General features: G+C 41.3%; 4 protein-coding genes across 13 annotated transcripts; 1 reads left to right on the top strand and 3 right to left on the bottom strand.

Annotated features, from left to right (window-relative positions):
• Window positions 1-24,107: 24,107 nt before the first annotated feature.
• On the top strand, window positions 24,108-47,804 carry LOC140740688 (protein C19orf12 homolog). Of its 6 annotated transcripts, none has more exons than XM_073070103.1 (3): window positions 24,108-24,136; window positions 29,333-29,501; window positions 40,894-47,804. In XM_073070103.1, the coding sequence occupies exons 1-3, from the start codon at window positions 24,122-24,124 to the stop codon at window positions 41,157-41,159; spliced, it is 450 nt and encodes a 149-aa protein (XP_072926204.1). In that variant the 5' UTR covers window positions 24,108-24,121; the 3' UTR covers window positions 41,160-47,804. The 6 variants fall into 6 exon arrangements, with proteins under 6 accessions (XP_072926204.1, XP_072926208.1, XP_072926205.1 ...); XM_073070104.1 differs by lacking the exon at window positions 24,108-24,136 and adding an exon at window positions 24,499-24,793; XM_073070106.1 differs by lacking the exon at window positions 24,108-24,136 and adding an exon at window positions 24,805-25,001.
• Window positions 47,805-114,005: 66,201 nt separating this feature from the next.
• Window positions 114,006-144,455, bottom strand: plekhf1 (pleckstrin homology domain containing, family F (with FYVE domain) member 1). 5 transcript variants are annotated; one of them, XM_073070098.1, is made up of 4 exons: window positions 144,437-144,452; window positions 143,875-143,923; window positions 126,627-126,697; window positions 114,006-119,040 (listed from the first exon to the last, which is right to left on the bottom strand). In XM_073070098.1, exon 4 carries the CDS (start codon window positions 118,814-118,816, stop codon window positions 118,007-118,009), a length of 810 nt encoding a protein of 269 aa, XP_072926199.1. In that variant the 5' UTR covers window positions 118,817-119,040; window positions 126,627-126,697; window positions 143,875-143,923; window positions 144,437-144,452; the 3' UTR covers window positions 114,006-118,006. The 5 variants fall into 5 exon arrangements, with proteins under 5 accessions (XP_072926199.1, XP_072926198.1, XP_072926201.1 ...); XM_073070097.1 differs by lacking the exon at window positions 144,437-144,452 and having other exon boundaries at window positions 114,006-118,848; window positions 118,956-119,040; window positions 143,875-144,228; XM_073070100.1 differs by lacking the exon at window positions 126,627-126,697 and having other exon boundaries at window positions 144,437-144,455.
• An 8,428-nt stretch (window positions 144,456-152,883) lies between these two features.
• Window positions 152,884-193,975, bottom strand: LOC140740686 (nucleotide-binding oligomerization domain-containing protein 1-like). The gene is made up of 13 exons (XM_073070095.1): window positions 193,867-193,975; window positions 189,571-189,912; window positions 188,281-188,610; window positions 185,008-185,115; window positions 182,946-183,371; window positions 171,082-171,516; window positions 167,828-169,553; window positions 164,956-165,042; window positions 163,767-163,850; window positions 162,718-162,801; window positions 161,670-161,753; window positions 160,309-160,392; window positions 152,884-158,721 (listed from the first exon to the last, which is right to left on the bottom strand). Exons 1-13 carry the CDS (start codon window positions 193,946-193,948, stop codon window positions 158,637-158,639), a joined length of 3,957 nt encoding a protein of 1,318 aa, XP_072926196.1. The 5' UTR covers window positions 193,949-193,975; the 3' UTR covers window positions 152,884-158,636.
• A 3,134-nt stretch (window positions 193,976-197,109) lies between these two features.
• pop4 (POP4 homolog, ribonuclease P/MRP subunit) lies at window positions 197,110-227,160 on the bottom strand. The gene is made up of 7 exons (XM_073070094.1): window positions 227,090-227,160; window positions 214,725-214,777; window positions 212,229-212,446; window positions 209,763-209,840; window positions 205,395-205,456; window positions 201,415-201,516; window positions 197,110-198,781 (listed from the first exon to the last, which is right to left on the bottom strand). The coding sequence occupies exons 1-7, from the start codon at window positions 227,112-227,114 to the stop codon at window positions 198,645-198,647; spliced, it is 675 nt and encodes a 224-aa protein (XP_072926195.1). The 5' UTR covers window positions 227,115-227,160; the 3' UTR covers window positions 197,110-198,644.
• Window positions 227,161-288,358: the final 61,198 nt, after the last annotated feature.

Genomic DNA, 288,358 nt, shown 5'->3' with positions numbered 1-288,358 from the left:
AAATGACATCTGCTGTTGACCTGTTGTGACGATAGGCAAATTGGAGTGGAAATTGAAGTAAGATCTTGTAATTGGAGATTTCTTTGGGACTGTGAAATTCTAGAGCAGGCTAAGATTAAAAATGGAAGAGGTATTACATGTCTTGGTGTGCATGAAGCTGGATGAATTCCCAGAGTCTGATAAGATGGTTCTTAAACTGCTGTGAAAGATAGCATGGAGAGATTGTAGGGGCCCTCACAGAGATAGTTAAATATTCACTAGCCACAGCTGAGGTGTCATAAAACATCAAGACAGGAAAAGTGATACTTTTATTCAAGAAGAGCAGTGAGATAAGCTGGGGGGGTGGGGGGGAACCAGGTAATTATAGGCCAGTTAGTCTAACACCAGTGTTTCAAAGGTACATTTAGTGTCAGAGAAATGTATACAATATACATCCTGAAATGCTTTTCCTTCACAATCATCCACGAAAACAGAGGAGCACCCCAAAGAATGAAGGATAGTCAGAGGTTAGGACCCCAAAGTCCCCCCCTCCTGCGTGTAAGCAGCAGCAAGCAACAATCCCCTCTCCCCTACCCCACCGGCAAAACAAAAGCATCAGCACCCGCCACTCAGCACTCAAGCATGAGCAAAGCATCAGCAAAGACACAGACTTGCAGTTACTCCAAAGTTTCATCGGGTATACAACATACCACAGGCTCTCTCTCTCTCACTAATAAGGGAGAAAGAGGTGTTTCCGTTCTCCCAGCGAGCAGGGAGACGTAACAAACAACTTGCTGGCTTACAATGTTAAAAGTCCGCCACGTCACTTTTTTCAACCATTGTGCGCAAAAATCTGGGTACATAACTGCAAATATTCCAACTCCCCCAACGATACATGGGTCTCCTGTTGTGACACCGACTCTCGATCTGCCTGTTTCCAGAGCCCTGAGATCCTAGGCTTCCAAATCCGAGCCGGACTCTTAGGCCGAGCCCTTGGCGTGTTGAACCACAACGGCCGGTTATAAAACCCTGACAACGGCTCCCATTCCCACAAAGAACCTTAGTCACCGTGTAACCCCAGGTCAGGGTCTTCAAAAGAACCCTGAAAGGGAAAAATAAAGATATTAAAGATGGAAATAGAGTTGCCTCTGAAGATGCAAGCAAAGGAGTCACTCTTTAGCGCCATCATCACTTCGCTCTGCCTTCGCACCAATGACCAATGGTTGGTTATCAGGAAAAAATCTGATGGACAGAATTACTCTAAACTTGTAAAGGCAGGAATTGATCAAGGAGAATTAGGATGAATCGGTTAGTGGGAGATGTAATTTGACTAATTGAATTTTTTTTTGAAGAGGTGACTAAGTGTATCGATGAGGACATTGTGATCGATGTGACTTACAGGGACTTCAGTAAGGCCTTTGACAAGGTTACATTTGGAAGGATGGTTCAAAAGGTTGGAGCTCATAAGATCCAGGCAAGTTGGCAGATTGGATCCAAGTTTATCTGACGGTGAGACAGAGGGTTGTTGTGATTGGAAGCCTGTGACAAATAACATTCTACAGGACCAGTCCAGATGAGGTTTTGACCTGAAACATTTCCCTCTACAGATGCACCTGACCCACTGCGATTCTCCAGCATGTTTTCCTTTAGTGACAGGCACCCAGCTCCCTCTGTACATAAACACTTTGCACTATTTCGCTATTTAAATCATTCTCCGCTTTTCAGCTCTTCCCTACTAAAGCAAAGCACTTCACAATTATCTATGTTACACTGCAGCTTCTATGAATTTTCCCACTCATTCAATTGTGTACGTTGCCTTGAAGCCTCTATCACCTTTCTTAGAACTCACATATTCACATTCCACCACATCAGCCCCCCCCCCCCCCCCCATCACTCTATATTAGAAAAGTTCACCCCTCTGGATTACTTACTCCAGCAAAACACAAGTGATTTGATATCTGCATTTATCTTTTTTTCTTGAGAATAACAAGCCCAGTTTCTACCGCTCTAAGTGTCTGGCTTGGGCTTGAGGCCTTTCCTAAAGTGTGCTGCTCGGGCCAGTGTTTAAGTGTCCAACTGGAGCCTCACCAGTTATTTTTATAAATGCTTGGCATAACATCCTTGCTTTTATACAGTATTGTTTGTCTTTATTTATAAGTCATGGATCCCTTTGCTTCTTTTAACAACCTTCTAGCCCGTGCCATTCCCATCCCAATATAAATACATGCTTCTCTACTCTTTTAATCACTGTGCTCCAGTGAAGACTGAACTATTCATTTTGTCAATGCTGTTACTAAAGGCTAAAATTTATCTACCACATGTCTAACTGCTTACAACTTCTGGAAGTATCTTACTCCCTTCCTCACAAATGATTCACTTTCCAAGTTTAGTGTTAACAGACATTGAGAATTTGGCAAATATATCCATATACAAGGAATTTTCTCAAAAAGAGTAAAAGTTCCAACATTGCTTCCAGAAGGATATCGGTACATTCCTCCTCCAGTCTAAAAGGCATTATTTTTCATCATTTTCACCCTCTGTAGCTAATCCATCAAATATACATTAGCTACTACCCTTCATTTTTAACCAGTGAGTGTACTGTAGAACTTCATCAAAAATATATATATACACTCAGTGGCCACTTTATTAGGTACCAGCTATAACTAACAATGAGGCCACTGAGTGTAAATCCATGGTCTTCTGCTGCTATAGCCCATCAAATTCAAGGTTCAATGTGTTGTGCATTCGGAGATACTCTTCTGCATACCACTGTTGTAACATGTGGTTATATGAATTACAGTCACCTTGCTGTCAGCTTGAACCAGTCTGGCCATTCCCCTCTGACCTCTCTCAGTACCAAGCTGTTTTTGTCCACAGAGCTGCCATTCACTGGCTGTTTTTTTCACACCACTCTCTGTAAACTCTAGAGACTCTTGTGCATAAAAAGCCCAGGAGATCAGCAGTTTCCTAGATACTCAGACCACCCCATCTGGCACCAACAATCATTCCACAGTCAAAGTCAATTGGAATACATTTCTTTCCCCATTCTGATGTTTGGTCTGAACAACAACAACTGAACCTCTTGATTATGTCTGCACACTTTTGTACATTAAGTTGCTGCTACAAAATTGGCTGATTAAATATCTGAATTAATGAGCAGGTGTTCAGGTATACATAATAAAGTGGCCACTGAGTGTATATGAACAATTTGCCATCATTTACTACCTGTATTTGCATGAAAAAGTTCAAACAAAGTAGTCAAATATGATTCACCCATTCACTATTTCTGAATAGTTCTTGTCAATGACTGACATCTTTAGCTCCTGGGTTTACTTCCCTCCTTTAATTAAAAACTGGATTATTATGTTTGCGTACCTCCAGCCCTCTTGAATAATTGGAAAAACATGCCCAGGGTTTCTGTGATTTGCCTCCTTATTTCCTTCAAAGATCTTAAGATGCCTTTCAGTTCTATTTTAGAACCCTTCAATACTTTAATCACCTTCTCTGTATCTAATTTATCTTCTTCTAATTCTCTACTTTATCCTACTTTATGGTGATATGTTTATTGAAGGTGGATGTAAAGTATTAATTTAGGCCCTTAATTATGTCCTCTACACCAATACAATCTCCCTTATGGTTCTCATCAAGTTATTCTAGTTCTTAACTTGAAAATTTCCCATAATATATTTCCTACTTTTCTCTCTCCCTTTAAGGTATTACTTTAAATCATCTTCTTGGATCAACTTTTTGATCACCTGAGCTGACCAAAAAAGCTGAGAGCTGATCCACCTCTCTGAAGATCATTGACATTTTTATGTCTTATGTATTTTTTGCATGCCTTTCAATATTAAATTAAAACTGGTATTTAAATACCTTTTAGTGACGCCTTCTCAAATTGGTTCATTTTAAATTATAGTTTCAAAAGTATTTATTGCTTGTTTACTTTGGATTATTTAACACCTTGTCCACTTGCCACCCAGAATATCTACTCTTGAGAAATTCCCAACATCCCAGTGCTGAGCACCCAGCTTCATTTTGTTGATGCACAAGAGATACTGCAGATGAGATTCACAAGAACATTGCCAAGACTGGAGAAACCCAGTGCTGAGAAAAGATTGGCTAAGTTGGGTTTGTTAAGATGGGTGAGGGAAAATTAAGAGAGGTCTAAATAGGAGGAAATGGAAGGATCTCAGGGCAACAGTTGTCAAAACACTTAAAGTAATCACTAGGGGTTTTAAGATTAGGCAAAACAAAATATTTTCATCTAAGCCATGACCAGGGTTTTGAATTCATTTCCTGGAGTTGGAAGCTGAAACCGCATAACATTTACAAAGTAGTTGGTTGGGCACCTATCGTGCTATACCCTACATGATCTCTGAGGTTGTAATAGACTAAGAAACTTTACTTTTGCCTAGCATCGTAAGTGGAATGTACTCTTTTTCTGCTGCAAATTTCCACGAGTGTGTCATCAGTCCAGGCTTAAGCAATCACTGTAGTTGTATTGGGTATATTCTTAAATTTATAAATATATATTAAATGCTTTAAAACGTGGAATATGATGAAGTAATATTAAGATTATTCCAGTATTTCTCTTCTAATATTTGTATGTTTGTATATCTGTGCACTTGTAATGCTACTGTGACAATTTAATTTCCTTTGGGATCAATAAAGTATCTATCATCATCATTATAATAATAACCTCACATACTGTTTCAGTATTGCACTTATGGTCTAGGTGCATGACGTCCTCTTTCACTGCCCTCTGGATATGCATTTTTAATTTCCTGTGCAATTCACACAAAATGCTGGAGGAACTCAGAAGGTTAGGCAGCATCTATAGAGCAGAATAAATAGTTGATGCTTTGGGGCTGAAGGGAAGGGGCAGAAGTGAGAATAAGAAGGTGGGGGAGAGGAAGCAGTACAAGCTGGCAGGTGCTAGGTGAAAATAAGTGAAGGGAAAGGAGTATAGGGGAGGGGAGATCGAATAAGAAGCTGGAGCTGATCGGTGGAAGAGAGAAAGCAGTGAAGAAGAAGGAATCTGATAGGGGAGGACTTTTCCATCCATATGAATTACCAAGAGCCTTTTGCACAGAAGGCAGTATATGTTGTTATTGGGATCATATTCCAACTGGATCATCATATTTAGAAATGACATTACAGAAGCAGCTGTGCTGAACTGAACTGTATTGTGTATGTGCCAAATGCATCATCAAACATGAATTCAGCGTACAATTCTGAGCAGGAACGTTATATCTACATTTGAAAAAGATATTTTAAATTCATTTTGTTGACAGATTTTAGATTTCACAAGAATGACTATACTTGTGAGGTCTAAATTATTCACAAGAATAATTGCTCGTACATCAGCAAAAGAAAAAAATTGCAGCAAATTAAATAGTCATAAGTAAATATTTATTCACTATCTTTCCTCTCAGTGTATATCATTATTCAAAATAAATTCAGAACCAAATCCAGAAAAGGGAAATAGTGAAATAGTGGGAAGATGATTACTACATGTTTTACTAAAAATAGTGATTTAAAGTCATTCACCAAAACATTTCTGCTTGTGATCCCATGATACTTCTTCATTATATTCTTCTACTTGTTGTCTTACTTTTATCACTACCTACTTCATGCCTTTCCATAAAAGGGCTCATTAGCTCACCTCCCATTTTTTAATCTTTTCACCATTGGGATATATTGATTAGTTTACAGATTGTTCTCCATATGCAAACATTTGACTTTGCCATTGTAACATTTCCATCGCAACGTGTTCAGCCAGATTTTCCTAGTTTAAATATCACATGTTTGTTTCTGACAATCTTCCTTTCGAGAATGTTTGAGGTGTCAGCCATCTGTTTGTTTAACTTTGTCAGAGTATACTTGAAAGATCAGAAATAAAGTTTTGAAACCAAAGTAATAGCCCATAAGTTATTTTTCCGTAGTCCATTGAAAGGTCTTTCAGATAGAAAAAGATGATTCCTTCTGTTAGTTTTATTTACAGTAATATGTACATGAATTATTGTTATTCTCCTGCAACACTTGCCTATTTACCTCCTCCCTCACCCCTATTTAGGGCTGCAGACAGTCCTTCCAGGTGAGGCAACACTTCACCTGAGAATCTGCTGAGGTTGTCCATTGTGTTTGGTGCTCCCGATGTAACCTCCTCTACATCAGTGAGACCAGTTGTAAATTGGGGGACTGCTATATCGAGCACCTCTGCTTCATCTGCCCAAAGTGGAACTTCCCGGTGGCTAAACATTTTGATTCCGAATTCGATTCCCATTCCAACATGTTGGTCCATGGCCTCCGCCAATAGTATGATGAGGCAACCTCAGGGCTGAGGAGCAACACCTTATATCTGTATGGGTAGCCTCCAACCTGATGGTATGAATATTGATGTCTCCTTCCAATAAAAATACTTTTCCCTCCCCTCACCTCTTCTTCTATTCCCCAGTCTGGCTTCTTACCTCCCTCCCTAACACCTCCCTCCAGGCCCCCTCCTCCGTCCCTTTCTATGATCCACTCCACTGTCCTATTGGATTCATTCCACTATCTTTCCTACTCACCTGGCTTCACCTATCACCTTCTAGCTATCCCTATTCTCCTCCCCCCCACCAGTTTATTCTGGCATCTTCCCCCTTCCTTTCCAGTCCTGAAGAAATGTCTCCGCCTGAAATGTTGACTGTTAATTATTTCCATAGATGCTGCCTGACCTGCTGAATTTCTCTAACATTTTGTGTGTGTTACTTTGGATTTCCAGAATTTCTTGTATTTATGATTATTGCCATTGATCTATATGAAAATGAAGATCTTGGTAACTGGTCATTTATATTTTAAGAATGAGGAACAATATATTTGAAGAAAGAGGGAGCTTCGCACAGGTTGGGGAGAAGAGCTTTAAAAAGGAGTGTTCTGTGGGGCTCAGCGCATTAGTGGTGGACAAATCGATTCAAAGCAAGAGGGAGCTTTGCACAGGTTGGGGAGAAGTACACAGACTCAGTAGCGCATCATTGTACAAGGACGCTGAGGAAGCTCTGAAATAAAAGAGAGTGGAGTGGTCGTTGAAGGAGCAGTTGTCGGAGTAGTGGGGCTTTGGCCCATCAGGGCTTCGCTGAGGATGGGCCTAGGCGAGGCAGGTTATAGTTTTCCCCCTTCTAACAAGAATAGTGAGTATGACTGTGAGGCCAGTTTTCTCTTCTGGGTGTCAGATGTGGATGTCCAGGAGACTTTCAGCCTTCCTGATGGCACATCTGCGTCAGGTGTGTCGAGCTGCAGCTCCTTAGAGATCGAGTTAGGGAACTGGAGCTGCAGCTTGATGACCTTCGGCCTGTTAGGGAGAGTGAGGAGGTGATAGGCAGGAGCTACAGGCAGGTAGTCACGCCAGGGCCACAGGAGACAGGTAAGTGGGTGGCTATCAGGAGAGGGAAGAGAGGCCATCAGGTAGTGGAGAGCACTCCTGTGGCTGTTCCCCTGAAACAGTAAGTACTCCATTTTGAGTGCTTTTGGTGGGGGGCACCTACCTGGGGGAAGCAACAGCAGCCATGCCTCTGGCACTGAGTCTGGCCTTGTGGCTCAGGAGGGTAGGGAACGAAAGAGGATAGCAGTGGTAATAGGGGACTCTATAATTAGGGGAACTGATAGGCGATTCTGTGAGCACGGAAGAGAAAGAAGGATGGCAGTTTGCCTTCCAGGTGCCAGGGTTCGTGATGTTTCTGAACAAATCCACAATATTCTGAAATGGGAGGGTGAGCAGCCAGAGGTCGTGGTACATATTGGTACCAACAACATGGGTAGAAAAGGGGTAGAGGTCCTGAAAGCAGAATACAGGGAGTTAAGAAGAAAGCTGAGAAGCAGGACCTCAAAGGTAGTAATCTCGGGATTACTACCTGTGCCATGTGACAGTGAGTATAGGAATAGAATGAGGTGGAGGATAAATGCATGGCTGAAGGATTGGAGCAGGGGGAAGGGATTCAAATTTTTGGATCATTGGGACCTCTTCTCGGACAGGTGTGACCTGTACAAAAGGGACAGGTTGCACCTGAATCCAAGGGGAACCAATATCCTGGCAGGGAGGTTTGCAAATGCTATTGGGGAGCGTTTAAACTAGACTTGCAGGGGGGTGAGAACCGAATTGAAGAGGCAGGGAATAGGGAGGTTGGAGAAAAGTAGAGACAGCTTGTAGGGAGTTTGTGAGGAAGGATCAACAGTTGTTAAAGCAAAGATGCGCTCAGCCTGATGGTTTGAGATGTGTCCATTTTAATGCAAGGAATATCATAAACAAGGCAGATGAACTTACAGTGTGGATCAATATGTGAAACTATGACATTGTAGCCTTTACAGAGACTTGGATGTCTCAGGAGCAGGAATGGCTGCTGAGTGTGCCAGGCTTTGGTTGGTGGTTGGTGGCATCCGTCGGTCTCGAGAGACCATGGATCTGGCCTGGGCAGGGTTGTATGGGAGACCGGCAGTTGCCCAAGCTGCAGGCCTTCCCCTCTCCATGCCACCGACGTTGTCCAAGGGAAGGGCACTAGGACCCAAGCAGCTTGGCACCGGTGACATCGCAGAGCAATGTGTTGTTAAGTGCCTTGCTCAAGGACACAAACACGCTGCCTCAGCTGAGGCTCGAACCAGTGACCTTCAGGTTACTAGTCTGATGCCTTGCCCACTAGGCCACGCGCCAGGCTTTAGATGTTTCAAAAAAAAAACAGCGAGGGAGGCAAAAGAGGTGGGGGAGTGGCACTGCTAATTAGGGCTAGTATCACGGCTGCAGAAAAGGAGGAAGTCATGGAGGGATTGTCTACTGAGTCAGGGAGAGTGGAAGTCGGAAACAGGGAAGGGGCAATAACTGTACTGGGTGTTTTTTTATAGATGCCCCAATAGTAACAGGCATATCGAGGAGCAGATAGGGAGACAGATTCTGGAACTTTGCAATAATAATAGGGCTGTTCTGATGGGAGATTTTAACTTTTGTAATATTGTTTGACATCTCCTTAGTGCAAGGGGTTTTGATGGTATGGAGTTTGTTAGGTGTGTTCAGGAAGGTTTCCTGACACAATATGTAGATATGCCATCTGACTAGAGGAGAGGCTGTACTTGATCTGGTATTGTGAAATGAACCTGGTCAGGTGTCAGATCTCTCAGTGGCAGAGCATTTTGGAGGTAGTGACCACAACTCTGTCTTCTTCACCATAGCGCTGGAGAGGGATAGGAGCAGACAATTTGGAAAAACATTTAATTGTGGTAGGGGGAAATATGATGCTATTAGGCAGGAACTTGGGAGCATAAATTAGGAGCAATGTTCTCAGGGAAATGCATGGCAGAAATGTGGCAAATGTTCAGGGAATGTTAGCATGGTGTTCTGTGTAGGTATGTTCCATTGAGGCAGGGAAAGGATGGTAGGGTAAAAGAACCATGGTAAACAAAGGATGCAGAAAATCTAGTTAAGAAGAAAAGAAACCTTACAAAAGGTTCAAGAAACTAGGTACCGTTAGAGCTCTAGAAAAATACAAGGTTGCTAGGAAGGAGCTTGAGAAGGAAATTAGGAGAGTCAGAAGGGGCCATGAGAAAGCCTTTTTACGGAAAGCCCCAAAGCATGTGAAGAGCAAGAGGATGAGCCATGTGAGAATAGGACCAATCAGGTACAATAGTGGAAACGTGTGCATGGAGTCGGATGAAGTAGCAGAGGTACTTAATGAATACTTTGCTTCAGTATTCACCGAGGAAAAAGACATTGGCAATTGTGGGGATGATTTACAGCGGATTGAAATGCTTGAGCATATAGACATTAAGGACGAGGATGTGCTGAAGCTTTTGAAAATCATTAAGTAAGATAAGTCACCAGGACCGGATGAGATATACCCCAGGCTACTGTGGGAAGCGAGAAAGGAGATTGCTGTGTCTCTTGAGATGAACTTTGCATCATCAATAGGGACAGGAGAAGAACCGGAGGATTGGAGGGTTGCAAATGTTGTTCCCTTGTTCAAGAAAGGGAGTAGAGATAGCCCAGGAAATTATAGACCAGTGAGTCTGACTTCAGTGGTGGGCAAGTTGTTGGAGAAGATCCTGAGAAGCAAGATTTATGAACATTTGGAGAGACATAATCTGATTAGGGATAGTCAACATGGCTTTGTCAAGGGCAGGTAATGCCTTGCAAACCTGACTAAATTCTTTGCCGATGTAACAAAACACATTGATGAAGGTAGAGCAGTGGATGTAGTGTACATGGATTTCAGTTAAGGCATTTGATAAGGTTCCCCATGCAAGGCTCCTTCAGAAAGTAAGGAGGCATGGGATCCAAGGAGACCTTACTCTGTGGATCCAGAACTGGCTTGCCCGCAAAAAGGAAAGGGTGGTTGTAGATGGTTCATATTCTGCATGGAGGTCAGTGACCAGTGGTGTTCCACAGGGATCGGTACTGGGACCCCTCCTCTTTGTGATTTTTATAAGTGGCCTGGATGAAGAAGTAAAAGGGTGGGCTAGTAAGTTTGCTTCTGACAGAAAGATTGGGGGTGTTATGTATAGTGTATTGGGGGGTTGTCAGAGGTTACAGCGTGACATTGATAGGATCCAGAGCTGGGCTGAGAAGTGGCAAATGGACTTCAACCCAGATAAGTGTGAAGTGCTTCATTTTGGTAGGTCAAATTTGAAGACAGAATATAGTATTAATGGTAAGACTCTTGGCAGTGTGGAGGATCTGAGAGATCTTGGGGACTGTGTCCATAGGACACTCAAAGCTGCTGCGCAGGTTGTCAGTGTTGTTAAGAAGGCGTATGGTGTGTTGGCATTCATCAACCGTGGGACTGAGTTCAAGAGTCATGGGGTAATGTTGCAGCTACATAAGACCTTGGTCACACCTCACTTGGAGTACTGTGTTCAGTCCTGGTCACCTCACTAAAGGAATGATGTGGATGCTATAGAGAGATTTCAGAGGACATTTACAAAGGTGTTGCCTGGATTGGAGGGTGAACCTTTTGAGAATAGGTCGAGTGAATTTGGCCTTTTCTTCTTGGAGTGATGGAGGATGAGAGGTGACCTGAGAGAGGTGTAGAAGATGATGAAGGGCCAGAAGCTTTTTCCCAGGGCTGAAATGGCTAATACGAGGAGGCATAGTTTTAAGGTGCTTGGAAATAGGTTCCGAGGGGATGTCAGGGGTAAGTTTTTCACACAGAGAGTGGTGGGTGCATGGAATGCATTGCTGGTGGTAGTGGTGGAAGCGGATACAACAGGATCTTTTAAGAGACTCTTAGGTAGGTGCATGGAGCTTAGAAAAATAAAGGGTTATGCAGTAGGGAAATTCTAGGCAGTTTCTAGAGTAGGTTACATGGTCGGCACAACATTGTGGGCCGAAGGGCCTGTAATGTGCTGTAGATTTCTTTGTTCCATGTTCTATATGAGTTAAGCTTGAGAAAGGAAAACCAGTTGATGAGAATGTGATCATCAATGACATATCACAATGAGACAGGGGCTCTGCGGTATAATCAATAGTTACTATGAAGATTGAGTTAAATGCTAGCCTATAAAAGAAAGATTTACTCTGTAATGCAATAGCCAGGAATAAATCACAATTAAAACCAAAGAGGTAAAAAAAAGTTCACATAACAATTGTCACTGTGAATGATGCAAGCTTCTGAAATATACCATGGATATGATTTACAGTCAGTGTGAACGTGAGTTGGCTTTGTGTAAAGCATTGTCTTCACATTCCCTCCCAAATTCTATTACTGGTCATTGATGTTGATTTCCATAATTTCTATTTATATACACTTCAGACCAAAAAAAAACAGAATCACAGGAATTAAATTCACTAGTGTAAAATTGTCACCAAGAAGAGTGACAATATAATATAGTTGACCACAAGGGGGTGTAAAAGAGCACTCTCGTTGAGTTTCCTTTAACTGTGTACATCTAGAATCAACATTTCATTAAAAGCTGATTGGCACTCAGACAAAAAATGAATCGAATGAAAAACACGGAGCTGGGGATAATGTGTCTACTTAGTTCTTACTTTAGTGAGGTGCGTGCACATGATGCAGAGGTGTAATGACATCTTCCATTCACTAACTTTTGCCTATAACCTGTGATAAATTATGTAAACAACAATATTACTCAAACGTTACTGAAATATTAAATGCACTACACTCCTCCCTGCTTGGCTAAAAACTCCAACTCAAAATAGAATGCATCTCAACTCTTCAAACCAAATATGTTATATGTCTCTCTAGTCATCATACATATTTAAATAGTACTGTGCAAAGATCCTGGGCATTTATATATAGCTTGGATGCCTAAGAACTTTGCACAGTTCTGCATGTTGTGAAATTTGTTGTTGTGTGTCAGCAGTACATTGCAATACATGATAACAAAAACTATAAATTGCATTGTTATATTGACTGTCCTGTTGTACATACTATTTATTATAAATTGCTATAAATAGCACATTGCACATTTAGATGGCGACGTAACACAAAGATTTTTACTCCTCATGTATATAGAAACATAAAAAACCTACAGCACAATACAGGCCCTTCAGCCCACAAAGTTGTGCCGAACACGTCCCTACCTTAGAAATTACTAGGCTTACCTATAGCCCTCTATCTTACTAAGCTCCATGTACCTATCCAGGACTCTCTTAAAAGAACCTATCATATTCACCTCCACCACCATTGCCGGCAGCCCATTCCATGCACTCACCACTCTCTGAGTAAAAAATTTACCCCTGACATCTCCTCTGTACCTACTCTCCAGCACCTTAAACTTGTGTCCTCTTGTGGCAACCATTTCAGCCTTGGGGAAAAGCCTCTGACTATCCACACGATCAATGCCTCTCATCATCTTATACACATAGATGATGATGGATGCAGGTAATAAAGTCAATTCAATTCAATCCAATATATAAAAAAAAATAAATAGGTAGTGCAACAAGAGAGGAAAAGTACTGAGGTACTTATGCTGTAGAAGTCTGCGTCACATACATATATACAGTGCCTAAGACTTTTGTACAGTAGAGTATTTGTCATTCTGGAACAGAGAGAGAGTTTGTATACATGGCAGGAGCAAAGGATGTTGGGATTGATGAGAGAGGAGCGCTGCATGAGAGGTGTGGGACGGGTGGCAGAGAAGGAATGCCAGGGGTGGTGGGGGGGGGGGGTGCCGCAGATCCTGGCCTGGGGGTCATTTGATTCCACACAGTTGGTTTATTGATCATTACAGAATGTCTCTCTGGTGCTTCCCACTCCCTCCCCTCTCTCTGCCTCTTCCCACTCTCAGTCCACAATAGGGACCTATATCAGCATATGGTTTATCATCACTCACATATGTCATGAAATTTGTTTTTTTTGTGGCAGCAGTACCATGCAGTACATAAAATTTCATTTTGACCATGCCTGGATTAACGGCATGTAGTTCCTCCAAATGATAGAACAACTTTCAATCCCCAGAAAAAGCAACCCCGTTAAGGGCACATTCATCCCAGTGCTGGTAAAAATGGGGGAACAGGAATGACTGCTGCACATTCCAGCCATCTTGGGTGGCCATGTAGACCTGAGACAGTGTGGGGTCTTTTCTGGTTTCCCTTTGGATAATCTCTGCTATAATAAGATGTTTTTCAATTTGCATTAGGGCGAATACCTCAAGAGGAGTGTCCTTTTTTGTAAATTTTCAGGCATTTCTTTTTCCATTGGTAAACGGGACAATCCAACTGTATTTTCATGAATAACTGTCCTCCTGAATTTGATCTTGTAATTGTGTCCTCCAAGACACAGAGCCTATCTCTGCATTCATACTGCTGCTGTTAGTGGAATACCCAACCGAAAATTGACATTAGTGGTTGATGGTCAGTAATGAGGGTAAACTCTATACTATACATGTACTGGCTGAAATGTTTTACACTCCATTCATTTCCACCACACATAACATGTGACATGACTGCATCTATACCATCAGGCAAGAAGTCACAGGCAAGCTTCACTGGATGATGTGGATGTTTGAGTACAGTGATTGATGTCACCATTTCCTTTGCCTTTTGGAAAACCATCTCACATTGCTTTATCCATTGCCATTTCTGCCCAGGCTGTAGTGATTATTTCAAGGGGTGGAGCACAGTAGCCAGGATTGGTAGGAACCTGTTATAGTAATTGACAAATCTTCAAAAGGACCACATCTATGATATGACTTTTGGCCTTCCAGCATCCACCACTGCTGAAGTTTTCTCAGCACACTTTTGTGTAGTCTTCGTGTGTCAATGGTGTGACCACAGTAAGTGATGCTTGGTTTGACGAATTCACACTTGTCGTGGTGTGCTCTGTCCTTAATCTTCTAATCCTTTTGACACTTTGGTGAGAGTTTGGAGATGTTCTTTGTCATCCTCACCAGTAAGAATGATGCCATCCAAGTAACACAGAGTGCCTGGGCAACATTTCAGCACATGGTCCATAGCTTCCTACCGGAGTGCAGGTGCAGATATTACTCCAAAAATAAGTCTATTATAGCAATAAAGCCCTCTGTAAGTTTTTATGCTGAGAAACACTTTGGACTCCTCTTCCATCTCTATCTGTAGGCAGGCCTTAGCTAAGTCCACTTTGCTGATGTGTTTTCCTCCAGAAAGGCTTGCAAAGATATCCTCTATCCTGGGCAGAGAGTATTGATCATTCTAGCCATGGTCAACCTTTCAAAGCATTTCATTGTTTGTTTACATAATTCATTATGGGTTATAAGTAAGAATATGTAAATTGCATTGTTATTACATCACCACGTCATGTGTGAGTGCCTGACTACATAAAAAAGGGGGAAAAAACTTTGTAGACAAGTATCCCAGCTCCTGTGTTTTTCTTTCAATTAGCTTCTGGAGTTATAGTACAAAACATAACAGCAGCAGCAAGGAAGTTTTAAAATGAACCCGAGACAACTGCCTACCCATTGAAGCACAGAATGTTTTTCTTCAGAAGGAGACTTTTGAATTTTTAAGAAGGCAGGAAGCAGATGAAAATAACAAGCAATGAGTATAGGCATGGTTTAATAAACAGTGAGTACTCAGTGGGGCACCACAGTAGCCTAGTGGTTAGCACAATGCTTTACAGTACACGCAACCCAGGTTCAATTCCTACTGTAAGGAGTTTGTGCATTCTTCCGGTGATTGCATGCATTTCCTCTGGGTGCTCCAGTTTCCTCCGTAAAAATGTACCGGTTGGTAGGTTAATTGGTCGTTGTAAATTGTCCCATGATTAGGCTAGGTTTAAATGGGCGGGGGGGGGGGGTGGGGGTTGTTGGGCGGCATGGCTCAAAGGACTGGAAGGGCCTGCTCTACGATGTATCTCAATAAATTAAATAAATAAACAAACAAACAAATAAACAAACAATTTTAAAAAAAGCAAAAATGGCTGGCTACATTGGAGAGGTAGAGGTGTTGCATTGCACAACAGGTAACTGAATATTGCATACTACATAAATTGAGCAGTATTTTGAAGCAAATGAAATAGACACTGGAAACAAGTCCCAGTGCTGCTGAGTGCAATGAGTGGAAAAGCATACAGTTTGCTTAGGAGTTTAACTGCTCCAACCAAACCAGCCGAAATGAGCTTTGCTGATATCGTGAATATAATGCAGGAACATTTAGAAACAAAACCATTGATAATTGCAAAACATTTAAGTTTCATAAGCAGATTTAAAAAGAAGGGGAGTCTGTTTCAGCTTACATAGCTGAAATCAAAAAAATTGACTGAGCATTGGCAGTTCAGTGATGAGCTTAATGATGCACTGAGAGATTGTTTAGTTTGTGGAATCTTACCAAAAAAACCATAGAAAAACAGTTCCTAACTGAAGCACACCTCACATTTAAAAGAGCAATTGAAATCACTGTATCAATGGAAAAGGTAGACAGGCACAATTGAGCTGCAGTCAGGAATTAAATTGAGTGTGAACAAAATTGCAACATCTAAGCTCAAACTAGGCTGACCAAACAAATTGTATTACCGTTGTGGCAGGGGCTCCCAGGTGTTAGACCAATGCAGGTTTTTAAGGCAAATCTTGCAAAAAATGCAACAAGAGAAAATCTGCAGATGCTGGAAATCTGAGCAATACACACAAAATCCTGAAGGAACTCAGCAGGCCAGGCAGCATCTATGAAAAAAAGCACAGTTGATGTTTCAGGTCTAAACCCTTCGGCAGACTGGAGAAAAAAACTGAGGAGTAGATTTGAAAGGTGGGGGGAGGAGAGAGAGAAAAATGCCAGGCAATAGGTGAAACTTGGAGGGAGAGGGATAAAGCAAAGAGCTAGGAAGTTGATTGGTGAAAGAGACAGAGGCCATGAAAGAAAGAAAAAAGGTGGGGTGGTGGTGGAGAAGGAGCACCAGAGGGAGGCAATGGGTGGGCAAGGAGATAACTTGAGAGAGGGAAAAGAGGATGGGAAATGGTGAAGGGGGGGCTGGCATTACTAGAATTATGAGAAATCAATGTTCATGCCATCAGGTTGGAGGCTACCCAAATGGAATATAAGGTGTTGTTCCTCTAACCTAAGTGTGGCTTTATCCTGACAGTGGAGGAGCCACAGGTGGACATATCAGAATGGGAATGGGAGGTGGAATTAAAATGGGTGGCCACTGGGAGATCCCACTTGTTCTGGCAGATGGAGTGTAGGTGCTCAGCAAAGCGGTCTCCCAATCTACAACTGGTCTCTTTTTATGCCATCATGTTGGAGGACACTTACAAAAAGCAGGTCAGCTGGAAAGACTACAAAAGGACTATAAAAAACTATAAAAGGACTACACTGGAAAGAGAAAAAGCTGAAGAGTCTATTTGGAGCTTGAAGAAGAGCACTAATCTGCATACTGTTGATGGAAAATCTGATAATAATGAGAGTGACACAGACTGGGGATCCTTGAGATTTACAAAGTGAAAACCAGCAATATGGCTAACACCAGAAGTGAATGGCAAGTTAATTAAAATGCAATTCGACACTATCTCAGCTCTTTCAGTCATTCCACAAAAAGTGTTTGAGCGGTATTTCAAAGATACTTAACTGAAGCCTGCAGATATTCAACTAAGAATTTCTACTGGAGTAAAGACAGCTCATGTGGGAATGCCATTACTAACAGTGAAATACAACAACAAACAAGCCATAATGGGCTTATATGAGGTAAAAATGGGAGAGCCAGCATTGTCCAGCCATGATTGGCTGAGACAACTACAACATGATTTGGAGATTCATCCATCACTTGCTTGCCACATCCCCTTCAATAGTCAAAATGAATGCAAATTAAGAAAGGTAGTGGATGATGCCACAGCAATGTTCAGGGATGGCACAGGAAAACTCAAGCATATCAAAGGTCAAATCGTGTTAAATGAAAATGCCGCACCCAAGATTTACAAAGCCTGTTTGGTTTCTTATACCATCTGTGATGAAGTAGCTAGCGAGCTGGATTGCATGAAGGCTGAAGGAATTCTTTTCAATGTTGAATGGAGCCTGTGGGCAACACCAATGGTCCCGGTCGCCAAGAAGAATAGGTCTGTCACGATACGTGGTGACTTTAAGGTCACCATCAACCCAGTATTGAAAGTAGATCATGACTCTCAGCCCTAGACAGAGAATACTCAAGGGTAACACTTGAACAAAGTAGACTTAGCTTAGGCCTACCTACAGATGGAGATGGAAGAAGAATCCAAAGTGTTTCTCACCATAAACACTCACAAAGGAATTTATTGCTACAATAGGCTTTTATTGGGAGTAACATCTGCACTTGAACTCTGGCAGAAAGCTATAGACCAGGTAATGCAAGGCTGCCTAGTTACTCAGTTTTGCCTGGATGACATCATTGTTACCAGTGAGGATGACATCATTGTTACCGGTGAGGATGACAAGGAACATCTCCAAAGTCTCAAGACAGTGTTAAAAAGATGAGAAGATTATGGGCTCAGAGCATCATGTAACAAGTATGAATTCTTTAAATGAAGCATCACTTACTGTGGTCACACCACGGACACACCATGATTACATAAGTGTGCTGAGAAAACTCAAGCAGTGGTGGACGCCCGGAAGGCCAAAGGTCGTGTCACAGTTGTGGTCCTTTTGAGGATTTCTCAATTACTATAACAGGTTCCTGCCAAACCTGGCTACTGTGCTCCACCCTAGAACTCATTACTACAGATTGGGAAGAAATGGCAGAAGGACAAAGCAGTGTGGGATGACTTTCCTAAAGGAAAAATGGTGACATCAGACACTGTACTCACACATTATGATCCACATTGTCTGCTGAAGCTGGTCTGTGACTTACTGTGCCTTACGGCATAGGTACATCTGATGTCACATGTGGTGAGTGATGGAAGTGACCACCATAGCCTTTGCATCAGGTTTCCTTACTGCTGTGGAGAAAACTAAGGTGTAGATTGATAGAGAGGCTTTGAGTCTGGTTTTGGATGGATAAAGTTTCAGTCAGTACCTGTATGGGAGTTTACTCTTATTACTGACTATTATCCTCTGGTGTCCATTTTCATTTCACTGAAGGGTGTTCCACTAACAGCAGCGGCACAAATGCAGAGATGGGCTCTGTTTCCTGGAGGACACAATTACAAGATCAAATTCAGGAGGACAGCTATTCATGAAAATGCAGATGGATTGTCCCGTTTACCAATGGAAAATGAAATAACTGAAAAATTTACAAAAAAGGACACTCCTCTCAATGTATTCCCTCTAATGTAAATCAAATGCATCTTTATTAAGGCAGAGATAATCCAAAGTGAAACTAGAAAAGACCCCACACTGTCTCAGGTCTGCAAGCAGCCCAAAAATGGCTGGAATATGCTGCAGAAATTCCAGTACCTCCATTTTTACCAGCACCAGGATGAACTTGCCCTTGACGGGGTTTGCCTTATGTGGGGATTGAGAGTTGTACCTTCCAAGTGAGAGCTAAAGTGTTGGAAAAGCAACATGCTGGTCATCTAGGTGTGGTCAAAATGAAAGTTTTGACTTGACGCTTTGTCTCGTGGGATGGAATAGATCAGCAGATTGTGGCAGAACAGTTCCAGTGATTCCTGAAACTGAATGGAACAAGACATATTACATGTACACCGTACCACCCAGCTGCATATGGCTTGGTGGAAAGGTTTGTGCAGAGCCTAAAGAAAGTGCTGCAACCAATGTCAGTGGAGTACACTACATTGAATCTGATGCTCACTAATTTCCTCTTTGCATATCACAATGCAGCACACTCCATAACCAACAAATCACCAGCTATGTTGTTCCTGGTTCATTACTTGCACTCAAGCTTGGATCTCCTCAAACCCAATCTCAGAAGGACTACGCAGGACAAAACAGTTGAGACATATTTATTGTGTACAGTTCTGGTCACCAAATTATAGGAAAGGTGTCAACAAAATAGAGAGAGTACAGAGGAGATTTACTAGAATGTTACCTGGGTTTCAGCACCTAAGTTACAGAGAAAGGTTGAACAAGTGAGGTCTTTATTCTTTGGAGCGTAGAAGGGGGGACTTGAAAGAGATATTTAAAATTATGAAGGGGTTAGATAGAGTTGACATGGATAGGCTTTTTTCATTGAGAGTAGGGGAGATTCAAACAAGAGGACATGAGTTGAGAGTTAAGGGGCAAAAGTTTAGGGGTAACACGAGGGAGAACTTCTTTACTCAGAGAGTGGTAGCTATGTGGAATGAGCTTCCGGTAGAAGTGGTAGAGGCAGGTTCAATTTTGTCATTTTTTAAAAAATTGGATAGGTATATGGACAGGAAAGAAATGGAGGGTTATGGGTTGAGTGCAGGTAGGTGGGACTAAGTGAGAGTAAGCATTCGGCATGGACTTGAAGGGCCGAGATGGCCTGTTTCCCTGCTGTAATTGTTAAATGGTTATATGTTATATGGTTATATTGAGGGCTCATCTAACAAGGATGTTCAGTGTTTCATCCTGGACAAGCAGTCCTGGTGGGGGTCTACAGTAGTGATCAAAAATGGGTATTTGGAAAGATTAAGGACAGAACTGGACCACTCGTCTATGCAGTGGAGATTGTGTCTGATGTCATCTGGAGATGACACATCGATCAGTTGAGGAGAGCAGAGTCAATTCTTAGAGAAGAAAGGTGATTAGGGCTGTTAGAACCACTTCCTGCAGTCACATAGTCAGCTTCTGCAACCACCATGGAGGAGGTCCCAGGACGTGAGATTGTTTCACAGCTATAAGTCTCACCTGCCAAACAAAGTGACTGCCTTGTGAGGAAAGATGGTATCTCACAAGATTAAGAAAGCCTCCATCTCTATGCCTGAGTAGGACAATTTAAAATTTACTAGGCTCTGGACATCTATGTAATACCTCTATTATATAGTGTGCTATATATACTGTGTACTATATATATTTACACACATATTTATGTATGTGTTTGTGTGTGTGTAGTGATATGCTATATATACTGTATATATGATGACTAAAGAGCAATACATTACATATTTGAGTTGAGATGCATTCCATATTAAGTCGGAGATCATAGCTAAGCAGAGGGGAATATTTCAGCAATATTGTAAATATATAGTTTGATTAAGCATCCTTTGTTTACATAATTCATTATAGGATATATGTACTGTAAGAAGTACATAAATGGCATGCATAATTATGTAGCCACATTATATGCAAGTGCCTTACTTAAAAAAAGGACAAAAAAAAATAAGACCATAAGACCAAAAGATACAGGAACAGAAGTAGGCCATTCGGCCCATTGAGTCTGCTCTGCCTTTCAATCATGGACTGATCCAATTCTTCCAGTCATCCCCACTCCCCTGATTTCACTCTATACCCTTTGATGCCCTGGCTAATCAAAAACCTACCTATCTCTGCCTTAAATATACCAATGATTTGGCCTCCACAGACACTCGTGGTAACAAATTCCACAGATTTAGCACCCTCTGACTAAAGTAATTTCTCCACATCTCAGTTCTAAAAGGATGTCCTTCAATCCTGAAGTCGTGCCTTCTTGTCCTAGAATCCCTTACCATTGGGAAATAACTTTGCCATATCTAATCTGTTAAGGCCTTTTAACATTCGGAATGTTTCTATGAGATCTCCCTAGTTCTCCTGAGCTTCAGGGAATACAGCCCAAGAGCTGCCAGATGTTCCTCATACGGTAATCCTTTCATTCCTGGAATTATTCTCGTGAATCTTCTCTGAACCCTCTCAAATGTCAGTATATCCTTTCTAAAATAAGGAGCCCAAAACTGCACACAATACTGCAAGTGTGGTCTCACGAGTGCCTTATAGCGCCTCAACATCACACCCCTGCTCTTATATTCTACACCTCGAGAAATGAATGCCAACATTGCATTCGCCATCTGCACCACCAACTCAACTTGGAGGTTAACCTTTAGGGTATCTTGCACAAGGACTCCCAAGTTCCTTTGCATCTCTGCATTTTGAATTCTCTCCCCATCTAAATAATAGTCTAGCTGTTTATTTCTTCCACCAAAGTGGATGACCATACACTTTCCAATATTGTAATTCATTTGCCACTTCTTTGCCCATCCCCCTAAACTATGTAAGTGTAAGGGGGTTTCTTCTTTGTATTGGGGTTTCTTCTTTTTCTTTGTTACTGTGTATGTTAATCAAAATGGTTTCTTTGTTTTGTTAAAAGTAGGAATGCTTCTTTGTTATGATAAATGCTTTCTCTCACAGCTTGTTTGGGTTAAAATTTACTGATAACAAGAATTGTATTCTCATAACTCCATAATCTCATCCCTAACAATCAATTCCAACAACTTCCCAACCACTGATGTCAGGCTAACATGTCTATAGTTTCCTTTCTGCTGCCTCCCACCCTTCTTAAATAGCGGAGTAACATCTGCAATTTTCCAGTCATCCAGTACAATGCCAGAATCTACCGATTCTTGAAAGATCATTGTTAATGCCTCTGCAATCTCTCCAGCTACTTCCTTCAGAACCCGAGGGTGCATTCCATCAGGTCCAGGAGATTTATCCATCCTCAGACCATTAAGCTTCCTGAGCACCTTCTCAGTCATAATTTTCACTGCACAAACTTAACTTCCTTGACACTCTTGAATGTCCGGTAAACTGAAGACATTTTCCACTGTGAAGACTGATGCAAAATACACATTCAGGTCCTCTGCCATCTCTGCATCTCTCATTACAATATTTCCAGTGTCATTTTGTATTGGTCCTACCCTCGACTCTCTTTTACCCTTTATATACTTAAAAAAGCTTTTGGTATCCTCTTTGATATTAGACGCCAGCTTCCTCTCATAATTCATCTTTTCCTTCCGAACAACCTTCTTAGTTTCCTTCTGCAAGTTTTTAAAAGCTCCCCCAATCCTCTATCTTCCCACTAGCTCTGGCTTCCTTATATGCCCTCTCTTTTGCTTTTACTTTGGATCTGACTTCACTTGTCAGCCATGGTAGTGTCCTTTTTCCCTTTGAAATTTTCTTCTTATTTGGGATATATCTGTCTTGCACTTCCCTCATTTTTCACAGAAACTCCAGTCATTGCTGCTCTGCTGTCCTTCCTGCATATGTCCCTTTCCTGTCAAATTTGGCCAGTTCCCCTCTCATGCCGTTGTAATTCTCTCTATTCCACTGAAATACCGACACATTGGATTCTATTTTTTCCCTCTCAGATTTCAATGTGAACTCGATCATATTGTGATCACTGTTCCCTAAGTGTTCCTTAACCTTAAGCTCTCTTATCACCTCTGGATCATTGCACAACATCCAATCCAGCACAGTCGATCCCCTAGTGGGCTCAACAACAAGCTGTTCTAAAAAGAAATCCCTTGGGCATTCTACAAATTCTCTCTCTTGAGGTCCAGTCCTTTCCTGGTTTTCCCAATCTACTTTCATGTTTAAATCCCCAACGATTATCATGACATTGCCTTTCTGACACGCCTTTTCTATTTCCTGTTGTAATTTGTAATCCACATCCCAGCTGCTGTTTGGAGGCCTGTATACAACTGCTATTAGGGTCCTTTTACCCTTGCCATTTATTAACTCAACCCATAGAGATTCTACACCTTCCAATCCTATGTCATCTCTTTCCAATGATTCAATATTATTTCTTATACACAGAGCCACACCACCCCCTCTGCCTACTAACCTATCTTTCCAATATACCGTATATCCTTGGAAGTTCGACTCCCAATGGCAGCCATCCTTTAGCCAAGTTTCAGAGATGGACAACGTCATGTTTGCCAATCTGCAACTGAGTTTCAAGATCGTTCATTTTAGTCCTTATGCTGTGTGCATTCAAATATTACACTTTCAGTCCAGTATTTGTTGCTTTCTGTTTTAACTGCACCACACCTCTATTACCCTGTAATTCATGCCACTGGCTGTGTTCTTTCTATAATCTCTGTTGCATGCTATTTTTGATTTATTTCTGTTTCCCTCTTCCTCAGCCCTGTCACTCCAGTTCCCATCCCGTTGCCAAATTAGTTTAAACCCTCCCTATCAGCTTTATTAAATGTGCCCGCTAGGATATTGGATCCCTCTGGGTTCATGTGTAACCTGTCCCTTTAGGCAAGTAGGCAAATAGGCAATTATCTGTGGTTTTCTTTTGATTTGTTTCTGGAGTTACAAGGCATGACAGGGAGGACTGTGTGAGATCATACCGATTGGTGGGTTAGGCTTGAGGGGCTGAGTGGCCTTTTACTCTTTGAGCTTCTCCCCTCCCCTTCAGGCCTTAAAGGCAGAAATGCAATAAGAACTTGGCCAGTCCAACAGCAACTGTGGAAAGAGAAACCAGTGAAGGCTACACATTAGGCACCATTCCTTGGTCTGTCAGCTCTCAGATACGTCATCACTTCTCTTGCTGGATTATGATTCCACAAAAAAATACATCAAGCTTTTGCTACATGGCTCATTCCATTAGGAGCTCTTTCGTCCACAGTCTCCATCCAGGTAGTGACTCAGTCCTGCACTGTACAATTCTGCCTAAGGCTCACAAGTAGGGCAGTCCCACTCGACCTATTATCCTCACTTGACGGGCCCTACTGCTTAAAAAACTTGCACTCAATGCCTCCACCTTCTCCCCCAGCTGGTCTCACCTATTACCTGCCAGCTTGTAATCCTCCACTATCTTCATCAGACTTCTACCCCCTTACTTTCCAGTCCTGACGAAGGATCTTAGCCCAAAACATTGACGCCATAATGCTGCCTGACTTGGTGAGTTCCTCCATTTTATGTGTGTTGCTTAAGATTTCCAGCATCTACAGAAATTTTTGTGACCAATGTCATTGTGTTTATTTTGTTCTGTGTTATGTATATTAATCTAAGTTTATGCTAAACTTATGTGATGTGTTGTGCTGTTGCTGAAGAAAGCTAATTTCTTGGTACTTATACCGAGTGTGTATTTCTATGACAATACATTTAACTCGAACCACAATTCTAAGGAAGGTTTTTCACTCTGAAACATTGACTAATTTCACTTTCCATAGGTGCTGTTTCATTGGCTGGGTTCTTATAGCAACTCTATCTTTAATTCTGACAGCAGCGTTTGCAGTGTTATTTTTATCCCAGGCCTCTCTCTCTTTCCCCTTTAAGATATTCTTTAAAACCAATATATTTTCCGAAATGCCTAACGTGGCTTCATGTCATAATGTTCACAGAAAGATTTTCCACAGCCGCTCTAACTCCAATAGACGTATTATCTCCGGGAGTTTGCAGATCAGGCTTTCAGTGTAATTCACATGATCTCTGCCACTCCCTAGGTCACTAGGGGACTGGAAAGCTCGGCGACAGCCACTCTGCTGTCTCTTGAAACATTGTGAGGGCTGTGGACTTGGTTAACGTCGGATCTAACAGCGAACGGCCTTAAAGCAGGTATTGTTACTGGCGGAGGAACTCCCAGTGAGCGAGGTCTGCTTCCGGGAATAGCAGGGCTGGATCCCAGATATCTTTTGGAAGACCTGGATTTGGGCCGTGGAAACGTACACGTTAAATCGGCACCAATAACAAAGCGGCGTGCAGCATTTCCAATCAAAATACAGGCTGAGATTCTCCACTAAACTGAAGGACGCTTTTGTTGAGGGTAAAGATGGGGGAACCCGAATGTCGCGAGGTTCGGATTGGGGTCAATTACATCTCAGTATGAAAGCCTACTGCATGCTTCTCGTTTACAGTGCGGTATTTTAAAAGTTGGAAATGATGGGTGAAAATGTTACTTTTATTTTGAGAAACGCCTGACGGACAGATTTTAAAATCGAAAGGTCTTGCAAATTGTCGCAAGATCTCCCGCATGTGAATTTTGACTGTATCCCATTGGAACAAAGACGTATTTCCATTCCGCCCGTTTTTTTTTTGTGTGCCACGAGCAGTTTAGATGTACTGATTTGCTTTGACCGGTGGCTCCAGGCCTTAATGAAACGAATCTATGTTGTATCAATGTATAAACTGAGGTGCACTCCATGAAGTAATTTTCACTATAATTCACTATTATTGCCCAACACCCAAAATTAAATTAAGGCTGAATCAGGATTTTTAAAATATTGTTAAAACTGGGATCATCCACTGCAGGCAATTACTGTACTATTGAGAATCTAATGAGAAACCGCCACTGTATACCCACAGTACCATCTCTAGTGCATTTATTAAGTATTCACTATCTTTCAATTGAGTTATTGAAATCGAGTTGAAATGTGATTGGGGCCAGAAGTTTGGCATGAGACCAATATCAATTTCTGGTTCAGAAAAGCAAATAGTAAGTACATCTGATCATCTGTGTGTTTTGAGCACCTTGGATTTGACATCTGATGTCTTTTGGAGGGACATTTTTGAATGGATTGCTGTTTGACCTGAACTTGGGTATGCATACTGTAAGCCTTTACCGTGCTTGGTAATGGTTGGTGGTGGCGGCGGGCAGGGATTCATCACATTTGTCTCATCTTGGAACAGCCGGAGTTGAGAAGCTTGCAAGGGGTTATGTGATTTTCCCTTTCTGGATGGGTTTCCCATTGATACTACCATCACCGAGTCTTCTTGTTGGAGATTCCTGTATCTTCAAGAAAGATTTTTCAGCCTTTATAGTGTGAATTTCAGAGGCAGTGTTTATGGATAGTGCATTGGCAGGCAATCAATAACCTCATACTAGGAGCAGGTCTTCAAGTCTTTCATTATACTCATGTTTTGCAAGAATTTTGGATTGTGTTTATCTGTACTTCTTTTGCTTCAGAAATAGTTCTATACATTTTATTTAAATGGAGACTGTATTCTGCTTCTGTAGACTACAGATGTGCCAAACCATTACTAGGTTGCCCTGCTAATCTTTCAGGTTGATGACTCTGCAACAGAATAAGGAAACATTTTGAAGAAGGGGGAGAGAACAAAGAAAATGTCCCAGATAGGTTGCAGACCAAGAGAAACTGGATTCCCTCTGGTACCAGTGTCAGATGGGAGAAGGCGTTGAAGCATTGCTTCTTGGAGGAGGTTTAAAAAAGGGAGATGGATGAGAATGCAGGAGAGAGGACTAGGAACACTGCTGGAATTGAGAGATGTAGAACACAGCAGTTACTGAAAACCTGAACTAAAGAGATTGTTGGAAAAACCCAGCAGCTCAGACACCATCCATTGCAGAGAGAACTGAGCTTAAGTTACAGGTTGAGAACCTTGCAGCAGAACTGGTGACTTTTAGCACAGGCTGGTAAGGTGGGTTATCTGAAGTTATAGAAATCAGTGTTGAATCTGCAGATTTTCAACATGCATAGTTGGAAGATGTGGCACTGACCTGTGCTGGATATACACAACCTGGAAGCATATCCTTCGACCCACATGGCCCAAACACAATCTTTTCATTAATGTAATTTAAAAAAAATTCTTCCCATATTTATATCAACTTATTCTACTGCTCACCTACACATTAGTGACAACTAGGTAGTCTACCAACCCACCTGTTTTTGTGATGTGGGAGGAAATTGGAGCACCTGTGGGAAACCTGTGCAGTCACAGGAAAACGTACAAACTCTAATAGGATTGAGCCCAGATCGCTGGTGCCCGGAGGCAGCATTCTGACTGACAAAGTGACAGGAAACTAGACGCTCAGTATCATCTTTTGAGAACTGAACAGAAGTGTTGTGCAAAGCAGTATCTATTTTTGGTTTCTTTAATGGAAGGGAAATCACTGGCTGCTTCAACCAAGTGGACCGTTTTGTTTCATAATGTGGGAAGGTAAAACGGCAGAGGTTGCATTGAGATGCTGTGAGAAAGAGAGTGGATGTTGTTGGAGATGGCAGGGTGAACCAAAATGTCTTAGAGGGAGTGGTCACAAGAATGCTGAAAATTGAGAGGAGGGGAAGGTGTGTTGGATCCATATACAAGAACACAGGAACACATAGAGTTGGTCATTATGTCTTTTAGTTCTCCACGTCATTCAAAATGGTCATGACTAATCAATGCCGGCCTTAACTCCTGTATCAATTTCCCTTAAATATCTATCTCCACATTAAATACTCCCAACAATCTGGTGTTCCTTATCCTTGGAAGCTGAAAATTCCAGAGATTCACTACGTTCTGAGAAGAAAATTCTACACATTTCCATTTTGAGTGACTGACTCCATATTTTGCAATTATGTCCCCTTGCTTTTATGATTCTTCCACTAATGAGGATATCTTAGTAACTATCCTGTCAAGCCTCCTTAGGATCTTGTTTGTTTAAGGTGATTCGTTGTTCTTCGAAACTCTGAGGAATACAGACCCAAACTGTCTGGCCTCTCCTGATGGGACAACTCTCTCATCCCAGGAATTGGCCTGGGATTGCTTTCAATATTGCTTAGGTGTGGCCTCACCAACACACTGTACAAATATAAGAAAACCATCCTGCTCTTGAAGTGGGTGGAGTTATACAAGATCCACCAGAAAAGGTTGTTGAGGTGGAAGGTGAGAAGGAGGGAAATCCTATTTTTGCTTGGGATGGGAGGAAATGGAACAGACCGTTGTTCTCAACTCTTTGACCCAAAAGTCCTGAGCTGCCTCTTTGGATATCTTTCCTGCATCATGAATGGAGTTGCTGCAAATTTCACTGAGATAAAAAAACCTGCGCTTGAAAACACCAAAACCTGGTTAGCGATAATTAGCTCCTGACAACCGGAGAGAGGTTGATTCACCGAAGAAAGGCCCCACCTCAGGACACAGCTCTGTAGCCCAGTTCCACAGCCTGAATTGCTCTGCCTTTGTTGATTGAAGAGTGCATGTATCATCTGTAACCCTTAGCTTCCTGTGGCTGTGACTGGATGTGACCTTGCATGTTTTGTAGGCCAAAACTGGACCAACAGAGAATGCCTTTTGAGAGAACTGGAAGTTATTTGTTTCTATATGATTCCTTTACTTGAATCTGCATGTAATTTGAAGGGTGTAACCACATTTAGGGGAATAGATAATTGAATCAAAACTGAAGAAATCTAGTTAGTTTGAGTAACTTGGGGCATTGAGCAAAGTACATATGTTTATTACACCTGTAAAATTTCCATTTTACAATGTATAGTTCAAATACAAAGGTTCTATTTATAACATGAAATATGTTAGGACAAACATCTATCACTTTCTATCTATGAAAGTGAGTGACTAAACAAAACTCTTTCAGGTTTAATACCCTAACTGTCCCTGCACAACAAATATTCTTCCCTACTCTCCTTGTTCTGTTGATTATTATTATCTGTTCATATGTTCACGTTTCTTTTAAGTTTGATTGTTTTTGATGTTTGCGCACGTGACCGTTTTGCTAATTGACCGTTCAGTAATTGCTCATGGCTATTTGCACTAATGTCTTTTTAATTGTTGGTTGCTCTTGTGTTGGCTTTTATGGTATTGTCCTGTTTTTTTTTATGCTTGGTACCGAACCACAATCAATTCTGGTAGGTTTCACTTATTGGCAATAAAGTGATTCTGATGCTGGTCTTAAATGGATTTATGGTAGTAAATCTTAAGTCTTGCTTCAAGGGCTTCCGAAATTCTATACTTTGTCTCCGGCACCAAATCACAGGATGATACGGGAAATTGAGCCCATTATTTCTGCTGTATGATTCCCTAAGCCAGGCAGCCTCTTGGAAATCCATGCATATTCCATATTGGTAGGAATAGTTAACTGCAATTCCTATCCTATGATCCCATAATCTATAAAAAGTAACTGTAGCTGATGAATGAACTCCAATACAGGTGTATAAGGATGGCTACATAAACTGTGGGGATAACAGATTTGTTTCTATGGAAAGTGGTTCTATTGTTGCCAGATGTTTTCTGGTATTGTCAGCAATTAGTTTGGAATTCGGAAGGATGAACAGTTATACATGATTTGCCTTTCAAAAGCGATTCTGTACATAAAGGTGAATTGTCATAGCTGCTGAACATCAATGTCTAATTTTTGAATCTTAGTTTGACAAGATGCCTGTCGACATCAATGAAGTGATGAAATTGGTGCGTCATATTTCGGAGGTAGAAAAGATGCATGTTGCAATAAAGAGTTCTGCAAAAGGAGCACTTTTGGCTGGTGCAATCGCGTTTGCAGGAGGCTTGGTTGGTGGTCCTCCAGGAATCGCAGTTGGTAAGTTTATGCTCTTGAACAGATGGAAATTTATAGATTTAGAATGACAATAAATGGTGAAGTTAGATAAGCACCAAGAATTACATTAAATGATTTAATGTTTAATGCCTCCCTTTAAACAATGTGGAGTGGGATTGGCAGTGGGCACTATTGGCATGATGTCATGCTCAATTGAGTAACATGTTGACTGTTATCGCCACAAAAACACAAATGCATATTAGAGTTTGTAAAATATATGTTTGAGGGATCAGTGTCAGACAATACTTTCAGCAATAAACCAAGTATCATTAATGTATTGACACAAAAGTCCAAAAGTTTTGTGGGTTCAAATTCCAATGGGGTAAACGGAAAATTTACTTTGACAAATCTGATAATTTAGTTAAACTAAAACTGAAAGCTGCCAGAGTCTCAGGAATCCAAATAAACCCACGTAATCCTCAGAGAAGAGAAGCTGCATTCTTTGCTTGGTTTGGCTTCAGTCATATGTCAGTTCCATTGCCTCTGCCTGATACAAATCATGTAATAACTCTCTTCTATTTTCATATAATCAAACCTTTTAAGTCATTCCTGATTCATATCTCAGCACTTTTTCTAAAGCACTCACATCCATTTTAAAATCTGACAACTAGACTCCCATGTATTCAACAGATTATTCTATCTCATCATAAATGTCAACATAGTGTCTCTTTCTGTTGTTGTACCCTAATATTCTGTTTTGCAGCATTGAAATGCTGAGTCGTAAATCACTTCTAGATCCCTTTTAAAGTCTGTCTGTGCTGATTCAATTCCCTTCATTGTACATGTGTCTTTGTGGCTTTTTTTTGCCCCCGATAGGCTATACTTCACTTTTGGCAGCATTAACCATTCTCGTCCCCAATTACATGACAGATCCGAAATCTTCAGTAAAATTATAAGATCAGGTTCAAGTCTATTGGCATTCAACAGGATATGGAGGATTCTGGTTAATTGGGACATTTAGGACCGATACATTTTAGCCCAATTAAGCAGGTACTCCAATTAGCCAAAGTTTCATGGAAGTAGTTTAAAAAAGACAAAATACTGTTTAACTAAGTAACAAATTAATGTGTTCAAATGAAACGCAAAACAAATTAGAACGCTACCAAGTTTACTACAGTACTGTAAAACTCTATATTAGTTCCTATAATTATCAAGGAGGAATTAATCCAGTGTATGCTGATGTGTTCTTTTGATTGCTGTAAATGAACGGAATCAGCCCAGATACTGGTACGTATAATAGACTGCCTGTGTTGCCTTCCTGCATGAAGTGGTGTCAAAAATCACTGCTTTTTAATTTGATGAAATGAATAATACAACTCAAGCAGACACAACTGATTGCAACTGATGCTTTCTGATGTAGCTCATTCTAACAATTAGTGTCTAACAGCCACACAAGTGCACAAAACTGATGCTAGTTAGAAATGGTTGTATCCTTCAAATCTTCATTTTTATTGTAACATTCAAAATGATTTGTTGATAACCTTTAAATTCTTTGTAATTCCTAACTTGCTGAGGAAGTGAAATCATTTCATTTTCACTCCCCATTGACACTAGTGAGAACAGTCTCCTTTCCCAAGTAAGCGGTTTATTATCCCAAATAAATGAAAATCCCAGCTATTTTCTTGATTAGGTTTTGATCTTTAGGAGTTGTCCCAAACAAGTAGCTGCCCCAATCAACCAATGGCCCAATTAACCAGAATCCTTGTACATATATACCATCAAACGAAACAAGGTTCCTCTGGACCAAGCTACACAACACAATACATATAACTTGCACACAATATATGACTACATCGCATTTACTACAAATAAATTATGTCATAATAACAAAGTTGTTATTTATCTCTTGTCAGAAATAATCCTACACTCTGAGTCTCAGCAAACTGCAAAGCGGCAAAGCTTTATTTTTCACGAGTCTGCAGAGTCGGACCCAAAACTGCTCCAGCAGTATTGAGCCCAGAGCATTACATTTCATTTCCTTTTATACAGTTTCAAGTAGGTTATCACGTGTCCCTCAGTTGCTGTATCATTCCTACAATTATTCATAGTCAGCTCCACTCTCCCCCTCCCCACAGGCTTGTACATTTCGGGGGTCACATACACATTTTCTCATATCCTCTGTCCTTGGAGTTAGCCATCCGCAGAGCCATGTCTGCCAAGTTTTCAAACACTCATCGGCCTTGGAGTTAGCCACAAGAGTACAGCTTATCTCCATCTGTTTCATCCACCTCCGCTCTCAGCTCCTAGCTTAATGACTCCTTTTTAGTTCTTCATGATTACCACAAGGTACAGATTGTACCTATACAGTTTTGCAAGAATCTTATATCCTTATTTAGCAATGTGTCAGCATATGTTTTGTAAGCTTAGATCTTAGCACAGTCTAACCTTAACCCTTTCTCTTCTTACAATTCCACCCTTTTTCTTTTTAGAGTGTGCTAAGGATTTGTCCAGGGATTCCACTCTTTCAGTTCTCTGCCTCGTTGCAACAGCATTTTAGCCGGGTCAGCTGGGTTCCCTGGCTGCATTACCTGTACTACTACTCGCGTTATTAATGCTCTCAAGCAGGGTATTAAGCATGGTAATATGATTATCATTATGAGTATTCCGCCTAATATTAACAGGGCTATTCGCCACCAGCTTCCTCCCAGCAGACTATCCAGCCAACTCAGGTTCCCTAAGGATCTCCAAGTTTGTACTGGCACATGGGCCAACTTCCGAATTTTGTCGGATATTTTCAACACTGCCTTTCCATTATCATTTATCTTTAGGCAACAGTTTGTCAGATTGAACTTTCCACAGACCCCTCCCTCGGAGGCCAATAGGTAATCCAATGCTAATCGATTTTGGTATATGGCTGTTCTCATCTGGCTTTGCTGCTCAGCCAGCAATTCCAGAGCCAATGCGGTTTGGTTGGTGATCACCTCTACTACAGCTTGTAGGCGTATTATTCGATTTAACATATATACCGGGGTTCGGTAACCCCATGACCCATCCTGGGCCCAAGTTGCTGGTCCGTAATATTCAATGATGCGTGCTGGAGGCCACTCGTCGCCCCATTCTCCCACCTTTATCTCCCGCTTCTCCCTTCTCAGTGAGTCAAATAACTTGATTCCCAATTCCCTATCTTCATCCTGGGGTAGGAGGAAGAACTCTGGCCTTATAAGGCCTAAGAAACAAACTCCTCCCCATCCTTTCGGCAATTTGGTGTATGCCTGATTCCCACAAATCCAGAACAGACCTTCTGGAACAAATCCTCCTTTCTTTGCTTTCCGCCAGGCTTTCCAAACACTGGGAATTCCTTCGTACGGGTTATGCCCACTGCAATTCCAGATTCCCGAATTGTTTCCCATAGCCGTACAATTGTCCTTTGCCCCTTTAGTTATGTACCAAGTCGGCTCCTCGGGCCACCAAGTGGCATTATTTTTTGTTTTAGCCAACTTTATACTCTGACATGGGCTTTCTCCTACTTTCACCTTCCCTTTTCTTTCTACACATACTTGTCCTTCCGGATAGTTTGTTAACTTCCATTCTTGCGTCCTCCCAGTCCTTTTCTTATCCCAATCACGAGCCAATAGCTCCCACACACTCAAACTCTCACCTATCCATGGCCATTGCTCGCTCATGTGGGGTCCCCCACAAACCCAACAGTCACTTACATTTAAACTTGTAGCTATTCGAGTTGCTAAGTCTATAAACAGGTTTTCCTTCATTTCCGGTCTTGTTTTTCCATAGGTTCCCCATTCTTCTCTGACTCCACCAAACTCTGCCCTTCCTTTTTCTTTCCTTTCACATATCCATTCTGTCTCAGGGCATGTACTTTCTCGTACACTCCAACTTCTCCCTTCTCCTTTTTCTTCTCTCACTGATCCACCGGGGTATCCCCTGTTCTTTCTCAGGGTATATTTTATTCCTCCCTCTTCACATTCCTCTTTTTCTTTTCCATAACATTGGTCATTTACATGTGAATGTGACACAAGGGCCCCGGGTCGTTCTTTTCCTTTCTCCAAAACTCGGTTCCTACACTTGTCACATTTCCCTTCTATTTTTCCCACATACAGAATTAAATATATTACAGTCAATAATGTAACAGTCCACATTGAGTTCATTTTTGTTGCCTTTTCAGTTTCACCACCAACGGTTCTTCACTGGGAACACAGGTCCACTCCGTGTGTCCCTCAGGCTTAACTGGTCCCTTTATTCTGGATGCGTGGGTCCACCCTTTCTCTTTTGTTCGTACGGCCGCCTCGGTGGTTAACAGGACCTGGAAAGGGCCTTCCCACTGTGGTTGTAACTTCTCCGGTTTCCAGGTCCGTACCAGAACCCAATCTCCAGGCACGATCTGATGTAAAGCAAAGTCGAGCGGCGGAGTCTGGGCCAAGAGACCCTTCTTCCGCAGTTCTGCAAAGGAACGAGATAGTGCCAGTAAATAGTTCCTTATAAAAATATCACCCCCTTGTAGCGTGGGGTACCCTTCTACCTTATTCCAATACGGGAGTCCAAACAGCATTTCATAGGGGGAGACTCCTATATCCTTCCTGGGTGCTGTTCGGATTCTTAACAGGGCGATGGGGAGACACTTAATCCAGGGTAACTTGGTTTCTAGCATTAATTTGGTCAATTGCGCCTTTAAGGTACTGTTCATCCTTTCCACCCGTCCCGAACTCTGGGGATGCCACGGGGTATGGTATTTCCATTGGATACTCAATGCATCACAAATCAACTGGTGCGTCTTGGAGGCAAAGTGTGTCCCTCTGTCCGAGTCTATGGACCCCATGATCCCATATCTGGGGATTATGTTTTCTAGTAGTATTCGGGCTACTGTAGGCGCATCGGCCTTTGTGGTCGGGTATGCTTCCACCCAGTGGGTAAAATGATCCACTATTACTAACAGGTACTTCCATCTCTGCACTGAGGGTAGTTCGGTAAAGTCGATCTGGACTCTATGGAACGGTCTCATGGCCAGTGGCTGGCCACCTCTTGGAGTGGATCGCATCACTTTCTTGTTTATCCGCTGGCACGTCGGACATCCAGTTATCTCTTGCTGGGCCAGTGTGTATATTCCTTTGCATACATAGTCCCTCAGAATTGTGTCGCACATGGCCTGTACTCCCCAGTGGGTTTGATGGTGCAACTGTTGGAGGATGTTGCGGGTTACTTCCTTATTTAGTACCTGTCTCCCATCCGGGACCGTCCATTTACCATCAGTGTCTTTTCGGGCTCCTAGTTGGTTCATGCTATCAATCTCTATTTGGGTAAACATAGGTTGTTTAGTAAGTCCTTCCCTCACTGGTATCAAGGTCAGGAGTTGGATCGGGTCTTCAACGGCTGCTCGTTTGGCCTCCCCATCGGCTAGACGGTTCCCTACTGCTTCAGGTGTTGATCCTTTTTGGTGTCCGGGTACATGTACTACCGCAATCTCAGTTGGTAGGGCCAGGGCTTCCAATGTCATACTTATCATTTGCTCGTGTGCCAGTCCCTTTCCTCTGGCCGTTATCAGTCCTCTTTCTTTCCATATCTTCCCAAAGGTATGTACTATCCCATAGGCGTACTTAGAGTCAGTGTATATTGTTCCGATCCTCTTCTCCAATATCCTCAGAGCCCTCTGGAGTGCGTATAATTCGCATGACTGGGCCGACCAGTTTCCCGGTAATCTCCCGGACTCCACTATTCTTTCAGTCTCTCCGTCAATGATGGCATATCCGCTGTGCCGTACTCCATCAATACATCGTGAGGATCCATCTATATACAATTCCTGTCCTTCTCCCAGGGGAACTTCCTGTAAGTCCTCCCGGCTCTTTGTTTGCAAGTCCAACAATTCAATACAGTCGTGTTCTGACTCCTTTTCTTCTAGTCCTCCATAGAGGAACTGGGCTGGGTTGCAACTGGAATCCTTTGCGAAGTTTAGGTCTTCTCCGGTCATCAGTATAGTTTCGTACTTTAGAATGCGGGAGTCAGTGAGCCACCGATGTGCCTTCTGGGCTAGTAGGGTGCTGACCGAGTGGGGAGAATGCACTGTGATCTTCCCTCCAAAGGTTAGTTTCCGGGCTTCCTCTACCAATACCGCTGTCGCTGCCACTGCTTGGATACAGGTGGGCCATCCACGCGATACCGGGTCTAACATTTTTGACAGGAAAGCCACGGGTTGCCGCTTTCCTCCTCTTAGTTGGGTGAGTACCCCTTGGGCCATTCCTTCGGCATTGTTGACGTACAGCTGGAATGGTTTTTCCAGGGCTGGCAAGACTAACACCGGAGCACGGATCAATTGCCCCTTGATATAGTTGAATTTTTGCTCCTCTTCCTTTGTCCATTTTACTGTTTGCTCATCTTGCCCGAGTTTATCATACAGAAATTTCACCAGGGGAGTATAATTCTCAATCCAGATTCGACAATACCCCACTAACCCCAGGAACTGTCGTATCTCCTTCTTGGTACGAGGTAGCGACATCCCTGTTATTCCAGCTATCCTTTCTGGGGTAATGCTTCGCTGTCCCTTACTGACCCGGTGTCCCAGATACCTTACTTCCTTTTCCACGAATTGTAACTTTTTCTTGGAGACCCGTAGCCCCTTTTTCCCTAGGAAGTTCAGTAATCTGATGGTATCTTCCTGCACCCCTTTCTGTGTTGGCCCGGATAGCAATAAATCATCCACATACTGTAGCAGTTGGTTCTCCGGAGCACATTGGAATTCCGCTAGTACTTGCTCCAAGACCTGCCCGAATAGGTTAGGTGACTCAGTGAATCCTTGCGGCAGGACCGTCCATCTGAGTTGTCTTTTCCGCCCTGTTGTAGGATTTTCCCATTCAAACGCAAACATGTCCCGACTGCTTTCTTCTAGCGGGCAACTCCAGAAAGCATCTTTTAGATCTATTACACTGAACCATTCATGGTCAGGGGAGATTTTACTCATCAGGGTGTACGGGTTGGGTACTACCGGGTATCGGGTCTGGACTACTGCATTTAGACCCCGCAGGTCTTGTACCATCCGATAAGTCCCGTCCGGCTTTCGCACCGGGAGGATGGGGGTATTATATGGCGACATACATTCTTCCAGCAGTCCATCTGCGATCAGCCCTTCAATTACCGGCTGCAGCCCTTTTCTTCCTTCCATCGCAATGGGATACTGCTTCCTCCTTACTGGGCGACCGTCCGGTAGCAAGGTGATCTGTAGAGGGCTGATGTTCAATCCTCCCCTATTTCCCTCTCTATACCACACCTCGGGCTCTATTTTCTGGTCGTCCTCTTCTTTTAATGCGAATAATTTTACTATTATTTCTCCATTGTTCGGCACTGTTCCAATGCCCAGTTGCACTTGCAGGTCCCTTCCTAATAGGTTAAATCCTGCGGAGGGTAGAAGGAGAAGGTCTTGCCTGGTTGCCCTATCTTCATATCCGACTTCCACATTGTCCACAATGGGTACTTGTATCGTTTTTCCTCCGATGCCGGATACCTTCATTACTCTTGTCCCTGTTCGGGCGCCGGGAGGTATCTGGATTACACTGGATCTTTCAGCACCTGAATCTACCATAAAGGTGGTATCTGACCCTTGGGGACCTAATTTCAGATTTACCAGGGGTTCCTGTCGATAGTTTCTTCTCCCCAAGGGTAGGAACCCCCGACCCCCCTAGTCTTCGTCCTCCATCATGGCATATGACCTGACCTCTCGCCGATACTTAGGACATTCCCGTTTAAAATGTCCTTCCTCGTTACAGTGGAAGCATCTTAGAGTCCTTCGCGTTTTCCTTCCTGGTTCTTGGCCATTGCCTCGGTCTGACCACGTTCCCCTCTTTTCCCTGTTTTCTGTGGTTACTTGCCGTACTGTCTGAACCATTATCCTAGCGGTATTTTTCTGTTTCTCCTCGTCTCTTCTTACAAACACCTTCTGCGCTTCTCGCAGTAATTCACTCAAGGGTTTTGAATTCCAGTCCTCTATCTTTTCTAGCTTTTTCCGAATATCTGGCCAAGCTTTTGATACAAATTCTACCCTGATTAACTGTTGCCCCACCTCCGTCTCCGGGTCTACCCCCGCATATTGTTGCATATTTTTCCGAATTCTATCCAGGAAGTCAGTTGGGGTCTCATCGGGGTTTTGATGACTTCCAAATGCCTTATTGAAATTATGACCCTTGGGGACCGCTTGTCTTATTCCCTTTATCAGGAATTCCCTCATGTCTCTCATGTTTCCTTGACCTTCTCCGGTCTGCTTATCCCAGTTCGGGTTTAACAGGGGAAACTTAGGTTCCCCGGCATTCCCCTTCTCCTTCCTCTGTGACCCTTTCTTTGCTCCCGAACGGGTCTTCATCTTAGGGAGTCGGGACCTCGGGGGATCCTTTCCTTCCTCTTCCCTCTTTCTGTCTCTATCTATCCATTCTTTTCGCTCCTCATCTCTTTTCTCTTCTTCTTCCTCCCATTCCTCCTCTTCTTTCTCTCTCTCCTCTTCCGCCTGCCGTTGCGGATCATCCGGATGCGGAGCACTAGCAGCTTGTTCGGGCTGCTGGGGCCGGGGAACATAAGGGGGAGGTAGATGATTCAACACTTCCCAAGGAGGCTCTTCCTCCTTAGTTTTAGTTTCTAGTTTAAAACTTCTTGCGGAGTCTCCTGGTCCGGGAACCCAGCAAGAGGCATACTCATTTTCTTCCTCTCTCACATTTGGTTTAGAGTTTACATATATGTTTAAGGCCTGTCTAACCCAATCCTCATCTGACCCAAATGGTGGCCACCATACCGAGGACCCTTTTATTGGCTGTTTGGACCATAATTTGCAATATTCTACCATTCTCTTTTTCTGCTTTCCCTTTGTTCGTCCATATCCCCATCCTGCAAACATTCTACCGAGGGGGCTATCAGGAGGTACCTTCGGGAACAAACCCGAACTCTCCGGCTCCTCTTCCTTTGAGCTTCCCCCTCCCATTATTCCCTTCCCGGCCCGGTTCTTTTTACTCTAGGTGTCGTCACACCTAGTTTACCCGGTCACACCCACCTAGATCTCAGTTAGCTAGTCTCACTTACCCGGTGTGCCGTAGAACCGTCTCCTTTCCTCCCTGCTTTGCCGCCTTGCGCTGTCCGGATCTCACTCGCTCAAGCCGTTTCAGACGACGAGCAAGGAATCAGGGACTGCCGAACTCGGCAGGGTGCACCTTCTCCGATGTCCTTCCTCTCGCCCTCCACGACCGGAGTGGGGATCCCGGACGAGCCCCCAGCTGTCAGAAATAATCCTACACTCTGAGTCTCAGCAAACTGCAAAGCGGCAAAGCTTTATTTTTCACGAGTCTGCAGAGTCGGACCCAAAACTGCTCCAGCAGTATTGAGCCCAGAGCATTACATTTCATTTCCTTTTATACAGTTTCAAGTAGGTTATCACGTGTCCCTCAGTTGCTGTATCATTCCTACAATTATTCATAGTCAGCTCCACTCTCCCCCTCCCCACAGGCTTGTACATTTCGGGGGTCACATACACATTTTCTCATATCCTCTGTCCTTGGAGTTAGCCATCCGCAGAGCCATGTCTGCCAAGTTTTCAAACACTCATCGGCCTTGGAGTTAGCCACAAGAGTACAGCTTATCTCCATCTGTTTCATCCACCTCCGCTCTCAGCTCCTAGCTTAATGACTCCTTTTTAGTTCTTCATGATTACCACAAGGTACAGATTGTACCTATACAGTTTTGCAAGAATCTTATATCCTTATTTAGCAATGTGTCAGCATATGTTTTGTAAGCTTAGATCTTAGCACAGTCTAACCTTAACCCTTTCTCTTCTTACATCTCTGAAACCTTATTTCAGTGTCAATTATAACTTTAACAAACAATAAGTTCTGGGTTGAGTATTTTGGAGGATAAGTTTGGTGTATCAGCAGTTCCTATATGTTGTGTGAAAGTGCAATGAATGTATTTTGAGGAAAATATCTGGAACTGTTTTACTAATCTTCCGTCCCCAGTGGAACTAAATGCTGGAACTCCCACTATGGGAGTATCTTTGCCAGAAAGCATTTGGTTCTTGGTCATTGGAACAAAGTTTGTAGTTGAAAACTTTCCTAGCCATTCATTAACTAAATCCACAATTTAGGGAGATCTTAGAGAGTCTGTTCTTGATTGTGGCTCTGTAGACTGATATTCATTGTGTCACAGTTGCCTTCTTCATGCAGAAGTTGGGGAAGAAAGCCCAATTGGATAGCTTGTTTGAAGAGGCAGTGCTGAACTGAATCTCTACTGTTAATGACTGTGTGAATAATGTAAATGCTTGTATAAAATTTCGGTGATTATGTGATGAGGGCCTGGCTGTGATGTCATTCCTTGATTAATTGCTTGCTAGCAATCACTGTCCTGGTTGTTTTAATAGAAGTAGTTCATTGGTTGAGGGATCTTTGGACGGCTGTATGTCAAGGAGCATAATTAAATGTGAAGTACCGTAGATTTCGCACTACAGAGCACACCTGATTAAAAGCCGCTGGCTCTAATTTTAGAAATAAAATCAATTTTGTACTTGTACAAGCCGCACCGGATTTTAGGACGCACCGGATTTTCGGCCGCACCGGATTTTCGGCCGCAGGTGTCCCACGTTGTAATATGAGATATTTACACAGAAAGATATTACACGTGAGGATTTTTTAACTTTTAATTAAATCCATATGGTAACATAAACAAATACATATTGCAAATGCTTTTTTTCGAACCGTGCCTGTAACGCGGCTACTTTTAAATATACGTTGCGTATACTTTTTTACTGAACAACATTCCAATATCTCCTAACAACTGGTAAAAAATATATATACTGCAGCCTACCAGGAAAAGTTATTGATCGCCTTTAACTTAAAAGCAGCGTTTTGGCTCCGCCGCTCGCCCCCCGCCTTCCCATTTATCGCAAACCGGTATTTCCCACAAGACGCGGCGAAACCGGGTGTGACGTCATAGCATCCCGGGATGTAGTACAGAAAACAAATATAGTTAAAACACTTCTAACTTTAACTAACAAATGAATTACTAAGCGAAAATATTATAAACTAAATAACTGCCATAAAGGCAGCACAATGCTTTTCTTCGAGTGTTTTCCATGTTGATGAGGGTGAGTACAAATGACTGATTTACAATAATTTAATTGTGAAAGTGCGCTTGATTTATCGTACAATTTCATTGGACCTCTGAACTACTCATCAATTTTATTGGTCTACTGTTACGAGGCAAAATGTTTTTGGCGGCATGAAAAAAAATCATGCATTAGCCGCACCGTAGTAAAGGCCGCAGTGTTCAAAGCTGTTCAGAATGTGGGAAAAAAGTAGCGGCTTATAATCCGACATCTACGGTAGTTTTTTTTAAGAAAAAACATTGCATTTTAAAATTAGAAAATAAATAATGTTCATATTGTCCTGTTTGTTTTCCCTAGGTGGTGCATTTGGTGGGTTGTTGGGTGCCTGGATGACAAGTGGACAATTTAAACCAGTGCCCCAGATACTTATCGAGCTTCCACCAAATCAACGGCAGGTCCTATGCGACGATGTAAGGAATATTGTCCGGCATTTGGACTGGACTGACGGAGTCCAATTGATATCATTAGTAATGGGAAATGCTGCCTTGAAGAGCCAGGTATTGGCAGCAATAAGTGGATATTTTATGAAACAATTCAATGCTGAGGTGCGATACCATGACTGAAATCTACGCAATTCTTGAAATATGAATTTTACTGAGTAGATAGGCACACAGTATTGCCTACAAATTCAAGGATCTATGAAGAATGCTATCTTGATTATGCTGCTGTGATGCTGGTGAATTTTGCTGTTTTAAATATTGGTTAGAATGGGGTGGCATTTGGCTTGCAGGTTGGTGCAAAAATACATTTGCCTGTTCAGCTCTGTTGACTTAAAAAGAAAGGGAACTGGTGGCAAATACAATCTTGCCCATTTCAGCGATACCACCCAGGATAAATTTCTCCCCTAATTGTATTGACATCAGGATTCCTTAAATTTATTTTAATTTTTTTCATTGTTTACCTTCTCTTGTCATTTGTCAGCAGTCAATGAATTGGAAATAGACTGAGTTCATAAACAAGGAATAACTCTTAGGTAACAAGAATAACTGGACTTTTTTTTCAAAAGCTCGTTAATGCTCTTTTAATTTGGTGATGCTTGAAAAAATGGTAATTTAAAAAAATGTCTGGATACATACTGGAAAGCTGTAAGAAATGATCTCACAGTTACTGTTTGGAAAGTAACCTCTCACCAGCTAGTCATCTCAGTCAAGCTGATGTGTCTGTAAATTCTGATAAGATAGTCTAGTGGTCAAATGGAACATTAGATGCTCAACAGGGATATCTGGTCTCAGAATGAACTGGACAAAGTTAATCAAGTTGAATTTGTCAAAGTAATTAGTGAGAATTGCAACATAACTGTAGCTTGGAGAGCCTTTCTGGATTAGTTATAAGGTTAGGCTACAGCCTTGCACAACATGACTGGTGTACAATATCCACAATGCAGCTGGAGGCCCTGTATACACGTCTGCCAATCAACCAGTCATATCAATAGAAACATAGAAAATAGGTGCAGGAGTGGGCCATTTGGCCCTTCGAGCCTGAACCACCATTCAGTATGATCATGGCTGATCATCCAACTCAGAACCCTGTACCTGCTTTCTCTCCATACCCCCCGATCCCTTTAGCCACAAGGGCCATATCTAACTTCCTCTTAAATATAGCCAATGAACCGGCCTCAACTGTTTCCCGTGGCAGAGAATTCCACAGATTCACCACTCTCTGTGTGAAGAAGTTTTTCCTCATCTTGGTCCTAAAAGGCTTCCCCTTTATCCTTAAACTGTGACCCCTCGTTCTGGACTTCCCCAACATCGGAAACAATCTTCCTGATATTGTTACAAGCATTGTCCCTGATATTAACATTAACCAAGTATAAACACGGATGAATTTGTTCCGTGTTCCATTATTCCGTGCAATGCCAAAATGATCCAAAATTTATTTGGTCTCTTATCTTTAAAGAAACTGTACAATGTGCATAAAGTGAGAATAAAAGTTAACAAATGGGTCACTGTCCCAAATTGTAGATTGGACAGTAACTATGCAAAAGTTAAAGAATACTAAACAGCAGCAGCAGTACATTTGGCAGTATTTTTAGTAGGCAGAAAGCTGTTTCCAAATGCTTTAGCCAGTGTGCTAAGCACTAAAGGATGAACAAGAAGAGAAAAAGAAAATCAAATAAACAGTGGCAGGTTAGGGTTAAACTGAAGAATGTACATCAGTAAACAGGGAGTAGTGTAAGCGTGGATTAAGTAAATCTGAGGACGATAAACTTGACTTGAGTGTGGAATATTTGAAGGAGCGGCACTTTATTTTACTGTTGCTAAAGTGGACTACTGCAGCATAGTGGGATTTTCCATGTTGTTATTGGACTCAGCCTATAAGCAGGAAATTCCACGGCAGGCTGGCCCACATATCAACCCGAGCTCTTTCTGGAAAATTCCTCAGGGCATTGCCACAACGGACTCGACTTTCTGGCAGTAGTGCTACACTGGGGAGAAATAAATGTGGACTTTGCACATATCCAAAGATGTACTGGTTGGTAAGTTAATTGGTCATTGTAAATTGTCACGTGATTAGGCTAGGATTAAGTTGGGAGATTGCTGGATGGTGAGGTTCGAAGGGCTGGAAGGGGCTACTCTACGCTGTTTGTCAATAAGTAAAAGTTGTTTTCTCTGAGAAGCACAATTAGAACTAAGGAAAAATCTCAATAATGTCTACAGATTTGAGGGTGAAAGTGGTGCACAGTCTGAGGAAATTGAGGGAGATATGTAATATTATAAACAAGAGAAAATCTGCAGATGCTGGAAATCCGAGCAACACACTCAAAATGCTGAAGGAATTCTGTAATTATTGTTCTTATTGCCCATTGTTAATTTTCAATAGCTGCAGCAGAGGTCATAGATCATCTGAGCCACACAGCCAATTTGGGTGTTTATCCCCAGTATGAGGTTTAGCCCTCATCTCATTAGCCCGGTCTGTTCCAATATTCACTTTTACTTTCTGGCTCAATTATTAATGTATAATCTATACGTTGTCGTTGATCTTTCCCTTGAGAAAATAGCAAACCGATTCTTCCCTAGTGCTGGTGACTTCTCCCACAGTGCTGTTGAGTGGATGTTCCAGGTGAAACATTCCCAACCCAGGAAGCACCGCGGAAACATTGGTGATCATGTGTACCTACTGGCCTTGAACTTGGTCATTGTTACAGGCTTAGATGGGCTGTTGGAGTAGTTCGAGTGAGTGACTGACGTACAGTTTGTAGGTGTAGGCAGTAAAGCTACTGAAACCCCCTGATTTCCTTTGCTGCGTAAGTCTAGGGAAGAGAACCTCCATTCCCGCCAAACTCGTGAGACTGAGGCGATCTCCAACCCCAAGCCCCTGTTGCTGTGGATGCTGTGTAATTTGCTATCCTGTTACAAATTAGTGCCACATAGTACACTGCATACGATTAAAAGATTATATTTATGAATCTTAATTTGACTAAAGGGTTAGTGAAGAAAAGAACAAAAAGAAAAGAAAAGGGCCCATTTTAATTAAACAGCCGAATGTGCACAAGTTGGAGCTCAAGTCAATCTCGCCCCACCTTTGTTGAATCGCGGTCCCACTCCAGGTTGAATCCTACGACCTTCTCTCCTGTGTCTTCCCTCTTCATCCCCTCTCGAGCAAAAGCCCCAAGCCTAACCTTAGAGAAACCTCCCCTTAATCTGACTGTCCTAATGGATGGCACACATTTCTCCTCATCTCTTATCTTCAACAATAACCCAAACAAGCTGAAAACAGAACAGACTGCTCGTACAGAACTGCTAAATGAAATGCATACAGCATAACAATAAAAATATGAACCAGGGCATGAAGGAACTCTGCAGGTCAGGCAGTGTGTATAGAAAGGAATAAAGAGACCTGATGAAGGGTCTTGGCCTGAAAGGTTGACTCTTTATGCCTTTCTGTAGATTCTGAGTTCTCTTGCATTTTGTGCACATTACTCTGGATTTCCAGCATCTGCAGAATCTCTTGTGTTTATGATATGAGAACATCCCAGAAGATGAGTCATATGAAGGGTACTCAATTCCTAACCTGCTGTTGTGGCTACAGTTTCTCTGTGACTTATCCAGTTAAGTAATCAGTGCTGTTGCTGATGGAAGTGATAACATCATTGTTCAGACCAGGTGTTGAGATGGTCATTTTCTGGCATTTATCTGAACATTACCTGCTTCATATCAGTCAAAGCTGAATTTTTTTTCAAATTGGTGCATTCCTAAGGAATGGCATGATTAAGGCCACGTCCACACTAGACCGGATAATTTTGAAAACGCCGGTTTCGCGTAAAACATCCAGCCTCAACCAGGCAGTGGAGGAGGCCATAGACAGGCATATCAGTGTGGGAACGGGAAGTGGAATTGTAACGGATAGCTGTACTGCAGATAGAGCAAAGGTGCTTGATGAAGTGGTCCCCCATTTTGTTTCTGGTCTCACTTTTAGGAGCACCAAATACAATAACTGACACCGATGAATTTATTTGTGAAGGACTGCCTCACCTGGAAAGACTGTTTAGGACCCTGAATGGAGGAGGAGGAGGTGTAGAAGCAGGTGTAATATTTAGCACAGTTCCAGGGTTAAGTACCTCTACGGGAGTTGCTGGGGAGGGATGATTCCACCAACAATCAAGACTTGAGAAGTCTTTCTCATTTCACTATAGGTTTATGAAATTCCTCAATTTCAATTCAGCCTTTAAACTTTTTAGATATATGCAATAGTTAATGAGTTTAAGGATAATTTTCTAAATGTTCCCTGATGTAAAGCCAATTGAGATTTTTATGTTCATGGAGAATTAAATGGTGCCCTTAACAAGGAAGAGCTTACATAATTGTGTGGAAATAGAAATGGAAATCACAGCAATATCTGAGCTACTCAAATGACAAATTTTAATTAATCTTAGAGCAAAAGCTGAAGATGAATTGAAAACTTATACATTTTGATGTTTCTAATGACATTCCTTGTTAATGTGCTTTAAAAAATTCTTGTACCGTTGCATTAACCTATGAAATGTTGGTGTCTTTTTAAATAATATCCTGTAAATTATTAACCTTAACCCTTGTGCACATTTATGCGATCCAAAATCATGTATCAGGACACCTGCTGTACATTGCCATTAATTCCCAGCTTAACCGGATGGGAATAATGGTCAACATGCACTAAGTTATCCATCACATGTCTGGCAACATTGAAACATAAATGACTGGTTAGCACCATCGGTTAATTTATTGAGCTATTAACTCTCAGTTTGAATTCAGCCCACACTGATGGGATTAAAGTTACATCCTCAACAGAACTAAGTAAGTTAGCATGAGTAGTTTTATTTTAACTCACCGTGGGTATAAATTGTCAGTAGTGCAGAACTACCACTGGAAGATAAATTGATTCTAAGTTGACAAGCTCCCCTTTAAAAGAAACTGAAAATTTTAATGTAAAAGGCTCCTTTCAGGAATAGAGATATACAGACTTGAGACTATCTCTTTTTAAAACATATATTTTCAAAAGTTAGTCTGAATAATATTCTATGAGCTGTTGTAACGCTGCTGGGATTATTACTGGAAGTTGCAAATATGAGTTCACGATAAAAGAACAAATGATTTGTTGAGGGAGTGGATATCTGTTTTGAAAGCTTCACAAACACAGTTTAGCAGGGAATGTATAAATTAGACATGAATTGATTTAACACATTTCTTAAAGTGGCATGTTTATGAAAATTAAATTATTTTCAGATTGTTTTAGATAGTTTTCTCCAGTCAGAAGTTCACTTTATTTTCACTGCATTCTTTTACAGTAAGATATTCCGTATTGTTGTAAACAGTTAAAATTCAATCATGCTAAACTGAATGATATAGGGTGCAATTTTGATTTGTAACTGGAAAGTTTATGTAAGTTGTCTTAAACAATGCAGGTGTAACTTTGATCTGCTGAATGACCTCATTATTTCATTCCTGTGATCGTTAAACATCCACTGCATGTGCCTGATTGTATCAGCAATAAATAGCTAATAGAAATGTTAAAATTTTCCTGTTACTTTTTCACATCAGCTTCATAACATGAAGGATGTTTATTGGTCAGATGGTCATGTAATACTTTTCATGTTCCAGGGTCACTTTTGCTTTATAGTTAAAACATAGTTGCTTTATAGAAGACTGAGAGTTAAAAAAAGGGCAATATAATTAAAGAAAAATTGTGCCTATTATGTTATCAATCCTGATTGTAAAATACAGACCTAGTACACTGCATCTATATTTCATGAATCTGATATTTTGGAAGATATTTAAGAGGTTGATGAAAGATTGCTGATGAAGTAGCTAAAACATGAAATTACACTGGTGTATTTCTATGCTAGCAACCATGATTTGTCTATGTAAAGGTTGTGCATGTTGGTGACAAAGTGGGTTTCCTGGGATCTGGTTTCCTAATACAAGAGAGGCTGGTTGTACTGTTAATTGGCACTTGTAATTTACACCAAGTTTAGGTGGGCAGGAGGAGAATCAGTGCAAGTTCATGGACCTGTGAGACTTCATGGCCAAACAATCTCCATGAGAGCACTTGTTGACAGTGTAAACTGATACAGTACTTCCATTTACAGAAAGAAGAGCTAGTGTTAGAAAGTGAGGATTTATAATTGCATTATTAAACAGGGCAATGTTTGCTGCATTAAGCTTTGAAGAACACAGTAACACTTGAGAATTAGTGAGAAAATTCAATGGGCCCCTGTCTTGGTGGTCACCTTGCATCCTCCTACACTTCCCTCCCCGGCTTCCAGCAAAAGGCGTATTTTGGTCCATTTTTAAAAAGATAGTTTTGATAAAAAGGAAGATGCAGTGAATATTACAATTACTGTTACTTATTTTAATTTTTTAATTTTGAGATTTTTATTTTATCCACTTGGGGCCAAATTTGAAATTGAGATTTTCTTTATATGGACGATCCTGTGTAATACAGTGATAATTTAAAAAAATAAAATATTAAATTTCTTTATGTAAATATAGAAATATAAGTAACTTTAAACAATAGTATAATACATTTATTGGTGTTGAGTGTGCACAGTTGAAAACCTAATGTATCTTGACAGTAAGGAATAGTATCTATACCCTTTGTGATATTTAACAAAGTTTTCTATTGGTGAATTCTTCCTTCTGCAGTGTGTATTATGTATAGATGGAACAAAAGTTGGATTTGTACAGCTACAATTTGTAAAATGTGACTTAATAATAAAAAACATTTGAAACCTTGCCAATGTTCATTTTTGAGCTGGCCAACATTTGGGTATTATAATGGAAGATAAATAATGTTGATAAAGCACATTTACTTGTAAGATTTGAGAATGGATTGCATATTTTAATAGCGTCAGTGAGATTCCTGTCACTTAGATGGTGCTGACAACGCCATTAGAAATAAATATCCAAATTACGTAAATGTTTACCACAAATCAAAACAACCTCAATGTTATAGAGTTAATCAGCCAGAGGGCTATTAGGCCAGCCGCATCCACAGTGACCAGCAGACACACTTCTATATTTAATCAGTCATCTGGCCTGTTGCCTTCTATGCCTCAGTAGTTTAGCAGGCACTATTATAAATGTGGTTAGAAATTCTGCGTCCACCAATTTCAAGCAGTGCATTTCAGGTTCTCACTACTCTGGATAAAAACATTACTCTCAATTCCCCTCAGCCTCTTACCACTTACCCTAAACCTGTCTGGCTAGATTTATTCACCGACAACAAAGGGAAAAAAATTCCTTAATATAAATTGGGACGTTCTTCGTGCAAAAAGTTTAGGTGGGACAGATTTTGTTAGGTGCACTCAGAAGTGTTTTAAAATACCAATATGGAGATAGTCCAACGAGAGGAAGGGTTGTACTGGGCCTGATGTCAGGTAATGGGCCTAACCTGATGACTGTCCTTTTAGTAGATGAGCAGTGACCACAACTCCTTAAGTTTTAAGATAGATAAGGATAAGTGGGAGAGTATTAAATTGAAGCGGGGAATTATACAGGAACTGGGGAGAGTTCATTGGGAACAGCTATTTTTGGGCAAAAGCAAATGTAGATGGTGTTTCATGACCAATTACACAGAGTACAGGACATGCATGTTCCTGTTAGAAGAAAGGGCAAGGATGGCAAGGTAAGAGAACCTTGGATATTGAGAGAGGTGATGAATTTAGTCAAGAAGAAAAAGGAAAAGTGTGTAAACTAGCTTAGGATGCAAGAATCAAATAGAGTCCCTGAGGATTATAAAGAAACCAGAAAAGAATGCTGGCTTAGAAAAAGTTCAAAAAACTAGGTAATGACAGAGATCTAGAAGATTATAAGGCTATCAGGAAGAGTTTAAGAATGAAATTAGGAGAGCCAGAAGGAGCCATGAGAAGGCTTTGGCGGTCAGGATTAAGGAAAACCCCAAGGCATTCTACAAGTATGTGAAGAGCAAGAGGGTAAGATGTGAGAGAATTGGACCAATCAAGTGTGACAGTGGAAAAGTGTGTATGGAACCGGAGGAGATAGCACAGGTAGTTAATGAATACTTTGCTTCAGCATTCACTACGGAAAAGGATATTGGCGATTGTATGGATGACTTACAGCAGACTGAAAAGCTTGAATATATAGACATTAAGAAATAGGATGTACTGGAGCTTTTGGAAAGCATCAAGTTGGATAAGCTCTGGAACTGGATGAGATGTACCCCAAGCTACTGTGAGAGGTGACTGAGGAGATTGCTGAGTCTCTGGCAATGATCTTTTGCATCATCAATGGGGGCAGGAGAGATTCCAGAGGATTGGCGGGTTGCAAATGTTGTTCCCTTATTCAAGAAAGGGAGTAGAGATAGCTCAAGAAATTATAGACCAGTGAGTCTTACTTCAGAGGGTGGTAAGTTGATGGAAAAGATCCTGAGAGACAGGATTTATGAACATTTGGAGAGGCATAATATGATAAGGAATAGTCAGCATGTCTTTGTCAAAGGCAGATTGTGCCTACAAGCCTGATTGAATTTTTTGAGGATGTAACCAAACACATTGATGAAGGAAGAGCAGTAGATGCAGTGTATATGGATTTCAGCAAAGCACTTGATAAGGTACCCCATGCAAGGCTCATTGAGAAAGTAAGGAGGCATGGGATCCAGGGGTTCATTGCTTTGTGAATCCAGAATTGGCTTGCCTACAGAAGGCACAGTGTGGTTGTAGATGGGTCATATTCTGCATGGAGGTCAGTGTGCCTCAGGGATCTGTTCTGGGACCCCTTCGTGATTTTTATAAACGACCTAGATGAGGAAGTGGAGAGATGGGTTAGTAAATTTGCGGATGACACAAAAGTTGAGGGTGTTGTGGATAGTGTGGAGGCCTGTCAGAGGTTACAGCAGGTCATTCATAGGATGCACAACTGGGCTGAGAAGTGGCAGATAGAGTTCAACACAGATAAGTGTGAGGTGGTTCATTTTGGTAGGTCAAATATGATGGCAGAATATAGTATTAATAGTAAGACTCTTGGCAGTGTGGAGGATCAGAGGGATCTTTGGGTCCGAGTCCATAGGACATTCAAAGCTGCTGTGCAGGTTGACTGTGTGGTTAAGAAGGCATACGATGCATTGGCCTTCATCAACCGTGAGGTTGAGTTTAAGAGCCGAGAGGTAATATTATAGCAATACAGGACCCTGATCAGACCCCACTTGGAGTACTGTGCTCAGTTCTAGTTACCTCACTACAGGAAGGATGTAGAAACTATGGCAAGGGTGCAGAGGAGATTTAGAAGGATGGTGCCTGGTTTGGGGAGCGTGCCTTACGAGAATAGGTTGAGTGAATCAGCCTTTTCTCCTTGGAGCGGTGGAAGATGAGATGTGACCTGATAGAGGTGTATAAGATGATGAGAGGCATTGATCGTGTGGATAGTCAGAGACTTTTACCCAGGGTTGAAATGACTAACATGAGAGGGCACAGTTTTAAGGTGCTTGGAAGTAGGTACAGAGGAGATGTCAGGGGTAAGTTTATTATTCAGAGTGGTGAGTGTGTGGAATAGGCTGCTGGCGATAGTGGTGTAGGTGGATACGACAGGATCTTTTAAGAGACTCCTGGACAGGTACATGGGGCTTAGAAAAATAGAGGGCTATGGGTAACCCTAGGTAATTTTTAAAGTAAGTACATGTTCGGCACAACAATGTGAAAAAGGGCCTGTACTGTGCTGTCGGTTTTCTATGTTTCTAAAGGAATTAGGAAAGCCAGGAGGGGCCATGAAAAGTCCATAAAAAGTTAGGATTAAAAAGAATCCCAAGGCATTCTGTACATGCCGTCAAGAACAAGAAAACAACTATGGAGAGGGTAGGACCGGGGCAGAACATTTGCTTGGATGTGGAGGATGTGGGTGAGGTCCTTAATGAATGTCTTACATCAATATTTAATAAAGAGAAGGATGTGGAGGACAGGGAGATTCATGATTAGAGTATTGATGTGCTAGGGCATTTCAAGGTAAAGTGTAAAGTAATGTTGAGTCTCTTAAAGAGCATTAAGGTAGATAGTTCTCCAGCACCTGATGGGTTATTGAGAGAGGCAACAGAAGAGATTTCTGGGGCCTTCACCAGTATCTTAGTGTCCTCTCTAGCTTCAGGGGAGTAACTAATATTGTTCCATTGTTCAAGCGGGGAACCAGCGATGATCCTGAAAACTATAGTCTCACACCAATGGTAGGAAATTTACTGGAGAGAATTCTTAAGGATGTGATTTATGAGAACTTGGAAAACCATGGCTTACTTAAGAAGATCAAACACTGCTTTGAGCAAGGAAAGTTGTGGACATTGTCTACAGGGATTTTAGTAAGTCCTCATGAGAGCCTCATCCAGAATATGAAGACGCATAGGATCCATGGTGAATTGGCCGTCAGGATTCAGAACTGTCTTGCCCATAGAAGACAGAAGGTAGTAGTCAAAGGGACTTATTCTAGCCTGAATGACTATCACCCAGTTGCACTCACATCTACTGTGATGAAATGATTTGAGAGGGTGGTCATGGCCAGAATATTCCCACCTAAACAAGGATCTGACACCGCTGCAATTTGCCAATTGCCACATTAGGTCCACAGTGGCTGAAATCTCACTGGCTCTCCACTTTGCCATGGATAACCTAGACAATAGCAATACCTGCATCAGGCTGCTGTTTATTGATCACAGCTCAGCGTTCAACACCATCATACCTTCAGTACCAATCAACATTTTCCAAAACCTAGCCCTTCGGATCTCCCTTTACAAATGGATCCTTGACTTCCTCATTGGGATATCACAGTCAGCGCAGACTGGAAATAGCATCTCCTCCTCGCTGGCAATGAACACTGGTACACCTCAAGGATGCAAGCTGGGCCCCTGCCCTACTCTCTCTACACCCACAACTATGTGGCTAGGCACAGTTCAAATCATGGTTTTCTTAAGCACCAGTATAATTGAAGCCTACTTGAAGCAGGTGGGTACTACAAATGAGGCTAAAGATCCCAGTGAACACTCCAGCCAGTTGATCAGCACAGTCTTTAGTACTTGTCCAGGTACCCCATGTGGGCCGAATGTTTTCTGCGGGTTCACTCTCCTGGAGAATGCTCTCACATTGGCCTCAGAGAATGAAATCACAGTGTTATTGGAGGGTGTGGGAGTTCGTGAAAGGGTTTCCATGTTTTGATGGTCAAAGTGAGCATAAAAGGCATTGAGCTCACCTGTAAGTGAAGCCTTGTCGTTGTCTGTGTCACTTGGTTTCACTTTGTAGGAGACGATAGCATTCAAGGCCTGCCGCAGTTGTTGAGCAGGTTTCAGTGATTCACGTTTGGTCTGGAATTGCCACTTCACATGTGAGATGGCTCCCAGAGATTGTAACTGGATCTCCTGCATTTTACTTGGTTGCCAGACCTGAATGCCACTGATCTGGCCCCCAGCAGATTGTGGATCTCACGGTTCATCCAGGGCTTCTGGTTGGGGAAGAGTCCGAATGATCTTGTGGGGACACACTGGTTTTATAAAGTCTGTGACAACTGTGGTGTATTCATTCAGCTCCTCCGATGAGTCCTTGAATATGCCTCGGTCTACCAAATCAAAGCAATCCTGTAGCTGCCCCTCGTGACCACCTCTTTGTTGACCTTACCTCTGGAGCCTTGCTCCTTAGCCTCTGCCTCAATGCAGGTAGGAGGAGGACAACCAAGTAATCAGATTCCTGGAATGTGGACTAGGCTTGGTATGGTAGGCATTCCTAAATGCGGTGTAGCAGTGGCTGAGTGTTTTTGGGTCCCTGGTGCTGCAGGTGATATGTTGATGATAATTGGGCATAGATTTCTTCAAACAGGCTTGATTGAAGTCTCTGATAATGATTTGAAAAGCCTCGGGATAGGGTGTTCCTTGTTTGCTAATCGTGGTATTCAATACATCTGGTATGTAAACTGTAGTCAGGGTCACAAAGAAGAATTCTCCTGGTTAGTTGAATGGTTGGCATTTAATCATCAGATGGAGTTTAACCCAGACAAACGTGAAGTGTAGCAGCTTGGTAGGTCAAATTTAAAGAGACATTACACTGTTAAGGGCTGTGTTGTTGAGCAGAAGGTTCTTGGAGTCAAAATTCATAGATCCCTGAATGTGGCTGCACAGGTGGTTAAGAAGCTGTATGGCATGCTTGCCTTTATTAGCCAAGGCATTGATTTCAAAGGTTAGGAAGTTATGTTGCTGCCTGGATTGGAGGGTGTACCTTATGAGAATAGGTTGAGTGTACTTAGCCTTTTCTTCTTGGAGCAGCAGAGGATGAGAGGCGACTTGATAGAGGTGTATAAGATGATGAGGGGCATTGATCGTATGGATAACCAGAGGCTTCTTCCCAGGGCTGAAATGGCTAACACGATGGGGCATAATTTTAAGGTGCTTGGAAGCAGGTACCAAGGGGATGTCAGAGGTAAGTTTTTCACACAGAGAGTGGTGGGTGTGTGGAATGCAATGCCTGCAGCAGTGGTGGAAGTGGATACAATAGGATCTTTTAAGAGCCTCTCAGATAGGTACATGGAGCTTAGAAAAATAGAGGGCTATGCACTAGAGAAATTCTAGGCAGTCTCTAAAGTAGGCTACATGGTCGACCCAACATTGTGGGCAGAGAGCTTACGTTGGTTAGCCATTTGATTACTATTTTAATTGGTTTTCCACAGCATTGTAGGCTGAAAGGTCTGTTCGTGTTCTGTTCCACATTCTATGTTCTATATGAAAACACAACAGGACATATCAGTGTAGGTATGAGGTGTGGAATGTAAATGTTAAGCGGCAGTGGTCAGAGGGATGAAGGATGTTAAGGGGCTGTGGTGAGGATTGGCTGATGGAGGTGGGGTGGTTTAATGGGTGGAGGTGATTGTCACCCCGACAGCTTGGAGGAAGTAACTGTTGTTGCATCTAGCGGTCCTGGCATGGATGCTGTGTGGCCTTTTTCCTGATGTGAGTGGGACAGATAGTCCATAACCCAGATGGGTTGGATCCTACAAGATGTTGAATTTTATATTCAATATCCTGACTAATGGGGGCCGGCATTTTTTTCACACTTTCTACAATTTCACCAATTTGGTATCATGTTCATACTTACTGATCGTACCCCTTCTCACCGCATCCAAGTCTTTCATGCACATTATTAACAGTAAGGGTCCCATATACTTTTTGAACCATGTTGTCTACCTCAATGACATCTTTGAGGATATTTGCCCACAAAGGTCCCTCTGTTCATCCACACTCCCAAGGACCTTGAGATTCATGGTATATATCATAACTGCATTCATATTCCCAAATGCATTACCTAACACCTATAAGGACTAAATTCCACTGTCGTTTTACAGTCCATTTCACCAGCACACTGATATCATCCCGTAACGTTAGACTACCATCCGCACTTCCAACAACTTCACCAAACTTGGTGTCATCTGCAAACTTTGTGATCACACTGTGAGCCAGACCTACACAACTGCCCTCATCAATACATGGTTATCTCTTCAAAGAAAAACCAATCAGATTGATCATACAGGATCTGCCTTTGACAAAGTCATGCTGGCCATCTCTCTCTGATTATTCCCTGCCTTTCAAGTTCAAGTTTAGTTTTGTCCAGTGCAGATTACTGTGGTATAAATGCCACAAAAATCAGCTTTTTGCAGCAGCAGTACCTCAAAAAGATAAGGACAAACAAAAGCTAGCATAAACATAAATTAACATAAACTAATACACACAAGGAGGGAAGTTTCAAAGAGGAGAAAGGATATTGAGTATTCAAATTGTCTCCCTGTATCATAGAACATAGATCAGTGCAGCATAGCCCGAGCTCTTTGGTCCACAATGATGTGCCAAACTTTAACCTACTGCACAATCAGTCTAACTCTTCCCTCCTACTTCGTCCATAACCCTCCATTTTTCTTTCAGCTTAATGCCTATCCAAGAGTCTCTTACATGACCCTAAAGTATCCGCCTCTACCTCCACCCCTGGGAGTTGGCACTGTAAAAGAACAACCTCTGTCATGTCCGCTAAATTTTCCTCCACTCACCTGGTCCTCTGGTACCAACTGTAACCCCTGGGTCGCCTCAGGCATCGCTCAAACTCGTTCTAGTCTAGGGGGAGCAGCCTTCGGCCCCGCCAAACTGGGTAATCAGCTGGTGTGGATGCTGTGTGATGTCCCCGCCTCGCCCAAAAAACAGACAGTACACCTTATGCGATTAAATGAGTACAATTTATAAAGATTACTATAACTAAGCGATTACTAACGATACAGTATATATGAATAAGAGAAAAAAAAGAAAAGGCGCCAAACTTATCAAAGTCCAAACTACTTCGTGCACAACCGTTGGAGCTCAATTACTGAAGTCTTCTGGCCACCATTCGATCCCCTCCGACTTCCTCGACCCGCCTCCTGGGACCCCCACGGTGGTCGACCAGACGCTCCACACTCCTCTGTCTCCGTCTCCTCTCATCCCCAAAAACCTTGGGCCAGGGACCCCCCGCTCGGGGTCCGTTCTGTCGCCCAGCTTCCAGCATCCCGTCCTCTCTCTCTCACTCCATCGCGGCGACTCCCCAAAATCCCCGCCAACAATCAGTTTACAGTCCCAAACAAGCTTCCAGCACTTATCATAACAAAGACGCTAGCATTCCTACTATTACCACAGGCGCCAGCATTCCTACTTTTAACAAAACAAAGACGCCATTTTGATTACATACACAGTAACAAAGAAAAAGAAAAAAACCCCCGTTACACTCTCCCCCCACCAAATAAAAGTCATGTCCTCATGACTATTAGATAACTCGTCACCTTTCCTGCCAACACACCGTAACCCAAGCACAAGCAGTGACATCTCCTCCCCACACAGTAAACCTCACGCCCTGTTCCTTAGGCGCTATATAGGCCAACTATCTGGGCGTTCCCTAACCCTTCTGAGACCTCCGTACCCCCCTCACCTAAACCCTTAGGCTAGGACACAGCTGGGGATACCTTGGGTCCACTACCAACTCCTCTGTCAACCTCTCACTCATGCCCCACACTGCACACAGCTAACCCTCCCCACTACACCTGACTCAGTGGAAGAAGGGCCAAAGGTCTCTTCCTCAATCGAGGGAAAGTCAGCAAAAGGCAGCATGTACCACACATCCAGCACATCAGCCTTTGAATCCGTATTCTTCCTCATTTCTGCGATCGGTAGCTGCTGTTTGATCTTCTCCAAACGGAAACACGTGGCCTGCACTGCTACTGCAGTCTCTTCAGCCTCCTGCAATTGAGATTATCATCTTCTCTGGCCCCTGGCTCAGCAGTTCTGACTCCCGCATCCCGGCCATCTCAATCTGGAATGCAGTTACTCCAACAGCTTCTTCCACCCCGACCTGAAAAGCAGCAGTTAAAGATGGGTCCCCCTCCAGTTCAGTATTCACTGCACTTCTCTCCAGCTTTTTTCCTCCTCATGACTTCTTCCAGATCAACCTTCAGGTTTTGCACTTCATTTGAACTGTCGATGGTCATCTTCAGGTTCCCTTCAAGCTACCGCTTCCCCCTTCCGAGATTTGTCCGCAATTTCTTCACCTCCGCAAACTCCCTTCTCCAGGCTCTCAGTTTGCTGTGGCCCTCAGTCAAACAACTTTCTTCGTTCTCTCCAACTTGTAAGTCTTTCAAATGGTTCCAGATCACTCTCTCCGGTCTCTCAGTCTTCATTTCAAACTTGATTCCGTAGAGACAGACACTCATGAGCTGCGACCTTCGCCAGCCCTGGCACGTGTCCAGAAAACACTTTAACTCTGTAGTTCTCAGCCGCTCCTGCAACGATCTCACTTCATATTCTCCTGAGGCAAATCCAAATACCAAGAGATCATCCACATACGTCAAAATTTCAAACGCCTCCACACCCCCATGGTCATCCACATGCCCTGCAGGAAGGTTGCAAGGGCTCCGGAGATGCCCTGTGGTATCTTTTCAGACCGGAATGACTCCTAGGGAACTTTTAACCGCCATCTTCTCCTTGTCGGCCTCACTCATCAGGATCTGGCAACATCCACTCCTCAGATCCAGCACCTTAAACCTCTTCGCACCACTCAGATAGGCCATCGCCTCTACGGCCCAATATAATCCACACACACGCTGCCTACGTCTGCCACGCTGTAGGGGCCAGTCGCCGCAACCTCTGCCTCACCGAGGTGTCTTCAGCAGTCAACTCCCCTCCCTGGTGGTATTTCGCAGCGTCCACTAAGAGGGTCTCACCCTCAGATACTCCCCCAGGCCATACCACCACCGGCTCTGGTTTGAATTCGGTATCGGCCCAATGCTGCTACACACGTCCGCACAAGCAGCTCGAAACTCTGGGTGCATCGATAATGCCTCCAAACAGCGCTCACCCGCCTCCTCCGGGCAGGCCCCCAAGCGCACCAACAGGATATTGGTTCTCTCCATAACCGAAACGCTGCCCGTCTCACAGTGTCCGGACACATCAGCATTAACGATTCACGAACCTCAGTCACCTCCACATTTGCCTCTAAGAACTCCATTTTCATTGACCAACAGCCGCCGTCTTTATAATCACCGGCACTGGTACCCCAAATCTCCAGTGCCGTCAATGTCATCAAGGGTAAAGGCTTCCAAAAACGGTTATAAAACAAACTGTACAGCAACTTAACCGGTGCCCCGGTGCCAAGGATGGCTTTAACTTGACCTCTATCCATCCGTAACAACACCTGAGTGCGTGGTCCCTCTAAGCCTTCAGGAATAGGGTCTGTTCCTTGCGGGAGTTCCTTGGTACATTGCTGGGAATGTGCTCCCCCAGAGACCCCAAACCGTTCCCCCACTGGGCCTCCTCTAAGTTTCCCGACACCTCTCGGATCAACGGAACTACTGATCCCCTTGACAGATCCCCCTGTCTCCGCAAGCAATTTATCTGCCCTCCTAACCAAAAGGGATACCCTAAAAACTTCCCACCAATCTCCTGCCACGGATATGATAAGCCCCCCAGCTGCGGCATTTGACTTCCAGTTGAACCACACGCATTTTCCCACACTTTTCCAGAACTGGCAGCTGTCACTTCGAGGTAATTGCGCCCGACAGTTCTAACAACGCTACCAGCCCGCCTACTCAAACTTTCAACCAATCCCTGTCGCTTTCCCTCAGCCAAGCACTGCCACTCACCCAACAACTGAGAGGTCTGCTCCGCCCACGTCTCCACCCCTTTAGGGCTGGACATTATTCCAACAGCCGGGCGGAGCCCACCATAGCTGAAACATCCCAACCTGTCACTCCTCACTCTCCAAACAGTACGGACAACCCATGGTACCACCACCATTTCGTCAGCGCTAGTCGGAACTCGAACAACGACCTCCGGGCTACCAACAGCAGCCACCCCACCCAACACACATGCAGAGATAACCGGCAATCGCACACCCACAAAGGCACACCAGCTCTTCGCCGCAGACACAATTCAAAGAGGGCGATCACACAGCTTCCACAGAAATCAATCCCGGACGAGCCCCCACAATGTAACCCCTGGGTCGCCTCAGGCTTCGCTCAAACTCGTTCTAGTCTAGGGGGAGCAGCCTTCAGCCCCGCCAAACTGGGTAATCAGCTGGTGTGGATGCTGTGTGATGTCCCCGCCTCGCCCAAAAAACAGACAGTACACCTTATGCGATTAAATGAGTACAATTTATAAAGATTACTATAACTAAGCGATTACTAACGATACAGTATATATGAATAAGAGAAAAAAAAGAAAAGGCGCCAAACTTATCAAAGTCCAAACCACTTCGTGCACAACCGTTGGAGCTCAATTACTGAAGTCTTCTGGCCACCATTCGATCCCCTCCGACTTCCTCGACCCGCCTCCTGGGACCCCCACGGTGGTCGACCAGACGCTCCACACTCCTCTGTCTCCGTCTCCTCTCATCCCCAAAAACCTTGGGCCAGGGACCCCCCGCTCGGGGTCCGTTCTGTCGCCCAGCTTCCAGCATCCCGTCCTCTCTCTCTCACTCCATCGCGGCGACTCCCCAAAATCCCCGCCAACAATCAGTTTACAGTCCCAAACAAGCTTCCAGCACTTATCATAACAAAGACGCTAGCATTCCTACTATTACCACAGGCGCCAGCATTCCTACTTTTAACAAAACAAAGACGCCATTTTGATTACATACACAGTAACAAAGAAAAAGAAAAAAACCCCCGTTACACTCTCCCCCCACCAAATAAAAGTCATGTCCTCATGACTATTAGATAACTCGTCACCTTTCCTGCCAACACACCGTAACCCAAGCACAAGCAGTGACATCTCCTCCCCACACAGTAAACCTCACGCCCTGTTCCTTAGGCGCTATATAGGCCAACTATCTGGGCGTTCCCTAACCCTTCTGAGACCTCCGTACCCCCCTCACCTAAACCCTTAGGCTAGGACACAGCTGGGGATACCTTGGGTCCACTACCAACTCCTCTGTCAACCTCTCACTCATGCCCCACACTGCACACAGCTAACCCTCCCCACTACACCTGACTCAGTGGAAGAAGGGCCAAAGGTCTCTTCCTCAATCGAGGGAAAGTCAGCAAAAGGCAGCATGTACCACACATCCAGCACATCAGCCTTTGAATCCGTATTCTTCCTCATTTCTGCGATCGGTAGCTGCTGTTTGATCTTCTCCAAACGGAAACACGTGGCCTGCACTGCTACTGCAGTCTCTTCAGCCTCCTGCAATTGAGATTATCATCTTCTCTGGCCCCTGGCTCAGCAGTTCTGACTCCCGCATCCCGGCCATCTCAATCTGGAATGCAGTTACTCCAACAGCTTCTTCCACCCCGACCTGAAAAGCAGCAGTTAAAGATGGGTCCCCCTCCAGTTCAGTATTCACTGCACTTCTCTCCAGCTTTTTTCCTCCTCATGACTTCTTCCAGATCAACCTTCAGGTTTTGCACTTCATTTGAACTGTCGATGGTCATCTTCAGGTTCCCTTCAAGCTACCGCTTCCCCCTTCCGAGATTTGTCCGCAATTTCTTCACCTCCGCAAACTCCCTTCTCCAGGCTCTCAGTTTGCTGTGGCCCTCAGTCAAACAACTTTCTTCGTTCTCTCCAACTTGTAAGTCTTTCAAATGGTTCCAGATCACTCTCTCCGGTCTCTCAGTCTTCATTTCAAACTTGATTCCGTAGAGACAGACACTCATGAGCTGCGACCTTCGCCAGCCCTGGCACGTGTCCAGAAAACACTTTAACTCTGTAGTTCTCAGCCGCTCCTGCAACGACCTCACTTCATATTCTCCTGAGGCAAATCCAAATACCAGGAGATCATCCACATACGTCAAAATTCCAAACGCCTCCACACCCCATGGTCATCCACATGCCCTGCAGGAAGGTTGCAAGGGCTCCGGAGATGCCCTGTGGTATCTTTTCAGACCGGAATGACTCCTAGGGAACTTTTAACCGCCATCTTCTCCTTGTCGGCCTCACTCATCAGGATCTGGCAACATCCACTCCTCAGATCCAGCACCTTAAACCTCTTCGCACCACTCAGATAGGCCATCGCCTCTACGGCCCAATATAATCCACACACACGCTGCCTACGTCTGCCACGCTGTAGGGGCCAGTCGCCGCAACCTCTGCCTCACCGAGGTGTCTTCAGCAGTCAACTCCCCTCCCTGGTGGTATTTCGCAGCGTCCACTAAGAGGGTCTCACCCTCAGATACTCCCCCAGGCCATACCACCACCGGCTCTGGTTTGAATTCGGTATCGGCCCAATGCTGCTACACACGTCCGCACAAGCAGCTCGAAACTCTGGGTGCATCGATAATGCCTCCAAACAGCGCTCACCCGCCTCCTCCGGGCAGGCCCCCAAGCGCACCAACAGGATATTGGTTCTCTCCATAACCGAAACGCTGCCCGTCTCACAGTGTCCGGACACATCAGCATTAACGATTCACGAACCTCAGTCACCTCCACATTTGCCTCTAAGAACTCCATTTTCATTGACCAACAGCCGCCGTCTTTATAATCACCGGCACTGGTACCCCAAATCTCCAGTGCCGTCAATGTCATCAAGGGTAAAGGCTTCCAAAAACGGTTATAAAACAAACTGTACAGCAACTTAACCGGTGCCCCGGTGCCAAGGATGGCTTTAACTTGACCTCTATCCATCCGTAACAACACCTGAGTGCGTGGTCCCTCTAAGCCTTCAGGAATAGGGTCTGTTCCTTGCGGGAGTTCCTTGGTACATTGCTGGGAATGTGCTCCCCCAGAGACCCCAAACCGTTCCCCCACTGGGCCTCCTCTAAGTTTCCCGACACCTCTCGGATCAACGGAACTACTGATCCCCTTGACAGATCCCCCTGTCTCCGCAAGCAATTTATCTGCCCTCCTAACCAAAAGGGATACCCTAAAAACTTCCCACCAATCTCCTGCCACGGATATGATAAGCCCCCCAGCTGCGGCATTTGACTTCCAGTTGAACCACACGCATTTTCCCACACTTTTCCAGAACTGGCAGCTGTCACTTCGAGGTAATTGCGCCCGACAGTTCTAACAACGCTACCAGCCCGCCTACTCAAACTTTCAACCAATCCCTGTCGCTTTCCCTCAGCCAAGCACTGCCACTCACCCAACAACTGAGAGGTCTGCTCCGCCCACGTCTCCACCCCTTTAGGGCTGGACATTATTCCAACAGCCGGGCGGAGCCCACCATAGCTGAAACATCCCAACCTGTCACTCCTCACTCTCCAAACAGTACGGACAACCCATGGTACCACCACCATTTCGTCAGCGCTAGTCGGAACTCGAACAACGACCTCCGGGCTACCAACAGCAGCCACCCCACCCAACACACATGCAGAGATAACCGGCAATCGCACACCCACAAAGGCACACCAGCTCTTCGCCGCAGACACAATTCAAAGAGGGCGATCACACAGCTTCCACAGAAATCAATCCCGGACGAGCCCCCACAATGTAACCCCTGGGTCGCCTCAGGCTTCGCTCAAACTCGTTCTAGTCTAGGGGGAGCAGCCTTCAGCCCCGCCAAACTGGGTAATCAGCTGGTGTGGATGCTGTGTGATGTCCCCGCCTCGCCCAAAAAACAGACAGTACACCTTATGCGATTAAATGAGTACAATTTATAAAGATTACTATAACTAAGCGATTACTAACGATACAGTATATATGAATAAGAGAAAAAAAAGAAAAGGCGCCAAACTTATCAAAGTCCAAACCACTTCGTGCACAACCGTTGGAGCTCAATTACTGAAGTCTTCTGGCCACCATTCGATCCCCTCCGACTTCCTCGACCCGCCTCCTGGGACCCCCACGGTGGTCGACCAGACGCTCCACACTCCTCTGTCTCCGTCTCCTCTCATCCCCAAAAACCTTGGGCCAGGGACCCCCCGCTCGGGGTCCGTTCTGTCGCCCAGCTTCCAGCATCCCGTCCTCTCTCTCTCACTCCATCGCGGCGACTCCCCAAAATCCCCGCCAACAATCAGTTTACAGTCCCAAACAAGCTTCCAGCACTTATCATAACAAAGACGCTAGCATTCCTACTATTACCACAGGCGCCAGCATTCCTACTTTTAACAAAACAAAGACGCCATTTTGATTACATACACAGTAACAAAGAAAAAGAAAAAAACCCCCGTTACACAACCATTGCCACCCTGGGAAAAAGGTGCTGGCTATTCAATCTCTCTATGCCTCTTATAATATTATACACCTCTATCAAGTCACTCTCATTCTACTTTTGTCCAAAAATAAAAGCCTTAGCTACCTGAACCGATCCCAGTATTCTCTAATGTAGGCAGCATTCTGGTAAATCTTAACACCATCTCTGAAATGCCAATATTCTTCCTATAATGAGGTGACCAGAACTGAACGCAGTACTCCACATGCGATCTAAACAGAGTTTATAGAGCTGTAATATTATCTTGTGGGTCTTGAACTCATTCCCATGACTCACAAAGGCCAACGTATCATACGCCTTCTTAACCACCTGAGTATTGCACACCTCTAAAGAGGAAGTTTTCAGCGTAAAAAGCAGTTGATTTGTGAGAACATAAAAAGTTGAAAGAACTCAGCAGGTCAGGTCCTGACGAAGAGTCTCGGCCTGAAATGTCTCTTTATTCCTCTCCATTGATGCTGCCTGAACTGTTGAGTTCATCCAGTGTTTTGTGCGTAACTCTGAATTACTAGCATCTGCAGAATCTCATGTTTATGATCTGTGAGAACATTCAACTAATTAATTCTCAGCAACAATACATTACTTACAAAGAGAGAAAGAGCAAAGGGCCAATTTACACAAGGCAGTTCTCCACCTTCCATATCTCTGTCACATGTATGCACTCACTGATTTTGAGATACAATGCAGATAAACAATCATCAAGCAGAGGCTGATGGGCTTTCTACAGGAATGTTCTTATCAATCTTAAACGCAAGAGGTTCTGCAGATGCTGGAAATCTTGAGCAACAGCAAAATGCTGAGGAATTCAGCATATCAGACAGCATCAGTCTTGTGACAGGCTACAATGACTTCTGTAATGTCTTTCAATATTGCCTGTTATTTTGAAAATGGTTATATAGTCAACACGTTCTCCTCTGTGCAGCTATGATTTTAGCAAGAAAATAATAATCTTGTCCATCAGATTATTTTTCCCAATAACTACCCTATTACCTATATTAGGCTCACTGATCTGTAATTTCTCAACTTTTCCATCATCGTTGTTGAAAAGGGAATATGGAAAGCATCTAACAAAAGGCTCACTCTTAAGTAATTGCAAATGATCTCTTTCCACTTAATTGAAGAGAGAATCTGAGCCCTGAGCAACATTTATTCCTGAGCTAAGTCACTGGAAACAGATTGGTCATTAAAGTTAAACTCCAATGATCAAAAATTCTGATGGTTTGCTTCTGGCTCACCAGGACTCCAGTTCCATGTTCCCATTCCCACAGCAGAGCCCTGCTACAGCACTCCCTTCAAATTACTGGCACCTCTATTCCTCAGCTCCCTTTAAACTTACTAGTTTCACCAGAAAGTTTATGATTCTACTGTGTTACAACTTTAGATAAAAATAATAAATTGAATTGCCATTGGGCTATGAATCAGGATCAGAATTATGTTTAATATTACTGGTAAATGTCATGAAGTTTATTGTCTTTGTGGCAGCTGTACAATGCAATGCATAATAATAGAGAAAAATATTAAGACCATAAGACCGTTGGATTTCAGAGCAGAAGTAGGCCATTTTGCCCATCGAGCCTGCTCCGCCATTCAGTCATGGGCTGATCCAATTTTTCCAGTCATCCCCACTCTCCTGCCTTCTCCCAATACCCTTTGATGCCCTGGCTAATCAAAAACCTATCTATCTCTGCCTAAAATACACCCAATGACTTGGCCTCCACAGCCGCTTGTGGCAACAAATTCCACAGATTTACCACCCTCTGATTAATGATAGTAAATATATATATAATAAATAGTTAAATTTAAATAATTAGAGTAAAAGCAGAAATTAAAAATGGAAAAAGAAGCTGTTCTTGAATCATTGAATGGTGCCTTTAGGCTTTTTTTACCTCCTTGCTGATGGTAGCAATGAGAATAGGGCATGGCCTGGGTGATGGGGGTCCTTATTGACAGATGCTGGTTTTTTGAGACATACTCATTGAAGATGTCCTGTATACTGCAGAGGATAATGCCCATGAGGGAGCTGACAGAGATTACAACTCTCTGTAGTTTACTTTGATCACTCCCCCCCAATACCAGACAGTGTTGCAACCAGTTAAAATGTTCTCCACGGTACATCTGTAGAAGTTTGCGAGTATCTTTGGTGACATAGCAAATCTCCTCAAACTCCTCATGAAATATAGCCACTGCTGTGCCTTCTCTGTAGCTGCATCGATATGTTGGGTCTGAGTTCGGTCCTCAGAGATACTGACACCTGGGAACTAGAAGTTGCTCACTCTTTCCTGAAATTCTGCCAACAATAGTTGTATCGCAACAAATTTATAGATGGCATTTGAGCACTGCCTAGCCACACGGTCATGGGTGTGGGGAGAGCAGAGCAGTGGGCTAAGCACCCATCTCTGAGGTGCGCTAGTGTTGATTGTCAGCAATGTGGAAATGTTATTTTCAATCCGCAGATTGAAGTCTTCCAGTTAGGAAATCAAGGATCCAGTTGATGAGACCCAGGTTCTGGATCTTTTCGATCAGAACTATAGGAATGATAGTGTTAAACACTGAGCTGTAGCTGATAAACAGCATCCTGACATAGCTATTTGAATCATCTAGGTAATCCAAGGCCACGTGAAGAGCCAATAATATTGCGTTCACCAAAGACCTATTGTGGCAATAGGAAAATTGCTGTGGGTCCAGGTCCTTGATGAGACAGGAGTTAATTCTATCCATAAGCAACTTCTCAAAGCACTTCATCACTGTTTATTAGCAGTGGACTAATCAATTCGCGATTCATTAGCAGGAGCAAATAAAAATAAACCAGGGTCGAAGTGGAGCGGCCATTGTGTGAGTGGACCAGTGTAGGAGTGGGAACTTGAGGCTTTGGCGGGGAGGCACAGGTAAGTAGCAGAAAAGGCTGTTGTAGTGGTTGAAAAAAATGTCACTAAATTGCAGCTAATTAATTAAGGGATGATGCAGGAGCAGGTGATGTGCTGTAGCTGCATGATGTGGGAGCTGGTGGACCCCATTGTGGTTCCTGGTGACCACATCTGCAGCAAGTGTTGGCTGCTCGAAGAAATCAGGCTCAAAGATGATGACCTGGAATCTGAGCTTCAAACACTGCGGCACATCAGGGAGGGGGCGAGTTTCCTGGATTCTCTGTTTCAGGAGGTAGTCACACCCGTTAGATTGGCTGCTTCAAATTCAGTCTGTTGTCGGGGACAAGAGGGTGTGACTGTGAGTGAGGTGGGTAATGGGATCCAAGAGACAGTGCAGGAGGAGCCTCAGCCCTTGAGCTTGTCCAACCGATCTGAGGTTCTTGCTCCCTGTGTGGATGAGAGCGGGGGCTGTAGGAAGGATGAGCAAGCTAACTGTGGCACCGTGGTTCAGGGAGCCATCCTAAAGGAAGGAGAGCAGAGAAATGTAGTGGTAATTGGGGATAGTATAGTCAGCGGAATAAAGTGAGTTCTCTGTCGCGAGGATAGAGCACCCCGAAGGCTCTGTTACTTGCCTAGTGCCCGGGTTCCAGACATTTTATCTGATCTGCAGAGGAATTTGCAGTGGGAGAGGAAATATCCAGTTGTTGTAGTCCATGTGGGTACCAACAACATGGGTAGAATGAGGAAATAGGTTCTGCTGAGGGAATTTGAGCAGCTGGGGACTAAATTAAAAAGCAGAAACAAAAAAAAGAGGTAATCTCTGGATTACTGCCTGAGCCACGTGCAAATTGACATATGGGGCAAGAAGATTAGGGAGTTAAGTGTGTGGCTCAAGGACTGGTGTGGGAGAAGTGGGTTTGAATTCATGGGAAATTGGCACCAGTATTAGGAAAGGAGGGAGCTATACCAATGGGACGGGCTCCACTTGAACTGTGATGAGACATGGATTCTAGCAAATTGCATATCTAGGGCTTTGGATAGGCTTTAATCTAAATAGTAGTGGGGTGGGTTCAACAGATTGGAGGCGTATGGATAAAGTAAAAGAGAAAAGTGTGGATAAAGATAAAGAAAAAGCAAAAGAGAAAAAGGGAAAAAAGTAAGAGTGGAGAAAAGAAAAGCCAAGTGCAAAAGAGGACAAGATTACAAGATTTTAAAAGTACAATGAGTGTAAGACTTTATCTGAATGCCTGTAGTGTTCGAAATAAGGTTGGTGAAATTGTGGCACAAGTCAACACAAAGGGAAATGATTGAGTGTCCGTTACTGAAATGTGGTTGCACGGTGGAGATGATTTGGAATTAAATATCCAAGGATATCAGGTAATATGGAAGGATAGGCAGGAAGGTGGGGTAGTGCTCTTAATTAAGGATGAGATGAGGGTGATCGTGAGAGACCATATAAGATCTAAGGAGCAGAATGTTGAATCCATCTGGGTAGAGATTAGGAATAGTAAAGGGAAAAAAAATCACTGGTGGGAGTTGTCCATCACCCACCGAATAATAACATTACCGTGGCACAGGCAATAAACAGAGGAATATCTGAGGCATGTAAGAATGGAACAGCAGTTATTGTGGGGAACTTTAACCCACACATAGATTGAGTGAATCAAGTTGGTTGAAGGAGTCTTGAGGAGGACTTCATAGAATGTATCCGTGATGGCTTTCTTGAACAGCATGTTACTGAACCTACAAGGGACCATGTTATCTTGGATCTGGCCCTGTGCAATAAGACAGGTAAAATTAGCAATCTTGTAGTTAGGAATCCTGTTGGAAAGAGTGATCACAGTATGACAGAGTTTATCATACAAATGGAGGGTGCAATAGTTCGATCTAAAATCAGTGTATTATGCCTAAACAAGGGAGACTACAACAGGATGAGGGAGGATTTGGCTAGTGTAGACTGGAATCACAGGCTATATGGTGAGAAGACTTTCACAGTGCTCAACAAAAGTATATTCTAGTTAAAAGTAAGGATAGTAGGGGTGTGGAGAACCAGCCTTGGATAACTAAGGAAATAAAGGAAGGTATCAAACTAAAAGCTTGTGCATACAAAGTCGCCAAGAGTAGTGGGAAACTGGAAGATTGGGAAGACTTTTGTTACGAACCCCGTAACTGGGTCACTTACCAGCAAAGATAGAGAGGTCCGCTGAAGTCTGATGGTACTATTTTTAAACGTTTTTATTTATAAAGGGGCACAAAAGTAAGGTTAATACAAACATTCAGATAATCTACGTCGTCAATACTCAATCTAAAGTGCAGGTATAGTAATAATCATCAATAAGAAGTGGCTCTATCGTTTTGTCTAGGGGTAAAAATATTGTCTGATGGAAATATAAAAGTCTCGCAAGTTCATGCAGGCTTTAGCCTTTTGGGGACCGCTGGGTTTCACTTGTTGGAGAGAGAGAGAGATTTTTGGTGAGAAAAGAAACTTGCCCAATCTTTAGGACACAAACCGTTGAATCGGGAACGTGGGTTCCCCGTTGTTAGTTCGAAGTCCTTTTCAGTGTTATCAGCCACCCGTTCCCCAGGCCAGGGGAAACGGACCACATGTGGCTTCCGAATAGCTTCCCATTATCACGGGAGCGATGAGCGATGGTGTCTCCTTCTGGTGCGTTGCTAGGGGACTGTCCCTGCAGCCCCTCTTTTATCTTGACTTGCAGGGTTGTAGATGTCAATCAAGGTGGGGTGAGGCAATCCCCAGCCCACATTGCCCGAGGGTGTACACGTAGCCCAGTCCACGTTGCCCTGATAGCTGGCACGTAGTATAGGATCGCAATCCACAAAGGTGTCTCCAAGAAACAATGGCCAAATCCGTTGCTTTGTCCTGCTGAGGATTCTCTCTCATTTCCTGGGTCCAAGACCCGAATTAATAGCGATCTTGCGATTCTCAAGAAGGAGGGGGCTGGGATCATAACACTTTAAAAAGCAAGAAGGAAGTATTTATAGTTATATAAAGCTGTAAAGGGTGGCTAAAGTGAAAGTAGGTCCCTTGGAGGAAGAGAAGGGGGAATTAATATTGCGTAATGAGGAAATGGCAGAGGCTTTGAATGAATATATTGTGTCAGTCTTCATGGTGGAGGACACGTCTAACATGCCAAAGCGAGATGTTATTGATGCGATGGGAGGTGAGGACCTCAATACAATAGCTATCACTAAAGAGGTAGTGCTAAGTAAACTTGTGGGCTTGAAGATAGATCAGTCTCCTGGTCCTGATGGAATGCACCCCAGGGTAACGAAAGAAATGGCAGAAGTTATAGTGGAGGCTGTGGTGATAATTTACCAAAATTCTCTGGACTCCTGGCAGAACCCGGCAGATTGGAAGATGGCAAATGTCATGCCACTGTTTTAAAAAGGATGTAGGCAAAAGACAAGTTAGGCCAGTTAGCTTAATATCTGTAGTTGGGAAAATGCTTGAAGCTATCATTAGAGAAGAAATAGCAAGGCATCTGGAAAGAAATGGATCCATCACGCAGATGCAGCACAGATTCAGCAAAGGCAGGTTCTTTTTGACAAATTTACTGGAGTTCTTTGAGGATAGATAGATAGATAGATAGATAGATAGATACTTTATTCATCCCCATGGGGAAATTCAACTTTTTTTTAATATAATGAGTGCAGTGGATAGAGGGGAAGAGATGGACATTATTTACTTAGATTTCCAGAAGGGGTTCGATAAGGTGCCGCATGAAAGACTTCTCCATAAGATAAGGATGTATAGAGTTGGGGGCAATGTATCAGGCTGAATAGAGGATTGGTTAACTAATAGAAAACAGAGAGTTGGGATACATGGGTGTTACTCTGGTTGGCAATCAGTGGTGAGTGGTGTGCTTCAGGGGTCAGTGCTGGGCCCACTATTATTCATGATATATATTAACAATCTGGAAGAGGGTACTGAGTGTAGTGTATCTAAATTTGCTGATGATTCTAAATTGAGTGGAAAAGCAAATTGTGCAGAAGACAGTCTGCAGAGAGATATAGATAGGTTAAGTGAGTCGCAAGGGTCTGGCCAATGGAATACAATGATGGTAAATGCAAAGTCATCCACTTTGGATGGGAAAGTGGAAGAGCAGATTATTAGTTAAATGGTTAAAAAAATAACAGAATGCTGCTGTGCAGAGGGACTTGGGAGTGCTTGTGCATGATTCACGAAAGGTTGGTTTGCAGGTGCAGCAGGCTATCAAGAAGACAAATGGGATGTTGTCCTTCATTGCTAGAGGGATTGAATTTAAGAGGAAGGAAGTTATGTTGCGACTGTACAGGGTACTGGTGAGGCCACACCTGAAGTATTGCATGCAGTTCTGGTCTCCTTACTTGAGAAAGTATATATTAGCTTTGGAGGTGGTGCAGAGGGGGTTTATCAGGTTGATTTCAGAGATGAGGGGTTTAGACAATGAGGAGAGATCGAGTCACCTGGGACTGTACTCACTGAAATTCAGAAGAATGAGAGGAGATCTTATAGAAACATATAAAATTATGAAAGGGTAGATAACATAGAGGCAGGAGATCTGTTTTCACTGATAGGTGAGAATAGAACTAGGGGATATAGCCTCAAGATTTGGGGGAATAGATTTAGGACAGAGATGAGGAGGAACTGCTTTTCTCAGAGGGGCAGTGTATCTGTGGAACTTTCTGCCCCATGAGGCAGTGGAGGCTGCCTCAGTAAATATATTTAAGACAAGGTTGGATAGATTTTTGCATAGTAGGGGGATTAAGGGTTATGGGGAAAAGACAGCTAAGTGGAGATGAGTCCATGGTCAAGATGATCTTATTGAATGGCGGAGCAGGCTCGATGAGCCAGAGGGCCTACTCCTGCTCCTATTTCTTACGTGCTACTGGACAATAATTGTTTAGGCAGCTTACCCTGCTGGTATAATTGCTGCCCTTTTGAAGCAGTATGGTGTAGAATTATTATTTTTCTTGTACTTTTCTTGCAGTTTAACTTTCCTATGCTTGCTTGTATTTTTTAGTCAAATATGTACATGTCGTTATTCGATGAACTTTCCATTAAGTGTGGTACAGCTGCTTCTGTATTCTTACTTTTTCTGTAGGTGTCATGCCACGAATCTGGTAATTTTATAGGCTAATTTTCATCACTGGAATTTAGTTATTCTTCAGTCGGAGCTAGTGTTTATAGCAGACGGATACAATTTCTTTGTTCACTCGGCTCTTCTTTGGTTTTAAAACACTTTATAAAACGGATTAAGTAATGAGTTTTGACTTCCAAAGAAACTCTAAATTGTAAAAACTCCAAGATCTGAAAGTACATACATGAGATAATCTGAAGATGCTGGAAATCCAAGATCCAAAAGTATGTGGGAGTATTTATACTCCAATATATAATCGCCTGGAAAATCCGCTCGTTCAACATCACTAATGCCTTGAGCATGTGGGGCCATCTAATTAATGGGGTTTAAATATATCATGTTACTACTTGAAGGAAATTGCAGAACTACTCTAGAGTGTCCGGAGGCAATATATAGATGTAAATTTTTTACCCCTCAAGGCTTAATCTTAAATCGATTTGAACCCATTTAGCAAAAAGACAATGCTTCTTGCTACAACTAATGAATATTTTAACTTGGTTAAATTAGTGTTAATGAGCAGTTAATGACTTTAAAGTTGTATTGGTAAATAAATGATTTTGTTAATTTTGGTATGCTGGCAATTCAGCTCATGGACAAAAGGGTCATAGTTTTAAAGGAAGTAAATCTTTTTAATCTGGTAGCCAGCATCCAATAGATGAGTTTTGGAGTTTGATTGTTTTTGATATATAGTTGTGTGCAGCTTGTGTCACATTCAGTGTGAGGAAAGGGGCCAAGTATTGTTGGAGGCTACCTGATATAGGCAAATGAGGCTCCAGATTTTACCTCCATTGTGAGGTACCCTCCTAGAATTCGCCTTGTCAAAGACAAGGTTATTTGAGTTTATTGTGCTATGCACAAATGAATGAATGCACAGGTGCAATGAGAAACTAACTTGCAGTAGGATCACAGGCATATCTCACCATGCTAAACAGTGTTCCCACATAATTAAACATTTGTTTTACACAAGTTTTACAAGAAAGAACACAATTAAAACAAAAAAAAACAAGTCAATTCTCATGCAAAATGATCAAACTGGTCATAATGGTAAACATGAGAAATTTTTGCAGATGCTGGAAATGCAAAGTAACGAACACACAAAATGCTGGAGGAACTCAGCAGGTCAGGCAGCGTCTATAGAAATGAATACATAGTCAGCATTTCAGGCTGAGACCCTTCTTCAGGACTGGAAAGAAAGGTGGAAATCACCAAAATACAAAAGTAGGTGGAGGGGAAAGAGGATAGCTAGAAGGTGACAGGTGAAGCCAGAAGGGTAGGAACGATAAAAGGCTGGAGAGGAAGGAATCTGATAGGACAGTGGACCATAGGAGAAAGGGAAGGAGGAGGGGCATCAGGGGGAGGAGATAGGCAGGTGAGAGACCAGAGTGGGGAACAGAGGAAGAGGGGAGTGGGAGGGAGTATTTTTACCGGAACAAAAAATTGATATTCATGCCAGCTTGTGGGAGGCTACCCAGCCAGAATATAAGATGCTGCTCCTCCATTCTGAGGGTGACCTCATCATGACACAAGAGGAAGCCATGGATCAGCATGTCAGAACAGGAATGAGAATTGGAATTAAAATGTTTGGCCACCGGGGAGTTCCGCTTCTGGCGGATGGAGCGGAGGACCATCTTCAGCCCATCTTGTCCATGAAACTGCCTAGTCCCATTGACCTGTACCCAGACTATCACCCTTCTTACACCTCCCATCCCTCCCCTCTGCCATCCGATTCCTAAATGGGCATTGAATCCATGAACACTTTTTCAGTATACACTATTTCTGTATTTGCATGGTTTTCAATCTCCAATATACATATACTGTAATTGATCGATTGATTTTTCCTTCTATATTATGTATTGCATTGAACTGCTGCTGCTCAGTTAACAAATTTCAGGACACATGCCGGTGAAAATAAACCTGATTCTGATTCTGACTCTCACTACCAGTTGCGAGAGTCTCGGGTCCCATACTGCCTGGTTCGGGAGCAGTTGATGCCCTGCAGCCTTTAGGCTCCTGGATGAGTTACACTTGCCTCAGCGATGAACAAGCTCCGTTGTGGACTCACTTTCAGGGACCTGTGGTTCCTGTGCTTTTATTACTTTATTTTAACTACCTGTGTGATTTTTATTAGGGTGTCACGTACTCTGATAACAAACGTACTTTGACATACGTACTTTGATAATAAATTCACTTTGAAACTTTGAATTGTTGTTGAACCTTGTCCTTCCTTGTACACCTCCCTCATGATTTCATTTATGTGCTAGACACAGGGTAGGTCATCAGATATATTAATGCCCAAGAATTTAAAGCTGCTGATTCTCTTCAATGCTGATAACCCCTATGTAATTTGTACAAATTTCACAACAGACTGTATGCTAGTGATATTAAACCTGGTTCTGATTCAGAATGTAGACCAGCGCATATTCTTTCTCTTTCCTCTTCCTGATGTCAACACTCAGCTTTTTAGTTCTACTGATTTTGGGAGAGAGGATTTTGTTATGGTACCATTCATTAAGTGTCCTACTTTGCTTCTGTACATTGACTCATCACTGCCTGTGATTTGTCCAACAACAGTGATGTTGCCTGTAAGCAGATCCATTTCATTGGCTCTTCACTCAACCCTGGAAGATCTGGACAACAAAGATGCATACATCAGGATGCAGTTCATTGATTGTAGCTCAGTATTCAATATTAACATCCCCTCAAAACTAATCAATAAGCTTCAAGGCCTTGTGCAATTGGATACTCGTTTTCCTCACTTGCAGAACCCAGTCAGTTCAGATTGTCAACGACATCTCCTTCACAATCCCCATCACTATTTCAGTGGTGGGGCAAATGAAATTGAAAGAAGTTATCCGCTTTGGTTCAAGAGCCTGAAGATTGAGGAGTAAAAACTTTCTAAACCTGGTGGTGTGAGTCCTGTGGCTCCTGTGACACTTTCCTGAAGACAGCTGTGAGAAGAGAGCATGACCTGACTGGAACAAGTTGCTGCAGTTGAACCACGGCGATATTCTGACTACTGTTGTAGGCCACATCGAAGGTAGTGATGAATCGCATGTAGGAAGGAGATTGAAAATCTGGCCGAGTGGTACTGTTACGACAATCAATGTCAGCAAGACAAAGGAGCTGACCTTTGGCTTCAGGAGGTTGAAAGCCAGTCCTCATTGCGGTATCAGAGGTGGAGAGGGTCAGTATCTCTCAGTGTCCTGTGCAGATCACGCATTGTACGACAAAAGCGTGTTCAACCTGAAACATTAACTTTCAATTCTTACACTGATGCGTAAGTTGTTTTTGGCATTTTCTATTTTATTTAAATTTTTTAGCCTTTTCAAACACTCCTCTGGTTTCTCCCCCTTACCATTTTTATGATTTCCTATAACAGGTATCAGGTTTGTGCCGTTGTTTGGGTTTTCCTGTTATCTTTTCCCCTCAGGAAGTGTGAAGAGTGATTGATAAGTTCGTGGCCTAAGGTAGAAGGAGTCAATTTTAGAAAACCATATAACAATTACAGCACGGAAACAGGCCATCTCGGCCCTTCTAGTCCATGCCAAACACTTACTCTCACCTAGTCCCATCGACCTGCACTCAGCCCATAACCCTCCATTCCTTTCCTGTCCATATACCTATCCAATTTTGCTTTAAATGACAATACCGACCCTGCCTCTACCACTTCTACTGGAAGCTCATTCCACACAGCTACCAATCTCTGAGTAAAGAAATTCCCCCTCGTGTTACCCTTAAACTTTTGCCCCCAAGTCTCAACTCATGTCCTCTTGTTTGAATCTCCCCACTCTCAATGGAAAAAGACTATCCACGTCAACTCTATCCATCCCGCTCATAATTTTAAATACCTCTATCACGTCCCCCCTCAACCTTCTACGCTCCAAAGAATAAAGACCTAACTTGTTCAATCTTTCCCTGTAACTTAGGTGCTGGAACCCAGGTAACATTCTAGTAAATCTTCTCTGTACTCTCTCTGTTTTGTTGACATCTTTCCTATAATTTGGTTACCAGAACTGTACACAATACTCTAAATTCGGCCTTACCAATGCCTTGTATAATTTTAAAATTACATCCCAACTCCTATACTCAATGCTCTGATTTATAAAGGCCAACGTACCACCCTATCTACATGAGATTCCACCTTCAGGGAACTATGCACCATTATTCCTAGATCACTCTGTTCTACTGCATTCTTCGATGCCTTACCATTTACCATGTATGTCCTATTTGTATTATTCCTACCAAAATGTAGCACCTCACACTTATCAGCATTAAACTCCATCTGCCATCGCTCATCCCACTATTCTAACTGGCCTAAATCTCTCTGCAAACTTTAAAAACCTACTTCATAATCCACAACGCCACCTACCTTAGTATCATCTGCATTCTTACTAATCCAATTTACCACCTCATCATCCAGATCATTAATGTATATGACAAACAACATTGGACCCAGTACAGATCCCCGAGGCACACCACTAGTAACCAGCCTCCAACCTGATAAACAGTTATCCACCACTACTCTCTGGCATCTCCCATCCAGCCACTGTTGAATCCATTTTACAACTTCAATATTAATACCTAACGATTGAACCTTCCTAACTAACCTTCCGTGTGGAACCTTGTCAAAGGCCTTACTGAAGTCCATTTCGACAACATCCACTGCTTTACCCTCATCAACTTTCCTCGTAACCTCTTCAAAAAGTTCAATAAGATTTGTCAAACGTGACCTTCCACGCACAAATCCATGTTGACTGTTCCTAATCAGACCCTGTCTATCCAGATAATTATATATACCATCTCTAAGAATACTTTCCATTAATTTACCCACCACTGATGTCAAACTGACAGGCCTATAATTGCTAGGTTTACTCTTAGAACCCTTTTTAAACAACGGAACCACATGAGCAATACGCCAATCCTCTGGCACCATCCCCGTTTCTAATGACATTTGAAATATTTCTGTCAGAGCCCCTGCTATTTCTACTCTAACCTCCCTCAAAGTCTTAGGGAATATCCTGTCAGGATCCAGAGATTTATCCACTTTGAGATTCCTTAAAAGTGCCAGTACTTCCTCCTCTTTAATCGTCATAGTTTCCATAACTTCTACTTGTTTCCCTTACCTTGCACAATTCAATATCCTTCTCCTTAGTGAATACCGAAGAAAAGAAATTGTTCAAAATCTCCCCCATCTCTTTCGGCTCCACACATAGCTGTCCACTCTGATTCTCTTAGGGACCAGTTTTATCCCTCACTACATTTACATGTTTAGTCCAGTGGTCGTGGAGCATACTGATCACTTTTTTGTAGAAGTCGGCGTCTTGGACCTCCAGAAGTGGTCCACGGCATGGGGTGATTGATAAGTTTGTGGCTTAACATAGAAGGAGATGAGTTATACAGCCTTCGTTACACACATGTGCAGATCAACCGTTTGAGTGATTATGCAGAAAGTTTGAAGTTAATAACTCATCTCCTTCTACCTTAGGCCATGAACTTATCAATCACCCCTGCTGTGGACCACTTCTACAAAGAAGGGATCTGTATGCTCCATGACTGCTGGACTAAGTGTGAACATGTAGGAGGGGACTATGTTAAAAAATAAATGTGCTAGGTTTTCTAAAATTGACTCCTTCTACCTTAGGCCACGAACTTATCAATCACCCCTCATATTTATTGAGTGCTGTGATGGTGTGTCTAATCAGCCAAAGAAGTGATAGGCTATTCAAAAAATGCATTTTTTGGGTTGTTCTAAACAGTATTTGGAAATTTTCCATCCAGTTAATGTATTTGCATTCTTCACAGTAAAACACACAGTAACATTTGTATTGCTATTTTCCATTATTTTTGAGTACTTATTGATGAAATAATTTTAAAAAACAATTTTCACTGTAAATTCCCAACAACCCATGGTGGATTAGTTCAAAAACTGCCTCTCAGTTTGAAAAGTTGGAAGTAGATTTATTATCAGTGTACAGGTATGTCACCATATACAACCCTGAAATACATTTTCTTGCGGGCATAATCAATAATCCATAATAGAGCAATAACCATAATAGAATTAATGAAAGACTGCACCAACTGGGCGTTCAACCAGTATGCGAAAGGCAGCAAACCGTTTAAATACCAAAATAAAGAATTAATAATAAATAAATAAGCAATAAATACTGTGAACATGAGAAGAAGAGTCCTTTAAAGTGAGTCCATAGGTTGTGAGAACATTTCAATGATGGTGCAAATGAAGTTGAGTGACGTTATCCCCTTTGGTTCAAGAGCCTGATGATTGAGGATTAATATTTATTCCTGAACCTGGTGGTTTGAGTCCTGAGGCTCCTGTACCATCTTCCTGATGGCAGCAGCAAGAAGAGATCATGACTGGGGTGGTGGGCATGATGGTGGTCATTGGAACAAGATGGCGCTGGTGAACCGCAGAGACGTTCTGCGGGCTGCGTACAGATTTATGAGATAGCATTCAGATTGCTTCTTTAAATGCGACTTTGGGCATTATGTAAATTCCATGCAAGTAAGTTACAGACAGTGTACATCGCTGGGATGTAATCACTAGGTAATCCTTACACCGAATGGCATGGTTACAAACCAAACCAGAGTTTGATTTAATTTTCAATCATGTATAGACCTTCCCAGGCCTCTTAGAAGCAAATCAAGCTAGACCAAATTTTCCTCATGACTTCAACACAAGGGTCTTCAGCACTAAACAAGTTGTCTTTGGATATATCAGGAGGGTGCAGTCTGGGGATTATCAAACTGCTAAGGTTTGCATTGAATTAATCTCCAATGCAGATTGGCTTATGTCCTCTGTTAACAGGAACACATTATTTACTAAATTAAGATTTGCTCTCTACAAACTTCAGAAGGTTCACTTTGTGATAATGTCGGAAGCCACAATGGCTGAGGTGACCTTGGCTTTACTGAAACTGTTATCGTTGCCATATGTAACTGAATATCGACTGTATTTGTGTGACAGCTCTTCAGTCTGTTACTGTACTTCGCTGAGAAGTATGTCAAGTCTCAGTTTTGTGTGCTGGATTTTCTCCCTCCCATTGTGTCAATCAGTTTCATCAAGGTTGCTTCCAATATTCCAGAAAATGTTGCCAACTGGTCAAAATACAATCAAGTGTAATCCCCAGGAATTTCGGTATCACGTCATGGATCTTCAGATTAGGTTAAAGATAGAATTTTCCTGAAATTACCAATTTGGAATGGTGTGTCTCATGACGATGGTACTTCCATGGGAATTGAAATGTTTCAGTGGAACAATATATTTTTAGAGCATTCATTTTTTTAAATCATTGCCAGCATCAAGATACCAGCATTCAAGAAGAGTTAGTAAGTTGGATTAGAGATTGGCTTTGTGGAAGAAGCCAGAATGTGGTAGCAGATGGCTGCCTCTCTGACAGTGATCAGTGGAGTGCCAAAGGGATTGGTGCTGGGTCTGTTATTGTTGGTAATCTGTATCAATGATCTGGATGATAATGTGGTTAACTGGATCGACAAATGTGGGTTGTAGTGGACAGTGCGGAAGATTATCAGGATGTGGATCTGTGAGGAAAATGGGCTGAAAAATGGCAGATGGAATTTAAGCAACACACACAAAATTCTGAAGGAACTCTGCAGGGCAGGCAGCATCAATGGAAATGAATAAACAATCAACGTTTTGGGTTTTGGCCTGAAACAAAGACTATTTACTTTTTTCCATTGATGCTGCCTGGTCTGCTGAGTTCCTCCAGCATTTTGCTTGTGTTGCTTTGATTTCCAGCATCTACAGACTTTCTCTTGTTTGAGATGGAATTTAACGTAGACAAGTGCAAGGTGTTGCACCTCGGTGGGCCCAAACAGGGCAGGTCTTACACAGTGGATACTAGGGGACTGAGGAGTGCGATAGAACAAAGAGATCTGGAAATACAGGTCCATAATTCATTGAAAGTGGTTGCACAAGTTGATAGGGTTGTAAAGAAAGCTTTTGGGACATTGACCTTTATAAATCAAAGTATTGAGTATAGGAGATGGGATGTTATATTGAAATAGTATAAGACATTGGTGAGGCCTAATTTGGAGTACTATGTGCAGTTTTGGTCAACTACCTACAGGAAAGATGTAAATAAGGTTGAAAGAGTACAGAAAAAATTTCGTACTCAGGGATTCCCGCTCCAGTTCCAGGCCTCCCAGTTCGGGCCCAGCGAGGATCCCAGTTACCTCCGTTTTATTGAGCACTGCTCCTGCCGGATTCTCCGTGCCATGCTCACTGCCATGCGGAGGTACCTAAGGGCCCTGTCCCTCTCTCTGCCACCACTCCAGACCTCGTTCTCCACTGTCTGCCATGGACCTCTCCTACACTTCATTCTCCGCCAGATTCACGCCTCCAACCGCCGTTTCTTCTCCTTCCTCGTGTCCAAGAAGGACCACAAGCTCGCCCGCCTGCAGCCTACAATGACGACTGCCTCCAGCCTGGACCCTGACCCTCGGACTTCGACTTCTCAGGCCTTCAGCAGGCCGAAGATCCATTCGCCTCTGACTCTGACCCCGACTGGAACCACGGCCTCCCGGACATGGCACCAGCCCCCGGAGGGCCATGGACTCACTCGCTTCCGACTCAGACCTCAATTCTGGTGCCCTGCAGGCCACAGGCTCCACCACCCCCAGCTCCAGATCCAGCTCGGACCAAGGTCCTGACCCTCTCTAGACCAGGACCGTTCTTACTGCCACTGGGTCCTACCGCTTATCTTATTCCACTACTACCCCCAATCCTCCTCGTGACTCCCAACCTTCCCTCTACCCCTCATCCCCCCTCCATTCCTCTGATCCCTCATCCTCCCCCAATCCCGCTCTCCCTGAACATCCCAACCTTCGTCGCCCTCCTGAGACTTCCCACCCCAGCCCCAACCCTTGCCGTGTCTTCACCATCCCCTCTGACCTTCCCCTCTCTGAGGCAGAACGTTCTGTCCTTAGCAAGGGCCTCACTTTTGTCCCCCTCTGTCCACACCTCAGTGAGTTCCGTGCACGCCATGACGCTGAACTCTTCTTCCGTCACCTATGTCTCCAAGCCTGCTACTTTAACAAGGATTCCCCTCCCTCTATTGATGACCACTTCTCCCGTCCTCAACCCTCCTCCTTGGCCTTCTACCTGCACTCGATCTTTTCATCTCCAACTGTCGCCGAGACATCAACCGTCTCAACTTCACCACTCCTCTCCCCTGTTCCAACCTCACTCCCTCTGAATGCACTGCCCTCCACTCTCTCCGCACTAATCCTGACCTCACCATCAAACCCGCAAACAAAGGTGGTGTCATAGTAGTCTGGTGGACGGACCTCTACCTCACTGAGGTCAAATGGCAGCTCTCCGACACCTCCTCGTACTTACCCCTGGAACAGGACCCCACCAAAAAACATCAAACCATTGCCTCCCGTACCATCACTGCCCCTATCAACTCTGGAGACCTTCCATCCTCATCCAAAAAACTTATAATTCCCACAGCTCGCACTGCTCGGTTTTACCTCCTCCCCAAGATCCACAAGCCTGACTGTCCCAGTAGACCCATAGTTTCAGCCTGCTCCTGCCCCACCAAACTTGTATCTGCCTACCTGGACTTCATTTTGCCACCCATAGTTCAGTCCCTCCCCACCTACATCTGAGATACATCCCATGCCCTCCACCTCTCCAATAACTTCCAGTTCCCCGGTCCCGACTGCTTCATTTTCACTATGGATGTCCAATCCTTATACATTTCCATTCCCCATCAAGAAAGCCTCAAAGCCCTCTGCTAATTTCTTGACAATAGACGTCACCAGTTTCCCAACACCACCACACTCCTCCAGTTGGCGGAACTGGTACTCACACTTCATAACTTCACTTTTGGCTCTTTCCACTTTCTTCAGACCAAGGGTGTAGCTATCGGCACTCACATGGGCCCCAGCTATGTCTGCCTCTTCGTTGGTTATGTGGAACAGTCTATGCTCCAAACCTATACTTGTACTGCTCCCCAACTTTTCCTTTGATACATTAACGACTACATTGGTGCTGCTTCCTGCACCCATGGTGAGCTCGTCAATTTCATCGACTTTGCCCCTAACTTCCATCCAGCCCTCAAATTCACTTGGTCCATCTCGGACACTTCTCTCCCCTTTCTCGATCTCTCGGTCTCCATCTCTGGAGACAGACTGTCCTCTGACATCTTCTATAAACCCACTGACTCTCATAACTACCTCGACTATACCTCTTCCCACCCTGCCACATGCAAAAAATGCTATTCCCTATTCCCAGTTCCTCCATCTCCACTGCATCTGCTCCCAGGTTGAGGCTTTCCATTCCAGGACATCTCAAATGTCCTCTTTCTTTAAGGATCATGGTTTCCCTTCTGCTGTCACCCTCACCTGCATCTCATCCATTTCCCGCACTTTGGCTCTCACCCATCCTCCTGTCACCACAACAGGGACCGAGTTCCCCTTGTCCCCACCTACAACCCCACCAGCCTCCGGATCCAGCATATTATCCTCCACAACTTCCGCCACCTTCAACAGGACCCCACCACTAAGCACATCTTGCCCTCTCTACCCCTCTTGCTTTCCACAGGGATCGTTCCCTCCGCGACTGCCTGGTCCACACGTCCCTCCCCACGGATCTCCCACCTGGTACTTATCCCTGCAAGTGTAAGTGCTACACCTGTTCCTATACCTCCTCTCTTACCACCATTCAGGGCCCCAAACAGTCCTTCCAGGTGAGGCAACACTTCACTTGTGAGTCTGTTGGGGTCATCTATTGCATCCGGTGCTCTCGGTGTGGCCTCCTCTACATCGGCGAGACCCAATGCAGATTGGGGGACCCCTTTGTGGAGCATCTCCACCTCTGTCACAACAGACAGGATCTCTGGGTTGCCACCCACTTCAACTCTGCTTCACATTCCCATTTGGATATGTCCATACATGGCCTCCTCTACTGCCATGATGAGGCCAAACTCAGGTTGGAGGAGCAACAACCTCATATACCGTCTGGGTAGTCTCCAGCCCCTTGGCATGAACATTGAATTCTCTATCTTCCGGTAATTCTCTCCCCCTCCCTTCCCCCATCCCAGTTTCACTCTGCCCCCTCCTCCAGCTGCCTATCACCTCCCTCATGGTTCCACCTTCTTCTACTACCCATAGTGCTTTCCCCTTACATTTCTTCTTCACCTTTCCTGCCTATCCCCTCCCTGCTTCCCCTCCCCCACCTGGCACCTACCAGCCTTCTCCTTCCCACCCTCCCCCCACCTTCTTTTTGGGGCCCCTGCCCCTTCCCTCTTCAGTCCTGATGAAGGGTCTCAGCCTGAAATGTTGACTGCTCATTTCCATGGATGCTGCCCGACCTGCTGAGTTCCTCCAGCGTGTTGTATGTGTTGCTTTGACCCCAGCATCTGCAGAATATTTTGTGTTTACAGAGAAAATTTACAAGGATGTTGCCAGGACTGGAGGAGCTGAGTTATAAGGAGGGAATGAATAGGTCAGGACTTTATTCCTTGGAATGCAGAAGATTGAGGGGTGAGGAATGCAACATTATGAGGGATATAGATAGGGTAAATGCAAGCAGGCCTTTGCCATTGAGGTTGGATGGGACTACTACTAAAAGTCATGCGTTAAGGGTGAAAGGTAAAAAGTTTAAGGGGAACATGAGGGGAAACTTCTTCACTCAGAAGGTTGTGAGAGTGTGGAGTGAGCTGTCAGTGCACGTGGTGCATCAGGCCTGACTTCAATGCTTAAGGGAAGTTTGGATAGGTACATGGATGGTAAGGGTAGGAGGGCTATGGTTCTGGTGCTGGTTGATGGGAGCGGGCAGTCTAAACGGCTCATCTCCAACTAGATGTGCCAGAGGGCCTGTTTCTGTGCTGAATTATTTTTATGAATCTATGACAATATTAATCAACTTTAATCGAGTGGATGATGAGAAACACATTATTGTAAGTGAATGCAATTTTTCTGCCAATGTGAGACTCTTCGTGGGTTTTACTATATGGTCAACACAAATAGCTATATTGTTGTCATATGGTCATTTGTTTTGATCATATTTTAAATCCCAACAAGCTGACACACGTTGACAATGTGGTGTTATCCTCTTGATGTGGACTACCTATCCATTGTCTCCACTGTTCAGTACATTTGATAAGGAATTGTCAGTGAAATTAGAAGAAAGAAAGGAACTTTCTGGACCTTTCTTCATGGGAAGTGGTTTTAAGCAATTTCCATGGAAGGCAAAACATTGATTATTTAAATCATAGCAATGATATATTCCCTCATAAGCTAAGGGCATATTGAACATGTCTGGGATGTAAATACTGCTCAGTCAATAAACAATTAACTGTAATAAATGAGTTGGGAGGTAGGGCTTTGATTTTTCCAGTAAATGTTTTTCCTTCTGTAACACAGCAACAATAAGGACTTGCATTTATGTAGTGCCTGTACTGTAATGACATTTCTCAATGTGTTTAACAAAAGCATTACAAGATCTGATGTTATAGCAGAGAAAGAGGTACAAGGGCAATTGATCAAAGGCTCGGATTATGTTGTCAAGGAGTTTGAGGTGACATGTATACTTTCCCTTTTGTAGAAACAACTTCGAAGAAATTTTCTGCTTCTCCATTACTGGATGTTAAATAATATGATTGGTCTGCGAGAACGGAATATTCCAGAAACGTGCCAGTGGGACATGTAAACCTGGTGGGATTGTGAGTGCAGAGGAGAATATGAAAATGCTTTAAGAGGATGCGGACAAAGAGGCAGTATGGCATATAATGTATAAACGTATTGAGGTTTTTGTCTTTGATTCCTAAAACAGGAAGGCAGAGTATTTGTCAATCACTGAGAAACTGGGTGATGTTAATGTTCAAAGGGACCTCATGTGCTTGTATATAAGTTACTGAAAGCCAATATGCAAATACAGTAAATGATTAGGAAGGCCAAAGATATGTCGGCTTTTATTATGACATAATTTGAATACAGGAAGACTTACTGCAGCCAAATGGGGTTTTGGCAGGACTGCACCAGAGGACTGCATACAGTTTTGATCTCCTTATGTAAGAAAAGATATGTTTGCCAAAGCGAGTGTGCAGTGAACTTTCATCAGACAGCTTTCAGGGATGGCAGGTTTGCCGTACACTGAGAGGTTGAGGAAACTAGGTCTATATTCTCCAGAAAATCTTAATTATAGAGCACCGAAGCCTACAGAAGGGAGATATATCCCCTGGCTGAGGAGTCTGGAACTAGGAGTCAGAGTCTCAGAATAAAAGGTAGGCCATTAGCAACTGAAATGAGGATAAATCTTCGGAATTCTCTAACCCAGACCCACTTGCCAAGTTCACTCAAAACAAGTATTGATAGATTATTGGATATTTCCAATTCATGGATTTCTGATCAATTTTTAAAAAAATGTTAGCAACTTTAGTGTCTTAGTTTCTTTGAGAACCTCCATGCTAGGGATTTTTATAGAGGTCATTTTGTGAAATCTGACCACTGGTACTTGTAATGCTGTTATCCAAGCGTGAAACATAATACAGAAAAGTACGCACATAAATATAGGTACTAAATTGAAATGTAGTAGATGTCTATAAATAATGCCTTGCAATTACTGCATGTTAAGAAACCCAAAAGTAAGATTGGCCTTGCTGACACTGAGACTGAATTTCCATAGGATTTGCATGCTCTCCCATAATGATGGGAAAGCAGGAAGAAAATCCATGCAAAAAGCACAAAGAATTAAAAATGTGCTTTTCTGCAACTTCCATTAACTTGAACAGCTAGGAATTTCAGTCTTAATGGCATGTAATGAAATTTAAATCAACTGCATATTTCAATAATTCCATTTAATATCAGACAATTTATACAATATACAACCTATAATTCCCATAATATCCTTTATCATGAAATATAATTAACTTAACTAGTTTTGTGATCATTTTACCAAATAGAGATTTGCTATACTTAACTAACAAGTATATGCATGTAGAGTACAGTGTTACTTCTACATTCATGAGATGACCTATGATCCATGTTGGTGTACTGAAGCACAAAGGTACGTAAACTGATGCCTGACTCCAGTGCATGTTCCGCTTCCATCTTTCTGAGAGTCTTGAAGATGAAGGAATGGGCGAGTCTTTGCATCGCCTGAATTGAGAAAAGCAGGAAACTGTGCCTCAAAGTTATGGGAATGACCTGTGTGAGCCTCTTGTTTTATATATGATGTTAACGTTTACTATTGGGAAAAGGGCCTTGCTCCTGCTTGATCCACCTGCTAACCAGTTCAATGCAAAGATGGAAAATCCCTAACAGAGCGGCTTGAGAAATCCTTACAGAACCCACAACTCCAACCCCGTATAGAAGATGTGATTAAAATCTCAGAAATCAGCATGGAACCAAGTCAGGACTATTACACCTAATCTCAATACTAAGGTACAACGTAGGTCTTGCAGTATTTCAATCGTTAAAACTGAACATGATCCCAATGAAAAACCCAGCAGGTTTTGAACTATATCAATAAGACTGGTGCAAGTTGTCTAATGACTGAAGTGACTAAAGCCTTTTCAGTGGAGAACAAAACAACCAAATCTGCTGCACCCTAATTTAAAGAACCTTCTTTGTTTGGCCAAGAGCCAAAAGGATGTCCACCAGCTCACTCTGGTGTAAAGTGCTAGCTATCCAAATTATAATTCATTTGCGAAAAAACATGAAATCAAAACAAAAGAATAATAAATCTGATCATATTTTGCATTGATTGCTGACTATTATCCCTGATCTATAATATTTTGTAGAGAGTACAAGGGGATATGTTAAAGCAGTGGAATTTGTGAAGGAGTCTAACAATAGTTTTGAGCTTTTATGCTTAGGTTAATTCAGAACAAGCAGCCTGAGGTTTAGTGGCAACGTCAAATATTGAAAGCACTGACAGGGGAACTTGTTTTGTAGAAGCATGAAGACACAAATGACAGGTATAGATACTTGGTGGGGGAACCTTTAAATAATAGTAGAGCTTGGAAGTGAAGATGTTTTGTTGTAACAAATATAACGAAAATGTCATTCACTTGAGCACATACAGATTTGAAACTGTATCTTACAATTGACATTGAGCTGTTAAGTTGCTTTTGGAATCATAACATGATGCCTAAACTCTTTGGAGGTTTTTTAAGGCCGTGATAAGTGTCATATAAGCTTAAACTCAATTTTTCTCCCTTGCAAAGCAAATACCCAGGTGGTTTCTTAATATTTTTAATAGGTTTCTTATATATCTGTAAGAATATGCTATATTTTTTCCATGTACAGCTCACACATGAAGTGTTATCATGTAATATTTTATATTCAGTTAGAGTTTTAAAGAAAATGTTCAAGAACTATCGGTAATAAAAGAATGGCCCGACAGTACTGGAGGCTATGGCTTTAAAATAAGAGCAATGGAAGTTTAACCTGCTCTTTTCCAGTTCATCTTTTTTTAATCTATTCTAATGCTTTTGCTTTCACTTGAGAATCTAATGCCCAGAAAAACCAGTCCAATAGTTATGGAGTTTCAACCAAACTCAATTCAAATGAAGTAGTGGAGGAATTTTAAGATTAAGAAAAATATGACAAATGCAACTTTGCACCAGATCATCTCTGCATTGGTTTTTAAAAAAATCCCAGCAATGAAATTGGCAATATCATCAGCTTTGGAGCCTGTCACTTTGTGTTCAGATTCACCAGCGTCTGTGCTCACTTCAATTCAGTTATATTCACCCTGTCTGCAGCAATCGACAGCCAATTCAAGCCTGACAAGGCCAGACAATCAAAAATCTGCTGATGCTTGAAATCTAAATGCCAAAGGAAAATTGCTGGAAAAAGTTCAGCAGGTCAGGTAGCATCAGAGGAGAGAGAAGCAGTTAATGTCTCAGGCCACAACAAAAAAATCTTCTGGAGGAACTCAACTCGAATAGCATCCGTGAGAAGAAAGGAAGTGTCAATGCTTCAGGCTGAAACCCTGTATCATGTCTGGCCGGGCTTTTGACCTGACCAAGGATTATTTCTTCTCTTACTGGAACAATTTCATTTTAACCGCGACACTTACCAGTTTACTAAGCAGACTGATATGATTTTAATCAACTATTCCCTTCCTTGAAATTAACCAACGATAACCCCTTTCCTGTGAAACTTTTATAAAATACATCAGGAAGGATCCAGGCCTGAAATGTGTGATAAACCCAGACTCTGGAATCTATCAGTTTAAAGTTTGGACTCGCCCATAGCTGGCCAGAATGAATCTCAGATAAAACAACGGTATCTTCACTAGAGTCTATAGAATTATAGCAAGCATATTTTAAGCAATACAATATGGTTACTACAGTAAACAGAAATTTTTGACTTACAGAGAAATTGATTAGTGGGCAGTTCTCAGGAACTGAACCCTTGTGTAGAGATTACATGTATTAGCTATTTTCTCTCTAAGCTCTCAGTCCTGAGCAATACTAAACAGATGCTGTTTGACTCAGCTCAGTTCTTCCATCAGTTTAGTTTTTAAATGAGTAGATTTTGCTACTGTGTTCTTGATACAGCATGCAGTCATAGCAGGACAATATCTTTGTCTCACAGGACAGGCCTTGGTGGAGGAGGAACTTACAAGGCACAAAGATGAAGTCAATAATATTCACCAATGACTGATGAAGATGGTGTTTTATCTGATTGTCTCTGTGATGGTGGGAGATTGTCTGTACCCTGACTCTGACTATGTATATGAATGCCTGACCTGTACAATCAGAGAGAAAGTCTGAACCACCTTCTCCCATTTGCACGTGTAAGATTGATCAACATAGACACGTTTTCTGTTTGACATGAAGTGAGTGATTCTCTTGCCACAAAGCACACAGGAGGAACTGGATGGATCCTCTCCACAGGGGAAAGGAACCTGGTCAGCAGGTGCACAAGTGTGATCAGTAACTGATGCACCATCAATAACTCTTGGAGACGTGAGGCGAGATATAGGCTTTTATTGGCTGGAAGAAAGAACAAGCAGCAATTGACCACCACACTGCATCCTGGAGACTGAGGCCGGGGCGGTGTCTCCAATCACCTTTATACCGGGGTCCGTGGGAGGAGCCACAGGAGCAGTCAGCGGGGGGGGGGGCATGTCCAGACAGGTATATGTAGAGTTCACCACAGTAACCCTCACCTGTATTGCAGCATTCATCTGAGCCTCCTCCATTTCAGGTGGAAAGTGAACATGGATCATGCCCACAATTGCACAGTGCATAAATCTCCTGAAAAAGGGGGAAATTGAATCCAGCATTGCCCTCACCCTGATGACTGGTTCTGAATTTGGCTATACCAAGCTGGTAGTATGCAAGCATCTGTTATCACTATGTGCTGAGCTACTAACTGCGCTGTTCCTTCATGCACAGCCGTACCCTCAATGCCGCTGCATGCTGTCCTCAGCGGCCCACACGGCAACTGTGCCGGGAGTGAGACTGTCAATCATTTCCTTCTGGGAGACATGCTGCCAAGAAAGCCCGGAGTGGAATGCGGTTGTTCTGTGTGAATGCTTTACTGGCTATTCCTAGGGACACAGATGCAGCGGTGCTGTCTGAAGAACATTAGCTCATTGAAAGCTGTACTTTGTTTGGCCTGAAGCCCTTTAGCTTTCCAGTGCAAGTATTAGCCAGGTATGAATATTGAAGACAGGTGCATTTTAAGGTCTGGGACTACATGCTGATGGGCACAGTGAAGGTTGGTGGAGCTGTCTGAAATGCCAGTGTTTACCACTCTCCCATCTTTGCACACATAGGGTCTGGAACATGTGTGAAACTTCTCGAACCTATTTGCCATGGAGTCATTGTACAAAACAAGTTAATGCCATTTGATTTATGGTTATGCTTATGGGAATGGACGCCTGGAAACCTTAATTGGAAAATCTACTCCCTTTGGAGAATATTTTGCTGCTATGATCTGGGAGATATCACAACAGAGTGTCTGCTCCAAGGGTTTGAGATCAAATCCCTGATGTGGTGAACAGGGCTCATTGCAGTTCAGACAGCAGCTTGCATGGATAATTATCAGATCTAACAGCAAAAAAAACATGACAACTGTGGTAACTTCTACTTTACAAAAAGACCACTCGACACCTTGATGGCCAAAAGAGCATCTTTATCTGGGACGGCAAATGATATTTACAATACAGAGGCTTCCAGGTACCTCGTGCGGCATGGGTGGAGGAACTACATACAATGCATACCGGAAATAAACCCCGCCAACCCCGGAACCAGCATCTTGTTACCAATAGCTTCCCGATTGGTATTAACTTACTTTTAATAATACTCACATTACAACACTTCTCCCCCTTTAAAATCCAACATTCCCCAAATATAGAACTGGGAAATAAAAACAGTGGTATCATTAGCAACAGGTTACCAATACAAAAACGCCTAAAAAAAACATGGCAAATTCAACATTCAATCTAACAACAAAAGAAACTACCCAATCAAAGATTCAGTCTGTCAGGAGGTTTGCGAGGGTGCTGTGATCTACCCTCTACCCCCGGTAACCCAGCAGGCACCGCTGGTGAGGATGTGGATCTACTGTTAGGGACATGAGAGGGGTCTGTGTGTCCGCGTGAGAATGTCCATCCTCTTCAGGGGACTCTGCCCCCTCTGCCAGTGTCTCTCCCTCTGGCAAAGTCACTGGTGGACATGCTTTCCTGGTATGCATTAAGGGGTCATTGCTCCTTAACTGTTTTGGACTACTGAGCTTCTTTGAAATCAGTGGCAAGCTATTCTCAGCATTATTGGGGTAAACGGCATCTGCAGGTTTGCCACCGAGCTTGGAACACACTGAAGAGGGAACTTTTTTTGAACCATCGTCACGACTGTGGCTCAGAATAGACCCAATTGCAAATTTTTCATAGAGTTCCTTGTTATAACTTGAAACTATCTGGAGTTCAACAGCAGGAAATCGCAATGCATTTTGGAAAACCTCTTGTGCTTGAACAAAGGTCTTGTCTGTTAAATCACAGTAATTGATTTTGATGATACATTCATTCTCCTGGAGCAGGTTCTCTTTTCTTGAACGGCTGTTCTCCTCACTACCACGAATACTCAGGCCAAGGAATCTTCCAGTCAGTGTAGAGTTAAAAGGCACCACATGGATTCCCAGGGGGCCACTGCTTCCAGAAAATTCTACTTTCTTTGTCAAATCACTTCGAGTGCTTTCTGGATGCTTGTCTGGTGGTCCTGGAGGCTCTGTTCTTACATTGTCTACGGGTGCCCCGTTTGCTACTGTTACGATTGGCTTCACATGCAGGTTCCTGTTAGCGGGATCATCAGGCTGAGATGCACCTTGCTGTAACTGGGCAGGTGGTACAAGAGCTGGGTCACTGCTTCGCCGTACTAGAAGTGGCGTGCTGGCTTTCAGCGCCGAGGGGGTAACTTCAATTGCTCCTGTAATAGGCTGAAGAGCCGCAAGCTGCGCTGTGAGCTCACTCTCCAATGTGTCCGGTCTATGTCTGTCACTCACATTGCCATCGGCAACTTCATCTGCACGCTGCACCTCATGCTCTTCCGTCATGTGCGCATATTTAAATTCATGCCAGTTGAGCCGGATTTTGTGAAGCCAATCACGGCCCAGAAGACTGGGCCCACTGCCCTTAGCTATCACCAGCCTGGCTTCAGCCTTCTAGCCCCCGGCTGAAATATCCACATATAACACCCCTAAATGAGGTATGGGCTGCCCCGTATAGGTCCTGAGTTGGAGCTTAGATGGTCTGATGGGAGGCAGGTTGGACCCCCATGTCCTCCTGTAGGTCTCTTCACTAATGACCGATGCAGTAGCCCCTGAATCAATCTCGAACTTAATGTCCTTTCCCTTGACAGTGACTGTGGCATAATATGGTTCAGGTGGTTCCTCATCCGTTTCCATTCCAAACATGTTGTAGACACACGCTGCCTCCTCGTCTGCTTCTCCTAGGTGGTGTGTGGCTGCCTGAGTCTGTTGAGCTTTCCCCTGCCCAGGCTTAACCTTACCCTTTATGCTCCTGCACTTTTTAACTAAATGTCCCTTCTTGCTACAAGCATGACAGACAGTATCTTTGAATTTAAAACATTTACATAGTGCGTTCCTCCACACTGAAAACATTCCACCTGCTTTTCCTGTCTACCAGTCTCCCTCCTGACTTGGAGCACTGCTGCCGACTGTGACCCCCCATGTCCTTTCTGTATATCCTTGGCATTATCAGCAGCCATCTCCATGCCTTGGGCAATCTCTAGGGCTTTCTTGAAAGTCAACAGTGGGGTTTCCCCCAACAAGTGGCGTTGTACGGCGGCATTATTAATGCCGCATACTAATCTGTCACAGAGCATGTCATCAAACACGGCTCTGAAATCACAATGCTCCAATAACTGCCGAAGCTTGGCCATAAAATTGTCCACAGACTGTCCTGGCTTCCGGACCTGGCTGTGAAATTTGAACCGTTGAACTATCACCGAAGGCTTCGGATTGTGGTGGTTCCCCACGAGCTTGACCAGTTTATCGTATGGAATTTCTCCTGGTTTCCACGGTGTAGCTAAGTTCCGAATTCCATTAGCACAGAAAAAGTAGCCCAACCTTTCCTCGTACTCCGGCCACTCCTCGATTTGCTCGTCCAACACACCGACCGTTCCGAACGCAGCCATCCGAATACAAGGCTCCTGATCGAAAACGGGGCCGACCCATCCACAAAACCAGTTTACCTCATCACCAAAAATATGTGGTAACTTCTACTTTACAAAAAGACCACTCGACAACTTGATGGCCAAAAGAGCATCTTTATCTGGGACGGTGATGCACCATCAATAACTCACTCTGAGACGTAAAGGCGAGATATCGGCTTTTATTGACTGGAAGAAGGAACAAGCAGTGGTTGACCACCATACTACATCCTGGAGACAGAGAGGCCGGGCTCAGACCTCAATCGCCTTTATACTGGGGTCTGTGGGAGGAGCCACAGGAGCAGTCAGCAGGGGGTGTGTCCAGACAGGTATATGTAGTTCACCACAGACGGCAGATGATATTTACAATTCAGAGGCTTCCAGGTACCTCGTGTGGCATGGGTGGAGGAACTATATACAATGCATACTGGGAGTAAAAGGAGCGGAAGTAAAGACTGCCAACCCTGGATCCCGCCTCTTGCTACCAGCGGCTCCCCAATTAATATTAACTTACTTTTAATAATACTCACATTACAACAACAACTTTCACATGGCAAAAGAAAAGCAACGAGACACTGTAAGAATCAAAAGTGTCAAAACCATGGTGGATTGCCATGATATTTGGCAAGCACCAATTTTAGCACAGAAAGGATAAGCAAACTAATTCACCTGCCTGATAACTGAACTGGATGTTCAACCTTTGTGTTCTGTATTTTGTATTTGCTGGAGTCGAGGTTCTGAAGAACAACAATATTTACCTGGATTTTTCTGCCTCCATTAAATTCTGATGGGATTGAAAGTGAATTTACTTAAGGCTTCTTTCCTTCTCAATATGGCTTATTACCATGGAACATCGCAGTAGAAGTGCACCACACCGTTGGAGGTTGAAAATCGTTCTTTCACAACTGATCCCTCTGTAGATGTCCTATTAGGCAACTGCACTGCTAATTTAATTCTCCATGCTATTTTGCATGTCTTGGAAAATGAGCCTCTTGAGAGGGCAGACTGTAACATTAATTGTCTTGCAACAATCACTTTCAAGACACGTGCTTTTAAAAATACAATATTATCTCTGAACTGGAACAAGAATGTTAAACCTATGGGGATAGTAATATGCAAATCTTTGAGTATATTTATAGTTGAGGGTTTGCTCTCTCACAGCACAGAACTAGGGATAAATATAAACACTGGCCATACTTTCAGTGATACCATTTTTAGATATTTTATCATTTTCCCATCCTGTATGAGCTCTCTTGATATTTCATTGTGATGCCATTGCATTGCACGCTGTAAAACAAAGAATTACAGTTCTCTTCATCATCCAGCCTCTTCGGAAAGTTCTGCAGTTAATTTTGAGAAAGTAAGTTGGTTTGTTATTGTCACGTGTACTGAGGTTTAGTACAATGAAAAGCTTGTCTTGCATACAGCCCAATTCATTATGACAGTGCATTGAGATAGTACGAAGTAAAACGACAACAGTGTACAGAATAAAGTTTGTTTAGTTCCAGAGAAAGTGCAGTGCAGGTAGTGAACATAACAACTTCAAAGTAATTCTTAAATAATATTGTTTCCCTTTGTATGTAAGTAGCAGTTTGCCCTTACTGCTGCTATGTCAAAGTCAAGTTAATTTTCAAATGCACAAGTACATAGATGCATAGATGCAATAAAAAACTTCTTGGAGCAGCATCACAAGCCAATAGCATTAGTGATATGCCATTCACAACAAAAACATAAATGAACCATAAATTATGAACAATTTTTACAAAGAAACGGTATTAGAACAAAATAGAAAGTCAATTTTAGTGCAGGGTTGTCAAAGTGTTCACAGTGATGCTAAATTGTGGTGATTAGGGCTGTGCTGGTTGGTTAAGAGTTGAATGGTTGAAGAGTAATAGCTGTTCTTGAATCTGTGGGGTGGCACTTCAGGCATTTGTTCCTCCTGAGCGACGGTAGGCCTGGATTGTGGTGATTTTGAAGATAGAAATTTGGAAAATTTCTCAGCTCAAGCTAGTAAAACCTGAGGTACTGGCGAGGCCAAGCACACTCATTCCTCAATTGCTAGGAACTTATTGATTATTCTAGTGGCATTTAGTATTGCGGCTTTCTGGATATTTACATAAATATTACTTAGTAGGCCTAATTGTTTAATGTTATTGTGTAGTGTCTTTGGGTGGATACCAGTTGTAGGTATTACTATTGGGACAATGTACACCCTGTTCATGTTCCATAGTCTCTCAATTTCCTCTTTTAATTCAGCATATTTCTGCTGATTTTCACTTATTGACTTCTATATGTTATGTGTGTTTGGATTGGCTATATCTATTAAGTAAGCTGTTCCTGTTTATTTATCCTGTAAAACTACATCTGGATAGTTATTGTGGTCATCATATAATTTGTAGGACTCTGACTCTAAAACTGAATCAGACTTGCACTTATGGTAAGGTATGGTGCCTTTTAAAATATTAATACAATATTATCCATTCTTGGGTTTTAACGTTTTAGTTTTTTTTCTTTTTTATATATATATAAAACACTAATTTTATAGTTTAATCTTTGTTATACTAACCCTTTTTAAAAAAATATGGGTGGTTTGTGTCTGTTTTTTTTACTTTTTCGTTTGAGTTGCCGTCTTGAGACATGGGGGTAAAGTTAGTATTAGTTTGCCTGCTTGCCTCTTTCTGGCTTTTTTTCTGAGGTTTTGAGGGTGGGGGAGGGGGATTCTTTTTTTTGCTTGCTTCTTGCTTAGTTCTACCTCATGGGCTGACACGAAACTACAAAAATGGTTGGAGTGTCATAACTTCCGGTTCCTCCTTGAACTTACTTCCCTCTTCCGGATTCATGAGTTCAACTTTTTTTTTTAACCTTATGTGTTAACTGTGATAAATATTGTCAATATGGATAAGATTATTAATTTTGTTTCTTGGAATACTAATGGTTTAAATCATCCGATCAAACAGAAAAAAATATTCAAAGTATTCCACAGAATGAATGCTAATATTATCTTTGTACAAGAAACTCATGTGAGGAAGGTGGATAGTCAACTTTTTTTAGGTTTTGGAAAGGACAACAGTATCACTCGAATTCCCAAGCCAAAGTAAGAGGCGTTTCCATTTTTATAGATTCTTCAACCTCTTTTATACACTATGAAACAATTTCAGACCCACAAGGTAGATTTTTGTTTATCACTGGTTCACTTTTTAATCAAAAAGTTGTTTTATTTAATGTTTATGCTCCAAATACTGACTGTCCTGAATTTTTAAGTGTTATTTACATCCTTTTAACTGTTGCTTAAATCCTTCGATGGATAGATTTAAGTCCACTCAGGTTCTTCTGAATAAATCGGCCTCTCTTATTAATTCCTTTATGGTTGATTCTGGAATTTCTGAAAATTGGCGATTCATACACCCCAATGATAAAGAATTTTCATACTTTTCTCATGTTTATCATAATTATTCAAGACTTGACTACTTCTTTATTGATCATCATTTACTTACAGATGTTATTGAGTGTAAATATGATTCCATTACCATTTCTGACCATGCACCTTTGAAGCTATCTATTAAGACAATGGATTCATCTTCTAATGCTAAATCTTGGAGGTTCAACTCTACTGCAGGACTCAAACTTTCTTAACTTCATTAAGCAACAAATTGATCTGTTTTTTTCAGCAAATTCTACAGAAGAGATCTCTAGTGGAACATTATGGGACACTTTTAAAGCATTTATTCACGGACAGATTATTTCATACTCTGCTGGAGTTAGGAAACAAACTAATTCTGAAATATTAACATTGGTCGATAAAATTAAAGAAATTGATAAGATTTATTCAGCGACCCCCAGTAAAGAACTTTATAAAAAGAGAGTTGAACTTCAAGTGGAGCATAGTTTGTTATTATCCTTTTCGATTGAAAATCAGTTAATTAAATCTAGAACCCAGTTTTATGTACATAGAGATAAATCTAGCAAATTATTGGCTAATCTATTGAAAACTGCTTCGGTTAAATGACAAATCATTAAGATTCATGAACGAGATGACACTTTGATGATTGATCATAAAGAGATAAATAAAGCCTTTCAAGATTTTTATAATTCTTTATATCAATCAGAATTTGTTGAGGATTCTTCCATAATGGATGAATTTTTAAGAATATTGAATATCCCAAAATTAACAACAGAAGATAGTGTACTTCTAGATGCGCCTATTACGGAAACCAAAATAAAAGAGGTTATTTTTTCAATGAATTCAGGTAAAGCCCCTGGTCCGGATGGTTATACTGCGGAATTTTAAAAATTCTTTTCCTCTATACTCTCTCCTTGGCTTTGTAAAATTTTTAAAGATGCGTTAACTGTAGGTAAATTATTACAATCTTTTTATGATGCCTCCATTTCTCTAATTCTTAAAAAAGATAAAGACCCCACTGAATGTGCATCCTATTGGCCTATATCCTTGCTGAATACGGATTCTAAGATTTTTACCAAAATTTTGGCCTCTAGATTAGAAAATATATTACCTAAAATTATTTCTGAAGATCAGACTGGATTTATTAAAAACCGTTATTCATCTTTTAACATCAGAAAATTAATTAATATAATTTATACTTCTTCATCTAAAATACCAGAATGTGTCATTTCCTTAGATGCTGAAAAAGCATTCGATAGAGTTGAATGGCTATATTTATTTAATACGTTGCAGAATTTTAATTATAGTTTGAAATTTATATCATGGATTAAATTAATATATTATAAACCTTTGGCTTCGGTTCTTACCAATAACCAGAGATCTCCTTTTTTTTCAGTTATCCCGTGGTACGAGGCAAGGCTGTCCTTTAAGTCCTCTATTATTTGACATTGTTTTAGAAACTTTAGCCATTGCCATTCGTGAATCACCTAATATTTTTGGTATTATCCGTGGGGAAGGGACTTATAAGTTATCATTGTATGCTGATGATTTGTTACTATACATATCTGACCCTGAGAGATCTATTCCTGCTATTTCGTCCTTGCTTGCTCAGTTACAAACCAGCTTTTCTGGTTACAAACTGAATTTTAATAAGATTGAATTATTTCCATTAAATATGCAAGTTCCAATTTATAAACACTTACCATTTAAAGTTGTCACAGATCATTTTACTCATTTGGGTATTAAAATTACCAAGAAACATAAGGATTTATTTAAAATTAATTTTTTACCTTTAATTGACCAAATCAAGCAACTTCTACTAGATGGTCCCCATTACCTTTATCATTGGTTGGTCAAATTAATGCTATTACGATGATAACATTACCCAAATTTTTATATTTATTTCAAGCATTACCAATTTTTATTCCTAAATCTTTTTTTGATATTATTGACTCCAAAATATCCTCGTATGTGCGGCAGAATAAAAATCCTAGATTAAGTAAAAACTATTTACAGACGCCTAAGAAGGAGGGTGGTTTGGCTTTGCCAAACCTGAGATTTTACTATTGGGCAGTTAATATTCGATATTTAATATTTTGGACACAAGAATCGATTATAGGATCTTGCCCACAATAGGTAAATTTGGAATGTAAATCTGTACAAGACTTTTCATTGTTTTCTATTTTAGGATCTTCACTTCCTTTTGCTTTATCTAAATTGAATAAACAAATAACTAATCCTATAGTTAAACATACATTACGAATATGGTTTCAATTTCGTAAATTCTTTGGCTTGAATAAGTTTATCTTATCAAGCCCTATTATATCTAACTTTTTTTTTCAGCCCTCTTTTATGGATCAAGCCTTTGTATTATGGAAAACAAAAGGTATAACATGTTTTCGTGATCTATTTTTAGACAAAAGTTTTATGTCCTTTGAACAGCTATCTAATAAATATAATTTGCCTAAAACTCATTTTTTTAGATACTTGCAAGTTAGAAATTTCTTGAATAATATGTTACAGTTTTTTCTGAAATTATGTCCAATGGACATTACGGAAATTTTTTTAGCTCTGAATCCTTGCCAGAAGGGTTTAGTAGCCATCATTTATAATATGATCATGAAAATACAGCCAGAAGTATCAGAAAAAATTAAGAAGGAATGGGAAAAAGGACTTCATTGTCTTATACCCACTGAGCAGTGGGAGAAAATTTTACAATTAGTCAATTCTTCTTCTATTTGTGCTAAACATGCCTTAATACAATTTAAGGTTGTACATAGGGCTCACATATCCAAGGATAAACTTGCTTGATTTTATTCTTATGTTAATCCAACCTGTGACAGATGTCATTCTGAAGTTGCTTCATTGACCCACATGTTTTGGTCTTGCCCTTACTTGCAAAATTATTGGAAAGATATTTTTGGTATTATTTCAACAGTTCTGAATATCAAATTGCAACGTATCCTATTACTGCAATTTTCGGTTTGCCAGTGGTGGATAATAGTCGTTTATCCCCCTCAGCTCGGCGGATGATTGCATTTGTTACATTAATGGCTAGAACATCTATCCTATTGAACTGGAAAGAAATTAATCCTCCAACTATATTTCAGTGGTTTTCTCAAACTATTTCTTGTTTGAGTTTAGAAAAAATTGGAAGTGTTGTCTTTGACCCTTCAGTTAAATTTGAAGAAACTTGGAGACCATTTATTCAACATTTTCATATGAGCTAAACTGACTTTTCCTAAACTTTACTTTTATTATCCTTAATTATTTGGATGGAGGTACGGAGTTATTGACTTTACTGTGTATATTTGACAATGCAATGGCCCATGTTGGTTAGGTTTTTTTTTTCTTTTTTTGGTTTTTTTTATTTACTCAATTTTTCGTAATTACTATGTTTGGGAGGTTATTATATATGGATTACCATCTATTTGTATTTATATTTTAACCTATTAATTATGTACTCTCAAACTCTCTGTATTCATGTTTCATTTATGTTTGTTTAAAATTAATAAAAATATTTAAAAAGAAAAAGGTATGGTGCCTTTTATGAGTTTGTACTTGAACGCAAGATTTTAGCGAATGATGTTTGCCATTTGATTGTGCCTGTGTAAGTAATTAAGTTAAAATTACTTTGATTGTAATATGTTGGATTGTTTCTGGTTTTTGTTGGCATTTTCTGCATTTATTGTCTTGAATTTGTCAGTCTTTTATTAAGTATTTTTGATAATTTTGTTTCTTGTTAACCACCTGGTCCTCTATTGCCATTAGGAACCCCTTTGTTTCTGGGAAGAGGTCTCCAACTCTTCTTATTGTTCTTATTGTTATTACTACTAGTAGTTTAAACATCCTTTATGAGTGCATGGGAGAATCAGGGAGCCCCTGTGCTTACTTCTCAACAGGTGTCACTGTTGTAGGCCGAGTCAAAGGTGGTGATGAATCAGCAGAAAGGAAGGAGATTGAAAATCTGGCTGAGTGGTCCCACAACGACAACCAGTGTCAGCAAGACCAAGGAGCTGATTATTGACTTCAGGAGGAGGAAACCAGAGGTCCATGAGCCGGTTCTCGGTGGAGGACCAAAGATGGAGAGGGTCAGCAACTTTGAATTTCTCAGTGTTATTACTTTGGAGGACCTGCCCTGGGCCCAGCACATAAGTGCAATTATGAAGAAAGCACGGCAACACCTCTGCTTCCTTAGGAGTTTGCGAAGATTTGACATGACATTTAAAATTTTAATGAACTTCTATAGACACGTAGTGGGGAGTATATTGACTGGCTGCATCACAGCCCAATATGGAAGCACCAAGGCCCTTGAATGGGAAATCCTACAAAAAGTAGAAGATATGGCCCAGTTCATCACAGGCAAAGCTCTCCCCACCATTGAGCACGTCCACACAAAACATTATTGCAGAAAAGCAGTGTCCATCATGAGGGAACCCCTCCACCTAGGACATGCTCGCTGCTGCCTTCAGGAAGAAGGTACAGGAGCCTCAAGACTCACACTACCAGGTTCAAGAACAGCTGAACCATCAACCATCAGGCTCTTGAACCAAAGGGTAACTTCACTGAACTTCACTTGCTCCATTATTGCAAAGTTTCCACAACCTATAGACTCACTTTCAATGACTCCTATTTCTTTTCTTTTCATATTTACATAGTTTGTTGTCTTTTGCACACTGGTTGAATGCCCAAGTTGATTCTATTATGGTTATTATTCTATTTTGGATATATGGAGTATGCCCACAATAAAATGAATCTCAGCATCGTATATGGTGACATATATGTACTTTGATAATAAATTTACTTCAAACTTTGAAGTTCTCAACAGATGTCACTGTCATAGGCCAAATCAACGGTGGTGATGAATCAGCATAAAGGAGGAACATTGAAAATCTGGCTGAGTGGTGCCATAACAACTCCTTACTCAATTATTATTATTTCTTTCTTTTCATATTTGCACAGTTTGTTGTCTTTTGCACACTGGTTGAATGCCTAAATTGGTGTGGTCTTTCATTGATTCTGATTATTATTCTATTTTGGATTTATTGCGTATGCCCACAATAAAATGAATCTCAGCTCTGTATATAGTGACGTATATGTACTTCCATAGTAAATTTACTTCAAACTTTGAATTTTGAACTATTTAATTCTCAGTGAAGAATGGCTAAATAAGGTAGTACCATAAAGGCAATGAAAGATTTTCTTTTAAATGGGACAGGAGTAGTTTTCTCATATAACAAGTTTTTGTGATCTGCAGAATATGATTGAATGTTATTTTTAGCGATGTTAAATTAATAATGACCTCTTGGGAATTTGCCTGGAGGCTTCCATTTCCAGTAAATACAGCTTTCATTTTCAGTTTATCTGGACACATGTGGAAGGCACTGGTGTGCAGAGTGATACGAAATGGTGCGAGGGCATTTAAGAAAGGCTCTGCACATTGAAACTCTCCGAACTGGAGGAACGAGACCTGCGTCATTGCTCTGGGCTCAATGGTGGGGTGTGCTTTACCTGTGATGGACTGGGCTATGTTTTGTGGGATTTTCCATTCAAGTGCTCTGGTGTTCCCATACCAGACTGTGATAAAACCAGTCAGTATACTCTCCACTGTGCACCTATAGAAGTTTGTCAAAGTTTCAAACGACATGACTAATTTTTGACAAACTTCCAAGAAAGTAGTGGTGCTGCCATGCTTCTTCATCATGCACTTTAATGCTGGACCCAATTCAGGCCATCTGAAATGATAACGCCAAGGAACTTACAGTTGCTGACCCTCTCCACCTCTGCTCCCCTGGTGAGGGCAGGTTCATGGCCTCCGGTTTCCTCTTCCCGTAGTCAATAACCAGCTGTTTGGTTTTGCCGATGATGAGCGAGAGGTTGTTGCTGTTGCACTATTCAGTCAGATTTTCAGTCTCCCTCCTGCATCCTGACTCGTCACCACCATTGATCCGGCCGACTGTGGTGTCATCAACAAACTTCAATAAGGCATTGAACCACACAATCATAAGCACAAAGCACGTAGAGCAGGAGCTGAGCACAGAAATTGGGATGCACCCGTGCTGATAGTGATTGTGGAGATGTTATTGCCATTCTGTATTGACTGTGATCTGCAAATGAGGAAATTTACACTAGGAGATATTAAGTCCTAGGAGTTATTGATTAGTTTTGAGGGGATGATACTGCTGCATGCTGAGCTGAAGTCAAAGAAGAGCACACTGATGTATGCATCTTACTGTCCAGATGTTCCAGGGTTGACTGAAGAGCCAATGAAATGGCATCTGCTGTTGACCTGTTGTGACGGCAGCAAACTGAAGCAGATCCAAGTCCCTCCTCAGGCAGGAGTTGTTTGTTTCATCGGCAACCTCTCAAAGCAGTCCACCACACAATAAGTTATTGAGGCAGGTTTCCATATTCTTCTTGGGCCCTTGTATGACTGAAGCCTGCTTGAAGCAGGTGGGTACCTCAGCCTGCTGAAGCGAGAGGTTAAAGATGTCAATGAACATTCCAGCCAGTTGATTAGCACAGGTTTTAATTACCTGGCCAGGTACACCATCTGGGCCAGATGCTTTGCAGGGGTTCCCATGTTGCCCTCAGAATGAAATCACAGGGTTGTCATAGGTGGTGGGAGTTAGTGCAGGTACCTCTATGTTTTATCAGTTAAAGCGAGCATAAAACAGAACAAAGAAAGCTATGAAATACTTTATTAATAGCAACCACTGCAAACAATGGAGAGGTGAGCAGAGGCGAGGCAGACTCAAGGCAGAGTCGAGGTGTCCCAAGAGTGAGGAAAGACACGATGTTTGATTGATGTAAGCACCAGACCGAATTGTGGCAGTGGGGTCCAGGCTCCAGAGTGGTCCGAGATGAAGGAACAACATGATATTTGGATGATTTAAGCACTGGGCTAGATTGAAAAGATCAGGAAGTGAGGCTGGTTCTGCTCGGTTCTGCTTGCTACTCCACAACGCTTACTTGGCTCTGAATTGAACTGAAGCTGTGGCCTGCTCTGGAGGCCGTGAAGCCTGACTTTGTTTTTGTAAATCTTCATTTCTGAATGGTATTTTCTTACTTTTATTGTTGGCATGATTTGTTGTTTTGTTTTCCTGCACATCGGGTGTTTGACAGCCTTATTTTTCAAAGAGTTCTTTTGGGTTTCCTTGTTTTGTGGCTGCCTGTAAGGAGACAAATCTCAAAGTTGTATAATGTATACATACTTTGAATTTTGAAAAGATATTGAGCTCACTAGGGAGTAAACCCTTGTCACAAATGTTGCTCGGTTTGATTTTGTAGGAGGTGATTGCGATCAAGTCTTGTCACAGCTGTTGAACATCCTTCTGTCACTCAAGTTTGGTCTGGAATTTCTTTTATTCATATGAGATGACTGTGGAATTTCAGAAGGTGCAGGCTGACCATTTCTTACTGAATGTACATGGCTCCTCCATAGAGAGAGTTAAGAGCACCAAGTTTCTGGGAGTACACTTAACGGGGTGCTCTCACCTGGTCCTGCAACGCTAACTCTTAGGTCAAAAAAGCAGAGCAGCATCACCACTGCCTGAGGAGATTGAGGCGAGCACTGTTCCACCCAAGCTTCAGGGGTGTGCGACTGCGCAATAACTGAAATGCTCCTGTGCACTTAGCCTTTCTTGTTGTGTAGCTGGACTTTTCTTCTATACTGTGAAAGGCAAAATCAAAATAACAGGTATGATGGGTCAGATAGTTTGGAGTGTATTTATTTTAATGCTAGGAATATTATAGGTAAGGGTGATGAACTTAGAGCATGGATCAGTACATGGAACTATAGTGTTGCAGCCATTGTTGAAACTTGGTGGAGAGAGAGGCAGGAATGGGTGATTAATATACCAGGCTTTTCAAATTTTAGATAAGATAGAGGAGGAGGTAAAAGATGGGTGGGGATACTAGTCAGGGACGATATCACAGTTGCACTCAGGGGAGAGATAATGGAGAGGTGAGACACTGTGCCCATTCAGTTGGAACTCAGAAAAGGAAGGGTGCAGTCACACTGATGGGACTGTACTCCAGTCAAGAGAAAATCTGAAGATGCTGGAAATCAAAGTATCACACACAAAATGCTGGAGGAACTCAGCAGGCCAGGCAGCATCTATGGAAAAGAGTAAATAGTCAACATTTTGCACTGAAACCCTTGTTTCGGCCCAAAATGTGTGTTGTACTACAGACCTGGCTCCAAAGGTAGTCATAGCCGAAGGGTGGTAGTGGGGACGAGCTCCCACTGCTAACAAATGCTCTTCATGGCGTGCGTCTCAAACCAAGTCCCACTCCTGGCCTTCACGTGTGGCATAGTTCTTACGCCTGGCAGAACTGTTCTCACTGACAGGAGAAGGGGCAAACGTGGGCCACTGGCACCTTAAAATCAGTTGCTCCGGGCAGATGGGGCTCGTTAACCACAGATAGTAGCTTATCCAGGAGAGGGAAAACTCCAATTTCGAACCTCCGCTGCCTTGCGGTTATACCCACTCACGGGAAAGGCTTTGGGAGTAAACCCCGAGGAAAAATCCGGAGTCGGAGTCCCGAAGGTGGCTGACTGCTGTACCCAGCACCGGCACGGCAACTCCTGCGATGCTGCGGCACCAAACTGTATCGACTTTCGTCGTTCCTTTGGACCCTGTCATCAGCATGGAGAGGGGGGTCCCACTGCATGGGCAACAGACGGATCTCCATATCAACTCTGCCCTGACTTGCGCCCTGGAAAAGCATCTTCCCAGTGACTACCAGAGGCGCAGTACCCATGGTTGACCACGACCGACGGAGGACACACACACACACACACACACACACACAGATCCCCCGCCCCCATAACTACCAGGATATTGAGGAACAGATATGTAATCAGATTAAGGAAATGGTGTAAAAATAATAGGATTGTGTCATGGGGGGATTTCAACTTCCCTAATATAAACTGGGACACCTATTGTGTAAGGGGTTTAGATGGGGCAGAATTTGTTAAGTGTATACAGAAAGGTTTATTAAATCAATATGTGGGTGGTCAAACAAGAGGAGAGGCCATGATGGAACTGGTGTTGGGTAATGAGCCTGGCCAGGAGACTGACCTTTCAGTGGGTGAACAGTTAGGGGGACAGTGACCACAACTCTTTAACTTTCAGCATAGCTGTAGATAAGGATAGATATGGTCCTTGTGGGAGAGACATGATCACCATGCCGGCAGAGATGACAGTTGCCACATTTGAATTTGAAATTGAATTTATTTAAATCTTACATCCATCCCACAACGTGAGGGAGTTGCATCTATGCTGATGACAAGAAAAAAAGTCTGTACGTGCTCGAACAAGTGGTGGAAGAGCACTTCCGGGTTTTTCACGATTCGCGGTTGGTTGAATTCACGCATGCGGAATTCGTGGATAAGGAGGGCCGACTGTATACTCATTGGAACTCACTCACTTCAGTGTGTGGGAGTGCAGCAGTTTGTTAAGGGATAGGATATATGCAAATCTGGAAACCCATGGCCTAATTAGGGAGAGCCAGCTTGGCTTGTGTGCAGCAGGTCGTGCCTTACCAACTTGATTTTGAGTTTTTTGATAAGGTGACAAGGGAGCTTAATGAGGGTGAGGCAATGGGTGTTCTCCACATGGATTTTAGTACGGCATCTGACAAAGTTCCTCATAGGAGGCTAATCCAGAATAAGATGCATAAGAACCATGGCAAATTGGCTGTTTACATTCAGAACTGGCTTGCACATAGCAGGGTAGTGGTTGAAGGGATATTTGAGCTGGAGGTCTGTAATTAGTGGTGTTCCACAGGGATCTGTGCTGGGACCTCTGCTGTTTGTGATGCATATAAATGTTCACATGCACCACTTTTGCTGGCAGCTTGTTCTGCACACTCACCACCCTCCAGGTGAAGACATTTCTTCTCGTGTTCCCCTTAAACCTTGTGCCTTTCGTCCTTAACCCATGACTTCTAGTTGTAGTCCCACCTGCTTGCATGTACCCTATCTACACCCCTCATAATTTTGTATAGCTCAATCAAATCTCCTCTCAGTCTTCTATGTTCCAAGAAATAAAGTCCTAGTACATACAGTCTTGCCTTATAATTCCCAGCAACATCCTTGTAAATGTTCTCTGTACTTGCAGAAACGTGTCTTCAAGACAGCATCCATGCATTGATGACATTCTAGTACTTGGGCTATATTAGTACTTGTTAAATATTATTTTCTTTGTAACTGCAGTTATACTGCTATCATCATTATTATATGTGTGGTGTGCTGTGTGTGACTGTTGGTTCTGTGTTTACTCCTTGGCCCCAGAGGAACTCCGTTTTGTTTGGCTATATTCATGTGTACTGTTGAATGATATTTAAACTTGAACTTCTTCTTGGGTCTGGCCACTATATCCAGCATGTGAGGTGTGCTCTATCTCCATGGAACAGAGAACCCAGCAATCACTCATCTCCCTCTGACATGGCAATCTTGCCCTTAGGTCTCTACAATTCATATTTTCAGGATTACTTTCTCTTTCTTTCATTTATTTACCTATATTTTGCCCAATCTGCCTTCTTTTGCACATTGGTTGTTTGTCAGTCCTTGCTTATGTTTAGTTTTTCATAAAGTCTATTGTATTTCTTTATTTTACTGTAAATGCCTGCAAAAAAAAAGAATCTCGAGGTAGTGTATGTTCACAATATGTACATATTTTGAAAATAAATTTACTTTAACTTTGACTTCGTCTGCCTGAAATATTTTGGTCTTCCAGTTGCTTTTTCAAAAGAAATAAACATGGGGCAGTGAAAACCCACTGATAAATGATGCAGAATAATGTAGAATCCGTAGGATAGCTGGTAGACAATTGGATACAACTGTTCCATGCTGCCAAGAATGTCACGCACGGTGACATCAATGTTTATTGGTACAGGATCTTTTGTGAGGTGGAGGGGATTTTATACCCGTGGAGGAATTGTTGAGAGTCACAGGACAAATTAAAAGATGAATTGATTGAAGGCCATTTTGGAAAATTTAAAAAATCAAGCTATTAAAGATTTTTTTCCCTAGGTGCCACGATTTATATTAAATATTCTGTGTATGAACTGGAACACTATCCTGAATACCTTTAGGTGTATCTTTGGGCTATTGATCATGAAAATCACCATGAAATTTCCCTATCACGCACCATTTTTTGGAATCACTTTGTTATTGGTCCGGTCCGGAGTCCGCATTCCGGGTCTTGATTTGGTCCGCAGACTCCGGACTCCGGCTCTTGTAGCTGTCCCTCCTTTCACCCTTCAGTCACACCTGTGGATCATTGTGGCTTGTTTGAACTCAAGGAGGCGCATCTGATGCCTATCGGCTGGCAGGTGTATATATAAGGGGCTCTGGGACTGGGTCTAGTTGGGGGGTTGTCCTGTTTGCTGGTCCTGCTGTTCTGTCTGGTTTGCCTTGTTTGTGCTGCCGTGCTTCTATCCTGTTTTGACCTGGTCATCCTCTTTGCACTGGTTGCCCTGGTTACCCTGTTCTGACCCATGTGTCATGTTTGTCCTGCTTGTGCTGTTTGCCTGGTTTTGTTCTGTTTGTCCTGGCTTGGAGTATCCAGTGTTAATCAACTAGTTCTGCAAGTCTGTTCTTGTAGTCACCCTGGACAAACTCCAATCTGATCCCTTGCCTCTGTCAGGTAAGCAGGCTGGACTGCTGTTGCCTGGTGGGGGACTCTGACCCTTTCCTACCCCTTGCTTCTGATGGGTTGTGCCCTGCATCTTGCCCAGGCCCCTGTGTTCCTGCCTGGGAGGCTGGGCCCTGCCCAAGGGGCTATTCTCCCAGCATTCCTTGTCCCATAGACCCATCCTCTAGCCTAGCCAAGATCCTGCCTTGCCATGAACTCCAGGCTCCTGCCTTGCCAGAACTATCTCTGAACCCCAGGATCACCTTTGAATGCCACGTCCTCATGCATGCCATGGTCTCCTCATCTTGTTCTATCCTTTAGTTGTTCCTGTCCTGCCCCTAGTACCTCAGTGCCTGTGTCCTGCACTTGGGTCCAGTCTCCATGTCCCCTTGTGACTCACTTATGTTTATTATCTCCATTCATAATTCAAATCAATTAAAATGTTGCCTACAATGTAAGCTGGAAATTTTCCTATCCTGTCCAGGCATTCTTGGGCATGCTTGGGTGGTTTGGCTGCTGCATGGCAGGACAGGTTTTAGTAAAACTTATTGGGTTCAGGACTGTAAGGATGGAATTTGCTATCACCAGGCACAAAAATTTCTATGAAGGATTTTGATATTTGAGACAGATGCTTCCCAGAATAACTGATGCCAAGATTGAGGAAAGCATTTCTGTTGGTCCACAAATCAAATGGATCATCAGTGACAGGCAATTTGAAGAATTTCCAGTGGGACCAGAGAAAATCACATGGGAAAGCATTCAAGGAAGTTGTTGAAATTTTTCTCGGCATCTACAAGGCACCATACTACATGCAGCCGGTTGAAACAATGCTTCAAGCATATAAAACCATGAAATGCTGAAGATTTATTTTCTGCATTCCCATCTAGATTTCCAAGGTTGTCAAGCTGAGGAGTGGTAGTGGGGACAAGCTCCCACTACCTAAAAGTGCTCCTCACGGCTTGCGCCCCAACTAGCCTCTGACAACCAAGTCCAACTCTTGGCCTTTTCATGTGGCTTAGCCTCTAAGACTGGTGGAACTGTTTCTACTGACAGGAAAAGGGGTGAAGGTGGGTCCTGGTGCCTTAAAACCAGTGCTTCAGGTAGATGGAGCTAGTCAGCCTGGGAAGACAGCCCATCTAAGAGAGGGAAAACTGATTTCAAACCTCCGCTGTCTTGCGGCCATACCCACTCATGGGAAAGGCTTCGGGAGTAAACCTGAAGACAAATCCGGAGCTGGAGTCCTTAAGGCAGTCCGACGTTGTCTTCAACCTCGCTCTGGCAACTCCTGTAACGACACTGGTGCCAAGCTGTATCGGCCCTTGCCCTTCCCTTGGACAACATCGGTGGCATGGAGAGGGGAGACTTGCTGCATGGGCAACTGCCGGTCTCCCATACAACCTTGCCCAGGCCTGCACCCTGGAGAGGACACTCAAGACTTTCCAGGCACCAGATCCATGGTCTCGTGAGGCTAATGGATGCCATCCCATTTAGACTTCTTCCCTGCAAATTTTGGTGCTGTTAGTGACAAGCATGGTGAAAGGTTTCACCAGGACATTGCAGTCATGCAGAAAAGATACCAGGGCAACTGGAATCCATCAATGCTGGTGAATTATTGTTGGACACTTGAGCGAGAAGCCTCAGAAACTGAGTACAAATGAAAATCATTAACAAAATATCTTTAACTTAGTGGAACTATCGCAAAGCATCAGCACCATTATGCAATTAAACACATTATATTCAATAAAAGTTAAATTGTTTCTGCAAATTCCTACGTGATACAAGTATTCCAAAAAGTTATATTTGTGTTCATCTTCAAGCAGTCTATCACAAACAAAAAAAAAAATTCTGAGGAAGCAAAGGTTTTGAAAACATTTGTTGTCCAGTGTTATCTTTATCCATACGTTTCACATTCTTCATACATCAAAGGGTACACGAAAGGGAATTGGACTGCAACACACTGTTCTGGAATTCACAGATGAAGCTTTTTAAGAAAAGTTTATGCTATTCTGGTTGAAGGAGGATATACATCACAGAAAGGCAATTTAATCTTTAACCAGTCTGACTTCCTTCACCAGGTCTGATGGAGTGATCTGACTCAAATCATTGCCAATTCTCCTTCTGTCCACGGATGCTGCCCGATCTGCTGAGTTAATTCAGCCAATTGTTGTTTTATATCACACACAAAGAAAGCGTACTAAGAGTGTTTGTATACTGTAGATGCTGCCACTTATTCTTGCTTTCACTGGATCCAATTAATTCTTTCCAATGCCAAACTTATGTCCTGCAATTCATCACTGATTGGTAACAACCAAACAAGTAAATTCACAAGTTGTTAATCTTGAAGTCATTCCTGGCATTTCCCTCACAAGAAATAGAAACTGAAATGGGCAAAAGACTGTCAGGGCAAATTTGAGCAGTTAATACAATTTTGGCCATTGGTCTTCCACCTGATCACAAACCTTTTGATACCCTTGGAGTCGAAAAGCCTATTGATCTAAGACCTGAATGATGGAGCATCTAAACCTTTCACGAGCTGAGATATCCAGAGATCATAGACCTGTTCAGTAAGGCAGTTTCTCCAGTCCTTGATTCAGCTCCCCAAAGTATCTTACCTCAGGAAATATTTTCTTCAATAATACAGCAGTGAATTTGCTTTTCCTTCATTACTGATGGTCCATGGCTGTCATGATGCTGCTCCACAGGTCTGGAACGATTTAGTATTTGACTGGCAGTTTATTAAACTCTATTTACGACACAGTTTTGAGATAATCACACCTCAATGAAAATATCAAATATTTATATATTATTGCAGAAGGTACTTCAATAAGGTGCTACAGGGAAAGAGCTTGCATAAGACTGATAGGTAGAGAAAGAGCCCATGTACAAGAGAACTCCAATAATCCAACATTTCTTGGGATATTGAAGCAGCCAGAGCAGTAGATCTTCCAATCTAATGGTTGCTACTCCTATTTTTGTCCCAATGCACTTATATTTCTTTTTTTTATTCGTGTTCCACAATAGTATAAAACATGCTTAGTGGATTCTGGCTCTGAAGGAGTGAAAAATAAAACCAGGTCAAAATCAGGCTCACCAGACCCTGGCAGCCACTGCAAACCTAATCAAGATCCTGACAGTGACCCCGCCCCAGCATCTGAGCCCCCAGAATGGGCTGCACCTCCTGATCGACCTCCAGACCCCAGGGCAATACTATGGAACAATGAGAGAGCCCAGATGCCGAACCAGATTGCCACTGATGGAGGTTTTTAAAAGAACTTTAAACAGAAGTTTCGCAAAGTTAAACACCCAAAGAGCAGTTCTTTAGAACACTGTTTTAAAAGGCTTCCAATGAAACATAACATTTAAGGATAATTTTGACAAGGTTCCTTAAACTTCCCCGCAAAATCTCTCAGTCAATTCAGTTCTGAGAAGTATTGTTTGTACAGTACTAAACATTCCTTTTGACAGAAATTCATGCACAGGCTGCTGAATACTAAAGTGTGCTTGTTATATAAGAAGGAATGCAGTGACACAACTACGCCACAGAATTAAAAAGGGAAATGCATCACAGGTCAGGTTGCACACGTAAGAAAAGGCGTGGATGTTTCATTTCAGCCCTGTGACCTTTTTACCTTTTCTGAGAAGGATCCTGCAAACCCCGGTTTGGTGGGTGTTACTTAATTTTATTTGCAGATGCTACCTGACCTGCTGAGAAACTTGTGTTGGTACTTACTTTCCCGTAATACATCATTTTATTCCAGACATATGGTCTGATTGTTATATGGTTATATGGTTATAATAAGGAACCAATAAAGCCATTCTATAAATTAAGACTTGTTTTAGTAGCTATCATTTTTTAACCTTTGTTAATTCAGGGAGTAACTAACCAAGCAGCATTGCATCCTGTAGTCGCACCCAGTAATAATTGGATGTTCTCAGTTCCCACTTTATTGGCAACTGGCTTTCAAACATGTAGTTGGTATGCAGTCCAGACTTGTATTCAACATGCAACTAGTGCTTTTCTTTGCCTTCTTTCTGATCACCCAGATGTGGCAGGGTAATGTTCCAAGATGTGTCCAGGTTTGAAGACTCATCAGAATTCAGGACATCAGTGGAATGGCATTATCACTACTGGAAAAATTTATGTTATACTTGTGTACACACATGTACATACATACATATACATTAAACATATATAGGAAACTTTAAGCACCGATTCACATACTTGAACTGCTTTGGGTACCATCTTGCAATGCACTACAGGAGGAATATCATACAAAACTGATATGTGGGCAGCACATAAAAAGAGATAGGAGCTGGGGAATCTATTCAGCCATTTGAGTGTGCTTCAACATTCAACAGCATCAGGGCTAATCATTCAAACTCAGTACCTGGTTGCAATTTTCTCCCGAATCTTAATCCCTTCTGCTCTAGGAATTTTATTTCACTCCTTGTTGAATACATTTAATGATTTTGGATTCATCTGCTTTCTGTAGTTGAAACTACACTCCCTCTCAGTGAAGATTTCTTCTCTGTTCAGTCCTTCGTGCCCCATATTCTTAGACTATGACACCTGCCTCTGAGAACATTCTTTCTGCTTTTAGTCTGTCCTGCCTGTTGGAAATTTTGAGAGTTTCTGTGACACACCTTTTCATTCTTCCAAACTCCAGCAAATCTAAGCCTAATAAATTCAATGTCTCCTCTATATCAGGGCTGCCGTCCAAGCGATCAATCTGATAAACCTTTCCCCCATTCCCATTATAGCAAGTACATCCTTCCTTGGTTAAGGAGACCAAAATGGCATACAGCACGCAAGCTGCAGTCTCACCAAGACCCTGCACAACTGAAGAAGAAATCAAAGTTCAAAATAAATTTATTATCGAAGTATGTATATGTCACCATATAAAACTGAGATTCATTCTCTTGCAGGCATACTCAATAAACCCAATAACCACAACACAATCAATGAAAGATTGCACCAAATGGGAATCCTGAGTATTCCATTGCATTTGTCAAGCACGATTTTCCTTTCATAAATTCATGCTGATTTTGTCCAGTCAGTCACAGTTTTCTAAGGGTTCTCTTATAACAGATGTTAGCTTTTCTTCCCATTATATTATTGAATTAGCTAGTCTATAATAATACCCTACTGTTCTTTTGTTTTTAAATAGTGGGGTTGCATTAACTTTTATCCAATTTGTTGGAACAATTGAAGTGTCCACAGACTTGGCACCTAGAACTGCTGTGCCATTCCTTGGGTAATCTGAGGTGTAGATTCCCAGGCTCTGGTGATATATCTGTCTTAACTCCCTTATTGCCTTTCAATTCCTTACTGACTTTTCAAACCTATCTTGTTGATGGAGGGGATTCCACACAACCTAGAAAACAGGAGGAATTGTTGGGCAGTGGTTCAGTAGTCAGCTCTACTGCTCATCAGTCTGTGCTTTTATCATGCCCAACAAATGCCCCAATCCTTCCTTTGTAAAACCAAAAGCACCCCTAGAAAGGATGAAACTAAGTGTGGGAGTCCCTCAAGCCCCACAGGCCTGCTCAGATTCAATATGATCATTCCTGATCAATGCAGACCTCATCTCCTCTTCTGTACCAGCTCCACCATAACCCTCAATTCCTTGATTTTACATATGCAGTGATCTGGACCCTACCGCCCTGGGGGCACAGAAATCCAGAGGTTCATTATTCTCCGAGAGAAGAAATATCTGCACATCTTTGTTCTAAATGACTGACCTATTTTGTATCAATGTCTTCTTGTTTATGTCTCTCGCATTATCAAAATCTTCTCAGTATCTAAAGCAATACACACAAAATTCTGAAAGAACTCAGCAGGTCTCAGTATCTATCCTATTAAGCCCCATTTGGGATATGGTATGTTTCATTACGGCCACCCCTTATGTTTCTAACCATCAAGGAAGACAGGCACAGCCTGTTTAGCTACTCTAGATGGAACAGTCCTCTCACCCCAGGAACTAGCCTAGTGATTCTGGTTGGCCTCCAATAGGAGTATATTCAATTTTTTAATATAAAGGGACCAAAACTGTCTATGGTACTGCAGGGGTAGCCTTGCCAGTACTCTGTACAATTGTAGCAAGATATTCTTACTGTTAAACTCTAACTGTACAACTGTAGCAATATCTTCTTATTAAATTCTAACCCCTTTGCCACTGTGCTGTTTGCCTTCTTCATGGACCTGTCTTCATGCTGTTAGCGATCAGCGCACTGAAACACTCAGCTCACTCTGGAGCTCACTCATTTGCAATCTGTCTTCATTTACATAAAAATACAACTTTTGTATCCATTTAATGCCTCGCACTTCCCCACATTAAACTCCAATTGCCTAACTTTGCCCAGTAATTCAATCTATCTACAAACTGCTGGAGAAATTTGATGGGTCTTGCAGCATCTACATTCCTTTGTGTCTCTGACTCTCAATCTATTTATATCTCAGTGTAAAAACAAACGTCCTCGTCACAGTAAGCCCTTCTACCTAATAAACTTGGAAACCTTATTTTATTCGCTCCTCTGGATCATTAATAGAAATAGTAAACAATTGAGGGCCAAGAAATAATTCCTGGGACATTCTAATATTTACATCCCTCCAGTGTGAAAATCAGCCCTTTTATTCCAGCTGCTTGTTGTCTATGCAACAGCCAGTTTTCAATCTATGATTGTTTAAGCCAACCTACCAATACTGACATCATGACTACCCAAATTTGCATGACTATCAGACAAACTTCATCATAAGGTGAGGTGTTCCTGTCTACCTGAAGTCATTTGAAACCATTTTCTTCCAATAGTTATTTTATATTGGCAGTAATTTTGTTTTATTCATTCATGCTTACATCTGATTGCATCTTTTTACAGCTGGCAGGGGTATTCAAAGACATTCTCAATTTCTCATTGCTTCAGTTGAAGTTCCCACCGGCTTCAAAAGTGCAACATTTATACTAGTGCCCAAGAAGGGTAGTGTGAGCTGCTTTAATGACTATTGTCCAGCAACACTCACATCTACGGTGATGAAATGCTTTGAGAGGTTGATCATGGCTAGAATCAACTTGTCTCGGTAAGGACCTGGACCCACTGCAATTTGCCTATTGTCACAGTAGGTCTATGGCACATGCAATCTCAATGGCTATCCATGGGGTCTTCGATCATCTGGACATTATAAATACCTATGTCTGGATGCTGTTTATTGACTATAGCTCAGTGCTTAACATCATTATTCTTACAGTCCTGATTAAAAAGCTCCAGAACCTGGATCTCTGTACCTCCTTCTGCAACTGGATCTTTGACTTCCTAACATGAAGATCACAATTTGTGTGGATTGGAAATAACATCTCTACCTCACTGACAATCAACACTGGCACACCACAGGGATGTGTGTTAGCCCACTGCTCTACTCTCTCTCTCTATACCCATGACTGTGTGGCTAGTGTTACGTACCCCGTAACTGGGTCACTTACCAGCAAAGATAGAGAGGTCCATTGAAGTCTGATGGTACTATTTTTAACAGTATTTATTGATAAAAAAAAATAATATCAAGGCAAACTTACAGATAATATATGTCATCAATACTAAATCTAAAAGCACGGGTCTAATAGTAATCAATAAGAAATAGCTCTATCGTTGTCTAGGGGATAATGTATTGTCCGATGGAAATATAAAAGTCACTCAGTTCATTCAAGCTGCAGCTTTTGAGTTGGAGAGAAAGACGGGTTAAAACTTGCCCATTCCTTTTATGATGTCAATCCTTCGAGAGTCGTTGGGAGTTGGTTTCCCCGTTGTTAGCTAAAAACCGTTCTGCTGTGGTACAGGGCCCACCGATTCCGGGGCAAACGGAAAAGGACGCACGTGGCCTTCCACTGGTTTTTGCTATTACGGGATCGTTAGCGTTTCTTCTGGTGCGTCTGAGGGGCTGTTCCCACAGACCCTCTTTTTATCCTGACTCACAGGGTCTCAGGTGTCAATCAGGTTGGGATGATGCAATCCCTCCACCAACCTCCCCCTCGGTTCATTGCCTGGGGCTTCGATGCATAGTACAGGATGTAATACACAAGTCCGTCTCCAAGAGACAATAGCCGGTATCAATGGGTCCGCCTTTCGGAGGCCAGGACACATTCCAACTCTTTGTGGATTCTGCATGTCTTTCTCTCATTTCCTGGGTCTCCTGAACTGATGTAATAGTGATCTTGCGATTCTCACAAAGGAGGGGGCTACCCCGCACCCTTCGGCCCCTCAGAGCTGTGGCACATTCGTAACACTAGGTACAGCTCAAATGCCATCTGTAAGTTTGCTGATGATATAACTGCTGGCAGAATCTCATATGGTGACTAGAGGACGTACAGAAGCGAGATATACCAGCTAATTGAGTGGTATCACAGCAACAACCTTGCACTTGACATCAGTAAGACCAAAGAGCTGACTGTAGACTTCAGAAAGGGTAGGACGAGGGAACATGAACCGATTCCTATAGAGGTATCAGAAGCAGAGAGAGTGAGCAATTTCAAGTTCCTGGGTGTCTGAGTCACGGCAAATCGATGCAACTATGAAGAAGGCTAGACAGTGGCTATATTTCAATAGGAGATTGAGGAGATTTGGTTTGTCATCTAAAACATTGAGAAACTTCTACAAATGTACTGTGAAGAGCATTCTGACTAGCTGCATCAACATCTCGTATGGGGGGGGGGGGGCGCCACTGCACAAGATCTAAGTAAGTTGCAGAAAGTTGTAAAATTAGTCAGTTCCATCATGGGTACCAGCCTCTGTACTATCCAAGTTATCTTCTAGGAGTGGTGTCCATCATTAAGGACCCCCAGGCACACATTCAGTGATTCAGGAAATTTCCCTTCTGCCATTTGATTTAGATTAGATTAGATTATGAGGACACTCAGTCTTCATTTATTGTCATTTAGTAATGCATGCATTAAGAAGTGATACAATGTTCCTCCAGTATGATATCACAGAAACACAAGACAGACCAAGACTAACTGAAAAAAAACACATAATTATAACATATAGTTACAACAGTGCAAAGCAATACCGTAATTTGATAAAGAGCAGACCATGGGCACAGTAAAAAAAAGTCTCAAAGTCCTCGACAGCCCATCATTTCACGCAGATGGTAGAAGGAAGAAAACTCTTCCTGCCATGAACCTCCAGCACCGCAAAACTTCCTGATGCAGCCTCTGGAAGCACCCGACCACAGCCAACTCTCAGTCCGTCCGAAAACTTCAAGCCTCTGACACCGAGCATCAAGCACCATCTCTGCCGAGCGCTTCGACCCTGGCCCCGGCCGCCAAACAACAGGCAAAGCTGAGGATTCGGGGCCTTCCTCTCCGGAGATTTTTCGATCACACAGCAGCAGCGGCAGCGGCAGCGAAACAGGCATGTCAGAAGTTTCACCAGATGTTCCTCCGTGCTTCTCACGTCCATTTCCATCAAATCAGGATTGTGCATGGCATCCTACTTAACAGATAACAGATATTCATCCTGAAGTGGCCGCTGTGCGCTGCCGTCGTGCCGCCATCTTATTTTGTAATACTTTCCCTGACATCTTCCTTCCTCTTTGATCCTTCCCTTACTGACCTGGTGCTTCAGTCCCCAGCCCCTGCAAAACTTGTTTAAACTTTCCTGAGTAGCATCAGAAAACCTTCCTGCCAGGATATTGGCTCCTTTCCAATTTAGGTGTAACCTGTCCCTATTCTACAGGTCACCCCTTCCCCAGAAAAGGTTCCAATGATCCAAGAAATCGAAACCCTGTCTCCTGCACCATCTCCTCAGCCACTCTTTCACCTGTGCTCTTGGATTAATGAGTGGTGATGATTAAGCATGGTGATTAAATCCAAAAACCATTGATCAAAGATAGGAGTTTGATTTCTTCCAAAGCAGCCAGGATTAGATAACCATGAAAATAACAAGGAAGTTTCCCAGTGTCCTTCAGGGACGGAAATCTGCCATCCTTGTCTGGTCTGATCTGTGTGTTGACTTTTCATTGTCCCGCGGTAATTAGTTATTACGATAAGTACTCAGTCTTTGGGTTCAGATAGAAAGGACTTCAAATGAAGTAGAACTTTGATCTTAAATACAGCGCAGACAGTGATTTGAACAGACTCCTTGGCTGCGAATATTCTGTGATTCTATAATTCTGCTGTAATGTAAAAAGAATCTACAGACTCTGAAGAGCAGTAACTTTTATTGTTTTTATTTTCCAGGTTCATTGTTGCTAAATCCAATGTTGCGCCTCTGCTATGCCCTTAGATGAACTCGATTTTGAATCAGGCAACATCCCAAACCATTTCATTCAGAAATGCTTTTTTGGATTCAGTTCAGCGTTAAACACTATTGTCCCACAGACCTTGGTGAACAAACTCCTACTCCTTGGTCTAAATACACCACTGTTCAGCTGGGTGTTGGACTTCCCAACCAACAGACCTCAGATAGTGAGGAGGGACAAATGCTCCTTCCTCCCCATCATCCTCAACATAGGTGCTCCCCAGGGCTGTGAGCTGAGCCCATTGCTGTATATTCTGTTCACACATGACTCCATGGGCAAAAACCTGAGTAATCACAGTGTCAAGTTCACCGAAGACATGACAATAGTGGGGCTCATCGCCAACAAGGATGAGGCAGCCTGCAGAGAGGTGGTGGAAGAGTTTCAGGCCTGGGTCCTAGGCAAATAACCTTTTCCTCAATGTCAGTAAGACAAAGGAGATAGTTATCACCTTCAGGAGAACTCGTATCACCCACAGTTTCGTTTCCATTGGTGGCATAGCAGTGGAAACTGCAAGCGGTATCAATCCCCTGGGAGAGCACATCTCACACAATTGCTCATGGTCCTAAAGCATCACCGGCTCCAGCCCACCCAGCATCAGGGAGTAAGGTGCAGGGAATGGGTCAGTAACATCATGAAGGATCCCACCCACTCTGCTCAAGGACTGTTTGTTCCACTCCCACTAGGGAGGAGGCTACATAGCATCCACGCCAGGACCACCAGGCTCAAAAGCCATTACTTTCCCCAAGTAGTAAGGACAGTCAACACCTCCAACTGCTAACCCATCTCTCAACACCCCCACCACCACTTTATCATTTTTTTTATGTACAGACACTCTTGTGCCTAGCATCAATTTATGCATATAAGCTATTTTATGTATTTAAGTTTAGTGTTTTTTATTATTGTGTTCTTGAAATTATTGTGTTTTTTCATGCAGCATCAGATCAGAGTAACAATTATTTCATTCTCCTTTCCACTTGTACACTGGAAATGACTTTAAACAATCTTGAATCTTGGAATATACACAGCATCAAAATTATGTAAGTATTCACATAATTTTGTTCATCTTGGAAGATTTAAGGTGTGAATAAGCAATTTATCAAATTAATCATGTCTCTAGTCCACAGACTCTCAATTAGCAAACAAAAACATGCTTTGCCATGTAAAGCTCAGGATTACTTCTACTCAGGTTAGCATACATTGAAACTATAGTTTTAAGTTCAGTATTTTTCTGTAAAATTACTTAAAGCAAATTTCTTAACCTTTTGCTTTGAGTTTATGAAGCTGATTGTCTCTGATCAGGATTAAGTGTGGAAAGAGGACCAAGAGCAACCGGATGAGAAGAACTGCTCCTGCTCCGGCCATTGCTCTGTTTTCTCATCATCGCTGGATTTCTCACTATCTTCGTCATTGCTGGCCACCATAGCTCTCTGATCATTCACGTCATCTGCTTTTCTGCATTCCTTGCTCTTCTCTTCCATTAACTGATGGTAACATAGTGTGCATACCCTTAAAGGCTTTGAGGACTGCTGAGGCATAAGAAATTTGTTCTTCGAGCAGGAATGACACACCACAAAGCCACATTTCCGGCAGTGATGTCTCCGGATCACGGTACTGAATTTCTTTTGAGTGCACCGCATACAGATTTCAGTCATCTTGTCCGGTATCCAAGGAGCTGCATGATCAGTAGGTGGTGTCTTTCCAGTCTGTTCCAGTAGCTGTTTCACACAGTTGCCAATATGCCTCATCCAGTCTTCTTTTTCAAGAGGGGTTGCAGCACTCACCACAAATGATTTCCGTGATGTTTTTATCAGCCATTGGTTTTTCTGCTCATAACTGTCTTCAAGGTTTTGAACAGTAACATTCTCCAGAGGTATTATCTGCTGGCCAGCATATTTTGTTTTATGGATGATGACAGTTCCATACACCAGGATGTCATTAAACAAGAAAAACACTCGGGCCTTTGGTTTCTTGCGACAGACTTTTGTCAATAATCCCTCACCTACAAGCACCCGCCCAGGCAGGGCTAGAGGTTGGCCGTTTGCTCCGAAGCAATTTTCAACTGCAGCAATTCGTTGTGCATTCATCTCTGTGTTTATCAGGTGATCTGCCATACTATTTCCAAGCCCTTGTTAAAAGCCTAATCCTGTTGTTTAAGAAAAGAAAAGATAAACAGCTTTTGGTTAAATATTTTCCAAAACGTGTGGGTTTCCTCTGGGTGCTCTGGTTTCCTCCCACATTCCAAATACGTACTGGTTAGTAGGTCAAGTCGTCACATAGGTATAATTTGGTAGCACAGGCTTGTTGGGCTGGAAGGGCCTCTTACTGAGCTGTATCTCTAAATGAAAATAAAAATAAAAATTGTGAAAGTTCTCAGTGTCTGATTTACAACCGTATTACATTGACAAAAATATATTCAGTTGTTGCTCCCAAATTAATGAAGCACTTTTGAAAAATCTATGCTAGAAGCGAAAAGATAGTCTTTTGTCTCTTTAAAGCTCCCACCTTCCCATAAGTCTGATTATTGTGGTGATGTTAGGCTGCCAAATTTTAGTGCACAGTTTTTTTGCTTTTTTTTGGTCCTACTTCCTTTTCTCTTAGACAGCATCCATCTTCATTTATTTGCTTTGTGATAAAGCGGTTGAGATTAACATCCTAATGTATTGGCTGTTATTTCCCAACAGGTGCTGTGCTAATGGACTCCTTCCTGAAGGGATTTCTCGAAATGTCAAATGGTAATCATGTTCGAAGGCAAAAATAAAGAAAAAAAAGATATATTTGGCTTTGATATGAGCCAAGATTCGTGATCCTGAAAAAATTGATAAAATAGGTTTAAGAATAAATTATTTGTTTGACAAACATTATATTTAATACGTTTTCAGATTTTTAGGTCAACTACGAGAAAGTGGCATGCATTGTAGCGCCTTCACTAATGGATTCATGTCAATAATGCCACTACTGAAGCAGTTACTGAATGAATTTCTCAAAAGTGAAATGCTGAACAAAATCTCCCTGTTGATTTTAAAGCGTATGAGATTATTGTCCCCTTCAGCTAGTGAAGCAAGGAATAAGCTACACCCAGTCTGAGTGAGATAGCTTTGTGGCAGTTGTAGTGAGGAAATGTGAGATCTTATTTTACTGGTAAAGACTATGATGGATATTGCACTTGAGTGACTGGGAAAATATCTGTGGAATATGGCCAGAGTGCTTGTTCCAATTGTGCAATTTCATCCAGAAATAATTACCAGCACTGTCTATTCCAGGTAAAATCAAAATCTGATTATGCAGCTAATTGAGATCCTGAGACAGTTGGCCATCTGCCCTTGGATTGAGGTATGGCTTCCAGTGTGATCACAGGGGAGGTCTTCTACTGGGCTGTTTCATCCCATCTTATGAGCATGGTTCACAGAATAGGGCACCACAACTTCCTCCCAGTGCACATGACCAACTGCAGTCACCCAAAGAGGTTGACCATCCATGGCGTCTTACTTCCAGTGTTCCTGTCAAAACTACCAACGAATGTGATTCTTTTTTCTGAATGTCATTAATATTTTGCAAAAATCCCAAGTGGTAGAAAAGTAGAATCCATGAGCTGCAAAGATTTTAAAGCTGGTTCAATGAGATAAAACAAATGAGAATAATAGATGTATATTGGTATAACTGAAAACTGTAGGGTTTTTTTTTTTATCATAGCCTGCTCTGTCTGTAGTTCATATCAATGATTTAGATTTAGATGTAGAAGCTATGTTCAAGAATATTGCTGATGAATTGTTGCACCAGCATTGATAGTGTGTTTGACAGTGACAAAGCTATAGGCCATGGGAAGAGGTTGAAGTTCCTGAAGACTGCAAGGTGACTAATGTCATTCCATTGTTTATGAAATGCAGCAAGGATAAGCCAGTGAACTACAGGCCAGTCAGCCTGATATCAGTAGTGGGTAGGTTACTAGGAAGAATTCTGAGGGACAGGATCTACCAGCATTTGAATAGACAATGACTAATTAGTAGGAGTCAATATGGTTTTCTGTGTGGAAAGCTGTGCTTGAGAAATCTTTCAGAATTTTTTGAAGGAAAGCAAAAATTTAGGTGAGGGTAGGGCAGTGGATATGAATTTGGCCTTTAAAAGGCTTTTTAACAAGGTCTCACACGGTAGGCTCATCTGGAAGGGTAGAGTGGAGGGACAGCTGGTTAGGTAAACTCAAAACTGGCTCAGAGGTAGGAAGAAGAGGGTAGTATTTGAAACTTGTCTTTTGGAGTAGAGGCCAAAAACTAGTTGTGTGCCATAGGAGTCAGTGTTTGGGCTCTTGAAGGGAGTCGAGGCAAAATCACTTGAATCAAAATATACTCGTTCTCTAGAACTCTCTGCCTGAGAGGATGGAAAAAGTCATAAAACATTTAATCTTTGACTGGATGTGCATATTCAGGGACCAAAAGATGGGAAATAGAATTAAGACTCACCATGCCTATTTTGATCAGTGTGCCCCACTGTCTTTATTTCTGTTATATATTTCATCATGGCTGATCCATTTCCCTCTCAGCCCCAATCTATTGCCTTCTTCCAATATCCCTTCATGCCCTGACTAATCAAAAATCTATCAATCTCTGCCTTAAATATAACCAATGACCCGGCCTCCTCATCTGTCTGTGGCAACAAATTCCATAGATTCAACACACTCTGAATAAAGAACTTCCTTTTCATCTCTGTTCTAAATGGATGTCCCTCTATTCTGAGGCTGTGTCATCTGGTCTCAGACTGCCCTACCATAGGAAACATTCTCTCCCCATCCACTCTATCGAGGCCTTTCAACATTCAATGTTTCATTAAGATCCCCCTTGATTCTTCTGAATTCCAGTAAGTACAGGTCTAGAGCCATCAAAAGTTCCTCATATGATAAGCCTTTCAATCCTGGAATCATTTTCGTGAACATACTTTGAACCCTCTCCAAAGTCAGCACACCCTTTACTAGATAAGGGGCCCAAAACTGCTCACAGTGCTCCAAGTATGACCTTATAAAGTTTCAGCATTACACTTTTGCTTTTATATTCTCGTCGTCTTGAATGAATGCTAATAAGAGATTTGCCTTCCTCACCACCGACTCACCCTGCAAATTATTTTTTAGGGAAACCTGCACAAGGATTACCAAGCTCTTTCAGACTCAACTTGCAAATTGACTTACAGTGAATCCTGCACAAGGACTCCCATGTCTCTTTGCACCTCAGTGTCCCTTTGCACCTCATTTTTGAATGTTTTCCTCCATTTAGAAAATAGTCTACACTTTTATTTCTTCTATCGAAGTGCATGGCCATACATTCCCTGACACTGTATTCCATCTGCCACTTCTTTACTCATTCTCCTAATCTGTCCAAATCCTTGTGTAGCCTCTCTGCTTTCTCAACACCATCTGCCCCTCCACCTATCTTTGTATCATCCACAAACTTGGCCACAAAGCCATCAATTATGTCATCCAAATCATTGACATATATCATAAAAAGAAGCAGTCCCAACACAGAACCCTGTGGAACACCACTAGTCACCGGCAGCCAACCAAAAAAGGCTCCTTTATTCCCAATCTTTGCCTCCTGCTATTAAGCCAATACTCTATCCATGCTGGAATCTTTCCTGCAATACCTTGGGCCCTTAACATGTTAAGCAGTCTCATGTGTGGTACCTTGTCAAAGGCCTTCTGAAAATCCAAATTCACAACATTCACCAATCTTTGTCTATCCTGCTTGTTATTTCTTCAAAGAATTCCAACAGATTTGTCAGGGAAGATTTTCCTTTAAGGCCTATGTGCTGACTATGGCCTATTTTATTATGTGCCTCCAAGCACCCCAAAACTACATCATTAACAATTGACTCCACCATCTTCCCGACCACTGAGTTCAGACTAATTGGCCTATAATTTCCTTTCTTCTGCCTCTTTCCCATCTTGAAGAGTGGAGTGACATTTGCAATTTTCCAGTCCTCTGGAACCATGCTGAAGGAAAGATCATTATTAATGCCTCCACAATCTCCTCAGCCCCCTCTTTCAGAACCCTGGGGTGTAGACCATCTGGTCCAGGTGACTTATCTACCTTCAGACTTCTAAGTTTTCCAAGCACCTTCTCCCAAGTAAAGAAAACTTCACTCACTTCTGGTCCCTAACACTGTCGATCTTCCAGCATACCACAAGTGCCTTCCATAGTGAAGACTGATGCAAAATACCTATTCTGTTCATCTGCCATTTTGTTGTCCTCTGTTACCACGTCTCCAGCATAATTATCCAGCAGTCTGATATCACTGGACAACAAAGATTTTGGTTTCTGGATACTTTGGGGTGTATTTTATGGATTTTGGTTTGCTGATCATGAAAATCACCATGAAATTTCCCTATCACCTACCATCTTTTTTGAAACTGCCTGTATTGGCTATTTCAGTTCATAGATGAAGTCAATTAAAATACTGTCCACAATGTAAGCTGAAACCATGAAGTGCAACATGTCACTAAAGATTCATTTTCCGCATTCCCATTTACACTTCTTTCCTGCAAATCGTGATGTTGTTAGTGACGGTAAAAGATTCCAGCAGGTCATGGCAATCGTGCAAAACAGTACCAGGATAACTGGAATCCATCAATGCTGGTTGAATATTGTTGGACACTTAAGCGAGAAGATTAATGAAAATTATCAACAAAACATTTTAGCTTAGTAGAACTATTGCACAGTTAAGCAATTAAACATATTATATTCAATAAAAGTTAATTTCTTGTTTCTCCAAATTCCTATGTGATACAAGTAGTCTGAAATTATAGTTGTGTTCAGCTTCAAGCGGTCTATCATAAACATAAAATCGGTTTCTGAGGAACAAAACTTTCAAAAATATCTGTTGTCCAATGCATCTACTCCACCTCACTTGTACAGTATATCTGAGGTAACTTTTGGTATTCTCTTTAATATTATTGTTTAGCTTTGTATTCTATCTTTTCCTTCATGACATTTTTAGTTGCCTTCTGTTGGTTTTTAAAAGCTTCCCAATCTTCTAACTTCCCACTAATTTTTACTCTATTATAGCTTTTATGTTGGCTTTGACTTCTTGTCACCCATGGTTGACGCATTCCCTGCCTATGTCATTAGTGTCAATATGTACCAAGACTTCTGGCTGCTCACCCTCCTGCTTTAGAATGCTGTGGACCAGATTGAAGACATCTAGGACCCAGGTAACACACCCTCTAGGTGTCTTTACTGCGTCCACAGGATCTCATCTCCATTCCTCTAACCATCAAATCTCCTTTTACTAAAGCAGATCTCCTCATCTCTCTTCTGTTCTGAGCCACAGCGCCAACGCTGTGACACCTCACGTCTTAATAAGCTGGTAAGGAAGGCAGGCTCTGTTGTGGGCAAAGTACTGGAGAGTATAACATCGGTAGCAGAGCGAAGGGCGCTGAGTAGGCTATGGTCAATTATGGAAAACCCTGAACATCCTCTACATAGCACCATCCAGAGACAGAGAGCAGTTTCAGCGACAGGTTGCTATCGATGCAATGCTCCTCAGACAGGATGAAGAGATCAATACTCCCCAATGCCATTCGGCTTTACAATTCAACTGCCAGGAGTAAGATATGTTAAAGTGCCGGGGTTAGGAGTCAATGTATTTAAGTAAACTACTTAAGAACTTTTTAAAAGCTATTATTAATGCTTTTTGAGAGGGTGATTTTAGATGCATATCATATTTTTACTGAGTTAAGTATTGTATGTAATTAGTTTTGCTACAATAAGTGTATGGGACATTAGAAAAAATGTTGAATTTCCCCATGGGGATGAATAAAGTATCTATCTATCTATCTATCTATCTATCTAACTTTTGTGGCGTAGACCCGGTCGCTGCATCTCTCCCCGGTAGGTGTCCCCCTCAACAGTATGCAAAGTGGAATACTTGTTATTGAGGGGAATGGCCACAGGGGTTCTCTGCTCTGGCTGCTCATTTCTCTTCCTTCTCCTGACAGTCACCCAGTTGCCCAGCACCTGCAACCAAGTGGTGGCCACTTCCCTGTAGCTCTTGGTTATCACTTCCTCAATCTCCCGTACCAGCTGAAAATCATCAAGCTGCAGCTCCAGTTCCTTAACACGTTCTTTAATTATAAGATAAGATGATATATTGACGGTTGTTAAACTATAAACTTTTTTTCAGAATGCCAATGTAATGCTTGAAGGTGAAGTGTTTACCTGGTGTGCAAGGATTTAGAGATAGTTTATACAGTAAGTCTTAATCACTGTCAAACCATAGTGAAATCTCATGGCTTCAGTGCTTAATCAGTTTTGGAATGACTACTTATAATTAACAGCTTTTATTGCTTTCTCTCTTTCACTTTTCTTTTCTATTTCACTTTGTTTTTACCCTTCACTTCCTGCTTTAGATTCAGGGTCCTAAACAACAGACAATGTACTAAGCTACACACCCAAAATGCTGGAGGAACTCAAACGAGTCTGCATCTATAGAAAGGAATAAACCATCGTCATTTTGGATTGAGACCCTTCTTCAGGACTGGAATGGAAAAGAGAAGATGCCAGAATGGAAAAAGTTAGAGAGAGGGGAAGGAGGACCAGCTAGAAGGCGATAGGTGAAGCCAAGTGGATAGGAGAGGCAAAAGGCTGGAGAGAAAAGAATTTGATGGGAGAGGAGAGTGGACCATAGGAGTAAGGGAAGGAGGGGGTGGACCCAGGGGAAGGTGATAGGCAGGTGAGAAGAGTAAAGAGTCCAAAGGGGGGAGGAGTGCGTTTTGTTTACCTTAAGGAGAAATCGGTATTCATGCCACCAGGCTGCAGGCTACACAGATGGAATAGCTACTTATCTCCTGAGTCATGCTGTCAGTTAGTGCATATTGGACTATGTAGATTAAACAGTGTGAGGTCATGGGCCATAAAATGATGATCCATTGCCAAGGACTGCCAAAATCGAGCTCAGTAATGCAGCTAAGTCCATTTGTTGAGCACACACAGAAGTCCAAGTAATGTATGTTAGGAAAGACTACCATACAAACTCTATCCCATCAACTACGCAGTAAGAAAATACTTAATCAGTTTACAAGCTGACTGATGATCAATTTCCATTGAGTGCAAGCTTGAGTCAGTTAGTTTGGGGCTGGTATAATTTTAAACTGCTAAAGTTACAGGTAGCAACGTTCTGTGAGCTGACCATGGGACTTTTCTGCGATAGATTTTGCTTCCAGATGTGAGTGCTTCAGGAGCTCTTCATTTTTGAATGCAGCTCAACAGGCGGAACAAAGACTTAGCTGTATCCGCCCACTGCCCCTTCACCAACTCTTTGGCCATACCCCAGCCCTTTCTGCAGTTAAAGGATATCTCTTTCTATCTAGGCTTCAAGCATTGTGTTCCAAAAGTCATAGAATCTGCTCTCCTGTGGGTGTAATTACTTCCAAAATACCACCTGCCATCTGCCGCAGCCAACTGCACATCTCCTTCAGAAGCAACAGATTGACTTGAACTGGAACAAGCTCCTCACAGAGTTGTGACAAGGCAGCTGATGGTGTGATTAGTGCTGGCTGGGTACTGAAGTATGATAATTGCTGTGCAGAGTGAGTGTGGACAGCTGCTTGCCCCAGGCCCGCTTGACGTAACTTGTCTCAGCACTCACCATCCTACAATCATTTTCAGCTGCGGTCCAATGGAGCCCAGGCAGCTCACGTGCAAGTCGAGGATGCCTCTGTTTCATTACTGAAGCCAAAATCAAAAGAAGCCTTATCATTTTGCATTATTACTCCCTCTGCAAAGCCATTGGTGGTAACGCAGTAATCTGGGCTACAGGAAATCATAGACTAGCTTCAAATGATTGGGAAATGAACCTTTTATAAGCACCTCACTCCTTTGATAATGCACAAAGGTTAATAAGTTTGTTTGCTCTGTAAACAGGAAAGGAATTGACTCTTACCTCTGCTATTTTCTCAGTTGTCTAGAATGTACCGACCAGCTTCAGTGTAATTTTTCAGATCTCACTGCCTTCTGAAAAAAAGTGTCAATACACAAGCATATATGAACTTGCTTACCTTACAGGGTTGATGAAGTAGCATGATAAATTTTGGAAAAACCTACCCTTGACCATTTCATCAGACTGGTTATTCCAGTTATGTTCCGCATACTTTTGACAGTTGCTCAGGCGAGCTATGCAAATTTTGAATGCCTTGCTCGAGAATCTGGCTTTGAATTTGAATATTGATTAAACTAACCAGGAAGGGACATGGGCAGCCAGTGCAGAATACCCCTGTGGCTGATCCCCTCAATAATAAGTATACTACTTTGGATACAGTTGAGGGACATGACTTAACGTGGGGAGATGCAGCGAGAGGGTCTCTGACACTGACTCTAGCGTTGGGGGTCAGAATAGAAGAGAGGTGAAGAGGGCTACAGTAGTGATCGGAGATTTCATAGTTAGAGGAACAGAGATGAGATCCTGTGAATGTGCTAGAAACACTTGGATGGTATGTAGGAAAATAGAGGGCTATGGGTAACCCTAGTAATTTCTAAGGTAGGGACATGTTAGGCACAACTTTGTGGGCCGAAGGTCCTGTATTGTGCTGTAGGTTTTCTATGTGTGTTGCCTCCCAGGTGCCATGGTCAGAGATGCCTCAGATTGGGTCTACAGTATTCTAAAGGAGAGTGAGAAGCCTTGGTACATATTGGCACCAATAGGTAGGAAGTCCTGAAGAGAGATTTTAGAGAACTAGGTAGAAAGCTGAAAGCAGGACTTCCAGGATAGTAATCTCTGGATTGCCTGTGCCACCCATCAGTAAGAGTAAGAATAGGATGATCTGGCAGGTGAATGATTGGCTGAGGAACTGTTGCAGGGGCAGGGCTTCAGATTTCTGGATTATTGGAATCTCTTCTGGGGAATGTATGACCTGTACAAAAGGAAAGGGTTACATCCCGACCCCAGGGGGACCAATATCCTTATGGGCAGGCTTTCTAGAGCTGTTTAGGAGAATTTAAACTAATTTGGTAGGGAGATGGGAACTGAAGTGATAGGGCTGATGGTGGGGTAGCTGGCTTACAACAGAGGCTATCTATAGTGAGACTGTAAGCAAGGAAAGGCTGATGATAGGGCAAAATGGCAGTCAACGGGATGAGTTGCAATGTTAAAAAAAAACATAATAGAACATAGAACATAGAATAGTACAGCACATTACAGGCCCTTCGGCCCACAATGTTGTGCCGACCATCAAACCCTGCCTCCCATATAACCCCACACCTTAAATTCCTCCATATACCTGTCTAGTAGTCTCTTAAACTTCACTAGTGTATCTGCCTCCACCACTGACTCAGGCAGTGCATTCCACACACCAACCACTCTCTGAGTGAAAAACCTTCGTCTAATATCCCCCTTGAACTTCCCTCCCCTTACCTTAAAGCCTTAAAGGAGGACAAAATTGAAAAGGGTGATGAATATATGACTGAAGGCTTAATTTATGAATGCACAAAGTACACAGAAAAGGTTGGGAGATACAGGGAAGAGAAATCAGAATAGACAGCTGTAGGATTCAATCTGAAGCCCCGATGAGCTGCCAGAGAGCGGAGTTTTGTATTAACACTGGGTAAAGTTAGGTTGGTTGAATGGCGGTTTGATCAATTGGCAGGTAAAGATGTCATGTTAGTCCTGACTAGCAGTGATATGACTGAAGTTGTGTTGCCTGATAGGGTAGGGACACTTATAGAGGCGGGGCCATGGGCAGTCCATATTTTTAGAGAAGTGGGGCAAGTAGCTAAGGATGAGGACGTTACAGACAAGTTTTCATTTCTGCGATGTGAGGGGAAGGAGTTCTCTCATGTGAAAGGTCTAATGGATCCTTCAGTGGATGACGGAAACTCTGAGCTGGATTCAGCAATTACATCACTGGTAGATAAATGCCCAAATGTACTCATGGAGAGCCAAAGTTATTGTAGGCTGAGAACATTCTTTGGAGTCGCGGCCATCCCCGATGGGGAAGAGGAATGTGAGACCTGGGTGGAGCAGACTTCTCAGTTACTGAATGAGTGGCAGTGCTCAGATCAAATGAAAACACAGCAGCTGGTAGAGAATCTAAAACATCAAGCTGCTGAGGTCCTTAAAGGCAGAGAACTCATCAGTCACATCCATGGGCCACATGCAAGCATCAGGAAAAGTTTTTCGTTCGACAGACAGCCCAACAGAGCCTATAAGACCATAAGATATAGGATCAGGAGTAGGCCATTTGGCCCATCGAGACTGCTCCACCATTCAATCCTGGGCTGATCCAATTCCTCCAGTCATCCCCACTCCTCTGCCTTCTCTCCATACCCTTTGATACCCTGGCTAATCAAGAACCTATCTATCTCTGCCAATGACTTGGCCTCCACAGCCACTCGTGGCAACAAATTCCACAGATTTACCACCCTTTGACTAAAGTAATTTCTCCACATCTCTGTTCTGAAAGGATGTTCTTCAATTCTGAAGTCCTGCCCTCTTGTCCTAGAATCCCCTACCAAGGGAAATAACTTTGCCATTTCTAATCTGTTCAGGCCTTTTAACATTCGGAATGTTTCTATGAGATCCCCCCTCATTCTCCTGAGCTTCAGGGAATACAGCCCAAGAGCTGCCAGATGTTCCTCATATGGTAACCCTTTCATTTCTGGAATAATTCTTGTGAATCTTCTCTGAACTCCTCCAATGTCAGTATATCCTTTCTAAACTAAGGAGCCCAAAACTACACACAATACTCTGTGTGGTCTCACGAGTGCCTTATAGAGCCTCAACATCACATTCTTACTCTTATATTCTATACCTCTAGAAATGAATGCCAACAATGCATTTGCCTTCTTAACCACTGACTCAACCTGTAGGTTAACCTTTAGGGTATCCTGCACAAAGTCCCTTTGCATCTCTGCATTCCCCCCATCTATATAATAGTTTACCCATTTATTTCTTCCATCAAAGTGCATGACCATACATTTTCCAATATTGTATTTCATTTGCCATTTCTTTGCCCATTCCCCTAAACTATTTAAGTCTATCTGCAGGCTCTCTGTTTCCTCAACTCTACCCACTCCTCCACCTATCTTTGTATCATCGGCAAATTTTGCCAGAAATCCATTAATCCCATAGTCCAAATCATTGACATACATCTAAAAAGCAACCGTCCCAACACCGACCCCTGTGGAACTACAGATAACCGGCAGCCAGCCAGAGTAGGATCCCTTTATTCCACTCTCTGTTTTCTGCCCATCAGCCAATGCTCCACACATGCTAGTAACTCCCCTGTAATTCCATGGGCTCTTATCTTGCTAAGCAGCCTCATATGCAGCACCTTCTCAAATGCCTTCTGAAAATCCAAGTACACCACGTCTATTGCATCTCCTTTGTCTACCCTGCTTGACAGTTCCTCAAAGAATTGAGTAGGTTTGTCAGGCAGGATTTTCCTTTCAGGAAACCATGCTGGCTTTGGCCTATCTTGTCATGTGCCTCCAGGTACTCCGTAATCTCATCCCTAACAATCGATTCCAACAACTTCCCAACCACTGATGTCAGGCTAACAGGTCTATAGTTTCCTTTCTGCTGCCTCCCACCCTTCTTAAATAGCAGAGTAGCATTTGCAATTTTCCAGTCATCTGGTACAATGCCAGGATCTATCGATTCTTGAAAGATCATCGTTAATGCCTCTGCAATCTCTCCAGCTACTTCCTTCAGAACCTTATGATGAGCTTCAGGCACATATTCCAGGAGTAAGAGGAGAAAATACCATCCTAAATTTTCAGGCTACAAAGACAGCTGCATTGCTTCTGCTCTAAAGGGACCATTCTTTGGGCTGGGATAAATCGATTAGGGATGGAAAAAGTTGTGGAGGGTGTGCTGTCATGCGACAAGATTGCTTTAAGCATTTGAATGTCTCATTAGATGCATCCCCCTCCCTCATTTGTTGAGCTGATCAGAGAAGTAAGAGTGGAGGAACATACAACGGAGGAGTGGGAGGCTACCATCTGCAGGGTCAAGTCCTCAGCTGTAGCCTCTGTCGCTAAAGTGTCCTCTGATGCCACTCAAGTGTTCTCTGATGATGTAGTGAAAAATCTGCAAGCTGAGGTATTTTGGTTGATGTCGGTTAGTGCTGCCACCAAACGTAACAGGCCCAACAGGAAAGCGGACGCACCGGTAGGACGTATTAAACACGGGCTGCTACTGACAGGGGTCACTTGATGAGAGAAGTGACTAGTACTTTGTTACAACTGTGGTGAGGAAGGACATTTCAAGCGGGAGTGTGAAGGACAGGAAAACCTTTGGAAAGTAACCCAATGGTTATTTAAACAGAAAAGGAATTTGGGAAACTTTGGAGAGAGCCAGTAAGGGAATGGTTTGACATCTCGGAGAAAACACATTCCAATTAATGTACCAAGGAAAACACTAAGGTGCAAAACACTTTTCCTGAAAGCTTAGTGGGACCAAGCTTGACTGTATCCAAATGGGTTGAGACTGTTTATGCTAGAGCCATAATTGACACAGGTTCTTAGGTTACTCTACTCTACAGATCATTTTACAACCGATATTTGACGCATTTACCATTGATGCCACTCAGTGCCCTAGAAATCTGGGGCCTTAGTACTGATGATTACTCATATGAATAGTTACTTGTCATTGCAGCTGGAGTTCTCGGAAGCAGATGTTGGAGTAGCTAAAGCCCTTGATAATCTAGGGTCGGTCTGTCCAGATCCAGCTGAAAATCATGAAGCTTCCATTATTGTGGAAATCATTGTGAGAAGGCTCAGGGGAGCCTGTAAGGAGCGAAACGGAGGGAATTTTTTGAAAACCTTGTACATTCACTAGGAGTTCAGAGCTGTTTTTGACAAGGGGCAAGTTCTTTCTAAGCAGGATGATGAGCATAAATAAGGAACTATGTGGTATATTCAGCCAAAACTGGTGTGTTATGTCCTGGGGAAGTAGCTAGAGTGACGGGAATCCCCAAATTCCCCAGTATGCCTGATGACAAGGTCTTCTTGGTGGATCCAGAAGATCACGAAGAAGAGTCACGCTTACTTGCTTGGGTGCTGGTGAGACCTGAGCTGCAGAAACCATTGGCTGTACATGTAAACAGGATGACAGTGATTGTCAGGAACACCTTGGAAAGAGAGGTCACTGTCAGAGATGGGATGCCAATGGCATATCTTTTCCCAGTGGCTGTAATGCCCAGTTTTCCAGTGAGAAAACTGGGAGAGAGACAATCTCCTGGATTAGAAAGTTTAAAAGCCAAGTCAGTCAACTTTGGTAACTCCTCGGTATCCAAGGGATGGAAAAGGAGACTAATGGAGAAGATGCTGGGTTTGAAGATGTCTTTTCCACTGATGAGTTTGATGTGGGTTACTCCAAGCATACTTGTCACACCATCAGGGTGACAGAGTACATCCCTTTCAGAGAAAGGTCTCGATGATTAGCACCAGTGGAGGTGGAAGATGTTCGGCAGCTTCTGCTGAAACTGAAGGAAACTGGAATTATCACTGAATCACGGAGTCCCTATGTGTCATCCATAGTGGTGGTGAGGAAGAAGAATGGGAAGGTACAAAGGTGTGTTGAGGATCGGACACTGAATCCACGTACGGTCCCTGACCAATATGCAGTTCCTCAGATCAAGGATGTATTGGCCTGCCTGAGTGGAGCAAAGTGGTTCAGTGTGCTGGACCTCAGGAGTGAGTATTATCAGATACACATGAATGAAGCCAATAAAGAGAAGGCAACTTTTATATGTTCATTTGGATTCTTTCAGTTTGAAAGAATGCCCCAGGTCATATCAGGAGCATAGGCTACTTTCCAACTTGTCATGGAGAAGATAGTTATGGACATGAATTTGCTTGAGGTACTGGTGTACTTTGATGATCTCATAGCGTTCAGGTCCATACTGGAAGAGCATAAGTCGAGGCTACTGAATGTGCTAAACCACTTAGAAGCTGAAGCGTTAAAACTGTCACTGGACAAGTGCCAATTCCATGAGACATCAGTCTACTAAGTCAGGCACATAGTCTCAGGGAATGGAGTAGTTACTGATCTGTGAAAGATAGATGTGGTGACCACATGGACAAGGCCCAAAAAATGTGAGAGTCCTATGCTCTTTCCTTGGATTCTGTGGGTACTACTGGAGAGTTGTGAAGGACTACTCCAAAGTAAGCCACCTTTGAATCAGCTTCTGTCTGGTTACCCTGCCATAGGGAAGAAAGTGAGAACGAAAGGGGAAGAAGATAAAGTTCATCTTTGCCCTTCGGAGCCTTTCGGAGAAAGATGGGATGCAAAGTGTGAAGAGGCCTTTCTGATACTGAAAGAGTTGCTGACTAAAGCACCTACGTCGGCCTTTGCAAAACCCCTCGTTGCTGTATGTACTGCATACCGACACCAGCCGTGAGGGTTTAGGGAGTGTTCTATATCAGGACCTGGGCAAAGGGTTGAAACCTGTTGTATTTGTCAGAAAGAGTCTGTCACCCTCCAAACGAAACTACCCTATGCACAAACTGGAGTTTCTGGCATTGAAGTGGGCTGTGGTGGAGATTATCTACAGCTGGCCCCCGCTTTTGGAACGTTATCTTTACGACAACTTGCTGTTACGAAAGACTTACATTAGTACCTGTTTTCGCTAACCAAAGAGGATTTTCACTTTTACGAAAAAAAGACACCCACTTTATACGTGTGTTTACTCTGAGAAAGACTACAATGACAGTGAAGCCTTGTGCGGGCAGTTGTTTGTGCATGCGTGTACGTGCGCACACATGTGCATACATATGCATGTACGTGCTGATTTTTTTTTCTCCAAATCAATTTTTGCTCGCTGCCTTCCCGAGTTTGATAAGTGAAACTACAGTGTACCTACCATATTTCTACTTGATATAGGGTGTAAATTTATCATATCATTCCTGCTTTTACTATATGTTATTGTTATTTTAGGTTTTATGTGTTACTTGCTTTGATTTGGTAGGTTATTTTTTTGGGTCTGGGAACGCTCAAAAATTTTTCCCATATAAATTAATGGTAATTGCTTCTTCGCTTTACGCCATTTCAGATTCCAAACGGTTTCATTGGAACGCTCTACCTTCAGATTGCGGATGTATATGGTGCCAAGTTCGAAGTGAGGATGGACAACAATTCATTGACTTATATCCTGACCTCGGTGAAGTTGAATGCCATAGGTCATCATTGGTTGATAGCATTGTCTGCTTATGATTTCAGCCTGAAGTATCGGCCGGAGGGCCAGAACATTGATGTAGATGTGTTGTCCTGACATTTGTATGAGGTGCTGGAAATGGATGGAGAGTGGGAGTGTTCTTGCCTCTGGTGTTAAAGCAATGTGCCAATTTTCGACAGTGGGGAAATCAGTGGCAAGGCTTGGGCATGATAGAGCTGTGGATCATTTGGGAGCTTCTGGTTGTGCCATTCCACAAGCTTACTGCAACTTGACCGCTTTGGATACAAAGCAGTTGCCCACCTTGAGCCCTGCAGAATTGGCAGCAGCCCAGTGAAACGATACTTGTATAGATACTATTTGGTCATCTGTTGCAGAAGGGGAGATGGCCCAAGCTGAAAAGATGAAACAGCCTTCCATATCCCTACTGATGAGAGAATGGGACAAACTGGAGTTGAGGAACCAAGTTTTATACAGGGCCACATCTCTTCCTGACAGACCCCGGTGTTCCCAGTTGGTTTTGCATGAGAAACATCGGAGGATTGTGTTGAAATCACTTCATGACGATTCAGGTCATTTGGGGCTTGATCCGAGACCTACAGATTGATCCGCGATTGGTTCTATTGGCTCGGAATGAAGCCTGAGGTTTAAGAGTACTGAGAGTCGTGCATCTGATGTTTTCGGAGGAAGGCACAACCTACGAGTGTTGCTCCATTATCTTATTTAGTGCAGGACCACTTGATTTAGTGTGTATGGATTTCCTTTCCATAGAACCTGATTCCAGCAACACTGTGAATGTCTTGGTCATCACTGATCACTACACCAGATATGCTCAAGCCTTCTCCACAAAGGATCAGAGGGCGCCCACAGTTGTCAAGCTGTTATGGGAGAAGTATTTTGTTCATTATGGCCTCCCAAGAGGAGTACAGAGTGACCAGAGAAGGGCTTGTGAGAGTTGGGTCAAACATGAGTTACTGAGCATGCTCAGAGTCGAGAAATTGAGGACCACACCCTATCACCCTTTGGGTAATCCCCAGCCTAAATGGTTCAATTGGACATTATTAGACATACTTGGAACCCTTGATATCAACAAAAAACAAATGGACTCAGCATATTGAGCTTTTTTCTCCACTGCTACAACTGTACACAGAATGAAGTTAACGGATACTTACCTTACTATTTGATGTTCGGGTGTGAAGTGAGATTGTCTGTAGATCTCTGTTTTGGAGCTAGAAGTGAAGTCTTGCCACAGAAGATGTGTCTCAAGTATGTGCCTGACATAAGAACTGCAAAAGGCTTATGAGCTAGCAGCAGTTTCTGCTACCAAGCAGAATCAAAGAAACAAAAGGAGATATGACGAAGGGTTTCAGCCCGAAACGTCGACAGCGCTTCTCCCTATAGATGCTGCCTGGCCTGCTGTGTTCCACCAGCATTTTGTGTGTGTTGTTGTTTGAATTTCCAGCATCCGCAGATTTCATCGTATACGATCAAAAGATTAGGTTCTCTGAACTGATGCCTGGAGACAGAGTTTTAATAAGAAATTTGGTGCTACCAGCGAAGCATAAGTTGGCCGACTGTCGGGTGTCTATGCCTTATACTGTATAATAGGGAGCCAGATGCTATACGTGCCAGTTTTCCAGGTGAAGCCAGAATATGGAAATGGCCCTATCAAAATTCTCCATCGGAATCACCTTTTTCCCCTCGAGCAGGAGATAAGTATTGACCCAGATCCTGACATGGAGCCTACACCTAGGAGGAGAACTCTGCACAGGAGGAGGAGAATAGAAAAGCAATCAGTGGAAAGAACAGAAATGGACTGAACCACTGAATGCTGTGTGGACTCAGGATGAGGAACTGGGTTTGTGGTTTATGTTACCTTACGCAAACTCCCCAAGAATTGATGAAGAGATGATGTAATAGGGAGCACTAGTAATGGACAGGGAGAGGCATCTCCAAGTAGACAGAAAAGGTCACAAGGAGTGGCTGAAACTGAAGTTGAGATGAGGAACTCAGAGAGTCAGGAAACCCCCGGATAGGCTGTTATATGACACACCAAGGAAACAGAGTGTTCTGTCTATCCCCCTAGTGAGATATGTTACTGCCATTTACAATTAGGCTGAGAGTTTTGAAATCACGAAATTTATTTGAATACTGTGTTATTAATAATGGTTTGATAACTTTCAAAGTCACGAGGACATGGCTATTTTTTGTTGGTGGTGGTGGGGGGTGGGGTGGTAGAATGTCACGCCCTGGCTAAGATTTCTACTACTAGTGCTGTGGAATGTTTCATTTAAAAGGTTTCTGTAAAAGCAGTGTGTCTTGCTGGTAGAATGTTTTGGCTTCGGCTAAAGATAAGGGGCTATGATGTTCAATTTAGGAATGTTGTGTCAGTCAATCAGGATGGTGGATTTGAGAGAAGGTGTGAGATATGTTACTGCCATTTATAAATGGGCTGAGGGTTTTGAAATCACGGAATCCATTTGAATACTGTATCACCATTACTCACAGCACTGAATTATCATCACCAATCATAGATAGAATTTTCTATCATTGATTCTTTTTTCTCGCAAAGCGTGCTGTGAGTAATGGTGATACCCAGCTTTTGGAAAATATAAGATCCGACGCCATCTGTACGTTTAGACTGTTTTTATCTGTAATGGGCCCTTTTTTCACTTTTAAAATTTTCTTTCTTTTAATAACTGTTTGATAAAGCTGAAATTAATAAATCAACTTTTAAAATAAATGTATGCGGTGTATATTCTGTTATTTCTTGGCGACTGATAATTGTGTATGGGCAGTAGGTACAGCGCATTCACTCAGATTGAGATTTCTTTAATTGGAAAATCACAACGTTCCTGTTTGGCTGTGCCCCAAATCGTACCAATCCTGTTGTTTGTGAAAGGTAGCCTTCACACCGCGAAGTCATGTGGCTGTTAACAGAGCCAGCTAATGAGCCAAATCTGCATCCAAACCCAGTGAGGGACTACATACAAACTTCCAAACAGTCGTAAAGATGTGATCTACAAATTACAAAAGGAGATAGAAAATACTTGTAAAAGGGCAATGTAAAATGTAAAATTTTACCATTGTAAAATGGTTGTGGGTGATTTCAATATTCAGGTAGAGTGGGAAAATCAGTTTGGTGCTGGATCCCAAGTGGGGGAATTTATAGAATGCCTTTGAGATGGCTCTTAAGAGCAGCTCGTGGTTGGGCCCACTAGGGGATCAGCTACTCTGGATTGGGTGCTGTGCAATGAACTGGAATTGATTAGAGAGCTCAAAGTAAAGGAACTCTTTGGGGACAGTGGTTACATATAATTGAAATCACCCTGCAATTTAAGGAGCAGCAGCTAAAGTAGGATGCATCAGCATTACAGGGGAGTAAGGGGAATAACAGAGGCATGAGACAGGAACTGTACAAGATTGATTGGAAGGGGACACGGACAGTAGAGCAGCAACGGCTGGAATTTCTGGGAGCAATTTGGAAACACAGGATAGATACATCCCAAAGAAAAAGTATTCTAAAGGCAGGATGACAAAACCGTGGCTGACAATAGAAGTCAAGGTCAACATAAAAGATAAAGAGGGCATATAATAGAATAAATATTAGTGGGGTTAGAGGATTGGGAAGTTTTTTAAAACCAACAGAAAGAAAAGATGGAATACAAAGGTAAGCTAGCCAGTAATATTAAAGAGCATACAAAAGTTTCTTCACGTACATGAAGTGTAAAAGAGAGGCAAGAGTAAATATTGGACTGCCGGAAAATGATACTGGAGAGGTAGGAATGTGGGACAAAGAAATGGTGGATGAACTGAATAAGTATTTTACATCAGTCTTCACTATGAAAGACACTAACAGTAAGCCCAAAGTTTCAAGAATGTCAGGGAGCAGAAGTGACTGAAGTTGCCATTACTAGGGAGAAGATGCTTGGCAAACTGAAAGGTCTGAAGGTAGATAAGTCACCTGGACCAGATGCTCTACACCCCAGGGTTCTGAAAGAGGTGGCTGAAGAGATTGTAGAGGCATTAGTAATGACCTTTCAAGAATCAATGGATTCTGGCTTGGTTCTGGAAGACTGGAAAATTGCAAATGTCACTCCATTCTTCAAAAAGTAGGTGGGTCAGAAGAAAGGTAATTATAGACCAATTAGCCTGACCTCAAAGGTGGAAGATAGTGCAGTCGAGCGTTAAGGATGTTGTTTTGGGGCACTTGGTAGCACATGATAAAATAGGCCATTGTCAGCATGGTTTCTTACGGGAAAATCTTGCCTGACAAATCTGTTGGAATTATTTGAAGAAATAACAAGTAGTATAGGCAAAGGAGAATCAGTGGATGTTGTGTACTTGCATTTTCAGAAGGTGCTTTACAAGCTGCCGCACATGTTAACAGGTTAAGAGGCCATGGTTATACAGGAAAGATACCAGCATGGATAGACCAATGGTTGATTGGCCTTTTAAAGGGAGCCTTTTCTGACTGGTTGCTGGTGTCTAGTAGTGTTCCACAGAGGTCTGTGTTGGGACCACTTCTTTTTATGTCAATGATTTGGATGATGGAATTGATGGCTTTGTGGCCAAGTTTGTTGATGATACAAAGATAGGTGGAGGTGCAAGTAGATTTGAGGAAGCAGACGGATTTAGATTAGAAGAACAGGCAAAGACGTGGCAGATGGAATACAAAGTCAGGGCGAATATAGTCATGCACATTGATAGAAGAAATAAAAGCACTGGCTATTTCCTAAATAGAGAGAAAATTCAAAAATCTGAGGCACAAAGGGATTTGGGAGTCCTCATGCAGTATCCCCTAAAGGTTAATTGGCAGGTGAGTCGGTGGTGAGGAAGGCAAATGCAATGTTAGTCTTCATTTCAAGAGGTCTAGAATATAAAAATAAGGATGTAATGTTTGGCTTTATAAAGCACTGGCTAGGCCTCACAGAGTATTGTGAGCAGTTTTCGGCCCCTTATCTAAGAAAGGATGTGCTGACATTGGAGGGGGTTCAAAGGAGGTTCATGAAAATGATTCTGGAATTGAAAAGCTCATCATATGTGTAGTGTTTGATGGCTCTGGACCTGTATTCACTGGAATTCAGAAGAATGAGGAGGACCTCATAGAAACCTATCGAATGGTGAAAGGCTGAACAGAGGGATATGAAGAGGATGTTTCCTGTGATAGGGGAGTCCAAGACCAGAGGACACATCCTCACAATAGAGTGACATTTAGAACGGAGATAAGGAGGAATTTTTTTAGCCAGAGAGTGATGAATCTGTGGAATTTGTGCCACATGGAGCTGTGGAGGCCAAGTGCTGGGTATAGTTAAGGCAGAGGTTGATATATTCTTGATTAGTCAGGACATGAAGGGATACAAGGAGAAGGCAGGAGATTGGGGTTGGAAGGGAAATGGGTCAGCCATGATGGAATTGTGGAGCAGGCTCAATGGGCCAAATGGCCTAATTCTGTTCCTGAATCTTATGGTCTTATATGCAGTCAGTAGCTGCTTTATTATGGAGGAGCAATTCAATGCATAAAAGCATGCAAACATAGTCAACAAGCATCAGAATGTGAAAGAAATGTGATCTAAGTGACTGTCACCATGGAATGATTGTCGGTGCCAGATGGGGTGGTTTGTGTATCTCAGAATCACTAATCTCCTGGGATTTTCATACACAACAGTCTCTAGAGTTTACAGAGATTGGTGCAACAAACAAAACAGTGAGTGGCTGTTCTGTGAGCGAAAACGCCTTGTTAATGAGAGGGGTCAGGGAGTACGGCCAGACTGGTTCAAGTTGACAGGAAAGCGAGATTAACTCAAATAACCATGCATTACAACAGTGGTGTGCAGAAGACCATCCCTGAATGCACAACATGTCAAACTTTTAAGTGGATGTGCTACAGCAGCAAAAGACCACACTAGGTTCCATTCCTGTACCGAATAAAATTGCCACTGAGTGTGATGAAATGAATATTTGTTACAAGTAATTTTAACCAAAAATAGTTCTGCAGTCTATGACTTTAGGGAAGGTCAGCTGTTAGATTTAGTACTAGGCATATTTACTTTCAGCTTTTGGAAATGATCTGATTATATTTTTATGCTTCTATACTACATCCATGGACAACACCAGAACTGACCTTGGATCGCTGGAGCTGGAGCTATCAAATAGCCGCCCAACCTGCCACTTGGATCAAGGATCTGGTAAAACCAAACTGATTACAGTCCAACTACAACACTGACATTCACCAGATCGTACTGGCCACATCTGGAGCACAAACTTACTGTCCTACAGATGGGATGTTGTCAGATCTTATAACTTGTGCTATGGCCAGAATTTTAAGTCATTTCTTGATATCATGTAGAATGAATCAAGTTGGGTGAAGTTGGGTTTATGTGACAGTGCGGATCCCAGGAAGAAGACAAAATGGATCATTGAATTGATGTCTCTGGTGGCAAGCAATTGGGTTGTTGGTAGAACAATAATAGGCAATGCATCCAAATTATTGCTAACCCAAGCTCCACATGTCTAGTTGCAGTTCATGTGACCACTGCACTGGATATTGTGAAACTAAGATAGACAGACCAAGAATTTTCCATTCTTCATTCTTAATGTTCCTTGAGATACCAACTATTCACAATAGCTCAGCATCAGTGGTTTAGGATAGAAAGGGAGATCATTCCTAGGTTATAGCAGATTTAAGAGGCATTAGGTAGAAACAAGTAAAAGTAGACAGTGGAGGGATATGGACCATGCATGGACAGATCAATTTTTTCGAAGTTTGCGCAGATTCGGCGTGTCATCAAAAACATTGACAGTTCTCTATATAGTCACAGTGGAGAGTATCCTGACTGGTTGCATCAGAGCCTCATATGAATGCACCAATGCCTAGGAATGGAAAATTCTACAATAGTAATGGATACAGGCCAGTCCATCACAAGCAACATCTCCCCCTCCACCCCCATTCTTTGAGCACATTTACAGGGAGTACCGCCACACGAAAGCAGCATCCATTATCAAGGGCACCTATCATCCGAGCCATGCTCTCTTCTCACTATTTCCATTGGGCAGGAGGTACAGAAGCCTTAGGTCCCACACCACCAAATCCAGGAACAGCTATTACCCTACAACCATCAGGCTCCAGAACCCACTGAACTGATCTGCCTCCACAACCTATCAAGTCACTTTCAAGGACTCTTCAACTCTTGTTCTCAGTATTATTGATTTACTTCTTTTATTATTGCATGACTAATCTTCTTTTGCACATTGGTTGTTTTCAGCGTTTGTTATTTATAGTTTTTCATAAATTCAATTGCATTTCTTTATTTTCCCGTGAATGCCTGCAAGAAAGTGAATCTCATTCAGCATCACCCAGCAGGTTAGGCAGCATCTACGGCGACGACTAAACAGTCAATGTTTCAGGCGGAGATGCTTCATCAGAACTGGAGGGTGGTGGGGATGGGGGAGGGGAAGGAGTACAAGCTAGACCTGCTGAGATCCTCCGGCATTTTGTGTGTGATTTTGTTTGGATTTCCAGCACCTGCAGAATTTCTCATGTTTATTACTGTACCTGCAAATCTGTCGTGGGGTGGGGTGGGCGTCTATTGTACCTGGCTTCATTTTTCTCCTTCTAGCTTGTACTGCTTTTCCTCCATCCCCCCCCACCTTCTTATTCTTGCTTCTCCCCTTCCTTTCCAGTCTTGATGAATGCTCTCTGCCCAAAGCGTTGACTATTCATTTCCATAGATGCAGCCTGACTTGCTGAGTTCCTCCAGCATTTTGTGTGTGTTGCATTTAATTCTCCCTACTTCTGCACCTGGTTTCAATCATTTTTCTCTGTCACAGAACCATAGATTTGCCATAGCAGTTGGCTCTTTGCCATTCCTCTCCTTTCGCACTCATTAGTCTCATTTGTTAAGGGGATAAACGGTTGTTTCCATCATTCACGACAGTCCCAGATGACTGAATCGCCTTGCTACATTCTAAAAGCCATGACATCCAGTACATTACTGTGCAACAAGGGTGTAGAAAGAAGTCTAAACAAGAACATTTACTATGAAATTCAACACTCAAAGAGGATATGTCCCATAACATCAAAATGAATATTAATTTAACCCTTTTAATTGTTGCATGAACAAATAATACATTCTCTGAAATAATCTCTAATCATGAAGTTTGTCCAAATATTGTCCCAGTTCTATATTGCCAGGTATGAAAGCAAACCAAACCATTTCTTACTGAGTGCTTACTAGTCATAGAGTCATAGATCACTACAACACAGAAACAGACCCTTCGGCTCATCTAGACCACACCAAATTATTATTCTGCCTTGCCATGTCAAACCGCATGTGGATCACAGCCCCCATGCTTACCCAGACTGTTGCAAGTGAACTTGTGTCCACCACACCACTTCCGTTGGCAACACAACCTTCTGAGTGAAGAAGCTCTCCCTCAGGTTCCCTTAAATATTTCACCTTTCACCCTTAACCTAGAACTTCTAGTTCTAGTCTCAGTAAAAAAAAAGCTTGTGTGCATTTATCCTACTTATGCCTCTTATAATTTTGCAGACCTATATCAAATTTCCCCTCGCTTTCTAGGGGAAAAAATGTCATAACATATTCAACCTTCCCCTACAACTTAGGTCCCAGCAACATCCTTGTAAATTTCTCTCTACTTTTTCAATCTTACTGATATTTTTCTTGTAGCTAGGTGACCCAAACTGCACACAATACTCCAAATTGGCCTTACTAATGTCTCATACAACTTCAACATAGCATCGCAACTCCCATACTCTGATTTTATGCCAAAAGCTCTCCATACAACCCTGTCTACCTGTGACACTCTTTTCATGGAATTATGGAACTTTATGCCCAGATCCCTCTGTTCTACCACACTCTTCAGTGCCTTTCTGATCACTAAGTCCTAACCCTGGTTTATCCTGCCAAAGTGCAACACCTCACACTTGCCTGCATTAAATTCCATCTTCAGTTTTTCCAGACTATTTTTCCAGTTGGTCCAGATTCTGCTGCAAGCTATGGCAGCTTTTCTCGCTGTCCACTACACCGGCAATCTTGGTGTAATCCACAAATTTGCTGATCTAGTTTACTACATTATCAACCAGATCGTTGCTGTAGATGACAAACAAGGGCCCCAGCACTGATCCCTGTGGCACATCACTAGTCACAAGCCTCCAGTCAGAGAGGCAACCATCTACTACAAATTTCTGACTACTCCTGCAAAGTTAGTCTTGAATTCAATTTACTATGTCATCCTTAATGCCAAGCAACTGAACCTTCTTGATCAGCCTCCCATGCAGGACCTTGTCAAAGCCTTGCTAAAGTCCATGCACACAATGTTTTCTTTTCCATGCCTTGTTGTCATAAATTTTCCTGGGAACCTCCTCAAAAACACTCTGTAAGATTGGTTAGACACAACCTATCATACACAAAGCCATGTTAATTATCCCTAATCAGAACCTATCTATCCAAATACTTATATATCCAGTCACTTAGAATACCTTTCACTAATTTACCCACTAATGATATCAGGCTCAGATTCAGGCTCAGCACTATACAATTTCCCACCTGATTCTTAAGAGTCTTTTATAAAACAGTGGAACAACTTTAGATATTCTCTGGTGTTCCGGCACCTCACCCGTGCTTAAAATGTTTTAAATACCTCTGCCAGGCCCCCTGCAATTTCTGCATGAGGTCCAAAGGGCATTTTGTTAGGCCCTGTGGGTTTATCCACCCTAATTTGCCCCACCCTAAAGATTATTTTCACTTAAGTGAAGTGCAAAAGAATGGGATTTTTTATTTCCCCATTGCAGCCTTGCCTGAAAGACAACAAAGCACCACGGCTATTTCTGTTTCAAATCAATTTAATATGCTAGAGGGGAACATTCCCAGGTTCAAGGTGCTGCAAGCCGGGCATTTAATCTGTGTGAGTCCAGCCCAGCACTAATATGAAATACTAAGCTGACTAATTTCAGCAATACTTAAAAATTGAATGAAATGTTTAAAAAGAAACACGTACCTGTTTTGTGATGAAAATATTCTGCTTGTTCCTGCAATCAGCCTTCACACTATTGCACAGAGCAGAAAGGTTCGTTGAGTAATGTTTGTTTTACTGCGTTTCTGTTAACACAAGTGTGCTCAGGAAGGAAGGAAGGAAATGCAAAGCTGGATTTTAAAAAAAAATAAGCCATACACTTTTCCCCTCCTGTTTGTATTTTACAATACAAGAAATCTGCAACGCCGTAAGATCTATTTGATAATCAGGATTTTGGTTCTGTAAGTTTGAGTTTTTTATTGACTGCAACTGATCTTTTGCCAGGATTATTAAATCAGCTCTATAACAAGTGTCAGAAAAATTATTAAACAGGCAGACTGCTGAACATAAAAGGACTTATGTAAGGTAAGGATGAATAACCTAAAAAGAATAACAATCATTCATGCAACTTCGAAAAAGCCATCTTTGCCTTTCATTTCCTCCAATGTCTCGTTCATTGCAAAACCTTTGTAACGTTTCACTGTAGAAATGATGTCTCCACTCTAACTACTATGAAATCCAAAGCCCACAAGCAGGTCTTACTTACTTTGGTTGGAATGTTGCTCAAGTAAATTGCTTGCATTAGATCTTTAGCACGGGAACACTTACATGGTTTTCTCTGAAAGAGGGAAACATGAACTCAAGAAGGCTGGGTAAGGTTAAAATATCTATATTTGTTCCCCCAACAAACAGTGTTTTACCAATAAAATTCAGACAGTAACACCCAGTTTAGTAAATAAGGTCAAGCAGCTGACTTCTTTTGAATATTTGACTTCTTTTCAATACTTAGGCATGCAAATTTAAAAAAAACATTTCCTGAGGAAACTTAAATAACAGATGGTCAAATGCTTCAATAGCCATAGTGGTGACACATTGAACGATTTCAGAAGTTAAAATTATAATCGAAGTCCTGATATGTGTATTACAAAAACCACATCTCTTGAAAGATTTGGTTGCTTGGGTATACGAAGAGCTTGTTTCCAAGTTCTCAGACTAAGGGACAGAAAAAGACAAAAAAATGCACACAGATAAATAAAATGATTAAAATAGCACTAAAGATAACAGATATCTTTTTTTAGAAATTAAAATACAATAGATCACTGTACTGGGGAGAATATTTACATCAGTGAGACATTTAATTAAACAATGCCAATTTGATCAATAAAAGTTAAAAAGAGATGCAAACAAAAGTAGTCAAGAAATGATCAATTAAAGTGATCTTAGGAGAATTTATTGAAGACGTTAGCTAGAAACCATTAGAGAAAAGAATCAACCGGAACTCAAGAGGTCTTAACATTGCCTGACAATGTTCTATAAAAGATTTTTCTGACATCACTGACGCAAGAGACCACATCAGGGCTGTTTTATATAGAAGATGAGCTACAAAGTCTTAGCATTGTTATCAGTGAACCTTGGAGGACAGACTAAGCTTAACATAGAAAACATAGAAGCATAGAAAACCTACAGAAAAATACAGGCCCTTCGGCCCATTAAGCTATGTTGAACAAGTCCTTACCTGAGAAATTATCAAGGGTTACCCATATCCCTCTATATTTCTGAGCTCCATATATCTGTCCAGAAGTCTCCTAAAAGACCCTATCGTATCTACCTCCACCACTGTCACCAGCAGCCCATTCCACGCACTCACCACTCTCTGCGTAAAAAACTTACCCTTGACATCTCCTTTGTACCTACTTCCAAGCACCTTAAAACTGTTCCCTCTAGTGTTAGCCATTTCCTGGGAAAAAGCCTCTGACTATCCACATGATCAATGCCTCTCATCATCTTATACACCTCTATCAGGTCACCTCTCATCCTCCAGCATTCCAAGGAAAAAATGCTGAGTTCACTCAACCTATTCTCATAAGGCATGCTCCCCAATCCAGGCAACATCCTTGTAAATCTCCTCTGCACCCTTTCTATAGTTTCCTGTAGTGAGGCAACCAGAACTGAGCATAGCATTCCAAGTGGGATCTGACCAGGGTCCTATATAGCTGCAACATTACCTCTCAGCTCCTAAACTCAATCCCATGATTGATGAAGGCCAATGCACCGTATGCCTTCTTAAACACAGAGTCAAACTGTGCAGCAGCTTTGAGTGTCCTATGGTTCCGGACCCCAAGATCCTCCACACTGCCAAGAGTCTTACCATTAATACTATATTCTGTCACCATATCTGACCTACCAAAATGAACCACCTCACATTTATCTGGGTTGAATTCCATCTGCCACTTCTGAGCCAGTTTTGCATCCTGTCAATGTCTCACTGTAACCTCTGACAGCCCTCCACACTATCCACAACACCTCCAACCTTTGTGTCATCAGCAAATTTACTAACCCATCTTTCCACTTCTTCATCAAGGTCATTCATAAAAATCACGGTCCCAGAACAGATCCCTGAGGCACTCCACTCATGGCCGACCTCCATGTAGAATATGATCCGTCTACAACCATTCTTTGCCTTCTGTGAGCAAGCCAGTTCTGGATCCACAAAGCAATATTCCCTTGGATCCCATGCCTCCTTACTTTCTCAATAAGCCTTGCATGGGGTACCTTGTCAAATGCCTTGCTGAAATCCATATACATTACATCTACTACTCTACCTTCATCAATGTGTTTATTCACATCCTCAAGAAATTCAATGGTTTGTAAGGCACGACATGCCTTTCACAAAGTTATGCTGACTATTCCTAATCATATTATGCCTCTCCAAATGTTCATAAATCCTGCCTCTCAGGATCTTCTCCATCAACTTACCAACCACTGAAGTATGACTCACTGGTCTATAATTTCCTGGGCTATCTCTACTCCCTTTCTTGAATAATGGAACAACATCCACAACCCTCCAATCCTTCAGAACCTTTCCCATCCCCATTGATGATGCAGAGATCATCACCAGAGGGTCAACAATCTCCTCCCTCACCTCCCACAGTAGCCTGGGGTACATCTCATCCGGTCCTGGTGACTTATCCAACTTGATGCTTTCCAAAAGCTCCTCTTTCTTAATATCTACATGCTCAAGCTTTTCAGTCCACTGTAAGTCATTCAGAGAATCACCAAGATCCTTTTCTTTTTAAAAAAAATCTTTTTATTAATTTTAAGAAAAACATAAGTGAAATATGAATACAAAACATTTGAGAGTACATAATTAATAGTTTAAATAGACAATCAGATATGTAATAATCAATATATAAAGCCTCCCAAACTCATAGTATTAATGTAAAAGAATCAAAAAAGAGAAAAAAAAACCCCAAAAAACTAAAAGAAAACTTAAAAAAAACTAACCAACATGGGCAATTGCATAATGTTAAATACATACAGTAGTGCCGATAACTCCGAACCTCCATCCAAATACTTAAGGATAATAATAATGTTTAGGATCAGACCATTTAACTCATATGAAAATGTTGAATAAATGGTCTCCAAGTTTCCTCAAATTTAACTGAAGAATCAAAAACCACACTTCTAATTTTTTCTAAACTCAAACAAGAAATAGTTTGAGAAAACCACTGAAATACAGTTGGAGGGTTAATTTCTTTCCAATTCAATAAAATAGATCTTCTAGCCATTAATGTAACAAATGCAATCAGTCGTTGAGATGAAGCGGATAGACGATTATTATCTATCATTGGTAAACCAAAAATTGCAGTAAAAGGATGCGGTTGGAAATTGATATTTAAAACTCTTGAAATAATATTAAAAATATCTTTCCAATAATTTTGTAAACAAGGACAAGACCAAAACATATGAGTCAATGAAGCAACATCAGAATGACATCTGTCACAAGTTGAATTAACATAAGAATAAAATCGAGCAAGTTTATCTTTAGACATGTGAGCTCTATGTACAACCTTAAATTGTATTAGGGCATGTTTAGCACAAATAGAGGACGAATTTACCAATGACAAAATTTTTTCCCATTGCTCAGTAGATATAGAACAATACAATTCTTCTTGCCATTCCTTCTTAATTTTTTCTGATACATCTGGCTGTACACTCATAATCATATTATAAATGATAGCTACTAAACCCTTTTGACAAGGATTGAGGGCTAAAATTCTTTCTGTAATGTCCAATGGACATTCTTTCGAAAAAGACTTTAATTCATTATACAGAAAATTTCTGACTTGCAAATATCTAAAAAAATGGGTTTTAGGTAAATTATATTTATTAGATAGCTGTTCAAAGGACATAATGTTATCATCCAAAAACAGATCACGAAAACATGTTATACCTTTTGTTTTCCATAATAGAAAAGCTTGATTTATAGATGAAGGCCGAAAGAAGTAGTTAGATACTATAGGACATGACAGCATAAACTTATTCAAGCCAAAAAATTTACGAAATTGAAACCAAATTCGTAATGTATACTTGACTATGGGATTAGTTATCTGTTTATTCATTTTAACCTTTTCTGTAGTCAATACTGAAGCAAAGTACTCATTAAGTACCTCTGCTATCTCCTCCAGTTCCATACACACTTTTCCACTATCTTGGTAACTGATTTCACTTGTTCTAAATTTTCCCTCATGTGATATTAAAATGAGCTCTAAAATATTAAAATATGTTAATATTTTAAAATTTTTCTCTGTGATATTGAAAAAACTATGACTCCCTTGACTTGTATCACTGATGTCTAGGGTTATAGCTGAATTCAGCACAGTAATGCTCTTGTGAATGACATGTTACTGTACGAAGATGGCTTCAATTTTACATTATTTTGTAAAGGATATGGATTAGAAAATACAGTGACTATGACACTAATGCTTTGCTTTACATTTCAAATTAAATTTATTTTGAATTTGAATTTTGGTTTATTGTCATTTAGAAACCACAACTGCAATGCAGTTAAAAAATGAAACAACGTTCCTCCAGAATGTTATCACAAAAGCACATGACAAAACAGACTACACCAGAAAGTCCACATAATGTTTGGCAATCCCCAAATCCAGAATCCGGAGAGGCTGCAGTGTATTAATATCGCGTTACCATCTTAGCGCGTTTCCCGGAAAGGAGCTCCAAACCCACCAGACAACACAAGACTACCCAGACTCACCAAGTCAGGAGACCAACTCTACCACCCAACAAACCAAAAACTAAAGCTACAAGACCTACACAAAACCACATAGTTACAACAGTGCAAACAATACCAGTGTTACCACATACCACCTGCAGCATTTACAGAGAAAAAAAGAAATACCATAGAATTTTACAAAAATATACATAAACAGACAAAGCCTAACAAACACCAGTGTGCTGAAGGAGACAAAGTGTGTAAACAGAATAATACATGATTTATAAAGGGTCCTTGGAAGTGAGTCTGTAGATCCTTCAGAGTTGTAGTGAATGGAATTATCTATGCCGGTTCAGGAGCCTGATGGCTGTCGGGTAATAACTGTTCCTGAACCTGCTGGTGTGGGACAGAAAAGATTTCTGTACCTCCTGCCTGATTGTAATAGCAAGGAAAGGGAATGTTTTGCAGTATTTGACTAGCCATGGTAGAAGAGGTTGATAATTCATGTTATTCATGTTGGTTTATTACAGGACAACTATAAACAAATATGGCATTGTTTCTAAAACTTCTAATAAATAGAAGATTACTTTCCAATATTGTCATAACATTAGTCTGGGCCTTGTAACATCATGCATTTAAGCTTCGTGCGACAGTACTTGGATCTTTAAACTCAGGTTTGAAGCACACTTCAATTATTCTTATAGACCATCTGTTAAATTTGAATGAATGGGAAGATTTAGGTGTAACCCCCTGGTAAGCCTCAGGCTCGCTCAGCTCGCTTCTGTCTAGGGGGAGCAGCCTTCGGCCCCACCAAACTGGGTAATCAGCTTGTGTAGACACTGTGTGATGTCCCCACCACGCCAAGTAACAGACAGTACACAATAGGTGATTAAATGATTACACTTTATGGAACGTACTGGAACTATGTACTTAATAGAGATACAATATAAAAGTAAAAGGCGGCAAACTTAACAAAGTTCAACCACTTCGTGCACAACCGTTGGAACTCAGTTAACAAAGTCTTCTGGCCACCATTCGATCCCCTCTGATCTCCTTGACCTGCCGCCTGGGACCAACAACAATGGTCGACCAGACGCTCCACACAAATCTGTCCTCGTCTCCTCTCCTCGCCGAAACCCTGGACCTCGGACCCCCGCTCGGGGTCCATTCCATCGCCCAGCTTACAGCATCACGTCTCCTTCTCTCTCTAACCCCCTCGCGCTTTCTCCCCAAAAGTCCGCGCAACACTAGCTCACAGACCCACAAGAAAAAATAAGAGCTCTCCCAATTGATTAACAAATGAATACAATTCTCGTTATCAGTAATTATAACCCAAACAAACTGCGAGAGAAAGTCCTCTCTCACCAGTTAACATAACAAAAGCCATTTTATTAGCCTTAACAGTAACATAGAAGAAGAAACCCCTTACATAGGTAAGCAGAATAAGAATACACTATTGAAGGAAATCTCCCAAGCATTCCCCATGACTAGCATGCAATACAGTTGTGAGGTTCAGCTGCCAAAGTGGTGTTTGTGTACCTTCTGAAGGGAAGTACTGAATGGGTCATTGTTAATTTCTGATATACGTTCAAGGGCAATTTCATTGTTTATTCATCGGTAAATACATAATCTACCCATTATTAGGTTTCATAGACTACTGCATTCACAGAAAGTAGGTATAAAATACAGGTCCACAATCCCTTATCCGAAATCCTTGGGGCCAGTTGCATTTTGGAATTCAGAACTTTTTCAGATTTCAGAATCTCTCATCATCGGTCCTGGGACCCCCATCTCCCCGCGGATACAAAAAAACATGTATGCTCAAGTCCCTTATTTAACCTGTCTCAGTGCAGGTGGACTTTAGGACCCAGCAGAGCTCCAGACCTATGCACATCCTCCTGTATACTTTAAATCACCTGTAGATTACTTATAATACCTAATACAATGTAAATGTTATGTAAATAGTTGTTATACTGTATTGTTTAGGGAATAATGACAAGAAATTTTTTTATTTCCAACAAAAACATTCAATAAAACATAAAAATATACAGCTTCAAACAAACCGAATCAAACACATGATAAATGACTTATTGGAATAAATGTACAATGTTACTGTCACTGTAAAACTTCAATAACTTGTCTTTCTGTTTCTTTAAATCATAGACGGTGGTAGTTCCGACACCATATTCTTCAGTAAGACGCCGCACAGACACATCACGATCAAGCTTCTGCAATAACTCCACTTTCTGCGTTATTGATAATGATAGCTGCTTCCTTCTCTTTTTCTCATTGTTACCCATAGGGGTATCTGCAGCTCTTTTTAACATTTTCACAGTGAAATTAAACACAAAGTCCACAGTGAACACAACATATCAGCGAACAGCAAATGTACGTGTAACCGGTACGAGCGCCGAGCCACAACTGACGTCTGGCGGCCTCTGCTAGTGCTGCCACGTCACACCTGAGTGACGTCAGCTGTTGGTGAAAAACTCTTCGGTTTTCGGAGCTTTTTGGATTTCAGAATTTCGGATAAGGGATTGTGGACATGTACCCCTTTTGTTTACTGAGGACATTTTTTAAAAGAAGTGCCAAGTGGGTCAAATGACAGTTGCAGTGAGTATGATTGAGACAATTTTGGGTGTGGACTCTGCCTGTCTCACCCCAAAGTGAGATATGGTGAATGCAGTTGCTTGATGAGTAGATTCTTTAAGGCGAAATTCTGTAGCACGAGTATACTTTTGAATAATTAGCCTTAATTGTAGCAGTTGCTGATTTTTATATAAAATGCTCAGTAAGATCTATAAACACAACTAATAATTCTTCATTTAAATGAATACAAATTATAGGCTGTTAAATTTCTCTTGGGAGCTTACCAACATGAGAACATAGACCAGTACAGAACGTAAGGGTGCTTTGGTTGTGCCGACCATGAACCTACTTCCAGGTCAGTCAAGCTCTTCCTTCCCACATAGCACACCATTTTTCTTTCATCCAAATTGCTATCTAAGAGTCTCTTAAATATCCCTAATGTATCTATCTCTACCACCACTCTTGGTAGCATGTTCCATGCCCTGATCACTCACTGTGTAAAAAAAGCTTACCTCTGACATAACCGCCTATCTTTCATCCAAACATCTTAAATGTATACCTCCTCTCACCCTCACCCCTGCCTCACATTAGCCATTTCAACCCTAGGAAAAAGTCTTGGGCTCTCTACTCAATGCATGCCTCTTATCATCTTGTACACCTCTATCAAGTCTCTTTTCATCCTCTTTCTAGCCAAAGGTACATGCTTTCGTTCGCTCAATTTAGCCTCATAAGACATTCTTTCTAATCCTGGCATCATCCTGGTAAATCTCCTCCGGGCCCTTTAAATCTTCCACAGAGATCCCACCTCTCCTGGAAGCCTCCCGCATGTTGATAGCGGCTCCCTGATGCCCGCAAATTATAAACAATATCCCGGAAATTGATTTTTTTGAGAGGGTGAGGGAGAGGAAGAGGAAGAGCAAGAGTGAGAGGGAGCATCCTGATTGGTCTCTCTTTGTGCTAAATAGACCTATCAGCTTTCTCTGTGGGTGGGCTTTACAGTCAACCCCTCTCTCTCTCTTTCATTGTCCATCAGTTCAGTTTAGTGTCCTGCTGTGCCATGGCCGGGTATTCCAAAGAAAGAAAAAATAAAATGTACCTTACCCCAGAGTACTTTAGTGTACCCCTGCCTAATAGGGGTCAAAAATAATGCCAGTGTTGCTCACTGCACTGTTTGCAACAGTGACTTTTCTATTGCCCATGGTGGGTTAAATGACTGTAAAAGACATGTTGAGGTGAGTTTAACAGGTGTCATTCATTCATTAGCATAGCTAACGTTATTTAAACTAGCTGGCTAGCTGCTAAGGAGCTACTCTATTGATGTCCTACGTGATGAGGCCAAACTCCCAGTTGACTTGCTTAAAGTTGTAATAGAATAAAAAACGACTCCATGATAATATAAGTACATATTTTAATGTCACATTTTGTGCATATACCCAATTTGGGTTACAGATTAGACAAAATCACTGAACAAAGTGATTTTGTTCATTTGGAGGTTGAACAAGTGAACCTCCACTTGGAGGTTGATCTGGGGGGGGGGGGACAGGGGTGCTACTGACTGAAATGAGTTTTTGCAGGGTGGGATGTCTGCTTCCACATTCTTCCTATAACAAGGTGACCGGAACTGAACAGAATACTCCACGTGTGGCCTCGTTAGAGTTTTATAGAGCTGCAACATCATCTTGCGATTTTTGATCTCAATCCCCTGATTATTGAAACAGTAGGACCCGAGTCATAAGGAAAGATTGAATAGGTTAGGGACTATATTCCTTAGAAAGTAGACGATTGAGAGGAGATTTGATAGAGGGTCATAGGTAGGGTAAATGCAAGCAGGCTTTTTCCACTTAGGTGGGTAGAACTACAACCAGAGGTTATGGGTTAAGGGTGAAAGGTGAAAAGTTGAAGGGGAACATGAGGGAAAACTTCTTCACTCAGAGGGTTGTGAGAGTGTGGAATTTGCTGCCAGCACAAGTGGTGCATGTGAGCTCGATTTCAACACTTAAGAGAATAGGTATGGAGTGCTACACTCCTGGTGCAGGTCGATGGGAGTAGGCAGTATAAGTGGCTTTGGCAAGCACTAGATGGGCCAAAGGGCCTGTTTCTGTGCTGTACTTCTCGAAGACTCTTCATGATTATGGAATTGTTACAGGAAAGAGGCCCTGAAGTAAATGAACAAATGACTGAATGCATAACAGTCTCATGGGGCAAAATGTTCTACTTCTGCTTCTATTTCTAATATTTTTATAACAAACCTTATGCTAGATTATTTTAACTAATCACAATGCCTTGGAACATAATAACCTTAAAAAGTAGTGACTTACTCTTTAATTATATATTCTTCAAAGGATGGGGTTGAGATTATAAATTTTCCCAAAGGATTTGGATCAGCTATTCATCTAGTAAAGTGCATTTTTTAACATGTTGTTAAAAAAAATATTCCTTTGATGAAGAGACATGTTTGGCACAATTTCTGTAACTCAATAATACAGCTGAGAAGCCAAAGGTCCTTACAGTCCTTGCAGCACGAGATTCTCATGGCAGAACTCCCTGGCAGTTTCAACACCACTAGAGGCCCTTAATGCACTATATTAATTTTGGCAGTGTAATATCTGGTTTAAAATAGATACTGCATTGATAACTGAATGAAAATTTTCTTTGACGAACAACACTGATGAAACTTTCCACTTGTTGTATACCCAATGGCCACTTCCTGGTCATGGTCTTCTAATGCAATAGCCCGTCCACTTCAAAATTTGACATGTTGTAGACCCAGAGATGCTCTTCTGCACACCACAAGACAAAGGAGCAGAAGTAGGCCATTCGGCCCATCGAGTCTGCTCCCCCACTCCACCATGAGCTAATCTATTCTCCCATCTAGTTCTAATTTCCGGCTTTTCCCCCATATATCTTGATACTTTGACTAATCAGATACCTATCAATCTCCTCCTTAAAAAGCCTCAATGATTGGGCCTCCACAGCTGCATGCCGCAACGAATTCCATAAATTCACAACCCTCTGGCTAAAAAAAATTCTCCTCATCTCTGTTTAAAATGGGTACCCTCTAATTCAAAGACAGTGGCCTCTTGTCCTGGACTCACCCACCAAGAGAAACAAACAGCCTTTCCACATCTACTCTGTTCAACCCTTTCAACATTCAAAATGTTTCTACAAGATTCCCCTCTCATTCTTCTATACTCTAATGAATATAGTCCAAGAGCTGACAAACGCTCCTCATATGTTAGCCCCTGCATTCCAGGAATCATTCTCGTAAATCTTCTCTGAACTCTCTCCAACATCAGTACACCCCTTCTAAGACAGGGGGCCCAAATCTGCACACAGTATTCCAAATGAGGTCTCACCAGTGCCCATAGAGCCTCATCAGCACCTCCTTACTCTTAGGCACTATTCCTCTTGAAATGAATGCCAACATAGCATTCGCTTTCCTTACTGCCGATCCAACCTGGTGGATAACCTTTAGGGTATCCTGCACGAGGACCTTCAAGTCCCTTTGCACTTCCGATTTTTGAATTTTCTCCCCATCTAACTAATAATCTGCCCGATTATTTCTTTTTCCAAAATCTACAACCATACATTTCTCAACATTGTATCTCATCTGCCATTTCTTTGCCCACTCTCCTAAACTGACCAAGTCTCTCTGCAACCTTTCCATTTCTTCAACACTTCCTGCTCCTCCACCTATCTTGGTGACATCTGCAAACATAGTCACAAAACCATTTAATCCATCATCTAAGTCATCGATATATGGTGTAAAAATAAGCGGCCCCAACACTGACCCCTACAGAACACCACTAGTAACCAGCAATCAACCAGAATAAGCTCCCTTTATTCCCACCCTTTGCTTTCTGCCTATCAGCCAATGCTCCATACATTTCAATATCTTTCCTGTAATTCCATGGGCTCTCATCTTATTAAGCAGCCTCTTATGCAGCACCTTATCAAAGGCCTTTTGAAAATCCAAATACACAACATCCACAGCCTCTCCCTTGTCAATCTTATTTGAGATTACCTCAAAGAATTCCAATAGGTTGGTGAGGCAGGATTTTCTCTTCATGAAACCATGCTGGCTTGGGCCTATCTTGTCATGCACCTCAAGGCATTTCATAACCTTGTCCTTGAGGATTGACTCCAATAATTTTCCAACTATTGATGTCAGACTAATAGGTCTGTAATTTTCTTTTTGCTGCCTCCCTCCTTTCTTAAACAGCGGAACTACATTTGCAACCTTCCAGTCCTCTGGAACCATGCCAGAGTCTATTGATTCCTGGAAGATCATTTCCAATGCCTCCACAAACTCCAGAGCCACCTCCTTCAGAACCCGTGGGTGCACCTCATCCGGTCCAGGAGACTTATCTATCCTTAGTCCATTTAGCTTCCCAAGCATTTTCTCTCTAGTAATCTTGACTGTACCTAATTCTTTCACAGTTACATCAGAGGAAACATAGCAAATAAATACCGCCAGTTGTGGGTTGTCTTGTATGTCTGTAGATTCATCAAGAGCTAAACTGAATGCAAGGGAATTCTTTACATCATTTTGCCTGCAACATCAGCACTGATCCGGGAGACAGGCCTCTCTGTAGTGTGGCGTGAAACTGGTGTTTGTGCTGTTAGTCGCTGAAGTTTTGTGTTATTTGGATCTAACACTGCACCAACTTCAGCTATATTCTTCTTAACAAATTTGCCATCAGAATATGGGCGTTTAGCACAAGCAATATTCCATGACATTAGGAAACTAGCTTCAGTCATTGTATCAGCTTCCTTACTGAACGTTGTCAACAGTGTCTGCTGGCTATTTAGAGATGATTTTAACAGTTAATTTGTTTTTCCGTAATTCAGATTTATGTGGATAATCAGTCGAAAAGTTTTTGTGATTTGTTTCATAGTGGCATTTCAAATTATTGGCTTTGTAATGACTGAGTGACGCATTGCAGATAAGACACAAAGGTTTACCTCCTTTAACGGTGAATGCAAAATCTTCCTCCCACTGTGACTTAAAATGTCTGTTTTCATCTTCATATTTTCATTTCTTACAATTTGATGACGCCATCTTCCTTCACAAAATTTTCAGACACTTGTAAACAGAACTTGTATCCGCAGTGTACCGACTAGGTCTGCACAATTCAGCGTCCTGTGTTACACTGCGTTAATGTACATGACGTGAGTGAGGTCCGGCCTAGACTCAATAACACTTTGAGCGCCAAACGAAGTAGATCTACATCTGCGCTACTTTCGCCTTCAGCGCCCAACGACGTAGATCTACGTCGTGTATTTCGAAACACGCGCATCTGTCTTCAGTGTCACGTAGCGATTCTCACCAACTCTTGAGTGATGGAATTAAGTCTCAAGGAATTTCCCACGGTTCTATTTATCGCCAAAATGCTTTCCCATTCATTTCAACGCAATGGCAGCATGTGGTAAAAAGGAGATCAACCAACCTATTTCCATGAGCCGCAGGTGGCTCGCGAGCCGCTGTTTGGCCACCCCTGCATTCTAACTTCTCCAGCATCATTTTCAATTGGTCCTATATCTACCCATGTCACTCTTTTACTCTTCATATATTTAAAAAAAAACTCCTAGTATCCTTTTTTATGTTAATTGCCAACTTCTTTTCATAATTCATCTTTTCTTTCCTAATGAAATTCTTAGTTTCCTTCTGTAAGTTTTTAAAAGTCATCCAGTCCTCAGTTTTTCCACTAATTTTTGCTTCCTTGTTGTAACACATGAGTATCTGAGTTACTGTCACCTTACTGTCAGCCTGAACTAGTCTGGCCGTTCTCCTCTGACCTCTCTCATTAACGAAGTATTTTCACCCACAGAACAGCTGCTCACTGGATGTTTTTTGATTTACACATCGTTCACTGTACACTCTGGAGACTGTTGTGTGTGGAAATCCCAGGAGATCAGCAGTTTCTGAGATACTCAAACCACCCCATCTGGCACCAACATGGTGACAGTCACTTAGATCACATTTCTTCCCTATTCTGATGTTTGATCTGAACAACAACTGAACCTCTTTACCATGCCTGTATGTTTTTCTGCCAGCTTATTAGATATTTGCAATAATGAGCAGGTCTACAGATGTACTTTATAATGTACCACTGAGTGTACTCTCTTAGCAGTTTTAGCAATAAATAACATTATAAAATTTACATTATCATTGTTGCATATCACATAAAGGAGAAAAGTATAATAAAACAGAGCTTTCGCTGTTCTTCTATGAAAAACCCAACAGATTCACTCAGACAAGAACTTGGGAGTAAGGAGCTTTGAGTACATCATGGTATGTCTTTCTCACCTAATCATACTTTTATACTTTTTGGGGTGTATGGGGTGTCTAGGGAGGGGCAGCACCTCTGGTGGGGGAGCCTGCCGTGCCTTTTTCAGGGCAGCTCGTCCACCTTTGGTCCCCATCTGGCACTCAGCTCTCACCTGTGGCTCCAAGTAGCTGTAAGACGCGCAGCGGCCACACCCCGCTAAACCGTCTCGGCAGACGGGCCAAACCAAGTGAGGGTAGCCGACGTGTCTTCCACCCTCGGTGAGGTAGGGGATCTGTCTATCCCAGCGTGTGACATCTGGCCCTGGCAGATTGAGTGGAGGAGACCGATTAATGGTCCAACGGTCAAGAAGGCGGGCCAGCAGGTGTTGTGGAGCGCTAAGAGCATGACAAGACACTTAGACGCCCTGGTCATCCACTGCAGCAGGAGAGGTCTCCAGCCGTAACGGTTGTACGTGCTACTGGATCAAGGCTTCTTCTGCCGAGAGAGTGGGATTGCCCCTGTTCAATGGCTGTTCCACTTAAAACTCCATCACACACAGGTTTCAATGTGTCTTCTTTGAATCTGAAGGACTACCATTATACTTTTATATCATTGTATTGGCCTTTGACATGCAATATAATAAAAATCTCTTAAATATGTTTTTATCTTCCACATCAAACATGTAAGTCCAGAATTAAGCTGTTGAAGAGAGTACTCTTCAAGCGAAACAGGCCAGCCTGAACAAGTAAGCTTGCTTCTGGAGATTTCGATAAAAGCACGCAAGTGCTTCATGGGCTGTTCTGTGCACCTTTCAGTGGAACCAAGTGGCAGGTTTGCACAATAGATACTGCTACGCAGTTTAATTTATAAAATTAATTCAATCGAAGATTTGGATTTTTACGCCAGGCATTTTTCAATCTTTCCTTTCCAGCACTTGATATGTTATTCACCAAAATCCTAAAAGATAAAAGAAAATTAAAGAGTTTCAGAAGAATACAATACTTATATCCACATTCTTGAGTTGCAAACCCATCAACTCCAGGTTATTTTCTAATAAGAGTATCTGAAGTACTTACTTCCTCCATAGAGGCACTGATCTTCTTGTTAATTTTTGTCTGCTGATATTGGGCAAGTAAGATACTTACATCTTATTCACCCAATTATAAGCAGAGAAAATTTTATTAGATTTTATTGTAACGATTAGCTTAGTGGTTAGTGCAATTGCTTTCTAGCACCAGTGATCACTGATAGGGGTTCAATTCCAGCCACTGTCTGTAAGGAGTGTGTACGTTCTTCCCATGAATGCGTGGGTTTCCTCTGCGTGCTTCCTACCACAGACGGTTAGGGTTATTGAGTTGCGGGCATGCTATGTTGACGCTGGAAGCGTGGTGACACTTGGCTGCCCCCAGCACCATCCTCGCTGATTTGATTGGTTGCAAAATGATTGCACTACACTGTATGCTTCAATGTACATGTGACAAATAAAGTTAATCTCTAATCTTTAATCTTTCGATGCAGTTTCTAAAGAAAAATCAGAGAATTCTCATGCTCAATACAATACATCCAATTCTTTATTCAACTAAAATGAAGGAGAAGGAACAATTAGCCCATTGCATCATGGGTATTAATTATTTCCATTTCCTTCATGTGGCATGTAATTGCTTTCAATGTTACACTGACCACAAATAAACAATATAATGGCTAATATGAGAGGGCACAGTTTTAAGGTGCTTGGGAGTAGGTACAGAGGAGATATCAGGGGTAAGTTTTTTATGCAGAGAGTGGTGAGTGCATGGAATGGGCTGCCGGCAACAGTGGTGTAGGCAGATATGTTAGAGTCTTTTAAGAGACTCCTGGACAGGTACATGGAGCTTAGAAAAATAGAGGGCTATGGGTATCCCTAGGTAATTTCTATAGTAAGGGCATGTTCGGCAAAGCTTTGTGGGCTGAAGGGCCTGTATTGTGCTGTAGGCTTTCTGTGTTCCTTGGGCACTGTGTGCAAGACCATGGGAGACATTAAAAATAACATTTTTAAAAAATATACCTATCTATTTTATAGGTATTTAAGATGATTTTTTTTAAAAAAGAAGTGCGTAACCCAAATGCATTTTATTTGGTAACATTACAAGTTTTCAATGCAGGTTGGGTTATTACATTTTTTTGTTGGCTGAAGGTAATAATCTACCTTCAAATACCACTCAACAGAAACGTTTAAATTTGCAGTGTTAAACAAGATATCTGGTTATACAATAGTTTAAAATTATTTTTGTATGTAATTCCACAATATTTTTCATAAAGAGCTTAGTACTCTTCAGATTGCATAGCATTTCTTTCTTAGTAATGAGCAATAGGGACAAATTCAATTTATCTTTATTTAAACATATGATCTCCATCATAAATAGCAAACATCATAATACTGAAATGTGCCTATCTGTTGGATTGTTTTGTTCCAAGAAAATAAAAGCCCTGTACATATGATCCCAAAGTGCAATTACATTATAAAAAATAAACTTTCAAATACATGGAAAAACAAAACATTTTTACCACAATTCTTCAAGTGCATCATTCACTTCTAAAGCACTTCTAAAGTAATCACTCCCCTTGTCAGTGATGTCATTATCTCCAAGTCTGCAAACGAGATACACCTATTTTATTAATCAGATCTTGTCTTAGAATTATACTGATAATATATATAAAAATAAAGGTCAAAATGTGAATTATAGAGAAAAAGACACAAAATACATATCGGTTAATGAATTTGTTCCTGTGTTTTTTTTAAACTTATTCACCTTTTGGAATATGCATGGTACTGACAAAACCAGCATTTAATGAACAAAAAACAATGATTCAGTGAAAATGTTACAAATGTGAAAATAAGTCTTAAAGGTTTGATTAAGATTTTTAAAAATAAGATTGAAATACAGTACTTAATTTTCTGTCTTAAACTTTTTTCTGAAAGGATTTTACACAATATAAACTATGTTAAACCTGCAAACCAAAGTAGTCATATTCAATTGAACTTAAAACAAAAACTGCTCATGCTGGAATATGTTTTAAAATAAAACATAACATGCAGGAAATACTCAGCAGGTCACACTGCATAGAAAAATAGAATTCATGCTTCAGGTCAAAACCTTCTGCCAGAACAGAGTTCTGAAGTTTTGATGAATGGCCCTCAGCCTGAAAAATTTTCATGTTTCTTTTCCCAAGGCTTGACCTGCTGATTATTTCCAGCTTTTCCTGTTTCTATTACAGTCAACAGTAATTATTTACACAATAATTATAGATACAAAATTTGACAATAAAAGCAATGATTCCTCAATCATATCTCTTGTGGATTTGAGTGGGTATAAGTAATGTTCATGATTATATTTGAATCTTATTAAAAGTATATTAAGCTACAAATGAATTATGAAATGAGTCACAGTGTAGGACATTTCCAAGTTGAAAAGAATAAATGAACTAAAACACTTCAATGTTTGTAGATCTGATCAGCTAGCCTTTAAGTTCTTCTGGCTGGACACCAAGGACAGACCTTATTTTTTTTGTGAATGAAACAGAGTACTTACCATGAAAGTGGAGAGCAAATTGCAGGGAGGCATCCAGGATTGGACCAGCAGGATAAAGTCATTTGCTGTTAGAGGTGTATCATAGCTACGAATTCTTATAACTGAGGACATGTAATATATAGCAACTATTTTGAACTACAAGGGAGCTGTCAGCGGAAGAGTGGATATGACAGCTGAAGTCTGTAAAATATTTCAAAGAAACTGAGTACTTGAGAGGTCTAAGCCTTGAGAAGAAGAATATGGCAACTAAAAGGCAGTAGGTTAAAATTGTTATGAAGTTGAGTGTGCCTGAGCAGTTGGTGTGGGATAGGATGTGAGTTTAGATTTAATCTATACCGTAATTCAACCAAGCTGCGATTTCTTTCAACTGCTTGGGCCATGTACTTTGCACCTTCGTCTCCAATCTTGTTACACTGCAAGCTGAGTTAAGACAAAGATACAAATATGTTAATGCTCATTTTTAAATTAAAGTTTTAAAAATTTTAAACTCTATAGAAACAGGCATAGGTACTGATAGAGAGGAATCAAAGTGATAAGACAATTTGCTCTTCTTGTTCCATGTTCTAATCAGAATCCACCGAGTCAGCTTCCAGTGGATCTTTATAAGTATTAAAAAGGCACACAACAGCTTAATGAACATGGAGCTTTTTGGGAACATAAAACTACGAGTCTAGCAGTCCTCAGTTTAGTTCAGTTCAGTTCCACACCACTAGCCGACTGCATGCTGCAGAGCTTGTCTTCACCAAAGCGGCCCAGTCCACACTGAAGCACCCCGATCAAACTGCTCAAAAACAGTAGCCAGAATCCAGAAGGACTTGCAACATCACACTCAAAATCTCCGAGAAAGGGTCTGTAACCACAAGCCTCGCCGATCAATCCTTGCGAATGGCTCCTGCGCCTTTCTCCGAGAGAAAGCAGCCAGCGAGAGGAAGAGGAAGACCAGTCAAATGCAGGCAGACAGCACTGAATACTCGCCCACCCTCTGCTCTCATCCTCACTAGCTTCAACCTTGCTTGAATTCCTGACAATGAGAGCCCACTAACGTAGTTTGCTCAATCAGAAGTTCTGTCCCATATGAAGATATGAGCAAATGGTGAAGATCTAGCACAGTATCCATGCTCTTTAGATCACACAGATAAGCAATTCTAATGCTCTGTTCTAGCATTGTTTGAATGATGATAAAGCTGTGAGTACAGACACTTACTTTTTGACCTCTGGTTTTTAAAGATCTTGTATAATTAATGATATATGACAAGTTGAAAACATTTTTACATAAAGAGCATGAGCTGCAATGAGAGAATGTCAATCGAGTTTTCAAAATAAGCAGTAAACGGTGCTGCTCTGAAATCACACAGGCACGAGTAGAAGAGAAGTGACAACATACCCCAAAACTCTCAGTGTGCTGTTGACTTTCAGGGCCTCGGCTATTAACTGAGCACCTTCGGCTTTGACAGCATTTGCTCTCAATCTAATGAAGGCAAAGTTATTTAGTTAATATCTGAGATCTATCAGCAATACAGCTACTAAAACAACAATGTAGTTAAATCACTTGTTTGAGCCCTTGAAAGCTTCTAATCAGTAATGGTACCCAAGTGAACATAACAAAGGTAATTTTGTCTTCATCTTATTCTACCAAATTACAGCCTTTAGGACAGTTAGTTACATCATTGCCCAGTATCTTTTCATTGTTCTGATGGGTGGGACTTAGATTATCGGTTTCAGATATCACTTTTCCAGTCACGGTCACAGCATGAACAGCAATAGCTTCTCTGATGTTCTCCAACAATCCGTACTGGCCCCTTCTATTCCCCATCTACAACTGCTCCTAACCAACGGTATTTGAAACCCAGTAACTTACTCCATATCCATAATGACAGCATCTAGCTCCATGGTTTCTAAGTCACACTACTTTCTTGACATCAGTATTGAAAGAAACACACTTCCTCTAATTTAATATTGAGAAGCATTTGTTTTTGGTATACTACAAATTCTCTTCTTTTAACATCATCCCCATGTCCCTCCTTTGCAAACATATGAAGTTAAATCAGACTTGACGTATTAGATGCCAAAATATATTTTATACCAATGCACATCTATTGTTCAGAATGCTTAGTTCTGCCTCTGTACAGTGGCTTTCTCAGTGAAGTTACTTGTAATGCTCTCATCTCTTCTATGGTATTGTACTTAAATTCCTCTACAAGAATTCCTTCTTCTCCACCTCTCTTACCCTTTCCCACTTTAAAAACTGCACCTTAAAATCCACCTTTCTGATTAAGATTCTACATAATTTCTCCCTTTGTGGTTCAGTTTAAGGTTCTTGCTCATTAGTGAAGTTAAATGCTTTGAAGTGTTCTGATACATTGAATAGAACATTGTTCCTTACAAATGGTCCAGAGGTTGTCAAGTGTTGAATCCAGTAGGTTCACTACATACCCCAATACTTTCAGGCTGCTGTTTGTTTTCATAGCTTCTGCAATTTGTGCCGCTCCTTTCTCCCCTATGGAGTTGTGCTTCAACCTGCAAAAATTCCAACTATTGAGTTACCAATTGATCAAATCCTGCTGGCTCCATGATGACCGAGACCTACTGTAATGATTTGGGTAGAAAGTAATGATGAGGATCTATTCGAAGAACGTAACGGCGGAATAATAAATAACTCAGAACACTAGTTCCCTCCTACTCCAAATGCAAGACTCAGTGATGAACGCTATTCGTGACTAACTTAAATAATGCATATCAAAACCAAAACTCAACAAACTAAAAGCAGGATGCATGAGGAACCCACATTCAAAAAAACAAGTGGCATGAAAGCACAAAGAAAACTTAGTGACTAAACCAATTACTGAACAAGTCCTAGTTAAAACAAATCACTGATGCTTAGGTGGATTGGAGCACTGAGGCTTGATGTTCTCTGATGCCCTGCGCCGGTTCTAAGAGTTCATGACAGTAATATACGATATGTGTGCACAATCTATACGTTATATAGCTCAGAATTAATTACCAGATAGATTTACAGAATTAATTGCAAAGGAGATTCACCAGGATGATCCCTGTCATGGAGCAGAGGAGGTTAAGAGGAGACGTGACTAAAATGCGTATAATTGAACGGGAAACGGATAGGGTAGACTGCAGAAAACTTCTCTCCATATCAGAGTAGATAAACCAGATAACACAGGTTGAGGGTAAAGGGAAGAGATGGTAAAGTGCCTGAAATGCACTGGAAGTGATTAATGCTGGTTTGCTGAGAGCATCTAAGAAATGTCCCAATGAATGTCTGGATGCATCACCTAAGCACAGAGGAGCGATGGACCGAGAGCTGGGTGATGGGTTAACACAAAAGGGTGCCAACTGGTCAAAGTGAATGAATTGTGCCCTTTCAGGTTTCTAAGAAATATAAAGTAAAAGATTTTAAATCCATGTTTACAAGGCCACATAATGCACGAGTGACCTTGTTAGAATGAAGCTGAGAAACTTTAACCTTATTGGTTTTCATTCTACATTCATTCAATTAATACCTCTGAAACTTCTTGCTTAATCTTAATTTTACTAGTGTACAACTCCTTCAAATAAAACAATACTTTTCAATATTGTGCATAAACGTGTAAGGAATTGGAGGTTTTACCTTAAGGTTTCTATTCTACATGTTTCATTTTTGAGAGCATCAGCAATAATCTCTGCTCCTTCATCTTCTAGCATGTTTCCCTCTAAACTGTAAAAACAAAGCAATAATTATCTTTTGCCCTGATGAAGGGTCTCGGCCCGAAACGTCGACTGTTTACTCTTTCCACAACGCTTCCCGGCCTGCTGAGATCCTCCAGCATTTAGTGTGTGCTGTAATAATATTTTGCTCTCTTTGTAAATAGTAACCACATTTTTCAAGCAATGAATTATTCATTTACTGAGTTATAATCATGCTATTGATGTTTTGCTAGTATCTTCCCATAAACTAAATATGATAATTTATTTCTTCTTGCTCATTATTCATCTTCCTGGAGCAGAGGAGGTTAAAAGGAGACTTGATTGAGTTTTTATTTAAATTCTGAAGAGTGTAGATAAGGTAATTTTTATAACTAAGGGCATAAGGTATATGAGGGTTTTTAGGACATAGAAGATTTAGGGTATGGGAGAAAGGTTTTGGAGGGGATATGAAGGGACTGTCTTCACCCAAGGAGTGGTAAGTATCTGGAAAACAGAGCATGAGAGAGTGGTTGAAGCTGGGCCACTGACATTATTTAACAATTGTCTAGAGGAGCAAAGGAGTTATCTAGGCATATCAGGATGAGCAAACCAACCTCACTGGGTGATTTTAACTTTCCTAATATTGACTGGCATCTCCTTAGCGCAAGGGGTTTAGATGGGGTGGAGTTTGTTAGCTGTGTTCAGGAAGGTTTCTTGACACAATATGTAGATAAGCCACCTAGAGGAGAGGCTGTAATTGATCTGGTATTGGGAAATGAACCTGGTCAGGTGTTAGATCTCTTGATGGGAGAGCAGTTTGGAGGTAGTGACCACAACTTATCTCCTTCACCATAGTGCTGGAGAGGGATAAGAACAGACAATTTGAGGAAACATTTAATTGGGTAGTGGGAAATATGATGCTATTAGGCAGGAACTTGGGAGCATAACCTGGGAGCAGATGTTCTCAGGGAAATGCACGGCAGAAATGTGGCAAATGTTCAGGGAACATTTGCATGGAATTCTGCATACGTATGTTGCATTGAGGCAGGGAAAGGATGGTAGAATTAAAGAACCATGGTGTACAATGTATGTAGAAAATCTAGTTAAGAAAAGAAAAGCTTACATAAATGTTCAAGAAACTAGGTACTGTTAGAGCTCTAGAAAATTCCAAGGTTGCTAGGAAGTAGCTTAAGAATGAAATTAGGAGAGCTAGAAAGGGCCATGAGAAGGCCTTGGTGAGCAGGATTAAGGAAAACCTCAAAGCATTCTACAAGTATGTGAAGAGAAGGAAGATGAGCCCTGAGAGAATAAGACCAATCAGGAGTGATAGTGGAAACGTGTGCATGGAGTCGGAGGAGGTAGCGGAGGTACTTAATGAATACTTTGCTTCAGTATTCACTAGGGAAAAAGACCTTGGCAATTGTGGGGATGGCTTACAGTGGACTGAAATGCTTGAGTGTATAGATATTAAGTATGAGGATGTGCTGGAGCTGTTGAAAAACATTAAGTTAGATAAGTCACCAGGACTGGATGAGATATACCCCAGGCTAATGTGGAAAGTGAGGGAGGAGATTGTTGAGCCTCTTGAGGTGATCTTTGTGTCATTAATAAGGATGGGAGAAGTACCGAAGGATTGGAGGGTTGCAAATGTTGTTCCCTTGTTCAAGAAAGGGACTAGAGATAACGCAGGAAATTATAGTCTAGTGAGTCTGACTTCAGTGGTGGGCAAGTTGTTAGAGAAGATCCTGAGAGGCAGAATTTATGAGCATTTGGAGAGACATAATCTGATTAGGGATAGTCAACATGGTTTTGTCAAGGGTATGTTGTGCCTTACGAGCCTGATTGAATTATTTGAGGATGTAACAAAACACATTGATGAAGGTAGAGCAGTGGATGTAGTGTATATGGATTTCAGTAAGGAATTTGATAAAGGTTCCCTGTGCAAAGCCCCTTCAGAAAGTAAGGAGGCATGAGATCCAAGGAGACCTTATTTTTAGGATCCAGAATTGGCCTCCCCACAGAAGGCAAAGGGTGGTTGTAGATGGTTCATATTCTGCATGGAGGTTGGTGTTCCATAGGGATCTATTCTGGGACCCTTCTTCTTTGTGATCTTTATAAATGACCTGGATGAAGAAGCAGAGGGGTGGGTTAGTAGGTTTTCTGATGACACAGAGGTTGCGGGTGTTGTGGATAGTCAGAGGTTGTCAGAGGTTTCAGCAGAACATCGATAGGATGCAGAACTGGGCTGAAAAATGACAAATGGACTTCAACCCAGATAAGTGTGAGATGGTTCATTTTGGTAGGTCAAATTTGAAGACAGAATATAGTATTAATGGTAAGACTCTTGGCAGTGTGGAGGATCTGAGAGATCTTGGGATCCATGTCCATAGGACACTCAAAGCCGCTGCGCAGGTTGACAGTGTTGTTAAAAAGGCGTATTCATCAACCATGGGATTAAGTTCCAAAGCTGAGAAGTGACGTTATAGCTATGCAAGACCTTAGTCAGACCCCACTTGGAGTACTGAGAGGGCATAGGTTTAAGGTGCTTGGAAATAGGTACCGAGGGGATGTCAGAGGTAAGTTTTTCACACAGAGAGTGGTGGGTGCATGGAATGCACTGCTGGCGGTGGTGGTGGAAGCAGATACAATAGGGTCATTTAAGAGTTTCTTAGATAGGTACATGGAGCTTAGACCAATAGAGGGCTATGCGCTAGGGAAATTGTAGTGAGTTTCTAGAGTAGGTTACATGGTTGGCACATCATTGTGGGCCGAAGGGCCTGTAATGTGCTGTAGATTTCTATGTTCTATTTCATTACCTCAGTGTTTTGATTCTGGGAAAAATAGACTTCAGTCTTTGGAAACCAGCAGCTCCAGCTTTGCACCCGTCCAATTCGAGTGTTTCAATAGTTGTGTGATGGGAAAGAAGGTTTGCAATCACAGTGCAGTCAGTCACATTCAAAGTGATGTAAGAAAAATTTACACAGTCACTGGTTTGGGAAGCAACTAATTTTGTTAGATCTTCATTTGCTGCTTCATACAGACAATGAGAGGCTGTTAGTTTTTGTCTTTTGTGTGCTGTATACTTTTTGATATTTTCAGGAGTTAGCTTGTCTTCTTTTGGAATGTCAACAGCAGCAGCATTTTCAATAGCTGCAAAGACTTCCCTTTCTTTAACCTGGTGGTCGGGCACCAACTGTTTGACAAGTTTTCTGTTACTGCGAGAGACTAAGCCAGCAGTGAACCTCAGCACAATCTCAAAAGTGCTGCCCTTTGAGTTGAAGGCCTTGTGCACATGATCCACACCAGAAATACAATAGAGTGCTGCAAAAAATTCCTGATGAGTCAGGTGGAAAAACTGCCAAATATGACAATGCATCATTTCTAGGCTCTCTTTAGTGAGGATTTTCTTCCAGAAGGATTTTATTACTTTGGCCTTTCGAGAGATGCTTTTTTCAATGTCTTTAGATGAAAATATTATTGTTTTATTGATGACTCCGTCCCATGCAAGTTGTGCCAAGCTAATAATTTCATTCTTGTCTTCATCAGCTTCTATGCAGAAGGTCTCAGGGTCTTCATCCTCACCACTGGTACAGACAAGTAAACACTTGGTGAAACGGAGGAATAAATCTGTGATCGTTTTGGGAAATGAAGACAGATTGGACCATTTGCCTTTAGAGTGAAATGATTTACGGAGATAGAAGCACAAAATATCACAAAACGCAGGGACATAACAGAGCCCATACAAGGAGTCAATGTTCTTCACTGTCTGGAAGACACGATCAGCAAATGGCTTATTCTTGAGACACTTCTCAAAGTATTTTGCAATTTCATTCCTGGAAAACCCTAAAATTTCAGCACATCGATTAAAATAGGCTTTGTGGTCTAAATCAACTGAGGTTGGGCGGGATGTGATAAGAACAGTTGAGTCACGAAGGAGATCTCCCTTGATGATGCTTACAATCAAATGGTTAATGTGTTCAGAAACAGATGGGTTATCAACTGAATGAACACTAAAATCAAGAGGCCATTTGAATTCATCCAATCCATCAAATAAAAATAGAATTCCAGCTGGAAATTGCAGGAGTTTTTCGCATAATACAGTCAAATGAGGATAACTACGTATAATAAGCTCAGTCAGACTGATTTTCTCAGTGATAGTGTTTAACTCTCGGAAACTGAAATACAGCAACATATAAAATCCAGTGTAAGTTGTTCCACATGCCCAACTGTAGGCAAGCTTCTGCATCATAATGCTTTTTCCTATACCTGCCACTCCCTGCACTAGTGTGATTCGTGGTGGTGGGTTCCCAGGTGCAGATGGCAAAAGAAGCTGCTGCAACTCTGTCTGCTCGCAGGCTGTATAGTCTCTGTGCTGCAGGAGCTCATGTTCAGTTTTGTTTCTTTCTTGGACATTGAGAATGACTAGGCTGGTAAAATGTTCCTGCAGCAACGGACTAGAGTTATCAAAAGCAAAGTATGGTTTTATTCTCTCCATCTGAGCCCTTAATATGCTCTTGTGATTCTCAGTTGCTTTAAGGATTTCTATAATTACGAAAGACAGAACATTAGAATGAATGCGGCATCCAAAGTGAGTAATAAAACATAATGTATAAGATACAGTAATAAAATGGGCACATAGTAGAATATAAATCATAAAAATTAAACTAAAGTAACACACGTCAAACGCTGGAGGAATTCAGCAAGTCAGGCAGCATCTATGCAGTGGAATAAAGAGATGATGTTTCGGGTCAAAACCTTTAACAGGGCACGAGGACCTTTCAAAGGTCTTTGGCTGAATGTTGATTCGTTACTTCTCTTCACAGACTCTGCCTGACCTGCTGAGTTCCTCTAGCATTTTGTGTGTTACTCTGGATTTCTAGTATTTGCAGAATCTCTTTACGTTTGAAATTAAATTAAACCTTTCGTATCTGTGAGGTTGATTTACAATGAACATTGTAACTGTAACGATGGGACAACATTTATTGCGAGGTGATGCCTTGCAAGAATGAAGTCTTATACGAAAGGTAGATCATTGGAATCTAAGCACTAGAAGCTCTATTATACATAAATAAAACAATACAAAACATGCTCAATAGAGTTTGTATACTACTTCTAGAATGATATGAAGGTGGACAACAATATTGCTCAAACAGTAATATATTCCTTTCCGCAAATATGGTAGGCAGAGCCTATCACTAAAATCAATTCACAAATTGGATTCTTGTTAAGGTGTAGCTCTATTTGAAAAACAATTAACTTCTCCCAAATTCACAGGAATACTAAGGAAAATTCATAAAAATCTAATCGTTGCTAGAATACAATCTTGGGTACATTTTAGGTATAAATTCCACAAACATTTGGTGTAAAATTGCTCTACAAAACAGCTTTATATTCAATAAAAGTGAGGCAACAATGGCACATGAATTCTTCACTGTGTAAAGTATGTGCAGGTAAACCTGGGACATTGTAAGGGAATGTGAGAGAGGTCCTTTACTTAATGAGCCTATCCATTCAGAAGCACTTTGCACAAATACACATTTCTTAATCAAATTATATTGAACAACTACACAACTTCCATCTAATCCAATCCACAAATTCCCGAGGAACATTATTTAAACTGAATAAAACTGTAAAAATGTTTTGCCTGGAGCTGGGGATTTGACAAAACTACCTAACGTGCATGTACCATTGAACTTGGAGTTGGCTGGAAGATTATTGATGGTGACTGGATGACTTTGCCTACGTGATGAACTAAATTCAAAATGGAGAAGAGAACACTTCAAGAGAAATTACGTCCTTAGGTTGAGGGTTATGTTTGGAGGCCTCTTAATTGAACAGTCCCATTAGGGGGTTAATTTTCATCTTTCTTTAAACGCATGAGGGCTTCAAACCTACAAGTACTCACCTCAGCCAGCTATATATCAAAGTACTGTGACTCAGAGTATATCTGTATCACAGCAGTTTGATATATTATTATGGAATTTACAAACAGATGGGTTCAAGCTTTGCATGATACATTATTGTTAAACACAGAAATTAACCTTAATTTTAAATATGTAAGCACACTTACCTTCAGGAATATTGATCATTTTGGATTTTTCGTTGTTGACATGAAATAAATCCGGTGGTCTGTCTTTAAAGAGATCAAAAGCAGGTCTGTCATCTTTCTCAGTGTAGGATTCCCAGAGTGATGTTAGATACTTTCTGATGCCAGGATAAAGATCATCAGTATTCCGTACGACATTGAAAAATTCAACACAAGCCCGCTGCCCTCTGTGGCTCATCATGTCCAGAAGAGTCCGGCCTTTATCAATGTCTGGCTTCACTTTTATATCATCCTGATCATTGTCAGAGATAATTTTCTTCTCCATTAAAATATCTAGGAGCGGATGGATGTTTGGACTGATGTAATTAACTATAGTGCGGCGTCCTTCTTCAATAGCCTGTAGTGCCCAGTCTTTGCACTTCATTTGTGTTGGAAAATATTCAATATCGTCATCAACACCTATTAGGAATGTTATTTAAGAACATAAAAGTATTGAAGAAATGTAATTTATACAGCACTCTATAACCTCCAGTTTAAGAAGGCGCTGGTGAAGCCCAGTGACTACTTGTTGGTGGCAAACAAAACACAGAATACAACTACAGACAAAAGAAATACTGCCAACGCTGGAAATCCAAGCAACACATACACAATGCTGGAGGAACTCAACAGGTCAGGCAGCATCTATGGAAAAGAGACGGTTGACATTTCAGGCCAAGACCCTTCATCAGGAACTGCGATTAAATGCTTTATTGACAATACTCCTTCTCATAAGATTTCTGGTAAACGATCACCGCAAATAACGGAGAGGTGGGTGGAGGTGAGGAAGAGTCGAGTGTTGAAGCAAGCAGTGGCGAGACAAAGCCAGGGCGAGCAGAGATGAGGAAAAGCCAAGGCCTGTTCACCTAAACCAAGAGCCAGGAAAGATCAATGGTTTAATTGATCTAAGCGCCAGGCCAACTTGGAAAGGTTGGGTACGGGCTGAAATGTGCCGGCGGGGTCCAGGCCTGGAGTGTATCGAAGTGACAGGGTCTGGGTCCTACAGTGAAGAATGATGCGATGTTTGGATGAGTTAAACGCCAGGCCAGATTGCAATGGCAGGGTGTTGGGACCAGAAGAGACGGTAAGGTCAATTCTGCTTGCTGTTCTGCGATGTTTACACAGTTCTGTGATGAACTGAGCCTGCTCCAGCTACTCTGGGCCTTGTGTCTGTGGACTCATTTGTGTTCTGAATACTATTTGTTTACTTTTATTGTTTGCATGATTCGATTTTTCTCTGCACACTGGCTGTCTGATGGTCTTTTTTATGGGTTGTTTTGTGGTAGCCTGTAAGGAGATGAATTTCAAGGTTGTATAATGTATACATATTTTGATAATAAATGCAGTTTGAATTTTAAACCATGGTGCATGGCAGCATAGGGATTAGAACAATCTAAGATTGTTAGAATCTAAGATCTAACAAACTTAGATCACAGTGCCAGTGATCACTGATTAGAGTTTGATTCCCGCCACAGTCTGCAAGTATGTTCGCTCTATGATGGTATGGGTTTCCTTGGGTGCTCCGATCTCCTCCCTCAAGGTATATGGTTAGGGTTAGTGAGTAGTGGGCATGTTATTTTGCACCAGAAGTGTGGTGACATTAGTGGGATGACCCCAGCACAATCCATGGACTGAGTTGTCATTGATGAAAATGACACATTTTACAGTATGTTTTGATGATTTGAGGTACACGTTACAAATAGTGCAAATAACCAGTACTGTACTTGAAACGGATGTCATTGCTGGAAGAAATATCACAGGCAATTTGCATACAATAAATCCCCATAAATAATGCCAGATAATTTGCTTTTAATTATGTTGATTTGGCCATAATCCCAGGGCTGAAATGGTTGCCACAAGAGGACACAGATTTAAAGTGCTGGGGAGTGGGTACAGAGGAGATGTCAGGGGTAAGTTTTTTTACTCAGAGAGTGGTGAGTGTGTGGAATGGGCTGCCGGTAATGGTGGTAGAGGAGAATACAATAGGGTCTTTGAAGCGACTTTTAGATAGGTACATGGAGCTTAGTAAAATAGAGAGCTATAAGTAAAGCCTAGTAATTTCTAAGGTAGGGACATGTTCAGCACAACTTTGTGGGCCAAAGGGTCTGTTTTGTGTTGTAGGTTTTCTATGTTTCTATAAATATTAGCCAGTACACCTGAGGAAACCCCCCCCCATTTCTCTTTGATTTAATAATAATAAATTTATTTATTCCGGCCTTTCGAGCCACGCTGCCCAGCAACTCCCGATATAATCTTAGCCTAATCACAAGTTACAATGACCAATTAACCTACCAACCAGTACGTCTTTGGACTGTGGGAGGAAACCAGAGCACCTGGTGGAAACCCACGTGGTCACGGGGAGCTCTTACAGTGATGGGAATTGAACGTGGGTCGCTGGTACCATAAAGCATTGTACTGAGGACTGCGTTACTGTGCCGACCTATCATGTCCACCTGAAAGAACGGACGGCAGTTCTTCGCACACTGCAGCACCCTCTCAGCAGAGCACACAAGCGTATGGTCGATTTTGGGGCTCAGTTCTGGAGCAAGACTTGATTCCAAAACTTTCTCAACCTGAAGCAAAAGGGCCACTCTTTGATCAACTGCCTCAGAGTTAGATAAATAAATCCAAAATGTCTGTGCGATTCTCTCAGGGGAATTTAGTAAACCTCAGAAATAGTGCCTATAACAAACATGAGAATTTGTAGTTTGGCCTTGAATATATTCACCACTCATTGTGGACAGAACTTCAAGGATTTCATTCCTTCAGAAAAAAGAAACTTATCCTCATCTTCTTCTTAAACATGTCACCACTTACTCAAACACTGTGCTACTGAATTCTGGATTCTCCCACAAGGAGAATCATCTCTCGGAATCTTCCCTGTCAAGCTCAGTCAGTCCTCTACGTAATCACTTAACATTCCTCTAAACACGGCCATTTCTCAAACAACAAGCCATTCATGCTATCCAACTAAGTTGTTGTTCCCTGAACTTCTTCCAAAGTTTGTCGTGTGTGATTGGGTGAAGTCAATATATACTTACAAAAAAGTAATAATTTCAGACAGTGCAAAGTGTTGCATTTTAAGAAGCTAAATCAAGATCGGACTTGCACAGCAAATAACAGGGACCTGGAGAGTGTTGTGGAACTTTGGATGCAAGCACATAGTTTCCTGAAAGTGGCAACGCAGGTAGACAAAATAGTGAAAGAGTACAGCACACTTGCCTTCATCGAGATAGTGCACTGTCTAAAAGAGTCGGGATGTTGAGATTTTATAAGGCACTGGTGAGATCTCACTTGGGAGTATTGCGAGCAGTTTTGGGCTCCTTATTTTAGAAAGAATGTTTTCTATGGAGGGAGAATCTAAGACCAGAAGACACAGCCTCAGAATAGAAGGGAGTCCTCTTAGAATGGAGGTGAGGTGGAATTTTTTTTTTAGCCAGAGAGTCTGTGGAATTCTTTGCCACAGGCAGCTGAGGAGGCCAAGTCTTTATGAATATTTAAGGCAGAAATTGATAAACTGTTGATTGGTCTGGGAATGAAGGGATACGGGGAGAAGGCAGGAAGTTGGGGCTGAGAGCATGAGAAATGGATCAGCCATGATGAAATGGCAGAGCAGACTCAACAGGCAAATGACGTAATTCTGCTCCTATCCCTTATGGTCACGGAGCTACTGTAATGTCCTGCCACCTTGCATGGCACACACCTTCAGAGATGGTTACACGAACAAATCCAGGAGTCCAATGCTACTGTGAATGGGTTTTCAACGATACAAGCAGACAGAGTTAATCTACAGTGCAGTAAGAGGAAGGGAGGTGGGCTTGCTGTGCTTGTAAACAATAGATGGTGTAATCCCTGTTACATTCTATGAAAGAACGAACCTGCAGTCCGGACATTGAACTGCTTGCAATGAATTTGCATCCATTTTATCTGCTGCGTTGTCTACATTCTGCCTTCATGATGCAGTGTGATTTCATACACACAACCAGCACGAGACTCCAGACTCAACACCCCAATGCGTTCTTTGCAGTATCGGGAGAGACTTCAACCATGTTTCTCTCTTGACAACCCTACCCACCTTGGATCAGTTTGTCAAGAGAAAATAAAACATTGGATCTCTTGTATTGAAATGTTAAAAACGCATACAGCTCCACTTGGAAGATCAGATCACAACCTATTTCACCTCACAAGCCCAAAGTACAGCAACAGCTAGCTACCACCAAGGTAGTAAAGAAATGGTCTCCAGAGGCCATCAAGGGCTTGAAGGGCTGCTTTGGGGTTACTGACTGGAATGTGCTTTGTGAACCATATGGGGAGGACATTAACAGACGTACTGATTGCATCACTGGTTGCATCAGCTTCTGTGTGGACACTGTAACACCATCAAGGACAGTTCACTGCTTCCCTAACAACAAACCATGGGTCACCAGTGATCTACAGGCTCTTCTCAACCACAAAAAGAGAGTCGTTAGATCAGGAGACAGGGAGGTATTGAAACATGTGCAGAGGGAGCTAAAGGAGAAGATCAAGGTGACTAAAGAGGAATACAGGAGAGAGCTGGAGAACAAGCTTGGGCAGAGTAGCACACAGGAGGTGAGGAGAGGCATGAAGAACATCACTGGCTTCAATCAGCCTGGCTGTAGAGCCCTGGAGTGCAGCTGTGAATGGGATAATGAGTTAAGTCAATTCTTCAATAGGTTTGACAATTGTCCTCCTGTCAACAACTCCTCAGCACACCAGTCCAGGTTCCAAGGTACCCAATGCTCGCTCAGCACCAACACCTCCCCTCCTCCCTCCTCCAGTCCAGCATGTGGATGAACAACACAGGCTACCACTGTCTGCATCACCTCTTTGCCCTGCACCTACCATCCACACCTCCACATACCTACTGCTATCATCCTGGTTTTCATCTCCCCCAGCTCCCACCTTCCACCAACTCCCCAGTCATCATGGACTCACCTTCACTACTGAGCAGGTGAGAAGGGCTCTGGGGAAACAGACACGGCAAAGCATTGGGACTAGATGGTGTGAACACCACGGCCCTGAAGGAGTGCGCTGAGTAGCTATGAGGAGTTCTCCAGCTTATTTTTAATCTGACTCTCTACCCGGAAAGGGTCCCAACTGTGTGGAAAACATCGTGTATGGTCCTGGTGTCCAACAAGGGCCAACCAAAAGTCTTGAATGACGACTGTCCAGTGGCCCTGACCTCACACATCATGAAGATCTGAGAGAGGCTGGTCCTGGCTCACCTTCGACCCCTGGTCAGATCAGCCCTCGATCCCCTGCGGTTTGCCTACCAGGAGCACATGGGAGCTGATGATGCTGTCATCTGCCTGCTGAACAGAGCCTACTCCCATTTGGATAAGCAGGGCAGCACTGTGAGCAGCATGTTTTTTGATTTCTCAAGTATCTTCAATGCCATACAGCCCTCATTGCTGTGGGGAGAAGCTCCGTTCAGTGCAGGTTGGCACTTCCAGCCTATCCTGGATAATGGACTACCTGACTGGCGGACCACAGTTTGTGCAGCTTCAGAGTTGTATGTCAGACATGGCTGTAACTAGCACTGGGGCCCCACAGGGGACTGTGTTGGCTCCCTTCCTGTTTACCCTGCAAAATTCAAACTTTAGATACCACACTGAGTCATGTCAAAAGTAGAAATTCTCTGATGACTCAGCAATAGTTGGGCGTATAAAGGGAGGATGGGAGAATGAATACAGGGCCCTGGTGGAGGACTTTGTCAAATGGTGCAAGCTGAATCATCTGCAGCTTAACATCAGTAAGACAAAGTGGATGGTGATGGACTTTAGGAAGTCTAAGCCTGAACTGCTCTCTGTCACTGTTGACGGTGAGGATGTGGAGGTGGTGAGGGCCTGCAAGTACCTGAGGGTGCACCTGGATGACAGACTTGAGTGGAGCACCAGCACAGAGGCTGTGTACAAGAAGGGCCAGAGTCGCCTCTGCTTCCTGAGGTGCGAGGTCCTTTGGAGTAGGCAAGCCTCTCCTTCATGTTGTAACAGTCTGTTACCAGTACAATCCTCGATCCAGTGGTGTGCTGGGGCAATGGCATCAATAGACTCAATAAACTGATTGGAAAGGCTGGCTCTGTTATAAGAGTCAAACTGGACACACTAGAGGCTGTGGTAGAACAAAAGACCCTGTGGAAAATCCTGGCAATTCTGGACAATGTCTGTCACCCTCTGCATGCCACCTTGGCTGAATCAAGCAGCATTTCTAGTAATAGACTAAGACAATTGCGCAGCTCCAAAGAACGCTATACAAGGTCATTCTTACACTCGGCCATTAGGCTCTGCAATGAGTCAACCTATAGCTGAGGAACTGATGATCCCCTCCTGTTGGACTGTTTGAGGTAATTTATGTGCAGTGAAAGTTACAACTGAGAAGGGGCTTAGGAAGCTTGATGCTCTGAGGGTGGATTAAATCTCCTGGACCTGATGGAATGCACCCTTGGGTACTGAAGGAATTTGCTGGAGAGATTGCAGAGGCATTAACAATGATCTTTCAAGAGTCTATAGGTTATGGCATTGTACCAGATGACTGGAAAATTACAAATGTTACTTCCCTATTTAAGAAGGGTGGGAGGCAGTAGAAAGGAAACTATAGACCTGTTAGCCTGACATCAGTGGTTGGGAAGTTGATGGAATCGATTGTTAGGGATGAGATTACGGAATACCTGGAGGCACATGACAAGATAGGCCAAAGCCAGCATGGTTTCCTGAAAGGAAAATCCTGCCTGACAAACCTACTCAGTTCTTTGAGGGAATTACAAGCATGGTAGACAGAGGAGATGCAGTGGATGTGGTGTACTTGGATTTTCAGACGGCCTTTGCCAATTTGCCATACGAGGCTGCTTAGCAAGATAAGAGCCCATGGAATTACAGGGGAGTTACTAGCATGGGTGGAGCATTGGCTGATTGGCAGAAAACAGAGAGTGGAATAAAGGGATCCTACTCTGGCTGGCTGCCGGTTACCAGTGGAGTTCTATAGGAGTCGGTGTTGGGACTGCTGATTTTTATGATGTACAATATGTCAATGATTTGGACTATGGGATTAATGGATTTCTGACTAAATTTGCTGATGATACAAAGATAGGTGGAGGAGTGGGTAGTGTTGAGGGAACAGAGAGCCTGTAGAGAGACTTAGATAGTTTAGGGGAATGGGCAAAGAAATGGCAAATGAAATACAATGTTGGAAAGTTATTTCCCATGGTAGGGAAGACTAGGACAAGAGGGCACAACTTCAGGACTGAAGGACATTCATTTAGAACAGAGATGCGGAGAAATTACTTTAGTCAGAGGATGGTAAATCTGTGGAATTTGTTGCCATGAGCGACTGTGGAGGCCAAATCATTGGGTGTATTTAAGGCAGAGGAGGATAGGTTCTTGATTAGCCAGGGCATCAAAGGATATGGGGAGAAGGCACGGGAGTGTGGATGACTAGAAGAATTGGTTCAACCCATGATTGAGTAACAGAGTAAATGCAATGGGCCGAATGGCCTACTTCTGCTCCTATATCTTATAGTCTTAATTTTTAATTCTTTCTTATTTCTCTTCTAATATCTGCATATCTGTAAACTTGTAATGCTACTGTGTCACTGTAATTTCCTTTGGGATCAATAGAGTATCTATCTCTTTTGGATGATGGTGAGAGTGTGTGTGGAATATTGTGACTGCCATGGTGCAGATAGAATGAGATTAAGCTAGAGAAGGTGCAGAGAAGCTTTACAAGGAGGACTTGAGTTATAAGGAGAGACCGGGTAGGTTGAAACTTTTTTCCCTGGAGCGTAGGAAGCTGAGGGGTGACCCTATGGAGATTTATAAGATCACAAGGAGCATAGATGAGGTTGAGGGTCACAGTCCTTTTCCTCAGGTAGGGGTGTCTAAAGGGCATAGATTTAAGGTGTGTAGAGAAAGATTTAAAGGAATCTGTGGGGCAAGGAGGGTTATCCAGTTCAATAGTAAAAATAGAAAAGCACAATTTTCTTAAATAGCAAGGGACTGAGAACATTGGAATTTTAGGTGTACCTAGGTGGCCTTGTGCATGATTTATCTAATGTTAATTTGCCAGTGCAGTTGAATACATAGAGCATAGAACAATACAGCACAGTACAGGCCCTTTGGCCCACAATTTTGTGCCGACCTTTAAACCCTGCCTCCCGTATAACCCTCCACCTTAAATTCCTCTATATACCTGTCTAGTAGGTTCTTAAATTTCTCTAGTGTATCTGCCTCCACCACTGACTCAGGCAGTGCATTCCACGCACCAACCACTCTCTGAGTAAAAAACCTTCCTCTAATATCCCCCTTGAAATTTCCACCCCTTACCTTAAATATGTCCTCTCATATTGAGCAGTGGTGCCCTGGGGAAGAGGCGCTGGCTGTCCACTCTATCTATTCCTTTTAATATCTTGTGGATATTAATATCCTCTTAATATCCAAGTGGAAAAATGGCTCTTATTAAAGAAGGCAGTCTGAGAGTAAGGATCTATTGTAGCAGTGAGTGAGACTGCACTGAACAGCTCTCATCTTCTTTCCCAAGTGATACCCTTACTTCAAATTTCAAAGTAAACTTTTTATCAAGGCATGCTTTAGTCACCATACACTACCATGAGATTAACGCTCTTTCAGTCATTCACAGTAGAACAAAGAAATACAACAGAATCAATGAAAAATGACACAGATACGACTCAGACAACCAAGACAAAACTGTGCACATTCAAAATAAACAAATAAAAAATGAATAGACAAGTAAATAAATAATACTGAGACCATGAGTTGTAGAGTCATTGAAAGTGAATCCATAAGTTGTGGAATCAGTTCAGTGTTGAGGTGAGTGAAATTATTCACGCTGATTCAGAAGCCTGATGGTTGAAGAGTAATACCTGTTCTAAACTGGGTGGTGTGGGACCCTTACCCAAGTGAGAGATCAAAAAAAAAGTTGACTAAACAAATTTCTGGGGTGGAGAAAATTATAAAAAAAAAATCTGCTGGAAATCTAAAACAGAAGAATGTACTCAGCAGGTCACCTCACATCTGTGGACAGAGAAACATTTCAGGTGAGAGACCCTTTCTTAACTTGAATTCACTCTTTTCACTAGCAGGATATACTATGTGATATATCAGATAATATTACATAATGAATACTTAACATATATGACATTCAAGGCTTATTGAGAAAGTAAGGAGGCATGGAACCCAAGGGGACATTGCTTTGTGGATCCAGAACTGGTTGTAGATGGGTCATATTCTGCATAGAGGTCAGTGACCAGTGGTGTGCCCCAGGGATCTGTTTTGGGACCCCTTCTCTTTGTGATTTTTATAAATGACCTGGATGAGGAAGTGGAGGGATGGGTTAGTAAATTTGCTGATGACACAAAGGTTGGAGGTGTTGTAGATAGTGTGGAGGGCTGTCAGAGGTTACAGCGGGACTGGGCTGAGAAGTGGCAGATGGAGTTCAACCCAGATAAGTGTGAGGTAATTCATTTTGGTAGTGTACCGTATAGCCTACAGTATAATAAGGGACTACCTTATGTTGTAGGGACACATCGTTGCATGCGTTATTAGGCACGTATACGTGTGGGCCAAGATTGGATTCTGCCAGTAAAGAAACATGAAACTTAGCTCCCATCTCCAGCAATTTTATTAATAGCATTGTTGTGTAACCAGGGCATATACACAACAAATTGGTGACGAGGTTAATGACCCTACATCGTATTGGATTGCTGAGTTTTAATTCATAATAACACTTGGAGGATGAGCGCAAGGAACGAGCCAAGAAGCGGGAGAAGGAGGCAGAACGAGGCCGAGTCCAAAAGGAAGTGGGAGCACAGCCGGGGTCAAGAACATCGGGAGACCAAGAGACACAGTTGGAGCTGCAGCACGTCCAGGCTAGACCATAGCTGGCGCTGACCCCCTGGGAGCTGAGGGTCTGCCTGCCCCAGAAGGGTGATAAAAAGGCACGACACACACATCTGGAGGGAGTGCGCTCGTGGTGTTAGCAAAAAGGACATGTGAGTCAAAATGGGGCTAAATTAACATAACAAAGATGGCGATGATTGGAACCATTACAGCATTTGATAGTGGCATTGAAGACTGGGCAACTTACATTTAAAGAGTGGAGTTATATTGTGATGCTAACGATGTTAATGATAAAAAGAAAGCAGCGTCTTACTCAGTATTATGGGAGCAAAAACATATAGGCTGCTATGGAGCTTGTTCACCCCTGAAAAGACAGCTGACAAAACGTTCAAGCAAATAGTAGACACTCTCCAACAGCATTTAAATCCCAAACCACTGGTCATTGCTGAAAGATGTAAATTTCACAAACGGAATCAGAGCAAAATGAAAGCATTTCTGAATTGCGCAAATTATCAGAACATTGTCAATTTGGAGCTGGTCTATCGAACACATTGAGGGACAGGTTAGTGTGTGGCATGCACTGTGAAACCACATAGAAGCTCCTGGGTAGAAAAGACCTTACATTAGAGAAGGTGCTGAACATTGCAATATCAATGGAAATAGTAGCACGGGGTGCATCAGAGATACAACAAAAATCTCTGGAATATGCTACAAATAAAATGTCACTGAGCAGAAATGAAGGAAAGAAATGTTACTGTTTTTGGAACATGTCACATGACTTTGATGTCTGTTGGTTAAAAGACAAAGAATGCAGAAACTGGAAAACAGGGCCAAACTGGCAGAGTATGCAAACAGCAGAAAAAGGACAAAATACAGAGAAATAAGAAACCCCAGAAAGGAAAACACAACAATGTACACAAAATGGAAGGAAGCAGTTCTGATGAAAATGCCTCAGATGAAAGTGAATTGTCTTATCTGCAACTTCACAGCGTGAAAGAGACAGATGATCGAAGATAGTTGATACACTATTGAAATAAAAGGGGAGGAGTGTACCTTATAGACTACAGTATAATAAGGGACTACTTTATGTTGTAATGACATGTCATTGCATGTGTTATTAGGCACGTCGTTGCATGATTAGGCACATATTGATATGTATGTGTGGACCAAGTTGGGATTCTGCTGGCAAAGAAACATGAAACTTAGCTCCCGTCTCCAGTGTTTGATTAATAACATTGTTGTGTAGCCAGGCCACATACACAACAGGTAGGTCAAATATGATAGCAGAGTATAGTATCAATGGTAAGACTCTTGGCAATGTGGAGGATCAGAGGGATCTTGGGGTCCGAGTCCATAGGATACTCAAAGCTGCTGTGTAGGTTGACTGTGGTTAAGAAGGCATACGGTGCATTGGCCTTCATCAATCATGGGATTAAGTTTAAGAGCAGGGAGGTAATGTTGCAGCTATATAGGACCCTGGTCAGACCCCACTTGGAGTACTGTGCTCAGTCCTAGTTACCTCACTACAGGAAGGATGTGGAACCCATAGAAAGGGTGCAGAGGAGACTTACAAGGATGTTGCCTGGATTGGGGAACATGCCTTACGAGAATAGGTTGAGTGAACTCGGCCTTTTCTCCTTGGAGTGATGGAGGATGAGATGTGACCTGATAGAGGTGTATAAGATGATGAGAGGCTTTGATCATGTGGATAGTCAAAGGCTTTTTCCCCAGGGCTGAAATGGCTAACATGAGAGGGCATAATTTTAAGGCGCTTGGAAGTAGGTACAGAGGAGATGTCAGGGGTAAGTTTTTTTACACAGAGAGTGGTGAGTGTGTGGAATAGACTGCCAGCAGCTATAGATTGTACAGAACAAAGAATCCCAAAGGGTTTCTATTTCTTATCAATGTCTATTTCGGTACAGTTTAAAATATTTCAGATTTTATTTTGACTTATTCTGCAATAAAATAAGAGCAACTCACCTTCCATTTCTACAATAACCGATCTTAGAATATTTTGCTTCAGTGAGTCATGCTGGACATTAAAATAGTATGCTTGCTTTCCTTCTGCAGCTTTTGCACGTCTGAAGGTGAGCTGAGATATTAAACTGTACATTCCACTACTTCTGTGGCTTTTCCAAGTCACAGCAATATCATATGCTCCTTCAAGGAACAACATTGCTTTATCTTCTTGTTCAGTCTGAAAAAAACCTTCTGTCCTCCTTTTTGCACACTGTGAAGTGTTGTCCCATTTACCAACAAGGACTCTCTGGTAGTTACCCACTTCCTCCCTGTACCAAGACACAACAATTGGCTTTGGTCCGAACCAGTAAACTGCACATGCAAGAGAATGCATAGTGCTGGTGTTCCAGTGGTTTGATTTAACAATGTTTGTCACTCTGGGAGTATCTGAAAATCAAAGAGAAACATAATCAATTTGTTGTTCATTACTAAAGAAAAAAGGCTCTGCTATTTATAGTATTCTCCCCATCAGAGTAATAGAACTATACTGCATGAAATACAGGCCTTTCAGCCCAACTGGATCATGTCAAACTGAGGTGTCCCATTGCCCTCTAAATCTTTCCTTTCCATGTACCTGTTGAACTGCCTTTTAACCATTGTAACTGTACCCACTCTGCAGCTCGATCCATACAGGACCACCCTCTGCGTGAGATCATTGTCTCTTAGGCCCCTTTTATTATTTTTTCACTCACTTTAAACCTAGGCCCTCTCATTTTGAGCTGCCCTATTCTGGAATAAAGATGGTGGCAGTTCACCTCTTGATTTTATTGATCAAGAGGTGAACATCAGGCCACCCCTCAGGCCACCCCTCAGGGTCCAATGCTCCATAGGACAATGGGCTAGCCTATCCAGCCTCTCATTATAACTCAAACCCTCCAGTTCAATTAACATCCTCCTGAACCTTTTTTGTACCCTTTTCAACTGAATGATGTTCTTCCTACAGCTGTACAACCAGGTCTGCATGCAGTACTTTAAATGTGGACTAACATTTTGTACAACAATAACATGATGTTCTCAATTATTATATTCAATATCCTGATGCCTTCCTCAGTATATGTCTATGTGTGTTGCCCCTTCCACGGAACCATGCACCTGCACCCCTGGGTCTCTAGTCTACAGCAATCACTAGGACCCTATAATTTACTTTGCTGCGCTTATTGTCTTTCTCATATGTAAGACTTCGCATTTATCTGAATCAAAACCCATCTGTCATTTCTCGGCACACTGGCTCAGTTAATCAAGACTTCACTGCAATCTTAGATATGCTAACTTACTAACCATGCTGCCAACATTCTCATCCAACTGGCTATCTCACCTTGGATCTCATGTGATCTAACCTTCCAGATCATTTCTCACTCCTTATTTATTTAGCTGATCCTTTTGCTTTTTTTTTAAGGAATGCTCCTTTACTAATCTGATTGATGGACAATGATCAATTCCAGTCCAAATATATATAAAAAAGATGCAGATACTGAAGATCTAAACTGAAAGCCGAAAATGCAGAGAATACTCAGCAGGTCAGGCAGCATGCGTGAGGAGTGAAACAGAATCAATGCTTCATGTTGAAAACCCTTGGATGTGAAACGTTTGCTCTGTTTCTCCTCCCACCAACATGGACTGACCTGCTGAATATTTCCAACATTTGCTGCTTTTAACAATCGCAGTGAAGTTAATTTTTTCAAAAGCAGTCAAGATAATAGATGGACTTAACACTAAAACACATCAAGTATGCAAATCTGGTCAGGCTCATGCTTAGTTAAATATTGTGCAACTGAAAAAAATATTACAGTACAATAAAGCGCAAGGGACAAGAGGAAAGGATCACTGTCAGAAGCTTGGTATCACTTAAGTATTTTACTCAAACACACTGAGGTAACATCACCATCAGTATCATCAAACAAACCCGAATTAATCGAAGAGATAGGACACCATCACCTTCTTGGGAAAATTAAGGGTAAGTAAATGCAGCCTTGGTAAACTCAACCTCATCCCAAAAATGAGTCTTAAAAGTTTTATTACTTACCTGTCCCTTTATTGTAGAAAAGGCAAGTTCCAAAACAGACAACTGCTGTGATCAGAGATGTCAAAACCACTGTGAATAATACTCTTGACCTGCTAGTTAATTTGGGTCCTATGAAGACAAAAAGCCAAGAAGGCGTATTGATTATTTGTTATAGTTTCTTTGAGCTGACTGCTACCTGCAATCACAGAGCGGAATTTTAAACTTTGTTGCAGCACAGTACAAAACACCATTTCCAATGTGACAACAGCAGTATGTTAAAAGACATGTCATTGGCTGTAACGTGCTATGGGGTGACTTGAAAGAGATGTGTGTGTTATATCAATATAGTTGATCTTTCTGAGGAATGTACTCCAAATATAATTTAATAATAGTTGAAAAAACTGAGACTTAAAGTATCCAATGCTGGAAACTATACTCTCACATTTCCAAACAATATTTAATATCATTTGTTCACAAAAAGGCAATTATTCCTCCTTAAGCTATTCCAGAAGTAGTGCTTCATGTTTTGACTAGGAGATTAATGGCAAACTACTCACGATTATTTTGACATTTCTATTGCTTGATTCAACGCACTGCAAACCTACACACAGGCATTACGTGTAGCAGGTGACCCAGGACCAGATAGGACAAAGTCAGCATGACTTCCTTAAGGGAAAATCTTGCCTGACAAACCTGTTGGAATTCCTTGAGGAGATTACAAGGATAGATAAAAGGGATGCAGTGGATGTCGTAAATTTGGACTCCCAGAAGCCCTTTGACAAGGTCAAGATGAAGATGTTTACCAAGTTAAGGGCCCATGGTATTACAGGAAAGTTACTAACATGGTTAGAGCATTGGCTGATTTGTAGGAGGCAGCGAGTAGAAATAAGAAGATCCTTGTCTGGTTTGGCTGCCAGTGACTTGTACTGTTCCACAAGGGTTGGTGTTGGGACCACTTTTTATGCTCTATATTAATGATTTAGATGATGGAATAGATGGCTTTGTTGCCAAGTTGCAGATGATACAAAGAATGGTGGAAAGGCAGGTAGTGTTGAGGAAATAGGTAAACTGCACGAGGACTGAGATTAGGAGAATGAGCAAGAAAGTGGCAAATGAAATACAATGTTGGAAAATGCACTTTTGTAATAGGAATAAATGTGCAGACTATTTTCTAAACTGGGAGAAAATCCAAAAATCTGAGTTGCAAAGGGGCTTGTGAGTCCTTGTGCAGAACATACTAAAGGTTAACTTGCAGGCTGAAACAGTGGTGAGGAAGGCAAACATAATGTTGGCATTCATTTCAAAAGGTCTGGAATACAAGAGCAAGGATGTGATGCTGAGGCTTTATAAGGCACTGATGAGGACTTACCCTTAGTATTGTGAACAGCTTTGGGCTCCTCATCTACGAAAAGATGTACTGGCATTGGAGAGGGTTCAGAGGAGGTTCACAAGGATGATTCCCAAATTGAAAGGATTATCATACAAGGAACATTTGATGGCTGTGGGTCTGTACTTGCTGGAATTCAGAAGGTTGGGGGGGGGGGGGGGGATCTCATTGAAACATTTTGAATGTTGACAGGCCTAGACAGAGTAGATGTGGAAAGGATGTCTCCCTTGGTGGGGGAGTCTAGACAAGAGGGCATAGCCTTGGGATAGAGGTGAGTCCATTTAAAATAGAGATGTGGAGAAATTTCTTTAGCCAGAGAGTGGTGAATTTGTGGAATTTTTTTTACCACATAGAGCTGTGGAGGCCAGGTCATTGAGTGTATTTAAGACAGAGATTGGTAGGTTCTTGATTGAATATGGCATCAAAGGTTACGGGGAGAAGGCCGGTAATGGAGTTGAGGAGGGGAAAAAAAGAATCAGCCGTGACTGAGGGGCGAAATAGACTCAATGGGTCATACGGCCTAATTCTGCTTCTATGTCTTATGGTCTTATTATTGACAAAGCTTAGGGAAGAAACTTGAAGAGAAAAGTGATTCAGAATGAAATCATATTATCAGTATCAAATATTGATCCAATATTTGATCAATGCAAATGCCAAAGATATGATGTTGATAATTTTTCAGCTATGTTGGCTTGGCAATAAAGCTCTGGGACCTGGGAATTCAATTGGTTTCATATTTATGCAGAGCAAGTGGATGAGTATCGACTGCAGCAGTAAGTATCCCCGTGCAAATCTGAGTTTCCCCTAGGTCTGGTTCCAGCAACGTTCACTTAAACGCTCCAAAAGAAATGAAGAATTTCATTGGTATGATATTTTTGCATCACTTTCAGAACATTTCAAAGCATTTAGCAGCCAATGAAATACATTCGAACTGAAATCTTAGATGCAGGAAGCAAGACTGTCGATTTCAACACAGTAAGCTCCTTCAAACAGCAAATGATGATGAGCACAAAGGATTCTGCAGATGCTGGAAATCCAGAGCAACACACAAAATGCTGGAGGAGTTACACTAGAACAGGGGTTCCCAACCTGGGGTCCATGGATCCCCTGCTTAATGGCATCGGCCCACGGCATTAAAAAAGGTTGGGAACCACTGCTCTTGTATTTTGAGTATGACAATGAGCAGAAAAGTGGTTTTGGTACTGACGGAACATCTTGGGGAGGGACAAACATTGACCATGTCATCAAGAGACATTGAGCTCTTCTTTAAAACAGTGTAATGGTATTCCTGGAAAATAAGCCACACTTTAATATAGTGCCTCATTCGAACAATAAGGGAAATGCATCCCTCTCTGGGAGACTATATCCACTTTACATTAATATTTCCCATGTAGTTTGGTTCAGAGGCTCCTTCACATTAGGTCAGAGAGCTAACTGATTAAATTTTTTTTATTTAATTATTTATGGAGTATAATTTTGAAAACTATCAGATGCTCATGTCAAATGACTGTCTTGCATAATTTGACAATGAAACAGCAGATATAATTTAGAAACCGCATGATTCAGATATGATATCAATAGTCTCAGTGAAATGCAGCTATAAAACTGTTTTATTGCTGTATATATTTCTGATAAAGTGAGTTCAAAGGTTGGCAGTTTTTTCTATTGAAATACTTTGTAGACATATTGCAAATAAATGACAAAAACTTGTTTTAAATGAAACACAGCAAACAATGTAACGGTGTTAACAAGTCAGACTAATTTTAAGGAACTGATTTACCATTAGGCAAGGGACTGGATGATGTTTGTTCCTTACAGTCATGTGGCTCAGTTACACAAAATTCTAACCAAAGCTTCCCTAAATAAGAATAAACAGAACATAACCAACCTCATTAATTGTAACTCACCTTTCGTGGTCAAACTAATGACTCTTCGCACTGGTGACTTTAAGGCTTCATGATTGACTTGACAGATATAAAAAGATCCATCATCTGATTGGTTTCCTTTGATGATTAGGAATGAAATCAGATTAAATGTCCCATCTTGATTTTGCTGAGGTGTTCCGAAAACTGCTTGGGATGTGATATCGATCTGGTTTCCATTGTCTTTTGAGCCACTTTTTAACCAAATGACAGAGCAGTTCTCTGGGTAAAAGTCCCGCATCTCACAAATAATTGCTTTTTCTTCACCAGGTTCAATTGTAACATTTACAGTGTTTACCCAGACTGCAGGAGGTGCTACAATAATAAAAGAAGCAGGATGTATATTGCATTTCCTTCATAAGCTTTCTCATTTGATATCACTTCAAATATAACATGTTCATGGTGCTTTGCAATGGAGCAAGTTAATACCCTGCCCACTCCTCCCATTTTCCAGAGTGTGTTGCTGTTCAACAAGATCATGTTTGTTCAGTGGCCACCTGTCCACCTTTGCCCAGCTCACCCTCCTTAGAATTTTTCTAATGAAGAGACATTGCCCTGGAATGTTCACTTTTTTTTCTCTTACCACTGATATTATCTGATCTACTCAATGTCTCCAGCAAGGAATGACTGAATCGGTTTGGAATTTCTGCCCTGCAATGTAGAAGATCGAGAGGAGATTTGATAGAGGTATACAAAATTATGAAGGGTATAGATAGGGTAAATGCAAGCAGGCTTTTTCCACCGAGATTGGGTGGGACTACAACCAGAGGAGATGGGTTAAGTGTAAAAGGTGAAAAGTTTAAGGGGAACATGAGGGGAAACTTCTTTACTCAGAGGGTCATGAGTGAGTGGACAGCACAGGCGGTGCATGCAAGTTTGATTTCAACGTTTAAGAGAAGTTTGGATAGGTACATGGATGGTCGTGGTATGGAAGGTTATGGTCCTGGTGCAGGTCGATGGGAGTGGGCAGTTTAAATGGTTTGGCACAGACCAGATGTACTTCTCTATGACACTTGTTTATATTTTGGATATTGAGCTTCTTCGGAGTTTGCTTCAATTATTCTTAACACTATTTCTACTCTCAATAAAATAATTAGTCTCAGATTTAAAATTAACAATGGATTTCAAATCACCACCATTATGCAGATAAGCACTGAAACTCTTTGGTATGTGGGTGTATTTTCACCAAACGTGTGTGGTAATTTTTATCATTAACATTTCCAGTTTTAAACTAACACAGTTTTGACAGATTTCAGATATTATCTCTGTACTCACCTGAAATCGACAAAGTAACTCTCCCCACTTTTTTATCAGAAAATATTGTAACTGTGCAGGAGTATGATCCAATGTCACTAATAGTAACATTTTTTAGGAGTAAAGATGCATTTCCTTTGCTTATTTCGTTTAAAGAGAGACTTGATCCAGGTCTATAGCTTTCATATTCTCCAAAATCAAACAGGCAAATAGCCTTTTCATTATCTCCTGTTCTCTGGTTCCATTCAATCACAATGTAGCTCAAGTCAGGTTTAGTATGGTGTGAAAATAAGCAACTTAGTAGGACTTCTTCACCAATTGTGGCATTCAACACTGTTGGGTTGACTTCCAAATCCAATGTAGCTATATTAAAAAGATGAAAATGCAAAAGGAAGTAAGTTTTAAAACATGTCAGTTTATCAGCCTTGACAAACGTCTACTCTTTTTCTCCCCACAGATGCTACCCGAGTTTCCATCATTTTGTGTCTTTTTTCAGATTACCAGCATCTGTAATTTTTTGATTGACAACAAATCATTAATTGGTTAAAAAATAATAGTTGGTTTGTAAAATTCTACAGGAAAGAAATATAATTCCTATCAGCTTCATGGCTAAGAAATACAAAATGTTTGCAATGGATTGGAGCCACAAGTCTCGGGGGCTCCACTTTATGTCAGGAAGGTGTAAAATATGAATTGCCATGAACAGCTGGGAAACATCAGCTGCCATTTTACACATCCCAATTGAAGTGTTTAATTTAATTTCCAACTGATACAAATTCAACTGAAAATGCTAACTTTGGGTTACAATGATTTTAAATGATTACCATGCAGTATAATTTCAAAGCAGCCATTGATCATTTTGTTAAGTTCCTCTTTTATTTGGTTAAATTTATTTTATTAGTTCCCTTTCAAAAAAATGTACATTTGGTTGCCCATTTCCAGTTCCACTTTCTCACTACGCCTTATCCTCAAAGAGCTATATTTTTCTAAATGATATAAAAGACCTTCACAATATAAATTTTTCCTATTAAAAATTGAAACATAAATCACATTTGTTGATTGACATAAATTTATTTATCACATGTACAGCAGTGAAATATATCATGTGTTAACAGCCAACACAATCTAAGGATGTGCTGGGGCAGCCACAAATTCTGGTACCAACATAGCAAGCTGAAAATGTTTGGTAGAGTAACACAAAACACAACAAGCAACAAAACATGCCCCATTCCTCTCTCCCAGCCATACAGTCCTCCAACACGACAACAGGCCATCTCTGTTCTCAAGTCTCCAGCCTCTAGTGGACTGGTGGATCCACAGAGGGTGGGCTTCATATTCCTGAGTGGACTCAGGACCTGTTATTCCGCCAAACTACCCATTGCAAAATCTATGATAATAGAATTGTGCTGCTTCCTTCTTTGTGCACTGTTTAATAATGTTACGCAGCTGTTATGAGCAAGACCCGCATAGCATTCCTTCCCCAGGACTGCTGCAGTTTCACAAACTGACACGGTACTGTTATACACACAAAATGCTGGTGGAACACAGCAGGCCAGGCAGCATCTATAAGAAGCACTGTCGACGTTTTGGGCCGAGACCCTTCATCAGGACTTCTCCTTATAGAAACTGCCTGGCCTGCTGTGTTCCACCAGCATTTTGTGTGTGTTTCTTGAATTTCCGGCATCTGCGAATTTCCTCGTGTTTGACGGTACTGTTACGTTTGTTCTTGATAAAAGATAAACTTAGCTTGGGTAAAACCAACACATTTTTATTTACAGAATAGCTTCTGCTCAACACAAGTGCATGCCACCAGCATCACTTCTGGTTCTGGGGTGAACTGCCCACTTTGCATACTGAGAACTGATGTTCTGTACTACGTATACACATAACAACACATCTTACCCCTTTAAAAAAAACAGAATACTATGTCCTCATAAACCTGCAAGAAACATTAATGCCTTCCACAAAGGTGTTTACATTTACCTCAATTGTAATGAGCAAATACAGTCTCTTATTCACTCAACACCTTTCAGTCAGTCTCTGCAGTGGTCTGGTGATCCTTTTTGGTCTGCTATTTATTTTCACAGATGTATTGCCTTCCTTTGCTGTATTATTATTAGTGCCTTTCTGAAAACTCTGATCAATAAGTTTATTTTCCACATATGATGGGCCCATTGGTATTCTAACATGTGACGTGTCACAGCTATGGGTTGGACCTTGCGGTCATGGATCTACACAGTTCCTTCTTAGTATTTCTATTCTGTCTGGGTCTGGTAGGAATGTGGAACAACTTCCTCTTGCACAGATCCTTGCATGGACCACATGTTGGAATTGTGGTCTCAGATTCACACTTGATTTGCAGGCTTCAGGACTGGTAGGCTTTTTGCAGTCTTGTCGTCATACTGTTTCTATTTTTCTTTAGCCAGTTTGACCTTGTGTGCTCCTTTAGGTGTCGGCAGTTTTTCATGCACTGAAAGGTTAGTGCACGTGTTGACCATCAGTATTTGGGCTGGTGAAAGGCCAGTCTAAAGTGGTACACTTCTGTTGAGGAAGTCCTCTTGTACATCTTCCGCAATCTTCATGAGGCCCTTCACTACCTTGACCACACTCTACTCGGCCATTAGATTTTGGGTGATGTGGGCTTGAAGTTATATGTCAAACCTCCCAATTGCTGGCAAAGAATTCAAATTCACTGCTTGAAAATTGTGAACCCTTGTCAGATACCATTTCACATGGAACTCCATGCCTCACAAACACAGCTTTCAGGAAGGTGACAACTGCTTTACAGGATGTTGATTGAAATGTTGAACCCCTGGGTAATTGGAAAAGTTGTCTCTTACAACAGTATGACTCTTCCCCTAACATTCAAACAAATCCACTCCAACTTCGAACTACGGCCTGTCTGGTACAGGGTGTGGTGTAAATGGTTTTGCTTTCTGCTTTGATCTGTAGATGAGTCATATCTCACATGAAGCTGTGGTCTGGCTAATGTCTTGGTTCATTCTTGGCCAGCACATCACTTCACAAGCTCTGCATTCACATTTTCCCTCACCAAGATGCCCTTCATGTATCTTTTGGAGCATTTCTGTGTGTAGTGACACTGGATTCACAAACCTGCTCCCTTTGAAGACCTTATCTTCCATTACTGACAGTTCAATAATCCTGAATACACGTTGGACAGCCATTTTTATTGGCCATCTTTTCTGTATTGTCTCTTTAAGTACTTTCATTGTTTCTTTTGTTCCTGCTGCTGTCCTAATCTCATCTGTTCTATGGGGAGATAATGGAATGGAGACTACAGTCATGTCGACATAGGCCTCTGTATCAGCATTAATCTCTTGGTCACTCTTTTCTTTCTTGTTGACTGCTCAAGACAGCACATCAGCAGCAAACATGTATTTTCCTGCTGTGTAGGTCATCTTCTTATCATATTTCTGCAGCCTTATCAATACGCACTGTATCCTCATACAACAGTCATTCTGTGGTTGGGACATAATTAAGACATGGGTTCGGATCGTGCTTCTGATACCACGTTATGCTTGTTCTTGACAAACTTAGCACGGGTAAGACACATATTTATCTACAGAATGGCTTCTGCTGGACCTGAGTGTGTGCCACCAGCTCATCAATGTCACTTCCGGTTCTGGGGCGAACCACTTGCATTGCACACTGGAAACTGAAGTTCTTTACTATGTACACACATCATAACACAACTACCACCTTCTCAGGGACAATAAGAGATGTGTAATAAATGCTCTTCTTGCCAGTGATACCAACAGAATAGAAAAAAAACCATTAATCCATAATGCAGATTTTTCTCGGGTTATGGTAGGGTCCTGTTACTGCAGATTATTTGTAACTCGGACAGTTCACAAGGTAAAGGTGCAACCAAGAATCGAGTACCCAGGCAGAAGGTGCAGCAATGATAAGTACGGGCTGTACCTAAAACTCCCAGAATGGACCTATAAAAAACCAGAAACTGAAGCAAAACATTGCAAGCTTCTCATCCGGTCCCACAGATTGCCAAACTTTGTATAGACTTGGACTAACAAAAAACTGAAACAAATCTGACTGCACCTCAAGAGTTAATCAAAGTCTACATTCAGCACAGCTCACAGAACAAACATCGATGGTGATTTGGTATCGGAGCATACAAGAATGTAGATTTTTCCTTTCAAATTAAAATAATCAGGAAGTTTAGCAGTGTAATTCGACAGCCTTTAAGGAGAAGGTTCCAAGCCTAATGTACAAGTCCTTTGCTGTAAAATTTGCTTGCAGTTCCTCATTAACTGTATTTAACTGGAGATATCCACTTACCCACTAAAGAGAGAATGAGAATGTAAAATATCATCAGGTCACTCAGCAAACAATTCATTTTTCCTCTTAACTTGAAGGTCATTTTGCAGAAGTAAAAACAATGTATATGATCTCATCTTAACTGTCGCAGCAACGATTGGAAAACAGAAAGTGAAACAAAAAAAACTTGGGACAATTAAAGGGGCAATGTTCTCAAACTATGTATGGCAAGATTATGTATGAGATGTTATATAACTGAACAGTAATTGATATATTTTACCGTATATTTAAAAATAAAAAGAAATAAGATTGCCAAATACCATGAAAATTGGTCTTTAATGTAGAAACATTACTGCATACAGGAAGAAGAACCACTTTAATTCTAATCAAAAATTGACTAGTACAATTCATTACAAAAACATTAAATCCAGAATGATCACTGTAAACTATAGATTTGGCCAGATTATGGATATGTTGTATAGAAACTTTAATGTTAAGGCTGGAAATAAACTTCCTTTACGTCAATCCATAAAAAGGCTGTTGGAAGACAAATGGAATGCCATCAGGAAAAATAGGCAGTGAACATGCATTAGTTGGGGTAGTTTCAGAGGCAAACGCTGAGCAGTTCAGGGTGACACAGTGGTGCAGTTGGTAGAGTTACTGCCTCACAGTGCCAAAGATCCTTGGGTCCCGTCTGCACGGAGTTCACACATTTTCCAAGTGACTACATGGGTTTCCTCTAGGCACTCCAGATTCATCTAACGTCATAAATGTGTAGGTATGTAGGTTAATTGGCCACTGTATATTGTCCTTTGTGTCAAGGAAATGGTATAATCAGGGAGAGCTGAGGAGAATGTGGAGAAGATTGGATTTATGTAGGACCACTGTAAATGGGCAGATGATGATCAGCATGGGCTCTGTGAGCTGAAGAACCTATTTCTGTGCTGTACCTCAAAATGACTCTAGAAAATCTAGATTGGAAGACCGTTTTGCCAAGCACTTATGCTTTGTCCGCCAGGAAAAGTGAGATTTCCCAGTGGCCAACTATTTTAATTCCACTTTTCATATATCAGTCCATGGCCTCCTCTACTGTTGATGAGGCCACACTCAGGTTGGAGGAGCAACACTTTATATTCCGTCTGGGTAGCCTCCAACCTGATGGCATGAACATAAATTTCTCAAACTTTCAGTAATGCCCATTCCTCCTCCTCCTTCACCATTCCCGTTTCTCCCTCTCACCTTATCTCATTACTGGTCTATCACCTCCCTCTGGTGTTCCTCCCCCTTTTCTTGCTTCCATGGCCTTCTGTCTGCTCCTATCAGATTCCCCCTTCTACAGCCCAGCATCCCTTTCACCAACTTCCCAGCTCTTTACTTCGCACCCCCCCCCCCACCCAGCTTCACCTATCACCTTGTGGTTCTTTCTCCCCTCCCCCACCTTCTTACTCTGACTCCTCATCTTTTCCCCAGTCTTGAGGGACATTGGCCAGAAACGTCAACTGTACTCTTTTTCCATTAATGCTGCCTGGCCTGTGGAATTCCTCCAGCATTTTTTATGCGTTGCTAGAAAAAATTTGAAAGGGGAGTGTGTAAATTTTTAAAAGGATCACAATTTTCACGCAATGCTGGTAACCCTAGTGAGAATGCATGCTTGGAATAGCTGTCAAGCACTCTTCATTTGCCAGCACTCAACAGCACTCCCAACCCTGATTATATAAGGAAGCAAAGCATTTGATTCCCACAAAGTAACTGTTACGTCATCTTTGTCAAATGTCAACCTCTAATCCTAGGTTCTGTGACCACAACCATTGTAATTACCTCTAATAACTTCAGCAAATATCCATAAAAGAATGTGTGGGGGAGGGGCTGGTACTGGAGTGGTAAGAATACAAAGTTAGCCATCTGATCCTTCGATTGATTTCTGATTAGAATGTACTCACATCCCTCTGGACTTACCTTCTCCCGAGTGCAGAACTGCTTCATCTCAGTCCTCATTGGCTTGCATCTTATTGTCAACCCTGCACAATGGTCAGTTGCAGCAAATATTCTCCCTGAATTTAGCCTGACATGCTTTTCAAGAAATTAATATGGCTCGCTCCCCTTCTGATTTCTCTAAACTCTGGATAATTTAGTCACAGTCCATTCAATCTCTCTTTATATGAGACACTTGCCATCCCTAGAACTATTCCAGTGAATCCATACCAAAATTATACCCAATACTCCATGTGAGGTTTCAGCAAAGCTTTTGCAATTACAATAAGCCCTTTTTAGTTCTTGTATTCATATGCTCTTTATAATGGATAACATAAAGTTTGTCCAAACTGTTGCTGTACTTGTATGTTGGTCATCAGTGAATTGATCACCAAAGTCTCTTTGAACATGACCTAGTTTCATACTATTCAATGCTCTACCCATTTACCTAAATGGATCATCTCATATTTTTGCATATTATATTCTATCCCCTTTGTTTATTATCTCAGCAAGCTTGGAAATGTGATGTTTTGACCCTTCAGCCAAATATTTATATAGATTGAGCATAGCTAGGACACAAATGCTGTAACATTATCTCTACCTGCTTTGCTCACACTACCATTCATGTGAAGCAGAAGTCTGAACAAGGGACTTAAGGATCTTGTCAGCTTTCATTATGTTCCTTTCTCCTCAGAATTCGAATCAGCGTGTGGAAAAGAGACAACCAGCACCTTACAATTCCAAGATCCTTTGCTGAGATAGAAGCAACTTGTATTAGTTGGCAGACCTGTTGGTAATTGGCAAGGTTGGGGATCTGCTTCACACCACCGCCCCTCAGTATTCTGTCCATTTCCCACAAGTGCATCTTAGGCCTCCCAGGCAATGCAATTTCCATTATTAAAAAAATCCTCTTCTTTATTCAGTGCTCCTAAATACGTATTATTTATATTTGCCAAAAACATGTTTTCAGTACCCGATTAGAGGTATTTAAAAATTACCAGGCAATGGGTTAAATTTTCTTAAAATCAGCTGGCAGTTTTTAAATACATTATATTCCACATGAACAACCTTAAATGATGAAATTATCTGACTTTTAGATTCATTTTCTGGAATGTCAAATGATGACAATTTGAAGACATTTTTATTCAGTACTCTTGTTTAGTTCTTTTGGATTTCACTTGTGAAATCCAGGGGAAAATCCAAGTGCTTAACAGACCATAAATATATGAACTGATTCTAGGTAATAGGGAATTCTGTCATCAGATCTCAGAACAGTCCAAGAAATCTGCTGGGTTATTCCTTTTTTTTTGACAATATTTATTTTGTAATTTATAATACTTTAAAAAAAATTATTTCCACTGTACTGCTGCTGCAAAACAACAAATTCCATGTCGTACAAGACAGTGATAATAAACCTGCTTCTGATTCATACTTTCACTCATCTGCAATATGATCAATTATCAAACATTAGAATGTCCTTACCGTGAAATATGCATTTTCACTCAGCAGCATTTCATGTAATTTCAATAGTAAGTTATCTTCAATTCTTTTTAAAGTCTTTCTTTATAAACTACTATGATTTTAGTGCTCAATTTGACTGTCTACTTCTCTCAGACTTGTACAATTATAATCCTTGTGCAATTATGACAAATGAACTAGCTCAGAAACTTCCCCTTGCTATGAGGTGGTGAATGTTTTCATCAAATAGTCAATCTGTTGCAAGACCGTGAAAGCAGGACTTTTCATTATTGTAACACTCTTTTTCTAATGATGTATCTATTGCAGAAAAATGTCAAATTAATTTGTCTTTTTGGTAAATTTATTTCCCCTGAGTATTGCATCATTGAAATGAATCATAAATCACAATGTATTCAGCAACAGTGACAAACATTGAGTTTCTTTCCGTTAAGTAGGATTTCAAGTCACATTTATGGCTGAACCCCACCATTCTCGGTCTCAATATTCTCCTTGACACAGTAAACCAGATTTTCTATCATCTCTATCACAAAGACCTTATCTCTGTAACATTCCCCATCAGATGCTGAGACAACCAGCTACAGGTGTCACTTTCAAATTTGCTCTACTGTTCCTCTTGCAGTCTCTATTCTATTACTGTAATCTATCAAAAATTGCTTTTTTCCACATTCTAACCTGAACCAGTTCCACTGTCTATCATTTTACCTACCCTGATGTTCAATCTCTTCATAGATCATTCTGTCAATTTTAAACTGTTTAAATTCCTCCTTATACTTTATCCTCTGGGTCATATCCCTCTCTGAACACACAGATTCCCTGTCTTCAAACTTGCCATCCTCAAGTGCATCCATATTCTACAGCTATTTCAATTTCCATGTTAAAAACCTCCTCTTTAAAACACATAGCTCTAACCAAGTTTATGGTCACACTCCTAATGATTGCTTTATTGGTCCAAGATACATTTCTTCTTCATTGTGAAGTGCACCGTGACAAATATATTTGCCACAAATACCTAAACGCAAATTACCCATAGAACTACTGTAATTAATTTTTTGCTGTTGAATGTTGTGATAAAATTACCACAGATTTAAAAGAAAATTATGTGTATTCATTCATAGTTTATAAGGATTACAAATGAGAACACGCTTATCTAACGTTCTGGAAAATCCTTTCATTGCCCAGTATTTAAAAGCAATGATTTGACAGATTGTTATACAAGGTTTTAAACATCCCAATTGCGTCATGTTCATGCTGGTTGAGCCAAACATACAGGGTTCCACTGTTCCTTGCAATGCTGAATCAAGAGGTCAATGCTGCAGTTGATAAAGTGCACCAGTGATTCTTCCTTTGACTTAAAGGTCTATGCTTCCTTTCCCTTTAAACTTCTTCACAGAGCGTTCACTTGATCTCAGTTGAAACATATTGCCGTAGATATAGGAGACAAATCCATCGATTTCCACACTGAAAATGTTATTTTGCTTTGGAATTACTATGGTTGCAAGATGTTTGAGGGATGGGTGGAGAGAGGATAAAAAACAGAAAGTACATTATAATGTGAAATCAAATTTATAATATTATTCAGGTGTGGCATTTTGCCCACATTGGTTCATAAATAGAATTCAGGTCTATATGTTTGTTTACAGAATTGTTCATGGAAAACCTCACTCCTAGAAATTTTCTTCAATGCCGTGTGTTCGCTTGCGCCATGACTTTCACTGATGCTTAGCTGGGAGAATATTGCCTGCAGGCAAGCCTCCACACAGGAGCAACTCTTCTTCCTCCATGAATGTTTAAGGTGAAACAAACCATGAAAACAAACATGTAGAGCCCAATCCTATTTATAAGCCGATGTGGGCAAAAATCCAGATCACAATGCACAAAGTTTGCCCCACAGCCTCAGTGTTGAGATTTCCTCCCCACAATTGAGTTTCTAAAATGATGTCCAATCAGCTGATTGAAAAGTATCTAAAGGCCAAGCATTTGGAGGACACACCAAAATCAACAGTGCACTGGCGATCTCTCCTCGCATAGTGTCAATACATTTGCAAGTAAATTGCCATGATTGGAGAACAACTCAACCCAACCATCAACCACCCAAGCTACACACCTTTCAAATTATTTCCAGTTTCCAGCATTGTCCTACCCAGATCATCCTCCTCTATATCTTTATTAACTTTATCTTTATCTATTTCAAAGCACTTCTAGGCAGCCTTCTCGTTCAAATTCCAATAGATTATATGTTATACAAAACTTCATGCCATCTCCTAAATTGCAGTGTCCTATTTCGGCCATCATCTTTCTGTTTGCTGATAGTCAAGTTTCCTGGTTCAGCAAACCTTCACCTTAACCTTCTCATACAGTCAGCCCTCCTTATCCGCGGGGGATTGGTTACGGGACCTCTCGCGGATACCAAAATTCGCGGATGCTCAAGTCCCTTATGCAACCTGTCTCAATCCGGTGGACCTTAGGACCTAATGGAAGCCCAGACCTTATTTAACCTGTCTCAGTGCCGTGGACATTAGGACCACATTAGAGCTAGAGCTCTGAATGCACAGTGTTTCTGTTCACGAAAATAATCACTATCACGATTGAAAATCAAGTGGAAATAATAAAGCGATCGGAAAGAGGTGAAACGCCATCGGTCACTGTAAAAGTGTTAGGCTACGTCGGTCAACGATTGGAACAATTTTAAAGGATAAAGTGAGAAAGGCTCTGCCCCAATGAAAGCTACAATTATTACCTAGCAACGCAGTGGTTTAATTATTGGGTTTTGGGTTTTTGATCCTCCACGTCAACCCGGCACAGTGGAGAGCGCACTCCATAGCGATCTGTCACTAGATTGAACACGGGAACTTCCCGAGCCCGGCGCTGAAACATACGTTCTTAAGTGTTTTATATGCATAGAAAGGTAAAATATATATTATATACTAAGACAAACGTTTGACTAACTGACGCTAAATAATACCGGATGTACCTGTTCCGACTTACTTAGTAAGAGAACTTCCGATTTTTTCGATCCTGATGCACAATAACCCACGCACATCTTCCCGTATACTTTAAATCATCTCTAGATTACTTATAATACCTAATACAATGTAAATGCTATGTAAAATGGTGGTTATACTGCATTGTTTAGGGAATAATGACAAGAAAAGAAAGTCTGTACATGCTGGAACAAGAAGTGCTGGAAGAGCACTTCCGGGTTTTCACGAATCGCGGTTGGTTGAATTCTCGCATGTGGAATCCGCGGATAAGGAGGGCCGACTGTACTTGTTTCCATATCCCTCCTATGTCCTCTTCCTAATTTTTGTATCTTGTTCCAGTCTTGTATTTTGCTAAGATAACTGCCTTCTGTAATTCTGATTTCTTACTCATCCATGAATTAAACCACTCCACCACTTGTAGCTATGCTTCAGCTGTCTGCACAATAGTCCCTAAAATTCTTTCCCTCTCTAAATCTCTTCAACATCTACCTCTTTTCCCTGTTTTTAAGGTGTTCCTTAAAATCTACATCTCTGACCAAAATTATGATCAATTACATTGATAACTCTGTATGGCTCAGCATTATTTTCCTCTTTCTGCTAATGTTCTTCAGGAATTTATGCTACTTTGAAGGTAATATGTAAATGGACTTATTACCAAAGGCTAACAGTACAAATGTTACTTTGAAGTTAATTTTAATCAAAAAAGCCTAAATCACTTTTAAAGCCATAAGGCAAGGGGAAGCTGAAAATCATGTCAAAGCTAAAGTGGCTAGTCTGGAGTTCTCTCACTTCAATGAGGTTTTCTACATTAAAACAATTTTGATTATGACAACTCCGTGGGATTGGGGTTTCTAGCTGGTTTGATTAAATACTACAATACAAGAAGAAGAAGTTCAAAGGAACAGAACAAATTACAATTCCGCAAGTTTTGTAAGAGTATCCATAGCAAATAAATGCATTTTAAACTTGGAATTGGTCAGAAACATAAAATGGATAAAGTTGGGAACATAAAAAAGGAAGCATGTAGTAGTTTAGTAGGTAATTCACCAAAGCACCTTATTCTTATCTCAATATTGTGCTATCACTCAGAGGACAGTACAAAACCCTTTATGTAAAGACATAGGATTTGTAACATTACCTTTAAGCTTATTTTCCACAGTGATAATCTTGAATATATGTTTCATTTCCTGCAGGACAATTCCAGTAATCCCTACATAAGAGGGGCATTTGGACTTGACCACTGTAATACAAATAGATATTCAATACATGAATGCAAATCTCAAAAGAAGTAATTTTTTTAATGCTTCTATACTGATGAGTTAAAATGACTGCCAACAAAACCTGCTTAGGGAATAGAAAGATAGGAGTTTGGTTTAAGAGTCAATTTATGGAGTTCTCTCACCAATTAAGTTATTGGTGATCTAGACGTCACTGACAGTGCAATAATTACCTATGCCTAAGTATCATTAGTAGATGGGGGGCGGTAGTGGTTAGCACTATGCTTTACGGTAAGGATGACCAGGTTCAATTCTCACCATTGCCTGTAAGCAGTTTGTATGTTCTCCCCATGATCGTGTGGGTTTCCTCCCACTTACTAAAGATGTACTGGTCGGTAGGTTAATTGATCTTTGTAAATTGTCCTGTATTTCGGCAAGGACTACATCAGGGGATTGCTGGGTGGTGTGGCTCCAAGGGCTGGAAGGGTCTACTCCATGACATATGTCAATAAATAAATAAAAGTCAATGTCACTGCAGGTGCCAAAATATTTAGTTAGATGGAAAAAGTTCCTGAAGTGTTCTTCCATCATTGATGGAAATTCCATTTTAATTCTTCCACTTTTATGTCATATTGCAGCACTTGTGGAGTGATACAACACAGAAGAAACTCTAAACCACCAATTGAGGACCTGAAGGCAAGATTACTGTTTCAAAGGGAAATGGGAGATTGTTGTGTTCTATGCTTAACTGAGACGTGGCTTACATTCAGTAAGCCAGATGCGGCAATCAGACCCAAAGGCTTCTCGATTCACAGAATCTACCAGACAGCTGACTTGGAAAAGGCAAAGGTGTGTGTTTCATAATAAACTCGGTGGTGCTTTGATGTGGCGGTTTTGTTGAACTTATGTTCCCTTGACCTTGAAAATCTAACAATCAAACACCATCCATTCTACTTACCTCGGGAGTTCTCATCTGTGATCTTCACCAGAGTTTAGATACCACCAGCAGGTGACTATAATCAAGTGCTTGAGATACTGCATGATGCTGTCTCCAAACAAGAAACAATCCATCCTGGTGCATTTCAAATCATGGCCGGGAACTTCAACCAGCTTTGTTTGAAGAAATCCCTGCCAAATCACCACCAGCATAAAACCTGTAGCACCAGAGGTCTCATCCCACTAGATCACTGTTACAGTAAGATAAGGGAAACCTACCATTACATGCCCCGACTGCATTTCTGGAAATCCGATCACCTGGCTGTCCTTCCCTGCCTGCATACAAGCTGAGGCAAGGCTCCAGAGATTACAACAAAGAGATGGTAGTGGGAGGCAGACAAGTATCTATGGGTTTGCTTCAAGTCGGTGGAATGGGCCACATTCAAGGACTCATCTGTGGTTCTGAATGAATACACTATGGTTTTCACGGACTTTCTAGAAACAGTTGTAGATGAGTGTGTCTCGACAAAATCATTCAGCGTTTCCCTAACCAGATGCCTTGGATGAACCATGAGATCCACAATATGCTGAAGACCAGTTCAGAGATTATCAAGTCTGGTGATCAAGAAAGTTACAAGAGGTCCAGGTATGATCTGCAGAAAGCCATCTCAAAGGTGAAGTGACAATTTCAGACTAAACTTGAATCAACAGAGGATGCTTAACAGTTGTGGCAGGGCTTGAATGCTATCACCTCTAATAAAGTAAAATCAAGCCACACAGGTGACAACCAGGTTTTGCTTCCAGATGAGCTCAATGCCTTTTATGTTCACTTAGACTGGCAAAACATGGAGGAACTATCATGAACCCCCACAGCCCCCGATCATCCTGTGAGTTCACGCCCATGTGCAAGGAGCCTTCAGGAGGGTGAATCCATGAAAAGCATCTGGCCCAAACGGGGGTACCTGGCTAAGTACTAACGACCTGTGCCGATCTACTGGCTGGAGTGTTCAGTGAGATCTTTAACCTCTCACTTCAGCCATCTGAGGTACCCACCTGATCAAGCAAACTTCAATCATTGTACCGGTGCTTGAGAAGAACAAGGAAGACTGCCTCAATGACTATCATCCAGTCTCACTTACATCCACAATTTTGAGACATCAGTGATGAAAGAGGTCCACAGATGGTGCCAACTCATTGGTTCTTCACTCAACCTCAAAACATCTGGACAGCAAAGATGCATACATCTGGATGTTCTTTATTGACTGCAAATCAGTATTCAATACCATCATCTCTTCAAAACTAATCAATAAGCTTCAAGACCTTGACCACTTTACCTCCATGTTCAATTGGGTCCTTGATTTTTTTCACTTGTATACCCCAGTCAGTTTGGATTGTCAACATCACCACCACGATCTCCATCGGCACAGGTGCACCACAAGGCTGTGTGATTAGTCCCCTGCTCTACTCACTTTACCCTTATAACTGTGTGGTTAAGCACAGCTCCAATGCCACATTTAAATTTGCTGACGACACTACTCTCAATCAGCCGAATCAAAGGTGGTGACGTATCAGCATATTGGAGGGAGATAGAAAATCTGGCTGACAGGTGCCACAACAACAACTTCTTACTCGATGTCAGCAAGACCAAGGAGCTGATCATTGACTTCAGAAGGAGGAAACCAGAGGTCCATGAGCCGGTCTGCATCAGAGGATCAGAGATGCTGAGGGTTCAGCAACTTTAAATTTCAGAGAACCTATCCTGTGCCCAGCACGCAAGTTCAATTACGAAGAAAGCATGAGAGCACCTCTATTTCCTTAGGAGTTTGAGAAGATTCGGTATGACATCTAAAACTTTGACAAACTTCTATAGATGTGTGGTGGAGAGTATATTAATTAGTTGCATCGCAGTATCACAGTCTTGTATGGAAACACCGATGCCCTTGAACAGAAAATTCTACATAAAATAAGTGGATACGGCTCAGCCTATCACGGATAAACCCCTTCCCACCATTGAGCACATCTACACAAATCGTTGTCGCAAGGAAGCAGCATCCATCTTCTTCAAGGACATCTCTTCTTGCTGACGCCATCAGAAAGAAGGTACAGGAGCCTCTGGACTCACACTCCCAAGTTCAGGGACAGTTATTACCCCTCAACCATCAGGCTCTTGAATCAAAGGGGATCTTCACTTGCCATCACTGAAATATTCCCACAACCTATGGACTCACTTTCAAGGCATCTTCATCCCATGTTCTCGATAACTATTGCTTATGTATATTTATTATTATTATTTTCTTTCTGTACTTGCACACGGGTCGAAAGCCCATTTGCTGTGGTCTTTCATTGATTCTATTATAGTTATTATTCCATTATGGATTTACTGAGTATACCCACAAGAAAATGAAGCTGTTTTACCCATATACCTGAGTTGTGAGAAAAAAAGTTCTGAATTGTCTTATTGCTCATTTCTCATGAACTATCAGTAACAAAAAAATCACTGCTTTTTGGAAACAAACACAATTGATGACATTTAAACAAACAAAATGCTGGTGGAACACAGCAGGGCAGGCAGCATCTATAGGCCGAAACGTCGACAGTGCTTCTCCCTATAGATGCTGCCTGGCCTGCTGTGTTCCACCGGCATTTTGTGTGTGTTTTGTGTGTGTTGTTGTTTGAATTTCCAGCATCTGCAGATTTCCTCGTGATGACATTTAAAAACTATTTGTTCTAAGCATAGTGTAGAGTCTAACGTTCAAACAAGCGAATGTGACTGACGCTAGTTAGAAATTGTTTGGTTAACAGTCTTCTGCCCAATTAAGTGGCACAGCGTCCCAAATAAATAGCTGCCCTGATTAATGTAAGGCTCAATTGACCAGAATCCACTATATTTTCTACACCTTAGGGTTTCTCTTCCACGGCAAGAGTTTTTTGTACTTTTGCTTATTACAGAGTAAATTCTATGTACCTGTCACAATGGCCCCATGAAAGTCTGCCTTCATCAGCTTTGTCTGGATCATATTCGTTGACCTATGAATGTTTTAGAAATATTGTATAACAACCACAAAAGCACTGATATCATTTACATGTCAGCTGACATTCAACAGGTTTTACTAAATTACTACTTAAAACCCCCTTGTTAGTACTTAAAACATTTTAATTTTTAAAATTTTAGCTATGTGCATCAATAAATTTAAAAAGATCTCAACATTGATGAAACACAGCAATAAAAACTTAGAACCTCCTTTACACCATAGTAATTTATCTCATACCACTTCCATAACTGAGATACTTTCCAAAAGTAAAGGACATGTTGGGCTCATTGTTAGAAAATAAATTATTTCTGATTCATATAAAGTTGTGGGATTTGAAAAAAAAACTTATTAAAAAAAAAGATTCAACGTCCCTTTGTTCAATGACCCTGAAAAGGAATATAACAAAATGAATGTATACCTATCACTGTCTCTTTCGTTTCAGTAGTACGAGTATCATAGCCAAAGTACCTGGATATAGGGGACGCTACGGTAGTGTAGTGGTTAGCGTGACACAATTACAGCTTGGGTGCTGGAGCTCAGAGCTCAAGTTGAACATAATCTGTAAGGAGTCAGTACATCTTCCCTATGGAATGCATGGGCTTTCATTAGGTGCTCTGGTTTCTTCCCACAGTCCAAAGACATACTGGTTAGTAGGTTAATTATTCATTGTAAAATTATCCCGCAATTATACTAGGGTTAATTGGGAATTGCTGGGCAGTATCTCAATAAATATATATTGACTTCCACTTAATTTTTTTAATAAATACTTTCAAGCAACATTTACAGAACTGAGTAAACTTGAAAGCAGTATCTCTTAAGCTGTAGTGCTTGATAACTTAAACTTCTTTTATGTACTTGTCCTTGAAGGAATTGAATCAATTTAAGAATAAAAGCTTTGTGAGTTTGTCTACTGATAGACTGGTGCCTTTGTTTCCAGACAGGCTCCATAAATTCCTACTTGTACTTTTATTCCATTCATTTATGAGCTGTTAGTATCATTGGCAAGGCCAGAATCAACGCCTACTTCCAAATGATCTTGTGAAGGTGAAAGTAAGCCACCTTCTGGAATACCATAAGACATGGGAGCAAAATCAGGCCATTCAATCCATCAAGTCTGGTCTGCCATTTCAACATGGCCAATCCATTTCCCTCTCAATCCCATTCTCTTATCTTCGCCATGTAGCGTTTCACTAATTAAGAAGCTATCAGTCTTAAGCTATTAATCCAATAACCTGGCCTCAAAAGCCACCTGTGGCAATGAATTCTAAAGATTCACCCCACTCTGGCTTAAGAAATTCCTCATTTACATTCAAAATTTACATCCTCCTATTCTGAGGCTGTTCCCTTTGGTCCCAGACTCTCCCATTATAGAAAACATTCTCTTCATATCCACTCTTTCAACATTTGATTCATGTTAATGAGTTCCCCTCCCCCATTCTTCTAAATTCCCATGAGTATAAGCGCAGACCCATCAAACACTCCTCAATGGATAACCCTTTCATTCCTGGAATCATTCTCACGAATCTTCTCTGAACCCTCTCCAGTGTCAGCACATACTCTCTTAGATAAGGGGTCCCAAAACTGCTCACAATACTCCAAGTGAGGCCTCACCAGTGCCATATAAAGCCTCTGCATTACTTCCTTGCTTTTATATTCCAGTCCTCTCGAAATAAATGCTAACATTGCATTTGCCTTCCTCACCACTGACTCAACTTGCAAATTAATCTTTAGGGAACCCTGTTCAAGGACTCCCAAGCCCCTTTTTGGGCAACTTTATTTTGGATATGAGATGTCCACATGTCAGAGGGAATTGAGCATTTGGGGAGCAATTCTAGTAGTTTTGTTGTTTTTTATATTTTCAAAATATCCAGTGACTAATCATATGTATTTCCCTGCATAACAGAATGGCGGTTTGTGGTGTGAGATCCTCTTATACATTCCTGTGGGTGGCATTTGAATTTGCACACTGGACCAATGGATCAGATTACTGAATCTGTATGAAAGCTCCTTATTACAACTCAGAAGGCATGCCACTGACATCAATCTCTTTGACGATGAAGACCGTTGGGGGAAATTATCTGGCTTCTTGCATTCTGTTATGAGGGAGCTGGGAGGTACTAGTCCATTCCAGTCAACCTTAACCTAGGGTATGGTAACAGCCTTAAGGGACTGGGCCCTTAAATGCTCTGGTGGAGTGAGTCCTTTAAGGGCTGGTATTTTTTTAAAACATAGCATTTATATAATTGGAATGTCCTGACTCATAAAGTGATTTCTCCACCTGACAGGGAGTGTAGTGTAAGTGCTAAGTTGAGTAAAGGTACAAGGTGCAAAGTGCTTGGCAAGTGTGAGCAGAAGCAGTATCCTGGGACGGCTGTGTCTATGCTAAATGGTATTGTGAAGCTGGGCACTTGTTGGATGGAAGCTGAACGGCACTGATATGCAATTCCTAAGCCTACCCATTATTCACACAGGATGGTGTGCTTGATATGTAGTGCTGTATGTATGCCACCCCAGTGTCCTTGCCCATGCTGGTCGATCAGAGGGGTATTACAAAGGATGGAGGTTTTGAATGACTGCCTTTCTCAGCATGGTACAGCTAGACTGACCCAGGAACTGATTTCGATGGCCTTGGATTACCTGCTGAAAAGAAAGGTGGCACTTATACTGTTACTGGTCACGAATGTTACACGAAGATTCCCAAGGGGTCGGGTAACATCACTCACCTGGTCGATCACATCTCAGAGTATAAGATTAAGTGCGGGACCAGCTCATTGGCTATTACACACTGGGGCAGGGCTAGTGGTCTTTTGGGGCACAGAGAGGCTGGTGGATTACTATAGCATACTGGGAGATGACTATTAGGTTGACAGTATTGGGTACTGTACTTGTCATTTATGTATAACTTAGTTTGGAGTTCGTGAGTCATAATAGTCTGTGGGATGGATCATCATGCTCACAACTTTTGAGAGGTGGAGTGTTTTATTCTGATTGTTGAAAGTCGCTTCCTTTGTGATTGATTAGTTTAGAAGCTGCAGCTGCTTTTCACATTGGATAACTGCCCGGTGTCCAGTTTCTAATATCCTGGGTATATAAAATAGCACGTGGAAGGGGCTTGCTCTCTTCTTCTTCCTTTGTTTAATTGTGAGCAGTCTCACATTTCTTTAACTCTTTATATATCTTAAAAAAAAACTTTTGGTATCCTTTTTGATAATAACTGGCTAGTTTACCTTCATATTTCATTTTTTCTCCTCCATTTTGGCTTTTTAGTTGCCATCTGTTGATTTTTAAAAGTTTCCCAATTCTCTAAATCCCCACTAATTTTTTCTCTATTATATGCTCTCTATTTTGCCTTTGGCATCCCTTGTTAGCCACGGTTGTGTAATTCTGCCTTTTGAATACTTCTTATTCTTTGAAGTGTATCTATCCTGCATCTTCTGAACTGCCCCCAGAAACTCCAACCATCGTGGCTCTGCTGTCCTCCATGTTATTGCCCCCTTCTAATCAACTCTCGCCAGCTCCTCACTCATACCTCTACAATTCCCTTTACTCCACTGTAATGCTGACACATTAGACTTTAGCTTCTCCCTCTCAAATTGCAGGGTGAATTATATCATTTTATGATCATCGTCCCCAAAGGGTTCATTTGCCTTCAGCTCCCTAATCGACATATCACCCAATCCAACCTAGCTGATCCCCTAGTAGGTTCAAATACAAGCTGCTCTAAAAAGCCACCTTGTTGACATTCTACATATTCACTCTCTTGGGATCCACTACCAACCTCAAAGGTATCCAAAGCTGTACACTTATTATTGAGGAACAGAGCCACAGGGATACTGGCTGCCCATTTCCTTGCCCTCTCCTGAATGTCATCCAGGTACCTGCTTCCTGCAAGACTTAGGGGTGACTATCTCCCTGCAGTTTTACCTTCAGACAAAGAGTTTCCACAGTGGTATTGACTGAAAGGTTCCTAACCTGGCCCACCAAAGATGAAGGATAAATAAAATATTGCCATGTTGGAATGGTGTGTGGCATATGTCAGAATATGCTCCTGACCAATGGTGCCTTGTACACCCACACTCCACAAAATTCTCAGCTCTTGAAAAATGTGATTCATCAGTAATAATGCTAATGTTAAGAAGATGGTCACATTGTTATCTGTAGAGCTCAACAGGCACCAGCTTTTCATGTGTTGTTCTACATTTCTGAATGATATGGTCTTGTTGCAGTTAATCACACAGGTCCTTCAAGTTCACATATAGTGTACTAATGTGTGCATTTTGCAAAACAATGACAGTACTTACGTTTGAGGTTTCAAGCCATTACATAGATCTCGAATGTACTGTTTCCATAGCTCATGCAGAGGGAGAAACAATTCATACCTGGAAAAAAAAAGCAAAATGGTTCTAATTAGTATTTTAACACCTACAGCCTCATATAAAGCTGATGGGTGAAAATGAATTTCATGGAAATTCTATTTGAAATAATAGAAAATGCATAGAAAAGCCTACAAAACTGTTCAGTTTGCAATGTACTGCAAGTATTTCAGCAAATACTTGACATTTTGAATTGCCACAGAAAATGGAAGCATTATTACTTTCCACATTGAAGTGATGTTTATTTAATGCAGAGACTGCGCTAAACTTGCCAAACATTTGCTGAAGAACTACCATAAATCAATACAGTGGTAAATAAACAGAAATGGTGTTTGATCAAGTACACAATAAGAATTTTTAGAATGTTTACTTTGTTATTTCCCTTGTCAGAGAAGGACCGCACTAGAATTTGAATACAAATTATTTGTGCATAAATATAAAATATATCATTGTTTTCATTAAAAATTTCTATCCTTTTCCCAGCTTTCGAGGATCTTCACCTAGAACAGCAGTTCAGAAAGTGGAGCTCACCACCTTCACTACCTTAGCTAATTATCAGAGGACACAAGGCACACAGTGGATCCTGGTTAACTGGGACACATCGAGACCAGTACATTTTGGCCCAATTAAGTGGCTGCCCCAATGAGCTTACGTTTCATGGAAATAGTTAAAAAGGTATAAAAAAATCAAACTACAATTTAACTGAGTAACAAAGAATGTAATTAAATGAAATACAGAACAAATTAGAATGTTACCAATATTACTACAGTACTATAAAACTCTGCATTATTTCCTAATAGTTATCTACAGAGGAATTCATCCAGTGTAAGCTGCCACGTTCTTTTTATTGACTAAATGAACAAAATCAGTGCAGATAACACTACACAATGATGATTTTGCTTCCTGAATAATTTTGTGTGTATCTTATCGAGTTTAGGCTGTTGATCATGAAAATCACCTTGACGTTTTCCTATATTGCATCACTTTTTTTGAAATCGCCTATATCTGTTATTTCAATTCATAACTGAATAACTGATGCCAAGATTAATAAAGGACTTCTAGTGGGAATTGCATGGAAGGCATTCAAAGTTGTAGAAAGTTTTCTTGACAACTACAGAGCACCTAACTATGAGTACCTGGTTGACACCATGCTTTGAGCATATAAAACCATGATAGCAACATATCACTAAAAATTCATTTTCTGTATTCTCATTTATACACGTCTTCTCTGCGAATTCTGGCATTGTCGATGATGAGCATGGTATACGGTTTCACCAGACATTGCGATCATGGAGAAACAGTATCAAAGCAACTGGAATCCATCAATGCTGGCTGATTATTGTTGGACACCGAGTACTAACAAAAATCAACAGAACACTTTTAGCTTAGTTGAACTATTGTAAAGCATCAGCACCATTACGTAATTCAATAAAAGTTAATTTCTTCCTCAATAAAATTTCTTGTTCACTATATTCAATAAAAGTTAATTTTTTGTTTCTCCACATTCCCTCATGATACAAGTAGTGTGAAAACTATAGTTGTATTCAGCTTCAAGCAGTCTATCATAAGCAAAACAAAAAAAAATTCCTGAGGCGGCAACCCTTCTGAAAAAATTTGTTGTCTGGTGCAATGGACTGCCTTCATTGCCTTCCTGCATGAAGTAGTGTCATAATTCAACAATAAATTTCCTGGCATCCTGTGTAGTCACTAGCTCAAGTTCAGATGGCTTTTAACTTGGTCCAGTGAGGTCATTTTTTCGGGTAGTGTCAAATCTTTTTGTGGCTTCTTGACAAGGGTCTGAAATTGTTATAAGTCAAAATGAAAAACAAAATGATCAAAAACCACTGCTTTCTGTCAGCCCAAATGGATAACATAACACAAGCACATACAACTGATGTTATTTAAAAACTGATCAGTCTAAGAATGGTGTAGTGTCTAATGGCCACACAAGTACACGTGACGGATACTAGTTAGAAACTTTTCGGTGACTACTGTTTCCGTCCCAATTAAGCGGCATAGTATCCCAAATTAACAAAGGGAATCCCAGCTATTTTCTCAATTAGTTTTCCTTCTTTAAGATTTGTTTCAAATAAGTGGCTGCCCCGATTAACTGATGGCCCAATTAACTGGAATCCACTCTATTTAGAATGAAGTGCATCTTTGTGGAATCTTGGACATGTCATCCAGATACCAGATGATGAAACTCCAATCAGTGAATAAGAGCTGAAGCTGGAATTTATAGGAACTCAATAACCTGATGCTCTACACACACACATACAGATTTTAAATAGAATACCCATTTCTTCAGTGTTTTTCTGCTTCTTAAAATAATCTACAAAATTACATAAAAATCAAATGGAGACAAATATTTTAACATAAACAAGGCAAGCGTACCTTTGTTGTTCTGGTTTGAGCTCAAATAGCCTCAATTCCCGCCTTTCTTTAGCAGACAAACACTTCGCTTTCCTCTTCTTTTTCTTGAACTTTGTTGTAACACCAACAACAGTAACATTTTTATACAAATATTTCTTAACTTCCTCAGGGCTTAATTGCGGTAAACTGGATCGGAGAAAGGATGCGACAAACTTTGCAGATTGTTTGCCTTCTGGAAGCTGTCAGAAGGAATTTATGAATATTTGAAAATTTTGAAAATAGAAGATTGACAATTGCAACCCCCAAACAAAAGAAACCGATTTGATTAGCAAAAGATGTTGCCTAGGGTAGTATAAGAAGTATATGGGCAAAATTTTAAACAATTGAACCTTGATATAAAAATATTGGGAAGTAAAACCCAAAAGGTGATTTAGAAATAAAGTGCAAGATTATAACAAAAGAAAGTACACAGTCTATTAGAGATTCAGAAGGTATTCAGTCTGTGGGGAAACCTGATAAAACCAAGGTAGATTCACTTTGGAGCATAAGGGAATTAAGGATTACTTTAATCTAGCAGTGAAGTGGAATTGAGCTCAACAATCAGATCAGCTACAGAATAGGCTCAAAGGATTTATTGTCTATTTTTACTCCCACTTCCCTTGTTCTTATATTTTGCATCTACCTTCACAAAAGAGGGATATAACACATATATTCTGGTTTGGAAAAAAGGATGTGGAACATTGAAAACAGTGGAGAAAGAAATATTAAAGAACTTGGCATCTTCAAAATCAGACAAATAAGCACATTTGGAAGAAATGAATCTGGGCATGAACTACCTGGGATGAAGGACCTGTTTCTGTGCTCTATGACTTTATAAAGAAAGGATCAAATAGCAGAGGCTTTAACCAGAATTTTTCAATTCTCTCTTTTACAGAAGCAGTAGTTAGTAACATGATATCATTCTTTCAAAATGGGAGAGAAATGCTTAGACTAACTTTGTCAGTCTGTCTGATATTGATGATAGGCAAATTGCTGAGGAAAAATTCTGAAGCATGGAATAAATTATCATTTAGCAAGTTAAAGATTAGGCAGAAGCTTCAATGTGAATCTCTTAAAGAGAAAGAGCACTGATTAAGCCATTTTTAAAAAATATATTCTAAAATGGATGGCTCATGCTATTAGCACTTAGATCTACTCTACATGGAAGACTCATATTCTGGCCAATCAGAAAAGTACATGGATTCCAAATGAAAACAGAATGTCAAATACAGAAATTGGCTCAAGGAAAGGACGAATGTGTTTTGGACTAAAGGCCCACTTGTATTGGGGCCCCACAGAATTCACTACAAGGTGTCTTGGTTTCTATGGTATATAGCAATAATTTATACTCAAATGGAGAAACAATAATTAAGAGAACATAAAGTTTGGACAGGTAGTTGACAACGAGGAAGAAAGTTCTGCACACAGGAGAGTATTACAATAATAAATTACTTATGCAGGTGGATGAGAGAATTCAATTAGAGCAAGTGTGAGGTAGAGTATTCAAGAAAAGCAGATCTCTGAACATACTAGGACAAGCAGAGAGGACAGCTAATAAAGCTAGTAAGATAGCTTTCATTATTAGCTGAGACACAAAACATAAAAGTAGGGATGAAAAGCTGCATTACATTACAGCCTAGTTGGATTGCAACCAGTATAATGCACATAGTTCTTATCACCATATGGAAGAAAATAATAATACTGTACTACAAAGTTACAGATCAGATTTACATTAAACTTACTGAGGCTGGAGAAAGTTATTTATGAAGAATGGCTAGATAGACTGGTGTTGATTTTGTTACAACAGAATTGTTGAGGGGAGATTTAATTGAGATGTTTAAAATTATGAGACCAGACACAGTGATAGGAAGGATTTCTTTAAAAGAACAGGCAATAACAAGTGATCATTGTTTTAAAGTACCAGGAAATATATTTGGAAGTTGAGGATTTTGTTGCTAACCTAGAGAATGTTGGGAACCTGGAACTCACAGCATGAAAGAGCAGAGGAGGTAGAAACCCTCATACCATTAAAAAAAAATTAGATGAGCACTCCTACATGCTGATGGATCAAGATTCTCTCTTTTTTTTGGCTGGCATGGACTAATATAATAGCTTCCTTCTAGATCATAAGTTTCTATAATTTTATAAACTTCATTCACTATTAAAATTCAATAAATACAATCATTGCTGTATTAACTATATAATTACAAATAAAATGGTGCAAAACAATATATAAGTCACAGTGAAGCCTCAAACTGCAGAGCAAAGAGGCTAAAAAACATGATGGCTAATACATGGAAAAAATATTAACATTATTGTACTTGGAAATAAAGTTTTGGTGTATAATATATCATGCATATCGCTGAATGTGCATCAGAACAGTTCAGGTTGCTTACACACTGCTAAATAAACTGTGCGATTTCATGGATTGTCAATATAAAAACACAAGAGGGCGACAGTGACCACTGAGTAGCATACCTTCACATCTGCCTGGTCTACTGCGTCAGCACGGATTCTGCTGTATATAATTCCTTCAACAGCAAAAACAGAACTTAATTACATTGGGTAACAAGACAGTGATAAACAAAAGAGACAGCTTGCTATTTTAATACACAGTTACTTCAGATTATTTTAAAAGTGGGCTATTACCTCAGCTTTCCACTGCTTATATTTTTATATATTTCTTATTGAAACTTACAGTATTTTTAATGCATTGCACTGTACTACCGCAAAACAATAAATTTCACAACATATGATTTTGATTATGAAATAAAAATATGAAAATAATAGAAAATGTAAGCTACATATAACTGGAAAATCAAAATTTATTGTTTGAATACATTGAATGTCAGTGCAAAATTCTACAAGTAGTCTAAAACACTAATGTAGTTATTGAGTTACAAAGACACAAGAGTGCAAAATTCCTCTAAAACTGCACAAAATTTGTGAACAAGGCAAATCTGTAAAGTTGGAAATAAATAGTTATTATTTTCACCTGAGGTTGTCTGCTAAGTTATTACAGGCAGCACAATTACACAAAGTAAGTTTTTAATCTATTTGATTTAGTAATGTAATGAACAGTAACTACACCAAATCAGTGATTCCTAATAAGAGTGGTTACGTATCCTAAGGGTGCATTAGGAGAAATAGGAGTTGTCGGGGGGGGGGGGGGGTTAAGCAACACCTTAACTTGAGGTATGAAACCTGACCAACCATTAGTTAGGGCAGACACTTCCAGGGTGAAAAAGGATGAAGTCCTGGAACACAGGAAGAACCATGGCTGTGCAGGCAGTGAGCACTTGTCACAACGTGTCTGAACCTCTGCAATCTCATCCGACCTTACCAACCAAACAGACGTTATTAGAACCAGAGTGCCCAACAGTCCCCCTTGACTCGCAGCATGGAACAAGTTCATGCAACTTAATAGTTGGCAAGTCAAATGCACCCTTTCAACTTTCTGTACAGATCTGTGGAAAACAGGTCACGCAACAATACAGTGTGAAATAGAGTCAGTGAACCTGCCAACCCTGAGGATTCCTCTTGAGGTGTTCAAAGTGACCTCGACTTCATATGCGCAGTCAAGGACCATCCTTGGGGATTATAAGACCTTATGTGTTTGGTCAATTGTGCCAACTAGAATAGTATAAAGTTAACTTGCCAAACACCAGTTCTATCCTGACTATCATTCAGATTCCAATCTAAATTCCTGTCAATGTAATTTTCACTGTTGTGACCGCCTTCATCTTCACCTTGCTGTTCCTTTACATGCTGCTAACACCATTCCATCCATGTCAACTCACTGCCATCGTCAGCATCCAATAGGCATTCCCCGTGTGTTAATTTTTTATTTTAATTCAGCTCTGTTAATGATAGATAAATACATGACATGATCTCTGTGAATCTGAAGGTTCTAATCCTGCGAAGAACCAGAAACTAGAGTAAGTGCATCAATAAAATGTTATACACCTGCTGTATGGTTTTATTCCATTCCCATCAGATCAGCGATGCTCCATGTGTCTTATTTGGAAAACTATTCTGTCTAATAAAGCCATGAAACCATGAAGATTGCAGGAACACTTCCATAAAAGAAACCCTGAAAAGGTATGGTATTACTCTCTGTTCCTGAAGATGAAAGAAGTGTTTGCAAAGTGCTGCACACTCGAGTCATTTGCCAAGAAAGCTAAAAATGACCTTGATAGCAGTCTCATTGTTTCTGGTAATACTTCCAAAATGATAGCAGGATGGAAAATCTCATACAATTGGTGAAAGATTTCTAATGGCAGCTGTATCAGAAGTGCTCACCCACTGTTCTCAAAATGGATACCAGTATCTTAAAATCAATTCCTCTGAGTAATAACTCTGAGCTCGTCATATTGATGAAACGAGTGAAGACATTGAATATCAACCATGCACAGAGCTACAAATAAAAACAGAATTTGGGATACAACTGGATGAGTCAACTAAATGTGACGAGGCATTGCTAATGGCATATGTACAGTTTATCAAAAATAGACAAGTTTACGAAGGAATTCTCTTTTGTAAGAGGTTAAAAACAAATATCAATGGAGAATACATTTCCGACGAGCTCAAAATGTATATTGAGGATAAAAGTATTCCAATTAGGAATATGATTTCTTCTGCAACAGATGGAACACCGTATATGACAGGTCGCCATGCTGGTTCAGTGGCATTTATGAATAAAGAAATTCCAAGTCTGTTTGCAATCCATTGTGTAATTCATCACCAACATCTCGCAGCCAAAAACCTCAGCCAGCAACATTTTTCAAACAAGACTCTTGTAATACCTGCTAACAAATTAAAGCTCATCCATTAAATACCAGAATATTTCACCAATTATGCTGAGACAAGGAAGTATCTGAAGACTTGCTTCTTTACACTGAAGTGTATTGGTTGTCAAAAGGCTGCTGCTTAAAATGTTTCTTTGATCTTTTTGATGCTGTGGTTGAATTTTTGCTCAAAGTCGACAAGCGCTTGGGAAACAAGATTGAACTTCTATGTGAAGATGTGGCAGACCTAGCTGATCTGTATGACAAATTGAATATTCTAAATATGAAACTACAGGGTAAGAATTTCAATTTAATCCAGGTAAAAAGTACAGTGTCCACTTTTATCACAAAATTGAAAATATATAAGCAAAACATTGGGAGAAGAATGCTCTCAGTTGCCCTCATGGAAAGTATGGCACTCTCTTTCACAGACAGTGATTTGCAAGAGAACTACTTACACCTGCAGACACTGAGGAAGGCTTTTCAGAATTATTTCAAGGATTTGAACGATCTGGAAGTTCCTGGCTGGGTAATTAACCCATTTCTTTGCAAGATGGAAGAACAGGAAGCGAGCTTGCAAGAAGAAATTATTAAGATTCAGAATGATGAAGCAAAAATGCTTTTCAAAAATGTCAGTTTTTGTGGTATGCGGCTACATTGTCATACGAAGGTTTACTGGTCTTTGGAGAAGAGAAAAACTGCTCTTCATTGCATTTCCATCCTCCTATCTGGTTGAAAGACGCTTCAGGGCAGTGAACCACTAACTCACAAAAAAAAGAAACCACTTGGACTTTGTTAGACGTAGGGACTTAAGGAGTTTGCTTTCACGACTTGAACCAGATATTTCAACACCTGCTAAAAACCATCAAGCTTAAGGATCACATTGATATCAAAGCTGCTGTACAGCACACAGGTATTGTGTAAGCTAGATTTAAAGACAAATAAAAATTAAAAGCAGAATCATTTTTCTCATGTTAGGATATGGTAGAGATGTTTTTACACTATAGGGGTGCTGGAATGTACATTGTGCCTAAGAGGGGCATTGGCAAGTATGAAAGCGCTTTGGGGGGGGGGGGTGTTGGCAAATATGGAAGTGCTTTCGGGGGGGTGTTGGCAAGCATGAAAGTGCTTTCGGGGGGGGCGTTGGCAAATATGAAAGTGCTTTAGGGAGGGTGTTGGCAAGTATGAAAGTGCTTTCGAGGGGCGTTGGCAAATATGAAAGTGCTTTAGGGAGAGCATTGGCAAATATGAAAGTGCTTTAGGGAGGGTGTTGGCAAGTATGAAAGTGCTTTAGGGAGGGTGTTGGCAAGTATGAAAGTGCTTTTGAGGGGTGTTGGCAGATATGAAAGTGCTTTAGGGAGGGCGTTGGCAAATATGAACGTGGGGAGGGCATTGGCAAGTATGAAAGTGTTTTCGGGGGGGTGTTGGCAAGTATGAAAGTGCTTTGGGGAGGGCGTTGGCAAGTATGAAAGTGCTTTAGGGAGGGTGTTGGCAAGTATGAAAGTGCTTTTGAGGGGTGTTGGCAAATATGAAAGTGCTTTAGGGAGGGCGTTGGCAAATATGAACGTGGGGAGGGCATTGGCAAGTATGAAAGTGTTTTCGGGGGGGTGTTGGCAAGTATGAAAGTGCTTTGGGGAGGGCGTTGGCAAGTATGAAAGTGCTTTAGGGAGGGTGTTGGCAAGTATGAAAGTGCTTTTGAGGGGTGTTGGCAAATATGAAAGTGCTTTAGGGAGGGCGTTGGCAAATATGAACGTGGGGAGGGCATTGGCAAGTATGAAAGTGTTTTCGGGGGGTGTTGGCAAGTATGAAAGTGCTTTCGGGGGGGGTGTTGGCAAGTATGAACGTGCTTTTGGGGGGTGTTGGCAAGTATGAAAGTGCTTTGGGGAGGGCGTTGGCAAGTATGAAAGTGTTTTCGGGGGGTGTTGGCAAGTATGAAAGTGCTTTCGGGGGGGTGTTGGCAAGTATGAAAGTGCTTTGGGGAGGGCGTTGGCAAGTATGAAAGTGTTTTCGGGGGGTGTTGGCAAGTATGAAAGTGCTTTCGGGGGGGTGTTGGCAAGTATGAAAGTGCTTTGGGGAGGGTGTTGGCAAGTATGAAAGTGCTTTCGGGGGGGTGTTGGCAAGTATGAACGTGCTTTTGGGGGGTGTTGGTAAATATGAAAGTGGGGAGGGCATTGGCAAGTATGAAAGTGTTTTCGGGGGGTGTTGGCAAGTATGAAAGTGCTTTCGGGGGGTGTTGGCAAGTATGAACGTGGGGAGGGCATTGGCAAGTATGAAAGTGTTTTCGGGGGGTGTTGGCAAGTATGAAAGTGCTTTCGGGGGGTGTTGGCAAGTATGAACGTGGGGAGGGCATTGGCAAGTATGAAAGTGTTTTCGGGGGTGTTGGCAAGTATGAAAGTGCTTTCGGGGGGGTGTTGGCAAGTATGAACGTGCTTTCGGGGGGCGATGGCAAATATGAAAGTGGGGAGGGCATTGGCAAGTATGAAAGTGTTTTCGGGGGGTGTTGGCAAGTATGAAAGAGCTTTGGGCTAAAAAGGTTAGGAAGCACTACACTAACTGAATCATCAGAAAGATTTTATTACATTTCTAGGAAAATACTGAAAGGTAAATTATCACCTATGAACGGACCTGTTTAGCCTGAAACCTCTTTAGTGGATGGAAGGGGGGGGGGGGGGGGGGGAAACAGAAGCAAAATAACTTTTGGTCTAGCTTTAAGCCCAATGTAACATTTCTGGCAAATTACATAATGCCAAATTTTTATGTGCATTTGCCAAAACAAATTAAAAACATCTAAATAAATCCCAAATAATATTGGCTGTTACTGCAAATGACTATTCTTTGGAGTGAAAGGTTTTTGAAACTTTCATTTCTGTCATTTGCTGAAATGAATACACATATTGCATTTACTGACTGAAAAGATAAGGCAAACAACTCCTTAGACATTTTGCTAGAGCAGTTCAGTGAAATGAAAATCAATTCACAGCTGAAAAATCAGGGCATAAATCCTGATTTTACTGCCAATTAACTCTGTCTTTAACTAATTATAAAGCAACAATCACATAAAAAAATTCCAGATGCATTAACATATATTTTGACAAGCTCTAACTATGGTCAAGCTGACTATTGTTATTGAACAGTCAGATGTGTTTCTACTACATGAGCAAATTTTTTGGCATTATTCTCCAAAAGCTAAAGCTTGAAACATTTCATATTTTTCTATGTTGTACTAGAACAGCCAGATCTATAGCAGCTAGGTTTAAAAAATAACAATCATTATGTGGTATACTTATTAGACTAAATCATAACAGTATGATTACTATATGGCTATATAGTACTATGTACTATATACTATATATACTATATAATGTACTATATGGCTGAGGATGTGAAGTACTTCAGTTTCAAAGTAGCCTAGTCTAATCACCCAGACAGAGGATTGCATTTTCTTTTAATCACATTGAAACTATCATAGGCTGAGGTACTACTATTTACAAATCCCCAAATACAAGAAGATAATGAGAACAAATTAAAAGGCAGAACTATGTAATTAAAAGAATGAAATTATTCACATTACAACATATAAATATTCCTCAAAGTAACTAAAGGAGAAATCAAAATGATCACAATGCTTTGAAAGAAAACCTCAGTTAAAATGAACTGCATCATCATTCCGGAAGTTATTGTTTCATATTTGCAATGCTTTACATCTTGTTTATTCTGGTAGACACTTTCTGGCATTTTACACAAGGAGAACTAAGCTTTTGTTGTATACTCATTTTAATTAATTTTCTTCAGGGATAAAATTTTCATTATGAAACAGACCCGTGTTTTTGAGGACATACTTTCAGAGTATATTTATAAATAAGGTTTCAGCTTATCAACAATCCCTCTCCAGAAACACCCTCAGTGGAAAAATATAGGAAGGATGTGGAACTTTTGAGAGGGTGCAGGAAAAGTTTACCAGGGTTCTGCCTGGAAGGAGAAGTTGGGACAAATTTAGGTTACCGTAGATGTCGGATTATAAGCCGCTACTTTTTTCCCACATTTTGAACAGCTTTGAACACTGCGGCCTTTAATACGGGGCGGCTAATGCATGATTTTTTTCATGCCGCCAAAAACATTTTGCCTCGTAACAGTAGACCAATAAAATTGATGAGTAGTTCACAGAGGTCCAATGAAATTGTACGATAAATCAAGCGCACTTTCACAATTAAATTATTGTAAATCAGTCATTTGTACTCACCCTCATCAACATGGAAAACACTCGAAGAAAAGCTGCCTTTATGGCAGTTATTTAGTTTATAATATTTTCGCTTAGTAATTCATTTTCTAGTTAAAGTTAGAAGTGTTTTAACTATATTTGTTTTCTGTACTACATCGCGGGATGCTATGACGTCACACCCGGTTTCGCCGCGTCTTGTGGGAAAAATGCCAGTTTGCGATAAACGGGAAGGAGGGGGGGAGCGCATTACGCGAGCGGCATTGGATCTGAGCGAACGCTGCTTTTAAGTTAAAGGCGATCAATAACTTTTCCTGGTAGGCTGCAGTATATATATTTTTTACCAGTCGTTAGGAGATATTGGAATGTTGTTCAGTAAAAAAGTATACGCAACTTATATTTAAAAGTAGCCGCGTTACAGGCACGGTTCGAAAAAAAGCATTTGCAATATGTATTTGTTTATGTTACCATATGGATTTAATTAAAAGTTAAAAAATCCTCACGTGTAATATCTTTCTGTGTAAATATCTCATATTACAACGTGGGACACCTGCGGCCGAAAATCCGGTGCGGCCTAAAATCTGGTACGGCCTGTACACGTAAAAAATTGATTTTCTTTCTAAAATTAGAACCAGCGGCTTTTAATCAGGTGCGCTCTGTAGTCCGGAATCTACGGTACTTTCTCTGGAGTGCTGATGGCTGGGGGGGGAGACTTGATAGAAGTTTAAAGAGTAGACAGTCAGTATACTTTCTCCTCAGAGTCAAAATATCTCATACTAGAGGGCCAACATTTCAGATGAGAGGGGTTAAGAAAAAAAACACACACATGGTAGTGGGTTCTGGGATGTGCTGTCAGGGCAGGAAGTGGATACGAATACAATAGAGATGTTTAAGAGGCCCTTAAACACAAGGATTTGCAGAGACTGAGGTATATAGATATTGCGTAGGCAGAAGAGATTACATGTTTAGCATGTAGTAGTTTAGCATGGCACTTAACTATTAGCTCAATTAGTTTGCACAATACTGTGCCCTGAGGAGCCTGTTCCAGTGCTGTACCATGTTATTTTCTTACCAACCACTGAACACTAATTATGAAATCTACCAAGAGCTAAAGTGGGGAATGATAAGGGAATGGGAGGGACGGGAGTTCATTTTAACTGAGGTTTTCTTAAAGGGAAACAAAAATTTTAATTTAATTTCCAAGTGCCTGCCTTTCAGGGACTATTATAGACCAAAGGGTTTTATTTAGTGGGCAGCACGACAAATCAGTGATTAGCCTAACACTTTACAGAGCCTTTCTCAACCGTTTTGACCTGGAACAACCTTTGAAATAATTGTCAGGTCCCAGTGAACCCCATGTGAAAAATATTATATCTACAGCTGACTTTATGTTAGCATGATCAGCAATAATCCAAAAATAATGATCAATGCTCTTTTGAGTAGAGAATTGACTTTTAGCCAACCTTTCTTGAAAAAAGCAGGTAGTTAAGCTTAGCTTACCTTTCTTGACATTAATCTCTTTCTTTCCCTTTCATAAAATTTTAAAAGCTCATAAGGCAAACGTAATAAATTTTTCTTAAAGAACTGGCTTAAGCCAAAATGGGATTTAATTTTTCTAGAGGTAGGTTTGGTGGATTTAATTTAAATTTTTGTAAATTGATTTTAATTAATGCTATTTACAACATGAAAATTTATTTGCAATGTTGAAGCAGTGTGTTGTGACAACATCAGGATTTTCTTTTTTTAAACAAGAGAAACCAAACCTCTCATGGCACCATCAGTACAGATGCCAACACAGTTCCTCCAAGACAGACCTTTTGTTTCCAGATATGAAGAGCAAACATTAAATATATCTTGGCCTTTGCTTGTTTCGTGCAGCTCTTTGCAACAAAAAAAAGTTTTCTTGAATCTCCCCATCATTTACAAATCTTACAAATGCTACAACAGGACATTTACTGGTGAAATCTGTTGAATCGTCAACCTGGATAGAGAAGCTGTTGTTTTTCAATTTATCACACAAAACCTTTTCAGCATTATGTGACATGTCATCAATATGTTAACCTATTGTACCATTTGAGAATGAAATCTTTTCAATTTCTCAAACTGCATCTTGCCCTAGCATTTTACCCACTATAATTTTACATGCTAACTGTAACTGTGTGACTTTTCCTTTTCTGGGAAGTAAGTTCTGCTACTAAATAACTTGCTTCCTGATTCTTTGCTGACTGTGACTTTATTAACAAAAGTTTTACTCTGTTTTGAGATTCCAATAGTTGTTCAGAACAATCAGCACTTTCACATGTCATATGGCTGTGATAGTAGTTGAGTGGCTTCAATTTTGCAGGAGCCATTCCTGGATTTGTAAGTTGTCTGCCACAGACTAGGCACAATGGAATGGGACAACTTGGATCACCGGTCCACCTCAAACCCATTGATAAGTGGCTTTCATTGTAAAGACAGGCTGTATAGGAACAACGGCATAATAAATAACTGAACAAAAACTGCAAAAAATACAAAAACTTCACAATACTTCTAACCTACACAATCCATCTTTTGCAACGTTTACAACAGCAAAGCTGCAGGCCAGCAGCTGAGTGAAGGAGTGCAAAAATTCCTTCTTTAGAATGAAAATTTCCCTCCAATTTTCTACTACACTGGTAGAATTTGTTTGCTCTAATAAGTCAGCCAGTGGCACGTAAGGGGAAGTTGGGGGAGGTAATTTGGGAGGGAAGCTGACGACACAGCCCAAGTTGGGCGAGTCAACTCAATGCCCAAAAGACGCACTTCATGCTCCTCATCAGCCTACCATCCCTCCCCTCCGTGCAATACAGCACTCAGCAATTATCGACAGCCTCAACCATCTTGCATCAAAAACTGAGGATAGACTCAAGCAAATAAACACGGCCCTACTCCGCACTGCCATACTGGGCTGAAAGACTCTAACGAGATTGCTAATAGGGCTGCTCGGTCACTGACAGCCTCTGTGAGCACGAGCATTGCGCTTAGTTTAAAAGAACGATGCTTTTTTAAAAAAAAATCACGAACTCTTGCGGAACCCCAGTTGAGAAACCCTGATTTACAGCATCAGCAATCATCAACCGGGGTTCAATTCCCAGTGCTGTCTGTAAGGAATTTGAGCATTCTCCCCATGACAATGTGGGTTTCCTCTCGCATTCCAAAAGACGTACAGTAAGGTAAGAGTTAGTCAACTGTGCACATGTTATAGTGGCACCGTAAACTAGTAGGCTGCCCTCAGCACAATCCTCAGTCTGTGTTGGCCACGGACGCACTGTATGCTGTGAGAGAGGTGTATTCAGAATTGGCTCGATGATAGGAAGAATGTCTGATGGTCTGTGGCTACTAGGGACCCCTTCAGTGTTGGCCGTTATTCATTATTTATTTAGAATGTATGTGGCTCAACTAGCAAATTTGCTAATGATTGTAAACTAGAGGTCTTGTTGATAGTGAAGCAGGTTACAATGAATTATAAAGAGATCTTGATCAGTTAGGAAATGGGCTGAGGAATGGCAAATACATTTCAATTTAGATAAGTGTGCGGTGATGCATTTTGGACATAGAAACCAAGTAGGACGTATAAAAGAACGGCAGGGTACTGATAAAAGCTGTGGAACAGAGGGACATGGAGTACTAGTACACAGTCCACTGAAAGCAGCTGTAAATAGTCAAAAGGAAGGAAAGAAGGAAATTAATTTATTTCGGTTGGTACAAACATAACAAAAAGCATCATTTACAATGATGATTTCATAACGTTGATTTCATAGGACAAAATTACAGCAAAAAGCATAGATATTCTTTAAAACAGACTGAAAGGGTGTAGGCTGAAGCTACAGCTTATTACGCCTACCCCTCTTACTTATACAACAACATATTTGGCATTAATCATCACATCAAAAACAAAAATTTTTATAATCTTTTAACACAAAAAGAAGGCATTTAGCATGCTGGCCTTCTTCAGTTACAGCATCAGGATTTGGAGTAGGGACATTACATTGCAGTTATATAAGCCACTGGGGAGACTGTACTTGGAGTATTGTGTAGTAATGATCACCCTGTAAGAGAGAAGATATTGTCAAGCTGGAGAGGGTGTAGGAGAGATAAATGATGATCCTGCCTGGATGAGAGGACCTGGTTTATACGGAGAAGTAACACACACTGGACCTTTACTCCTCACAGCACAGAAGAATGAGAGGTGACTTCACAGAAGTTCATAAAATCATGAGTGGTATGGATATGGTGGACAGTCATTACCTTTTCCCCAGGGCTGGGAATCCATAACTAGACGGCTTGGATACAAAATCAGAGGGGAGAGATTTAAGAGAACTGAAAAGCAGTTTCTTTACACTGAGGGGAGTAAAAATGTGACATTTATGAGATATATAGAACAAGGAGGGAGACAGGCCAGTTAGCCTGACTTCAGTGGTTGGAGTCCATTATTAAGGATGAAATTTCCAGGTTTTTGAAGGTGCTTGATAAGGTGCCAAAGTCAGCATGATTTCTTTTTAGAAGAAATCTTGCCTGACAAATCTGTTGGAATTCTTTGAAGAAATAACAAGCAGTTAAGACAAAAAAAGAATTGGTGGAGGTTGTGTACTTTGATAAGGTGCAGCACATGAGGCTGCTGAATAAAAATCCATGGTATTGCAAGGAGATACCAGTGTGGACAGAAAATTGGCTGACTGGCAGGAGGCAAAGAGTGGAAATAAAGGAGAAGATGTAAATCTTCTCATGTCTTATGGTCTAATATCTGCCGAAATGTAATGTGAGCAGAAAAAGCACATAGCAGCACCCAAACTTCACAATCCCCAGTGGTGGACAGCTTCCAATTTTACACTTGTTTTTACTCCCAAAAGTCAGATTCCCCTGTAGTTATGAATCTGTGCTAACTAGACAATAGATGTGACTATTTGCTCAGAGGGTATTTGAACTTGATGAGCATTAATCGTAAGTATACGATGACAAAGCTTAACGTTCCCTTAACTTGGTCACTGAGAATAGCTAAGCTCTCCTACAGGTATATCAGCACACAGCACATATTGTAGTCTATTCCATCCATTTGATTCTGGTTGTTTTGCCATTCCTTTTTCCCTTTTCTCATTCACCATTTCCTTGCACATTTCTCTTTTCCAAGTGTATCAAATTTATAATTACCATTGAAACTGCTACTATTCACCAGTGTACTCCAAATCACACACTAGTTGCGCACAAAAAAGCTCACATGTATCAAAATATTTTGCTACCAAAGTAGCTTAAATTCAGAAAGTGAAGTACTACTTCATCTAATCTAGAACGTTCTACAGATGAACAGTGTCATGGTCAAATTTATAATTGAAATTTAAAACTGGTTAAAAAGGCTCAACGAGTGATTTCTCAACCCACACACCTCAGGTTTTCAGATAGGCAACTGGCAAGTACATAAATCGATGAATTGAGAGGCAAGCCTGGTAACAGCACTGTACACACTGAAGCCGTATCCGTACCTACACATTTTACAATACGAAAGCAATGAATAATGATGGAAATAGAGAAAAAATAACATGCTCGTGTTTAATTTGGACCTATAAACCTGGGAAATTTGTGGGATCCCTGTATGGCCAATAATAATGGAAAGGACAGCGACAGAACCAGCTTCATTTTCCATTTCATGCAGTACCAGGCTGGGACCGATAACTAGCAGGTACCGCAGACAGCGTGGGCTGAATATCCTATTCCCACGCGCCATGCCTTTATGAATTTGGTGCAGTGACCTGAGCCTTGCACTCTTGCGGGTGAAGGAAGCACAGTATTTACGCACGCAGCAATAGCAAAAAGAAAACACTTACCCTTTATCGCAGAGGAGGTCGCCATGATGGCCAACCCGACGCATTAAAATGACGTCAGGAGGGGCGCCAACCGGATCACCGAACCGGGGGCAGATCCGGCGCTGTAACCATGGGGACCTCCGGGCAACCGCCGTGCACACGGACAGTGTTCCAAATGCTGTTCCTGACGGGCACTGCCGCCGGAACAGTGATGGCATCGATCTGCTGTCTCAAAGCAAGACTACATTGCTTTAACCCGATCAAAGCGTCTTCTTATTCGCACTTTCTATTAATTCCTGGCATTGTTGTACCCTGGAATAACATTGCGCAAATAAGCCAGTCAAACCCCAACTCTGATACTCTGCTCCTCTCTAGAAAGGGAATAACGTAAAGTGTTTAAATATCTACCTGGTACTTTTTCTGCTACCTGATCCAACTACAGTCACCCTCCTGAAGAAAGTGAGTAGTATTGTAAAACTTCCAGGGAGATAACACTCTTTTGCTAAATTACCGTTCAATTTTTAAGGAAATGCTGAAGTTTTCACAAGTGGGACAGTCCCGACCTGTAGCTACAAAAATAAGGGGCTGGTCATTCAAATCTGAAATGTGTAAAAATATCTTCTCCAAGTGTAGTAAATCTCTGCCGCTGTGGCGGCAGAGACCAGATCATAAAGTATGTTTAAGGTGTGAAAAGATAAATATTTGCAAGTTGGAGAAATTGTCATTTGTAGGGAACTGGCACTTAAGAGGGGTTAAGTGCAGCATTGATCAGCCATTAGGGTCCTGGTGGCCAACTCTTGCTCCTCTTCTTATGTTCTTGTGCAATAGATCCAGTATATGACTGCAAGGAATATTTGTGTACTATTGAGGATACTCCCATGGTCATCAAAATCAGAAACAATACTATTCCACAGGGAAATAAAAACCCTATCCTGTACCAAGATACTTAAATTACAGCTTTGGCAAGAGAATACCAAACTTTATAGAGATATAGCTTCATCTCCTTTTGTTACGAATTTGATAAACATTGGAGTTCTTTGAGGATAGAATAAGTGTAGTGGATAGAGAGGAGCAGGTGCATGTTGTACACTTGGATTTTCAGAAAGTGTTCAATAAAGTGCTGCATACCTTCAAGATGAAGATGCTGCAGTTGGGGGTAATGTATTATCATGGATAGAGAGTTGGGATAAATGTGTATTTCTTCAGTTGGCAGTCAGTGGTGAGTGGAATGCCACAGGCCTTAGTGCTGTCCTATTGCTGATCACGATATACATTAACAATTTGGAAGAAGGGACCAAGTGTAGCATATTTAAATTAGCTGATGACATTAAAATGAGTGGAAAAGCAAATGGTGCGGAGGATATGGAGAGTCTGTGCAGAGATATTGATAGGTTAAGTGAGTGGGCAAGGGTCTGGCAGATGGAGTACAACATTAGTAAACGTGAGTTCATGCAGTTTGGAAGCACGCTGTTATGTATAGGGACTTGGGAGGGCCTGTGCATGAATCACAAAACATTGGTTTGCAGGTGCAACAGGTTTATCAAGAAGGCAAATGGAATATTGGCCTTCACTGCCAGAGGGATTGAAATTAAGAGCAGGAAGGTTATGCTGCAACTGTACAGGGGAATGAGGAAGCCACATCTAGAGTACGAGATGCAGATCTGCTCTCCTTGCTGGCTCTGAGACGGTGCAGAGGAGGCTTACCAGGTGGATTCTGGAGGTGAGGAGTTTAGCCTGTGAGGAGAGATTGAGTCACCTGGGACTACTGTATATTCACTGGAATTCAGAATGAGAGACGATCTTATAAAAACATATAAAATTTTGTAAGGAATAGGTAAGATAGACCAAAACAGTTGTCTGTAATGATAAGTGAGACTTGAACTAGGAGATGTAGACTCAAGATTCAGCAGAATAGATTTATGATGGAGATGAGGAAAAATTACTTTTCGCAGAGAGGCAGTGAATCTGGAATTCTCTGCCCAGGGAAGCAGTAGAGGCTTCCAAATTAAATATATTTAAGACACAGTTAGATACATTTTTGCATAACAAGAGGTTTAAGAGATATGGAGAAAAGGCAGGCATGTGGAACTACGTCCACAGCCAGTTCAGCCATGCTCTTACTGAATGGCGGGGCAGGTTCAACGTGCCAGATGGTCGACTCCTGCTTCCAATTTTTACGTTCTTATGGATTAGTTATGTCCATTTGTAAGAATATGGTTGAAGGTTTCAGGAGCAGATGATTTAAAGAAAGTGTAGAGTTGAATTATTTTTAGAAGAGAACATTGATAGCCTTATGTAGACTAACACTTATCTCAGGATTAAATACAATACGGTCAGTCTGAATTTCAGATGTATGTCAGGAAATGGATGTAGCTGTAAACTATGGAACAGAGGTTAAGAGGAGATTGAAAATGCATAGTCTTCCCAATACTTATTGGCAGTAACTTACTCTTCATTAAATATTAGAGCCAGGGCTCTGACAATTTCACGGTAATATAGAAGTCTACAGGAGCTTTTGTGAGGTACAGTTGGGTTTTACTGAGCACATACAGTATGTGTACTGGATAGTTCTTGACCTGTTGTGTTCCGTCATCATTATCCTTCACCCCTCCACCAACACTGTTCTTTGCAAGATAATCTTGCCATTTGGGTCCTGCTAGATCAATGGGCCTTAAGGCCTGGATGCCATGTAATATGGCCACAGGTACAGATTATTCCTCAGGATAACGTAAATTAGAAAAATACGAACAAGTTCAAGTTCATTGTCATCTGACCGTACATAAATACAACCAGACAAAACAATGCTCCTCCGGACCACAGTGGACCCACAAAACTTATCTCACACACATATACACACACACACACACACACACACACACACACACACACACACACACACACACACACACACACACACACACACACACACACACACACACACACACACACACAAAAACATTGCCATAAATAAGTTTATAGAATATAATTCAAAATATATGGGGCACAGATAAACAGTAGACAGTAACCAGCACACTGACCTAGTGACGAGACCTCGGTGGTGGCAGGGTATTCATTAGTCTCACGGCCTGAGGGAAGAAGCTATTAGCCAGTCTGGCAGCCCCAGTCCTGATGCTCCTGTACATCCTTCCTGACTGTAGTGGGTTAAAGAGATCGTGGCGCTTTGTCTGCAATGCTCCCGATAAACGGGTAGGGAGATCCTTGTGATCCTCTCAGTGGTTTTACCATCCTCTGTAGGACTGTCTCCAGACCACACGGTGATGCAGTCAGAGAGGACACCCTCAATGGTGCTCCTGTAGAAAGTTGTAAGAATGGGGGCGGGGAGCCTTGCATGCCTCAATCTCCTCAGAAAGTGTAGACACTACTGTATGTTTTTGACTACTGAAGAACTGTGCTGTGGGTCCTGGTTAGATCAACCATTATGTGCACATCATGGAACTTTGTGCTCTTCACACTCTTCACCGCAGAGCCATTGATATGCAATGCAAAGTGGTTGGCCTGTGCCTTCCTGAAGTCCACAATCATCTCTTTTGTCTTGTCCACATTGAGACTCAGATTGTTGTTCTCACGCCATTTGACAAGACTCTCAACTTCCTCTCGGCTAACTCACCATTGTTGCTGATGAGGCCAACAAACTGTAGTATCATCAGGGAACTCAATGATACCATTTGAGCTGGATCCGGCAGTGCAATCATGAGTCAGCAACATTGGGGGGCACCAGTGCTTAGTGTGACGGAGCTTGAGATGTCAGACTATCTAAGGTCATTCCATTGAGAGGTCCAAGATTCAGTTATAGACAGGGATCTGAGCCTCAATGAGGGTGGTTTACTCACCAATATCATTAAATGCTGATATTGTGTATTTAATATTTCTCTAATATTTGAATAACATTGTAAGTATATTGTTTGTTCAAGCATTTTTGTTTACATAATTCATTAAAGGTTATACATAAAAATACGTGAATAGCTCATGTCATTATGCCACCTCATCATATTTGTGTGCCTTACTAAAGTAAGAACGAAGTAGACACATTATTCCCGGCTCTGTGTTTATCTTTCAAATAACTTTGTTTTGGAGTTACAACACATAACAGTGGCAGTGAAAGTGTTAAAACGATCTCAAGATGACTACCTCACTGTGGAAGCACAGGGAGACATCCGAGTTAAAAGAAAAGTACAGCACATGATTTCTTGGGAAAAAGAGAGAGACAGTTGAGTTTAAAAAAAGGCAGAAAAGAGATGAAATTCACGGCTTCATAAACAATGTGTACTGGGTGATAATAATAAGTTTAAAATGCCTGTGTGTTGTGACCAGAGGTGAGGGTCAGGCCGATTTCACTCGCTCTGCTGCGATGTTCATTCTTCTCTCTACGGCGCCACGGCTGTGAGCTACTCTGGCTGCTGTGCTTTGTGGCGATTTGCTCTGCTATATGATGAACTGAGACCGAGGCTGGGGCCTACACCGGCTGCTCCGGGAGTCAGATCTAAAGACTCAATTCGGTTCAGAATACTGTTGTTGTTGCTCACTTCTATTGCTTGCATGATTCGTGTTTTTTCCTCTTTCTGTGCGCACTGGGTGTTGGTCATTCTTTTTTTAAAATCGGGTTCGTTTGGGCTTCTTGCTTTGTGGTTGTATGTGAGCAAACAAATCTCAAGGTATATGACTTAGATATGCTTTGATGATAAAAGCACTTTAAATCTTTGAAAAAAGCAGAAATGGCTGACTACCTCGGAAAGGTAGATGCCCTTGTTTGCACAAGAGATAACTGGGTGATGTATGCTAAGTGAATTGTTACTGAGTGCAATAGGTAGAAAGGCATAAAAATTGCTTAGAAACTTAAAAGCTGAAATTAGCTTTGCTGATATCATGAAAGTAATGTTGGAACATTTAGAACCAAAACCATTGTTGATTGCAGAACACTTTAGGTTTCATAAGCAGAATCAAAAGGAAGGGTGGTCCTTTTCAGCTTACATGGCTGAATTGAAGAGATTGTCTGAGTACTTCTAGTTCAGTGATGGGTTTAATGATGAACTGAGAGATTGCTTAGTTTGTGGGATCTTACAAGAAAGCATTCTGTAACGGTTCCTAACTGGAGCACAACTCACATTTAAAAGAGCAGTTGAAATCGCAGTATCAACCAGAGATGAAATTGAGTTGCACTCAGGAATGAAGGTGAGCATGAACAGAATTGCAACATCTAAACAGAAACCGGCCTGGTCAAACAAATTGTGTTAACATTGTGGCAGGGGCTCACATTCACTAGATCAATGCAGATGTAAGGTGAAACTAGTAGAGAATGCAGCAAGTAGGACATGAGTTGGGCAGACAAAAATACATGGACTGCACAGGGAAAAGAAAATGATAAGAAGTCAAGCTTCAGATTCAAAAGGAGCACTCATCTGCATGCTGTTGATGAAAAAAATAATCAGATCATGAAGAGACTGTCCACAAAATTATTTTGAACGGGTTTCAAAGAGACTGAACTGAAGCCTTCAGATATCCAACTAAGACCTTATTCTGGAGAAAATATAGCTTCCTGTGGGAATGACATTTGTAACAGTGAAATGCACCAACCAACAAACCACATTGGGCTTGCATGTGAAGCCCAGCATTGCAGATGCGTAATTGGCTGAAACAATACATTAAGGAAGTTACTGGATGAAGCCACAGCGGTGTTCAAGGATAGATCGGAAAACTCAAGCATATCAGAATCAGGTTTATTATCACCGGCATGTGACATGAAATTTGTTAACTTAGCAGCAGCAGTTCAATGCAATACATAATCTAGCAGAGAGAAAAAAATAATAAAATAAAACATAATAATAATAATAAATAAACAAATAAATAAATTACATATATTGAATGGATTAAAAACATACAAAAACAGAAATACTGTATATTAAAATAAAGTGAGGTAGTGTCCAAAGCTTCAATGTCCATTTAGGAATCGGATGGCAGAGAGGAAGAAGCTGTTCCTGAATCACTGAGTGTGTGCCTTCAGGCTTCTGTACCTCCTACCTGATGGTAACAGTGAGAAAAGGGCATGCCCTGGGTGCTGGAGGTCTTTAATAATGGACACTGCCTTTCTGAGACACCGCTCCCTAAAGATGTCCTGGGTACTTAGTAGGCTAGTGCCCAAGATGGAGCTGACTAGATTTACAACCTTCTCCAGCTCCTTTTGGTACTGTGCAGTAGACCCTCCATACCAGACAGTGATGCAGCCTGTCAGAATGCTATCCACGGTACAACTATAGAGGTTTTTGAGTGTATTTGTTGATATGCCAAATCTCTTCAAACTCCTAAGGATAGCTGCTTTCATGCTTTCTTTATAACTACATCAGTACATTGGGACCAGGTTAGATCCTCAGAGATCTTGACACCCAGGAACTTGAAATTGCTCACTCTCTCCACTTCTGATCCCTCTAAGAGGATTGGTATGTGTTCCTTCATCTTACCCTTCCTGAGGTCCACAATCTTTCTGACATTGAGTGCCAGGTTGTTGCTGCGGCACCATTTCACTAGTTGGTATATCTCACTCCTGTACACCCTCTCGTCACCACCTGAGATTCTACCAAGAATGGTTGTATCTCCAGCAAATTTATAAATGGTATCTGAGCTATGACTAGCCACACAGTCATGTGTTTATAGAGAGTAGAGCTGTGGGCTAAGCACACACCTCTGAGGTGTGCCAGTATTGATCATCAGCAAGGAGAATATGTTATCACCAATCCGTGGTGATTGTGGTCTTCCGGGTAGGAAGTCAAGGATCCAATTGCAGACCGAGGTACAGAGGCCCAGGTTCTGCATCTTCTCAATGAGGATTGTGGGAATGATGGTAATAAATGCTGAGCTATAGACAATGAACAGCATCCTTACATAGGTGTTTGTGTTGTCTAGGTGGTCTAAAGCCATGTGGAGAGCCATTGAGATTGCATCTGCCATTGACCTATTGTGGCGATAGGCAAATTACAATGGGTCCGGGTCCTTGTTGAGGCAGGAGTTCAGTCTAGTCATAATCAACCTCTTGAAACATTTCATCACTGTCGATGTGAGTGCTACTGGGTGATAGTCATTAAGGCAGCCCACATTATTCTTCTTAGGCACTGGCATAATTGTTGCCTTTTTGAAGCAAGTGGGAACTTCTGCCCGTAGCAGTGAGAAGTTGAAAATGTCCTTGAATACTCCCGCTAGTTGGCTGGCACATGTTTTCAGAGCCTTACCAGGTACTCCATTAGAACCTTCTGCCTTGCGAGGGTTCACTCTCTTTAAAGACAGCCTAACATCAGCCTCTGAGACAGAGATCACAGGGTCATCAGGTGCAGCAGGGATCTTCACAGCTGTAGTTGTGTTCTCCCTTTCAAAGCAGGTATAGAAGGTGCTGCTTCACTACCAGATGAACTCATCGCTGCCATCCATACTACTGGCTTTCACTTTGTAGGAAGTAATGTCTTGCAGACACTACCAGAGTTGCTGTGCATCTGATATCACCTCCAACCTTTTTCAAAATTGTCTCTTCGCCTTTGAAATAGCCCTCCACAGGTTATACCTGGTTTTCTGGTATAGGCCTGGGTTGCCAGACTTGAATGCCACAGATCTAGCTTTCAGCAGACGACATACCTCCTGGTTCATACACGGGTTTTGGTTTGAGAATGTAAAGTAAGTCTTTGTGGGCACACACTCATCCACACAGGTTTTAATGAAGTCGGTAACAACTGCGGCATACTCATCCAGGTTTGAAGATGAATCCCTGAATACAGTCCAGTCCACCAATTCAAAACAGCCCTGTAGGCACTCCTGTGCTTCCCTTGTCCAGCTTCTTGGTCCTCACTACTGGTTCTGCAGTCTTCAGTCTCTGCCTATACTCAGGGAGTAGAAGTACAGCCAGGTGATCAGACTTCCCGAAGTGAGGGTGTGGAATAGCACGGTAGGCTTTCTTGATGGTGTAACAATGGTCCAGTGTGTTGTTTCCTCTGGTATTGTAAGTGATGTATTTGCTTAGTGATGTTTTTAGCCTGGCCTTGTTAAAATCTCCCAAAATGATGGTGAAAGTGTTAGGGTGCGCTGTTTCATGCATGTTGATCCCATTGCTCAGATCATCTAAAGCCTGCTTGACATTGGCCTGAGGTGGAATGTAAACTGCTACCAGAATGACCCCAGAGAACTCACGTGGTAGGTAAAAAAGGATGTCACTTTACTGCTAGATATTTGAGGTCTGGTGAACAGAGTTGGGACAGCACTGATATACTTGTGCACCAAGAAGAGTTCATCATGAGGCATACTCCTCCACCTCTGCTTTTGAGAGTGTTACGTATCCTGTAACTGGATCACTTACCAGCAAAGATAGAGAGGTCTGCTGAAGTCTGATGGTACCATTTTCAAACGTTTTTATTTATAAAGGGGCACAAAAGTAAGGTTAATACAAACATTCAGATACCATAAGTCGTCACTACTCAATCTAAAGCGCAGGTATAGTAATAACCAATAATAAATAAACTCTATCGTTGTCTAGGGGTAATGTATATATTGTCCGCTGTATATCTGAAAGTCTCTTGTGGTCACTGCAGTTCCACCAGCTGCCGTCTTTGGTGGTGTCGCATTGGTGCACTTTTGTTAGAAAGAGAGAGAGAGAGATTGAATGAAACAGTTACCCGCCGGGTTTGTCCAACCTTTAGGGGTTCGATTCCGTCTTTTGTCTCGTTGGGGAATGGACGCTCACTTGTGGCCTCCCCTGTAGCTAAGCCGTTCTCTCATGGTGAGGTCGCCAATCCCAGGCAAGGAAAAGACGCACACGAACCCCACCACCGGCTGTCGCTATTAAACGCTGTCGCAGGATTTCTAGCGTGTCTTCTGGTGCATCTAAAGGGATCATCCCCCCCCAGACCCTCCTTTATACTTCCTCACGGGATCGCAAGTGTCAATCTCTCTCTCAACCAGCCCACTTTGCCCGAGGGCTTTACACGTGGTCTTCATGAGACAATGGTCAGGGTCGCTTTATTCTGCATCCCGGACGTGGTAGTCAGCACGTCTCCCTCTCTCTTGGGTCATTGACCCCCCCCCCCTTCACTAGGGCTCTTGCGATTCTCGCAAAGGAGGGGGCTGGTATCATAACAAGAGACTCTATAGATCCATCTTATCAATAGATCTAATAAATCTCTGTAGATTTACCTTATCAAGGGTAAACCCCAAGTTTCATGAACCCTGTCCAATTCCTTATACCATCCACGATAAAGTAGCCAGTAACCTAGATCACATAGAGGCTGAAGGAATTCTTTCCAAGGCTGAGTGGAACCCGTGGGCATGCCAGTGATCCCAGTACCTGTAGACAAGAAGGATGGGTTTGTCAGGATCTGTGGTGATTTTAAGGTCATGACCAACCAAGTACTGGAAGTAGATCATACACTCTACCCAGGATAGAGGATATCTTTGCAAACCATTCTGGAGGGAAACACTTCAGCAAAGTGGACTTAGCTGAGGCCTGCCTACAGATGAAGGTGGAAGAAGAGTCTAAAGTGTTTCTCACCATAAACACAAAGGGCTTTATCTCTATAATAGGCTTAGATTTGGAGTAGCATCTACACCTACACTCTGGTGGAAAGCTATGGACCCGGTGCTTCAAGGCACCTGGATGACATCATCGTTGCTAGTAAAGATGACAAAGAACATCCCCAAAATCTCAAGACACTGTTTAAAACAATTAGAAGGTTATGGGCTCAGAGCACGACACACCAAATGTGAATCCTTTAAACCAAGCATTGTCACATGTTATGAGTGACAGAAGTGAGCGCCTCAAAGCCTTTGCATCATGCTCCCATAACGCTGCCGAGGAAAATCCTGCACAGATTGACAGAGAGGCCTTGAGTCTAGTTTTGAGCGTAAAACATTTTAACCAGTATTTGTATGGAAGCGAGTTTACCCTTCTTACTGATCGTCTACCAGTGGTGTCCATTTTCAATCCACTGAAGGGTGTTCCACTAACAGCAGTGGCATGAACGCAGAGGCGGACTCTGTTTCTCAGAGGACACAATTACAAGATCGAATTCAAGAGGACAGCTAATCATTGAAGTATTGATGGATTGTCCCATTTACCATTGGAAAAGGAAATACCTGAAAAATTTACAAAAGAGGACAGTCTTGACCTATTCTCCCTAATGAAAATAAGAAGTCTCCTTAATGCAAATAGAAAGTCACCCTGCTTTGGTAGAGATGATCCAAAGGAAAAGCAGCAAAGACCCCACACTGTCTCAGGTCTACATGGCAACACAAATTGGCTGGAATGTGTGGTGATATCACGAGTCACGTGTCAGAACGTGATTAGACCGAGTTCGGAGCATGAATGATCGAGAAGCTTGTATATTAAAACCTGGTTGCTGTTTACTGTTAAATAAAAGTTCTAGTTATGTTCTTCCAGAATACATTTCTTTATGAGTAACCCATGGTATGTATCAAGAACACAACATGCTGTCAGAAGTCGGTCTGGAAGAATAATACGTTCGCTAAACACAGGAGAAGTGAAGATAATCGAAAATAAAGAGCACAAACTTTTTTGTTGTTTGCTAACAGCTTTAAAAATGGAAGTTTTGTTACCCCCATTGACACTTCAGCTGACTGGAAACGTAGCTGAAGATTGGAAAAAATTTAAATAGCATTTTGAAATTTATTTATCGGTGATCAGAACAGAAAATAAATTGGAAAAAATGCAAGCTGCCATTCTACTCCTCGTGATTGGGGATGGTGCAATTGAGGCATATAACCATTTTACTTTTGAGAATGGAGATAATTTGAATCTAAAAGCGATAATGGGGAAATTTGATGCATTTTGTATACCGAAGTGCAATGTGACATATGAGAGGTAGAAGTTCTTTACCTGTCGGCAGAGAGCTGGTCAAACGATTGATCTGTTTGTTACCGAGTTGAGAAACCACAGTAAAACATGCGAGTTTGCAGAGATGACAGACTCTCATTAAAGACAGAATTGTTTGCGGCATTCTGGATGATGCTCTGAGAGAAAGACTCTTCAGAGAACCAGATGTAAATTTGAAAGCAGCTTTGATTCTCTGCAAAGCTTCAGAGACCGCAATGTCATGGGCGAAAGAGCTTTTTATCGAGAACGGCAGCATAGATGCTGTAAAGCACAATCCTATTAGAAAAAAATAATGAAACAGCAACGAAACCGACAGAGAGCAAGACATCATCTGAAAGAAAAAATCTTTGCGATCACTGTGGGGGGCAACACTGACCTAAAAGGTGCCCAGCGTATGGAAAAATGTGAAATCACTGCAGTAAGAATAATAATTTTTCACACTGTTGCAGAAGTAGAAAGGAAATAAAACATGTAAATGCAGTGCTTGGAAATGAATGTGAGGAGTTTTATATTGATGTGCTTTGTGAAAATAAACAAAGTAAGAATGACAGGATTATTCCATTGCAAGTGAACCAAAACAATATTCTGTTTAAACTGGATACTGGAGCACAAGTATCTGAGTTTAATGCATTAAAGCCAAGACCAAAGTTACATCAGACAAATATAAAAGTGACTGGGTATTCAGGTGCAGACATTCCAATTAAGTGAACAAGTGTGGCAAAAGTATCAAACAAAAATATGGTGCACATGCTTTCTTTTGTGGTGGTGCCTAAGAATGTACAGTCAATATTGGGTTTATCTGCCTGTGAGAGACTGAATTTGGTGAAAAGAGTATCATTCCTGGACAGTGACACAGAGTCAGAATACAGTGACTTGATGAAAGAGTATGAGGACTTGTTCAAAGGGCTTGGTTGTCTTCCAGGAGAGCACACGATTAAAATTGACAACACAGTGTCACCCGTAGTACATCCATGTAGAAAAGTACCTTTTGCATTATGTGATCAACTCAAAACAGAGCTTGACAGAATGGAACAGTTAGGAATCATACAAAAAATTGATGAACCGACTGAATGGGTCAATTTGCTTGTTATTGTTGATAAGAAAAATGGAAAACTGAGGATTTGCTTAGATCCAAGAGCCTTGAATTGAGCCATTAAAAGAGAATATTTCAAATTGCCTACTCGTGAAGAAATTATGTCACAGTTTGCCAATGCAAAGTACTTTAGTGAATTAGATGCACCCTCTGGATTCTGGCAACTTAAACTAGATGAACCGAGTTCAAAGTTGTGCACCTTTAACACTCCTTTTGCCAGATACTGTTTTCTTAGGCTTCCATTTGGAATTACATCAGCTCCTGAAGTGCACCATAAAACCATTCACGTGTTATATGAGCACATTGAGGGCATAGATACTTCCACGGACGATATTATTGTTTGGGGATCATACAAACAAGAGCATGACACCAGACTTAGACCTGAAATTGAATAAAGGAAAATGTCAGCTAGGAGTGACGGAACTTACCTCTGTGGGTGATATCATCAGCAAAGAGGGTGTGCGTCCTGATCCATTGAAGATTTCTGCTACTGAGAACATGCCAAGACTGCATTGTAAAAAGGATGTTCAAAGGTTTATGGGAATGGTAAACTACAAGGGAAAATTTATACCCAATCTTTCAGAACAGCTTGTTCCATTGAGGCAGCTAACAGAAAAGAAAAACGAATGGAGCTGGAATCATGAACAGGAGAAGGCGTGCAAAATCTCAAGAAAGTGCTCATTAAAGAACCTGTGTTGAAATTCTATGATGCTGAGGGACCTAGCAGCCATATCCTAGTCCTCGGAGACCTTATCAGAAGGTAGGTGTTGATCTGTTTGTAACTGACAACAAAGATCATCTATTAATAACAGATTACTGCTCCTTGTGTGGTTTGGGCAGAACAACAGCAGAGAATGCATGAAATCAGTTTTTTCCAGACATGGTGTAACTGATGAAGTTTTCACAGACAATGGTCCACAATTCAATGGTGGAATTTCTGGAATTGGAATTGGAATTGGAACTTCCAGAATTCATGAGACATTTTTTATAAAGCTTTGTTAGCCTATCGTAGTACTCCACTCGAATGTGGATTCTTACCTGCTCAGCTCTCGATGGGATGCCGTTTGAGATTCAATCTGCCAATAGGTGAGAGCCTTCTGAGAACAGAGGGAGGTGAACAAGATGGAAAGATGAACACAAAGCAAAGCAGAAAACATACTTCAACAGATGTTCTTGTTCATTACCTGAACTGCACCAAGGAGATGAAGTGAGGACACAAGACAAAATGAACACATGGACACAGAAAGCTACAATACTTGAAGAAGTACAACCCAGATCATACGTGATCCAAACAGAAGACGGAGCAGAGTTAAGAAGAAATCGCAAAGACCTCAAGAAAGAGCCAACTCCAGAGTTTCCATTAGCTGATGCAGACCAGACAAAACATGAAAATAACAATGAAACACAAGAGCTGTGTGAACCATTTAGAAGGTCTACTCGTGTTCGTAAACCCCCAGAGAGACTGATAGAGACATGTCAAATTATGCATTTGTTTTGATTAATATTGCTAATTGTTTTTTTTAAGGAAAGGAAGATGTGGTGATATCACATGTCACATGTCAGAATGTGATTAGACAGTTCGGAGCATGCACAGAAATGACAGAATGATTGAGAAACTTGTATGTTAAAACGTGGTTGCTGTTTGCTGTTAAATAGAAGTTCTAGTTATGTTCTTCCAGAATATGTTTCTTTATGAGTAACCCATGGTACCTATAAAGAACGCAACAGAATGCAGAGAAGAAATTCCAATTCCCTCATTTTTACCAGCGCCAGGATGAACTAGCCCATGACGGGGTTGCCTCGTGAGGACTGACGGTTGTTGTACCATCCAAACTGAGAGCTACATGCCAGTCATCTGTAGGAATGGCCAAAATGAATGTGTTGGATCAAAGCTTAGTCTGGTGGTTTGTGACAGATTAGATGATTGAGCAGCTTGCTATGTACTGCCTGGGATACCAAAAAGTCCAGAAGAAAGGTGGTCAGAGCTGTCAGAACCACTTCTTGCAGTCCCAGAGTCAGCTCCTAAAACCACCATCGAGGAGGCTGCAGAACCTGAGATTGTTTCCCAGTCGCAAATCTCTCCTGCCAAGCACAGTGATTCCCCCTTGCCAGTAAAGATGTTATCCCACAAGTGTAAGAAATCCTCCACAGTGATTAAATCTTTAGGCCTGAATGGGATAATTTAAAGTTTACTATGCTTTGGATATCTATATGGCTGTTCGGTTGGTTGGCATCTGTCTGTCTCGAAGGAAAATGGGTGATGATGAGTGGAAGGTATGTAGATCCTGAGATGCTCGGTTGTCAAGAGCCCCTCTCGACCTCACTAGTGTAGTCCAAAGGAAAGCTTATGAAGCAATACGTTTGGCACCAGCTTGGCTGCAGGAGCTGCAAGAAGGATGTTCAATGATGCCCAACCTTCTTATGGGCTGTTCGCAAAATTCATTATGGGTTACATGTAAAAGTATGCGAATGGCACACGTCATTACGCCACCACGTCATAAGCACATGCCTTACTAAATGAAGTACAAAGTGGACATATTATTCTCAGCTCTGTATTTGCCTTTCAATTAGTTTTATGTTTTGAGGTTACAAGTTGAAGTTGATGAGCAATACTGATTGCTTTCTAGGACGGAGCGGAGGGCTGAGGTTATGGCATTATCAGTGCACCAGCTGAGTGGTAGGTGAACTGGAAAGGAGCCAATGTAGCTGGAAGGTGGCATTTTATATGATCCATTACCAGCTGCTCAAAGCACTTCATGATTGTTGAAGTCAGTACCAATGGGTGGTAGTCATTTAGACCAGCTACCATTGCTCTTTCAGCCACCAGAATGATAGTGGCTGCCTTGAAGCCTGCAGAGAGAGTGTACTATTTCAAAGAGATGTTAAGGATGTCTGTTGAAACCTACGTTAGCTGATCCACACAGTCCTTCAGCACCTGATCAGGTATGTTGTCTGGCCCCACAGCTCTGCTTGGGTTTACCTTGGCTAGGATCCACCTCATCTAGCTGGTGGTGGTGGGGGGTGTTGTGGAAATGTAAACAACAATAAACACAATGGCAGTGAACTCCCTCATTAAGTAGACAGGACTTCACTTCATTAAAAACTCGGTCTGCGGTCAGCAGTCTGCCATTACTACTGAGGCAGGCACACACCAGCTCTTAACGGTGAAGACACCCAGTCCTCCTCCATGGGTCTTGCCATAGCTCGCGGCATTATTGGCTGCCCAAAAGGAGATTAGGCCTTCTAGCTGAGTGGCTGAGTCTGGAATGGTGTCTAGAAGCCACGTTTCTGTCAGGATGAGTATGCAGCAATCTCTCATCTCTCACTGGTTCAGACACAGATGTAGGTAATCCTGAGGAAATCTGCAGATGCTGGAAATTCAAGCAACACACACAAAATGCTGGTGGAACGCAGCAGGCCAAGCAGCATCTATAGGGAGAAGTGCTGTCGACGTTTTGGGCCGAGACCCTTCGTCCTGACAAAGGGTCTCGGCCCGAAACGTTGACAGCGCTTCTCCCTATAGATGCTGCCTGGCCTGCTGCATTCCACCAACATTTTGTGTAGGTAATCCTCTTTATTTTGTAGTGATCAGACATTAGCAAGTAGAATTGTCAGGAGCCTGGGTCTGCAGCAAACCACATTTAATACCGGCACTCTTATTGTGCTTCTGGTTTTGAGGGCACCACTTCCGACGGCCACTTCTCCAAGTAGCTGCCTAAACCGCAGTGCGGAGTGAGAGCCCTCCCCCACATTAGGTCATAACTGTGCAGCACCTTCGTTATTCTACTCACCAGTGAAGTAGACCTGCAGACTTCAGTGTTCTTAATGTTTTTCAGTCATAGAAAGTCGAACAGGACAAGTAACTTCACCATTGGCTGGAGCCAGAGTGCCAGAGTGGTTGCTGTTCCCACAAGTGCCACCATCTTGTGATGTCTTACCAACACGCTGACAGCCTCGTTTAAGTTAATGGAAGTTACACAAATTATGTCAGTTATGTTCAGTTGAAAAAGAAAATTACCTCAGGTATTTCATCTGACAAGAACAAAATAATATAGATGCAAAACTTTGTGTAAGTTCAGGGGGGTAGTACAAAATAAACTAAATTCACAATTAGAGAATTTTCTCTTTTCCTATTTTGCAATGTAGATTTGTGGAACAAATTGTTACATGAATTAGATTAAACATTTATTGTAATGACTTCTAAACAAAGTAAGTAAATAGCTGCTTTGAGGTTTCATTGCATTAAACATGGGCATCGATGACCCATCTTTTGTAATTGATAAGGTGTAAAATGTAGCTGATGGTTATGGAATAGTGTGTCTGCCTGTCCCAAGAAAGCTGACAGTAACCTTCTATTCTCATTGGCTGATTAACTACCAATCACTCGAGCTTTAGCCACACCAGTGCCCATTCATCACCAGTTTAGCTGACATTCCCATTGATTAATACTCTGGAATCTTGCTCATCTGTCCTTGGCTCCGATAGATATTTGGAAACTTACTTTCTTCTTGGATATTAGCTTGCGTTTGTTTGTCTCACCCAAGAGGTGTCCTGTTTTACGTGGAATATATGATAGATTAAATAGTAATGGAGTTTGCCGGCCAGGCAGTGAATTCATTGTATTGCAGAAATATCTGGCCATTTTTTCATGAATATAATCAAGTTATTGTATAAACTTCTTTCCAGTAGATTTTGAGCAAAATGCCATCTAAAATGGTTTATTGACCCCTTAAGTCAGTCCAGCATCTTTCAAACAAGTTCTAAATTAATCTGATATGTTTTTAAATAACAACTATTGGAACAAGAATAGGCCAAACCCATTCAGTTAGATTCTGGCTGATTTTTTTAACCCCAATTCAATTTGTGACTTGGTCTCCATTACTTTTGATTAAATCTAAACACATACCGATCTCAGCCATGAACATACTGGATAACTCAGCCTTCATAATTCCTGTAGAACAAGTGTGGCTTAAATTCAGCATTTTTTTTTTGGGCATTGGACACACAATGCTTAGGTATCTACTATGCTCGTTTTTCTGGATTCTGAATGTGTTGCACTAATTATTAAATTGATTATCTAAATTAGGACCAGGTGTAGTCACTTTAACATTTGACAACAAAGTTCTGATGAGAAGATTATGCTTATTATAGTACTGGTTATGATATAGGAAGTATAGGAAAGTAAAACAGTACCAGTGCCACTTGAAAATCCTACAGCTATTAAATATTATTCAGAGATTACATCTGAAAACACAGGCACCTTAAAGGAGTCAAAGCATTCATTAGAAACACCATCTGACAGCACCATGATAATATGTTATTCAGCAGTACAGGCAGCATTATATCAAATATCTTCCTCAAAGAAGTTTTTGAAAAGATTACGTCTTATTTGCTGATTTTTTCCCCTAAAGAAATAGGAATAAGTCACTTACACAGCATGAATCTACAGTGATTGATTGTAACATCAGCATGAGAATACTTTTAATTTTCTTCTGATCCTAACAATTCTGGACTGGACAGGTCTGACAGATGGCCTCAATCACACCTTTATTAATTGCTAAATGCAGATTGGCAACCTCTACAGTGCTTGTGGCATTGGATAAAAGGGCTCACAAATTACTTCGACATGACTAAATTACAGAAACTGGAGACAGGCAAATCTGCATTGAACAAATAACCTCACAAAAACTGGCAGTAAAGTTCTTCACACTTTTCATGTTCAGTTTCATGTTTTCATTGAATCCTAGTTATGCAACTCCCCATTTTTTAAAATGCCCATTGCTAAATCAATTGGCAAGAGAATGGGTTTGGTCAGTTTATGGAAGGAAAATGTCATTACTGTTGAAATTCAGGTCAAGGTTTTGTGTGATGTCCTAGACTGCACAGAAGCTTTGCATTGTGAGCTCTGCATATGTATGAACACATAGGCCCATACTCCATTGGATGTCCTGAGGACAAAATTAGGCAGAGTGCATGCGATACATTTGTTCCCATTGAAAGGAGTATGTGTACCTTTCCAGATATTCCTAAGGCCTGGGAAAGTTAAACATACTGATGAAGTTCTAATATACACAAAATGCTGGAGGAACTCAGCAGGTCAGGTAGCATCTATGGAGAGGAATAAAGAGCAGATGTTTTTGGCCAAGACCCTTTATCAGTGCCTAACCTGCTGAGTTCCTCCAGTGTTTTGTGTATGTTACTCTGGATTTCCATCCTCTGCAGAATCTTATGCATTGAGGATGAACTTGTAAAGCAATTCTGCAATTAGGAAACTGCTGTAGAGCAAGTTAACTGCACAGTTAATTATTTTGAATTGGTGTGTCATTGACCTGGTTAAATTAGTGCTAGCAGGCCAATGGTGGCCTTAAAACAAACTTAAAAGAATTACTGCCAGACCCCCATTTCTTCTTTTAAATGGGACAAGTTCAGATATTTATTATTGTCAGACTCTTGGCTTTGCAAATGTGTGATATTGTCAAAGCACAGTCGATATGTTATGGGATGGAGGGTAAAAGAGTACACTGATGTTTTCATGGAATCAGTAGTGGTGGTGAGATTTTTCTGGATGAGTCTTGATTCTGTCTCTGTTTGAGCTATCTACTGCTGGCCTGACTTGGAGTCATTGACCTGTAGTGCAAAACACATTCACTGAGGTGATTTAAGTGAGATCCAGATTTATAACAGCTGTAGCTTCATCATCACCTTAATCAGTTTGGGAGCTGATCTGCACTGCACTCAAAATAACAATTGGCCACAGTCTGAGATTTTTCTCTTCATACTTGATGTGTTATTTACCCTTTGAACAGTATGTGCAGACCTGGAACTCAGCTAATAGCAATTACATGACCAACCATGCGTAGGCTGAATTAACATGCGCAGCTGACTTGTTAAGCTTATTGAAGCACATTGCGATAATGACTATCTTTACTGATGTTAGTTCAACTCCATCAGACAATTTAGGCTGAATAATTATTCAGCTACTTCCCTTGGTGACACTTATCACCAATTATTTAAACATAAATATTTCAAAATATAAACAGAAATGAAAAGAAATGAAAATAGATTAAATCACAGTGCCTTACAATTGCGTGGATTGACTGTGAAGCTCTTTCTAAAAGGGATGCCGGAGACTTATTCTTAATTTCATCTCTATTATGCTAATATATCTCTGACTTTTCCCATTCATAGCAACAGAACTGGGTTTATTGTACCGATAACCAGCAAACTTCTTCTTTGGCATTAAGGACAAATAGGAAAGCTTCCTTTAATGCAGGAGACCATCACTACCTCTGCACCCTCCTCAACCCTATCTCCCCCATGAACCCCATTCTATAGATAATTAAACTACCAAACCCTTTTGAGCCAAAGGCTTTTTTGAAAGTGTCATACCAGCAGTAGCATTTGAAGGAGAAAAAAAACAGTAAGTGCAAATCCGGGAAAATAGTAGAAAATGTTTGAAATATTTAGCACTCTGAGAAAGAGTCTTCAACTTGAAATGTCAGTTCTGTCTTTTTTTTTACCCATAATGCTGCCTAATCTTCTGGGTTTTGAAAATTTCCATTTTTGATTTCAAGGACACATTTTGTTTCAATGCTAAAATGTACCAGCTCCAAAGAATCTCTTGGTCTGTAGGGTCAGTCTTGGTTGCGATATCCGAATTTACCTGATTTGAGTGGATTGGGAAGCGGGAAATGCTGACTCCAGGTAGGCCAAATAATGGATGTAATGACAAATAAAACCTAAATTATGTCAGCCAATAAAACTGTCTGAAGGTTCTGAATCCTGTGATCTATTGCGCCTGCTGCCATGTCCAGGAAAACTCTGCTGAAAGACCTGGCTACCTCTGTGCCACCAACATTGTCTTTCCCAACCTTGATAGCTTTCAGGCTTCACTTCAAAGAGATCCTAAAGAAAGTTGGTAGGTCCTCATCGACTCATGAATCTTTATTGATGCACCATAGAAAGCATTATGTCTTGATGCATAACAGCTTTGTATGCAACTGCTCTGTACGTGAGCACAAGAAACTGCAGACAGTTACGGTCACTGCTCAGCACTTCCCAGGGACCACCCATTCTTTCTGTACTTCCTGGGTGTCAATATCTCTGAGGACCTAACCTGGACACAACATATTGATGCAGCTACAAAGAAGGCAAAACAGCAGCTATATATCATTAGGAGCTTGAGGACATTTGGTTTGTCAACTAAAACACTGGAAAACTTCTACAAGTGTATTGTGGGGAGCATTCTGACTGGCTGCATCACCGTCTGGTATGGGCGAGGGGGGGGGCTACTGCACAAGATCAAAATAAGTTGCAGAAACTTGTAAAATTAGTCGGTTCCATCATGGGCACTAGACTGTAGTAATCCAGACATCTTCAAGGAAAAGTGCCTTAGGAAGACAGAGTCCATCTTTAAGGACCCCCACCACACAGGACATGCTCTCTTCTCACTGTTACCATCAGGAAGGAGGTACAGAAGCCTGAAGGCACACGCTCAGCATTTCTGCAACCTCTTCTTCCCCTCTGCCATCCAATTCCTAAATGAATATTGAACCCATGAACACTGCCTCACTACTTTTTTATTTCTGTTTTTTTGCACTACCGGTACTTATTTTAATTTTTCTATTTAATATATATATATACATATGTAATTCAGTCCTTTTCTCTATATTTATTTTTCATCTATATCATTGCATTGTACTGCTGCCGTAAAGTTAACAAATTTCACGACATATGCCGATGATATTAAACCTGATTGTGATCCTGATTCTCGCTCCTCAGTAAAGCAGCCACCATAATCAAAGAACCCACCCACCTTTTCTCTCTTCACCTTTCTCCTATCGGGCAGAAGTATGAAAAGTGCATGCACCACTGCATATGAGTTTACTCGAATGCAGGGCAAATTTCCAACCTCACCAAGCCCACATTCTCCCCGAAAGTCACAGAACACGGGGTTGAACACAACATTCCCACACCTGGCACACCAGTCCACACCCTTGCGCGTTGACTGGACCCAGAAAAGCTGGCAGCTGCAAAGGCTGAGTTTGCCAACATGGGAGACTCGGCATTGTACGCCGGTCAAATAGACCCCGGGCTTCATTCCTGCTGCCCACGTGGCCATTACTGACGTCTTAATGACATCACCACACAACCAAGACTTTATGGTTTTTTAGCCAGTAAGTAAATTTTTTCCAAAGTTGATTTAGTTAGGGGCTACCATCAGGTGCCGATGTGCTCAGTGGACATTCCCAAAATGGCTCTGATAACCCACTTGATCTTTTTCAGTTTTTGCGCATGCCATTTGGACTGAAAAATGCAGCACAGACTGTCCAACAGTTGATGGACTCTGTATTAAAAGACTTAGATTATCTTTTTGTGTACCCGGATGACACACTTGCCACTGGTGTGTCCAAATGTGAACATGTATCTCATCTCCACACACTTTTCGAGTGCTTAAGCCAATACGGGTTGATTATTAGCTCAGCTAAATGCCAGTTTGGGTCATCAACCATTTTCTTTTTTTGGCCATTGCACCTCTGCAGAAGGTGTGAAACTCCTCCCATCAGAAGTAGCCACTATTATGTCCTGCACTACTAAAAAAATCCAGGAGTTTTTAGGCATGGTGAACTTCTATCACCACTTCATTCTGTGAGCTACAGAACTTGTGTTCCCCATGTAGAGTGCGCCTACAGTCAATATCCATAATCAGGTGCTTGGCTGGTCAGTGGACAAGACCAAGGCATTTGATGATACCAAAGGAGCTCTTTTTAACACCTTTACTACTGATGCTACAGACTGTGCTGGGGGTGCTGTGCATGAACAGCTGGCCAGATGCCTGTCGCAGCCATTGGTCTTCTTCAGCTGGCCGCTCCCTGTCCCCCCCACCCCCACCAAAAGGAAATGCAGCGTGTTTGACCGTGAGCTTCTCGGTCTTTATCTGGACATCTGCCATTATCATCTTCTAGAGGGACACCATTTCACAGCCTTCGTTGACCACAAGTCCCTCGGGCACGGGATGGCCCAAATATTAGTCCCTTGGTCTGCACAGTAGCAACACCACCTGGTCTACATATCCGAGTTCACAATGGATATGCAACGTATCGAAGGCAAAAAATAACGGCATGGCTGATCGACTCTCATGGCTAGCCGTTGAGGCCGTACACATAGGGGGCTGACGGTGCCAGCATAGCAACCAACCAAACTACGGACCCAGAGGTCCAGGCTTACTGAACAACAGTCAAAGGCCTGTGGTTGGCTGACATGAAGTTTGGGAAAGCTGCAGTATCTCTCCTGCGTGATGTCTCAGTTGGTTGCCCTCGGCCCATAGTGCCTGCAGACTGGGCTGGAGGACTTCACAGGAACTGGTTGTGTGGCGCGACCTTAGAAAGGACAAGCATGTTTGGAGTGCAGCGTGTGGGGAGTGCCAACGGGCAAAAATTAACCATCATATCCAGGCACCACTGGCATCTTTTGAGCTCCTTGAGTGACAGTTTGACCAGATCAATGTGGACCTTGTTGGTCCTATTCTCCTGTTCTGCGGCTTCACACACCCTCTTACCATTGTGGACAACACCACCAGGAGTCCCTCTCGCACTGAAAACTGACTTGGGCGTTCATCAGCACCTGGGTTGCTCGGTTTGGCACCCCATCTGATATTTCCTCTGACTGCTGTCCCCAATTCATTTCAGACCTCTGGGTTATGGGCTATGCTGGACCAGAACCTCGGTTTTTGGCTACATCACATGACAGCATATCACCCGCTGTCCAATGGCCTATGTGAGCAGTTTCACTGCTCCTTAAAGGGTGCTCTGAGGGCTTCCCCGACCGATGAGTGTGCCATGGGTCCTGCTGGGACTCAGCACTGCTCAAAAGAGGACCAACAGTCATCCGTGGCTGAGTTGGTATACTGGCAGCTATTACAAGTGCCAGATGGTTTCATTCCTGAAGCCATGACCACCTGGTTGGCCTCTCAACAGTATTTCACCCTTCTCAGTAAATTCAATTCCTTTTCATGTATTCCTACCTCCCATCATGGTGTGCAGCACTTATGGGTTCCTGTTGACCTACGTTCTGCCTCGTTTGTTTTCATCCGCTATGACACAGACCAACATCTCTTTAGGCTCCCTTATGATGGCCCGTTCCACATTTCTGAACAGAGAGAAAAGGACTTTTATCATAGTTAAGGGGGGGAGGGAGTAAACCTGAACATATTTTGGTAGATTGGCTTAAACCAGCCCACGAAGATTTGGGAGTATTCCACTACCATGCCCCTGGCATCACAACATGATCATGTTAATGCATCTCTGGACAAGTCAGAGGCACCTGTGGTTCCTCCACCCTTGGAACAAAGGACCCAAGCCAGGCAGCTCATCTGATCTCCAGACAGGTTCACAATGCTGGTTTTAGTGAATTTTGGGGGAGGGGTCCTGTGTAACATAATGTAATTGGGAGAGGTGTACATAATCCACCACTGCTGACATTGAGTTGGGGTTTCACTTTAAGAGGCTGGTCTGATGTGATAACCTTGTTATGTAAATATTTCTAGCACACTTCTGTGTTTAGGTTTTGGAGTTTAATAAAATGTGTTATGGGTTTCATTAAACATAAAACACCTCACTTCATTCTATTTGCGAAAACCTACAAAAGCATGCATTACTCAAAGACTCAAAGACAGTTTTTATCCCACTGTTATCAGACTCTCGAATGGACCTCTTGTATGATAAGATGGGACTCTTGGCCTTACAATCTACCACATTATGATCTTGCACTTCATTGTTCACCTACACTACACCTTTTCAGCAGCCTTTACACTGTTTTTGATTTACCTTATTCTAGTTCAATGCACTGTGTAATGATTTGATCCGTATACACAATATGCAAGACATGCTTTTCAATGTATCTTGGTATATGTGACAATAATAAACTAATGCCAATATCTGTTATCCTAAAGCTGTAATATTCTCACACCACCTGAATGGCTAATCACATGCAGCAAAAACGAAGGAAAGAGACATTTTTAAATTAATTGTTTAAACATTTTTACAAAGTGCTAAATAAAAAGTGCTCGCTGTTATTACATTATGTCCAAGGAAATTATGATTCATGTGTACTTCCCGTGTATCTGGGTCTGACTGACATGTACTATTAATAATTAGTATTAATGTGCCATTGCAAACTTACCTTGACCTCATGGAACAGAGTGTGATATATTTAGTGTCATGATTTAGAGGTGTTCAAAGCTAGAAAATGTTCACACTCGACATCTTTAGATTAAGGATTGTATTAGTAGTGATCTGCATGAGTAATAAATTAAGAACTAATTAAGGAAATAGAGAAGTGTTTAAGCTAAAAACTTGACTTTACTTTGAATTGCTGTAGTCAAGAGGAAAGAATATTAAAAAATGCTAAATATTGAGTGTTTATAGCTTTGCAGTGCATGTACCGAGATACGGGTAATTATGTATGCTAATATCTCACTGCTGTGTTATATCTTGTATTCTCTAACAATAAATGAGGCCATTTCACCCAACACACCTTTTCCACCACTCAGGGGATTCCCATTTCCACATTTATTTCTCTAACCTATTTTCTCACACACCCCATTAACACTCCTGATTCCCATAGGTGCCCTTACCAGGGGCAATTTAGAACCATCAATATCTACCTTTGGGTCATGATATGAAACTGGCATTCTCAGGGATGTCACACATTTAGAGGAAGAATGTGTAGACTTCACACAAACAACACTGTAGGTTAAAAATTAGCCCAGTCACTGGGATATGATATAACAGGTCACCCTGCAGTAAAACACAGATGCCCCAATAGTTCCAGCCAGACAAATCAGCTAAGCCAGTAAAGGGATTCTGTTAAAATCCTTCCTAACAATCTGTTATTTTAATATTGCCATATCATTTATTATGTATTAGATATCCACAGGAAATAAACATTGTGTTAGCTTTCCTATTTTGTGAATCATGCTCATCAAACCAAGATCCCTCTACAACTGAGAACTTAGAAATCACTCATTATTTATATAATGTATTGGTTTTTAATACTTTTCTTTGCTAAGATAGACAATTTCACACCTCCCCATGGATTGTCTTTCAGTTCTGTTCCACACTCATTTAACATATCAGTATGACTATGTAGCCTCCCTTGAGAACATGCCATTGTGGCATCAACAAATGCCTTCAATGCTTCTCTCCAAGTCATGAAATAGATTGTCAGAAGTTGCTCCAGTGTTCAACCATTGGCACATCGCTCATTCCATCTTAACAACCAGAAAAATCTCTTATTTATGCCAAACTTGTGTATCTAGTGAGTCAGCCAATTTTCTACCCATGCCTCGATTCAACTATTGAAGAATTCTGATGTTTCTGCATCCAACTCAGCAGGTAATGTTTGCCCCATGTTTTCCACTTCACTCACTGCCTTCCAACTTGATGAGCTGCAGATCCTACACTTCCTCGTGACTCACTGGGAACCCGGTTTCTATACTCCAGTCAACTCACCGAGGACCCATTTCTAAGATATCCTTTAAAATAACTTATCAGACTCAGTGAAATTTATTACAATATAGTGAAACATCACACAAAGTGATTTAAGATTCTGATGATGTATGAAAAACAACAATGTCTAATAAACTGGAAAATCTTTCAGCCTGGCACCACTGAAGTCCTAAATATACCAAATTATGTAAGATTTACCTGTACTATGAATTTTTATTTTTGCAATAATCTGACACATTACCAAATGCATTTTGGAAATCTTGGTATGGTATATTCACTGGTTCCTTTCATTCAGATCACATGTTATCATTGGGATCTCTTCTGGGGGAGGTATGACCTGTTTAAAAGTGACCTGAACCCAAGGGGAACCAATATTCTCACAGGCAAGGTTGTTACAGCTGTTGGGGAGGGTTTAAACTAATTTGGCAGGGTTGTGGAAAGCAGGGTGTAGGATGAATGGTAAAAAAGCAAAGATAGCATACATTCAGACTGTCAGGAAGGGCAGGCAGATGATAGGACTTAATTGCAGCCAGCATTAGGAACGTCAGCACATTCGGGATGCAGAATCAAAAAAGGGTAGCAAATGCAGTACTCAAAGTGTTATATCTCGATGCACGGAGTATAAGAAATAAAGTGGATGATCTTGATGCATCATTACAGATTGCCAGGTATGATGTTGTGACAATCACTGAATTGAGCCTGAAGGATGTTTGTAGTTGGGAGCCGAATGTCCAAGGTACACATTATATTGGAGGGATAGGAAGCTCAGCAGAGGGGGTGGCATGCCTCTACTGATAAAGATTGGCATCAGATCAGTAGAAAGCTGTGACATAGGATTGAAGATGTTGAATCCTTGTGGGTTGAGTTAAGAAACTGCAATGGTAAAAGGACCCTGATGTCAGTTATATAAAGGCCTCCTGAAAGTAGCTGGCATGTGGACCACAGATTACCACAGGGAATAGAAAAGGCGTGTCATAAGGGCGATGTTATGATAGTCATGGGAGATTTCAACATACAGGTCGATTGGGAAAATCAGTGTGGAAATAGATCCCAAGAGAGTAAGTTTGTTGAATGCCTATCAGGGGATCAGCTATACTGGATTGGGTATTATACAGTGACAAGGAGGTGATTAGGGAGCTTAAGGAAAAGGAAACCTTGGGAGTCAGTGATCACAATATGACTGAATTCAACTTTAAATTTGATAATGAGAAAGTAAAGATTGATCTTGCAGTATTTTAGTGGAAATTACAGTAGAAGAGCGAGGAGTTGGCCAAAGTAAACTGGAAGGATGCTAGCAGGGTGACAGCAGAGTAGCAATAGCATGGGTTTCTGGGGAAAATGAGGAAGATGCAGAATAGACGTATCCCAAAAATGAAGAAATACTCAAATTGAAAAATAGTACAACCATGGCTGACAAGGGAAGTCAAACCTAATGTTTGAGAGAACATACAACAAAACAAAAGTTAGTGGCAAGACAGAGGATTGGGAAGCTTTAAAAACCCTACAGAGAGCAACTAAAAGAATCATTAGAAGGGAAAAGATGAGACATGAAAGCAAGCTGACAAACAATATCAAAGTGGATAGTAAAAGCTTTCTCAAGTATGTAAAACATAAAAGATATGACCACTAGAAAATGAGGCATAGAGAAAATGAGTATTTTGCATCAGTCTTCACTGTGGAAGACACTAGCAGGGCACCAGATGTTGAAGGGTGTGAGGGAAGAGAAGTGAGTGGAGTTACTATTACAAGGGAGAAGGTGCTCAAAAAGCTGAAAGACCTAAAGGTACACAAGTCACCCGGGCCAGATGAACTGCACTCTACGGTTTGGAAAGAGGTAGCTGTAGAGATTGTGGAGGCATTAGTAATGATCTTTCAAAAATTAGAGCATTGGCTGACTGGTAGGAGGTGGCGAATGGGAACAGAATGATCCTTTTCTCGTTGTTTGCCAGTCACTAGCGGTGTTCCACAGGGGCCGGTGTTGGGACGGCTTCTTTTTATGCTGTATATCAATGATTTAGATGATGGAATAGATGGCTTTGTGGCCAAGTTTGCAGATAGTATGAAGACTGAGGGGCAAGCAGTGTTGAGGAAACAGGTAGGCTGAAGAAGGACTTAGACAGATTCGGAGAATGGGCAAGAGAGTGGCAAATGAAATACAATGTTGGAAAATGCATGGTCATGCACTTTGGTAGTAGAAATAAATGTGCAGACTATTTTCTAAACAGAGAGACAATCCCAAAAATCTGAGATGCAATGGGACTTGGGAGTCCTTGTGCAGAACACCCTAAAGGTTAGCTTACAAGTAGAGTCAGTGGTGAGGAAGGCAAATGCAATCTTAGCATTTATTTCAAGAGATCTAGAATACAAGAGCAGGGAGCTCATGCTGAGACTGTATAAGGCACTGGTGAGACCTCACCTTGAGTATTGTGAACAGTTTTTGGCTCCTCATCTAAGAAAAGAGGTATTGGCATTTCACAGGGTCCAGAGGAGGTTCACAAGAATGATTCTGGGAATGAAAGGATTATCATATGAGGAACGTTTGATACCTCTGGGTCTGTACTCACTGGAATTTAGAAGGATAAGGGGGGGATCTTATTGAAACTTTCGAATATTGAAAGGCCTAGACAGAGTAGATGTGTGAAGGCTGTTTCCCATAGTGGGGGAGTATAGGATAAGAGGGCACAGCCTCAGGATAGAGGGGCGTCCATTTAAAACAGAGATGCGGAGAAATTTCTTTCGCCAGAGGGTGGTGAATTTGTGGAACTTATTATTACAGGCAGTTGTGGAGGCCAGGTCGTTGGGTGTATTGAAGGCAGAGCTTGATAGGTTCTTGATTGGACATGACATCAAAGGTTATGGGGAGAAGGCCGGGGAATGGGGCTGAGGAGGGGTAAAAAGGATCAGCCATGATTGAACACTGGAGCAGACTTGATGGGTCAAATGGCCTCATTCTGCTCCTATGTCTTATAGCTTATGGTCTTATCAGTGGTGTAGCTGTACAGTGCTAGCTTGGTAAGGCCATAAAACATAGGAGCAGAATGAGGCCATTTGGCCCATCAAATCTATTCCACAATTTCATTATGTCAGACAAATTATTTTCTCTCAACCCTATTCTGCTGTGTCCCTGTAACCTTTGATACCATCACAAATCAAGAAACTATCAACTTCCTCTTTAAATGTACCCAATTACTTGGCTTCCAAAACAATGTGTGACAATAAATTCCACAGATACACCACCCACTGTCTAAAGAAATTCCTCCTCTTCTCTATTCTGAGGCAAGCACTCTAGTCCTGGACTCTCAAACTACTGGAAACATCCTCTTCATTTCCAACCTGTCAATGTTAGAGGCACAGTTAGTTATGAAGAAGGATTGTGATCTTTAGATTTTACAATATCCAGTGTAAAGAAGTAAGAATTTATATAATTTAAAGTAAATCAGGTTGAATGAAAACTATACTCTGTGATGGTGGGTCTTCAAACAGAGGTCAGGATAAATGGTCACTCAGCAATTTTGGAAGAAGGTTATTGTAAAAGTTGGAGTGTTTTTTTATACAGTATATGTACTATATATCCACACATTGCACTTTACCATCACTGAATTAGAAGACGTTCCTGCAGAGTCACCTCCCGAATATCTGTTTCATTGTGCAGCACCAGTAAAATCAGATGTGCCTGGATGTGTTATATTTTATTAGATTTTGTAAAACATTGGATGAATATCTGGAAGATCAAAATGACAATTTAATTCTTTCTGAGCTTGCAAGATGAAGCGTGTCTGTACAAGGTAAACAGCGTAGCTCTGTTAATGTCTGTAGAATGTTTGGTGATAGCACCTGGATTCTTTCTTCATCTCAGGCACCATTAAAATGTGAATGTTTGTCAATTTGGCTTGATGGATTCTTTTGAATTCATGCTTATATGTAAATGTTTATACCCTCCTGTAAGACCAACGCAAAGTTGTGTCCAAAGTATTGGTGGAATAATGGACAAGGAATGGCCATTACAATGTCTAATTGATTTATGAGAGTGTGCTGAACACTGTGTTAACGGACACAGTAAGTGTTTGGGAAAAACAGAGTGTGCTGAGACAAAAGATCAAAGAGTTTGTCTGTCCCTGTGTGTCTCTGCGCTGGTGAAACTCATGGTTATTGGGGTGCCTTTCCCAGCTTAGTCAGACTTCAACCAAGGGCTGGAAATCATGATCAGTGCCTGAGACCCGGGGTGGTTTCATGAGGGAGTCAGAATTTGGAGATCCTCGATAACTGCAACAATCAAGTGATGACTAAGAATCACGAGCCCGAAATCTTTGTGCCTTGCTATGTAGTGTTTTGTGTGATTTATTTGTGCTTTTCATTTTATGGTAATAAATTAGACTTACGTTACTTGGTCAGTTGTGCACTTATTACCACATTGCCTGGACACTCGGATTGTGAGTCTTATGAATCCACTCCATTACACTGGACTATAGGGCTTTGTGTTTATCCTTTGGTTGTGGGACTGTTTAGTTCTGAAGCTACTCTTGCTTTTTAGCATGTACATAATTCTTTGTTTTCACTTATAGAGTTGTAATATAATTTTTAGATATGCCCCATGTACCTCATGGTTAGAATTATTGCGAATCTATTCAATGTAGAGGTGTTCTACAGCAACGTTGTCAGCTGAGTGAGGACAGCAAACATTTCTTCCTTACCTGCCACTGACATAATGGAGCATAAGGTCAATAATGAGGCACTGTGCCTCTTTCTCCTGATTATAGACCATTTTGTCAGCACAAGTGGCATCCAGCCAGTTGATCCGTCTGGTTTTATTCTTATTAATGGTTCTCACAGAGGTCTGGTACAACTGATCTCCCAGCTGGCAATTTCAGAGGGCAAATAAGAATCAACTCTAAGTCTCATATTGGCAGGATAGCAGATTCCCTTTTCCCTCAAGGACATTAATAAATCAGATGGTGTTAAAGAGAAACTGCTGAATAGCACAACAATCCAAAAGTGTCATGATCATCACTTCTGGTCAAAGCTTTCATTTAGATTCCCCAGTTAACTTGTTGGAATTTGTATTCAAGATCATCACTCCAGGCCTATCAGTTCATTAACAAAACCTTTATGTTCTATTTTTTATATATTTTGTGATATCCAAACTGGGCAATAATCCATCCTTACAAAGACCAGAGTTCCGTAACAGTACTGAACAAAACTGAATAAAACGGAAGAACGATTGCCAAACTATTTTATGCTGCAGCCAGCACATGCTCCCAGTTACAAGCATAATATGCCATTGGTTTTATTCTGTGAATAATATGTAGAAAATTGAATTGTGAACCTGCAAAACCAAAGGTATTATGGACCAAAGGTTGAGATCATAAAAAGATTCCACTAGAGTGTGCACTATCACAAGACAAAGATGAGCTATGAAACTGAAATGGTCCAATAACGATATAGAACTTTGACCTTGGGGGAGCAGAGATTTTCTCTACTAATCTGGGTGAGGAGAATAAACATTTCTCCCTTACCTGCTGCTGACATAATGGAACTTAAGATCAATAATGAGGAAGCTCTGTGCCTTTTTCTCCTAATTATAGACCATTTTGACTGTACAAGTCATTATCCATAAATAGAAAAGCACTCTACTCTCCAATAAAATTAAACAAGCTCACTCTGAAAAGTTTAATAAATTTTTTTTGTTTTACTCAGACATGCATTGACCAATGTGAAGCTAACGTTTCTCATGAGAAAGTTTCCCAGTTTTACACTGCTTGCGGTGGTGTATGAGCACATTCTTGCCCGCACTATGGTAGGAACCTAACAATGGTTCAAGCCTCTGGTTCTTGATTTTGTTGATGTAAATTCACTGCTGTCAAAGATGATCGTTTAATAATAAGAAACTGACCCAAAGAGCCATTATTTTGACATCACTGGGGTCAAAGAATGTTTGTCATTACATCTTAAAATATATATGTATCTTGATGCATAACTCTGTATAGGTTAGTTTAAAATCTCCATACAAAGATTTACTCAGAAATTTAGAAGAAATTTCTTCAGTATTTTTCCTTTTATTTGTCTTTTTTCTACACTTTTTTGTTTCTTCTTGAGTACTTCATATCACTAATAGGTTAACTTCTCTGATGGAAGAAGGCCATGAACAAGTTAATTGTATGATATGGGTAGATTTTGTACTGGAGGCATTTTGCACTTACAGCTGCCAGTACTTTTGCATGGAAACTAAAGGCATAATTCAAACTTAGAGAGAGATAGTGCATACAGATTCTTAAAGGCACCTAGCCTAAAGAGGATTCCACAAGCTATTCAATTACAGAATAAATATTACTATGAAAAATAAATCCACTGTGTATGATTGGCAATCAGCACTCTTCACTTGTTCACATCCATCTAAATGCCTTTAGACTAATCCGTCTGCATTATAGAGAACACACTGAATCTGCAGAACAGCAGACGCAGATCCATGCTATACAAGGGCACAAGGCATTAACTTGCAGCAAATGTTGGCAGTAATGGGAATTCTAGTGACAGTTGTCAGCAGCTGTAACTCTAGCTTGTGTTCACTCCCTTCTGAGCATGCTGTTAGGTTGATTCATGGGAAATATCCCATTAAAATACACAATTGACTACTATGTTTGCAAGTACCTCATGCATGACATCTCCTCTACAGCAACAAATAAAATGAGCTTGTAAGCTGTCCACTCAGTCACTTGCCTGCAGATATGATTGCACACTGGGTTTACTTCAATACTGCTTTTGATTTCAGTTCTTGGTTTTCCCTCCCTCATCCTTTCTAAAGCCTCTTTAAGCAGTGGTGCAATTACAAGGAATGTCCCCTTCAGCTCTTTGCACTGCATTAGGTTTCACTTCTGTACAATTGTCTGATTCTAAGATAAGACTTCAGCTTTATTGCTTCCTCTTGGTATTGCAAGTAATTCTGCAATTAAACTGACCTGTGGGGTTTATTTACCAGTTTTGAACCAGTTGCAGAGATCAGTAGCTGCAAGACGAGACACAGTAAATAGCCATTTGCAAAAAGACTGGAATGCTGGCTGGTGTGGTATTGTTTGTGTCACTGTACCATGAAGCACAGAGGAGAGAAAAGCACCATACCAAGCACAGTAAATCTGGCTTTTGATATTAATGCAAGACAAAAAGTATTGCAGAATAATAAGGATCTATTATTAAGTTGCTTTAAGAAGCCATTGTGAAAAATGAAATTTTAGCCATGCCAGTTATTTAAAATTAAAGTAGGATGAATGTGATTTCTGGTAATGGGCACAATTTCCATCTTAAATGTAATCAGTAATGCATGGTTCCAGTCATATTTATGTTTTCTTATTGTAATGAACCAATCCTATTGAATAATTAAAAGCAAGCTTACTCCTCTCTTAGAGCATTGGTCATGTTGAAGGTTTAATGTTCTGAGTACTTCTTATAAAACACACACACACAAAATTGGGCACAGAAGGCAAGCGGCCACAGTAAGTCTTTTTACTCAGTTGTGAGGAGATTTAGTTCACTGCATTGCATCCAGGCATAACATCAAACCATGAAAGAACAGATCGTTGTATTTGAGAAGTGTCTTGAACAGGAAAGCATGCTCTAAAATGGAAGTCCAGAGTGATCCAGGATTAGTCTGTCAATATGTCACACTAAGTGTAAGGAACTCAAAGGTGTTGGAGGTACTAATCACAGTATTTCATAGTCAATACTCATTAAGTGTGAAAAATTTCTGGAGCACAAGTGTTCCAACTGAAATGAACGTGGGCTAATTTACATCATTTCATTGGAGGGAGCTGAACATCAATACCATTGGCTGCTGGAAGTGTTCCTGCAGTTTGAGGAGCAGTTTACAGGAGGTGGCATTTTGTTTCATGATTATACACCCTGAGATTCAAGCTGAAGTTGCAGACCCTGGGAGAATTGTTGCTGAGGAAGCCATCTGGGGCAGATTTTGAGAGCATGTGCCCAAGTTAACGCTAATCTTCTACAAATTCTCTCACATTTCATGGTCATTTTGAGCAGAGATTATCTTTAATTAATTAATTAATTAAAATAAATATGGACAGATTGAAATAAATGGAGCATTTTATTATACTTGTTCCAAAATTTTTAATATTAGTCTTCCAAAAATACGATTGGAAAAATAACAACTTCAAAATAGTATTGTTATTATACCTCATATATAACATAAGAAATGGGAATGTGAAATTGTAAGCTTTGGTGCATATTCATAAAAGATCAAAGCAAGAAAAATAAACACACTTGACTCTTAGTGAGACTTTTGTTACTGCACTAACGGTGGCAAGTATTTTATATCTGGCTTGTATTTGTTCTGAGAGCAATGTGTGTAGCATTAGTTTAATTAGTAAGTCTATTCCTACAATTAGGACATAGAACCACAGGGAGAGAGAGAGAGAAAGAGGGGGAGAGAGCGAGAGAGAGAGAGAGAGAGAGAGAGAGAGAGAGGGAATGGGAGGGGGAGGAGAGAGGGGAGAGAGAGACAGAGATGGAGGGGGGAGAGAGAGAGAGGGGGAAAGTGAGAGAAAGAGAGGGGGAGGGAGAGGGATAAAGAGCAGAAAAGGCCATTGGACACTTGCAGTTCCCTGTGACTATGCTTTATATACCTTGGCTCAGTGATTGGTTGATAAGTATTATTATATTTTCTTTAATACCTGACTAACAATTTTTCTTTCTTTCTGTATTTTATTCTTCATATTACTTGAATAAAGTAATATCTTATAATTTTGAATATGTGTACAGTGTCTCCTTTGCCTGTGAATTCTTCTTGCAGCTGAACAAAAGAAAGAACAAAGAGAATTTTAAAAATGTTTTTGTTACAATGGTAAAACTATCCAACTCCTTAGGAGGTGAGTGGCTGTTTTCCCTCACAGAGATAAGCATCCCTACTCTCATCTTTGGTACTTGACACCACCCTCAGAGTTGAATACTAGCCAGCTATCTCTGACTACTGCCACTCATGCCAAGACAGTGCAATATGAAGCCAGATTATCTGGCTCTGATTGTTTCTGTTTATCCTACATGGCCATCCATAACTTTCTGTGTTCCAAAGAACAAAAATACATTGGCTTCACATGGCCATTGGGGGAGTCATTACACAGCAGAAACAAGGTCTGGATGGCTGTGGCAGATGAACAGCTAGGAGATACACAAGGGTGTTTAGTCAATAAGGGTGCTTGGTCATACCAGTGATTAGATGTAATAAAGAGATTGGAATATGACAATGATTTGCTTGGCTTTGGTTTTCATGATTCGTGCAGAAGGGAAAACTGACATGATCAGTGACAATGAGATGACAACATGGGAATTGTGTCATTCAGGGGAATTGTGTTTTACTATTAGATATGTTTATATCCTGCAGTCAATTTTATATTACAGCTTACTTCTACAATGCAAATAAATACTGATAGAACAATTGAATTTGTGGGATCCTGTGTTCTCCAATAATTTTCCTAAATGCTGCTTTTGCCCTTATTATTTTACTTTGTAGTTCATTTTATATGTCTTCATTAGTCAGAGGCAAAAAAATACAAACAGTGATTTTACAAATGCAAATGGCAGCTTGGAGCCTTACCCACCAGCTGTATGTCTCAGCAAATTGCAAGAGTGGTGCCTGTGATTTTCCATTTATTAACTTGAATATGCATAGCCACTAGGCAAGGCTTCCTGCTGTTGTCACAGAAGGAGAAAAAGAAATATCATAATCACTTGAGTTTAAACAAAAATCAAGTTCAAAGTTTCTTACAGAAAACAGTTGCTGCCAGAATATAAAGCAGGCTTGCCACCCTAACTGATGGGGCTGTGAGGATGATGCACCAAGGTGGAAAGATCGCCAGAAAATGTTTTGTAAACTTCCTTCTTTGGTAGACCGCATTGTGTTGTTAAAAGCTTTCTAATTAAGTCAAAAAAGATTGTCTATTATCCTTTTTATACAGTCTAGAAGTGATCAACTGTTAAAGATGTAATGCTGAAGAATGTCTTTTTTCTCTCCTGGTCAACAGTGTTTCTAAGCCAATAAATCCAAGCAAATTTTGGAGTGATTTTGGTAAGGAGAGTGTGTGGTTTTAATTTTGAGTTTACCTTCATAGTCCCTTTATCAACTGTTGGTGAGATATTCTTGCTTTAAGTCAATCTTTTATTGTTTTAGTATCAGTAACATCAATTTTTAATAAAAATCTGTGCTTTCTTTATAATGTCATTTGAAGAGAAGGTCTTAGTAGCATAAGTATCTAGATCATAATGGGTGTTGAATTCTCAACCAATCATCGGCCTAAAGCCTTGATGCCAGTAGGCAGTGAAAATGTAGTTTGCCTTCTAGGGCCTGAGGAGTTCTTTTTTGTCCGAATGCGATGTTTAGGAGCAGGCCTCTCCTGCAGGGGAATGGAGAAGATGACAGAAGTCAGGAAAAACTAAGCCAATGGCAGTCCAGGGTGTTTTAGTAGGGCAAGGAAGCAGTCAAATTGAGATCCTACATCCTGTTTGTATATTGATCATTCCTAACAGCAATTTGAGGTCAGTGTGTTTACTCCAGTTTCCGATTTGCCAGTTGTCATATTTCTTCAAGTTCATGGACAACAGAGATCTTGACCTGGATTTAATTTCTCCCAACCCAAGTTGTCACACAGAAGATAAGTGAAACAAAAATGCTTGTGTCGGCAGTCTGAAATAGAAATAGGCAATGTTGGAAACACATGCTAGGTCAGGAGCAAATATGGAGAGAGAAACAGAACTAATGATTCAGCCTGACCTACCAAAACTTCCTGTTTTTAGTTGGTGGAGTACTGTTTGGCCTGCCCTCAGGATTGTCGGCGCTTGCTTCAAGTTAGTTAGTGAGTTCTGGAACTATGGAAAGACCCCTGACTTTGAGAGTTGAACTGAAGTTGTTGGAGATGACATCAAAAATTAGTGACAGATAGCTGCTAGTATTCTTCGTGCAGCACTGCTGTAAAAGAAAATTATCCACTTTGAAACCTGTTGAATATTTACCTCCTGACAAATATCTCAGATAGGTTCAACCCATCTGACATATTCATCAGGAGCACTATACGCAGGTTGCTTAGCATTATCAAGGATCCCTCCCACCTGTCCCACAATGTCCTTGACCCACTACCATCAGGCAGGAGGTACCATGGCATTAGGCCAAGGACTGTTAGGATGGGAAACAGCTTCTTCCTCAGGCCATGAGACTCGTCAACTCCCTGCTACCATCCAGAACTCATCATGTATGAAGTGCCAGTGGCATTATACACAAAATGCCGGAGGAACTCAGCAAGTCAGGCAGCGTCTGTGGAAATGAATAAACAGTCAATGTTTCAGGCCAAAATCCTTCTTCAGTACTGGACAGACCAAAAAGTCAGGGGGAGGGGAAGGAGGGTAGCTAGAAGGTGATAGGTGAAGCCAGGTGGGTAGGAAAGGTTAAGGACTGGACAGGAAGGACTCCGATGGGAGAGGAGGGAACAAGGGAACATAGGAGACAAGGGTAGGAGGAGGGGACCCATGGGGAGTTGATAGGCAGGTGAGAGGAGGTAAGGGGCCAGAGTGGGAAATAGAAGAAGAGAAGAGGGGAAGGGAATTTTTTTACTAGAAGGGGAAGTCAACATTCTTGCCATCAAGTTGGAGGCTATCCAGATGGAATATTTGTGACATTAATGCACCTTATGATAAATGTCAATCTTCTGTTATATATTTTCTTATTTGTTAATATATTTGTGGCAATATTACTTTATGTATTGTAAATGAGTTACAAGTACTATGCTGTGCACCTTGGTCCGGAGGAATTTCATTTTGTTTGGCGGTGTAGATGTGTTCTGTTGAATCACAATAAACTTGAACTTACTGTGTAACTGATGAAACTGAAATATCTTGAAAAATATATAAACTCTAGTCTTTTGGGAGTTCAGCTTCCTTTTAACTGTACTTCAATTGTCACATTCTATTACGAACATTATTCAGTTTTATCACATGATGATATTAGAGCAAACATAATACTCACAAAGTACTTAAGACGAACCAAGATAATCAAGGTGAAAAATCCTTGGTGTTTCATCTGGTGGCTTGCTTGTAGCAATTGAAATTTGTCTTTCAAACGGAGCAATATTTCTCAACAGGAATGGATGACCTGCATTTATCACAGTCAAAGATGAAAGGTGTTTACTGTGAGCTTAATGTAACTTTAGAGCAGAGTATTGTTTATTTAATGGGGTCATTAGTTACACTTCACTTACCATTCTTCAATTATAAATCCATTTGAAAGCAAAATAGACCTAATGGCAATTTAGGATCAAAGGATAGACTAGTTAGAAAATTGGATTGAACACAAACTAATGTCATTAAGCATTTTATCAGAATGTGTGAAGAGTTCTTCAATCAACCTTCCCCTCCTTTCCATATCATTGCCTGAATTTCATTCCAGCTGGTAGCACACTAAGAAGTCAGATGAGCCCATGGCACTATGCCTATGAAATTCATTCAATTGAAGTCAATGGAATGGAGTGAATTGCAGAAGCAAAGTACAGCATGCTTATCTGATGATTTCGCACATTTACTACGAATGGCCTGGGATGAGTTGCGAGTCTCATATATTTACTGTGACAATCTGGAACTCCCATTTCAGTTTATCAAATGTAATTAGTAGATAGCAATATGTGAAAAAAACCCCACAATCCCCAAATATTCTGCCTTCACAATTTCTATCTGGTTATCGATTATTGCGGGCAACAATGAAACGAGATCACAAGTGTTTGGAGCAGCAGACTGTGTTGTATTATAGAATTAGAGATAGACAATGACACAGCACAGAAATAGACCCTTTGGCCCACTGAGCATCGGCACTCCTTTATACTAATTCTGCAGCATTTTCTCCAAAAATCCCCACCCTGTTCACCACCACCGGATTCTACCACACACTCTGCCTGCAAAGGGAAATATAGAGTAGCCAATTAACCTACCTGTTTTATCTTCTTTTATCTACAGTGTGTTCCTGTGATACTGCTACAAGTAATTTCTTCATTGCACCTGTGCATACATGTACTTGTGTATAGGGCAATCAACTCGACTTTGACTTTGACTATCAACCTGCTCACCTTTGGGATGTGGGAGGGAACCTGAGGGCACAAGATAATCGGAGCAGGAGTAAGCCACATGGACCTTCCGTCAGCCTCACCGTTCAATACAATTATAGCTGATCTACCCCAGCCTCAACCATATAACCATAAAACGATTACAGCACGGAAACAGGCCATCTCGGCCCTTCTAGTCTGTGCCGAATGCTTACTCTCACCTAGTCCCGCTGACCTGCACTCAGCCCATAACCCTCCATTCCTTTCCTGTCCATATACCTATCCAATTTTTTTTTTAAAAGACAAAATCGAACCTGCCTCTACCACTTCTACTGGAAACTCCTCCTCAATAGCCCCCAGTTCTTTGATCTTTTAAAATGTTATCTACATTCTCTTTAAAAGCTTATGAACTATGCTCTGTAACTCTCGGGGTAAAGAATTCCAGAGATTCACTGCTCACGGCAAGAAGAAATCTCCATGTACTTCAGCTTTAAATGACTGGCCCCTTGTCTTGAAACTATGTGTCCTCATTTAAGACTATTGTGAATATCTCGACATTCACCCTGCCATACCCCTTAGGATCTTAAATGAGTCACCCTCATTGTTCTAAATTTCAGCAAATATATCAGACCACTCACTTTGAATCATCAGTATTGGACTTCCTCAAATGCTCATATATCCTATCTTAGGTAAGGTATTAGAACCTTGTATAGTACACTGTGACTGTACCAATATCCTGTACAATTGTAATAAAACTTCCCGATTCTTACATTTCAACCCACTTTGAAATTAAGACCAACATTTCTGCTCTTCACTCAATACTGCACCTATCTGTTAACGTTTTGTGATTGTGCACAAGAACACCAAGCTCCTTTTACCCATTTACAGTCTCATCCCATTTAAATAGTTATCTGTTTTTTTGGTTTCTTTTCATAAAGTCTTCAACTTTAATAACCTCATTATTTCCCATGTTAAACTCCATTTGCCTAGTCTGTCTACATCTTGTGATGACAATATTCTCATCACCAGTTTCCCTTCCATCTATTTCTGTGTCATCAGCAAACATGGACACCTTATAGTTGGCCTTCTCCTCCAGGTCATCAATATCAGTCGTAAATGATTGAAGGCCAAGAACTGAGCCCGTGTTTTCCCCTTTTGTTTCATAGCTTTCTTCAACTGTCAAGATGGAAACAATGCCCACCTTTCCAAAGTAGTCATTCTGCACAGGCTGGTCCCAGTTACATGTGTTGTAAAAGACACCGTTTTTATTATTATCTGTCTGTTATCTTTAATTATTATTTAAAGACCCATCAGGAGGAAATAGATAGTGGTGGTAAGCACGTACTGGAATCTGAATGCACAACTGACCTGCGTCCATTTGACCCAATGCAAGAGGAAAACAAATATTGTGCACCAAGTTTATTGTCTAAGAACTGATGAGGGGTTTTGGCATGAAACATCGACTGTTTACTTTTTTTCCACAGGTGCTGCCTGGTCTGCTGAGTTCTTCCAGCATTTTGTGTGTGTTGCTTTGGATTTCCAGCATCTGCAGACTTTCTTGTGTTTGTGTCAAACTGTTTATTGCCTAAAGATACATCCACATGGACTCATTCTATAAAATGCTGGCGGCAGGTGAAACTGGCTGGTGCTGACTGGAGAATGACATTTACCTTTTAGGACACTATTAAGGCTTTGAGGGCCAGTCAGTCATATGCTAGAAACCTATATTTCTATAAGCTCCCTTAAAAATACTTCCTACTATTTCCCACTTGTAAAGAGGTGAATTCATCTCATTTTCCCTGGATAAAGCGCATGTTCCACCTCCCTACTATAGCAGTGAGCTGCACACGGGGGCACATTGTGTTGTCAGCACTAGCCTGGAAAGTCCATGCCAGCGACTCCACAGCAAGTGGCATAGCAATCAGCACAATGTTGCAGGTCTCAGCCAAATCTCCACACTGAAACTGTGTCTTTGCTCTATTTTCCTTCTCCATCAGGCACTCACAGAACTGCACTCTAAAGATAACAGGGCTTCCTGCTAAGTGTCTTCTTCCTCCCACCTTCTCACCTTCCAGTCAGTTACCTTGTTCTCAGGATCTCCTTATCCACCTCCTCTTCCCTTTCAAATTAGAAGCCTGTCAGAACAATTACCAGTTCGCCGCAAAACAAAACACTGGTACAAAAGCAACATACTTGAAAACATACCTGAAATGTGCATTGCAGCAGCAAATGGCTCCTTCATTCACAAGAGAACTTGAGGCAGTGTGGATACATTTATTTGATTGCTAATATGAAACTCTTCAGCACATTTCAGATGTTAAGTGATAAAATACTGCCCACTCAGCATTTATCTATTGAATAATTCAAGAAATTTGTGGACTGTTAATGGTAAGAGCAATGAGTATGTCCTCAGTTTGTTAACATGTGACCGTACAAAGCAAAATATGCTGTCTGGTCCATTTGGCTGATGTTTATATAGACATCATACCAAATGTGTCCACTTCAATCTATTTCTCATCCTTAATAGCATGGAATTTCCAGGGACATAAAGCAATAAAAAAAATTCTCCTTTATAGTTAAAAAATATACAACCAGCTTACCTTTCAAAACAATGGCAATGTAGTACACTGCTCATCAATAATTATGAGAAGAAATTAAGCTCAACATCTCTTTATTGGTACGTGAGTGTATTATTGTGGGTTTGAATATAGATTGCTGGCAACTAAACATCCTGCTTTTGTTAATTCAATGATATTCATCATGTGCATACTTCTTATTGGAAGCTTTTCTCCAACCAGAAAGCAAAATAGATTTGTGGAAGAGTTTTCGCTTGAAGTGTTGTCAATGGCTGTCTCTGAAGAGACAACTCAGATAAGTCCAGCCAAAGTACAAGTATTTCATCTCACTTAATCTCAGGGAGATTTACAATTTCCATTTTCTCCGTGTTTAGTAATAGTCGCACACCACAATGATGACTACGTAGTCTGAGAGCTCAGTGTCATCAAAGTAGTGGTTTTGAGTAACAGGTCACAGCTCAAAGCAAAATGATAAGTTTCTTGGGAATTAGACCTGGAAATGCAGAAACCCGCAGAAACATATTGATATGTTACACTGAATGTCTGATCCATTCTCAGTGCTGTGTACTTGACATTCATGTTTGTTAAACAGAAGCTGTGTTGTACGAGGGGTGATTGATAAGTTTGTGGCCTAAGGTAGAAGGAGTCAATTTTAGAAAACCTAGCACATTTATTTTTCAACATAGTCCCCTGCTGCATCTGCACACTTAGTCCAGCGGTTGTGGAACATACGGATCTTGGTCCTGAAAGAGTCCACAGCAGAGGTGATTGATAAGTTCGTGGCCTAAGGTAGAAGGAGATGAGTTATACAGCTCTTGTTACACGCACGTGCAGGTCAACTGTTTGAGTGATTATGCAGAAAGTTTGAAGTTAATAATTCATCCGGGGTGATTGATAAGTTTGTGGCCTAAGGTTGAAGGCGATGAGTTATTAACCTCAAACTTTCTGCATAATCACTCAAAGAGTTGACCTGCATGTGCATGTAATGAGAGCTGTATAACTCAATTCCTTCTACCTTATCGATCATCCATCTGTGGACATTTTCTAGAGGTCCAAGATCAGTATGCTCCGCGACTGCTGGACTAAGTGTGTACATGTAGAAGGGGATTAAGTTGAAAAATAAATGTGCTAGGTCTTCTAAAATTGACTCCTTCTATCTTAGACCACAAACTTATCAATCACCCCTCATATATCTCAATTTGCCTAATTTTAATTAAACAAACTGCTGTAAATTTCAAAATTGACTTGGTTATTTTGGAGCAACTCCCCAAGATCTATGCTCCGTTACTGAAATCAAGTGTGATGTTGTTAACTTTCTTTTAGACATATAGTGACATTTAAAGCGATAATCTGATCCAAATTTGGCTTTTTTAAAATCTTCTCATTCATTATTGAGAAAAAGATGCTAATAAAAGTTAATTATAATACTACCATCTTGCTCCCACCGTCTTTTTATTCCTGCTTCTTCTCCCTTCCTTTCCAGCCCTGAAGAAGGGTCTCGATCTGAAGCTTCAATTGTTAATTAATTTCCATAGATACTGCCAGACCTGTTGAGTTCCTCCAGCATTTTGTGTGTGTTCTTTAAAAATTAAGCTGTTCCTAGCAGTAGCACCTTCTCCTTGCAGGAACAGGATACAGTACTTTATCTGCCAATGCTTATTAACTAAAGAGAGCTGAATCTTTCAATAAAATAAACATTCCCATTGTGAATGTTTAATCCACTTAGATTGATTCTCATCATCAACAAGAGGGAATTGTGAAATATTGAACATACATAAAAATGATAGATTTGAAAAGTGATTCAGGGAGTGGCAATGAAACTATAAACCTTGATTCACTTATATTTCTACTATAATCTGAGGAAGGCCAGTTATATAATAGTTTACATAGCAATAACATTATATTTAGTTACAGTCATAAAAATGTGAAAAACCTTCATAATTTCAGGCACACAGAAAGAGCAGTGTGATTTGGTGACTCAGATTATCTAGAATAAAGGAGACTGATTTTGGTCACTGACAGGCAACTCAATGTCTTCATGATTGATGGGCTAAACCACAGAGACAAATGAAGTTATATTCTACTTGGCAATTTTTGAGTTGAAATATCTTAGGAGTAAACCACCTGTGTCTGAAAACTGCTTAACTAGAACAGATTATTTTCTTTAATTAAAAATCAATATGTGAAGGCAGACATATGACCATTGCAAAATGACGGTTCGTCTACTCTCTTGAGTCTAGAGTAGAATTAGCAATATAAATACTTATATCACAAAGAAGAGAAAATCTGCAGATGCTGGAAATCCGATCAACACACACAAAGTGCTGGAGGAACTCAGCAGGCCAGGGAGCATCTGTGGAAAAAAGTGCAGTTAATGTATCATCCCAAAACATCGACTGTACTTTTTTCCATAGATGCTGCCTGGCCTGCTGAGTTCCTCCAGCATTTTGTGTAATTACTTATATCACTAAGTCATGAGCTCAGGAAACAAAAAAAATCAACAGTTAGGTAACTTCAGGTCCTGGTATAATCCCTGCATTGAATTGTCAGAATATAGATTGTATGCACTGGAATGTGCATTTTCCTGAGCGTGATTGTTGAGACTGTTCCACAGCCCGCCTGTGAGGGCACGCAGACCCTGTGGCAGAGTCCGTGTTTGTGAAAATGGCAAGGACTATACTGTTAATTCTTTTATAGTGACTAGAACAATGTCAATGTGTTCCGTTCAAACTGTAACTGTAGGTATTTGCAATATCATTCATTTATTATTCATTGCTGTTTGAAGATCCCAATAGTTTCTATTAAAAAATAATTACAATTCATTACTCTTGCCAGGGAACAGCAGATAGAGAGAGCAAGCTGCATTCTTCATGTAGCAGGATGCCAATGACTGTGAACTAAAATGAGATACAGAGACACAGACAACTACGGACACTGAAATCTGGGGCAACACACTAAAAGCTAAAGGTACTCATCAGATCAGGTAGCAGCTATGAAGGCGAATGTCGGAAGGTTTCAGCCCGAAACGTTGTCTGTACTCTTTTCCTAGATGCTGCCTGGCCTGCTGAGTTCCTCCAGTATTTTGTGTGTTGCTCAGGTTTCCAGCATTTGCAGATTTTCTCTTGTTTGTGAAGGGAAATTAACAGCTGATATTTAGGTTGAAATGCTTATTCTGAACTGGGACAAAATAGAAACAGTTTAGGATTAGTATGAATGGTGCTCTATGAGTGGTGTTAATTTAAAGGGCTAATGCTGTATGACTCCATGAAATATTACTTCTGTTCCACTCTCTATAGCTGCTGCCTGTCCTGCTGAGTATTTCCAGGATTTTCTGCTATTATTTCTGATTTCCAGCATTTGCGCTTTTTTGATTTTCAATCACGTGACAGGATAGATTTTCCCCACAGTGGGACTCCCAGTGATGGCCATGGGCCTTAACATCTCTCCTGCTCCTTTTTATTATGCGCTTCCTGATCCTGCAAAACAGAAGGAAGTCTGTCAGTGAATGCTGTTCATGTAACATGAATGTTATGACTGATTAGCTGGTGATCCATGCAAGCTATGTAATGTAAGGGAGGATTTGAGGTGGTGATTGGATTGTGAGGATATAGTAGACTTTATGATATTAAAGCTGTTTCCTGATTGATAGGGATTATTGATGGGTGAGCAATCAAATGACTGAATGTTTGTACCACTACCTTTTAGCATCCTTACCTCCAGGAATCTCTCCTGTTTTCCTTCGTCTGCTTGTAGACCTCCATCATACTACGTGTGAACCTTTGCTTTCTCCATGTTGTGCCATGTCATCATTGTTATTCTAGTTAGTTTCACAAGCAGGTTCAGCACTGCATTCTTTATTACCGATGGGTGTGGATTAATCATATATCGTAATTCCTGCATATCATCGTCCGTAGGATTTCCCATGCAGTCGGCCACTTACCTTAAAAGTACTTCCAGACCATTGCAGCCTGTAGTGATGTGAGGCACAAGTTCACTGTAAGTTTTATTAACTCATCATAATTAAGTTCATTGCAGATCTTTGACTAGATGCTTTAGAAAGCGGTAAAGGAACATAAATTTTTAAAACTGTTAGGAAGCAGTTGATGAAACTGCAGAATTATTTGTGGGATTTGCTTTTTAATTAAGACCAATCAAGGCATTAGAAATGAAAATGCAGTGGCCACAATCTATCCTGTATGACAGGGCTTCCCAAACTGCGGTCCACGGATCCCTCAGATAATGATGAGGATCCATGGGAAAGAAAGGTTGGGAACCCCTGCTGTACAATTACCCTTGTCACATTTCTCAATTATCATCACACTTTAACACATATTCTTTTTTCAAAATTACGGGATGAAATCTTCCTCGCGCATTTCCAAAAGAAAATTACGCTGTGAAGTTGAAAATTAGGTTGACCTGGAGTTGAATAATTTTGTGCACGGTTCTGCATGCTTTAACACCCGTGAAGAAATGAGCTCTCCTAATTTCTGACAGGATTTCATTCTTATTTGAATATTTCTTCCAGGGTAAACATCTCCCCAAATAATGTCAAAGCAGAACGTGCAGAATTTGTCCTGCACGGAGATATTCAACCTCTTTGATCTGAAAAACAACAGTTACTATTGATTCAAAGAATAACCAAGTTTTACTTCTCCAACTTCCCCTGAACGGGCCAGATTCAAACTGCAGCTTGTTTTTACTGAGATCCAATCCCTAATATCTCAAATATAATTTCACATATGTGCTCTTTAATTCATTTTGTCAAAGACATCGAGGTCATGGTCACTATCAATATCCGAGCCTTTGGCTCTGTGAATGGTGGAGACGAGTTTTGTGACTTAGGGGACAGCAGAGCTTCACTTCCAGATGAGCTCAATGCCTTCTATGCTCACTTTGATCACCAGAACAGAGAGGAACCATCGCGCACCCCCATGTCTCCCAATGACCCTTTGGTCTCAGTGTCTAAAGATGATGTGTGGGCTGCCGTCAAGAGAGTGAATCCAATGAAGGCATCCGGTCCAGTGCCTTGAGTACCTGGCTGGATACTGAAGACCTGGTGTATTCATGGATATCCTCAACCTCTCGCTCCGGCAACATGTGGTACCCATTTGCTTCAAACAGGCGCCCAAGAAGAGTGTGATAACCTGTAGAAATGACTATCGCCCAGTGACACTTACATCCACAGTGATGAAGTGCTTTGAGAGGCTGGTGTTGAAGCATATCAGCTTCTGTCTGAATGCTGACTTTGATGCGCTTCAATTTGCCCACCGAAGCAACAGGTCTGCAGCAGATGCCATCTGATTGGCTCTTCACACAACCCTGGAACATCTGGACAGCGAAGATGCATACATCAGGATGCTCTTCATTGATTACAGCTTGGCATGTAACTCCATCGTCCCCTCAATACTAATCAGTAAACTCCAAGACCTGGGCCTCAATACCCCTTTGTGCAAATGGATCCTGGATTTCTTCACTTGTAGGCCTCAGTCAGTTCTGATTGGCAAAAACATCTCCTCCACGATCTCCGTCAACACAGGAGCACTGCAGGGATGTGTACTTAGCCCTCTGCACTACTCACTTTACACCTATGACTGTGTGGCTAAGTACAGCTCCAACATCATACACTAGTTTGCTGACAACACCACTATTGTGGGCTGTATCAAAGGGGGTGATGAATCAGCATACAGGAAGAGACTGAAAACTTGGTTGAATGGTGTAATAGCAACAACCTCTTGCTCAATCTCAATAAGACCAAGGAGCTGATTGTGGACTTCAGGAGGGGGAAACCAGAGGTCCATGAGCCAGTAATCATCGGAGGATCAGCGGTAGAGAGGGTCAGTAACTTTAAATTTCTGGGTGTCACAACCTCAGAGGACTGGTCCTGGACCCATCATAGAAATATTATTGTGAAGAAAGCACAACAGCGCCTCTACTTCCTCAGGAGACTGCGGAGGTTCGGCATGTCGTTGGAAACCTTGGTAAACTTCTATAGATGTGTGGTGGGAAGTGTGCTGACTGGCTGCATTATGGCTTGCGATGGGATCACCAATGCCCTTGAGCAGAAAATCCACAAAAGGTAGTGGAATCAGCCCAGTACAACATGGGTAAAAGCCTCCCAACCGTTGAGCACATCCACATGAAACATTGCTATCGAAAAGCATCATCCAACATTAGTGATCCTCACCACCCAGGCCATGCTCGTTTCTCACTGCTGCCATCAGGTAGAAGGTACAAGTGTCTCAGGACTCACACCACCAGGTTCGAGAACAGTTATTACTCCTCAACCATCAGCCTCTTGAACAAAAGGGGATAGCAACACTCATTTAAGGACTCTGATATATTGTTATTTTATACTCATTCTTTATTGCTATTTATTTATATCTGCAATTGCACAGTTTACTTGCAGATAACAGTTCCTGATGTTTACAGTTCACAGTTACTGTTCTATAGATTTGCTAAGTATGTAGGCAGAAAAAGAATGCCAGGGTTGTATGTGGTGGTATGTATGTACTCTGATAATACACTTTGCTTCGAACTTTGAGTTTCAGGATTTTAACCCAGTGAAGAGGAAGGATCAGCAATCTATTTCTGAGTCAGGATGGTGAGCATCTTGGAGGAGAAGTTGTAAGTACTGGTGATCCCATGCACACGCTGCTCTTACCCTTCTTGGTAGTAGAGGAGGAAAGGTTGGCTGATTTCATCGGAGGAGCCTGGGGAGAGTGACTACAGTTCATTTTGCAGATGGTGCACATACTGTAGTTATTAAATAGTGCAGGAAATAATCACTTAGAGTGGAAGGTAAAATACTAATCAGCTGGTCTGCCTTGTCCTGAATGATGCCAAGATTCTTGAATGTTGTTGGAGCTGCATTCCTCCAAACAATGGATGGCATTTCATCAGATCACTGACCTGTGCCTTGTAGATGAATGGTGGAAAAGTCTTTGAATGTCAGGTGCTGATTCATTTGCTGCAGGATATCATGCCTCTGACTTTAGCAGCCACAGTATTTATATTGCTGACCTTCACAATATTGATATTGAGGATGATAATGCTGAGGAATTTTTGTGGTTTAATATTACTTGTCACTTATTAGTCCATGGCTGAATACTGCAGTCAGCAGTGAACAGGTCCTGCTCTGACCATAACGTTATTAATGAAGCAACTGAAGATTGCCACAGCTAGCACACTGCTTTGAAGAGCTCCTGTAGTGATATCCTGGGGTTGGGATAATTGATCTTCAATGAGCACATTTGGCTTTCTTTGTACATGGCACGATTCCAAACCTTTGGAGTGTATTTGCTTTGATGCCTCTTGACTTAGCAGGGCTTCACGATGCTGCAGCCAGTCAAATGTTGCCTTGATTTTAAGGTCACTTTCATGTCACCTTCAGGACCCAGCATATTGAACTGGGTCGCTTTGAGGTCTAGAGCCAAATCTTCCTGGTGAAATCCAATCTGTGCATCTGAAAGAAAACGGTCATTTCTTTACATTGCTTGAGAGGAAACAAGTTGAGTGATAATTAGCTAGATTGGATTTGACCTGCTTTTTGTCAACAGGGCATATCAGGGCAATTTTCTATATGGTCAGACAGCTGTAGCTGACACAACCGTTCTAGAATACATGGTTAGAGGAGCTGCCTGTTCTAGAGTTCAGTCTTCAGGGATGTTACATGATCCCATAGTCCTTGTGTTCTCACCTATCCTGTTTGTTTCTCTCTCCATTTGTAATTCAAACTCTTCAATTACATTATATATATTTCTTAGTCTCTACATGAACTTTCCACTCATTTTACCAGTGTCTCCTATTTTTATTTCATTTGCTCTTTGGTGTATAGTAACTTTCATAGGTTTTAAAATATATTTTTTCTTTTAACTGTATACAATGCACAGATATGCATTTGGATATTGAACTGACCATTCTACAGTTTCGCTGTGGCCTATGTGCAATGTTATCAGTAGAACCCGGACTCCCTATCCCACTGTGTTTCTCATTTAGCTTCATATGCAAATCAATTGAAACTCAAATGCTTATAACAGTTTACTGTTATGCGGTCAATAAAACCTCTTTTTGCTGTCACGCTCCCCGCTTCATTTAAAAGGATTGGTCATCAGATTACTGATACCTGTCTTTATAGAACTCAGAGTGTATGCATCTATTGTGTGCAGTGTAATATGTATCACAGAATGGGCAGAGAAGGTGAGCAACTTCTTAACTAACTGTAAGTGGTTAATATATCAAAGTTCTGCAGTGCTTTTTGGATGTAACCAATAACTTTGTCCCTGAGAGATGAAAGGTTATTGCAGATTTAGAGACACAGTAAAGGCAACCTGCTTATTTGGAAATTAAGTTATAAGCTAATCAATATGAAAATAAGAAACAAAAGTTTCCTAACATGTTATTCAAAACTGTCTTTCAATTTTCTCTTTTTTTCTGGCTTCTTTACTTTAGTTTCATTGGGGATAATGGACGAGGCAGGAAATGATTGCAGGCATGATTAACGTCTGGCTCTTTATTGCTTTGCAGGGAGCTCAGTGAGATCAGTGCTGCCTGCTGCTTTACAGGGCTACTCATTTTCGCCAATTGTCCATAAGGCTTCAACCAGAACTGCACCCTTCCTTGGCTGCACAAGTCAGCAGGGGCTGTCATACCACAAGCAGTTTGTAACATCTCCAGGCAGTGTGGAATTCTTAAAGGGGGGATGCATTATGCCAACATGACACGGAGAGAGTTATCTGAGGTTTATTCCATGCTCTGAAATACTGAGCAATGGCTGAACACATAAGGGTTAGTCAGGCCCGATTTTCTGGCAATGTACTCAGGATCATGGTGTATGACTGGGAGAGAAGGGGAGATAGCCTCTGTCCATAAGGTAAGGGCTGTTTGAGGCAGGAGCCACTGCTCAAGATGCCAAGGGTTAACGTAGGAACAAAGGTCAATGTAGCTATTTTATAAATAAAGTATTTTGTTTGTTAACTTGTTACCTGCTATCTTTATGTATCTTAGAATGAAACAGAGATAATGGCTTGAAAAGAGCAAATGCCGTGTCCTTGTTAATCAAAATAATATAGTCCCTACCCTATTCTGTGGATGCAGCTGTGGCTGAGAGAGTTCAGTCACAAGTGACGAGAAGTATTTTTAATTTATTTATTTAGTGACATGGTACAGCGCAGATTAGGCCCTTCCAGCCCTTCGAGCTGTGCTACCCAGCAACCTCTGATTTAACCCTAGCCTAATCATGGGGATGATTTACAATGACCGATTAAACCACTAACCGGTGTGTCTTTGTACTGTGGGAGAAACCGGAGCACCCGGAGAAAACCCATGCATTCCATGTGGAAGAGGTCCAAACTCCCCGAAGAGGATGCCGGGATTGAACTCTGACAACCCGAACTGCAATAACTTTTGCGTTATCCACTATGCTATCGTGGTGCCCCAGTATAAAGATTTGGTTATTGCAAAAGTAAGATATGTGTCACAAATCCTGTGACAAGTTGAAAAGGGCCAGCAGAAATGGAACACACCTGGAGTCTGGTTTACTATAAATTAAGACTATATTTATTATTTATTACTACTACAAATTAATATCATTAAAACCGGATAATACGATACAGGTTATAAACTATTATATATATATCAGTCTTACAGTGTCAGGTAAGGTTAAGCAGTTCAGTTCACTTTGTGTTGCATCGAGTTGAATTGATGGAGAGAGAGAGTTAATTGAGTTGATGTTTACGTTGACAGCTTTAGTTATTCTTGCTTCCGAAGTCTTTAGAGTCACTTCGTGTGAACCCCACACAGACACAGATGGACAGAACCCCTTCTAGGGAACAGTCTACTAACCCACGGCATGGGTTCACCACCAGCAGACCCCCACAGGCAAGCTCTTACCCACACTGGTAATCACGAGTCGAAATTAATCGGTCCGTGGCCTCCAGCCTCGTGGTGATCTTAAACTCCACCAGTGGTTTCTCGGGTAGCTTCCGCAATTCTCCCGTGTCACGTCTCCTCTGCCGTTATCAGACCAACAGCCTCAACTTTTTTATAAACCATTTGAAATTCCAGCCGTCCATTAGCTCAACCGCTCTGAGCTGTTACCGTGGTGACTTCCCAGCTCGTGTCTCAGCTGGCGCCATACTCTCTCTCTCAAGGTCACAATTAAAAGTGTTGACAAAACCAAGTCAGAGTCCTCTATCTCTCTTAATTGCTTCCTTGTTCATTAGACTGCTGAATTTTCTAGCAGTTTCTCACCTGCGTGACATGAGTATTATTCCCCAGGACTATTTGGCTGCTATGGTTCCTTCTTCTCTATTTAATTCTCCTCTCTTTACTGGTAGCTTGTACTGTACTGAGCTCAATTCAAAGGGGAAATTCCATTCAGATCACTGATATGAGGGAGCATGATGTTTCAGCACAAGCACTTATTTATCTAAAAAAACATTGGTTCTGCACCAGCAGGACCATTCCTTATGGACAAATTTAAGAAAAGATAGGAAAATTCCAAAACATATAAGCAATTGCTGCAGCCAGCTGGGTGATTATAGCCAGAGCTTACCCACAGGCTAACCTATTTTTAGTGCGTTTCTATTTGAAACTGGCAGCTGTTGATTATTGCACTCCTAATAGCTTTGAGATTCCACCTCATACTTTACTGTGTAAATATTCACATTACAACACCTTCTGCATTAATGGCTTAATTTATTTTCTTACTCCTGATGAATAATTCTATAACAGATCAGTTAATTAATTATTGATAATTATACCTGTGGGTTTCTCTATTTTTACCAAAATACCACTTTACCAAATACGCTCCACAATGATTAAGGCTGTGGTCTTTAAACCTGAATTATGGACACGCATGCTTTTGAGGTATTTTACAATGGCTTTCAGTTATTGCCATAGTATATAGAGTGCCAACTTTTACTGTTAGTCTTTCTGGAGGGTTTATGTTACTGATATGATCAACTGAGCCATACCATTTATTTCCAATTAAAGATAAGTAGAGAATTTTCATTGCACAAGTATTTCTGAGAAACATTGTTGTTTGAACTGGGGTAATGCAATCTGATGGATGTGGACGATGTTGCCTGCAAATGCAATAATAGATGGAATAATGATTTATTTTTCAAATAAAACCTCCAGGAGCGGTTGCTAGTGTAGCAATGTGCTCATTTAGCTGTATCTTGATCATCTTGTACGATCGCAAACTTAATTGAATCTGAGGTGATGATAGAAAAAAATGGAAAGTCTTATTAGATCCATGCTACTCAGTGTGAAGGATTACCTGTGAACTGTGCATCAAATGATAAGACTTGGGTTCATGCCATTATCTCACAAAATGTTGAGCTGCCAATCTGCACCCTGCTGTTTAGAAGAGTGGCTCTGCTTCTTTTATGCTACACTTGTGTAAACCAGGCTCTCAGAGCAATGTGACTGCTCACCGTGATCGTTTTCTCATATGGATCTCAGAACAGGAAAATTGAAAAAAAATGTTTTTTAAATATAAAAAGTGATTTAATTCTGCTGGACTCCAGCTACAAAGCAGACACCTCAGGAGTATAGACCATCATCGGTGCTGAATCTTGCTCTGAGGCTGAAGTACATGGGTTTGGATTTTTCAGGGAGTTGTGAGCACAGCTGTCAGTACATCACCATGGACACCCAGCAACTTTGGCACTTTTGCACACACACACACACTCTCTCTCACACACACACACACACATACACACACACTCTCTCTCTCTCACACACACACACACACTCTCTCTCTCACACACACACACACACACACACACACACACACACACACACACACACACACACACACACACACACACACACACACACACACACACACACACACACTCACTGTGCTCAAATGCCCACCAGGATAATGCTCACAAATAAATGCCCACAGGATAAAGGAAACCTCCCACCATGTGTGTAAGGGCCCAGAGCCATCTTCCTTTTATTTCCATGGAAGGGAATGGATATGTGAGACTGCAAGGCACTTGATAAATTAAAATTGTTTTAGTCTTTTAAAATATCTTTATCCATTCAACTATTTCTTTTATCTTTTATTTTTACAAGGTTTTGTAAGATTTAAATAGTTCTGAAGGTTTCTAGTAATTTTTATTGTTCTGGATTATTTTGACTAAATTGGTGTACATTGTCCGAATAACCCTACACGTTTGAGTGTGGCTTACCTAGTTATCACTGTTTTCATGTCTCCATTTTCACCTTTTTCCTGTACCCTCACCAATATGATGCGGAAGGCCTTGTTACCATATGAAGCCTCCACAGATCTATACGGACTTCATTTCACTCCCCTCCACTGCCCAGGTTGCCAAAGGTAAATCCATTCTGTTTTCAAAGGTTTGAGCTTTGGCAGAGAGCAAATTCTGGTCTTTTTAGAGCTCAGCTTCTCTCAGCTAAACCTGTAAGATTGGCCGGCTTTATCAAGCTGAAAAATAGCTATCTTTTAATCACATGACAGCAAACCACACAACAGCTGGTCACCATGGCTTAATGGTCATGATTGGTAAGGACAAGAATAAGGCTATTGGTGTAAAAAGCCAAATAGAATGCCTCACAAATGGATAAAATTCCACTAACTAAAGGAATATTTATTTATTGATTTATTTTACTTCAGCTTCGAGGTATACCACATGCATTTAAATAAACTCAGCCTTGAGCTGGAAAAGTATGAAATGATTTACTTTGGAAATCCAAGCCTGAAGGCATAGTACAACATTAATGGCAAGTTTCTTACCATTTGGAGGAACAGAGTGACCTCGGGGTCACATCTATAGATCCCTCAATGTTGCTACACAAACTGATAGGGTGGCTAAGAAGGCATATGGTGGGTTGGCCTTCCTTAGGAAGGGGATTGAGTTCAAGAGCCGTGAGGTAATGGTGCAGCTTTCTAAAGCTCTGGTTAGACCACACTTGAAAAATTGTGTTCAATTCTGTTGTCCTCATTAGGATGTGATAGCTTTAGAGAGGGCTCAGAGGATATTTACCAGGAGAGAGCCTCACTATGGAATTGAAAATTGGGCAACCATCAGGCAATATCGCCACACCTGACCTTAGGATGAATGATGCTCATTGATGAAGCAGGTGGAAGTTCAAAGTTCAAAAGTTCAAAGTAAATTAATTATCAAAATTCATCTATGTCACCATATACGACCCTGAGATTCATTTTCTTATGGGCATACTCAATAAATTCATAACAGAATAATAACCACAATACAATCAATAAAAGACCACACTAACAGAGCATTCAACCAGTGTGCAAAAGACAACTAACTGTGCAAATGCAATAAGAAATAAATAATAATAATAATTAAATAAATCAGCAATAAATATCAAGAACATGGGATGAAGAGTCCTTGAAAGTGAGTCCATAGGTTGTGGAATCACTTTGGTTGTGCTGAGGACATTATGCTGCAGTGATGCCCGGGGGTGGGATGATTGACCTCTGATAAACATAACCACCTTTTTGAGCAATTCCAATGCTCACTTACCTTCATTTTATCAGATATTCATTCAAGGGCAGTCTGACTCGCAGCTTCTCTGAAATTCAGGTCTTTACTCCGTGTTAGATTGGGATGTAGAGGGATCTGACGCTCAGTGGATCTTGGCTAAACATCAACTGGGCATCAGTGAGCAGGATATTTACAAGTAACTGCTTATGATGGCTTCTATTACATCACTGATGGTGTTGAGTAAACTGGTTGGGTGGTAGATGATCAATTGTTATTAGTCCTGTACATAGCATATCTGGCTAATTTTCAGATTTTCATTTACATTGGTGTCACAGTGAACAGCTTGGCTAAAGCCATGGTTTATTCAGATGTCAAAGCCTTTGCTATACCTAATACTGAATTAGTTGAAAACTGGCTCTTGTGATATTGGGGTCTCAGGAGGAAGCAGAGATGGCCATCCACTTGCATATCCCTACATTCCTAAACATATGTACCTATTGTCACAACCATGGATTTGGCAGCGCAGCAGATTCAGCAACTACATTCATGAATATGCACGCATCAGCTAATTATTTCATTGTGATAGTATTTAACTCCATTCATTCCGTCACAGTATTTGTCGAGACTTGGACACAGCACACCAATGCTTTGCTGCCTGTTTGTTTGCATTCAGCTTTGCCTGGGAAATTGGACTGTCGAGTAAACTGACTCTGAAGTCTAGCAGTATTTGTTTTATATTTAGTTGTTCTCTTCAGCTGAAGCGTAGGCTTCGTTTTCCATTTGAGAGTTTTAGTTAATGGCCCTGTTTTGCCTAGTGATTATTGTTTTCTTTTCCTTTCAAAACTGTTCTCATTAAAGTCCGTGAACTATCGACCTGCTTCAGTGTCTCTCACTCCGCACTTGGGCCATATCCATACTGGATGACACCTATAAATGTCATGGTCCCGATTGTTAATCCCCTAACTCGCCTCCAATCTCTTTAGATTATGCCTTGATTCCAATTGTTAATTTCCCATTTACTGCTAATTCGCCTGATGACAGCACACCAGGTCTCCATCAAGAACTGCAGTATAAGAACCCTGACATCACAACCACTGGTTGCCAGTTCGTTGGTCTATTCCCATGTAATAATTTTGTTTCCTGATGGCTTAGAACCGTTAGTTCTAAGTTCAGATCCAATTTCAAGATATTCCATGAAAACCCCGTCTCTGTGTCAAGACTCCATATCAGAGCTCCGTGTCAAGGTTCCTCCTGTTTACTGTTCAAAGTTCACATCTGCACCAGCATCCCCAACTCAATCTCCATGCCTGTGGTTTTCCTCAGTCGCTCCGTGCAACAACAAATGCTTTAGCCTTGTCTTGGCACTCTCATGCTTGCTTTTGCTACTGGTACATACTAGGCTTTCCCCTTGTATTTGCTGCTTAAGTACCCACCACCATTCACAACTTGGTGTGGTATATTTATTTATTATAAAATCCCTTGGTTCTGTGTGATGGATTCAATAGTTTGTTGACCCATTTTTGTATACTTGGAAGGAGGATTATTAATTTGAATTCAATCATAGATCAAAGTGATTTTTCAAGGTTTCTCTACCTGAATTGTATTTCCATGATTTCTGGAAACTAAGGAGAAAATTCAGACAAGAACTCAATCACAAAGAAGATGCCATGAGTTTGGCAGGGATTAGAGTGAAATCTTAATAACCTCTTTCCAGAAAACATATTTTAATACTCTTGATATTGGCTTTTTTAAAAGATTAATCTTGGCATGGGGTAGACATTGGAAAAGCTCCCTGCTTCACTGAGACAGGATCAGGTGGAGATGGACACCAAGAGCAAGAATGGAATATTTGGGACCCTAAACACCTCAGGCCAGAAGAAAGCCTTACCTGCAAAATGTGGAAATGGCTGGCCCATTGATGTACTGGTGGAAGATCATGTAAAAGACTCCCTGCATTGACTTAGGAAATGGTAGTCACTTTACATTTTACAAGAGTGGACTTCCTTCATTTCTCCTCTGCTCAAGGTCTACATTATTTTCTCATCATGAATCTATGCTCTGTAAGCATTTTAGGGATATCAGAAATATGTGACATGATAAACAACACAACTGTTGTGTGTCCAGCTGCCTCAAAGCATAACTGATCCATTCACATGGAAGTGCACAATTCAATTATGCCTTTCGGAGTTTGCACTTTAACTCTTCCAAGTTGCATATACTAACCTACAGTAAGACTGCAGCCTTTGCAGACTGTAACATTGAAGGCAGGAGATGGGAAAGAGCTTTTGACTGGCTCAACTCATTTGCACTATAGCTTTTACCAAATAATTCCAACTGCTTCATCTTATGTCTGTGGTGTATCCCTTTAAATAATGGAGCTGAAATTGACCCTTGAGCATTATCATACTCCTTCATTCACATAGCTGGAAATGATAATACTGAAAATAGTAAAAATTGGCATTTAACTTCCCAGCTCTTAACTTGTCAGTGACTTTCTAGAAGGCATTTGATAAGTTATCACTCGAAGATTACTGTGGAAAATAAAAGCTCCTGGAGTATGAAGTAACATATTGGCAGGGATAAAATGGACAACAGGCATCAATAGGTGGTTATCTTTTATATTGACAAAATATAGCAAGTGGAGTGCCATTGGGATTTGCACTGAAGCCTCAAGATTTTGCAATTTTTTTAAATGACGAGGATAAAGCTGCTAAAGGCATTATGGTATTGTTGCTGAATTTGCCGATGACATGAGGATACATTGTGAAGTAAGTAAGTAGGAGGTTTCATTCTTGGGTAAAAGTTGAGTGAATACCCATTCATTCTTAAGCGGAAGGGTGAGCAGTCAGACGTCGTGGCCCATGTAGTCCACACAACAGTCCATGGGATTAGAGGAACAAACTTGCAAAGAGACGCAGACTGTTGCAAGAAACACAGGGCTGTTGTAATGGGTGATTTTAACTTACCACATATTGACTGGGACTCCCATACTGTCAAAGGACTAGATGGGATAGAGTTTGTCAAATGTGTTCAGGAAAATTTCCTTTATCAGTACATAAAAGCTCCAACTAGAGAGTGTGTGATTCTTGACCTGCCATTAGGGAATGAGACAGGGCAGGTGACAGAAGTTTATGTAGGGAAACACTTTGCATCTAGTGATCACAATGCCATTGGTTTCAAGGAAAATATGCAAAAAGATAGGTCTGGTCCACAGGTCGAGATTCTAAATTGGAGAAAGGCGGATTTTGACGGCATCGGAAGGGATCGGCAAGTGTAGATTGGGACAGGCTCTGGCAAAGGTGAACTTGGGAGGCCTTCAAAAGTGAAATTTTGAGAGTACAAAGCTTGTATGTGCCTGGCAGAATAAAAGATACAGTACGGTAATGTAACGATCAGCACAATGTTATGCGGTACCAGTGAGCTGGGTTCAACTCCTGCTGCTGTTTGTAAGGAGTTAATATGTTCCCCCCATGACCATGTGGGTTTCCTCCAGGTGCTATGGTTTCCTCCCACTGTGGTAGCATAATTAATCATAAATTTTGATTGTATATTTTCCCATGATGAGGCTAGAGTTAAATCGGAGGATTGCTTGGTGGTGTGGTTTGAAGGGCAGGCAGGACCTATACCGCACTATATCTCAATCAATCAATCAATCAATCAATCAATCAATAAAAGGTTTAGAGAACTTTGGTTTCAGAAGATATTGAGGCCTTGGTTAAGAAAATAAAAGGTGATGCATAGCAGGTGAAGGCAGGTAGGAACAAATAAGGTAATTATAGAGACCACTTAAGAAAAGTAATCATGAAGGATAAAAAAAAGGCATGAGGTTGCTCTAGCCAACAAGGTGAAGGAGAATCCTAAGGGATCCTACAAGTATGTTAAAAGCAAAACAATTGCAAGTGACAAAACTGATCCTCTGTAAGATCTGAATGGTAATTTATGTGTGGAGCCAAAAGAGATGGCGGCGATCTTAAATTGATTTTTTGCATCTGTATTTACTTGGGACACAGATTTTATAGAAGTGAAGCAAAACAGCAGTGAGTTCATGGACCCTATACAGATTACAGTGGAGGAGGTGTTTGCTGTCTTGAAGCAAATTAGGGTGGATAAATTCCATGGGCTTGAGAAGGTGTTCCCTCAGACCCTTTGGGAGGCTCTAGCAGTGATACTTAAATCGTCCTTAGCGACAGATGAGGTACCATAAGATTGGAGGATAGCTAATGTTGTTCCGCTGTTTAAGAAAGGCTCTACAAGTAAATCAAGAAATTATAGGCCGATGAGCTTGACATCAGGAGTGGGATAGTTATTGAAAGGTATTCTAAGGAACAGGATATATGTGTATTGGATAGACATTGACTGATTAGGGATAGTTCCAAATCCCTAATTCCTAATCATGGCTTTGTTTGTGGTAGGTTGCGTCTAACTAATCTTATAGAGTTATTGAGGAATTTATCAGGAAATTTTATGAAGGCAGGGAAGTGGATGTTGTCTACATGGACTTTACCAAGACATTTGACAAGGTCCCACATGAGAGATTGGTCAAGAAGGTTCAGTGGCTTGGCATTCAAGATTAGGTAGTAAACTGGATTAGATATTGGCTTTGTAGGAGAAGCTGGAGACTCATAGTAGATGACTTCCTCTCTGATGGGAGGCCTGTGACTAGTGGAGTGCCTCAGTGATCAGTGCTAGATCCTTTGTTGTTTGACATCTATATCAATCATGTGGATGATAATGTGGCTAACTGGATCAGCAAATTTGAGATGACCCCAGCATTGAGGATGTAATGGACAACAAGGGAAACTATCAGAGCTTGCAGCAGGATCTGGACCAACTGGAAAAATGGCAGATGGAATTTAATGCAGACGTACAAGGTGTTACACTTTAGAAGGGCCAACCAGGGTATGTCTCAGACAGTGAACGGTAGGGCACTGAGGAGTACAGTAGAAAAAGGGATCTGGGAAAACAGTTGGAAGTAGCAGCACAGGTAGATAGGGTTGTGTTGAAAGGTTTTGGCACATTGGTCTTCATAAATCAATGTACTGAGTACAGGAGATGGGATGTTATATTGAAGTTGTATAAGAGGTTGGTGAGGCCTAATTTGGAGTATTGTGTGTAGTTTTGTTCACCAACTTACATGAAAGATGTAAATAAGATTGAAAGAGTACAGAGAAAATTTATGAGGATGTTGCAGGGACTAGACAACCTGAGTTATAAGGAAAGATTGAATAGGTTAGGACTTTACACCTTAGAATGTAGAAGACTGAGGAGAGATTTGATAGAGGTATGAGGGGTATAGATAGGGTCAATGCAAGTGGGCTTTTTCCACTGAGGTTGGGAGGGAGGAAAGCTAGAGGTCATTGGTTAAAGGTGAAAGGTGAAAATTTTAAGGGGAACATGAGTGGAAACTTCTTCACTTGGAGGGTTACGAGAAAGTGGAATGAGCTGCCAGAGCAAGTGGTGTATGCAGCCTTGATTTCAACATCTAAGAAAAGTTTGGATAGATACATGGAAGGCAGAGGTATGGAGGGCTCTGGTCTAAGTGCAGGTTGATGGGAGTAGACAGTTCAAGTAGCTTGGCACAGACTAGATGGGCAGAAGTGCCTGTCTCTGTGCTGTACTTTTCTATTACGTTGTGACTCTAACTGATTCCTGGAACTGGTAAGTTGCTGTATGATGAAAGATTGGCAGGCTAGGCTTGTATACACTGGAATTTGGAGAAGGGATTAGGGACTTCCTTAAATTGAAGTTTCTGATGGTTCTGAATGGGTGAATGTGAAGAGGATATTTCCACTTACAGTAGAATCTTTAACCAGACGTTTGTAGAAAAGTAAAACATTGTGCACTTCTAACACAGAAAGTAACTTCTGTTCTGACATTTGTGAAACTTTGAAACTCTCTTCTTCAAAAGTCAGTGAAAACAGAGCTTTTAAATATTATTGAGGCTAAATTATATAAATTCTTGTGAAAAGTGTGAAAGGTTACTATGTAGAATTGAGGTTATAATCAACTCAGCCATGATCCTATACTGTAAATGGTGGGGTGGGAGAGAGGGGGGTGATTGGTCTATTCCGGCTTCTAATACATATGTTGAAATCAAAATCCATTGCGTAGGTGTTGCTGTACCCCTGACAGCTGTGGAACTTTGTATGAGTTTCCTCATGATTTAATGAGTTTCTGAGTGAATAGATTTTATGTTTGTAGCTCAAGTAGTGACTCTTAGACCTAGATTAATTGCAAACCACACCGTTCCAGCATTGTTGGTGTTCAGGCTGTCACAATTAGTGACAAACACAATTCTTTCTGGAGTTAACCAGGTTTTCCTGCTACGTAATTTTACTTGCACAGCAAAACACACAAAATGCTGGAGAAACTCAACAGGTCAGGCAGCATCAATGGAGATGTACGACCTTTTGGCCTGAGACTCTTCACCAGGACTTGCCAAGTTCTGCTGAGTCCCTCCCGCATTTTGTGTGTGTTGCTCCGGATTTCCAACATCTGCAGCGTCTCTTGTGTTTATATTTTTATTTCTGTTGCACTGAAGAAGCTTTGTTGAGAGATAAAGAATTACAAACATAACTGTGGAGCATAAATAGAACCTACGGTAGTAAAATCATGATAATGGAAAGAGAGCCAACTCTACATTTAATAATGGACACATTCCTGTAAAT

The sequence above is a fragment of the Hemitrygon akajei genome, chromosome 17 (genome assembly GCF_048418815.1).
Source record: "Hemitrygon akajei chromosome 17, sHemAka1.3, whole genome shotgun sequence".
NCBI classification, from domain to species: domain Eukaryota; kingdom Metazoa; phylum Chordata; class Chondrichthyes; order Myliobatiformes; family Dasyatidae; genus Hemitrygon; species Hemitrygon akajei.
This window is presented reverse-complemented; position numbering and strand designations above follow the sequence as displayed.

What these genes read in the sequence shown, in the direction of transcription:
- LOC140740688 (XM_073070103.1), top strand. An exon ending in TCCTCCAGGAATCGCAGTTG is followed by an intron (nt 29,502 to 40,893) that starts GTAAGTTTATGC and finishes TGTTTTCCCTAG; the next exon opens with GTGGTGCATTTGGTGGGTTG.
- pop4 (XM_073070094.1), bottom strand. Translation starts at nt 227,114, where the DNA reads ATGGCGACCTCCTCTGCGATAAAGG. An exon ending in GACCTCCTCTGCGATAAAGG is followed by an intron (nt 214,778 to 227,089) that starts GTAAGTGTTTTC and finishes TTGCTGTTGAAG; the next exon opens with GAATTATATACAGCAGAATC. An exon ending in TGTGGAAAATAAGCTTAAAG is followed by an intron (nt 198,782 to 201,414) that starts GTAATGTTACAA and finishes TTGCAACCATAG; the next exon opens with TAATTCCAAAGCAAAATAAC.
- plekhf1 (XM_073070100.1), bottom strand. Translation starts at nt 118,816, where the DNA reads ATGGCAGATCACCTGATAAACACAGAGATGAATGCACAACGAATTGCT.
- LOC140740686 (XM_073070095.1), bottom strand. Translation starts at nt 193,948, where the DNA reads ATGACCTTCAAGTTAAGAGGAAAAATGAATTGTTTGCTGAGTGACCTG. An exon ending in GGTTATTGTAGAAATGGAAG is followed by an intron (nt 171,517 to 182,945) that starts GTGAGTTGCTCT and finishes CATTCCTAATAG; the next exon opens with GTGTTGATGACGATATTGAA. An exon ending in AGCAGCCTGAAAGTATTGGG is followed by an intron (nt 162,802 to 163,766) that starts GTATGTAGTGAA and finishes TGCCTTCATTAG; the next exon opens with ATTGAGAGCAAATGCTGTCA.